Raw genomic sequence first — 216,063 nt, forward strand, 5'->3', positions numbered from 1 at the left:
CCTGAAACCCGACTGGAACGGATCTAGATAAGATGTTTCCTCCAGGAATTGCGGAAACTGTCGTGCGACCACACTCTCAACAACCTTCGCCATAAAGCGAAGGTTGGAGACAGGACGATAGTTGGCCAATATTGCCGGATCCAGGGACGGCTTCTTGAGGAGAGGCCTCACCACCGCCTCTTTCAAGGCGGTGGGGAAGTAACCCTCACTCAACGAAGCGTTGATAACACCCTGGAGCCAGCCTCGTGTAACCTCCCGGGAAGCCAGTACCAACCAGGAGGGACACGGGTCCAGTAAACATGTGGCCGCACTAAGTCTCCCCAAAATCCTGTCCACATCATCAGGAGTCACAGCATCAAACTCCTCCCAGATAACATTCTCAAGACTATTCCTCGTCACCCTGCCCTGATCTACCCAGTCAGAGTCCAAATCCCCCCGGATCTGGGCGATTTTGTCATACAGGTATTGTCCGAAATCCTCCGCCCTGCCTTCTAAGGGATCCTCCCGCACTCCTGGATGGAGCAGGGCGCGGGTCACCCTAAACAGGGCAGCCGGACGATTCCCTGATGACGCAATAGAGGCGGAAAAGTAGTTAGACTTTGCCGTCTCTATCGCCACTAGGTAGGCCTTAATATGCGACCTTACCAGTGTTCGATCAGATTCAGCGAGACTGGCCCTCCAACCGCTCTCCAGGCGTCTTTTCCGGCGCTTCATTTCCCTCAGCTCCTCAGTAAACCAAGGAGCCGCACGGGATCGGCATCGGGTCAGAGGCCGCAAAGGCACAACTCGGTCCAAGGCCCCACCAGCCGCCCGATCCCAGGCGGCTACCAGGTCCTCGGCCGAGTCATGTGCTAGATCCTCAGGAAATGGCCCAAGCTCCGTCTGGAACCTATCAGGATCCATCAGGCGCCTGGGGCGGATCCATCTAATTGGATCCACCTCCCTGCGGCGAGGGGTCGCGGTTCGAAGATCTAGGCGAAGGAGTGAGTGGTCAGACCATGACAAGGGTTCCATGTCTATATCCCCTATAACAAGACCACTCAACCACTGGCCAGAGACAAAAATCAGATCCAGAGTGTGACCTCCCCTGTGAGTAGGGCCATGAACTAACTGGGTCAGGTCCATGGCCGTCATGGAAGCCATGAACTCCCGAGCCACCTCAGACGTTTCACCGACGGATGGCAAGTTGAAATCACCCATGACTAAAAGCCTGGGTGTATCTACTGCCACCGTGGCTATCACGTCGAGTAGCTCAGGTAGGGCTGTTGCCACGCGGCAGGGAGCCAGGTACGTAAGCAACAAGCCCATCTGAACCCCACGGCCCCACCTCACAAGGAGGGACTCACATCCGGCTATCTGAGGCACAGTGGTCTCCCTCGGACCCAGATCCTCGTTAATAATAACCGCCACCCCCCCGCCCCTCCCCTGAGCCCTCGGCTGATGGAATGCTCTGAAGCCTGGTGGGCACATTTCAACCAGAGGGACGCCACCCTCCGGTCTCCTGGTTTCTAGGTCAGCTCCACTAGGCATCCATTCTGACAGTGGGCTCTGACATCGAGTTGCTTTTCCTCCTTTTAAAGCAGGTGGGTGTCTCCATACTCTGAATTCCAAATTAAAATTATTTGCTGTGCTATTTGATTTTTGATTTTTAGCCATTTAATTACCTATTCATATAAGAGCCATACTGGCGAGTGGTTAGAATGCAGTATTGCAGGCTGACTTTGCCCACTGCCAGGAGTTCAATCCTGACAGGCTCGGGGTTGACTCAGCCTTCCATCTTTCTGAGGTCAGTAAAATGAGGACCCAGATTGTTGGGGGCCAGATGCTAACAAATGTAAACCGCTCAGAGAGTGCTGTAGAGAACTATAAAGTAGTATATAAATCTAAGTGCTCTTGTTATAAGGCTCTCTTGATGCAGGATTTCTCAAGGGCTTTTAATTATCAACACAATATTATATGAATGCTTCATAAATAAATCTACAAACATACGTAGTGAGATAAGCATTTTATAAGCCATGTTCACAGGAATTATTTATTGGTTTGTTTGTTTCCTGCCTGTTTATTTTTACTCAAGGTGGCAAACATCTTCTACACACCTTCGTCCTCTTCTTTTCCCCATAACAGCCCTATGAGGTGGGTTGGGCTGAGAGAGGATGACTGGCCCAAAGGCACCCCACCAGCTCTCATGCCTAAAGCAGGACTTGAACTCATCATTCTCTTGTTATCCTTTTGGTGTTTGGTGAATTTATCCTTCGCAACACTTTCTGCCAGTCATCACTAATCAGCCGGCGTTTTCCTAATGCTGGGCCATTCTGAGAAAACCTTTTTTTCAAGCTTTCTCAAAAGAGTGAGGACAAGTTTGAAAGAAAGTTATTCAGTTCACATTGCACTTCTAAAGACACCGGACCGCGAGCCTTTCTTCAGCTTTATAGCATGTTCATTTCAACATCACTTATAAACATTGCCTCTCTTTTAGAACAAGGTCATTGAGGGTGGGAGTGAAAGAGAACAGAAGGGTCGCCCAGTAGGAGAGCTCAGGAGGGGCACAGGAGTGCCAGGCCCCTCTCTTCAGGGCGCGCTCCTCTCCCTCCTGCTGTCTTCCTCCTCCCTGCCTTGCCAGCACTCAGGCCAAGTGCCGGGGCTCAGACATGGAGTCAGAAAGGCCTGGCAGCTGCAGGGCTCTTGGCAGGCAAGGGACACCAGTCCTTTGCCCCCTTCAAGAGAGCTTCCCCTTCCACGCTGCCCATCAAGCTGGCCCCAGGACTGACCCCTGCCATCGCTTGTGCACACAATATGGAGCAGAACAGCTGGGTTCAAAACACAGGGGGGGGGTGTCTGACGCCAAAGGCAGCACATTTCAGCTTCCGATAGCAGGTGAAAGTGCCCATCGACATCTGTGCCTGGAAAATGCCCAACCTGGTTCAGCACCCTCTCTAAATGGGTGGCCTGAAAAAGGCTGCGCTCTGTACGGCTTCACTTGGGTGGGGAGGGACAGCCCTGTAAACTATACCAGCATCCAGATGATAGCCACTCTCGGCAGCTCCTGATGGAGTTCTGGCAAAAGCTTGCACTGTCTTCCTTGCCGCGATGCTACATTAGCAATTGCAGCTGTGCCCCAAAATAGCTAAAAATTGGAATAGGTAGCCAATCCCTCTTATGTCCCATTATCTGTAACTTCCAAATGCCCAACAAAAGCCTTCCTGGACTGAGCTCTGTTTGCCAAACTCCTTTTGCCATCTTGAGATTTCAAGCCCACCCAGCAGAGTTCTCTGCAAAGGGAACTTGAGACTCCAGAGAGGCGGTGGAGGGGATCTTTGCTAAAGGAAGGATCTCAGCCCTGGAGGGAGGGAGGGAGGAAATCAAACATTATCTGTAATACAAAGTTCTGCAAAAGATTGTTTCCAGAATCAGTAGGTCATTCAAAAGGCCCAGCAAAAATAAAACTGGGCTTTGTTTGCGGTGGTCAGTTTGAGAGGATTCAACATGGCTGCAATCCCCTACAATCCACAGCCTCATAGAAGATCCTTGGTTCTTCTTTCCATCCAAAATTTGCCTCAATTCATTTTGTCAAAATCTATTTTTAAAAAACTAAAAATAACCTGGGCGTTGCCGGCTGCTGTCAGCCACAACAGACTTTGTGAAAACCTAACAGTGCCAGACTCGGTTCCCAAGTTCTAGAAGGTTGCCAGTTTCTCATAAAGAGGCTCCTTTTTTTCCTTTTCAGCAAAGATGAAGGTGGTACGGTGGTGAAAGGGGTGGATTGGGCCCAAGCAGTCCTAGACCCAACCATGCAGCCCACTGACCCAGATCCTCTTTAGTCCACCTAGCGTCGTGGGGATTTTGCTGTGAAGATAGCAGGGGGAGTAGATGCTTGCAGTCTGAGTTCCCAGAGGGAAGGCAAAGAATCTAAATGTACTTCATTCTGCCTAAGAGACGCCCAGTTCAGCTCCAGTCACTTTCTGTGCTGCTCATTGAGATGGGTTGGGAGTGAGAACACAGCCTCAGGCCAAGGGAGATCTATAGAACCGTGATGGAGAACCTATGATATGCGTGCCAGAGGTGGCACACACAGCCCTCTCTCTGGACATGCGTGCCATCGCCAGCTGTTCTTCTGGTTTCCGGCATGCGCATCATGCCAGCCAGCACATCTTTGCACGTGCCGGAGCCCTGGAAACTCCAGCACAAAGACCAGCTGGCCGGCACACATGTGCGCGCCAGAAACCCAAAAACCAGGTGGCCAGCGTGGGCATGCACATGTGCACCGGCCAGCTGGTCTTTGGGTGTCTGGGTCTCTGGTGCATGCACACATGCATTCCAGTTTGGCACTCGGTGCCGAAAAGGTTTACTATCACTGCTCTAGAAGGTGCAGCCCCAACAGACCACTATTCATACCCTGCTGGTTACCTCTCAGCTTGACTACTGCAATGCACTGTACTTGGGGCTGCCCTTGAAGACTGCCCAGAAAGTGGTCCAGAATGGAGTATCACCGGCATCTTGGTAAGCTTGCTTTGCAAGCTGCACTGGTTGTCATTTTGCTTCCAGATATGATACCGATAATGATGTTGGTTGTTCCCTATAAAGCCCCACATCGCATAGGGCCTGGTTAGTTTAGGAACCACCTGTCTCCCTTAACGGCTGCAGCTGATCTGATGTGGCAGGGATGGCGTGCTGTGAGATTCTTTGGTTGAACAACATTAATGAGCCTGGAAGCAGCTGTCCCAGCACCTGCCGCCTAGAATAAGGTTGCCTCGCGGTCCAGATGACCCCCACACTGCTGGTATTTCAAAGGGACTTGGATTTGGCTTTTCGCCCAGCCTTGTCTCCCTCTGGTTGCTTATCCCTGCCATCTTTGTTCTTTTTAATTTCATGTTGTTTCCTTGTTTTAAATGCTTTTAACAATTTGTTTAAATTGGCCAGGTTAATTGGGAATGAAGGACTATACAATTTTAACATGTTTTTCTTGCTGCAGTAGAGGAAGAGGAGCCTGCATGACAACATCCAAGGACTGCAGTAGTTGCTCAGTTGATCTTCTCCCTCGCCCCCCCCACACCCATCCACCCCACCCAACTGCCCCACACACACTTGGCCTGACTTTCAAACTTTGTAATATTAACAAAGCCTCGCAAGAATAAAGGAAGTTGTGAGACCTGCTCCCACAAATAAAACAAACAACTAAAAAGTAACTTTACAAAAATAAACTAAAACCCCTGCATTGGCCTTTGATTTAACCAACGCTTCTTGCTTCTGCTCTTTGCCAGCTTCTCATAAACCTGGCAAACTCCCTCCGGGCTTCTCGCTCTGCGTTGCCTGCCCAAACCCCGGCAGGTCTGCACAGGCCAAGTGAGAAGCCAGCTTCCCCTGTCACTGCGTTATTTTATTTAGCAGCTGAGCTTCATATTTCTGGACTATCTGACTTTCCGTACCTTACCAAGAATTGTTATCAAAAGTTACTACGCATGTCTGCATTCCTTCACTTGCTTCACACACTCTTTCCTTTGTTCTCCTGCCAGAAAGGTCCGGCTGGATCGGCAGGAGAAAACCTCATTTGCAAAAATGTAACAATTACTTTTCTTAGTTAGTGAGGTGTTTTATTTTCTTTATAACAAATAAATGAGTTTTATTAGAAAATATCTTCGGGTTTTATTTTCTTTCAGAATATGCAACTTGGAGAAGCCACGACCCACACCTCTAATTAAATCAGGGTAATTGTCCCAGAGCCAAACATGGGATTAATCAATGCCCTGACATCTGATAGCACGAGGACGGTTGATTTATGGCTTTTTTCCTTGTTTGTTATTTCTGATAAGAGCGCATAGGCAATTAGTTTTTAGCTACTGAGATACGCTAAATTATCTTTGCTAAGATGCTGAAACAAAAGAAGAAAAAAGGCAAAATGAAACTAAGACCACTCTTCGTAAATGATTTGATTGATCTTTCCAACGAAGAAGTGGCAGACAGGAGATTTTCAGATTTCCAGCCACTTGCTACAGCTACGCAATTGGAACAAGAAGAAACCGTGGGAGCAGAAATGGAGGGAGATAAGACAGAAGCTGCTTTTGAAGATAATGAATTACGACTGAGGTCGGTAGCTTTTTCTTCTCAATTTGCATGCTATGAATCTATCCTCCCAGAACCTTCTGAATTTGTAACGCTCGGTGCCAGGCCAAAGCAAACTGCCGAGCAAAATTCCCCCCACGAAGAGAGAGAAGTAATTTGCTATCCTCCTCAAGGCCCTGAAATCACCCAACGTGAGATGGCCATTAAATCTTACCGTGAGCATGTAAAATATTATGAAAATGAACTGTTTCGATTTAAGAGAGATTTGTTTATGCTCGAACAAGATAAGGGAGAATCTCGTGACTTAAGATTTTCAAAAGGGGCCATCTTGTCTTCTTCCTCAGAGCCAAAGACACTCCCCTTGATGGATTTTGTGTCAGGCCAATCAGACCAGAGAGCACTGCATAGGTCACATGAAAGTCTCCCTGATCAAGTTACACATAAACCTGCCACACAGTCATTTCTTGTAACTGCAAAGCTGCCCTAAGCTAAAGGTGCAGCACCATCTGCTGGCGAAAGTAATTTACTACAGGAAGCTGAAAGAGAAAGGAGCTTAGATGAACATTTTAAATTACTACAGCAGACCCTGGCAAACCTGTCTCTAACTCACTCAGAGATTCAAGCTGAAATGCCACAAGTGTCTCCACGGGCTCAAACTCCAACACCCCCTGGTGGTGATGGTGTCTTTTTAGATGGAACACAGCCACGCTTTATGCAGCAAAGGCAAATGACTGCATCTCCAGCAGGTCATGCCAATATTGCAGCTCAAGCACACATTGCTTATTGCTTAATGCATTGTAAGCCGCCCTGAGTCTCCGGAGAAGGGCGGCATATAAATCAAATAAAAAATAAAATAAAAATGCCTGCATATATGCCCCAGCCACAAGTGCAAATAGGGCCAGCTCCTGGCCCAGCTCCAATGGCACAACCAAGACCATTTTTAGGTCCACAACAGGCACAGCAAATACCACAGGCATTTCTGCCAGCACAGCCAGCATATCAAATGCAGGCTCCTTACCAGGCATTTTCTGTCTCTCCACTAACTGGTGAGTCAAAACTAAAAATGTCAGGACACAATTACAAAGCCTGGGTCAGTGAGATTACACTATTGCTTCTTAGAGAAGGCACTCACTGCATGGTTTTTAATCCTCCTGCTCAACCTTGGATTTATGCAATAAGAGATTTAGAGATAAGGGCTCGCACAACATTATTGATGTCCATGAATACTGAACTGCAGGTCACTTTTCCACCAAACACAACAGCCCGACAAATTTGGGCTCAATTGGAAAATTGCTACAGGCCTGTCTCAATTGGATCTTCATGTTTACTCATTTCTGAACTCCACGGTTTGAGATTGAAACCTGGTGAACAAATTGGAGGGCATTTGACCAAACTGAAAGGACTAAGAACAGAATTGAGAGAAAGAGGCCATAACATTGAAGATATTCAAATGATCAGCATCATTATTAACTCTTTGAATTATGAATGGAAAGATGCTGTTACAAAAATTAACCAAGTCCCAATTGCTCAACGCACAGTGGACAATGTCTGTAGACTTTTAATTGAAGAAGAGGCATTCATGTTGGCCAAGCCACACTTGAGAGGACCACCCGCATCAAGAGCTCCAGCTAGGTGCCCCTTCCGAGGAAGGACCTACGTTCCAAGGATGCCAAGATGCAACACCTACAATCGTGTGGGACATGCCACCCGGGATTGTCCCCAACAAGTTCCAGCTCCCGTCACGTACCAGCCCAGAGAAACAGATTCCAGAGGCAGAGGCAGAGGTGGAAGACAAGGTCGTCGTGGTCCCCGGCGTGATCCACAAACTCCACTCGCCACACTGGCTTTAACCAATGATCCACAACCTCCACCAGAGTACGACAGACGACTCCTGTGGACTTTGGACAGTGGTGCAGCATTGCATGTTACCTACAGAAAGGAACTTTTCACAGAAATGCACCAGCCTGAACCTGGACTACGTGAACTTTATTCTTTTTCAAATCATCCTTGTCAGGTCAAAGGAAAAGGAACTGTTTATGTTGAAGAGCTCGATGCATTCATTCCTGATGTTTATTACATACCAACAGCAACCAGTAATTTGCTTAGTCAGAGTCACTTGTCTAGAGCATTAAAATTCCAGGTTCACCACCTTGAAAATGCAAGTTACATAGTTAAAGATGGAGATATTGTTGCTGGAACCATATTAATTGGTGGTGTTTATTACTTAAAGCCAAAGCCTAAACCACAAACACAGGCAAGTATGCGAACTCCAAAAAGGGAGAGCACAGGCCCAGAGAGAGATGCTCCAGAGAGAGATCCTGTTGCTACCCCTAAGGCTCCTAGAGCCAACAAAAAGAGAATTGGTAAACAGGTTGCTCAGAACAAGCCTGAGGTTCCGCATAAAAATGTTAATGTTGAGAATTCACTAACAGGTAAACCTTTGCATTCCAGGTGTATCCACAAATGGCATAGAAGATTGGGGCATGCCAGTTTCCGTGTTCTTAGAAAGATGCCGGAGTTCGCAAAAGGTTTGGATCTAAAGGGGTGTAAGGTGTTTTTGGATTGTGCTGTATGCAAGAAGGCCAAATCCAAAGCAGCAGCCATTCCCAAACACGCTACATGCCTGTCAACACGCATTTTTGATTTGGTTCACATTGACATAGTTGGTCCTTTCCCACCATCATTTGGTGGTAGAAAATATTTTCTAACAATTGTTGATAATTATTCTAGATATGGATATGTATATCCTATGAAAGAAAAATCAGAGCCTTTTCAGATCTTTAAAGACTTTGCAGCCCTTGTTTCTACCCAACACCAAGTTCGCATCACCAGAATCCAGAGTGATCATGGTGCTGAATTCATGTCTCAGCGTTTCCAGGACTGGATGCATAAGAATGAAATTCTTCATCAGACTTCGCCCCCTGACACACCGGCTCACAACGGAGAGGTACTGCAAACCATGATGCGTTGTCTCCTAGAAGACGCCAACCTTGATATGATATACTGGGGTGAAGCTATAAAATATGCAAATTACATTGTCAACCGTACTTGGAGCAGTGTAACAAATCAGACTCCTTTCTTCGTGTTGTATGGCTACAAGCCCGATCTTAAAAACATCCATATTTTTGGTTCATATGCTATGGTGAACATTCCCTTAGCTCAAAGAAGAAAAGGAAGTCCAGCAGCAAAAAGACTGAGATTTATGGGTATTGATGATAATTCAAAATGGAGCAAATTTATTGACTCTAAACATGCAATTGTGATTTCCCAACCTGCTAATTTTGAGGAAGATATTGACTGGTCCAGGATTCATTCCAATGATCCTGGAGTTTATTTTCCTAGAGATGATACTGCTGATCCTACGCAGATTGATGATCAAGATTCCACTGATTCTTCTCAACCTGATGTTCCGTCTTCGCAAGCCGCGGATGCTGACGCTAGCGATGAAAGTGAGAACGAGGACGAAGTAGAAGAAGACTGGACAGTTGTCCCGAGACGTTCCAAGAGGGCCACAAAAGGAATCCCTCCACAACGATATTCTTAGCAACTGACAAAAGCACCCTTGCCTTTGATTTGCAATGTTACACTTCCACCTGATAATTTCACGCAAATCAAGCAGCTCCCTGATTCAGAGCAAGACAAATGGTATGAAGCAATGCAGGTTGAAATGGACAGTCTAAAGAAACTCAAAGTGTTTACACCTGCAAAACCTCCAGCAAACAAAAAGGTCATTGGCACTCGATGGGTCTACAGAATCAAAAAGAAGCCAAATGGTGAGTCATTGTACAAAGCCAGACTTGTAGCTCAGGGTTTCGCTCAATGTTATCCTGAGGACTACATAAATACTTACTCACCGACAGTCAGAACTGAGAGTGTAAAAATTGCTTTAGCAACTGCAACTATCCTTGGTTTAGAAGTTTTCCAGTTTGATGTTGACACGGCTTATCTACATGCAGACCTAGACGAAGAGATCTACGTGAAAAGTCCTCCAGGATTCCGACAGCAAGAAGGGGATACCTGGTTCCTAAACAAAAGTCTTTATGGTCTGAAACAATCTGGTTTAATGTGGTATTTATGTCTTACTGACAAACTAAATTCAATGGGCTTTATTAAGTCCGAAACTGATGAGTGCGTGTTCACAAAAAGATCTAACAATGCATATGAGATAGTTCTTGTTTATGTTGATGATATTGTTTATATTGGTCCAAATAAGCAAATGAGTGAAATTTTTGCCAAAGCTTTGCAGAGATACATTGAAATCATTGGGGCACATTAGCACTTATTTAGGTGTTCAGATTGAAAAAACACAGAAGGGGTTTAGTCTTTCACAAGAAGATAAAATTGAACAAGTTTCGCATCATTGCAACATGAAAGATGCTAACGCAACAAAGACACCCATGCAAACAGATTTTCATAACTTGACACAAGAAGCAAGTCCTGAGTTCAAGGATCAAACACTTTATCGTTCAGTCATTGGGTCACTGTTATACATTAGTAGTTGGACCAGACCTGACATTGCACTTAGTGTTAATCTCCTATCTCGACACGTAGGTAAGGCAAAACAGTTTCATTGGACATGCATTAAGAAATTATTGAGATACCTAAAATACACTAAACACATGAAGTTATTGTTAGAACCAACACATACTGATTATGCAGAATTATGTTGTTATGCAGATTCTGATTGGGCAAGTGATAAGAAATCACGTAAAAGTACTTCAGGTTATATGATGTTCTTGAATGGATGTCCTGTTTATTGGCAAGTGCGTAAACAGAATTTTGTTTCTTGTTCATCTACTGAAGCTGAATATGCTTGTGTTTCAGATGCATGTAATTCTCTAACTTGGTTTGATGCTTTAGTCACAGATATCTGGACACACCCGATCCAACCAATCACCGTGATGGAAGACAATGAATCGGTGGTTTATATTTCTGAATCTCAATTTACAGGTTCTAGGTCCAGACACATTGACATCCGTTATCAAAACATAAAGCATTTAGTGAAAAAAGGTTTTGTTAAAATGCAATATGTATCTACACATGATCAAATTGCTGATATGCTCAACAAACCACTTCCAGCAGCTCAACATGAGTATCTGCGTAAGAAGATGTGCCTTATTTGATGATGTACTGATATTCGCTCAACTGGCAAAGAAGGGGAATGTCACTGCGTTATTTTATTTACCAGCTGAGCTTCATATTTCTGGACTATCTGACTTTCCGTACCTTGCCAAGAATTGTTATCAAAAGTTACTACGCATGTCTGCATTCCTTCACTTGCTTCACACACTCTTTCCTTTGTTCTCCTGCCAGAAAGGTCCGGCTGGATCGGCAGGAGAAAACCTCATTTGCAAAAATGTAACAATTACTTTTCTTAGTTAGTGAGGTGTTTTATTTTCTTTATAACAAATAAATGAGTTTTATTAGAAAATATCTTCGGGTTTTATTTTCTTTCAGAATATGCAACTTGGAGAAGCCACGACCCACACCTCTAATTAAATCAGGGTAATTGTCCCAGAGCCAAACATGGGATTAATCAATGCCCTGACATCCCCCACTCCTCTCCTCCTCCTCCTCTGCCTGCCTGAGCTTTAAGGAGCCCTATGAGTCTCTCAGCTTGTGCCTTGCTGGAGCCCAACCCGCAGCTGAGCAGCCTTCTCAGGTCACGGTGGGAAGAAGCGGCTGCGGTTGGAGGGAGAGCAGGAAAACCTTTGACTGAACCAAAGGGAGAAAAGAAACGGAACCCCAGAATCAGAACCCTTACCACGGTCCTCTCTTTAGCATCTTGGGGCGGATCATTTTCCTGCCATCGTTGGGGGGGGTGGGAGTTTGCAGAAACAAGCCACCTGATGGTGATTAATCTGCATTTTTCCATGCTGTCGCATCAAGAAGAGGAAGCTGCTCTTCCTATTTGCTCTTGTGAGATAACCAAGGTTTTGTTCTAACCTCAGTCAGATAGTTATTCCCCTCTTTGGTTGCCCAGGAGACAAGCAACCCTCATTACTATCTAGCCTTTCTTGCTGATGCCAGAACTGAGCAGGTTTGTGGGTGGAGGGGGAAGAGAGATGGAAGGGCTCTAAAACTTGCCCAACAAACCAACCCCTTTGTGAGTCAAATCCTGGAGACCGTCATTGCCACTTGGGCTCACCTGGCAGATTGAGAGCAGAGCCCTGGAGTATATTTGGGGAGAGCTTTTCTAATAAAGCTTCTACCAGGCCCATTATTGTCCTGGCGTCTCCCTTAGTGTTCTCATTCTTTGGTATTCATCCTGGCATGGATACACAGATTAGTGGCAGCACCATTCATGCAAATGACTGGAGGAGAGAGCCCCCCCCCAAGGTAGTACTCCTGCAACTTTCATTCAGAAAATGTCTCCGTGAGGATCTCAGAGCAGGCTCAGATTCTGATCCGCATCTTGGTTTTGATCTTAGGAACCCATTGTGTTTTTCAGTACTTACTGGAATTTTTTCCTTTTCTGGACTGCATTTTATTGTGACAATGATGTCATATTTTTAAAATGCCAGAGAGGATCCAGGATCTGCTGGCTCGGGTGTCTGAGAGGTGATTCTTCTGGGAGAGAAGCAGGAGATCAAAATGACCTCGATGGGATGCATGATGGAGCTACATGAAATTGGATTAGTTTCATTATTGGTTGACGAGGGAGAGAAGATGGTGCTGAAGCTGATAGCAAATCATGTGAACAGGAAGCTGTTGAGATAAAACGGAGTTGCTGCTACTAAAAAGACAACGGAAATGAAGTTCCTGGGTGGAAGGACTCCCCCCCCCGACTTCTGATCCATCACCCTGCAAATGACAAAATCTCAAAATGTTTCCTTGGCAAGGTGTCTACCGGGCGCTTGCCTGCCAGCTCTCCTCCCACCCTGTTTTGAATGACTGAAGGGGCAGATGAAATCGACTGTGATCTGCAGCTGCTGAGGGCAAAGTGGAAGAAAAGCTGCTGGGCCAGAGATCCCCTGGCTGGGCCACTTGACCCGAAGCTGAAGGCCAGTCGGGAGGAGTCCCGGCCCCGCTCTGCTTGGCTTGGTGGTACTGTCTGGCTGCCATGGAATGAAGGATGCAGACCGACTGAGATGTTGGAGACCCATGTGGGCTGAAGGCAGGAGCTCACATGGTGTGGGGAAAAGAAGTCCAGACGTGGTCCTGCCAGTGGGGTCACTGGCTTTTGTGCCAGTTGCATGAAGATGTTGGTTGTAGGACATCCTGTGGACAGCCCCGCTGGAAATCAAGTCCCCTGAGCAGGGTTTTAAGTGGGCACAGGAACAAGGGATAACACATATTGTTCAAGAATAGGCCTCCTCCGGAAATTTCAAGGCACCTGAGATGATCTCACCCCAGTCCCACCAGGAGCTTTTAGATGGTTAGCTTCCTTAGACATCAAATTATAACATCTATCTATCCTGTTGCAGTTCTATGGCTCCATACTATGGAGATTTTATTATGGTTTTTATCTTAATTTAATATATTATCTCCATTATTGTGTTGTCTTCATATTTTATGCAAGTTGTATATGTTTTTATGCTGATGCTTTATTTAAGGGATGCCTGCAGAGGGAGCCAAGGTGCCAGGTGTGACCACTGCTAGAAAGCCTATCTCTTTGCCAGGTGCATATGATGGGGACTCCAGAACCATCCCACCCCCTTGGCTCAGCAGGTGCACTGCCATTCTAAGCCCTCCCCCTCCTGGTCACATGACCCAAGGTGAGGCTGAGTGGATTGGAGAGAGCTTTAGAAGTGTTCCTCTCCAGGTTCTCTCCAACTGTCTACTAGCTCCGACCTCATGACAAATAATCTAAGTTTGGGCAAGTCCTGGAAGAGTCAAAAAAGTCAAGATGATGGCCCTGGTTAAAAGCCCATGGTTGTGGCTGCCCTCTTGCCTCCCTCCGACCCTGTGAACACACCTGAAGACCCCCTGCTAAACACTGGGCTGCTTGGCCAGACAGCCCTGGCTTCCCTAGAGGAGACAACTCCTGCAGAATGGCAATCTGGAGAATTGACTTTAGTCACACTCCTTTGGCCACAGTGATCACAACATCTCCTCCTTGCAGAGGCAGGTCAGCTTAAGGTTAGGTGTCCGTCTGTGTGTGCTTTTCGGTTTTTCCTTTTTATTCTTATTTGGCTGTGGTTACAGTGGATCAACAGAGCGGAGGGAGCCCATTAGCCTTTGTTTGTTGACTCTCCTTAGTTCCAGCACTGTATTTATTTGCTCCAGATTAGACCACGGTCAGTAGCAAAGGGCCATTCTCTGACTTGCAGTAGATAAAAACCAAACAAAGCACCCAGGTGTTTGCCAGGCCTCTGGAGAGGGATTTTAATCCAGTGGCTACCACTAGCAAATATTGGGATTTGAGATTTGATTACTCCAGCCGGAAACTGTGTTAGAAGATGTGCCTCTGAGCACAGGCAGAGTGCTGAGAGAATGCTGGATAATAATTAAGTTGCAGAAGAACCCATGGAATGAAGGGGAAATGCTGACAAGAGCGCCTTGAATACAGACGGTCAGCTCAGCCTGGGATCAGTGAATGCTGCCGACATTCATAGCAGCTGACAGGAAAGGCAGATTGCTTAAGAGCTACAGGAAGGCACAACCCCCCCCTCCTTTTTTCAGCTTCCTTTCCCCTTAAATATGGGGAGTCACAGGCCCAGCGGTTTATTCCCTGAAACCTCCCAAGTCTCTCTCTGCAAAGGTGACCCTTTTGGACAAGGAAGGCGTATCAGTGATGAGTAAGTGCAAAGATCTTCAGTCCTCGGCCATTGGCCCAGTTATGATAGCACTGAACATCTGACTAGTCCTCAAAGCTCTGGCCATCACAGCATTCCAACGGTCACATGATCACCGTTTGCACCCTGATACATCTATAAAAGAGTTGGACAAACGCCATCTTGGCTTGTTCCACTCCCCCTGCGATTGGCCCTGGCGGCAATGGTGCAACGACGACACTGGCCACACACAAGAATGCTCCTCATGGACGCTAAACATGCCCAAATCTTTTCCCTTTCTTTTAGTTTTAAAATGTATCATCCTTGAATATTCAGTCTGAACTGCAAGTATGATACAAATTAAGTTTTTTCCTCATTTATTTTAACATGTATACATCGTACTATAACTCTTTCCATTTATTGTTGCTTTAAAATTGATTGCAAGCCCTTTGGGGATATTTTATGAGAAATAGCATATAAATGTTTTAGTAAGTCCAGAAACAAGGCTGATACTTGTGCATCTGCTAACATTGTAGCAGATAGTTGTATAGTTGTATTCTTTTTTGTAGGATTTGAGGGGCCAAAACAGGCATAAATTTCCCCATGAAAGCTACCAATAAAAATGACCACAAGGATATGCCTTAAAGCAGTTGGCAGTAAAACTAACCAGTCAACCACTGATGGGCTCAAGGTGTCAACCTGAGCACCTCTCTTTCGATCTATTCCTCCAATAAATGAGCAGGAAGATGGGGCTTATCGAGAGTGGAGCAGCCTATGTGTGTGCTTGAATAGGAGGCCACCTTTGCACTGTGGCCTGGAAAGCAGCAGGATGTGACCATATAGTCACCAAGACTTGATGCAAGAAATACTTTAGCCGCATGGCAGGTGCAGCATCAGGCCAACCTGGGCTGTCCAAGAAGCTGAGGAGTCAACCTTCTTAGTATCACCAAGGGATCCCAAGGCAGTGGGCTGGAGTACAATGTCACAAACTTACACACACAAACACCCCTCCCCCCAAAAGCCACACGCTGACAAACAAATAAAAAACAACCCATTTCCAAATTCTTGCCAAGAAAACACATTTCCTGAATCCAGAAGCCGAGCAGACCTGGAGAGTCTTTAATTTTTATCTTCTGCCAACTAGCAAGTGAGGCAATAACTTGTTTCTGCATCCCGTGTTACGATTTCCACCTTGCAACTGGAAAACTTCCTATGTATTGAACCCTCTTTCCTAATTGGGGGCAAGAACCTGGAAAGAAGCAGGAACCTTGGAAAGAAGAAGCTGTCCAGGGCAGGAAATCAGAAGCCAGAGCAGTTCAAATGAATACAGTCTGTTGCATGCTAACAGCTCTCCGAGAATCTGAACTACTGACCGTCAAAGCAAATTGACAGTGGATAAGGGCCAGCAGACTCCAGAGGGCTGGATTTAGATCTTTTGTGGGTGTGAAGGGACTCAAAACTGATGATTCGCTTGACCCCTCCCTCAGGCTCAGCCTGGTCACCTCCTAGACAAGCACATCTTTCCCCACCTGCTAAGAAGGAAAATGTTTTTTTACAGACATGCATTCAGTTGTCTGTCTGCAATGGGGAGGCCCTGAGAAGAGCAACTCATTGGCAATTGAAAAGGCTGCAGCTATGCAACACAGGAGACGAACCCTAAGTTTAGAGGTTCTTGCTGCAAACCATAATTCTGCTCTCAACACATTTCCCCTCTTCCCTCCTCTCCCTTGCCCACCCCCTGCCTCAAGCTGTGCTTTCAGCAAGAGAAAACAAGGGGGGGTCTACTTGGCAGGCTTTTGTGCAGGTAGCAGGGTCTGTATTTTTCAAGGGTTTGGGACAGTTAAAGCAACATTGCAAAAGCATGTTATTGAGCAAAGTGGCATTGAGCATGGAAGTAAAGGTTGAGCCATGGTTGTGGAATAAAAGCTGCACTTGGGTGGGTGTGTTAATCTCTGCTGGGGAAGCCTACTCTGCCATTTTTGTTCCCCTTTCCTAGCCCTATGTGCACATCTTCCCCATGGAGAGGGAGGGAGGGAGGGAGGGAGAGAGAGGGAGAGGGAGAGAGAGATTGATTTCCTGCAGAAAGAATTGCCTTGAGAAGCCAATGGATCTGCTGGAACAAGGGGCAGCAGCAGAACCCCAGTCCATTCCTTTGTGAACCCTTCTTTCCCCTGGCAGTCCTTTATCCTCCATAGACTCCTAGCTACCCAGCTCTTGCTTGAGCCCTGCCAAGGAAGAGAGCAAACACACACACACACCACCGGTGGCTCCTCCACTGCAGAGTTGCTTTTCCTCTTTGGGGTCTTCCAATCAGACTCTGTCTTCCTAGAACATGAGACATTTCCCACTCTGGGGTGATGGAGCAGATCTTGGCCTTCTTCCGTGTGGCAGCCTTTCAGTTTCTTCAGCAACTGCTTTCACCTGCTCCCATCTTTGCGCAAGGCTCCTCCCACCCTCTCCTTGATACGATTCTGTACCTGCTCCCGATTACCCTCCCTGCCCCTTTTAGGACCACCTCCAGTCTCTCTGAATAGCAAGACGTCCTACACAGCACTCAAGGGAGGGCCCAACCCAATCGCTTTGGGGTAGAATTAGTACTCCCTGGGATGGGGAAATGGCTCTTCTGTTGAGGCACCAGCTGCTTCAGTCCACGTTGTTGTACTGGTTCGTCTTCAACTTGCAATCCATTCCTATTCCAAGATGTTTTCCACCAAGCTGGGTATTCCTCTCTTCCGCATCTGTGCAGGTTTCTTTGGTTCCTTTATCTCTTTATTAATTTTCATTTTGTTATTTTCAGACTGCTTCTCTAACTTAAAGGTTCATTTCTTCTTGGGTGTTAGCTGTCCCAGATGAATATTATAATCTGAATCATTGATTAAACTCTTGAAGGGTGCAGGAGGGTGCAACTCAGGACCTCCGTCCACTCAGGACCTCCGTCCACTCTGGCAGGGAGCCCTTGATCAGCCCCTCTTTGAACTAGGCCCACCTTAGCTCTCAGCTCACTTTCCACCAAAGCCTCCGGCATGACACAAGATGCTCTGTCAGATGTTTGTTGCGGAAACACATTCACGGGGGGCCTCTCTGAAACAGACACACAAGCCTAAAAAATTAGGGATCTCCGACAATGGTTGTATGATGCCTCTTTATGCAGTGGCTCTTGAGTTGGTCTTGGTCTGTTTTTGCCTTTATTGGCTGAGTATAAAAAACAAAGACAAAGAAAAATAAACAATAACCAAAATTAAAGGAAATCTTTTGGGGTTAATTATAGAACTGACTTCCACTCTTATTTACAGCAGTTGCAAACACATTCATAACAGCAATCTAATTCAATTTTTTCAATTATCCATTCCAGAAATCACCATCTCAGTTTTGTTCCCATTTTCAGCAAAAAGTCCATAAAAAGGTTACCACTCTTTTGTAAAAGTACTTGTTGACTTATCCCTGACCAAACAGGTCAGTTCTGCCATATTTGCTCATTCTTTACAGTTCATTCCTCCATTGTGGGTGTTTGATGGATATTTCTCCATCTTTATGCATACTTTGTCTTACTGGAGTATCTTATATAAAAGCAATCTTCCGTAAGTTTTTTTCCCCCCTAATGGACTATCCATAAATCCTAATAAAAAGCTCTGGTTTCATCTCAATATTAGTCTTCAAAATTCTTTGTACTACCATATGTATTTGTTTCCTTTCCTTTTTTTCCTTTTCAATTTTTAAAATATTTTCACAAGTCCCGTTCCCCCCACCCACCCACCCCCAGCATGGTAAAATGTCCATTCATGTTTTTCTCATTTCTCACATTAGCCTGGAAATACCTTTATTCATCTTAGATAATTTATCTACCGTAATATACAAACAGTACTTTGTTTTATAAAAATTATCTTTTAAATTAGCACAATGTGAATTTCAGTCCTTTTATCCACATTCTCTTCCATTGATCTAACTGTAAATTCTACCCAAAGTCCTTAGCTCATTTTATTATGCAGTTGTTAACCATCCTTCATCTGTTTCAAATCTTAAAAAAAAAAGGTTTATACATTATTGCAATCATATGTACATATTTTGTACATAATTAACTTTAAAATTCAACTTTTATGATATTCAATTCCCATTATCTACTTATCTATATTAAATATTTCTTCGCATTATGCACATGCGAACCATTGAAAACAAAATTGCCCTCTTTGACTAAGTGATTAAATGAGTGGATCAGGAAAATATTGTACACACTGTGACTTCAATAAGGTATTTGACAAAGTAGAGCACAAACTATTTCTTGATAAGCTAGAAAAATGTGGGATAGACATCACCACCAGATGGATTCGTAACTGGCTGACCAGCCACTCTCAACATGACATAGGCCTTAATGGAATTACATCTACATGGAGGGAAATAAGCAGTGGGGAAGCCCAAGTCTTTGTATTAGGCACAGTATTCTTTAACATCTTCATAAAGGATCTAAATGAGGGGATATTTGCAGATGACACCAAGCTGGTGGGAATAGCTAATACTTTGGAATACAGATTGCAGATTCAGAAGGATCTTGACAGACTAGAACGCTGGGCTCTATGCAGTGGTGGGACTCAAATTTTTCTACTACCGGTTCTGTGGGTGTGGCTTGGTGGGACGGCACCTTGCTGTGAAGGACATCAAGTTGGCCATGCCCACTCAATCACATGACACCCTCCCCACCAAGCCACGCCCACAGAACTGGCAGAAAGTCAGAGACAAGACCAAGAGCACCACGAGAGCCACCCAGCCCAGTCCTGGGACCTCCGAGACGGAAGCACCGCCCACCTGCAGCTCAGCCGGCCTTGACCAGATGGCCCGCGGGGTGGCCAGAGGAGCATTTGGGCCACTGATCTGAGCAGTGACATTCTGCCCTGGCTGGACAAAAAGTGGGCTGTTCACCAGCTGCTTTTGTGAAAGATCTCCACAAAGTTTGCCAAGCACATCAGAAGGTCTGAGACTTCATGGTCACTTGAGAGGATCATTTCAACTGTGCTAAAACATCTTCCTCAACCGTCGTCATTGCTTCTGTTAAGGTGCATTATTGTATGTGGGGTATTTAGTTACTTAGTTATCTCACCGAGTGCAAAAGGACAGGCTAAATAAGTTTTGATGTTGGTCCTGAACTGCTCCTGTCTGGGGCCCAGGAGGAAGAATGGAAGAGGGTCTTTATAGAGCTCCACCCTCCAGGGCAAGATCTGAAAAGCAGCTCACAAGTTGTTCTGCAGAGGTGGAGGAAACTTTCTTGTCACAGCTCCAGTCTGAGTTGGGCCTCTGGGAAAGAGCTTCTCCATCCGTCCAAAGGTCTGAATGCCAGGATCCAGGTAGGGTCAAGGTCAGTTCCAAGCCCCAGGCCTTTGGCCCTGCAATGCACAGTGGAGGAAGCTTGTGGGCTGGCGTTGCCCTTCCCTTTGGCCTTCACGTGGCTTATTCCTCAATTCTGGACTCCCCCACTGTGCAGGGGAGGGGGGGCTCCTGCAAGGACACAGGCAGAGAGAACTGCTTAGCACACGGACACAGGAGCCGCTCTGTCAAAGGAGCTGGAAGCAAAGAAGAGGCCCTTAAGAAGGGATTGTTTCATAGTCAACAATAAAGCAGAATAATCGGAATAATGTGAGGCTTGTCCTGCTTTTCCCATCTGGGACTTTCAGAGTTCAAGTTTGATGATTTCATGGAAACACAGCAGAAGTGCTGGCTGCCTGTCCAATTTCCCAGTGCTGGGTGCAGCATGGAGATGGGGGGGGGGGCAGTTTCCCCCTTACTTAGCTTCCCAGGTGTTAAAGCCAAACTTTCCTGCCTGTTTTTCAGAATGTCCAAGTCCCATTCTGGGCTCACTTGGTTTTTAAATTAACGGTGCAGATCAAAGCATTTAAAAACAAGGGCCTAAGCAGCACTTGAGCGTTGGATTCCGCGCCTTTCCTTTTCCCCGCCGGGCCCAGCGCCAGAGGCGGCTTTGTTTCAAAGCGAGAAGAAAGCAGCGGCAGGTTTTAATAGCCGAACCAAGGAGTCTGAAGGGAAGCCCCGGGGAGACGCTGCGACCGGCCTCGGGGGGCTGTCCGGCCATCGCAGCCGCAGAGCACCGGCTTCTCCGCCAGAGGTCCGGCTTTTGGCGCTGCTTCTCCGCTCGCTTCTAGGTTGCGGGCTTCCCCTTCCTCGAGCCTCGGCGCCTTTCTTTCCACCTGCCTTCTCCGGCTCTGGAGCTCCCGCAGCCCTCCCGCGGCTCCCTCTTCCCCGCCCCCCTTGGCGGGAGGGCCTCCCCTGAGCAGGCGGGGCTGCTCCTCCCCCCCAGCCGCTGCCAGAATTGGAGGGCGGGGTCAGGAGCCCCTTCCCCAAAGGCCAGCCGCCTCCTGCCCGCCCCAGCGGCCTCTGGCGACCGACTTTCTTCCGAGGCTGAAGCGAGGCTTGGCCCCGAGGAGGGACCTTGGAGGTCTTCCAGTCCGGCCCCTTTGCTCAAGCAGGAGACCCTCGCCCACTTCAGACCAATGGCTGGCCGGGCTCGTCTTGAAACCCTCCAGGGACGGAGCCCCGGCCGCTTGTCCACAGTAGAGGGGGGGGGTTCCTACCATTTTCTTACTCATTTTGACTTGCTTTCCTAATCTGCGTTTGACAGTATTTTTTTTATAGATTGGACTGTTTTTCCCTTTTGTGTAAAGATGAATTAAGCTGTTCTGCTGTCTCTCTGCTGCTTATCCCCTTCCTGCCTTTTCCTCCCGTTAATGGACCGGTTGCCCGTTTACATATTGAAAGAAGCTTTTGTTGTTATTTTTGACTTCATCTTTGCAGGTTTGGGCTATTTGCTGATATTCTGCCTTAGGTTATGTACCACTCTTTCCATTATTATAATTGTCCTTTTTGTTTTTCAGTTTGTGCAGCCATGCTGTTTTCTTTTGAGATCTCTTATTTGTCTTCTTCATTGGAATTCTGCTAGACTGGACAGTTTTATAATTTCACTTTTCAAAGTTTCCCAAGCTTCTTAAGGATTCTCATCCATGGAATCCTTCTCAATCTCTAAATTGATTGAAATCGGCTTCCTTAAAATCCAAGACTCTAGTTTCACTTTGTTCTATCGCTTGTGCTTGCATAATTTGGAATTCCAATATTGCATGGTCACCCCCCCCAACGCCTTCTGTCATTTCATCTCTGTTAATGAGAATTAAGTCTAGTATGGTTGACCCTCTAGTTCCCTTCTGTACCTTTTGGGAGACAAAGCTGTCTGCTAAATTTGTCAGGAATCTGATTTTCCACTAGATGCAGTTTGTCTCCTGTTGATGTCAGGGTACCAAGTCCCCCATTGCTATTGTGATGTGCTTCCTACATAACTCAGTTAAGTGACTAGCAAAAAGTTCCTCTATTTCCAAACACCTCTGGCAACGTCATTCTTTTTCCCTTTTATATTCACCTAAATGCAATCAAAACACAGGTTTTATCATTCTTCTGTTGTATTTCTGTACAGATGTAGTTATTTCTTAACTATAATTGCAAGTCCAAATCCTCTCTGGGTAGAACTGTTTCTTTTAAACAATTTAAATAGCCCTGGCTGTATATTCCATTCATGTCATCTCAAGTTTCCTTAATGACAACAATATCAAATCTGTCCTCGTGTACTTGGATTTCTAGTTGCCCTTGTTTACTCAGATTAACAAACGCAGATGGTATGGATGAAGCCTGAGTCCTCTTGAACTCACGGTGAGCTGCTCCTCCAAGCAACCTCCGGTGCTATGCAAATGTATGCAAATGCAACCAGTGACTCCAAATGGCTGCCTTGCTCCATTGGACCAAACCCTGATTGTTACTGAGATGGGAGACCACCAGGAGATCACAGAACTACAGGGCGAAGAAAGCAAACAAGCCCCCTGACATTGTGGCGTGGCAGCCACGGAAACCATGTTGTCTGGTCAATGGGGCCACTATTTGTATCAAAGATCTGACTTCCTTCGTGAGTCTCATTAGAACCCAGGTGTCAAACTTGCGGCGTCACATGACATTTTGCGCCGTGTTCCCCATTTGCGGAACTGGGGTGGGCCATGGTCTGCGCCTGACCCATCCGGCTGGGGGCCACCAGTTTGTCAGCCCTGCATTCAAAGAATGTTGTGGGTCTGATTTTCTGAGCCGGCTCTCAACCAGGCCCAGCCGGGCGGCGGCTGCCAGAGGCTTTTCCCTTCAGAAGCCATTGAATTTGAAGCCACTGAGTGGCCTTTCTTCTTCTTCTTTCATTCGGTGAGGCTGGTCCCTGGCCGCCGCCTCCCTCCCTCTCTCCCTCACCTTCAGCTGGAGCTCCTCCAGCCCAGCCTCCCACTGCAACCCAGCCTGCAGCGGGGATGCCCAGGAAGCCCTCCCCCCATCTGGCCCTCCCGGGGCTCTGAGGGGGCCTCGCAAGCCTCCGGGTCCCGGTTGTCCCAAAGGGGCTTTTTCGCGGAGGAGAAGCCCCTTTGGCGCCGGGGGAGGGGGGGAAATTCCCCTGGTTCCCCTCCCCCCCTTCCGGCGGTGCCGAGGCGGAGCGCTGGGCCTGGGGGGGGGGGGGCGGCTTGGTCAGCCTGTCCGGGCAAACACGCCAGGATTTCCTGCTATTGTAGCCCAAAATGCGCGGTGACATCATGGCCGTCGCGGGGGCTCCTCCTCCTCGAGGGGCCGATTGCCAGCCTTATACGGCCAGGAGCGAAGGCAGGGGAAGCGGGGGGATCGGCGGCCGCCCTCGGCTGAGGGTCGAGCGGGAGGCGGCCTTCGAGTCCCCCCACTTGGGAAGGGGAGCGGCTCCTCTTCGGGATCGGCTCCGGAGCGCTTCCTCCGCTGGCACGAAGCTCGCCTGGAGCCCCCAGCAGCCCCTGTCGCCTGCGCGGGGGGAGCCCTTCGTGCCTCTTCTGCGTGGCTGCCTTATCCACCCATCTCACCAAGGGGCCCTGGGAAGCGCGCGGCCTAAAACAGGGAACGAATTTGAAAAGGACCGCGGTTAGGAATGGCATGGGGAAGATGGCTTCCATGCACAGCAACAGTGCAGCCGCTTCAGCAACGCCAAGAAGATTCCACACCCATTGGCACTTGAGTCAGGTCATCCTTGAGGGCACAGATAAATGCCCAAGTGGCCTCAATGAGAGTGCCAACAACCATCAGATGGCTGTAAAGAAACAGTCCTTCCATTTCCCCTACCCCATCCATCCTGCCAGTACCTATCCTTCCATCGCACCCACCATCAGAACTGATGAAGCTTCTTGGATGAAAAGCAAAACAACTTCCTCAAGGGGGAAACCCCACCCCCCAGTCCAGTTGCCTTTTTGAAAAAGAACCTTTGAGGTTCCCCCAATGGTTGCAGGCAGGAATAACGGAGGAGGCAGACTGTAGAATGCATGGTGCGGATGCTGGCCTAAGAGGAGAGAGACCCAAGGGTGACCTCAGGCCCAGTTATCTGTCAGGCTCTGTAAGAACCCCACCCCCACCCCCCCTGCATCGATAGCTTTCTTTGGTGAACTGAGCAAGGAGATCCAAACATAAGGGACCTGCGACCACGAGGGGCAAAGGCTAAGACATCCCCTCCCCCATCCACAGGAATAAGGAAGGGTCCACCTGCCCATCCTGGTAGAGCTGGAGAGCTGTTGCTGTGCATGGAACCATCTTCCCCATGCCATTCCTAAGGCTGCATCCCAACAACCACAGTCCTCCAAATATTCAGCTGCCCTACAAGCTTACTGTGGAGGAAGAGGAAGAGCTGCACATGGTGGATCGCCCACCCAGGAAGGACAAATAGCCCAGTCATTCTCCCTCATCTGGAGGGCCTGGGACAGTCTGAGATGGATGCAACTGTGGCAGAGGGCTGGAATGGCAGTTGAGCTTCAGGGGATACAGAAGAGCCCTGGGCATCACCTCCAGCTCCAACTCCTTAAGGCAGGGATGGAGGGAGGCTGCCAGTAGGGTACTGCATGAATGTCCCCAACAAAACTGACCAGCCAGTCAGCTAGGGCTTCTTCCTTCCACATGCCAGCCAATCCAGAAGCAGCCAACAGAAGGCCCAACTCCACACTGGACAACCCCACTAAACAGAGCGCAGGCCTTGCTTTGGCAGAAAATACAGGCATGATTTTTACCCCAGAGCAGAAAATGGCAGCTAGGCAGCTCTGCTCCTCTGAAGAACGTCGGTGGAAACAGGTAGTAATAGCCAGTAAAAACCAGGTTTGGCAGTCTTCAAGCTGCAAGAAAACAAAGCTCAAAGACCATCCAAGGGTCCAACCTGGAGCTACAGATAGTCTTATTAGTTTTTAGTTACTGTAGGGCCACTACGCAGTGATTGGAATTACCAACACCCTTTGTAAATGTACAATTCATGTATTGAGCAAAGAAAATGGAGCTAACAACATTCTAATATCATTATACCCCAGAAGGAAAAATGGGGCTCTGATCAAGACCTCCTTTTTCTTGTGGCCTCATGATACTCGGCTAATCCTTGAGATATATTCTGCACCCCCAGCTGCACCTTTAACAGAATAACTGAGTCGGAAGGGACCTAACCAATCTAACCCCCTGCTTAAGCAGAAGACTCTACGTCATTCCAGAGAAATGGCTGTCTAATCTCTTCTTAAAGGCCTCCAGTGACGGAGCACCCACAACTTCTGGAGTCAAGCTGTTCCACTGATTGTTCTCACTGTAAGGAAATGTCTCCTTAGGTCTAGGTTGCTTCTCTCCTTAGTTAGCTTCCATCCTTTGCTTCTTGTTCTGCCTTCTAGTGCTTTGGAGAATGGGTCGGTCCTTTCTTCTTTGTGGCAGCCCCTCAAATATTGGAAGACTGCTATCATGTCATTCTGCTCCTCCTTTTCACTAGACTAGACATACCCAATTCCTGCAACCCATCATCATGCTTTAGCCTCCAGCCCCCTAATCATCTCTAAAGTGATTAGTTAAATCTTGGACCACCTTTAGGTAGTCCAAGAACTCCCTCTGCTGGGAAGAAGTGGTGGTTTCTAAAATGCAAGCAAAGAGAGGAGGAAACTTATAAATGGGTGAGTGCCAGTTTCTCATATTTGTGGTTTTCAATTATCATGGCTCCTCAGATTTTTTTAATTCCTAAATTCTGTTATTGCCATTCCTTTACTAGTTTGAGATTTTAAAACAAAAACATGTTACTCAGTTTACTATATTTTATTTTTTAATTAAATTTATATGAAATTTGTATTTTATGTAACAATCAGATACTTTAATTAAAAAAAATAGCTAAAATTGAGCTGTTTAAAAGTTAGCATCATAGATGTATAATGCAAAAGCATTATTTAAAGGAAGCTGAATTTCAGTATTTCTAAAACTTCTGAATCAGAATTTTAGGAAATGTTTTACAACAAATATTGTCATATAGTTAAAGTGCTGAAATATTTTCATTGATGCATAAATTTGCTACTATCTTCAAAAGAATAATTGGAAAAATGGGGCTGACTAAAACATTAAAATTAGTGAAGTTTTACAAAGTTACATAGCTTAAATTTTCAGCCAAAAAAAAAAAAATTGGAAGCTGCTGGGGAAAAATTCCACAGGACAGTAAATGGTTGACATTTCCCCATCAAATACAAGTAAATAGCGCAAGCTAAATAAAAGCAGAGCAGGAAAAACAAAGAGCAGTCATGTTCACAGAATTATCCTTCAGATTGATGTGACGAAGAAAGCAGGTACTACTTACTTAGTCTTAGACCTGAGAGACACCCAGAGCATCTTCTCTGGAGCCCTAAAATGGCACTTCTGGGATCCCAGCAGGCTGAGCTTTGTATGGACACAACCGACTTACAAGTATGAAACCCTGCTGAAGCCCTGCTGCAGGTGGTGGCCTGAAGTTGCTGAGGAGTTCAAGAAGGTCACAGAAGTTTACAAATCTCCATGTGATTAAAAATCTCCATTTCGAGATGCCACAAACTTCTCTTGGGCTCTCATTTACTTCCTGCTGCCTATTCCAAGCATAGCACAGCTACTTGGGGCAGGCACAATATTTTTACACACTGTGTGAAGTCAGGCTGGTTAAAATATAGGAGTGTCTGCACAGCCCTCTAAGCTTTGGTTGGCCTTAGTTTGGGTGCCTGTGCAGATTAGCCTCGCCAGTGGGGGGGAGGGTGGGGGGTGGTGGCCTGTGAATACAGTGCAGGACCACTAGGGAGCCCGTCAGGTGTCAAGACTGCAAATGGCCTCACAAAGGCCTGTTTGAGGTTCCTGCAGGATGACTTTTATGGACCACGCTTTACATGAACTTGAAGAAAAGCATCTTAGTTGGAAGAAAAAACCTGCTTTTCTACACCCCAACACTAACACCACTGCTCTCCTCTCCTCCACCCACAAAGAAGCTATTTCAAGGCAAGGAAATAAACTTTTGAAACCAACCTCCCTTTTATTGCTTGAGATTACGGTCATTTGAAGGCCATGCAGTTAGGATGGGTTGGGGGGTGGGGAGGAGAAAATAAGCAGGAAGGGGGATGAGAGGAAAGGCGAGAGCTAGAACTGCTTCAGTGGCCGAGGGTGAAACAAGATTCTTGCACCGAAGGGCCAGCTGGCATGTCTGGTGCCAAGGCGGCTTGGCACGAGCCCTCTGGCTGCCCTAGGCAGAGAAAGGCAGCCTCCCTGGGGCTGGGGAAGCTGTCCCATGGACAGAAAGCCTTGGCCAGCTAGGCAAAATTCTGGAGGGCCAGCACCTTCATAGCCTGACCCAGAGGAGCCCTTTCATTCTCCCCACGCACCTCTTTCAGGAGGACCAAGGGAGGGAGCAGGCGTGTCCTTGAGCCGGGAGCGGAACATAAATTTTGGGCAGCCCAAAGAGTTGCATTACTACTAGTTGCGTAATTCATTGGGCCTGCCTTGCCAGGAATGGGCAGGGGAGCTTCGGAGTGTCCTGACTCTCGCACGGGGGTGGTAGAGAGGTGGTTTTTTCGGTTCTCTGGAACAGTGGAGCAGCCCAGCCCTTGCCTAGGCTCCAAGGTGTCCGAGGGGACGTCTGGCACTGCAAAATGGCACAAGGGCATCAAGACGACCGGAAGGAAACTCAGACTGGGAGACAGTAAAGGGTTTGCCAGGGATCAGGGTGGATAAATATCAATGATTTTTTTAAAAAAAATCAAAAAGATCAGATTTTTTTGATTTAAATCAGATTTTTTTGATTTTTATTGAATTTATTTTAATAAAAAACTTTTGGGGTAAAAATCTATCGTAAGATAGTTTTCTATTTAAGATACATAAATAATTTAGTTTATTCAGCATGAAATGGAGCTGAGTTATGTAGCACGAGGCTGTATATTCTGCAACACTGGGACTATCGGTGAGTCAACAGTGGGTCAAAGGAGTAGCAAAGATGACAGTTGCTCTTTAAAAATTATGATTTAAATCGAGTTGATTTAAATCAAGCCTTTTTACTAGTGATTTAAATCATGATTTAAATCAACTCGATTTAAATCAAATCCACCCTGCCAGGGATTCATCGGAATGGAAGTGGAAACCATAAGAAACCTGATTTGTGAGGTTGCTGCAGGGGTCGTTTACAGGCTGCTTTCTGGAATGCCTCTCCGAAGGACGAAGAGCTGCCGTTGCAACGTGGCAGAGCCCGATACACTCATCTCAAAGGCAAAACAGGCCAGAGCAGCAGGGGGACCCGGCAGGGACGAAGGTCAGCAAGAGAAGCAGCGTGGGACCATCCCACTGAATTGGGCTGGACGTTCTGCAGGGCGGTGTGGAAGGGAAAGGGCTTTCCTCCCCAAAATAAAAGCCTCCGTCACTGCATTAGACTTCTGAGGATGTCATAGTTGGCGTTGCCTTCTCTTCTCTCCTCCTCTTCTCCTTAATTACAGCGGAAGTATAAGAATGCTTGAATTTTATGAAAAAGATGGGAATGGGGATGATGATGGTTAGCAGGCCACAAAGCCCCGCAAAGGCCGCAACCATTTTGCCAGCTGTCTGGATGGGATATATATCGCCGTAGCCGATGGTGGTCAAGGTGATCACAGCCCACCAGAAGGACAAGAAGATGTCATCAAACGGTCTATTCGGGTGCTCCTTGATCAAGCTGGCAAACAATATGAGGGTGCCAAAGAAAAGGATTTCGAAAAGGAAAACCCACATCAGGATGGCAATCTCCTTCAAGACGGACTTGAACATGTAGGGGAAGACCCTCAGCATCAGCGGGGTCTCCAGCAGCTTGAAGACCTTCAAGAGTTTGATGATATAGACCACACGGGACAAGTTCAGCCAACACGGCAGAGCTCCAGGCTGGTGTCCACGTCGACTGAAAAAGAGGTCCAGGCAAACTGGGAAAAGCGCCAAGAAATCGACCACATTCAGGGGCTTTCGAAAGAATTTCTTTCTGTCTGGGCAGGAAACGAGCCGGATGACAAATTCACACATGAAGCAGAGAATGAAGAAGAGCTCCAGATGGAGGAGAGAAGGTATTTGTGGACACAACAACTCCATTGAGGGGTGGTGGATGTGGGTGAAGTTGTGGTGTTCAAAGAAGTCTTCACGTTGGCCTCCTTTGGCACAAAGGATGATGATGAGGGCAACGTTGACCAGCAGGGACATGACTGCAAAGCCCTACAAGGAAGGAGAGGGAGACCCCATGTCAGTTGCCAGGAACATCACCTCCCCAACTCGACGGTAAACCACCCAGAGGAGTTACAGAGCCATAACCGCCAGCCAAGGGCCACCACTTCACCTTAAACTTACATACAACTGTACATTCAGTTCCCCTGTAGGTGCGATTTCTCCCTTCTATTATTTTGTGATTGAGTTCTTCCTGATTACTTTCCCCCTCCCATCAAATAGTGGTAGGAATAAGTGGAGGATGTCTATAGGAGGCTAACTGCTTCCATTTCCAGCTTTAAATTCTGAAACCAAACCACCATCATTTAACCATTCTGTCCTTGGACTTTGGTGGCGTGGTTTGGGCCATCTGAAGACTTTCCACTCCTATTTTCCTCCTTGAAAAGTCTACAAAAGGAAGACAAAAACCAAAACACACATCTCTGGGTCATCAGAAGCTGTTCTGCAGCCCTAGTTGAAGGAATTAGGACTCCGGAGTTTAAATGGCTGGGCTAGAAAACATTGAAAATGAAACGTGTCCTTTTCCAAGATCGATAACTCATCACTTAAAGAATATTCATGACTAGATCACAGCGATAGACCTCTATGGTGTCAAACAGTTTTTTCTAGGGAGACCCTGAAAACAGATCCCAGCAAGCGGCTCCAGGCCAAGTTCGAACTTCTTGCTTCTATGAGGTTTCTAAATTAGCTTGCCCATCTGCCCTCCAATCCTCAGAAGAGCCTTCTTAGAGATTAGAGAATCTCTATTTAGAGATATGGTGAAACAAGGAGCAGAAAAGGAAAAGGATGGCTTTGATCGGAGGGACAAAATCCAAGGGGGATGAAATGGGCAGGAGCGGGAACAGCAGTAGAGGAGAAAAGCACCCGGTGGGCAGAAGCACCACATGAGGCAAGAGTCTGATGCAGGTACAAGACAAGGAGTCGGTTGAGGCCACATCCACAGGAGGAGAAGCTCAGGATCACGCCTGCTCCCTGCTCCTTTCTTTATTTTGACCCAGAACATTGCACCATGCACGGCATTTTAGGAGAGAGCATGTTCCAGGAATGGTCAGAGGCATTAAGGATTGGTCAGCCTGGAGAAAGGGACACCACCAGGAAATCCCAAAGATAAAAAACAGCCACAACCCCCTCAGTCTTGAGAGGCCCTCTGCCCACGGAGTTTCAGCTACACGGGGCACGGCCGAGAATCTCGGGCTTCCACCCAGTCTTGGACCTCGCTGCCTTTGGGGGGAGGGCAGCCATTCCCCCGGGGAAACTTTTGGGTTGAGGGCCCTTCTCGTTCCTGCCTGGGCTGAGGCTGGGCTTCCTGGCGCTCCCCTTCTCCCCCCATTAAGCCCCTCGCCTGCCATACCCAGAGGGAGCCCCCGCCCCCGCTTCCTTGGCTCAGCCCCGCCTGCTCCCTCCGCGCTTTGTCCCCGGGAGGAAGGAGCCCCGCGCCGGCTCACCGTGGCCCAGGCCGACGAGCGCGGCTCCTCCAGGAGAGCCCAGGCCCACGGCGCCCACCGGCCGGCCGGCCCGCGCGGACCCCGCTCCAGCAGGCCGCGCCGGTCCTCTCCGCCGCCCTCCTCCTCGGGCTCCTGGTCGGGGTCGTCGGGGCAGAGCTTCCTCCAGCAGCAGGCGGGCAGCCGCGCCTCCGCCAGCCCCCAGAAGGCCAGCTCGGCCCGCAGCGCGGCGCGGCAGGCGGCGGGGCCGTGCAGGTGGCCGCTGCGGCACAGGTGCAGCACCTGCTCAAAGAGGCGGCCGCTGCGGTCGAAGAAGAACTCGCCGGCGCGGGCGTCGTAGGCGAAGCGGGCCGCCGCCCCGGGCTCCACCAGCCCGCCCAGCTTGGTGCCCGGGAAGGCGGCCAGGGTGGCGCGGCTGGGGCGGTAACGGAGCCCGCCCACGTTCAGGGTGACTCGGCCCGGAGGCTCCTCCATGCCCGGCGCGGGGCTCCGTAGAGGCAAAGCGGCGCCGCTCTCCCCGGCCCTCGCAGCCGTCGGGCTGGGCTCTGCTCGCCTTCCTCTCGCTGCCCTCGGACGGCCCACCTGGCTACCTGGCCAGGCGCTCGGCGGGCTTCTGTTCTGCCCCGCCGCTGCCCGCGCTCCGGGCCGCCCCCGCCCCTCACCCGCCCGCCCGCCGGCCGCAGCCCGAGTGGCGAGGGCGAGAGCCGCGGCGGAGGAGGCTCGGGCGGCTGAGCGAGGCGGCCAATCCGGAGAGGCTGCGCTCCGCCCCCCGCCCAGCTCGAAGCGAACCTGCCGCCCGAGGCTCAAGGAGGGAAGAGCCGCCCCGCCCCCCGTCCTGGCCCGGAGCCCCCGCCCAAGGGGGCTTTTCCTGGGAGACACGGGGGGGGAATGAAGACCCCCGTCTCTCTCACGGGGGGGCCATGAGCTGCCTTGACAAGGGGAGCCGCCCCTTCAATGTCGAGTTGCGAGCTCCTTTGTCCCTTCCCTTCAGGAAAAGCCTGAGAGAAATAACTGGCAGAAATTAATCAAGAACAAACTCAGCAGTTGCTTCTGGGGGGGGGGGCAAAGAGGGCCAGAGGCCGCCTTTTCAAAGGGCACCCCCATCTCTGGGATTCCTGCGCCAAGCGGGGTGGTGGCGGCAGACCAGATGGCCTCGGGGGGGGGGGCTGGCCCTTTAGGACCTGGCTGAGCCCCTTCTTCTCCCCAGGTCCCTTACCCACCTAAAACAAATGGCCGAAATGCATTTGATCAGCCTCCCCGTTAGTTTCTCTGCTATCCAAACCTGGAAGCGATGGGGGCTGCCTCTGTCTTGGGCAGGATGGGTGGATTCTGTGCTGGTCCTTTAGCCAGGATGCCAAACTGGCCGGCTGGAGCTGCTTTTGGGGGAACCAAACACAAAGGGCATCCAAAGAGAGGCCTTGAATTAGAGACCGTGGGGAGAAATGGACGATGGCACACGTGGGCCTTTGCTCCCCCATCTCTCTGGCCAGAGAAATTGGGTCCAGGGGGCAACAGAAACGTGGGGTCCCATCGGAGACTTCATATTCTCCGTTCTTTGTCAGCTTGACAAAGTTGGCCTGAAAGTTCAGTCGTCTGTCCTTCTAGGCCACTGACAAAGAGCTGGTTACGATCATTAGAATCGCGGCTGATGAGTTTCACATTGTCATTGTCTAAAGATGCTTATAATTATGGTCAAGTTATATTATGATTTGACTACATTTGCTTTGGAAAGAAAATTGCTCAATTTCTGAAATAAAATACAGCTGGTTCTTCGTGTGTGTGTTTTAAAAAATTAAAACTTTAAAAAAAATCAAACACAGAAGAACATCACTGCTATTGCCAAAGCAAGGGGAAGGGACAGAGCATGCTGTTCAGGAAAAGATCTTATGCAATCTATCCCCCCCCCTTCCCCCCCCCATCCCTCTGGTGGCTCTGTTTATAGCCTGGATTTGTTTTTTGGCCTCTGTGAGGTGGACTTGAGCCAGAGCACAGCCTGTTTTTCTCTCCTCTTCTTCTTCCTTTTGCAGGCTACGTTTTCCAAGCACTCTGCAAAACTGCTCTACAAGATTAAAGGTAAAAATATAAAACCTAACCAGATGGTTGGTGGAGCCTTAGCAGAGCTGGGGAAGGAACCAGGAGTTGAAAAGTGGCATTCGTTGATGTTGGGGAGGAGTGAGCTAAAACCGATTCCAGGGACTCAACCGCCTTTGTCCAAGAAGGACCCAGATCTGGTTCTTTCATTTGGGTGGGATTGTAAGAGACTTGAGTTGTTACTACTGCTTCTGTTCGGGCACAAACTGGTTGAATATGTTTAACATTTAATTGCAACCAGAACTTTTTACTCTCAGATTATGGGATTTGTGAGCTTCAGAACTGAATTGTAGTTCTTATTTTTCTCATGGTCATATATTTATTTTTATAATTTTTATAATTTTCAATAAATCATTTAGCTAGCTATGGAAATAATTGCTCAAAATTTCAGGAAATGTTATGCATTTGGTTAATTTTTTTAAAAAAAAATCCTCATTTTTCAAATCATTCACGTTCCCTAGGCAGACAATTAAAGAGGCAACCGAGTTTCCTGTTCAGCCTGGATCTTTCTGAGGAAATTGGCGTGTTAATTACTTTGGGCTCCATAGCTGGAAAGAGCCATCCAAACGATGGTCAGGTATTTGAAAGAAGCAGATGAGTTAACGTTTTTTTCATCTTAGGTGCTAAAATGAATGAGTTAAATTTAATACTTCTTTTGATATTTTATTACGTACTTCTGGGCCACTGATTTTAGTGGTCAAGAAACAACCGGAAAGAATTACACTGATGTAGGATGAAGTGGAAAGATAGTATCTGAGGGCTGTCTCTGGTGGACAACCTTTTTCTTCTAAATGTTTGGAGACACAGTGTGATTGTGATCTGCAGAAGTCTGTCCTTAACTAGGAAATGTTGGGAGGAAGTAATTTGCTGTAATATGCTAAACAATAACTCTAAGCCATAAAGCACACCGCAGCTTCAGCAATTGCCTGTTGCATTAACCCAGTTGCTAGATTTGTGAAGTTGAGACCTTCTTCCACGTTCTTTGGATTGATCTCCATCAGAAAAGAGACAGAGCAGTGGGGAGGAAGGGGCTGCAAGAGCAGCCCCACCAACTCCCTTTCCCCTTTCTGCCCTCTCTTCTCATCCTAGGGGAAAGGGAGGCGATCCAAGAGCCTGAGAGTTCAGCCTATTTAGAAGTCTCCCATCACTTTTCTTCTGAAACGTTATTAAAAGGGCTGGACTCTTAATAATAGTAAGAATAATGCTAATAATACCTCCATGATTCCTAGTTAGAACCAAATCACTGGATAACAAAGCCTCTGCTATCTCCTGGATGAATATTGTAGATGATGACAATGATGACAGACTTTTTCCTGTCCTTGGCAGCCAGTCGCAAGAGATGAAACCACTGGAGGAAAAGATCTCCTTGAACATTGGGGGTCTCCGGTATGAGACCTATGTCAGCACCCTCCAGGCTTTCCCTGGCACCAAGCTATGCCACCTGACAGAGCCCCAGGCAGCCGCCACCTTCGACTACGATCCGGACACCAAGGAGTTCTTCTTTGACAGAAGTTCCTGCCTCTTTGAGGAGGTGCTCAACTACTACAGAACCAAACAGCTCCATTGCCCTGACCTGACCTGCAAGTCAGCCCTGGACGAGGAGCTGGCCTTCTGGGGGCTCAGCAACGCACCCCTGGCACCCTGCTGCTGGCAGAAATTGGCCATCGCTGAGGGGCAAAAGGAAGAGTACGGCATCTGGGAGGAAGACCAAGCAGTCGCTGGGCTCCTGGACCAACCGGGAAGGAACCAGAGCACCTGGAGGGGCCGATGCCGGACCAGAATCTGGGCCATGTTTGAGAAGCCCTTCTCCAGTTTAAGCGCAAAGGTCAGCTAGGGTTTTGGGGGGCAGCCTGTGCTCTTTGCAGTATTGCTCAGTGGTTTTCTCGGCCTCTTCAGGGGCCATGGCCCGAGGCCGAGCCAAAGGCACTCGCCCGTTTTGTTAGCGTAAAGCGGCTGGTCACTCTTTCAGAACTGCGCTGAGCCCTTGGTCCCCCTGCAGGGAGAGTCCTAGGGCAGCTGGAGGGCAGCCATTTGGTGTAGTTCAGGGCCAGCTGAAGGGCAATTTATTCATTTTGACGCCCATTTCTCTCAGGCGTTAAAAGAAAATACCTTCAGGATTGAAGAGCATGGCACATCAAGTATAAATCTTGCTGCTCGTTATAATAGTAGTAAAAGTAAGAATGGGGATTTGATTAGCTCCCCGTGGGGTGAAAATCAACCTATGCAACATTGAAACAGCCTTCCTCCAGCCTCTTCCAGCTCCTCCTCTATTTCAGACAAAGCTGGCCAGAGATGGGATATTTTTTTCCAATTCTTCCCCAAGTTCATGAGCAGAGAAATTGGGCAGACATCTTTTCCCCTGAATTTTTCTAGGGGAAGGAGAAATTCTCCAGGGAGTGCCTGGGAGGAGGCTCTTCCTGAGATTATGAATGGAAATGGAGAGAAGGGGGGGGGAGGGGAGAAGAACCAGATGTTAGGGGATTGTCCTCTGAAGGACCGGCTATTCAGATCCACCTTTCGCCAGCCAGTCTTAGGTATGTAAGGGAGCCCCACTGGTCAACCTGGGGGATTTTTCTGAAATCCTCTTCTCTTTGCAAGGACATCTTCTCAAGCCGACTGAGGTTGAATAAGAATGAATTTTAAGAAAATGAGGGGCAGGGTTAAATCCATTTTTTTTTTACTATCGGTTCTGTGGGCGTGGCTTGGGCGTGGTATGTCTTGATAGGGGTGGCTTGGAGGCGTGGCAGGGAAGGATATTGCAAAATCTCCATTCCCACCCACTCTGGGGCCAGCCAGAGGTGGTATTTGCTGGTTCTCTGAACTGCTCAAAATTTCTGCTACTGGTTCTCCAGGACCTGTCACAACCTGCTGGATTTCACCCCTGATGAGGGGTCATCATTTCCCCTGAGGTTTTAGTTTCAGACAGTTCACTCCTATGCCCTGGATAGGAGAGGTGATCCGTGTGCTAAAAGCTGAGCATCTGTAACTTTTTTTTTTCTTAAATTTGATTTATATGCCGCCCTTCTCCGGAGACTCAGGGCGGCTTACAATGCGCTAAGCAATAGCCTTCATACTTTTGTATATTTATACAAAGTCAGCTTATTGCCTCCCACAAACTGGGTCCTCAATTTACCCACCTTAGAAAGGATGGAAGGCTGAGTCGACCTTGAGCCTGGTAAGAATTGAACTCGCAGTAATTGCAGGCAGCTGGATGTTAAATGCTGCCTTAGGAGGCATTAGCCTCCTACGCCACTCAGGCTCCTTAACTCACTTGCACAGCTGGCATTTTGCCCAGCCATCATGATATTCAGGAATGATCAGGGTCAGGCTCACCTCGAACCGTGAGATGAGTGGCGTATACATGTGATCGATAAAGCAATCCATCCATCCTTCTGACCTCCTCTCTTTTCCCCCAACAGGGCTTGGCTACTGTGTGTCTGCTCTTCAATATAGGGATATGCTGTCTTTTTATTGCCAAAGCTTTTGAAGACACCAATTTTTTTCCTATTTACATTCTGGAAAACCAGATCACTTCCGTCCTTCACACTGAAGCTGACAATCCCTTTTATGCAAAGCCGCATTACCTCCTTCACTCGGAACTTTTCTGCGTCCTCTGGTTCATGCTTGAATTTTTTTTGCGACTCCTTTCCTGCCCAAATAAGAAGGAATTTCTCCAAAGTCCACTGAATGTAGCTGACTTTCTCTCCCTCTTCCCCGTTTACATTGAGCTTTCCTTGCTTGGGCATCCCACAAGCCATTCAAATTTTGTATTCTGGCTGGACTTCTTGCGTGCCTTGTACTTCTTCAAACTCTTGAAGGTCCTCAAGCTGGTGGAGACTCCTTTGATGCTAAGAGTGCTCTCTTATACCTCCAGGGCCCTCATCAAAGAGGTCTTCCTCCTCCTGCTGGTTCTACTCTTCGAAATCCTTTTCTTTGGTTCTCTCTGTTATTTTGTAGACATAATTGAAGATAACACAGATACACATTTTCTTGACATAGGCTCAGCTTTCTGGTGGGCGGTAGTCACCTTGACTACAGTAGGTTATGGAGACATTGTACCCACCTCTCTAGTTAGTAAACTGATTGGAGCCTGCACAGCACTATGTGGTGTCCTGACCATTATCATCCCAATCCCCTTCTTCTGTATCAAATTCCAAGGCTATTACGATGCGGTCATGATCGAAGAGAAGAGAAAGAGACAAATGATCACCTTGCCGTCATGATGGGTGGGTGGGATGCTGCCAGCGTTTCATCAGGAAAAGACGTCTACTTCCAAACTGCTTCTGCTCGTTCAGCCCGCCACATGTGTCTTCCCGTATGAAAGGTTAATGCTTTCATAAAGCCACTCTCGGTCTACTCCTGGAACTTCTCCGCAATGGACATGATCATCCCCACAAAAGTCTTATTTTCAAAAGGTTTCAGAATAATTTTGTAAAAGTTCTTGCTTCCAACTTAGCTGGCAAATAGCAGCCTTTTTCCTACTATGGACACAAGCTTATTAATTTGGAGTCTATCAGAAATTTTGATCATGGCGCCTTCCTTTCCAGCAAGCATCCTTACTGGCTGAGGATAAAAGGAAGGTGAGGTCATATGGCAGACACCGGTAGGGAAGGCTGGCCTGAGTTTGATCACAACTTTTAGAGGAATATAGCAATAGCAATAGCATTTAGACTTATATACCGCTTCATAGCACTTCACACTCCTCTCTAAGCGGTATACAGAGTCAGCATTTCTGGACTTCCAGTAGGCCTGTTTTTCGCCCTCTGGAGGCTCCAGAGGTTTTCCAGTAGGCCCCAGGAGGGTGAAAATAGCCCATTTCTGGACTTCCTGTAGGCCCGTTTTTTGCTCTCCGAGAGCCTCTACACAAGCCCTGTACTTACCTGGCATCCAAAATGGGCCGTGTGGAGACTCCTGGGAGGGGAGGGGTGGCTTGGGCATGCACGCACATCTCCGCATGCGCCGGAGAGACCCGAAAATCAGCTGGCCAGCGGGAGGCATGCTTGCATGCATGGTGGAGCTGATATAGGGCGATGGTTTGCATGCCCACAGAAATGGCGCCATGTGTCATCTCTGGCACGTGTGCCATAGGTTCGCCATCACGACAGTAGGGCATATATTGTATGTCTGTGAGTTTTAAATATTTCATTATTGGCTATTTTGGATTCCTCCTCATGCATTGGTATATTTACCAGGCTCTTCATACACCTGTCATACAACTTGATTTTTCTTTGCCTGTTTTTTTGCAAATTAGAAGCCCATCAATAAACTTTCTCCTGCCCATCTAGTAGTTCAAAAGCATGCAAATGCGATTAGCACTTTGATGGGAAGGTAACATCATTCCATGTGCCTCGGCCTACAATCATGCTGACCACATGACCACAGAGGTGCCTTCAGACAACACTGGCTCCCTCAGCTAAGAAATGGAGACAAACAGCACCCACTAAAGTCAGACAACTGGACAGGGAAATCCTTGACCTTTTTTTTTACACTAACCTTTGAAGCAGTTGTATCTTCTTTCAAGAAAACCTTATCCCTTATACTAATAACGTTTTTGAAAATGTTTTCAAAACTCTGGAAATCTCTGTGAATCTCTTTGGAAGACATTTTTGCAGAGAATTTCATCAGGACACCAAGAACTGTCCCTGCAGTGGTAGTGGACAGTACATCAGGGTGTCCGCAGGAAGGCAAAAAAAGTCAAGATATTGTCCACAATCTGGAGATCATGATGAGACATAAAAAGGACGGGGCTTTAATGACGTGCTTCTAGCTGCTATCTTGACTTTTTTACATCCCACAAATGCGGACAAACATGCAGTATATTATAATACAAATTATAATATAATAGAATTATAATAGAATTATACTTTAACAATGGAAACATTGCAAACTCTGTAGAACGTATCACTGACAATGTCCAATTAAATAGTCTTTTAAGAATATTTGTATGAAGGAATTGGAATAATTGTTCTGCAACCTTGGCTAGTCTACTGACCATTTACTGACTTAAGGTGTATTCAAAAATATATTAATCAATTCTTATAGTTTCATTCCACATTTTCTATGTAATCAATTTTAGTTTTTAGATTTTGTAATGTATCTCTCTAATTAAAAAAAGATGCAAGCAGAAACCTATCGTATTTTACTGATATATCTCAACCCCTGCCTCACAGCCATCGCCCTGACCCAATTTCTCTGCCCAGAGAGATGGGAGACTCCCCACTTCCCCAAGGCCCACATATGTGGTCCATTTCTCCCCACCGTCTCTAATTCAAAGCATGGCCTGACTGCATCTCTTTGGGTGCCAATTGTGTTTGCCTCCCTCAAACTCTTGGCTAATCAATTAACAAATGTATGCAGGAAACATACCACAGTAGTACTGGGAGACGTTAACTACCCTGATATCAACTGGGAGACAAACTCTGCAGCAAGTGGGAGATCGAACAGATTTCTAACCAACTTAGCTGACAACTTTGTCATCCAAAACGTAGAGGAGGGAATTAGCTATATAGGCTGGACCTAATTCTTGCTAATAGAGAAGAAGTGATAGAGTCCCTTCCAGGCCTATTCCTATTCCTATTCCTATTCCTATTCCTATTCCTATTCCTATTCCTATTCCTATTCCTATTCCTATTCCTATTCCTATTCCTATTCCTATTCCTATTCCTATTCCTATTCCTATTCCACTCCACTCCACTCCACTCCATTCTATTCTATTCTATTCTACAAAAAAAAAAGATGAAGTCAGGAAAGCAAAGGCTCAGAATGAACAAAGACTTGCAATAAAAGTCAAATATAATAATAATAAAGTTTCTTTCAACATATAAATAACAAGAAAAAAGTCAAGTGAACAGTCGGTCCACTAAAGAGAGAAGATGGCAAGGAAGTAACAGGCAGTAGAGAGAAAGCAGAGCTGCTTAATTCATTCTTTGCATCAGCATCACGCAAAAGGAAACTATAGCCCAATCTACAAAAAAACATATTTGTAAAAAACAGACTAGAAATAAAAATTAAAATAAGCAAGAGAATGGTAAGAAAATACCTGTTTGATCTTGACAAATATAAATAATCAGGACTTGATTGATTACATCCCAGAGTTGTGAAGCAGCTGGCAGATGTCATTTCAGAACCATTGTACCACATCTTTAAAAAATCCTGGAGCACAAGGGAACTACTTGAGGATTGGAAAAGAGCTGATGTGGTTCCCATCTTCAAAAAAAAAAAAAAAAAAAAAGGAGGGGGAGCCAGACCCAGGGAACTACAGACACTCAGCCTAACATCAATACCTGGGGAGATACTGCAAGAGATAATAAAAAACAGATCAGTGAACATCTAGCAACAAATAAAGTTATAACTATTAGCCAGCATGGTTAATGGGTTTGTTAAAAACACATCATACCAAACCAATCTTATTTCATTCTTTGACAAAATGACTAAATTAGTAGACCAGCGAAATGCTGTGGACATAATATACTTAGACTTCAGCAAGGCATTTGACAAAAGTAGACCACAATCTACTTTTGATAAACTAGAAAAATTGACAAAACCATGCTCAACGAGTACTCCTTAATGGGACTACATCTACATGGAAGGAGGGAAGCAGAGGGGTAATACAGGGTTCTGTCTTAGGCCCAGTACTCTTCGATATCTTCATAAATGACTTAGATGAGGGAATAGAAGGGGAACTCACCAAATTTGCAGATGACACCAAGCTGGCAGGAATAGCCAACACCCCACAAGACAAGCTCAGGATCAAAAAAGATCTTCACAGACTTGAACAATGGCCCTATCCAACAACATGAAATTTAATATGGAGAAAAGCAAGGTTTTACACCTAGGCAGGAAAAACCAAATGTACAAGTACAGATTAGGCGAAACCTGCCTCAAAATCAGTAACTCTGAGAGGGATAGGTCAGAGTCCTAATGGACAATCAGTTAAACATGAGCCAGCAGTGTGTGGCAGCAGCCAAAAAAGTTAATACAATCCTTGGTTGTATAAACAGAGGAATAGAATCAAAATCATGTGAAGTATTAGTACCGCTTTATAAAGTCTTAGTAAGGCCACACCTGCAATACTGCATCCATCTTTGGTCACCAAAAGATGTTGAGACTTTGGAAAAAGTTCAAAGAAGAGCAGCTAGGATGATTAAAGGCGTGGAGACAAAAACATGAAGGAATTGGGTTGGCTAGTCTACAGAAAAGAAGGGCTAGAGGTGACATGATAGCAGTATTCAAGTATTTTGAGGGACCGCCACAAAGAAGAGGGGGTCATCTTATTTTCCAAAGCACCAGAAGGCAAGACAAGAAACAATGGATGGAAACTAATCAAGGAGAAAAGCAACCTGGAATTAAGGAGAAATTTCCTAACAGTGAGGACAATCAGCCGGTGGGGTACAACTTGCCTCCAGAAGTTGTGGGTGCTCCATCACTGGAGATTTTAAAGAAAAGACTGGATAGTCCCGTGTCTAAACTTGGTATAGGGTCTCCTGCTTGAGCAGGGGCTTGGACTAGAAGACCTTCAAGGTCCCTTCCAGCTCTATTCTAACTGAAAAGCGGCCACTTTGGTGTGGGGGCTCAAGGACCAGGCTAGAGACCGAGAGGCTGTGGGCTTTGCTCCAGTTTAAGGCATGAAGCTGGCATGGGGGATGGGTGGGTGGGGGGTTGGGGCCACTCTTCCCCTGTGAACCTCTGCAGAGGAAGGCAAGGGCAATCACTTGCAAAACTCTTGCCAGGAAAGCAGCTCTTCCTTTTTACAATGTCCCCACAAATGGCTTTTCTGATCTTGTTGTTTGCGGGATGGCTTTTGAAAGACACCACATAAAAAATAGACACTGACTTTTTGCCGCATAAGAAGAAACTGTTGGGAGTTAATACTGGATGACCTCTGGTGGCTATCAGTCTACCCCAGGCCTCCCGTATTCTGCTGGTTGTCTCTGTAGCCACACCCCACTTTTCTCCTGGGTAAAAAGAATTTGGGGAGGAGCCATATCTGTGCTTTCTGCCAGAAATGGCAGCAAGAACGAGGCGAGGGCGGGGACCAGACAAATAGGAGGAGAGGAAGCACAAGAAGATGCAATCATGTGAGATCCCTCATGCACAGAAGAACAGCTCTAAACAGGACATCTAAAGGGTTCAAATGAAGGTCATATGTTAGAGAAGTGAGCTAAAAAACAGCCAAAGTGACAAATGCAAAGGGAAATACTGAGAGAAGAAAAAAAATGGATTTTGAAGCATTGACTAGCATTTATGAAGATCTTGGAATCTCTGGGGCAGGACAGGAAGTCATGGCCTCTGTGGCAACAACAGAGATCTGTTCCAGGTCATTGAGGACCACACATTAGATCTGATTTCTCTCTTGAGACAGTTGAGATGTGATCCGGCAGTGGAGGACATCAACATCACTCTGTTGGCGTGGACAGATCAGGCTCCCTGAGGTCACCCCTCCCTGCAAGCAGGCAGGGCCCTCTCGATCTGCCTGACCAGGTGACTGATGGGCCCCGTGGGTTCCAGGGACAGCTTGGAGTTTCCCCGAGGATCTGGAGGAGGCCCTGGTCGCTGCCTGGAACAGGCTGGGGCTTTGGATGTTATCACTCCCGTGCAGCATCTCCCTCTACCCTGGTCCTGTGGTGCCCATCGGTTTACTAAGCATCTCTGGGAGATGAAGCACCAGAAAAGATGCCTTGAGCAACGTTGGCGGAAGACTCAAAGAGCCCATATCCCATTGTGACAATAAGGCAGTGAAACATCCATACTTCTCTGCCTCCTTATGTTCAGAGGCTCTGTTTAGGTTAACCCAGGCCCCATTGGGTAGGGAGCCCCTCCACCTCACTCAACTGTGGTGAGGATTTTTCAGGTTGTCTGAAGGATAAAGTCACTCAGATGTTCAAACTTGCACGTACAGCCTTGGGCACTGAGGTGCGAGGGGCACAACCTGAGGGTGTGGTCCTTGAGCAGACACGGCTTTCTGTGCTGTCAGCTCAGCCACCTGTTTACTGGATCTGGGGTCATGAAAACAGCCAGGAAGGTGAGCCAAGGGGCTGTCACTGATCCAGTGGTGGGATGCCCCAATTTGCACCGGTTCTATAGAACCAGTAGTAAAACTGGCGGGATGCTCCACCCACTGACCCTAACGTCATGAAAATGCTTCTGTGCATACGCAAAAGAGCGCGTGCGCAGCCCCGTTACAAACCGGTAGTAAAGATAAGTAGAACCCACCCCTGCACTGATCAGTCTCCAACCTCACTTTCTGAGGAAGGTGGCTGGTCTGGAGAGGATGAGAATCCAGAGGTAATGGATCATTTAGACTTGAAAGCCAGTCAGGTTCCAGGCCGGGGTGAGACAGTCTCAGTCGTGCTTGTTGGATCACCAAAGTCACGATGGGGGATGGTGGCTGATCCACCCTTTTTGCTCCTTGCTATCTTAGCAGATTTCAATAATGTCAATCACATTATTTTCTTCTGAACCAGCTCCATTTTATGTTATTTCCCTTTGTTTCTCCAGGGCCAGTTCCAGAGGTTGAAGGGGAGAGTTCTCCTGGCCCCTCCTTTGTGGGATGCTGCTAGGTTCTGCTTTCTCTCTCCGCCTTTTCCATAACTCCACGAAACCCCTGAGTGAGGTCACCTGCTGTTTTGGAGCTCAGTATCATCACTACCCAATTATATCTTTCGATTCCAAGTGGCCAGTGAGGCTGCTGGGGGGAGGAACCATTTTTACTCAGTCCTATCAAGACGGAGTGGCCGTGGGTGCTTGCTTCACCAGATCTGGGGATGTGATCTTGAATGAAGTTCCAGTTCCCCATTCAAGGGTGTGTGCACAATTTGCGGGTCTTCCTGGACTCACAGCAGTGCACCAGCTGCAGCCGTTCCTCAGTCAGGGCCTCTTCAGGCAGCCACTCATGTGCTGCCCATCTATCTAATGGTTTGACTGCTGCAATGCACTGTGACTGTGATTCTTTTTTTTTTTTGTAATGAGTTTTTATTTTATTTTATAGTATATAAAAATTCCAACTTCAATTGAACAGTGTGTTGACTGGGTACAAATCATTTTAAGAAGTAATATTCAAAATGTTTACAACAATATTCATCACATTTATATCAATATATATTAATACCGATAATAGTCATACTATTTGTTTAACCAATTTTAACACATCTTCCTTGTATCACTGATCCTTTCATATATTTTCCTGTTTCTAGCTCCTGTTTTTGTCAGCTAGCCATTGATAAAATAAGTCCCAAGTCAAAAAATATTCCGTTTCTTTCTTTTCCTTAATTGTAAGTGTTAGCTTCTCCATTCCTCCATATTCTAATATTTTTCTAATTACGTCTTCATCTGTTGGGATCTCTTCACTTTCCACTGTTGTGCAAATACCATTTCCCCCAAATAAGACATCCTCTGATAATAAGCCCAATTGGGCTTTTGAGCGCATGGCAATAAGACCAAGCACTTATATCAGGGTTCAAAAAAATATAAGACAAGGTCTTATTTTCGGGGAAACATGGTACTGTTCTCGCTGCCGTTAATATATGTAAAATCAGATATATTCCCTTTATTATACTTATCTGGTAAAATGCCCAACAAAAATGTCTCTGGTTTCAAGTCTAAATGTTGTTTTATCATTTTTTCCAACCGTTTATTTATTTTTATCCAACATTTTTTCGCTTTTTGACATGTCCACCACATGTGATAGTATGAACCAGGTGTCTGGTGACATTTTCAACATTTTGCAGATTTATTCTTAAACATCTTTGCTAATCTTGAGGGTGGGAAATGCCATCTATAAAACATTTTATAAAGATTTTCTTTGTATGCAGTAGACATTGTTAATTTATAATTTCTATCCCATAATTTCTGCCATTGGTCTAACTTAATTGAGTAGCCAAAATTTGTAGCCCATACTACCATTGTCTCTTTTATTTGTTCATCTTCCATCTGAATAGTTAACAAATAGCTATATATTTTCTTTATTAATTTTTCATCTGTCGCTGTTAATATCTGATCTAATTCTGTTAATTCTTTATTTAAACCATACATTTTAACATCCTTCTCATATCTAGATTGTATCTACACATATGACCATCATGTTATCTCAATCCCTTGATCACTCAATTTCTGTTTCCCCTTTTTCATTTAAAATATCTTTATATCTAGTAACATTCTCTATAGCAATAACATTTGGATAAATCAATGCCTCCATTGTTGAAAGCCAGACCGGTATTTTCAAATAATGTTGTTCTTTATTTTTCTCCCAAACTAATAGTAGTGCATTCCTAACATAGTGTCTTTGGAAATAGCTATGTATTTTGTTTTTTCCATACCATAAAAAGGCATGCCAACCTATTTCAATATCATGTCCCTCCAATGTCAGTAGTCTTTTATTCCTCAAACCTATTCATTCTTTCACCCAAGTAAGTATTGAAATCAGGTAATACAATTCCCAATCTGGTAGCCCAAAATCACCCCTACTTTTAGAATCTTGCAACATTTTCAAACTTATCCTTGCTTTTTTTCCTTGTCAGATATATTTTAATATTTTATTAAATTCTTCAAAATATTTTTCCAGCTTTATTGGTATTGTTTGAAATAAATACAATAATCTTGGCAAAATATTCATTTTTATAGTCCCTACTCTTCCCATCAATGATAGCTGTAAATGTTTCCACTTCTCTAAATCTGTTTTAATTTGTTGCGCCAATTTATAATACTGGCAGTTATCTTCTTTAATCATTACACACTTAATTGAATTCCTAAGTATTTAACTTTCTTGACTATCTGTATACCTATTTTCCTCATTAATTCTTTTTACTGTGTGTGTGACCTTTTTTACTATTATTTTAGTTTTAACTTTACTTATTTTCAGTCCTGCTACTTCACCATATTCTTTTATTTTCCTAATTAGTTTAAGTCCATTTTCTTGTGGGTCTTCCAGGATAAAAACCAAGTCATCAACAAATGCCTGTAATTTATATTGTTCCTTTTTTATGTCCATACCTTTAATTTCTTTATCTTGTCTAATGTTTCTATTTAACATTTCCAATGTCAATATAAATAGTAAAGGAGATAATGGACATCCTTGTTTTGTGCCTTTTTTAATATTACACTTCTCTGTCGTATCTCCATTTACCATCACCTTTGCCATTTGTTTATGGTATATTGCCTTTATCATATTAATAAATCTCTCACCAAAGGCCATATATTTTAGTTGTAACAACATTAATTGCCAATTCACGTTATCAAATGCTTTCTGTGCATTTAAGAAGATCAATGCCATTTGTTTTCCAGGATGTGCTTTATAATATTCCAATGCATTTAAAATCATTCTCATATTGTTTTTAATGTGCCTCTTATGTAAGAAGCCATTTTAGTCTGAATATATAAATTCATTTAGAAACCTTTTTAGTCTCTCTGCCATTACTGAAGTGTATATTTTATAGTCAGCATTCAGTAAAGATATTGGCCTGAAGTTTTTTATCTGTATTAAATCTAAGTCTTCTTTCGGAATCAAAGTAATATTTCGGAATCCACGAATATTTGCTTGTCTCCATGAATTTGGTACCTTTGCATCAATCAGTACTTCATTATAGACTTCCAACATTGATGGGCCTGGAGTATCTTGTAAATGTTTGTAAAATTCTGCCGGCAGCCCATCTGGCCCTGGTGTTTTATTGCTCTTTTGTCTCTTAATCGCTTCTGATAATTCCATCATTGATATTTGTTCATTTAACATGACTTTCACTGTTTCTGGTACTTTAGGTAGCCTTGCTTTTTCCAAATATTGTTTAATATTTAATTTATTAATTAAATGATTTAATTTAATATTTAATTTCGTTCTGTTGAATGTTTTCTCTGTAAGCCGCCCTGAGTCCTTTGGGAGAAGGACGGCATATAAATTACATAAATAAATAAATAAATAAATAAATAAATAAATAAATAATTTTCTCTTCTGAAACTTTCTCTTGCTCATACAACTTTTCATAATAGTCTTGAATTATTATTTTTTTAACCTCATTTTGGTAGTATAAAATTCCTTTCTCATCTACCAGTCTATGTATCAATTTCTTCTTTTTTTCTGTTTTCAATTTATATGCCAACCATCTTCCTGGCTTATTTGCGTTTTCAGAAAAGTTCTGTTTAGCTTTTTGATTATTATTATTATTATTATTTTGCCAATTCTTCTTTATCTAGTAAGTTTATTTTATGTTTTATTAGTTCCATTTGATTTTTTAAGATCTTTTTCTAATTCTTTCTGTAATTCTAATTCCAGTCTCTTATGTTCTTCTGCTAATATCTTTTGATGTTGTTTCTTTTTCTTGTTTTTTCCCCCTGTATATGTTATATTTAGTCTCCTAATGTATGCCTTAGCAGTATCCCATACATTTTGTAATGAAGTTTCTTCTTTTCTGTTCTCTTTGAAAGAAAAGTCCATTTCTTTTTCCATGCTTTTATAAATTCCTTGTCTTTTAGTATTGATTGATTCAATGTCTATCTCCATTTTTTCGTTTGTCCTTTCCACTTAACTCCAATTGGATTGTGATCTGCCCAAGTGCTTGCTTCTATTTCTATTTCTTTCACACTTGACTTTAACTCCGGTGACATCCATATCATATCTATTCTTGACCAGGACATATGTCTAGTTGAATAAAATGAGTATCGATTTCTTTTAGGATTTATTTCTCTCCATACATCTTGGATTCCTATCCCTTCTGCCATTAAAAAAAAACATTTTTGGAAGTGTTTTTCTAGCTTTTTTACTTACTTTACTACTTTTATAATCCAATTCTGCATCTACAATCCTAATCTCATTACACAAATGCTGCAAAATATGCCATGTGCGTTATTTTGTTGTTTGCATCACAATATCCTTCCATCTGTTGTGTCAATTGGTGCAACTTGCATGATTTGCACCAAGTTAATGCAATGACATTTAGCAGACATTTATGAATAATGGACAGCCCCTCCCTCCAACTGGTCTGTTAAACAAAGTGCGGGGGAGGGGGGCGTCTACACTTTAAGGGAACATTCCAGAGGAGGAGAGGCCCATTTACAGGACAAACCCCTGGAAGAGGCTCAGGGTTGGGAAAAAGCTTCCTTTGTTCATCTGACAGCAGAGGAGGGAAAAAATCAGACCGGGAGCCTGAAGTTTGGCCAGACACCATTTCTTTTTCTCTCTTGGACTGTGGGGTCCTTTTTTTGCATAAGTGTGTGTGGGTGTCTTTGTTGCATAAAAACCCTATTGAACTGAGCCAACAACTCAACAGCTAACCTACAAAAGTAGGATCCAGAGGGATCCTCCCTTGATCTCATCCCTCCCTGATTTGTCCCACCCAAACCATGGGTACAGCAGTGTGTGTGTGCGAGTGAGAGAGAGAGATTGCATAACATCTTCTGAACAGCATATTCTGTCCCTTCTTTTTGTCTTGGGAGTCAGCAGGATTCCTGTTCCTGGAAGAAGTGATCCTTAAATGTTGTACAAGAAAGAAACGGAAACAAAACAAATGAAAAGGCCGACCTTCTTCCCAGGGTTTCTTCTTTCTACCCAAATTGAAGCAGCTAAAACAACACTCTGACTTCCCAGCAGTGGCCACACAGCTTCCAGAGCTCCTCCTTGTCATTCCATTCAAAGAGGGTTGGGGGGTGGGCACATAAGCACAGTGCTTGCATGTGTGTTTCCTTGTGGTGGGATCCAGCCTTGCATGTCTCTGCTGTAAGAGTCCTTGCAGGCCACTCCTGGGTGGGATGCCCGCCCCGCCTCATCCCTCCCTGCAGGGGTTGGAAATCTCTTTTCTGCAGCTCCAAAGCCCCACAGATTGCGTCACTGAAATTCTTCAGGAAATCAGTGTCTTAAATAGTGACCAATTCTTTTAATTTGTGGTTGTTCTCACCACAGCTATTTTATTAATGAAACCAAGAAGACCAAAGAATCTGTTCCCTCCCTCAATTGCGACTTCACTCCTAGGAATGAGGTACACTTTGAGAAAGGAACCCCGGAGTCACTCCAGGAGGGAGGGACTGATCTGGCTAAGGTCCTGGAGCCCAATGAGAAGCTATATGATGGAGGGCAGTGCCCTCTGCAGCCTTGCCCCCAGCATCTTCAAGCTAGAAATCATACAGTGGGCCTGTTTTCTCCACAGTTCTTCTCATTTCATGGAGGAGAATTTGCTTTAGAAGTGACCCCCTCCCAAGATCTGGGTTTCAGTGTAATTCTGATTGAGGAGGTACACTCATTGAGGGGGTACACCAATTGTTATATTGGTAAAGTGGGTGAGAATTTCAGCCACAGCCACCTCCCTTTCTGGAAAAAGTGGGACAAAAACTAGTGTAGAAAGTTAGCACCCACCCTTCTCCTAGAAGAATGAAATATTTTAGGAAATACATTGTACCTCCCTGGATGAGAAAAGGAGATACATGCTCTTGGAAAGCAGCCACCACTTTTGTTAATAGCCACAGAAAGACTGGACCATCCTATCTACAAGACAAAAGGCTGGGCCAGCTTATCTACAACACAAAAGACCTTCACCCTCAGGACATAATAGGATTAGCCCTCTACCTATCTCATTACATGGAACCTGGGAAGATTCAACCAAGCCTGGGACTCAAGTCAACACACAAAGTTACCCCTGCATGACCCCATGGAAGTCATAATCAATTAGAATACATTTCTTACACAGGAACAGGACGCTCCAAGGTGGGGCCCAAGAGAGGGTATAAATCTCTCTCTCTCCCCCCTCCCCCTCCCTACCCCCCTCTCTCTCCTATGTGCTCAAACCATGTGGTCCTGTTCACCATTAAACCATCTTTCCAAATAGCCTCCATGTTTCCAGTGTCTTTCTCCCCACTTGGAACTGAACCCAGATGGACATTTCTTCTAACACTAGTATAACAGAATAACAGAGTTGGAAGGGACCTGGGAGGTCTTCTAGTCCAATTCCCTGTTCAGGCAGGAAACCCTATCCCATTTCAGACTAATGGTTGTACAATGTCTTCTTAAAAACTTCCAGTATTGGAGCACCCATAACTTCTAGAGGCAAGCTGTTCCACTGATTTTAGTTTCTAATTTATTCTAGTATGTTATAAACTATCATTATAATATATATTAGATATTAAATGATGTAAGTTTTTAGTTTAGCTGAGTAATCAGTAATTCAGTCTTTGAGGAATCCTTGGTGCTTTCTGAGTTTTTTTGCTTTCTTGCAGGCATTAAATTACCCAAATTAGATAACATCATCAGTGGGAATTGGACCTGCCCTCTAATTTTCTGCTACAAACACCCATCCACCCTGCACAGAATTCCCCTCCCAATACCTCCACTGTGTCAAGGTCTTTTTGGCAGAAAAATTAACAGTGAGGCTGCATTTCAGGCATTTGTCTCAGGTGGGGTAAAGGAACCGCAGCCTTTGAAAAGAGAAGCCAGTTTCCTAAAGGTTAGGAATGGGAAGGGGTCCTCGAGGCCATCTAGCTCTAGCAAGCCCCAGAAAGCTTTGAAGTTGCTTACATGTTCGTGGGGGCTGCCAATCTAGCATGTCCCTCACCTTTGCTGTGCCCATTTCGATCCCTTGATTAGACACCTGGTAGCCCAGGTGGTCCAAAGAATTCCTTGTGGAATTCCAATTTCTATAGCTTCGCATAAAGCTTGGCTGCTAAGAGTTTTTTCAGCACTTGTCTGGCTAGTTTGACATGCTCTTCCATATTTTAGCGGACTATAAGGATGTCATTCAGGTAAACTAGGACCCCCGTATACAGGTGTTCATGTAGCACCTCATTGATCAGTTGCATGAATACTGTGGGGGCCCCCTGAAGCCCAAAAGGCATGACCCGGGATTGGAAACTGCCCAGTGGGCAGTTAAAAGCTGTTTCCCATTCGTCTCCCTCCTTTATGTGAACTCGGTAATAGGCCTCTTTTAGATCTAGCTTGGTGAAGACCTTGGCTCTTGACAAGTGGTTCAACAAGTCTTTCATTAGGGGCAGGGGGTAGGTGTTTTGTATGCAAATGGCGTTCACACCCCTAAAGTCAATGCATAATCTGAGCCCCCCATCTTTCTTCTCTTTAAATAATATGGGGGCTGCCACTCTAGATTTTGCAGTCTCGGTGAAGCCTCTGGCTAAATTGCATCTATGTACTTCCTCAACTCAGTCATTTCTGCAGGCATCATGGAGTACATTCTCGGTTTTAGCAACTTGGCCCCAGGTTCTAATTTGATGGCACAATCAGTGGCTCGATGAGGGGGGAGGATGTTACACCCCTCCTCGCTAAATGCCTCAGCTAGGCCTCTATACTCCTTAGGAATCTGGGGTTTGCCTGGAGGTAAGTCTGAAATGGCTGCCGCTTCTGGTGGTGGGTCCCTATAGTTTGGCAGTCTCTTAGGAGGAGGGACGGTGGGTAATGGGCCAACACCAATTATGATCTTCCAGTTTCCTCTTCCCACTTAATGTTGGGCCCCATTTGTCAAGCCACGCAAGGCCTAATATGATGGATTTGGACATCTTTGGTACCACTATAAATCGTATAAGTTCGCGATGCGTCCCCATTTCTAACTTTACCAGTTCGGTTATTTGGGTGGCCGGAACCCCTCCAATTAATGTTCCATCCATCTGTTTGAAAATTGGGCTTTTCAGGGCTCTTGTTTTTATCCCTAATTGTTCAATGATTGGACGCCCAATTAAGCATCTGGTACAGCCTGTATCTATTACTGCTGAGAGTTTTCCTTACTCCCATGTCTCAAGCACCACCAAATTGACTTTAACTGAAAAGGGGGGGGGATGGCTGCACTCACCATTGGGTCACCTTCATCGGTAGCCTCGCTGGGAGAAGCTCCTTTGGCCGAAGGTTCCTCGCTCTCTTTGGTGGGGAGGGGAACCTCTACAGCTTGTTGGGTGAAGCTGCTGGTATCTGGGGACTTTATTGGCGCCCTTCTGCCTCTGGTAGCCATGGGAGGACGTGGTTGTGGAACTGGCACAGGGGCCAGACACTCAGAAGCCCAATGACATTATTCAAAAATTCCAGTCTGGTCATCTCCTATTGAAGCATTCTCATATTCAATAACATTTAAAAGGAACAAATGGTTAGATATAGTGAATTATTGAATGAAAAGGGTGAACTTAAATCAAAGCAAGAATTAAAAGAACAAGAGATAAAAATGGATTGGTTTTCATATATGCAAATACAGTCTAGCTATGATAAAGATTTTAAGAATGAGGGTTTTTACAGTAATTTGATGAACTTAGATAAAATTCTAACAGGTTCTGATGACTATGTAATTAAAAAACTGTATGGTTATTTATTAGAAGTAAATTTGGAAGAAGAACAAGTTAAAGAAACAATGATTACATGGGGGAAAAATTTTGGCCATGGGATTAATTTAGAGAAATGGCAAAAATTGTGGTCACATAATTATAAAATGACAATGTCAACAGCATATAAGGAGAACTTGTGTAAGATGTTTTACAGGTGGCATTTACCCCCGACGAGGATAGCCAGAATGTTCAAGAACAAATCAGAGAAATGTTGGAAATGTCATCAGACTCTGGGTTCATATTACCATATGTGATGGACATGTGCAGAAGCTAAAATATATTGGATTAAAATCCACACATGGTTGGAAAAAATGACAAAGAAACATATTGACTTTAAACCAGAGATATTTTTATTAGGGATTTTACCAGAAACATACAATAGAGAGCTGAGATATTTAATTGTGAATGTTTTAACAGCGGCTAGAATTATATTTGCCAAAAACTGAAAAAAGGAGAAAATACCTACGGAAGATGAAGTTATCAAGAAAGTTATGGAATGTGCTGAAATGAGTAAATTGACATTTGAAATTAGAGATTAGGAAGACAAACAATTTTATATGATATGGGATTTATTTTATCAATGGCTAGATAATAAAGCATGGAAATAAAATATGAAATATGAAATAAATGTACTAATAAAATAAATGCAGCGGTTTTTTACGGGAACTAAGCCATTGTTAAATAATTGTTAAATGAGAATAATAATATAAAGGGATATAATAAATTGTCAAATAAGAGAAATTAAATAACCTGTAAATTTTGGATATGGGATTAAGCACAAAAGAATTGTAACCGATCGATACACTTTCTGTAATTGTAATGGATGATGGTTGTTTTATTTAAAAATAAATAAATGGTTGTTTTGTTTAAAAAAAAAAAAGAAGCCCAATGACCCATTTGTCCACAAGGGTAGCACTTAACAGCCCCTGTAGGTTGAGAAGGAGAGGTCTCAGCAGATTTTGAAAGAGGATGTCTAGGCAAAAGTCCTCCGGGGCGGCTTCTCCATTAAGGGTTTGTGGTGTGGGTAAATTTCTCTGTCCAGAGCTATGGACATAGTATACCAGTCCCGCAGTCACTCTGGCACCCCTCAAACACCACACACTTTTCTGACTTCTTGATCAATGGCTTCTTTAAAGTAGTACAAGAGGATGCGGTCTGGCCAATGGGCCAGGTTCCCTGCGACCTGCCTAAAGTCCCACGCAAAGTCTTTTATGGGTCGGCTACCTTGTTTCATCACTTTTATTTTGGCTTCATTCTCATTGATGCTGTCAGGGTCTTCGAATCTGGCCCGGAGTAGCACAACAAAAACCTTCGGCATTCTTTAGTTCAGCCACTCCCTCATTGTGTAGCTGGGCTATCCAATCCAAAGCATCCCCCTCATTCATGCCATCGGAAATCACTGATACTAAGGTCATGATCGATTTTGTATTGTTCTCCATACTGATCTAAATGGGCCCAGATTCGGCCGAGGAAATAACCCAATTTGGTAGGCTTGCCGTCAAAAGTGGCTCTAAACCAGGGTGGCAGTGGCCTGGCTGGTGGAACGGCTGCAGCGATGGGTGGCAGGGCAGGTGGTGGAGTGTGCACCAGCGGCTGAGCTGGAACTGGTGGCGGCACTGCCACCACCAGTGCGGGATTGCAGCTAGCTGCTGCACTGGTTGTTGAGTTGCAGGAGGGGGCAGAGCCCCAGACAGCTGCTGGATCAGACCCCACTGCTGCACTGGGATCATTGGGGCATATTGGGCCCATGGAAATCCTGAAAAATTTGAGCAGATGGTGCTAATGCCCACTGGCACTGGACCTACCCCTGACCAGGATAGAATCCCCAGCCTGGGGGGATATATTCCACAGGGGGTAGCATGAAGGCCGGTTGGTGAGGGAGGGAAGTGGTTGGTGTAGTGGTCCCCATGCCAGCAGTATCTGCTGTCTTCTCCTCGCTGCTTGAGGCGGTTGCCCCAGTCTGATCCCTTTGTTGTCCCCAGTGGCGTGGAAAGTTGCCTGTGGAATCCTAGTTCCACTGCCAGGTCCTGGGTCAGGAAAAGTGAACATGGATTGTGTTAAACTCAATCTCACTTGAGGGGGTTGAGATCGCAGAGCATAACTGCCCACTTCCAGCTGCTCAAAACGCTCTGGTCAATGATTGGCTTTGAGATGGAGGCAACAGGTTCCAGTCTTAGGAGTTTCCGGACCCCAAAGCTGGCACATCCCTCCATTCTGGCTCATGGGGTGACTTCAGTGGGCTGGAAGTAGTACGATATTCAGGTGGTCTTTATTCTGCTCCCATTTCTTGAGTTGAATCAGACTGGCAACTCTCCCAGGAATCCAACTAGTTGGGCTGCGTGCTAGCCTTCATGTGGTCTCTGCAGCTTCAAGGGCTTGCACCACTTCCTCAGAAGGAGAATACCAGGTCTCGATGAGTCCTTTGGTATTGATCCCCATGGCTCTCTCAACGATCTCTTCTCTCTCTTCCATCTTCACTGAGTCTTCACTGAGTCCAAGGTTTAGGCTGGTGCTGGGGATCAGCACCCCGGACAGCCCCCTGCAAACTGACAGGTTCAGAATTCATGTCAACAAGTTTTCAACAATGGTTGGGACAGTTAAGAATAAAACACAGACACACAAATCTGTACACAGCAGCTGAGAATGGTGTTGTTCAGAGGCGGAATGAAGTCTTACAAACCATGAAGGACTCACTGCTGGAGGATTCTGGGCTGAGCAGGTCATATTGGGGTGAAGCCATGTTGACTGCTAACTATTTAATTAATAGGCTGTGGAGTTCATCAATTAATAAACCAAAAGCACACTTTTAAACTGGGGGAAACCAGGCTTAATAGCAGTGACTGTGAGAGGGATCTTGGAGACTTAGTAAACAACCAGCTAAATATGAGCCAGCAGTGTGCAGTGGTAGCTAAAAAAACCAATGCAATCCTAAATTGCATTAACAGAGGGATACAATCAAGGTCAAGTGAGGTACTAATACTACTTTATAAAGCCCTAGTAAGACCACACCTAAAATACTGCATCCAGTTTTGGTCACCACACTACAAAAAAGATGTTGAGACTCTAGAAAGAGTGCAGCGGAGAGAAACCAGGATGATGAGGAGCCTGGAGGCTAAAACATATGAAGAACGGTTGCAGGAACTGGGCCTGGCTAGTCTAGGGAAGAAAAGGATCAGGGGAGACATGATAGCAGTCTTCCAATATTTGAGGGGCTGCCACACAGAAGAGTTGGGGGTCAAGCTGTTTTCCAAAGCACCTGAAGGCCAGACAAGGAATAATAGATGGAAACTGATCAAGGAGAGATTCAACCTGGAAATGAGGAGGAACTTTCTGACAGTGAGAACAATCAACCCATGGAACAGAAGCTGCCTTTGGAAGTTGTGGAAGCTTCATCCCTGGAGGCTTTCAAGAAAAGATTGGACTGCCGTTTGTCAGAAATGGTGTAGGGTCTCCTGCTTGAGCGGGGGGTTGGACTAGATGACCGATAAGGCCCCTTCCAACTCTGTTAATCTGTTAATGATGCTCCATGTGCAGTGCTATAGGGAGGAAGCCATCTCTGGCACATTGAAGAGTTTTTGGAAGTAATGCGTGGGTGCCTATTCCACAGGCAATTAGGAGAAAGGGGCAACCAAAGGCTAGAAAGCTCAGGTTAATGGGCGATGAGCCTGGCTCAAAGAGCTATCGCTTTAGTAATGGGAGCAAAAGAATAGTGATTTCCAGGTCTGCTAGCTTTGCAGAGCAAAATTGGAACAGAATTGATGCAAAGTTTTGGAATGATTCACTTAGTGATGGCAACTCACTTAGTGATGGTGTCAGCGTTCAGGGAGGAGAAACTGAAGAAGCTGGAAAAGCTATGAAGCAAGAGAGGGTTGAAACACAGGAGCAGTCAATGCCACGCAGGTCAGAGCAATGGAACAAGGGGATTCCAACTGGCAGGTATTCTGCTAGTAAAGTTAAAGTCTGTCATGTGTGGTTTGAGCCAAGGAACTATAAGGAAGTATTGGCATTACCAAAAATTGAACAAGTAAAGTGGAAAGAAGCCATGGACAAGGAAAGGAAATCCATGGATGAACATAAAGTGTTCACATCTATGACTTTGCCACAGGGTAGCAAAGGTGTAGGATGCAGGTGGGTATACAAGAAGAAAGTACTGCCCAATAATGAGGTACAGTAAAAAGCAAGGTTAGTGGCACACGGTTTTTCCCAGATGAAAAATGTGCACTATGATGAGGTATTTGCACTAAATTTTTTTACTACTGGTTCTGTGGGCGTGGCTTATTTTGTGGGCCTGGCTTGATGGTCATGTGACAATTATTTAGGATTTAGCAGAGGTACTGGTCTACCAGGCTTTTAACTGCTTGCAGAGCTGTACCGGTCTACCCATTTATTTTTGCAGGCACCGGTCTACTCATGTATTTTTGCAGGCACCAGTCTACTCATTTGTTTTCTTTGATCAGCTGTAGGGCGGCCCTTTGAAGCCCCACGGCAAGAGTTTGAACAGTTTTTTTCCCTCTAGCCATCAGCTGGGACTCAGGAGGCAGCAATAGATTGGGGGTGGAGCCAAATAAAAGGTAAGAATAACGCGGGGGATGGAGGGTGGGGCGGGGGGGGACAGAACTGGTTCAGTGACATCATATCGTCACCGCTACCGGCTCAGCAGAACTGGGCTGAACCAGGGGGAACCCACCACTGATTCACACCTACAGTAAAGAGCGAAAGCATAAGGCTGGCACTAGTGTTGGCAGCGGCAGATGGCCATAAAATTTGGTATTTTGATATCACCACTGCATTCCTCAATGCAGAGTTAGAGGAAGAAATTTACATAGTTCAAGCCCCAGGGTATGAAAGTAAAAAGCCTAACACGGTGTACAAATTGAACAAGGCATTTATGGGCTGAAGCAGTCAGCCAGGAATTGGAATATCTGTATAGATACTGCATTGAAGGATCTTGGCTTCAAGAGTTGCAAGGCTGATGGTTGCATATACACTGGAAAGTTACAAGGTGGGGATTGTCAACTATTAGCATTTGTGGATGCTCTTTGTTTCATTGCAAAGGATGTATCACAGTAAAAGGGTTCTCAGGTATTTGAAGGGAGCTATGAATGTGGGTCTTCAAATGCAGATATCTGAAGAATATTAAAATAATTGAATTTATATCTCTTCCAGTCATGAAGGGAGGAGTGTCAGATTATTCATGAACTGGCAGAAACTTGGTAACAAGGTTAGCCAATGAATAGGCATAGCAACTAAATCAACCAATTGGGAACTGAGACAGACTGGAGCCAGGGCGTGTCTTAGTCTGCAGCTTCTGAGTCTGTGCAGGGAATTGAAACGGAAACCAGTGTTTGTGTGCTTGTCCATTCTGCTGAAATGAAACTAACTGTTCTCTCCTGCCTTGTGCCTTATTTGTAACTGCTACCACGTTGAAGAAGAATCTATATTGGTATTGTACATTTATCTTTATCTTTATATCAGTGGTGAAATGTAAAATTTGTTACTACCTGTTCTGTGGGCATGGCTTGGTGGTGGGGGTAATGTGATAGGGTGGGCATGGCCAACTTTTTTTTTAACTTTTAAAAGCATTTTTTCTACAACCTTAAGAGGTTGCAAAAAAAAAAAATGCTTTTAGAAGCCTCTGACAATCGGGCAACTCAGCTGGGATTGCCAGAGGCTTTTAAAGGCATTTTTTTTCCTACAACCTCTTCGGCCAAAGAGGTTGCAGAAAAAAAAATGCTTTTAAAAGCCTCTGACGATCCCAGCTGAGCCCCCGATCATCAGAGGCTTTTTTTTTTACTTTTAAAAGCATTTTTTCGGCAGAAGATGTTGTAGAAAAAATGCTTTTAAAATAAAAAAAAAAGCCTCTGATGATTGCGCAGCTTAGCTGGGCATGGGGGTGGGGGGTCTACTGGTAGATCATCTGGTCTAGGGGTTTTATTGTTTTTTGTTTTTTGATTGTGTTCATTAACTGCCATTGTTATTCTTTCCTCCAGCCTATTCTTAAGCGTTTCTGAAATTTTATGCAAATTGGCTTTCTCCAGATATTGTATTAGTCTCTCCTCTTCTATTTTATCAGCTTCGTATCATTTCTCATAAAAATAATGAACTATATCTCTTTTCTTTTCAGGTTGGCTATGTAATATGCCTTCCTCGTCCTGTAGTTTTATTATCCAATTCTTCTTTTTTTCTATCTTCAATCTATAAGCTAACCACCTTCCCGGTTTATTGGCATTTTCAAAGAAATTTTGTTTTGTTTTTTTTATTTGTTGTGCCAGTTTCTCCTTTCCTATAAGATTTAATTTGTGTTTATTCAGTTTCATTCTATTTCTTAAATCTATTCTTTATGGCTCTTTTTGTGATTTTAATTCAAGTTCTTTATATTCTTCAAAAGGGTCTTTTGATTTTGTTTCTTTTTCTTATTTTTCTGTGCCATATAGTTAATAGCTAATCCTCTTATAACTGCTTTGGCAGTATCCCACACATTCTGTAATGTAGTCTCTTCCTTTCTGTTTTCTTTGAAAACAGAATTTTCCATTCTTTGAATGAATTCCTTCTCTTTTATTATCGATTGATTTAAAGTCCACCTTGTTCTCTTCCTTTGAGCCTTCCAACTAATTTTTATTGGGTTATGGTCTGCCCATAAATTTGGTTCAATTTCAATCTCTTGTACATTTCCACATAATTCCGAATTCATCCAAATCATATCTATTCTGGACCATGATTTATGCATATTGGAATAGAATGTATATTGGTTTTTTCCCCAGATTCATTTCTCTCCATGTGTCTAGAATAGATAATTCTTCTATCATTTTAATCAACGTTTCTGATAAAGTCCTTCTATTTTTTTTATTAATTTTACTACTTCTGTAGTCCATTTCATTATTAACAATTATGTTGAAATCTCCCACGATACAAATATTTTCATATTTTATTTCTAGAATCTTTTTATGAAGTTGCTTATAAAACTTCTCTTGTCCAGTATTTGGTGCATAAATAACAACTATACAGAGTCACCTCCAACATCAAAATTCTCCCTTCTTCATCATTAAAAATTTGTTTAGCATTTATTGTTTCTTTCATACAAAGCACCACCCCTCTTTTTTTTTTTTGCTGTGGTAATGAAGAGAATAAGTTTCCCAATTTAGAATATTCCAATAATTTATATTGTTGTCTCTTAATGTGCACTTCTTGAAGTGCTATTATATCTAACTTTAGTTTCACTAATTTAGAGAATGTCTTCTTCCTTTTTATTGGTGAATTCAGCCCATTAATATTGACTGATAACACCTTTATTTCTTCTTGCATTCAATTATTTATATCTAGGCTTTATAGTCCAAGTGCTCTTACTTCTCTAGGTTCTTTTGCTATTGCTCCTTCTCATTCTAAACGTTCTTTTTTCTCCTTTTCATCCTGTATTTGTTTTGGGTATCTTCCTCCTGTTATTAGTACTTCTTGGCTTTTATATACTCGCTCTCTTGTTTCTTGTTCCTCATCTACAGCTAAGTAATTCTCATAAAAATCCATTGCCTTATCCAGTGAGGCCAATCGGTACCCTTTTTCTTGCCAGAAATCCCTTGATCAAAATCCCTTTGGGAATCAGCCACCTGAAGTTTACATTGTGTCTAATCAATACTGAAGTGAGGAAGTGATGCTGTTTTCTTAGATCCCTAACCCTAACCCTAACCCTATTTATTTATTTGTTCAACTTGTATGCCGCCTTTCTCCGAAGACTCAAGGCAACTATACGAGTAGAAGACTCAATGCTTCTACTCTGTTGCAATATTTTCAGGATCAGACTCAATAAGATTAGTAAAAGTTAAAAGTTTAAATATATTTCCTTTTATTTACAATAGGCATTCTATATTCACTGAATATTCACAGATAGAAGCAAGGAAAAGGGTGCATGTAGCTCCTTATATATACAATGGGTGGAGCTATATGTGGGAGTGGTGAATTATGAATACATTAACAAGTGAAGAATAAGTTAACCCCTGATACCCCGTTCATATACTATTTACACATTAGAGAATAAGGCATTTACATCTGACAAATCCCCCTCTAAATGCCGATTCGTTATGCAACACCAATTACATTCAGATTCAGGACAATACAAAACATACAACTTAGAAGTTAAATATTTATGTTGCTTAGAAGGTAAAGGCTTTGTCAATATGTCAGCTAATTGTTCTGAAGTATCACAATGCACTGCTTTGATAAATCCATCCTGAGATAGTTGTCTCACATGTTTAAATTTTATATCTATGTGTCTGGACCTTTGTCCAATAGCATCAGATCTAGATATTTCAATGGCTGCTTTATTGTCTTCATGCATAACAAAAGGCAAAGCAGGTTTTTTCCAAACATCTGAAATTAAATCATTAAACCATACAAGGTTATTTGCAGCTTTGGATAAACAAACATATTCCGCTTCTGTCGTTGAAGTGGCCACTAGTTCCTGTTTACCAGTGTACCAGTAAACTGGACAGTCATTTAATAGGAATATATAACCAGATGTACTTTTTCTACATGAGGTGTCTCCAGCCCAGTCCGCATCTGCGTAACATGTAAGCTTTGGTTCTTTATTGTCATTAGGTTCTAACATTAAACAAAAGTCTAGTGTACTTTTCAGATATCTTAGAATTCTTTTAACAGCTTCCCAGTGATACATTGTTGGTTTGCTGACATGTCTGGATAATAAATTGAGTGGTAAGGCGATATCTGGTCTTGTCCAATTAGATATATAAAGAAGTGAACCAATGATTGATCTATAAAATGTGTTATCCTTGAATTCGGGGGAAGATTCATCAGTATTTCTTAGAAAATCAGTTTGCATAGGAGTATCACAAGGTTTGGCATTGTTTAAATTGCATTTATTTAAAAGTTCTATGATCTTATCTCTCTGAGTAAGTTTGAATCCCCTTCTAGTCTTATTAATTTGAACACCAAGATATTTGTTTACTTTGCCTAGGGATTTTAACGAGAAATGTTCATTTAGTTTAGTTACAAAAGTTTCTCTTCTCTCTTTATGTTTTCCTATGTATAAAATGTCATCCACATAAATCAATACAAATTCAATGTAATCATCACCCTTTTTGACAAAGAAACAGTTATCAGCAGTGGTAGCGTTGAAGTCCATGGTTTTAAGTACTTTTACTAAACAATCATACCATCGTTTACCAGATTGTTTTAACCCGTATAAACTCTTGTTTAACAACCAAATCTCATTTTTGTTTGTGTATTGACTGTGAGGTGCTCTTACGTATATTTCCTTATCTAGTTTTGCGTGTAGATACGCAGTCTGTATGTCATATTGAAATACATCAAGATTGAGTGCTGATGCTACCACTAGAGCTGTTTTGACACTTTCTGTTCTTACAGTGGGGGAATACGTGTCAGTATAGTCCTCCGGATATTTCTGTGCATAACCTTGTGCAACTAGTCTAGCTTTGTATAGAGTATTGCCTCCCTCTAAGTTCTTAATTTTATATATCCACCTGGTACCAATAATTGTTTTATCTTTAGGTGCAATTGCAGGTGTAAATACATTTAATCCTTGTAAACTTTCCATCTCCTTTTTCATCGCTAATTCCCATTTTTCTTTTTCTTCACGAGGGAGTTTTAACACTTCCTCATATGTATTAGGTGTTGTTGGCTCACCATCCATGTGCATTATATAATCCTTGTATTTATTTGGCATTTGATTTCTGGTGTTTCTAATAGTTTTTTCAGGTTTACTATCGTTATCATGCAAATATCTTGCTTCCTTTTTTGTTAGTGTGTCTGTCTTTATTTTGTGTTGGCTATTTGTCCAAGTTTTGGTTTTGTTTTTATATTTGTTGATATTTTGCTTTTCTATGGTCCCTTTCTCATGGGATTTTGTATCTTTGTATTTATTTGGAAATATTTCATTAAGATGTAATTTAGACCAGTTGGCCTGTTCATGGAACACAGCTGTTCTGGAGACTATAAATTTGTTATTATTATCAATGAATCTGTACCCTTTAGTGCCAGTCTCATATCCCATAAATCTGAGCCTTCTGGATACGTTTTCTCCCTTTCTTCTTAATTGCTTAGGTATGTGTACGTCTGCAGTGACTCCGAATATGTGCATGTGTGCTAATTTTGGTTTCCTATTATACATCACTTCATATGGTGTCTTATTTACAATGCTGGACCAGGTTCTATTTTGTGTGTAATTTGAATAATGTAAGGCTTCTGACCAGAATTGTTTGCTTAAGCCAGCATCTTCCAATGTGCATCTAATCATGGTTTGTAATGTTGAATTCTTCCTCTCTGCAATCCCGTTCTGGAACGCAGAAAATGGACTAGATGTGTAATGTAACATTCCTTTGTCTTTTAACCATTGGGAGAATTCTTTAGACATGAATTCACATCCCCTATCTGTCATGATTTGTTTTATTTTGATATTGTGTTGTGTTTCTATGCGTTTGTAAAATTCTTTAAATTTTTGAAAGGTTTCATCTTTGTGTTTTAATGTATAAACAAATCCATAGCGGCTATAATCGTCTACTATTGTCAAGAAGTAACGTTTTCTATAAGTGATTGATGGAGTTAATGGACCAACTAAGTCCATGTGTACTAAATCAAAAATTTTGTTAGTTGATCTAGTAGATTTTCTTGGCCTGGGACTAGTTTTTAGTTTTGTAGATTTACATACTGAGCATTCCAAATAGTTTTCACAATTTTTTATTTTAACACCTTCTGCGTGTTCAGTCATTTTTTGTACTACAGGAAAACTGGCATGTCCTAACTTCCTATGTAAGATGTGAGCACACTCATCATGAATTGGCTTACCTATTTTTGGTTTTTTTTCATTGTGTGCATCTATGTGATCATGAGATATTTTACATTCATCATTATCACTGTTGCTAATATTTTCATCATCTACTTCAATACAATCTCCCATATTTGAATCAATGTTATGCAGCCATTTTTCCTTTGTTATCAGATAAGGTAGGCCTCCTTTAATCATCACAGTGCCTATATTTATTTTATTCTTCTCTAAAGTCGCTTTTCCTTTTGAAAAAACAATGTTAATGTCAGAATCTCTACTTAGTTTTATGGCACTTAGTATGTTATGAGGTATTTCAGGTATTAGCAATACCCCCTCTATTTTTCCTAGACCAGGCAGGGTTACATTCCCTCTACCTAATACTTGAACCTTTTCTTGGTTAGCTACCTTTATTACAAATTTATCTTCTGTAAATGAAGACAATATATTTTTGTTATTAGTGGTGTGATTGGTTGCTCCAGAATCAATAAGCCAATTATTGTTCTCATTTTGCTGTATGTTAGTGTTGTCTTGTTTATTTAACCCATTCAGTGAACCAGGTTTTCTATCCTTTGAATTATCTCTGCCCCCTCTATTCTCTTTGTAATTTGGTGGGCTTCTATATCTATGTCTATCTATGGAAGACTGTCTATAATTGTATTTGTCTCTATATTCTGACCTATGTCTTTCCTTTGAAATTTTGGGGCAATCTCTTCTATTGTGTTCCCTGGATCCACAATTGTGACATTTAAATGTTTCATTATATTTTTCTTGGAAAGCTACTTTCCTATATGGTTTGTGTTCTGTGTGATTGTTAGAACGATTTCTCCTTGAATTGTCTTCTGCTATCAATTTATTGGATAGACTTTCTATGGATAAGTATCCTAGATTGATTGTGTCTAAATGTGACATAAAATTGTCCCATGATGGATCAAGTGAGTTGATAATAACACTTTTCATTGTTTGGTCTGAAATCACTTCCCCCCTCAAATGCAGCTCAGTTCTTATTTTGTTTAAAGATATTAAATGCTCACTTATGGAAACCCCTGGTTTTATCCTAGATGAAAAGAAATCTTTAGACATCCTTGTGGTGGTAGCTACACTATCACTGTGAAACAAATTAAACATGCATTGAATAATTTCTGAAACAGTCAGATTTGGCTTAATGCTGTGATACATTGCAGGAGACACACTAGATATTATTAAGAAAAATGCTCTATGGTGTAAACAATCTATTTTTATAGTCCAAGGTCTTTTTGGGGGACTAGTGATAAAAAATAGTAAGCTTTCCTTCATAAAGACAACCTGGAGCTGTTGATACCATTCTTGCAAGTTAATGCCATCAACCCTTAGCTTCGGGAAGTTACTGGGTAAATTTCCGACATTATTGGGTCCATTACTTACAACCTGAGGTAGTCCGTGGTCTCGTAAATGCAGAAAATTGCAAAACGGCGTGGGGATGCTCGCAACGAGTCTGCGCGGTCTTCTCGTCAGTTCATGTCTTCCCGGGCTGTCTGCGTAGTCTTGCGCATGCGCGTTGTCCATTTCTTCTTTGGAGTCGTCGTGGAAGGTTCTCCCCATTGCGGCTCGCTTGTTCTGCTCCTCCTCGGACGAATCGGTCTCTGGTTCGATTTTGGGAGTCCTGACGACGGCGGCTGTTCTTCCTCTTCTTTTGAGGGCGTTGGTGCTTGCTTCGGTCTGTGGCGTAGGGCGGTATCGGCAGGGCTCTCTGGGTTCGGGCGTCAGCGCTCTCGTAGTCAGGATGGGAGCGGGCAGGTCTTGAGGCATTGGCTTGCTCGCTCGCTTCTTCGTTAGCTTTTTAGTAATTTTTAGTTTTGGCCCAAATGCGGCAAAAAGCGTTTTCATTGCTGATTTTATTTGGTAGTTTGTTGAATCACCTTCACTTTCTGATTCTGATTCTTCTGAGGTGTTTGAATCTTCTTTTTCATTTTCGTTGTCTGGTAATGTTTTTCGCGCCAGAAATTTTGAATTGAGCTTTTTGATTGGCTCTGCTTCGCTCATCTTGGAGGCCTGTTGAAACCAAGATGGCTGCCATTCAAAATTTCGCGCGGGATCACCGTTTTTCTTCTTCGCAATGATTTTCTCTGCAGTCATATCACTCACTATTTTTGGGTCTTTAGACTTTTCATTAGTGATGTTTTTCTCTCTTGCTGCTCCGCTGTTCTTCAGCATATCTTGGAGGTTCGCGATGAGGCTTTCATCATTCTTCTGGCTCTTTAATAATTTTAATATCTCTGACCTGAGTTCGTTATTCTCTATCTCGATTTCCTCCTGGTCATCATTTTCATCTATTATTTCTTCGTCTTCGGTGGTGTATTCTTCGGATTCTCTCGAAATTGCGTTTGTGGATTCGTTGATTATTTCTTGTTCTGTTTCCATTTCTTTGCTGTAGGCCCTGGTGTTGGGCCTATCTTTCTTAGACATTTTTAAGTTTTTATTGAGTCAATTAACCATCCTCTGCTACCAGCTTGTTGCAATATTTTCAGGATCAGACTCAATAAGATTAGTAAAAGTTAAAGGTTTAAATATATTTCCTTTTATTTACAATAGGCATTCTATATTCACTGAATATTCACAGATAGAAGCAAGGAAAAGGGTGCATGTAGCTCCTTATATATACAATGGGTGGAGCTATATGTGGGAGTGGTGAATTATGAATACATTAACAAGTGAAGAATAAGTTAACCCCTGATACCCCGTTCATATACTATTTACACATTAGAGAATAAGGCATTTACATCTGACATACTCGTATAGCTTAACGCACTGTAAGCCACCCTGAGTCTCCGGAGAAGGGCGGCATATATATCAAATTAAAAAAAAACAACAAAAAAAACCCCTATACGAGTATAGGGAAGACTAGGGAAGGTGATAATAATTACTGGTTAAAAAAATTAATTGCCAAAATGTCGACTTTAAATATAACAAAAATAGGTAAAAAGGCATCATCGACACCGGCCTCAATATCTTCTAGCCCTTCTAATCAGAGGTAGGTTGAAAGCACCTTACAGCCTGAGAAAGCTGACTCATCACAAAAGGAGGTATTAATATTATTACAGGCATTACAAGAATCTGTGACCCGAAGCCCTAGCATAATTTTTACCATGCACCTAATGGTAAGCCCTACCCCAAAAATAAGCCCCAGTTAAGAGTCTGTCCACTCCGTTTTTGTTTGTCTGCAACCATGGCCGCGATGGGGCAGGCAGGCCGGATCGCATGCCTCCCCCCTGTGCCTCTGCCTGTGCCTGCTGTTTTTTTTTTTTTAATTGCAAAAGTTTTACAATTACATTTTCACCCCTTTTCTCCCCCACCCCCCCAAATTTCCCAACCTCCCTAACCCTCCCTAACCCTCCCCTCCCCCCAGACTTCCCTATAATATACTCATACTCATAAAGAACCCTAATATAACACTTATATATAAACTTGAACCCCTCCCTCCCCTGTATAATTTTTCTCTTTACCTCATTACAGTAAAAAATTTCCAATACATTATTTTCAAATAAAAGCTATTTGATACTTTCTAGTTTGATATTTGTTCTGAACATATTCTATCCACTTTTTCCATTCCCATTCATAAGTCTCTTGTGAACAATCTTTTAGATATGCTGAAATCTTCGCCATCTCTGCAAAACTGGCCATCTTCAAAGTCCATTCCTCGATAGTGGGCAAAGCTTCATTCTTCCAGTATTTACCTATCAACAATCTTGCTGCTGTTATCATATACAATATCAATTTTGTTTCACCCAATGTAAAACCCTTAACTATACCCAATAAAAACAGTTGTGGAGAAAATTGAATTTTTTTCTTCAAAACATTCTGCATGACCTACCAAATTTTTATCCAAAAAGCCTTAACTTTCCTACAGGTCCACCAAACATGATAATACGTAGCATCCAAACATTCACATCTCCAACATTTTGGCTGAACATTAGGGTACATACATGACAACTTTTTGGGATCTAAATGCCATCTATAAAACATTTTGTAAAAATTTTCCCTCAGATTCTGCGACTGTGTAAATTTAACATTCTGAACCCAAATTTTTTCCCCATGTTTCCAGCATCACTGGTTCTTCAAAATTCTGTGCCCACTTAATCATACAGTCTTTAACTAATTCGGTTTCTGAATCTCTTTCTAGCAAAACATTATAAAGCCTTTTGATATGCATTGGACCTTTCTCTCTTATATGTCTAACCAATTCTTCCTCATGCAACATAATACCAGTTTTTTGGTCCTCTTTCCATCTCAATTGTAATTGATTATATTGTAGCCAAGTTAAATTAATCCCTTCGTACAACAGTGTCTGCAATGTCTTCAGCTGCCATCTGCCCGCATCTGTAAAAAGAACCTCATTATATAAAACCCCCCCGAATGACATTATATTTGTATTCCACAAAGTATGACCAAGATCCAACCATAGCGGTATTTTATAATCCCATTTGAGTCGGTGCTTCTTCCAAACTCTCATCAAAGAATCTCTAAGTATATGACTTTTAAATACTTTATCTACTTTGTCGTCGTAAAATAAGTAAGCATGCCATCCAAATTCAAGATCAAAACTTTCTGCATTCAATATTCCAGTCTTTTTCCTTCCAAACCAATCACTTGTTAAAGTTAAAGCTGCTGCATCATAATATAGCTGTAGGTTTGGAAGTTTAAGACCTCCTCTTTCTGGAACATCTTGCATAATTTTCAATTTCACTCTCGGCTTCTTCTCGTTCCAAACAAACTTATTCACTCCAGATTGCCAAACTTTCAATTGTTTATCACTTTTAAGCACCGGAATCATTTGAAACAAAAAAAGAAATCTTGGCAAAATGTTCATCTTAACTGCTGCTATTCTTCCAAGTAGAGACAGCTGCAGTTTTTTCCAAGTCTCCATATCTTTCTGCACCTCTCGCCACAACACCTCATAGTTATTTTGAAACAATTTCATATTTGATTCTGCAACCTGAACTCCTAGATATTTTACCTTAGGTACAGTCTCAAAACCTGCCCTCCTTTCAAGCTCATGTTTACGATCTTGTGTCATGTTTTTAGCTATCATTTTAGTCTTTTTTGGATTCAATCTAAAACCTGAAACTTTACCATAGTCTTGTATAATGTCCTTCATCAAGATTATTGATTCCATTGGTTGTGATAGGGTAACAACCAGATCATCTGCAAATGCCTTTATTCTGTAATCCTCTTGCCTAATCTTTATACCTCTCAAGATATTAGAGTCCCGTATTGTATTTAGCAAGACTTCTAGTGTTAAAATAAATAAAAGTGGGGACAGCGGACATCCCTGTCTTGTTCCTTTTTCAATTTTAAACTCTGTTGTCAGACTTCCATTAATAATGATCTGTGCCTTTTGCTCTTGATAAATTGCCGAAATCGCCTGTATAAATTGATCCCCAAAGTCCATCTTTTTCAAAGTCTTTAATAGAAAATTCCAATCCACTCTGTCAAAGGCCTTCTCTGCATCCAAGAAGACCAGCACTGCAGGGATCTGTTTATTCTTCTCAAGATATTCCAATAAATCTATTACTTGCCTTACATTGTCCTTCATATATCTGCCCTCGATAAATCCCGCTTGATCATCATGAATCACCTTCTGAATTACTGGCATCAACCTGTTGGCTAGTACTTTCGCAAAAATTTTATAATCTGTATTCAAAAGAGATATTGGTCTATAGTTCTCTGGTTTTTTAGGACCGATTTGTTCTTTTGGTATCAAAGATATGTAAGCTGTTGTCCATGATGGGGGTATTTTACCCCCTTGCTGAATATTGCAAAATAAATCTCTAAGTTGTTCCACCATTTCAGCTTGCAAAGTTTTATAATACACTGCAGTCAAGCCATCCGTGCCAGGAGCTTTGGCTGTTTTTAACTGTTTAATTGCTACTATTATCTCCTCCTCTGTTATAGGATAATTCATTCTTTCCTTTTGTTGATCAGTAATTTTTGTAACTCTTTTATCGTTTAAATATTTTTCTATAAGTCCATTCTGCACCTCCTCTTTAGCATATAATTTAGTATAATAGTCCACAAAAGCTTCTTTAATTAATTTTTGTTGAAAGATTTCTTTCCCTCCAATATCAATACTATCAATAGTCCGTATACTTTGTTTTTTCCTCAATGTGTAAGCCAGCCATCTGCCCGGTTTATTAGCGTTACAAAATGTGTTATGCTTCGCATATTGTAAATTTGTTGCAACTTGTTCCGCCATAAGCATTTGAAATTGGTCTTTCAAAAGTTTTATAGCACTACATATTCTTTCATCTGTTGGATCTTTAATAAGTAACTGTTCTTTATTCTTTATTTCTATTTCCAGTTCAGATCTTTTCTTTTGTCGGAACAGTCTATGTTTAGAGTTCATGTAGATAAGTACCCCTCTCATATAAGCTTTACTTGCATCCCACACAATTTCAATTGGGGTACCTTTATTCAAATTTATTTCAAAAAATTCTTTCAAATGCTTTTTAAGTTCTGTTATATTTTTTTCATATCCAAACAAATTCTCATTTAATCTCCAAGAACGTCTCTCAACCTTGTCCATCTCAATTTCTATCCATACTGGGCTATGGTCAGTCAAAGTTCTTGGAAAAATCTTTGTTCTTTTTGTCTTAACAAGTAAATCATCTGTCAACAAAATAAAGTCAATCCTAGAGAAGGATCTGTGTCTGTCAGAAAAAAAAGTATAGTCCAATTCTTTTGGGTTATGTATTCTCCAAACATCTTTTAGTTCCATATCTTCTTTCATGTCAAAAAAGGTCTGTGGTAATCTGATTCTAGACTTTGCCAAACTCTTTTTATCTAATTTAGAATCAATTACTCCATTCCAGTCTCCCATAATTAAAATAGATCTGTAATCCCATTGCAATATTTTAGTATGTAACATCTTATAGAAATAGTCCTGTTGTTGATTGGGAGCATAAATCCCCATCAGAAGAATTTGGCCATTTGCGGTAGACAATTCAATTGCTACAAACCTACCATCTTCATCTGTTTCTATAACTTTAACTGTTAACTTTTTATTTACATAAATTACCACACCATTCTTTTTTTGCGAAGTTGAAGATATAAAATGTGTTCCTAGTTTGGAGTTTATCAAATATTTTTGATCTTGCGTTGTGATATGCGTTTCTTGTAAACAAATTATATCATTATTAAATTGTTTCAAATATGTAAATAATTTCTTCCTTTTCTGTGCTGAATTCAACCCATTAACATTCCAGGATAAACACTTAAGCATCATCAGCCTCTTTCTGGAGCAAAGAGCAAAATAATTGAAGATCATCCGAAAGCTTCGATCTCGCTCCTCCCATAGCTCCAATCTCTTGTGCAGTACTCTTATCTGCCTCCTTGTCTTGTCTTTCCTGTTGTTGTTGTTGCTTTTGTTTAAGTAACTTAGCTTGAGCTCGAGTTATACGTTGATCCTTAACTTCAATCATCCGAGCCGGGTCCAAGATTGGAGAAGATTCCAGCAAGGGCTCATCCAGAAAACCTCCTTCTGCACCTTGCACTTCTTCTAATTCCTGCTTAGACTGTTCTTGCAGTTCTCGTTGAGGTTGCTTCTCTTCACTCTCTTTAATCTCCAAAACTGTAGATGTACGTGGGGATGGTGTTCTTTCCTTGAGAATAGTAGTGTAGAAGTGCTGTGCCTTCTCCACGGTATTCAAACGGTATCTTTGTCCCTTGTATCTGAAAATTATGCCAACTGGTGCGTCCCACCGGAAAGGTATCTGTAAATTTTGCAATTCCTTAACAAGAAAACCAAATTCTTTTCTAGCTTTCAGCATTTTAGGAGGCAATTCTTTATAAATTCCAATTCGTGAGCCCCCCACTTGTACGGAAGTGTAAAAGGATTTTTGCAGGATATCATTTCTTATTTCTCTATCTGTAAAATATATGACTACATCTCTAGGTAATTGTCTTTGTCTGGCCACCCAAGAGTTCACTCTGTAAATTTTGTCTATTTTGTGAAAAACCACATCTGGATTAACTTGTAAAATCTTAGCCAGGGCCTCAGAACAGACTTGTCTCAAATCCTGTCTTTCCTCCTCTCGAATTCCTCGAAGCCGTATAGCAAACTCCATTGCCCTGAATTGTATCATGACAATCTCGTCTTCAACTCTCTGCATTTTATTGTCAACATCAGCAATTTTATAATCATTGTCTTTCATCTTAACATTAACTTCTGATTTAAATTCTTCAACTTTAAAATCAACTTTCCCAATAAATTCTGCCAGGCCAGATGCCACTTCTGATATTTTTTTGGTCACCTTGTTTTGATTCTGTTTCACCATATCTTTAACTTCATTAATTTCCTGCATAAATTCCTGGTGTGATTTTTGAAGTTTGTCATCTATCCCCTGATGTGATTTTTGAAGTTTATCATCTATCTCCTGTTGAGATTTTTGAAATTTATCATCCAAAGTTTTAGAAATAAATTCTTTTAAATCTCCCACATCAAATTCTTTTTTCTGGGTCTGTAACTGCTGAGCAGGGGGAAGTTGCGTTTCATGTTTATGTGTGGGGGATCCCCCCCCTGTTGCCTTCCCTTCCTGCTTCTTTGAAGCCATCCTGCCACGTGATCTAGTTTTTCTAAAGAGGGAAGTTCCTTTTCCTTTCCCTCCTGCACAAAGACTTCTAAAAAAGTCCCCCAGATTTGATCAAATAAAGGTTGAAGTAAAGCAAAGTCAAATTTTGAAAGGGAGAAATTTTCCAATTGTTTCTCTTATAACAAGCAAAGCAACTTTGTAGCAACTTGGAAACTTTGTAACAAAGCAAAATAACTTCACCAATCCACACTCGCTGGCTCGTTAACTCTGAGGCTAAACGCCATGTTTTTTCTAAGCACTTTCACTCATTCGCGTTTTCTCAGGTTGAAAAGTCAACAAAGCGCTGATACTTGCGTTTCCAAAATTCAGGATTCAGATAGTTTCACTGTTGATTAAAGCTGGTTCTTTCGCTTTAAGTTTCCTGCAGCCGGCTTGTTCTGCAAAGGCAGAATCGTCCCACGTCGCCCGGAGTTTCAGCAGGTTGGGAGGGAGCCACGCCTGTTCTCTCCCCAGAAGCTTCCCTGGGGGGTTACAGGGGCTCGACCTGTGCCCTGCGATCTCTCCTTCTTCAATCCTACGGATTTAGAAGTTTTCGAGCCGCTTCCTCGTCTCGGAGCGGCTCTACGGGCGGCGGGGCTGGCGGAGCTTCAAAGGGCGCCGCCGTCGCCGAAGACAGGGAAACCGGAAGTCCCCTGTGCCTGCTGTTGATGCCGCCACTGTGAGGTAGCCTGAATGCCAAGAGAGCTGGGGCAGAGGCAAGCAGAGGCTGCCTATTTTCTATCCCTGCCCTCAATCAGGGAATCCGGCAGGTGGGTGGGCAGGTGGGCAGGGATAGGAGCTGGCCAGAGCCTCAACGATCAGTTAAAACTGCCTTTTCATTCACATTCACCATCAATATTGTAATACATCCCTTTATTTTTCAAAAATGTGTACTTGTATTGACCATGATTAGCCTCCTTGAACACCAATAGGAAGGTGCAGTATTCTGTGCATGAGCCATAGAACTGTAGACACTTGCACCCTCAAAGCTCATAGTGCTTCCTCACTTGGGGCACACCACTGCTACATTCAACTTCGCAGCTCAGCTAAACTCTTCAGCTGTGGCGGCTGCAGTTCCCATCACCTTTGGAAAACCTGGGCGATGGAAATCTTAGGCCAGGCTCCTCACAGCTGAAGCAATCCGACTCGCCCAGGGTCAGGTTGGCCATCACGGGAGGCTTATTCCTCATGTGTGGCAGAGCTGAAGGATGAGGGTAGATGGGGGTGGTGCCTTGCCGCAGCTCCTGTCACTCGGCCCCCACTTCCTGTGACAACTAACCTGATCCTGGGCAAGCTGGATAGCTTCACCTTTAGAAGGGGAAAGCTGGCATAGCCATGGCTGGAGAATTGGGACGAGGTGCAGGCGGCAAGGTGGGAGTGAGGCAGGGGCCAGGGGTCAACACTCCACCAGGCTGCAGCAGGAGGTAGAGGGAGGCATGTGCCCAAAGGGCATTGGCCTGCGTGCCTTGGATCAGCTGCAGCATGCCGTGGAGAGTATGGCTGACATGGGGCGAACAGGTGGCAGATGCGTACATGACTGCACTGTGGTGGCAGTGGCAGTGCTTCAGTGCCTGGCCAACTGGGATGAACCCACTTTTGACTCGACCTCTTTCCCTCTTTCTTCTCCCGCTCCTCCTTTGCTGCCTCTGTCTCCCCCTCCTCTTGTTCCACTTCCTGTCCACTTTGACAGTGGTGGGATTGACATGTGTCTACAACACTAGCCTGCCTCATTGTAGATGAGGTCATTAAGTACCATAAAATGAAAGATGAGATCTGCACTGGGGCATGAAAGGAAGATGCCACAGTTGCCTTGGACGCAGAGATAAAAAACAAACAAACCCAAGAAATCTCTGGTTCAAAAAAGGAGAGTTTGTGGGCAGATTCACTGCTCATTGAGTTGTGTTTGCAATGAGAGTGTTGAGCCCACTGCTCGTCCTCCATATTTTAAGAAGCACTGGGCTTCCGGTTTGGTTTCTGTCGCCGCCAGACGGTCTTTCGGGACCGCCAGCCTCGTCGCCCGTAAAGAGCCGTCTCTACAGCTGAGAGATGGCTCGAAAAACTCCATCTCCTGGAGGAGACGTGAGATAGAGGTGGCGAGGACAGGTAGAGCTCTCTGCGAACTCCCCAGAGGTTTTTTTTTTACTCTTGGGGAGGAAGCAGAATGTGGCTCCCTATTCAGCTCGCTGCTGCTCCGGGCGTCGGAGGAACTCTGCTTTTTGCAGAGCCAGGCGATGGGACCAATCCAATTAACGAAATCTAACAGATTGTCTGAAAACAGGATGAAATCTGGATTTGGGACCCTAAATCGCAAGTATTTCTAACAATCCTATGAGTGATTTTAAAAGTGAAGAAAGAAAGTTTTAAAATGGCGACTGGCTGAGGCTTGAGAAGAAGAAAGCTGAAAGCGAAAGTCCTTCCATTTGAATAGCTTAATATGTTACAAAGTATCTGAAACAATGGCGCTGGCTAGAATTGAAGAGAAAAATTTCTATTTCATGTTTCTTCCTTCTTAGAGACTTGATATTGATATCGTTTGGAGAAAAGTCTTTTTTTTAAAAAAAGAGTTTGTTTGTGTGGCAGGATGGCGTTAAAACTGACAAAGCCAGACAACCAAGCTGTGGGGGGGGGGTTCCCCCATTTACAAATCATATGAGCAAGTTTTGAGCTTGCAGATTCAGAAGAATGGCTCTAAAGACCTAAAGGAATTTGTTTTGGAGGAGATGGCAAGACATGATGAGATTGTGAACCAGAATCTTGAAAAATTCAGGCAGGAAATTAAAGAGTTGGTACAACAAAAGTATGATAATCTGAAACAACAGATTGTAACAGCTTTGAAAAGCTTTTCAGAAATAGTTATAAAGATGGATAAAGATACCAACTTAGAATTAGAGTCTAAAATGAAGGAAGCTGATTATAAGATTTATAATCTGGATAATAAAATACAAAGAATGGAAAATGATTTGATAAATATTCAAGAAAATAACTCAGAAGTAAAGCCTAAAATAAAGAAAGCTGACCACAAGACTTACAATGCAGATAATATAAAACAAAGGATTGAAAGAGAAGTCACAATGATGCAATATAGGTCCATGGAATTTGCGGTCAGAATGAGGGGAATACAGGAAAATAACAGAGAGGACTTGAGAAAGATGTCTGCTGAAGTTCTGGCTGTGATTTTAAAGGTTAGTCCTGAAGAGGTATCCTGTAAGATTGATAAGGCCTACAGAGTAAATTCTTGGGTTGCAAAGCAAAGGCAGTTGCCTAGAGATGTGGTGATTTACTTTACTGATAAAGGAATAAGAAATGATATTGTGCAAAAGTCTTTTAACTCCACTCTAGAAATGAATGGAAGGAAGATTTGGATATATAAAGAGCTGCCGTCCAAAATGTTAAAAGATAGAAAGGAATTTGGATTTTTGGTGACTGAGCTAAAGAAACAAAACATCCCATTTAGGTGGAATGCTCCAGTTGGTATAATATTGAGATACCAAGGAGAAAGATATCAACTAAATACTGTTGAAAAAGTGGAAGAATTTTACTACAAGGTTTCTAAAATGGATCCAACATCTCCACGTATGCCATCAGTGTCAGGAACACAGGAGGGGAATAAAGAAAAGCAAAATGAACAAGAGATTGTAACTCAGGCTAAGCAGATGGAGATGGAGGTAATGGAAAAACAACAAGTTACAGAGGCCCTTTTGGATGAGCCGCTTTTGGATTCTCCTTCAGAGGTTATAGCTGAATTACCTATAAATATAAGAGAGGCGGCTTTGGATTTTAATGAGATGTCTTATCAAGTTACAGACCAGCATGGAACTCAATCAGCTGATATACAAGTCCTAGAAAGGCAACTAGGATGGAGATCTAAACCACAAAAAGTTAAGAAAAGAAGAAGCAGGTTCTACAAAACAAAAATTTTTTAAACCAAACAACAGTCTAATGCCAGTTACTTAAGAGACGATTAAATATAATAAGCGGGATTTATAGATGGCTGATACATGAAAATATAATTGAGGCAAATTATTGATTTATACTATTTTGAGAAGAATAACAGATCTCTGCAGTGCTGGTGCTTTTGGGATGTGGAAGATGGCCTCTGATTGAGTGGATTGGAACTTTCTATTTTGGACTCTTTGAAAAAATGGATTACGTATATGCTGAGTTATAAGGCAAGAGAACTATGGGATTGGGGCATGCAGAAGATTTGGTTGTTACCCCAATGTGGTGGTTGGAATTAATAATCTAGATAAAAGACACTACAGAAGATACTATATGGAATATAAATATAAAGTCACTCGGGTGGTTTTTTATATACGAAAATACTTATTATTGATGGGGGCAGATGGTAATGGAAGATACTGAATATACTGTTGGAAGCTGAACCTGATGTTACCCTAACATGGGCGATGGAATTAATAATCTAGTTGAAAGACATTACAGAAGATACTATATGGATTACAAATTTAAAGTCATTTGAGGATTTTATTTATATATGGAAATATTTTTTAGTTGTGTGGTGTGGGCAGAAGAACAAAGATATTAAAAATATTATGTATGGTAGACCTGTAGGAAAATGGGTGGAGATGGGTTAGGTTACTGATTGTTTAGTTTAGGAAAAGGGATGTTATGTTTAGATATAAATATACGTAAAAGATTTGAATTAAGAAATATATGTATGGGGGTGGAGGAAATGGGTAGATTATGAGTTGAATAAATGTCAAATTAGGATTTATCATATAGTTTTATAGCTGAAGGTTGCTTTGAAATGTATAGTATAGGGGGGATATAATAACAATGTTAGAAAGAAATGGGTAGCATGTGGGGGGTGGTGTAAAAGGATGGTAAAGTATTATATAATTTGATATCAATTTGGATTTTATTTTTGGAGAAGCCATGGGGGGTGGGGAGGGTGAGGGGGGGTTAGGGAGGAGGAGGGGAAAAAAGGGGGAAAAATCTGTATTTGAAAAACTTTTTCAATAAAAAAAAAAAGAAGCACTGTTCTGAGGGGGCACCAATTGGGAGCATTCTTTTGATCCCAAAATATGATATGATAACACGCACACCCATTTTTTGTCCCTGATAAAGACCTGGTGATGTGAGACTGATGTGAGAGAGGTCTAGGAGTTTTAGTGGATCATCATTTAAATATGAACCATATGTGTGTTGCAGCCATAATCCTAGGCTGCATTAATGGAGATAGAATCAAGACCATGTGAATACCACTTTATAATGGCTTGGTAAAATCACGCTTGGAACATTGCATTCAGTTTTGGTCACCATAATATTAAAAAGATGTTGAGACTCTAGAAAGAGTACAGAGAAGAACAGCAAAGATGATTAGGAGATTGAAGGCTAAAACATATAAAGAACAGTGGCAGGAATTGAGTACGTCTATGGTAGTCTAATGAAAAGGAGGGCTGAGGGGACATGGTAATAGTGTTCCAGTATTTGAAGGGCTGCCACAAAGAAGAGGGAGTCAACTTATTTTCCAAAGCACCAGAAGGCAAGACAAGAAGCAAACTATGGAAACTAACTAAGAAGAGAAGCAATCTAGAACTTTCCTCACAGTGAGAACAATTAATCAGTGGAAGGGCTTCCCTTCAGAAGTTGAGTGCTCCATCACTGGAAGTTTTCAAAAAAAAAAGACTGGACAGCTATTTGTCTGGGATTGTACAAGATCTCCAGCCATGGGATAGGGGGTTGCACTAGAAGATCTCCAAGGTCCCTTCCAGCCTCATTATTATTCTATTCTATTCTATTCTATTCTATTCTATTCTATTCTATTCTATTCTATTCTATTCTATTCTATTCTATTCTATTCCTCTACTCTACTCTACTCTACTCTACTCTACTCTACTCTACTCTACTCTACTCTACTCTACTCTACAAGATGGAAAGCATAGCTAATATACACTGTGAGGTGGGTTTATTTATTTATTTATTTATTATTTAAATTTCTATACCGCCCTTCTCCAGAATAGGACTCAGGGCGGTGAACAGCCAGAATAAAAAACAATACATACAAAATTTAAAAACAATTTAAAATAATTAAATATTATTGGCCGTAAATTAAAATAACCCAATTTAAAATCAATTTAAAATTAACTCAAGCCAGCCCCGCTAGTTGAAATAAATGGGTTTTCAGGGCCCGACGAAAAATCCGGAGGTCTGTTATTGTACGTATCTCTGGGGGGAGGTTGTTCCAGAGGGCGGGCGCCGCCACAGAGAAGGCTCTCCCCCCTGGGGGTCGTCAGCCGACATTGTCTGGCGGACGGCACCCTGAGGAGGCCCACTCTGTGCGAGCGTACTGGCCGGTGGGAGGCTATTGGTGGCAGAAGGCGGTCTTGTAAGTACCCCGGCCCTAAGCCATGGAGCGCTTTAAAGGTGGTCACCAACACCTTGAAGCGCACCCGGAAGACCACCAGGAGCCAGTGCAGCTCGCGCAGGAGAGGTGTTACATGGGAGCGCCTCGTCGCCCCCATAATCCCCTGTGCGGCCGCGTTCTGGACCAGCTGGAGCCTCCGGGTGCACCCCAGGGGGAGCCCCATGTAGAGAGCGTTGCAGTAGTCCAGGCAGGAAGTGACGAGTGCCTGAGTGACTGTGCGTAGGGAGTCCCGATCTAGAAAGGGGCGCAACTGGCGTATCAGGCGGACCTGATAAAAAGCTCCCCTGGCCAGGGCCGTCAAATGATCTTCTAACGACAGCCGTGCATCCAGGAGGACGCCCAAGTTACGAGCCCTCTCCGTGGGGGCGAGTGATTCGCCCCCAATAGCCAGCGATGGCGTCAGCTGGCTATATCGGGACGCTGGAAGCCACAGCCACTCGGTCTTGGAGGGGTTGAGTCGGAGCCTGTTTCTCCCCATCCAGGCCCGCACGGCCTCCAGGCACTGGGACATCACTTCAAGGGCATCGTTGGGGTTGGGCTGAGAGTGAGTGACTGACCCATTGGCCCCCCAAATAGTTTTCATAACCAAGGGAGGCCGAGAAAGAGACCTTCTCCTGCTCTCTACTCAGCACCTGAACCTCCACAGCAAACTGGTTCTGTTCACATCTCCTGCTGTAATAGGTGGCATGTTGTTTTCATGTGATATGTAAAGGCTAAGATAGATGAAGAGATGAAACTGAGAATGAGATGTTAGATTGCACCCTACCCTACAGCTCCTCCCAAAGCTGAAGTTGCCTGGCATTTGAGGACATACTTGTTTGGACTTGGCTTTTCTTTGCCTCCAACTGTTGCCCAAACTGGCTATTTTGCCAGGTCAATGGTTCCCTCTGCCCAGCAGGGGGCACACTAAGATTACTGATCATCTCAATGGCAAGTTGGAAGCCCTCCCAGTCACATCTGGCAATGGGCAGCCTGGAAAGATTTGTGAGGAAAGGCAATGTGGAAATGAAGGTGTTACCCAAAAAGAAGTAGTTGGAACATTGCAATACTTGGTTGAGTGCTCAGGAAAAAGCAGAACTCTGGGTTTCTGAGAGCTTTTTAATGTGCACCCTAAATGGCTGCTACGTAGAAAGGCCTCTTTGCAAAAGTGTACTTGCGGCAGCTATTGGGAATTGCAAAATTTCATTTTTCAAAAAAACAACCCGAAGAGGCCCCTCCTGATCGCTCAGAAGTTCCTTTAACTCCAGTGGATTGCTACATTCCCCAATTCACTTTGAGCACCCACAGAATTATTCCTGCCTTTGCTTTCTTATCATCCCCGCAATGCAGGAGAGAGAAGTCTGAGAAAGCCTGAAAGGGGAGCTCTCCACACCTTCCCTCTGCAGCCATGGAAGGCGATCGGCCTGAGAAATGGCCTGGGCAGGGTCCCTGTGCAAAATGCTCCAGCTGCCAGGAGCAGACCCCTCTTATCCTTCCCATCTCCTTGTGAGCTGGATTAGTGGGCTGGTCCCGAGGGCAACCGAGCAAGTTCTGGGAGTTACTCAGGGTCAGGACTTCTGTGACTCAGCACTGCTTTCGTGTGTGTTGGAAGGATCGTCCAACTCACCCTCTTGGGCTAGGTCCACCCTCTCTGAGGGTTTTTGAAGGAAGTTCTCTAACAACTCATTGATTCCTTTTTCCATGTTGCAAACAGAAATGTTCTCTGGCATATGAACCAAAGTCTCCATTTGAAGTTCTAAGGATTCAAAGATGCTAATTTTGCAGGGAAAAGGAATCAACAACCATTCAATATAGGAACTTTGTTAAAGAAACTTGCAAACACTATTGGTTTTTCTAGAACAAAAATACCAACACAGCTAGAGGCCCCACATCTTTATTTCCAAAGAAACCTTGTATTAATGAGAACAATTCAAAAGATTTTAGGAGAAGCTTTATACTAGCAGCAAGATATTTGCCTACTGCGGTTGAATCCTTGTAAGAATTTTGGAGCCTTGTACATGAACTTTCTGACACACTGACTGTGTTGCAAGCCAGTGCAGCAGGGACACACCTAGCCCCCACCCCCAACCCCATGACGTGTGGTCTTAATATCCCTGAGAACGAACCTGGTATGCCTTGTATATCACATTATATGGCTTAGCAAGTTATGGAAACCCAGGCAATTGTGTCAATAAACCATGGTTATACAAATTACTGACAATAGCCACTCTGTGAACTGGGACCTTGGTATCTAACCCCAATCCTTCCCATGAGTAATTTGGTCTGGGCAAATAATGCCACCTAGATCATAATGTCATGGGGTAAACATACGAACTATGTCATTTGCATCAGTCACCTAATGTGTGTGATATCTACAGGACATACATGAGGTTGCCGGGACTTCTCCTGGATGCTCATATCCCTGCCTCCTTCACATCTCCCAAACTAGTCTGGAGCTTCATATTTAGAAGACTAAGCTTTTCATCTTATATGCCAAGGAATAAAGTTTACTGAAGTTAAAAAGACTAAGCAGATCAATGAAAGCTTAAGATGGAGTGGTTAATAAGCATACAGGCATAGCTTGTAATAGGTAGGCCTGTAGGCACAACTGGGTCACACGAAGTTGACCAGAGATGGAGTCACCGAGAGCATCTGCATAATCCTCCCAGAGGATTTCTGGGAGAGCAAAAAGGAGCGAGCTGAGAGCTGCAAAGAACTAGGACTTTGTACAGCAGATAAAGGTAGCAGCCTCGGGATTTAGTCCCTGAGAGCATCTGTATAACACCAGAAGATTCTTACAACTAAAAATCCAAAGCAGAAAGTCTACAAGATTTGTATCTGCACAAATCCTAAAGAGTAAGATGCAAGGTGCATGCTATGCTTGTCCTCCTGCCCGTGGAAGACTCAAATTATACCTGCATCGAGCGCAAACTAATCAGATTGTGAGAGGAGAGAGCAGAAACTTCAGAACTCATCTAGAGTGGACAGGTATTCTTTTACCATTCTCCTGCCTTTTTAAATTTGAATTTCTAGTCTGTCTTTTGTGGTTCTGTTTTTGGTAGATGGGTTACTTTTTCTTTTTGTATGAAGACAGATGCAAAGAAAGAATTAAGCAGCTTTGCTTTCTCCCCGTGCTCACCACTTTCTTGCCCACTTCTCCCATTAATGGACTGATTGTTTCCTTGACTTTTTTCTTGCTTTCTATGTGTTGAAAGAAACTTTTATTATTATTTTTATTTTATTCCTACAGGAATGGCTTCTGGCATGGGGACAATGTGTTTGGAAAACAGCTGGTTCCCCTCATCCGTAGGTCTATAAACTAAAGCTAGAAGGGGAAGGAGACCAATTTTGGGACCAAACCCGAAGCATGAAGTCCAAGACAATAAATCAGACAATGAGGAAGGAGGTAGTGAGAAGGAAGGGGCATTGAGGCCAGGGATGAAATGCTCCCAGTTCGGATCGGATCGCTCGATCCGGTAGCGATGGCAGCGGGTGGTTCACAGAACCGGTAGCAAAAATCCCTGCGCGCACCCCCCCCATGCCCAGCTGAGCCACATGATCATCAGACTCAGAAACAGAGCTAGTTAAGGACTGTATGATAAAATGGGCACAAAATATTGAAGAACCAATAATGATGGAAACGTGGGAAAAAATATGGGTTAGAAATGTAAAGTTTACGCAAGCCCAAAACTTAAGAGAGAATTTTTATAAAATGTTTTATAGATGGCATTTAGATCCTAAAAAGCTAGCCTGTATGTATCCAAGTTTGTGACCTAAGTGTTGGAGATGCGAATGTGATGATGCCACGTATTATCATATATGGTGGACATGTAAAAAAATTAAGGCATTTTGGATAAAAATATGGTGGATTATCCAAAACAATCTCAAGAAGAAGATAAAATTTACTCCACAGTTCTTTCTGTTGCGTATAATTACAGATTGTACGGTCATAGAGACTAAACTGATTCTAAATTTAATAACAGCAGCCAGACTTCTGGTGGTGCAGTACTGGAAGAAGGAAGACCTACCTACTATTGACGAATGGACATTAAAAGTAGTGAATTTAGCAGAGAGGGCAAAAATTTCAGCGTATCTGAAGGACCATTCAAATGAAAGATATATATCAGAATGGAGTAGATGGATTGACTATATTCAAAACAAATATCGGACTAAAAACTTTCAAATAGCCTATGAATGAAACAAAAATTTTCTTTTTGAATTATGTTTTGTTAGTTGAAAGGGGAGTTAAAGAGCAAGAGGGAGTTGGGTGGAGGAGGGATGGGGGGGAGGAGGGTTGGAGGGGAGGAGGGACGGGAAAAAATGTAATACTTGAAAAAACTTTTTAATAAAAAATAATAAAAAAAAGCCTCTGATGATCGCGCAGCTCAGCTGGGATCATCAGAGGCTTTTAAAAGCATTTTTTCTACAACATGTTCACCCGAAAAAATGCTTTTAAAAGTAAAAAAAAAGCCTCTGATGATCGCGCAGCTCAGCTGGGATTGTCAGAGGCTTTTAAAAGCATTTTTTCTACTACCTCTTAAGGTTGTAGAAAAAATACTTTTAAAAGTAAAAAAAAAAAGTTGGCCACGCCCACCCAGTCACATTAACCCCCCCCCCACAAGCCACGCCCACAGAACCGGTAGTAACAAATTTTACATTTCACCACTGATTGAGGCATGTCAGAGGAGCTTCAGGAAGGAAAGGCAGGGTCAGCCATAAAGGGTTCAGATGCCTGTATACTAATACTCAATACAAATTGAATAAGAAAAAAAGAATACTCAAAGTATGGGGAACAAACAGGGAGAATCTATGGTCCTAGGACATGAGCGCAATGTGATATTGTAGCTAATATTGAAACTTGATGGGATGAAACCCACAAATGGTACATACCCCTCGGGGTGTTCTGACTCAGCCTTAGCAGGACCAGGAAACAGACTCCTTGTCCCGAAAACCCTCTCTTTATTTAACTACTGTGAATTCATGGCATTCCCACACAGAAAAGTCCAGGCAATAATCCTTCCAAGGCTTAATTGCAATAACAGACCTTATCAGTCCTTGGATAATTGCCAGCTTCCAGCCACAAAGCTGTAAATTAATTCCCAGCAAGAAGTCTCTGAGGAACCAACCACGATAAGCAAATCTTCCGAAAGAAAGACGAACGGTTGTCTCCTGCAACCACCACTCCCCGTTTGCTTCTATCTATTCCCCAGCCAGGGAGGGGCCATTCGGCATCCACGTGTGCCTTTCTTCCCGAGTCGGCCCCTGTTCCTCGGTTGTTCTCCTCTCCTGACAGCTCTGCACATACGTGCATCTGGAACAGGCCCCAGCTGTTCTTCTTCCCCACTTATCTCTGACTCCGAAGGCAGTTGGGAACTATCAGGCAGCCCTGGCTCTATCTCTGCTTCCGACGCAGAGCATCCATCAGAAACTTCTCCAGACTCCAGGACTGGCCCAAGTTCCTCCCCAACCTCCTCATCCTCGGAGTTTGCCACCAGTTCCACTGGCAGGTGGCAAGCCACAACAAGGGCATATAAATTGTTAAAGGAAACAGACCCAACAAAAGTGGGGAGGAGTTGCAATGTATGCAAAGAACTACTGTATCTCTACAGGAATACACAATATCAAGGATGAAAGCTATCATGTGTTTAAAGTATTTGGGTGAATATTAGGGGGGGAAAAATATCATTACTATAGATGTAAACTATAGTCCACCCAAACTGAGAACTTTATCTCCCAAAAGATGGGAGAGGAAACTAGAAGGTCAGCTATACCGGACTTACCATGTTTTCCTGAAAATACAACATGTCCTGAAAATAAGGCCAAGCTTGATTTTTGGGGTGGGTGTAAATATACGCCGTCACCCCAAAATAAGCCCTAGTGAAGAGGTGGGCATGGCCAGCACAGGAAGCAGCCTTTCCCTTCCCTGGTCAGCTAATGGCAGCTGAGCCCCTTGATCGCAACCCACGGATCAGCTGAGCTGATTGGGAGCTGCTTCTCTGTTCTATCTCTCCCCAGTGTTCTTGGCGCTTGCCCTGCAGCCGGCTGGGGACTCGGCGATACAACCACTGCCTTGGAGACGGATGAATGGTTCCAGAGACATAAAGATGACCTGTTGATGGAGGGCTTGGTGTGGAAAGGGATATCGACTGCTGCTGGGGCTGTGGGTGCTGGTGCCTAACCCCCCCCATGGGGCGGCAGCAGGGACAGGAGCCGCTGTCCTTTGGTAGGGCGCTCCTGCCGTCCCGGGTGGTGTTGGAACCATTGGCTGCAGGAGGGGAGGAGACAGAGTAGGCAATGGTTTCATGGCCTCCATCCCATGATTGCTGCCCTTGGTTGAGCTGGCTCCCCAGACCTCCAGCCTGCCAAACTTCTCTCTCAGCTGCTCCATAGACGGACTGCGAGGTACAGCTGGGAACTTACAATCGGTTCGGTAATCCCATTTGGCTGCTCACCTAGCTTTCCACTTGCTCCCTAGGGTCACCGTGACTCCAGGGGGATCAGTTGATCCTCTGGTTCCACCGACTTTCCCGCCCATTGGTTCTTGGTGCCCAAATAGGGTTCTTCTGTCATGCTCTCCCCCTTGAGCATAGGCTATTGCTCCAGCTTCTCAACCCATTGTTTGGGGTTTGTGCCGGCCACTTGCATCCTGGCTTCAGCTTGGGCCACCGCTGGGGTCTCTCAAAAGGAGGCTTCCCCTGGCTTTGCCCCCCTTTCCACTCCTTTGTCAGTTGCCGACATCTCGAAACTGCCAACCTCCTGGTGGGGTCCAGGTAGGCTGCTACTTAGAGAGCTGGTTTAATGTCAACTGTCCAGTTGGCGAATCCAGAAAAAGAAACTCCTGGATGTTATTTTATCAAGAGCATAAACTTTCCTAAATAAATCCATATTGGACAGAAGACGCGAAACTAGCTCTGGGCTTCCCACTCAAAAACATGCATAATTCATCCCCCCTTTTTCCACAGACCATTATGTCCACCAATTAGTTCTGCTCATTTTGTTATCCCAGCCACACTGGGACCTCCGCTTGGTGGAAGCCAGGGGTGCTATTCAGCAGGTTCTGGAGAAGTGGTAGCGGAAATTTTGAGTAGTTTAGAGAACTGGCAAATACCACCTCTAGCTGGCCCCAGAGTGGGGTGGGAATGGAGATTTTTGCAATATCCTTCCCCCAGAAGTGGGGAGGGAATGGGGATTTTGCAGTATCCTTCCCCTGGAGTGGGGTGGGAATGGAGATTTTGCAGTATCCTTCCCCTCCCAGGCCCACCAAGCCCCGTCCACAGAACCGGTAGTAAAAAAATTTGAATTCCACCACTAGTGGAAACAATGTCTCACGAGAACCGACGGATGCTTGGATGCCATTCTGCCCACCCTTGCCCATTCCATTGCCTCCCTTTCATCGTCAAGCTGTGAGCGAAGCAGAATGTAGGTGAAAGTGCGAGTCAGTCTTGACACCCCCTCCCCAAACAGCTTTGGGGCAAGCGAGAACCCAGATTTCGTTGCCCCACCCGGGTCTGTCTTCAGGATGTTATTGCAAGGTAACTGGCAGAAGAAGAGAGTTCAAGGCACTAGGACAATCAGGAATCACACAATCCTTGCTCACTTCTCCAAGCCAGTTGGACGCTGAGCCATTTCTCTTAGGAGAAGTTTGGGTGGAGTGGGAAAAACAGACGCTGGCTTGCCCTGGCCAGAATAACATTCTCCTGACAAGACATTTCCCCAGAGAGATGAGATGAAATGCATGGAGAAGGGAACGGCCTTGGCCTTTTTATGATTTCCTTGTTTTTGTTTCGACATTCAGTGCTGGCTCAGACACCGATTTTCCATTTCAAAAATCTGCCGCTTGCTGGAGAGAAGCACTTTTGCACTGCTCAGAAGCCCTTTGCTCCTCCTATCTTGTAAATGTCATATCACAAAGTTTTTCTGCACACAGAGGCACCAATTTCCAGAGCATCATGGAAAACAAAACCAGCTTTTTGTTGCTTGTTACCGTGTTTCCCTGAAAATAAGACCCTGTCTTATATTTTTCGGAAACCTGAAATAAGCGCTTGGCCTTATTGCCATGCGCTCAAAAGCCCGATTGGGCTTATTATCAGGGGATCTCTTATTTTGGGGGAAACAGGGTAAAGGCCCTGTGACTTGTTTCCTGGTTGCCTCAAATTGCTGTTGTATGGGGGACTGTAGACCTTGGAGGATGTCATGTGTTGGACACAAAACACATAATTTATGGCATTTGTGCAACAATTTCACATTCCATGATGACATTTGCACTCGTATCTGTGTTATGTGTAAGCTGTCCATGTGCTTGCTACAGATTGTACTAACCATTGTTAATTTTGTGATCTGAGAAGCAAACCATAGTTGCCAAGTTCATACAAACCACAAAACATCCTACAGCGAAATCAGTCAATCCAATCTGTCTTTAAAATGATGAACTACTCTCATTTGATGAAATGATAGTTGAATCCTATTCAAGAAGCCTCGTAACTCCTCCTAGTCCAGATAATGGTTGATAAAGCCTCAGATGAGGTGATTATTTACAGCAGCATTTCTTAATCTCAGCAAGTCCATGTTTCGAAGTTGCTTTACTTCAGATACATTGATTTAGAGTACAGAGACGCTACAGAGTCTTCTCTTTAAGAGCTGTCTTTTGAAGAAAGATAGTTCAAACATATGCTAGTTGCAAAGCACGGAGAGATAGTCAGAGAGAAGGAGTTAACAAGGGCCGGGATTTTCTGTTGCTCTGCCAAGCCTTGCGGTCACATCTTCTAATGGAGGTTTCCCTCAATGGTTGGTGCCTGCAGGGAATTATGGGACCTCCAGGATCAGGCTGTGTCTTCAAAACTGAGTGGCCTTAATTGGGGCGAGGCAGGGAAGTGGTATCTCTCCTGCCTCAGGGCTGCCAAGGTAAGAAGAACCAGGCTTCCCTCTTCTTGTCCAGCAGGCAAGGAGAATATGGGTTGAACTTAGAATCATAAGGCTGGAAGGGATCTTGGAGGTTTTCTAATACAACCCTCTGCCCAAGGCAGGATGCCTAATTCCATCCTGGACAAATGGTTGCCCAATTTTTGTTTGAAAGCCTCCAGTGATGGAGCACCCATAACTCTTGAGAGGCAAGCTGTTCCATTGATCGTTCTTGTTGTTGAGAAGTTTCTCCTTAGTTCAAGGTTGGATCTCTCTTTAATGAGCTTCCACCCATTGCCTGTTGTCTTACCCTCAGGTTCTTTGGAGAATAAGGTGACCTCTTCTCTATGACAGCCCCTCAAGCACTGGAAGAGAGTTACCGTGTCCCCCCCGCCTTCCTTCTCTCCAATAGGCTACATGTGCCTAGCTCCCTCAACCATTGTTCATCCCTTAACCTTTAGCCTCCAGATCCTTTAACGTCTTTGTTGCTCTTCTCTGCACACTTTCCAGGGCCTCAGCATCTTTTTTGTATCACGGTGACCAGAAGTGGACTCAGTAGGCCATTGGTCTGGCCCAGGGGTGGGCTCTAAATTTTTTTACTACCCGTTCTGTGGGTGTGGCTTGTTTTGTGGGTGTGGCTTGGTGGTGGTGGTAATGTGACTGGGTGGGCGTGGCCAACTTTTTTTTTTTTACTTTTAAAAGCATTTTTTCTACAACCTTAAGAGGTTGCAGAAAAAAAATGCTTTTAGAAGCCTCTGACAATCAGGCAACTCAGCTGGGTTTTAAACTCAGAGGCTTTTAAAGGCATTTTTTGTCCTACAACCTCTTTGGCTGAAAAGGTTGTAGAAAAAATGCTTTTAAAAGGCTCTGATGATCCCAGCTGAGCTGCATGATCATCAGAGGCTTTTTTTGTGTATACTTTTAAAAGCATTTTTTTCAGCCGAAGAGGTTGTAGAAAAAATGCTTTTAAAAGTATACACAAAAAAAAGCCTCTGATAAGATGGGTGGGGTAAGCGAGCGGGGACCGGTTTGGGGGCATGGCCAGCCAATATTATTACTTGTTCTCCGAACTACTACAAATTTTTACTACTGGTTCTTGCAAACCAGGAGCAACCCACCACCGAGTCCGGCTGCCTCCACCCCCAATAGGTGGCTCTCCCTGTGTCCCGTAACTCCTGCTGAGTGGGCCAGGATTTGTACGTAGCATAAAAAAGAGCCTGTTCTTCCAAAGTGACTGTGCTTGCATGAGAGGCTTACCCTCGGCAGCGTGGATTCCTACCATTTGCTAGTCTAAAGTGGTATTAATTTGTGGCTCTGTTGCCTAGCAACTTGGTTGCCTAGGAACAGCAGCATCCACTGTCTGAAGGCTGCTGTGCCTGTGACTGGGTGCAATATGCCCTTGGTAGGGAGGCCAGCCTCCCGGGGCCAAATCCGGACTGGGGCTCTTCTATTCCATGCTAAGTTGAGGCTCAACGGGAAGGAAGACCTCCCACCGGGGGAATCCTTAGCAGCACAGGATTCATCCTTAAGTCAAGCCCCCCCCCGCCCGCCCCCCCAAAATGGCCTGGCTTTCATCCCAGCCCAGAGTGGGGCTTTCCCAGCTCTTCCCTTCCCCCTCATCAGGCCATTTTGGCCCATTTCATTCATAAGGTGGTTGCTCTTCCGCTCCCCTCCCGTCCCCTCGGCCGGGCCGCACCAAAGGCCGGCGCCTGCTTCCCAGAGAGGCCAGCCGAGGGCCGGGCGGCTCTCCCGGGGCTCCCGCCGCAACTCTGACAGTCGAATGAGGCGGCTTCCGTTGCAAAAGGAGCCGGGCCAAGTTTTTTAGACGACGTTGGGCAGCATTTTGCCCTCGTGCTAGGCCCGAGCTCTGGGGAGGGGGCTCGGCAAGGGCTCGGCGCTCCGTCCGCTCCACTCCTTCCGTCCCTTTGGGCGCCCCGCTTTGCCCCGCCGTGCCAGGCTGCCCCTCCGCCTGTCCCCCGGAGCCAAAGGCCGTCTGGGGCCCTCGGGTCGGAAGGCGCCCGGGCAGACGGCGCGGCTGCACTCCCAGACGGAGCGCCCGGCCTCCCGGCTGGCAACCTGCCCGGCGACCCCGCCCGTCCAAGGGGCGGCAAGCGCAGGTGGAGGAGGGCGGCCGGGGGCCGCGGAGAGCCCGAGCCCGTCGCCTCCCAGGCCTCCATCGGCGGAGAGGACGGGGCCCCCTCGGAGGAGGCTCCCTGAGCGAGGCAGCCGAGGGGCGCCCGGAGCCAGCTGGGAGCCGCGGAAGGGCCCCCGAGGGGCGGCTCCCGCTCTTGGCTGGCGGGCGTGGCCTGAGCGGTCCGGCCCTCGCCTCCTCCCGGCCACGCGGAGGGCCCGGCGGCGCCGCCTGCGACTTTAAGGGGAGCGGCCGCGAGGGAGGCGCCAGCCGCCGCCGCAGCACTCCGGGCGAACAAAGGGCGGCCCGCCGGGGGAGGGACCGGAGCCCGCGCCCGCTCGCTTCATTCGGAGCCGGCCCGGCCGATGCGGAGCCTCCGAAGCGCCGCCCGCCCTGCCAGGAGGCCGCGCCGCCCGCCGCCTCGGCCCCTCCGCCGCGGGATGCGAGCGCGCCGCCAGGGCTGAGGCTGCGGCCGCGGGTGGAGCGGAGGGGCCGGGGGGGGGGCGGGGCGGCCATGGGGCTGCCGGCGCTGGAGTTCAGCGACTGCTACCTGGACAGCCCGGCCTTCCGCGAGCGGCTCCGGTGCTCCGAGCAGGAGCTGGAGCGCACCAACAAGTTCCTGAAGGACGTGGTCAAGGACGGCAACGCGCTCATCGGGGCCATCAAGAGTAAGCGGCGGCGGCGGCGCCGGGGGTGGGGAGGCCGGGCGGGTGGGGACCCCGACGGGGCTTCGCGGGATGCCGCCTCCCCTTGGAAGAGGGCGAGGGAGCGGCGCTGGCTCCGCCGGCGGTCGCCGCAGTTCCGCCTGGCGGGCTCCGTCCCGGTGGCGCTGGGATGGGAGGCCACGAGGAAATGCCGGACTGCAGCCGCCGCCCCCCCCCCCGGCAGCCCTCGGAGGGGCTTCCCCGTCACTGGCGCGGAAGGGCGAGGGGCCTGCGGGAGACCTCGGAGGGGCTGCGCTGGGCGTCCCCGGCTGCTTCTTCGCCCCGCTCGCCGGCGGCTCCTGCCGTGGCTAAATGCCGGTTTAGCGCTTTGGGTCGAGCGTTGCAACTCCTGCCAGTTCTGCAACCCGCCGTGAAGGCGGCGAGCGGCGCAAGTGCTGGGACGGCCGTGGCTGGAGGACGCCCGCGGGGGCAGCCGCGGCTCTGGGGGCAAGGGAGGCCGCGGGCCTTGGCGGGCCTTGGCTGGAATCCGTTGATTTGGGCGGCGGCTCCGGGGGCAGAGCAGGGCCAGGCTTTCGGAGAGCGAGGGAAGGTGTCCGGGAGGGTTGTTGCGCGGGGTGTCCGCGGGTTCCCTCTGGGGCTCGTTGGGCTGCTTTGGCTTGTCTTCCACTGGGATGGGCTGGAGGCAGAAGCCCCAGGAGCTTCTCCAAGGGCCCCCCTCCCCTTTCCTCAGGGGGCAGACCCAGAGGGAGGTGCCCAAGGCCTGGGCTGCAGAGAGGCATCCTGCGTCGGTGGAGCCACCCTTAAGGCTCCCAGGACTCCTGCTTGAAATCTTCTGGGCGCTGTTGGGGGAACAGAGGCAGACATTCTTGCCTGCATTGAATTCCAGGACAGGCCATTTTTCTGGAAGACCTATGATTCTCTGAGCTCTGTGGCTTTACCTTTTCCTCTGAGAGAGTGAAGAACTTCAGAGTAAAATGCAATTTATATACATAACATAAAACAGGCAGGGTGTTTTATTCAAACGTTTGTGCGAGAACCAGATTGTGTGGCATGTTTCTTGTTCCTGAATAACAAAAACTTCTGAAAAAAGACATTTCTAGGCAGGATGAGCCCTTCCTGGGAAGCAGCACCAGGAGGTGCCCCGCAGAAGGGCTAAGAAGTCTGTCGGGAGTGAATCCTTTCAGCTACGTTTCTGCGTTGAGGGTGATGGGACTCCTCTCCAGGGAAGCAGGGATGTCTGCTTACCTTACACTCATTCAGAATGAGCTGCCTGCAGATTTCAGGGGCGGGGGGGGAGGGGGGAGAGTAGCCTTGTTGGGATGCCAAGGACATTCTTAACCTGCTTCCCTTTACCCAGATGCAGGTGAAAGAGGAACGCTGGTCTTGCGGAGGCAACCCTCAGGCATGGGTTCAGGTCTAATCTGGATCACTTGCTTATGGCTGGAAGTGTCCTATGGTCCCAGCACCACAATCTGTAAAACACAGTTTATGATTTAACACAAAGTATAGACCCAGTCATTTGTAGCTTATTCAGTAAACCATGGCTAGATAAATCAGGGTTCATTTATGCAAAGCCAACCCTACAGTAGGTGGGTCGATTGGAAGGCGGCTTGCTTCCCATCCTCCCCTTCCACTCTCAAGGTTTCTCTTTCTCCCTCTCAGCTGTTCTGTGTGGCCAGTCCAGGGAGGTGGAAGTGACTCAGAGCCGCTCAGGTCTGCCCTTGGGTGGTCTTGGAGAAGAAGTCACCCATCCTGGGGGTGCCTTGGCTGCTTTGCTTTGGGAGAGATACAGGAGGTTGAAAATTCCCTTTCAACCCTGGCGTGAGATCTCAGCTGACTTGGCCTTGCTGCCTGAGCAGCTCTGGCTCCCAACTCCCACAGATGTGGGGCTGGCAGTGTTATGGGCAAACATAACCTTTTTCCTTACGGGCTGAGCAGGTGGTAGTTCCTTTTTGAGATGTGGCAGCTTCTGGGTGGAAGATGTGTCTTAGAGTCAGGGCTTCATGGCCAGTCCTGCCATCTCCAGGAAAGAGCCGTGTGAGAGATTTGAGCCAATAAATCTAAAGAAAATGTGTGAGGAAAGGTGTTTAGATTTGCTGGCATTTTTTTTTTTTTTAATTTGATTTATATGCCGCCCTTCTCCGGAGACTCGGGGCGGCTTACAATGCGTTAAGCAATAGCCTTCATACTTTTGTATATTTTATACAAAGTCAGCTTATTGCCCCCACAAACTGGGTCCTCATTTCACCTACCTTAGAAAGGATGGAAGGCTGAGTCAACCTTGAGCCTTGGAGAGATTCGAACCAGCAGAAATTGCAGGCAGCTGTGTTAATGACAGGGTGCACTAAACCACTGTACTATCAAGGCTCTTATTTTGTATGTTGCCAGCCAGTTTGCTCTCCAAGATGGTTGTGAAATTTGGCTGCTATCGCTGCAGAGGCTCTTGGAAACGCAGCTTTCTGGAAGGCAGTGAGCACATCGTGTCATGTGCTGTGCTGGCTGAGGCATTCTGGGAGTTGAAGTCCATTCACCTGGAGGATGCCAAAGCTGGGAAGGCAGCGAGGGAGGAATGGAACCTTGGCGAGAGCCATGTCATCTCTTGACAGCCGTGATCTCACGGCGTCTTTGAAAGGGAGCCATGCTCCATCTGTTCAGCCATCTGGAGACGAGATGAAGCGTGCAGATCCCGGGAGGAGGAACCTTGTCATTCACGGCTGAGCTAACATGCAGTGGCCTTGCTGGGTGATGTGCTCCACCGAGAGCAGGTTGTACAACAGCAAATGTCTTCTTTGATTACAACTGTTGACCTCTCGGTGACCTAACGTAGCTGGAGATGGCGGGCTAGATGGGACGTTAGGAAGTTGAGAAGCCTGGATTCTGAGCACTGTAGTATTAAAAGAGATATTAAATCAGCTCAGTCAACCCACTTTCCTGCAAGAGAAATTAGACTTTCAGAGATGAAATTTCATTTCTCAGGAACATCCCCACAGAATTCCTGGGTTGAAAAAGGCTGGAGTTATACAGTACTTTATCTAGGAGATACATTTCTGTTTGCTGAAATATTTAAAAACAGTGATGGATTTTGGAATACTCCAGGTGCAATGAAACAGCACTGTGTCGTTTAAATTGCATCAGCTGTAAGCATTGCGCTACTAATTAATAGGCAGAAGAGTGCAAAGATGCTACAAGAAGAAAAGGCTTAAGCCCCCACATCCCCCCCAAGTTCATAAATACCTGCCTTTGATTTCAGCCTCCCAAGAACTGTTGTCCATTCCAACAAGAGTCTCGGAAGATGGATGGGGTGGTAGAAATACTCACCCAGAAATTATTTTATGCAGTATTGTGTCTTTGATGTGTGTCTTTTGAAAGATGCATATGCATAGCCTGAAAGAATCTATAATCATAACATATCTGTGAGAAATAACAAGTGGGATGTGCAATTACTTATATCTTTATTATAGAGGGCAAAAGATACGTTGCAGGATAAGTTAGAGCTGGATGCCAAAGAGCTCTGTAACTTCTCCCGGCACGGCCTATAATTGAGGCACAAAGGCTGAACTCTCATTTTCCTTCATTTCAGAGGAGTGTAGATTCCAGATACGTGGGTGTTTTATTCTGGTAGGTTAAACTGTCATTAATAGAAGAAAATGCCTCCTTAGAGCTGATCTGCTGCCAGGACAGTCTGTGGAATAACCGGAAATAATAATGGCCTAAGTTCCCAACAAATGCAAAAATGACACATTTCTGAACCCCTCAAAAGCAGCACGTTCCTATGAAGCCTGTCCCCAGAATAATGAGGTAACAGGTAGCTCTTTACCTGATAGAAAAAACTGAGAGCGACCTTTTCCTAAAAAGTGCCATACAGTGTCGGTTTTCACTGGGCAGTTGGACAAGGTAGCTCAGTGCCAGTTGGCAGCAGGTGGTGAAGCCTGGCAGTTTTGGAAATGAAAATTGGGCTGTTTCAGTTTTGATGAAAACCAAAATAATTCAATGAATGTCTCCTCTCATTTCACCTTGAACTGCCCTGAACTTGGGTTCAGCTATCACACGGGTGTCAAACTCGATTGCGTCACGTGAAGTCATGTGACATATCACGATGTTTTTGCCTGTAGAGCCAGGGTGGGCGTGGCCTTGTGTGTGACATGCATCCAGCCCTGTGGGCCGCCAGTTTGACACCCCTGAGCGGCTATCATGTAAAGCAACAGCCTTTTAACTAGAGTTGCACAGTCAGCTACCGCACGGCAAATGGTAGGAAGCATGGGGGGGGGGGAGGTGAGGGGGTCTCAGAGTTGTAGTTGTCTCCTCCCCCACCTTGAAATGATGCTTCTTCAAATGATGGAAGAAAAATGTGAAACGTGGGGCAAAGCAAATTAACTATTTTGAATTAACTCTACTACAGTTTAAAATAAATTTAACTGTTATTACAGTAGTACATTTACATATTTGTTAGTTTTTAAAATGTGGCTGAAGGATCTTAGGTCCAAAAAGATTTCTTGCCCCTCTGACGTTGTGAATTATGGTTTGCAAGCAACAAGCAGAGTGTGAATCTGATTTAACTGTGTGCATAGAACAGATTTGCAAATCTTGGAGCTGCTGGGATTTCCCACTGCAGCTCTTTATTGAATACACTCCAGTCCATGAAAAGCATCAGGTTTGAAAGGGGAGAAAATGCAGAAATGTTAGGTGGAACTGTAGGGCAGATGTGGGGTCCATTCAACTGCTCCTCGAAAATCCTGCTGGAAATTTTCTTTGGTAGAAGTTCCATACATTGAAGCTAAACTACGTATCTTTTTACAATGTGCATACTTCACTTCAGGGTAAATATGCAAACACTCTTGAGGGAATTTTTTTTTGCAACTTTAGAAGTATATACGTAGGTGTGTGTGTGGACACACACTTCTAAAGTCCTTGATTGGGGTTGCAAAAACGTTAAATATAATAACAACCTTACATGGGGCTCCCAATGGCCAAAATGTTGTGGAGAGAAGCCCCTACGTTGCCTGTACCCCCCACCCCCATCCTGTGTTGTGGCCCATCAGCGGCCTGTGCGGATTGTAGCTGATTCTGACAATGAGGCTGGTGTGGTGCTGCGAGTCAGACAATGAGGCTGGAGAAGATGTGGTGCCAGAGGCGGAGATTCAGCCAGGGCCTTCAGAACCTCCAGAACCTCCTTTAAGTGAAGAGGACGAAGGGGAGGAGCCTCTTCTCGATGCATGGGTGCGCAGAGCTGCCAAAAGGCAGGAGTGGCTCCTCAGGAGGAGGTCTCCTCGAGAGTAAGGCTTGGGGCTAATTGGCCACTCCCTTAGCCTATTTAAGGAGGAACGCCGACTGAAGCAAGTTGTAGGGAACAACTTTAGTTCACTCTCCTTCGCGTCTGGATTCTCTGCAAATTGGTTCTGGGCTTTCTGCCAACCATAGTAAAATTGTGATTACTTTATCTTTGGTTTCTTGTAGGCTGTTAAGGAAGTTTATTAACAGCTTTGTTTGGAAAAGACTGAGTTATTTTAGTAAATTTAAGTTTGGTACAGACTTTGTGTGCGCTGTGTTCTTTGGGGTCCATAGCTGGGGCAGAACACCCCGAGGAGTTTCCTTCCCTGTGCAGAGACCTTCAGCTGGCTCCTGCTGGGCTTCAGCCTCTGCTTGTTTTGTCTGGAAATGTGGCCATCGGAAGGGCAGGTAGAACACAAGGTTCGCAGGTGTCTCCCTTGGCCGTCATAGCCACCGCTGTGTGAATTCCCAAAGACGGGCACCATCCACAAAACTCTCTTCTAGGCAGCACGAGATTTCCACGGGAGGAAGAGGCGGCATGCAATTCTTAGGGCCGCACCTGAGTTCAGATTTGATCCCAAAGGGTATTGGAGCAGGCAGGTACAAACCTAACGCCTGTCTGCAACTTTTAACAGCGGCTGCCTGGACAATGAACGGCTAAGGAAACGAGGTATGTTCAGCCTAGCAAAGAGAAGGCTCGGGGCTGACATGATAGCTTCTTCCAGGGCAGGGAGTCCTCGATTTACAACACACAATTGAGCCCAGCGTTTCTGTTGTTAAGTGAAACATTTGTTAAGTGAGTTTTGCCCTGTTTTAGGATTTTTTTTGCCAGAGTTAAGTGAATCATTGAAATTGTGAACTTAGTAAGATGGCTATTAAGTAAATCTGGCTTCCCCATTAACTTTGCTTGTCTGTAGGTCACAAAAGGAAATCACGTAACAATAAGATAACAATAAGCTGATTGCATTTACCTGGGATAAGCATTTGCAATCAGTCAGTTGGATGAAAGCGGTTTTTACAAAATGGGAAGAGGGGGGCTAAATGCTTGGGCTGGGCTGGGCTGGGCTGGGCTGGGTTGTGGTGTTCCAAAGCATAAGGGCTATATTTTCAATTTCTTCTCTTCTTTGGCTAATTAAGGAGCCTTGGTGGAGCAGCGGACTAAAGCGCTGTTAATATAGCATTTAGCTGCCAGCTCCCTGCAATTACTGCAAGTTCAAATCTCACCAGGCTCAAAGTTGACTCAGCCTTCCATCCATCCGAGGTTCTCTCTCTCTCTCTTTCCTCCCTCCCTCCCTCCCTCCGGAAATGACAATCATGGCAGCAGTGAAGCAGTCACAATTTTGGCCAGATTTCAATCCCGCAGGAGTCCTGGGCCCCAGAGTTTGGCTGCATTCTTTAAGTTAACCCACTTAAGGGCTGTTGATTAAAATAACCCTGCTCTAGGACACATGATTTCACCCAATTGAAGGCTAGAGAGACAGTTTCAGCAGTACATAGATTGCCACAGTGTGTGTGTGCGTGCATGCGTGGGGGGAATTGCCATTGGAAAAGCTCCTGGCCCAAAATGTGGCTCCTGGTCAGTTCAGATTAGAAGTGGTCTTTGAGGAAGGAAGTGCGGCACCCCAGATAGGAAAGCACAAACAGGATCCCCGGAGAGGATTTGCAGGCATGCGGCCAGCAGGAGATAAGAGAACTGCAAGCAGCAAGGACGTTTTCCTTGTAAATAGTTTTTATCAAAAGCGTTTAAGTATAAACAGTAATAAGAAATATATTCAGAAAGAAAACTATAGTCAAGTAAATATGAAAAAGAAAAAAAAAAGATAGAAAAAAAAGGAGATATAAAAAAGAAAATAAAAGAACAAAGTGTGTGTATAAAGAAGTGGCTTCCAATCTTTTATAATCCAACCTAAGATTTTGTCATATTTTTCTTATTTCCATAACTTGCTAATCATCAATCATAAAATCAGTTTTGTGCACAAAAAATCCACAAGGTATTTCTAGTCACTAATGAATGCTAATAATGGCCTTTTTTCAATCAATCAGTTTATCCATCTCAGCAAGTTCGTTTAATTTCACCAATTATTCCTTCATAGTAGCTAATGCCAAATCTTCCACCTTTTGCATTTAATAATCTTAACCACAGTATTATATTGAAAAAAAAAATTTAAAAAGCAAAAAGCAAAAATAAGCTTCCGTGAGTTTTTTTCTGTTTACCCATCAGTCTTAAAAGGAAAAGTTCTGGCTTCAATTGAACATTAATCTTTAAAATCCTCTGTATCAACATATACATTTGAATCCATGTTTAAAGTTTTTTTTACACTTCCACCAAGCATGGTGAAATGTCTCTTCCTGTTGTTCCCATTTCCAGCCTGCCTGAGTTGGCGCTGGAGGCATTGGTGGCCCTCTCTGGCCTCTTGCACTGCAGCAGGTGCTTCTCTTCCCTCTCCCCCCCCCCCCCACGCCAGCCCTGCCTGTTGTTTCGGTTTGTGCTTTGGCCTCCACGTGGGATTATCGGTTGGTGTCACACTCTGGAGGGAGAGTTGTTTCCTATGATGTGACTGCATAGGCACAGCTGGTGTATCCCTGGCTTGGATCACCAGACACACTAAATCCTAGTGAGGTCGAGGGTTACTTGTTGGTTGGGGTTTGTAAACTGTCAAGTTTAGCAAGATGTGTGAACCCAGCCCATAGCTTGTTCAGCGTCACATGCTTGAATCGGCATCTCAGATGGAGTTTATGCAGCAGCATCTGCTGTTAAGATGGGAGTTAAGAAGGGCTGTTAGGTTTGCTGCCCTTCTCTCCCAGTAAAACTCCAGCACCAGGAAGGCTTCATAATATGAAGTTGCCCTTCGTGTGTGGACCATCAATGCCTTCCTCGTCTCTTTGCTCTGAATCATCTCCTCGGTCGCTGTTTCTGTGACCAGGAGGCCGATGCTCCTCCGCAGACACGAGTTCAGTTTCTTCTGCCTGCGATGCTGGAAACGGGAGAGTCTCCTCCAAGCTTGTATTGCTGAGTAAGGAAGAGGAGGCTGAAAAGCTGCTTATCGGTGGCTTGGAGCAGAAGGAAGCCGCTAAAGGATGCTGAGGCTCGGCAAAGGACCTTCGGGGCACCAAGGTCAGCATCCTCTGCCTACTGGGAGATGGGCGTTTTTTCCAAGAGGGCAGCTTCCCCAGGGGATTTGTCGGGGGTGGGTGTGGGTGGGGTCTTCTCTGCTTTCTCTGCATCCTGCAAGCACAGTCGATTTCCAGTGAAGGCTGATGACCGACTGGGATGGTTTTCTCCTTGGGCTAAGAAGAAGAAGAAGAAGAAGAAGGATATTTTACTTTTCTTTGCAAACATCCATTTCTCTCCCAGAGGTAAATAAAAAGCAAGGAAAATGAGGAGACTGCTTTTAATTACCCAAAGAAGAGATGTATTCCTTGATTGTCCTCCATAGCACCTAAAGGAAAACTTGGCTGAAAGCTCCCTTTGCTTTGGGCTTCTTACGTGAGTGAGTGTTTTCCCATGACCGCAGTCCTTGGGCTATTGGCTTTGCCTTGCTGCAGCGAGCTCAAGGCGGGGGTGGAAGGAAGCAGCTCCTCTCCTGATGCATCCGGACTGAGGAGCTTCTCTTTATAAAGAAGGAACGGAGACCCTGGCAGAAGCTTGGGCCTCATTTGCGAGAGTGCTTGGCTTCCCTGCTCTCTGAGCTGAGAGGGTCTCAAGGACAGGTGCTTGAGCTGCAGCTGTTGGCACAGCTTCTCTGACATGACTCTCAGAACATCTGTCAGGTGTGGGAGGGGTGCATTTCAAGAACATCTCCTGACCATTTGAAAAGCTGGCAAAGACTAACCAATGCAAGGCTGTGTGCTAGGGTTTTGCATAGAAGGTCATTGATTGGCCTCAAAAAAAAAAAAGGGGGTGGGGGTGTCACTTGTTGCACATATTCTATAAGCTGTGATTTCTTGAACAATGGTTGTTTGAGCCACTCCATGTGCTGATCCAGGATTAACATCCTGCCAAGGTGCTTCCGGTGACATCCTCAGACGGTTCTTCTGCATTGAACTTCTGGCTCTGCTGGGGATAGGATAGTTTGCAGAGCTCACCCCAGACCCTTATTCTGCCTCCGGGCTTTCCCATGGCTGGTAAAGGGTGCCTTCCTTGCCACCTTCTATCTCACGGCCCTTTTAGATTGCGCAAAGGTGGCTTTAGTAGAAATAAAGCAGAAGACACGAATATCATTTGGTTTGTCTCTCTTCAGTCCCTGAGTAAGATACAATTAAGCAGGTTTGGGTGGGTGAAAATGTTCTAAACCACACTTGACTGGGTTTGCATGACATTTATGCCTTAAACCATGGTTTAGGACATAGAATCATAGGGCTGGAAGGTACCTTGGAGGTCTTCCAGTCTAACCCCCTGCTCAAGGCAGGAGACCTTATACCAGCCGGTCAAATAGTTGTCCAGTCTATTTTTGAAGACCTCCAGGGATGGGAGGCAAAGCTGTTCCCTTGGTGGTTCTCGCTGTCAGAGAGCAATGAGTCTCCGTCCTTCTAGGTTAGTCCTCTCTTTAACAAGCTTTCACCTATTACTTCTTGTCCTGCCTAGTTTAAAGCTTACAAAGTTGGATTCACACAATGTGCTAAACTGAAATCAAATCATAAGATTTTTTTTTTGGTATTTCTCTGGGCTCGCACAGCGTTGTGATCAGACTGAAACAGAACAAAATGGGAATTGTCAAATGAGCGTTTTTTGTCTGCCTACTTTTCGCTTGCATTTGTGCTCAGCTGGTGCTCTTGAGAGGGTGATGGGGCAGGTGGAGACATTCCAGCAAAATTAATCCCTAAAGTTTTGCAGCAACATCCGTCTAACAGCTGCCTGAAATTCAGCAGATCTGGCCAAAGTAGCTTTCGTAAGGGCAGAAAGGGCTTTTATGCTCAATTGCAGGGGTGAAATCCAGCAGGTTCTGACAGATTCTGGAGAACCGGTAGCGGAAATTTTGAGTAGTTCAGAGAATTGGCAAATACCACCTCTGTCTGGCCCCAGAGTGGGGTGGTAATGGAGATTTTGCAATATCCTTCCCCCAGGAATGGGGATTTTGCAGTATCTTTCCCTGGAGTGGGGAAGAAATGGAGATTTTGCAGTATCCTTCCCCTGCGACACCCACCAAGTCACGCCCACCAAGCCACGCTTCACAGTAGTAAAAAAATTTGGATTTCACCACTGCTCAATTGTAATGGAGTTTGATTGGAACTGGATTAGCAAGTTGCAGCAACAAATCGCACTTCCTGCTTTAATTATTGTGTAAATCCATCCAATTCAGCAAACCAAGTATGAATAATGCATCTTTTCGTGCACTCCCTGTTTCATGTACTGCACGGATTAAAGTAAGATAGGTTGACAGTTTGTGTGTAGTGGAAGTTCAGCCTTTGTCCCGGTGTGGAATGTGAAGAGATTTAGAGCACTGAACTTCCATAGGATTTATTTGTTGGGGCAGAACAAAAGAACAGAGTTTGTGGATTTTGTCCATTTGGGTCTAGCGTACCGCGGAAGAGCACGCGAGGGCTTGGATGCTGCTTGAAGGGCTTCAGACGGAAATGAGCTCTGAGCGTGGGTAGGAGATCAGCGGATTGTGTAGCTGAGCTTTGCATGAGAATTCCGCCTCTTTTAGGGCATCCCTCTGCCAGAAATAATTAACTTGGAGATAACACAAGAATGGAACTGCCTTTGTTTTTTAATTATTAAAAGAATTTCCATGGCTGTCGAACCCAACCACTTAGAAAAAACAACCACCTTTTCTGTGACTGAAAGGTGAATTGCTCTCAGAGGCTGACGTAATCTTGGAAGTCGTGCTTGACAATAGCACATTTTTCTTTCCAGTAAATACCTGAAGTCTAAAATAAAGGTGGTGGTATAGTTTGCCGAGTGTATTTTGCTCCAAGCATGCCTCCTGCTCTTTAGGTCTTGTGTCCAGGGATGTTTCTGAAGCTGCTCTGGACTTTGGGGACTCTTCTGTCCCAGCTACAGACCCCAAAGAACACAGCACACACAGTTTGTACAAAACTTACATTTACTAAAATAACTCGGTCTTTTCCAAACAAAGACTGTTAATAAACTTCCTTAACAGCCTACAAGAAAACAAAGATAAAGTAATCACAATCTTACTAAGGTTGGCAGAAAGCCCAGAACCAATTCACAGAGATCCAGACACGAAGGAGAATGAACTTAAATTGTTCCCTACAACTTGCTTCAGTCGGCGTTCCTCCTTAAATAGGCTAAGGAAATGGCCAATTAGCTCCCAAGACTTACTCTCGAGGAGACCTCCTCCTGAGGAGCCATTCCTGCCTTTTGGCAGCTCTGCGCGCCTGTGCTTCGAGAAGAGGCTCCTCTTCTTCTTCCTCTTCACTTATGGGAGCTTCTGGAGGTTCTGAAGGCCCTGGCTGAATCCCCGCCTCTGGCACCACATCTTCTCCAGCCTCCTCATTGTCTGATTTGGGTGCCAGCTGCACAGGCTGCTGGCGCAACACCACACCAGCCTCCTCGCTGTCGGAATCAACTACAATCCACACAGGCCGCTGACGGGCCACAACAGGGACGCTGGGGAAGACCACTTGGGTGGGAGGACCATGTGTGGGAGTAGGGACCCTGCCTTTCTTAGGGTCTTTCTAGCACCGAGGAGGGTTTTTTTTAGAGATGTTTGCATGGAGATGGTGGCCTGAAAAGTGGTGTGTGTGTGTGTGCGCGCATGTGTGGGTCCTTAGTACTCCTGAGCTTGGGTGGTTTTCTTGAGAGATTTCATTATCCAAACTAGGTAACCGTTTCAGAGCCCACCCTGACTTCAGCGGCTTCTAGCCAAGAAATCAAAGATCTCATTGACAAGGAATTTTTAGCAATATTTTCAGACACTATAGAGTTGTTTTAGGGAAGATCCCCAGTGGCAAAAGGGGTTGGAATCGCAATTTATTTATTTATTTATTTATTATTTATTTATTTTTTGGTTTGATTTATATGCCGCCCTTCTCCGGAGACTCAGGGCGGCTTACAATGCGTTAAGCAATAGCCTTCATCCTTTTGTATATACCTGCTTAGTAGGGCTTTCGGCCCCCCCTAAGCTGTGTTCTTTTTTTTTTTTATACAAAGTCAGCTTATTGCCCCCACCATCCGGGTCCTCATTTTACCTAGTTCAGAAGGATGGAAGGCTGAGTCAACCTTGTCAACAATGAAGACTTCTTAAAGATTTGAGGCGTTCCTTAAGGGTACCTGCACATTTTTTTGTGTTGGGGATCTCCAGACTACAAATCCCAATATCCCCTGTGAGCTAAGGTTAATGGGAGTTGTTGCCCAGCCCAGGTGGTTGGGAAAGGCAGCATTGGACTAAACCTTCTTCTCACCTGAGTAAATGGCGCCAGTCTCGCCTGTTTGCCAAGTTCGTTCCTCCCAGCCATTCTTGTGCAGAGCCCACTGGAAGAAGACCCCATCCCCCCCGTCCTCGCTGCCCCCTCAGCAGTTGGGCTTGGGAGGTAAGTTTGGTTTAGAAAGCCATTGGGCACCCTCTTCTTTAAGGCTGTTGTGTTGTGCTTTCCCCCCAAAAAGCTACCTCCTAGGTTGTTGCAAATTGAAAACAGATGTTTTGATCTAAGCAACAGCAGGGAGATTTCTCATCTCGAAAGGAATATTGCAACAGCTCTAATATTTTGTGCGCCCTTCAGTTGGACATTTATCCTGTAATGCCTTCAGAGTCTCCTCCTTATCTGTATTGGTGGGAGGAGGCCATCAGTCAGATGGTCCTTCACAATGACACACATGGTAACTTCCAGCTGAATGTGGCAGCAGTCTACGACCATTGGGGTTGAATCATTTTTTGGTTACCAGTCTGCAAGTAGTTGCTATTTCTAACTCCACAAGAGAAGGAGATGCTTTATGGATCTTACTGGATTCCATCAAGTGCTGGGGAGGTTCCAGTGAATGAGTGGGCAGTTCTGCTACCAATCCATGGAACAGGAGGGTGACGAGTGGTGATTGTGTTGCTGTCACGTGAGGACTGCTGCTGCAAATCCCAGGGTACCCCATCATGGTTGAATGAGGAGGTGCAGAAGATAACAAAAGCTAGAACAGTGGTAGAGGAGAAAGACATGGAATAAGTCTAATCAAGCTTATGTGGTGGTGACAAGGCAAAACAAATAAAAAAGGCAGAATTTCTCCAACCGTCAAACTATCGGGATGCTGTCCAGGCAGCACTACTCCCTTTGGGGAAAGGAGTGAGCAGGAGAACTCTTGCTCCTCTTCACTGTGGCCTGGGCTCCACAGCAGCAGGATCTTACAGGGCAGCAAGGCCAAGGCTTGTGAGGTCATCAACGTTGGTGGACCCAGAGGAAGTGACTGGCAGGGCCAGATTTTCCTATAGGCTAAGTAGGCTTCAGCCTAGGGCCTCAAGATCAAGAGGGGCCTACATTCAAATTGTTAGCAAAATTAAAATTACACTTTCACTATAGGTGAAAGGGCCTCATAAGTGGAATAGCCTAGGGCCTCTTTTCATCTAAATCCGGCCCTGGTGACTGGGATTCTCTGCAAGGAGAGGCCTTTGCCCCAACATTGGTGCTAGAGGCAAGAGTCGCTTTAGCAGCTGGACAGCTGCCCTCTGGGCCCTGCCTTGGGGAAAAGGAAGGGTCTGAGCCTAATTCCAGGTGTTGCTGATGACCTATAGGACTTTGATCCTCTTAGGAGATGCTTTCAAACAGAATCTCCTTGTTTTGTTACAGCATCCTGGGAACAAACAATGTCGGCTGACGACCCCCAGGGGGAGGGCGTTCTCTGTGGGAGCCCCGACCCTCTGGAATGGATTGCCCACTGAGCTCAGGACAGCCCCCGACCTTCTTTCCTTCCGTCGCGAGCTGAAGACGTGGCTCTTCCGCCAATTAAACTGATCCGTTTGGGGGTACACTGGTATAATTTTAAATTGTCTTTTAATTGGGTTACTGATTTTAATTTTGTATTGTATTGTGATTTGTATTGAAGTTGTCATTTTGTAAGCCGGCTTGAGTCCCTAGGGAGAAAGGCGGCATATAAATCGCAATAGATAAAATAAATAAATAAATAAAAATAAACTTTTGAAAAATGTTTACAAGTCTCATCTGGTCAGAATGCTACTCCAAATAATGAGTCCTTGCCCTTGACTTCTAGCCTGTTTGGAGGCCCAGTTCCAAGCCCTGCGTGGCTTAAAAGCAGGTGAGCATCTCCTTTGCCCTTGGCAGGTCCCTCTGCCAGTGAAAGCGCCTTGGCCAGGGATGTCGGCCAGGGCTGTTTGACTGCTGCCATCTGTGGAACTAGCTGCAAAGGGAAGTTCAGCCGGGTCCTTATCATCCAAAGAAGTTTTTATTCAGAAAGAGACCTTTGATGAACAAGCTGGTTGGGTAGCTGGGTTTCTTCTTAGGTGCTGTCTATTAGCATATTTTTAATTTTGATTGAAAATGGTTTTTTTAATCATTTCATTTTATTACTCTTCGCTGTCTGTAGCATCCTTGGTTAATAGACTGGCTGGCCATACACTAAATTGTTGCAGATGAGTGTCCCAATGACTTGGGCATTTTAAATACACGGGTATCTAATGAGTTTCATACTTATGGGCACTATTTAATGCATTGAAATGCTTGGCGCAGTTAGCACATAGTGCTTGAGTGCTGCCCTATGAATAGACTTCAGATGGAGGTGATAGAAAGACCATATTGAAACTGCCTTGGAACTGCCGGCAAATGAAAAAGATTAAATCTGATTCTACATCAATAGAAGAGAACATCCGTAGGTCAGATATTTGAACTGTGGGACCCTTGGTGCTCTCAGTTTGGTTGCAGGCATTTCATTACCCAAGTGGGTAACCTCATCAGGATGAATGAGTGTGGGGTTTGCTCAGTATTGATGAAATCCCCATCCCCAGTGTGGGCGGGGTGGGGTGGGGGGTTTCCTTGGCATTTCTTTGATTAGAAGAAGCAGAATTTTCTGCAGCAGATATTTGCCCTAATCAAGGAACCTCCAAGGAGAAGCCCCACCCGAAACACTGGCAGAGCAAGCGAGCTCACAGGGCACCAAGGACTCCACAGATGGCACATCTTCTTTGGGAAGGTTGCCGGATGTCTCTGTCTACTCACACGCTGGGATTTCCTCTCTAGGCATTAAGGAGCGCAGATACAACTGGCCAGGTGCTGCCACCTGCTGCAGTGGGCAGTGCCCGAGGGCTTTGGAAGGCAGGGCATCCTTTCCAGTCTTCTGCTGTTCTCCTGCTGGAAGAGAGGCGTTTGGGTCCCGGTGAATATGAAGACCCCCGCCCCTTCTGACTGCATGAGATCCCGAAAACTGGAGGGCTCAGGTACACGGCAGTGGAGCTCCATGGAGAGAAGGCCTGGAGACAGGCAAGGGGCTGGAAGGCCTTCCGCTTTCCAACTGAGCACAGCCTGATCCTGAAAAAGGCTTCACCCACCTCCTTGTGGCTCTTTTTTTCTGAAGAGAACCGGGGGAGCTTCGGCACAAACATTCTTCTGCCATACATGCCATCGAACGTTTTGTGTGCGTACATGCATGTACATTTAATGTTAAGGGTTTTTTTAACCAAACATTGCCTGCATTGGGGAGGTGTATTTATATTTATTAATTTATTTGCCGCCCATTTCATATCCAGTGACTCTGGGCTTATGTGTTGCTGACCCCCCCCTTTGAAATAAGTGATATCTGTGGGGAGAGACTTCCGAGGGTCTCAGTGTGAGGTTTTGGCTGGCTGTGGGAGATCTAATGAGGCTTTAAGGCCCCTGCAGTCTTGGCCTCCTAGAGGTGACCTTCGGGGTCTATAGTGGGATGAATGCCAACTCTTCCTGGCTTGGGGCACCCCGTGAATGGTGGCCTTGCGGGCTGAGCTGGATGATCTTTCAGGAAAAGGGAGAGCCCCTTGTTTCCCCTCCCTTCCAGCTGTGGGTGCCTTTCCAAGAAGGTAACAAGCTGCAATTATGCACTCAAGTCAGCCAGTGTGGCTCATGCTCAGAGGACTTCTCCCTCTCACCCCCCACCCCACCCCCCACCGCTCCCTTGGATGGCTCATAGATCACGAGGGAGGTTTTGTGAGTCCTTTGGCTTCCTGCCAAGGTTGGAAATGCTGAAATCAGCCGCTCTACGCAATCTGACCAGGAAGTGGGCATTTTATTTGCTTGTAAAGCTTACATTCTGCCACAGTCTATGGACTCTTAGAAGTAAAGGACGATGGTCCCGTCATCTCTTTTCAATCTTTTCCGTTGATCTTCATTTTTAGGGCCAGGAATATATTTTGGACAATTTGTTTGAGAGGTGATAATGCCTTCTTCAGACTGATGTCTTCCGGATGTGTTGGCCTATAAGTCCACCCTTCCTATGCCTTATTAGTGGGCTCTGCCCTTCCTGTAGTCTTCTAAAAGAGTTTGTAAGGAGGCAGGAGCCCCCTCCCCATCTCTTCAGCATAGGAGACCCCCAATCAAAAGATACATTTTGTGCGGTTGCTATTGGGAATTGCACCAGGTTCTAAATCACGGCCCACAGGGCTGGATATATTAGCCATGCATTTTCTTGATTTTGCTTTTTGTCTAGCTGCTGTGGGTGTTAGTTTGATTTATCTTGTTCATCAAATGTTTTCAATGCTGTTAAGAATTATCCCAGATAAACCGCTGGCCTCTTTTCTCCCTGTAAACAAGCAGGGAGGCTGCATCGCTTGTCTGAATGGTCAGTGGACATACATCGGAAGGCCGATCTGGTAGAGAGCTTGGTGGACCAGGCAAATTCTGGAGGTGAACAGAATCTGCCTACTAAGAAACTTCCTCTTCTTGATGATGATGGGTGGGATCATCAAACTCTCATTTTCAGCCATGACAACAGAGAGATGCAGGTTGAATTCACACAAATTCAACAAAAAATGCTGTCCAGACCCAAAAGAGATGGAATGGCTTGTAGAGCAACGCATTGCGGGGATCTGGGGATGGTTTTCACTTGTGGTGGGAATCAGGCCATCACATCACACCATTATGGGACATTGCAAACCTTTTTATGGGACTCCAGATGTATTGTAGGAGCAGGAGAGCCGTTGCTGCTGAACCTTTGCAAAGGGAGCACTTTGAGAGGGTGCAGCTGCTCCGGTGGTGCAACAACCAGCTCCTGGCCGCTACGTTTCCATCAACCTGGAGGTGAAGATGCAGGAGCTTAGCTTTTTTGGTCTGTGCACAAGCAGGAAGGAGGAGAGCTCTCTCGGCACATGGCTCCCACACGCCTCCCTCCTGGCTAGGTGGCCTTTCCTGGCATCCCTCGCTGGGCCTCAGCAGCCCCCCACAGCCCCTGCCTGTCCTTTCCTGAAGGAAGCAGAGCAAGCGAAGACCCCTGGCAGCAGTTGGTTCTGTAGACAAAAGGAGACAGATTTGCTGGTTTCTTTGAGAAAGCTTCTCCCTCTCTCTTCTCTCCCCCCCAGGTGGCAAGCCTGCCGTGAACAGATTTTTGAAAGCAGAAAAGTCAGAGTTAGCCTTCCTTTGCATAAGGCCACCGGTGAGGAATCACCAGGCATCTTAGTTGTAGAACATGTTCTGAGCTTCTTTTCCTTGTCTTTTGAAATTCTGTCCGATGAATTTAAATACTTAGGGGTGACCAGAAAGCACCAACAGGCTTTGTAGGCCTCCTCTGAGCCCTTGGATTGTGCCTGGACTTCTAAAAGGTTGTTGAGTCTTCCCATTCTCTTTCCCTCTGCATTTCTAGAACAGCTTCTGAGACATTCAGGTGGTCCTGTATTTTAGCACCGGCATTTTATTTTTCCTGTCAAATCAAATACTTCTTAGAGAAGCTTCTGCTTCCCTCTCATAAGTGGCAAGTAACTGATGAACAGGGTGATCCAGTGTGACCGTTCCTCTCCCTTACGATCAGGCAAAGCTTGCCTTACCCTGGGGCCTTCTTAGGTTTGAGAATAATAATGCACAGCTGTGGAAGGCCGGGAATGCCCTTTGGGCACTGAGGGGTTGTGTCCCAAGGAAGCCTTGGGGAAGGGAAGTATTTGCTTAATGCTTCTTGTGACGTGGTTGGTTTTCATCAGTTGCCTTGAGATGCCTTTTTCTTCTGGCTTTGCTTGACAGGCAGCGTTTTATGAAATGCCTGAAGATCACTCGGGAGGAACAGAATGGTGAAGGCGCTGAGACCAGGGCACGTGAATTGAGCATGGTCCTCTGAGAGAAATAAGGGGGCAAAGATGGAGTATCTGCCACTTTCAGGAAAGCCTGTCTTAAATTTTCCAGTGGGCATCTCCAAAAGCTTCAGAGTCCTTGGAGGCCTGCATCAAAGATGTTGACCTAAATTGTCAAAAGGCTGAAGGCTAACTCTAGGTCACAGTAAATTAAGGCTTTTCTTTTTTAGAATAATTCTTGATGTGAAATGCTAAGATCTTTGTGTAGAGAAAACTCTTCCCACCCTCTCTCTCCTCAATAGTTGCTATTTAAATTAAAAAGTCAACTTTATCATCTTCTATTTTAGCCCTGAGTGTACCTGGAAAAGGTGAAGCTATTGAAGTATATGCCCTCCTCTTAGCTACTCTGTGTGTGTGTCTCAGTGCATTTCCTTCACACTGGGGTTCCCTGCTCTTCTAGTTTTGAAAATAGTTATTCTTTTTTATGCCTTCGATCAGTTTTTGATAACTGCCTGGACGGGCCCCTGCAGTTTTCTTAGCAAAGGTTCTTGGAAGTGGTTAGCCAGGGCCTCCTTACTAGGGCTGGGAGAGAGTGCCTGGGCCTGCCGTCTTAACCACAGTTCCCAATGGCCTTAGTTACATCTAGTTTTTATTCTGCTTTCCAAAGGATAATGTATACGTTTAGATGAGATATTTTCTTCTTCTTCTTGGTAGCCTACGCCTTTAAACTGCCTGACTTTTTGTCTGGCCTTTTGGCTGGGTTGGCACAAGGAATAATTTGATGGCTCTTCAGAGTTGCTCTCTGCCCCATTCAGGGGCCTTCAGAGGAACAACTCCTGCAGGTTGCAGAGAAAGCCTTCTGTCTGTGGTGGTCTCTCTTTCCAAAGTCTGAAGTGCTGGAGGGACCTGAAGATGAATGCTGAGCCTTTCCAAGAATATCCTTTCTTCATGCTTTCCTCCGTGGGGAGTGGGGAGTGCTGAAAGAGCTTGCTGTCATTTCCTCCAGGCTTCAGTGCAGGCGGGCAGAGGAGCAGGTCCATGGGTCCAGACTGGCGGCTGGCAGTCTGAGCTCTAAAAGCAGTGCCTGTAAGACGAGGGTCTCGCTCTCTACAAGGGTCCCCATTTCTCATTGCTGCCCGTAATTCGGACAGGGCACACTTCTGCCCATGGCCACAGTTTCTTTCCACAGGAGCCTTGAAGAGGAGCAGAATGGGGCTTTTGTTGGTTGGCCACAAAAGAAGCTTCTCCATGAATGAGGTTGCTGTCTGTGGGTGACTCTCCTACTTTCCCAATCCTGTTGGCTTCCAGGTGGAAGGGGTGCATCTGTCTGTTGTGCGGGTGCCGATGCTTGTTTTGCCACCGACCCTGCCTGGCAAAGTGCCCGCAGTGTGGCATTATTGTAACCGTCAGGGGCACTTCAGGGCCCTTGTTTAAGAAGTGGGAGAGCTGTCCCCACAGTTGGAAGGTTATCTCTCAGAAATAGAATGGCCTACAGCACATATATCAGAATAAAGTGTTAATAAACAGGTTAATGAAAAGGCTATAAAATTGGAAAGCATCTACGCTTCAGCCTCCTGTCACAGTACAGGCAGCCTTCACTTAATGAGTGATCATTCAGTGATCATTTGAATTTATCATGGGGTTCATATTTTAGACTCTCGGAAGAAAAACATGCATTTTTAAAGCTATTAGACATGAAACAGGAAGATGGATTTTTTAGAAGAGTAAAGCTATCATCCTGAAGTTAACTTTAAGTTCTTCCGGTGTTAACCTCTCGGGTGTTAGGTCACAGGTGCTTCTATGATTTCCGTAGTGTTATCCTTCAAAGGCAGCTCCACTCCCTCTTCTCGGTGTCATTTTCAAGAAATTCCCCCACATGGTTCTTGGCACTTCTGATTTCTAGACACTGATGTCTCACGGCCCGTCAGACTGGACAATCACATACTCTCTCTTAAAAAATCACTCATTACGCTTGATTCCTTCACTACCTCTTATGGCCAGAGCTCCCCTCCCTGGACTGGCATAGATTGTACTGACTGAAAAAGGAAGCCTGATCCCCATAGCTGCATGTGTGTGTGTATGTGTGTGTGTAAGTTTCACCTTTCCTTATTCATATATATATATGTGTGTGTGTGTGTGTATGTATGTATGTATGTATTTTTCCAACTCGCACAGGTAAACCACACAGCCAGCGTGACGCCATGTTGACTTGTATTATGACACTGTAAATATGTTAGAAATAATAATAATAATTATTATTATTACATGTATTTATATGCCGCCATTCTCCCGAAGGACTCAGGGCGGCAAACACAAGTTAAGAAACAAGTACAATAAAATCATAATTTAATCCAAATAATTAATTAGTAGTAAATAATAAAGCCCGGAATCAGTCTCAGCCTATTTGTTTGAAAAGCCAAGTCTTCAGGTCCCGACGGAAGGAGCAGAGATCAGGAGCCGTCCGGAGCTCAGTAGGTAATTCATTCCAGAGGGTGGGAGCACCCACAGAGAACGCCCTACCCCTGGGCACAGCAAGGCGACATTGGCTCGCCGTCGGAACCCTGAGGAGAGCGGCCCTATGTGAGCGAACAGGACGGTGAGAGGCAGGCAGGAGAAGGTCATGCAAATATCCCGGACCTAAGTCATGAAGGGCCTTATAGGTGAGGACTAGCACCTTGAAGCAGACCCGGAGAACCACTGGTAACCAGTGCAGCTCACGCAGGAGGGGTGTTATATGGGAGTAACGAGGGGCTCCTCGTTAATAATGAGCCAAGGTGGCGCAATGGTTAGAGTGCAGTACTGCAGCCACTTCAGCAGATCAGGGGATCAGATCTCACCAGCTCAAGGTTGACTGAGCCTTCCATCCTTCCGAGGTGGGTAAAATGAGGACCCAGATTGTTGGGGGCAATATGCTATTTAGTATACTGTCTTTGGTGTAAGCCGCCCAGAGTCCTCGGAGAGTGGGCAGCATAGAAATATGACTAATAAATAATAAAAATAATAAAATAAATAAGTTACTGTGCTAGCCTCTTCTGCCCTCAGTGATGCTTCTTGGGGTCTGTTAGGTTGTTTTTTATGGAAGTAGAGCTACTCCTGTGGTTATGTTTGCATCTCAGAAAGCTTTATGCAAGAGAGAAGCTCTTTCTGCAGGCAGGCTGGGTGGGTGGGTGGGTGGGTGGAGAGTTGGTGTCAGTGGCAGGGCTGCAATTCCCAGCTGGGGGCTGGGTGGGGCTCGGAAAGGGAGGGGAGCTCAGGCGTTTGTGCAGATGTTGCTCTGGTCTTGCCTTTTGGCTGCCTTGAGGAGAAAGAGCGAGCTCTTTCTCCTCAAGGCAGCCAAAAGGCAAGACCAGAGCAACATCTGCACAAACATTTAAAAGAGCAGATAAAAGAGCATTATTTTTTTAAAAAGTATTTATTTATATACTGCCTTTATTATTTTTACAATTACTCAAGGCAGCAAACATAACCCGCACGTGTTTACAGACATTCCAAAGGCTGTGGATATATTGCATACCACCAGAAGACACAATTCAGTGCCAAACTGGGACATCTTGACAGATGGCGAGACCCCCGGATTTGCCCCTCTCAAAACTCACTCTGGACACTCTGCCCCCCCCCCCCCCGGCGAAGCCAAAGTCATCCTGACATCATCCCCACAAACGGCCTGCCCCAAGCCTCATCTGCTTTCAAGCCAATGCTGGGACTCCCTTCTGAGAGGCTCACCCTCTCCCCAAGAGCTCCTCACACCCTCCAGTTGGAGAACCTCTGGGCTCAGAAGAGTGCCAACCCAACCCCAACCCAGCTGCAGTTTTGTTACTGAAGGTGGCGGCAGCTGCTGCTAATTTTGTATCCCAAAATGAGTGTGTCTGTTCTGGATTAGGGAGTGCCTAATCCAGAACTGCTGCACTTGGCAGGGTGAATTTCAGAAAAATAGTTTGTCTACCTGCCGCTTTTCCCAAGATTTCATTGGCATGCCACAGTTGGTCTCCTCTAGTTGCAGGACCAGTTTAACAGGCCTTTGTAATCCACAGTGTTATTGCTCTCGGCGCGTGTCCTCAGAAGCTGCAGGAAGACGAAGGCTCCTCTGTCCACCTGTCTTCATTCCAGTCAAAGCACAGGCAGCTTCAACTTGGGCACGTTGAGCTGAGGTTGAAGAAGGGCATTGGAGCTCCACCTTCTAGGGCAGCCCCTCTTTCTGGAGTCTCCCTGTCTCTTCTGCAGCTCACTCAGCTCTTCTTTCCACTCCGCTTAAGGGCCTTTGCGCAGGAGGCACACTTTATCTCCCCCCCCCCCTCTCTCTCACACACACACACACAGCCTTTGGGTGTAGCCTTTTTGAAAATGGTGCTAGAGTTGTAATCGGTAATGCAATAGAAGGGAGAAATCATTAAAATATTTCAAGAATCGTAATCTGCATTTAAATGTAAACTAAATTCTGGCTTTGTCTTGGTTCTGCCTCCTTCTTTCCCCTGGTGACATCCCCTTTGGGGGCTACACAGTCCACCATGCCAGTCAAAGGCGTGGGCAATGCTCCTGCCGCAAAGAGATGGGCACACCTTCCAGGTCCCTTCAGGGTTTCAGTGGAGCTCCTAAAACTGCCCAGGATTGTGCCATTTCTTCTCCATTTCCATAGCATGATTCTTCATGGTAGGTTTCTAGAGGGAACAGTGCTTGATGTCTCACATGCCATGACATCATTATGCAAATGAAGCAAACATTGGAGTGATGACATGATACCCAGGACACCTTTATGGGTACCAGTGGCTTTTTTAGCCAAGTGGACAGAGAGAAAGAGTTTGGTGCCAATGGTATGGACACCGTAGCTGCCACCATGGCTTGGCTCCTTATAAAGCACCAGGAGACCGACCAGTGAGGTTGCTTCGTGACATCTTGGCTCACCTTTGTCTCTTTTCTGGGTAGATGGACTCGCTTTCTGACTTGACCAGAAATATTTCTGAAAATAATGACACTGACGGAGACTTTAAAATAATATAGAAACACAGAATCCTAGAAATCTGACAGCAGAAAAAGACCTAAGTGACCGAAGCACTGTCCACAAGGAGATGGTAGTTATAAATTGGAGGAAAGATTGTAAAAGTTTTATAATTATCAGGTACTGCAGTTGGTGTAAGAAACTGGTGGGAAACGCATAGCAGAAGAAGACAAGAACAAGGATTGATAGAAACATCTTTCACATTGCAGGCTTGGAGTGGGCACCGCCCTGAGTCCTTCGGGAGTAGGGTGGTATAGAAATCTAATAAAATGAAATAAAATGAAATCTAAGAAAGATCCTGTGGTACAGGAGAATTTCTTGAAGCATAGAGAAACGGCTGTAGGTATCATCATGACTGAGTAATTTCTCTCCTTCCTTTTAGTGAAAGGAAACGGGCACAAAATACCTGTTTTATGCAGGAGTCTTGTTTAGATTCTAGATTTTGCCTGATCCCCAAATTTAAAACTGATGAAGTTATAATTTGTGATGGTTTGTAAAGGGCCCACAGTATAAATCATAGATCTGTCCCTGCTAGGCAATGTCAGGTGTGGATTGAAGGGATGGCAAAAAGGAAGGGGACCGATGCTCATGAATTCTCAAGAGAATTTACATGGGATGCCCACAAAATAAGCATCAAAAGTCCTAGAATGCAATGATGGAACACCGAAGCGACCCGTTTACCTGGGTGGCCTAAAGAGAGATTGTAGCAAGAAGAAAACCTTTATCATCAAGATTCATTGCTGAGATCCATAATTTTATTCTGCTGTTGATCTGTAAGCACTCGATCCCTGTTTTCAAGCTTGAATCCATTACATCTGTTGTATTTTGGTATGGTAATGGTTGAATGGCTAAATCTAAGACACCCCCTCCCCCATAAATAATTCCTTGGAAGACAACTTCACTGCAAAGTATTTGTATTTTAAACATCAAAAAGAGCCTTGGTAGTACAGTGGTCTAAGGCACCCTGTTATTAAGCTGGTTATTAAGACCAGATGCCTGCAATTACTGCAGGTTCGAATCTCGCCAAGGCTCAAGGTTGACTCAGCCTTCCATCCTTTCTAAGGTAGGTAAATTGAGGACCCAGTTGTGGGGGCAATAAGCTGACTTTGTATAAATATACAAAAGAATGAAGGCTATTACTTAGCGCATTGTAAGCTGCCCTGAGTCTTCGGAGAAGGGCGGCATATAAATCAAATTAAAAAAAAAAATAACCAATTTTTTCCAAAACTGAAGACGCTGAAAGGTAGGCGCAGTTGCGCAAGACCCAGGTGGGCTCTTTAGGAGCTGTTTTGAACCAGCTGCTGCTCCCATTTGAGGAGGGCCCAAACCCTGCAAGCCAAAGGCCGGATATTGGCCTTCTCCTCCCCACAAGTCAAAGACTTGTGCTCTGCTGCCCCACACGCCCGTCTCCCTGGATGGTCATTCTCTTTCCATTCCTTACACAGCGTTTCTCAACCTTGGCCATTTTAAGATGGGTGGGCTCTACTTCCCAGAATTCCCCAGCCAGAGTTGGAGGCCTCCCCTCTGAAAGCTGCCAAGGTTGAGAGACGTTGCCATACAGGGCAGAAATTCATATTTGTAGCAGCTCAGATCCAATTTTTAATAGAGGGTTTAGGAAGTTGTATTTTGGGCCCATTTTCTTTGGCAAGCATGTAAACTGTCTTGCTATCCTTATAAGAGCAATCCTTGTGTTTGTGGTTTCTTGCTCTTATTTTGTGACAGGCTAGTAAAACTGTTGGCTTTGGCTCCTGCTCTCTCGGAGCAGAATTGTCCTGCTGGTTTGTTATACAAATAGACACTTGGGGTTCACCATCAGTCTGAAGCGGGGGCAGCTTTCCTCCTTGAGCAGGAGCCATTTGCAACAGGAAAGAGGGCACTGGAGGAGCTTTCATGGGAGGCTCAGCATTGGCTCCACCTCAGATCTGCTTTTCGTCCACCCTTTCCTCTCCGTGGCAGTGACTGGGAGAAAGTGAGCTGCTGGACGTCACAGCGGGTCCAAATTAGGGGTTGTGTAGTCGACCAATAAAGTGATGCGTCTCTGCTTCCTTGATGTCGGTGGACTTTGCGGGCTCTGTGAGTGAGGGTCTTTCTCAGGCATTTGGGCTTTTGCATGCCCACATCTACAACCCAGCTCCATTGGGCTTCTCTTCCTGCTGGGACAAACACAGCCTCTTACATCCTGCATCAGGCAAGACACAATCACACCACTCTTTCCAGGAGAAAAAATTGGCAACCATTTTGATTGTCTGTATTTCTGTCCTGGCTTGTTTCAAGAACATTACACCTCCCCTGCAGCTTGCTTTAAGGCTGTTTGAGCCCTGAAAATTAAAATTTTGTGTAAAAGGTAGGAGTAAATAATATGGAATAAGGAAAATGGAAAGTAATAATTAGGAATATGTTTATATGTATTGAAACGTATGATACTCAAACGTTGCGCCATTCACACAATATGTATAATTTTTAAAAAAATAATAAAAACTTGATTAAAAAAAAGTTTCTTTGAGCCCCTGTTATATTTTCTGAGTTTTTTTCAAATGGAAATAGGCTGCTGCTATTGCTCTCCATGCCTTTTCATGTTTCCTGTTTTGTTTCCTGGTCATTGTGTTTATTTAATTTTATAATGTTATGTCTGTTTATCAAGACTCATAAAGGTAATCTTTAATAAAGGCCTACTCTCGCCTGTTCAGTACCTGTGTATGGTGAGTAAGTAAACTCTAATCTTTGTTGATGAAGAAGAAAAAATTACATTTTGATCAGTGGCTTAATCTCAGGACCTGCTACCCTGTTTTCCCCAAAATAAGACCTCCCCTGATAATAAGCCCAATCGGGGTTTTGAGCACACGGCAATAAGGCCAAGCACTTATTTCAGGCTTCGAAAAAAATATAAGACAGGGTCTTATTTTTGGGAAAACACGGCAGTTGCACCCCAAGCTGAACCGGCAGCTGAAAGAAAAATCAGTTTGGACTTAGGCTGCGACTGCTTGTAAGACATAAAAAATATTGCTTAACCAAGTGAGGAGAAGTTAGTCGGTTGCTGCCTCTGTAGCTGTCAGTATTTATTTCAAATTAAATAAAAAGCCTGTTAATGCAGTGGTTAAAGCCCCAGATTAGAAAATGGGAGGCTATGAGCCCCACCTGAAGTACAAAGCAGTCTGGGAACCTTGGCTAGTCAGTTTCTCTTCGTCCCAGGAAGGAGGCAACGCAAACCACTTCTGAAAAACCCCGCCAAGAAACCGGCCGTCTCTGAGAACCGGACACTATTGAATGGAACCAAAAAGATACCATGGAGTCTCTTCTTGACCTCTTGCTAGTCCTAATTTGTGTCTTGATTTTCAGGCCTGTGAAAAGGCCAGTTGTGGACCAGTCCGGATCTGGGCTTTAGATATATATATGAATGAACAGGGGCATCGGCGTATTCGGCCCTATTCAGACAGAGCTGCTGGACACCTCTTGTTGGGAGGGGACAGAAATCTGAAGGACTGAAGTATTTCAACAATGTGCACTAACACAATTTTTTTAACACAGCCTTAAAAGTGTGTGGGGATCTACCAAGCACAGTTGGGTGGCAATACGTATGTTCCCTTTGGTACAGGAAAACATTTGGGCAAGTTGGCAGCAGGCGTGCTTGTATGTGAAGTGCACGTAGGATTGTATGCTTCTGTATATTTAATTAGGAATTAGTCCTGCTGAGCAGATTATGCCACAGGCTTTATTTAATCTCTGTACTTGTTTGATAAACTTTTCCTCCTATCCTGCTTTTGGATTCCTAAGCCGATTACTTACACTGACTGTGGGAAACTGAAAGAAAATGAGGAGCAGCAGCTCTGAGACACTCAAACTGAAGTTTGCTTTTGTTCCGATGTTGTCTGGTTTTTCCACTGGTGTTGCGTGCTGGTGTTGTTGCTGATCGGTTGGCCTGCTCTGCGACCGTACGGTGTTCAGTGGTTCAAGCCAGTGGTGGGATTCAAGTAATTTAACAACCGGTTCTCTGCCCTAATGATTTCTCCCAACAACCAGTGTGCCAAACTGCTCAGAAAGTTAACAGCCGGTTCTCCCAAAGTGGTGCGAACTGGCTGAATCCCACCACTGGTTCAAGCCCAGTCATTTTCGGCAAGGGAAAGACAGACTCTGGCAAAATGGAGCAAGACCAAGCAAGAGACTCGCCTGTCTCCCGATGGGAAATGGGTTCAAGTAGGATGGGAGTTAAAGTGCAGGCAGCAGGACATGTTTTCAAATTGGTGCTGTTTGGGTATAGCAGAAAGGCAGAATTCAGACGCCTCCCTCTTATTACGATAAGCTGTGAGTCTCTGAAATCTGGCTCTGCTCTTCACAAACAGAGAAGTCAATTACTTACCTCCGTCCCCTCCCCGTTTTAACTTTAATTCACGCTGTGCATTTCTTTTTCCCTATTATTCTGAAGTACAAAGCTGCAGTTCCTTCCTGTTAAATCAAGTGCCCGGAGTTGGGGTGGGGGGTTACCAGCTTGAACAATTTCCATGGTCCCTTTTTCTATTTTGGCATATTTGATTGGTTTGAAAAGTGACCTAAACCAAGTCCTGCTTTGCCTCCTGAATATTGTAGTGCAATCTCATTTGCTCAGCCTTGAATCTGTTTTCCATTAAATAAATTCTGGCTTCAAGAGGCATTGCAAGAATCTGAATCGCCGCCCCCATTCCACTGCTTGGATGAATTTCTCCACTCGCCGCCGTTTCCCCCCAAGTAACAGACAACCCCTTGTCTTGGACATGCCTCATGGTGGGGCTTTACTAAGTTCCTTGATCCATGAAAACATTTAGCACAGGACAAAGTGGCAATGGGAGAGGACACCGTTTATGCTGGATTGAAGTTTTGTTTGCTTTGTGGTAATTGGAGTTGTGCACCATTGCTCTCCAATCTGGTTTTCTCTCTTTCTGTATAGGTCAAAAAAACACAGTGCATTTATTATTACTTATTATTATGAGTTATGTCCAACACTGTTGCCTTCTCCAGAGTGATACAATAAGGAGTAATTGCTTTTCCGTCCCAATCTTTAGAATGAAGGGCAGGGAGCCAGTGGGAGACCTTTTGGCTTTTCACAGACTGGGTGAGGCATGATTAACTCAGAATTGATTTGCTAGGTTGCATACAGGGCACCTTCTGTCCCGCCTTCCTGCCCTTCCACAACAGAGTTTCACAATAGGATGGATTGAGTGGCTGAGATTGGCCCAAGGTCACTCCGAGAGCTTCCATACCTGTGCATGGACCAGAACTCGGCTTTCCTTCATCCTAGTTCAGCACCTTAACGGCAACATCCCAGTTCTGCTCATTTCTGCTTCATGCAAGTTGCACTAGACTGGTAAGATTGAAGTTAATTACATTGTCTTGCCACAATTCCTGTCTGATTTTGTCCCCCCATCTGCCTCCTTTCCCATTTGCTTGTCTTTTGCAAGGGTGAGAGTGATTTTTTTCACCTGGCCTCTTGTAGTTGGAACTCTGGTGGTTTGGTGGGGGCAGATTGGAGAGAGACTGGTAATCTTCCTCTTTCCTCCATTGGCCTCTTGCTGCAGGGAATTTATGAGGAGGAAATAAAGAAGGCGGTTGCAAATCTGCTGCCTAGGAACAGTCCTGATATCTTGATAATTTGGATCTCTTGAATTTAATTTTTATCTCTTTAAGTACTCGGATCTTCCTGATTTTGTTGGATGGTGATTTCTTAAGTCACCTTAGAAGAGTGGTCAGTCTGGGTGGCCAGAAGCTTTTGATGGAGAATTGGGCCCCCGCCTGGTTCTCCTCCTGAGAGGTTGCCTACCGCAAAAGGCACCTGGCAGAGTCATCTGCTGAGCTTGTGGCACGACGGTGATTCGGTCCGAGGACGAGTTGTCCAGCTCTCCGGTTTGAGCTTCGCGACCGAGGGCTTCAAGATTAAACCCCAGAGGACAAATATCGGGGAGGTAGAGGCGCACCCCAGAAGGAAGGATCCCGGCAGAGCTGCCTGTTGGGTTTTGCTGCCATCGGTGGGGAAGCATGTTGTGATCTGAGAGAGAATCTGGGATCTCTCAGGGGTCTCCCTCCTTGGGGCTTTCCCAGCCCCAGCATTGCATTCTTTGGGCCTTCAGGAGAGCTGTTTCCCTTTCTTTCCGAGGCTTTTCAGCGTCTTGAAGTTTTAATTTCTCAATCATGCATTTCACTGGAAGTTCTGGCGAAGGGCAGAAAGCTCCGTCCAGCCGGTGAGTCTTCCCTGTATGGCTGCACTTCTGAGGAATGGCCACAAAAGAGCCAGAGAGGCTCAGGCTTTGCACAAAATGGAGGAGGTAATTCTGAGTTTCTTTGAATGGCTCTCAAGAGGCTGGTAGCAGCTGAGCGCTTCCTCCTGTCAGAGTTGGAAAACAGATCTCTGTGGGCAGAAAATGCTGAAAGAGGCTTTTTTGCAGAGAGGAAGGGTAGAAATAGGTACGGGGCTTCTCTCATTCACAGGGCTCAGCTCAAGCTCTCTTCCTTCCCTATTTTGTGCCGGGAAGAGGGGGAGGAGGAAGAATGCCGTTTTAAAAATCTCCATCTCCATTATGCCCCACTTCAGCATTGGGTTTGCCTGCAGGCCAGGCCTGCGCAGGGAGTGTTCGACTCACTCTTCTCCAGCAGGAAAAGAATTCGGCACAAGGAGAGATCCACCTGATCTCTCTCCCTCCCTCCCTCTCTCTCTCTCTCTCTCTCACACACACACATGTCCGATTGTCAGCAGCAGGTCTTTGAGGGAGGGGCATTTGTTCTTCTTTGCATCCCTTTTTATACTGTTTTAGAAGAAGGATTATTTTCTAGAGCATTTTATTCCGAACTTTTCAAAACTACTATTAGTTAATTTGTGTCAGCCCTGCCATCTTGAGCTTCTTCGCTTCGCTGGCATTCTGCCATGAAACACAAGGGGGGTGGGAGAAAGAATTTGGGTAAATAAAGTTTGGGCATGGGAAGACAAACGGGGTCGGGAGACAAGTTGAAAGAACCAGAGGTGTCAAACCGAATAAGCCACTGCCAAGGACACCTGGCCTGGGAACAGAATGCGAAAGCCAAACTTCAAATCAGTTCCCAAAACATCAAAAAGGAATTCTATTGGACACGGATGAACTGGTCAAAGGGGGAGGGCCAGGGAAAGGGGGGAAAGTGTAGCCCTTGTGCGTGAATACTCAGATCTAGATTTGCTTTCCCTGCAACCACTTAACTTTAGTAAAAGAACCTAACACTTCAAACAAATGGAGGGTTTTTCTTTCGTAATTCTCTAAGCCAGAGCTGGTCTGACAATTTGTCCCCACAAGGACAGATTGGGGGAAAGCTGGGCATTTGATCCAAGCATATAAAGGCCATGCCATCTAAGTAGGGGATTTTGTAATATTCACACTGATGAAGGTTTAGATTTGGCTGTCACACTCATTCACAAGCACATGTAATGGTGAGTTAGTGGGTTTATTAACAATTCCCTTCCCTAAAGATCCAGAGCTGTCCCAATTAAATCCAGCCAAATGCAGGCCAATACCAGTCCACAGAGCAATGGCCAGTGAGCCCACAAGGCCCTTGAAAGTTTCCCAAACAGGATAAACCCATTAGGCAAAATTAAAACCACAATACAAGAGGTTATGAAAAGTCCAGAATTCAGAAGGTACGATCCAAAGTCAAGGCAAGGCTGGAATCACAACAACATACATCTAGGAAATGTACACGTTCCGAGCATTGTCTCCATCTGTCTGCTGTGCTAAATAGCCAGTTTCTGGTGGCGTCCATCAAGAGGGACGAGGCTGCCTCCCCACGAGTAATCAGCCTGACTTTTGCTGCTCCTGCCTTTTCTCTGTCCGGCATGTTCTCAGATCAGGTGCAGAAGGTAGTTCCTCCTCATCTTCACTAATCAGCTGCACCTGTGTGCTTTTTTTCCCCACCTGAAGCCTCAGGGCTGCCCTGTTGCAGCTGTGCTTCAGCCAAATCCCTCTCAGGCAGCTGCTCGGAGCCATTGACCAACTGCCCTCCCGACGTGCCTGCGACTGGTCCATCCTCTGAACTGGCATCTGGAGAGGCATCTGGGGAAGCGTCTGGAGGAGTCAGTATCATATCTTTAGTTATCATATGGCACATTCACATCACATTTTTATAAAAACAAAAGATAAAAATATGAAATAAAAAATTAAATTATTATAAACTTGTCTAAATTACTGATATAACTTTTTGCTTCATTTGTCACAGCCAGGAAATCAACAAAGTCTCCATTATAGCTTCTGTTTTGGCACTCATGTATCTATAGATTTTTTAATATTCCATTTCATATCAAATGTTCTCCATATCCAACTGATTTGGATTCAGTTCTGGCACCAGTTCAGCCTGGTGTTTTTTGGTTTTTTTAAAAAAATAAAAACCCCAATTTCAATAACCTTAAAGTCCCATATATCACTGTGGTCCAACTTCTAAGGAAACATAACCTTAGCTTAACCCCCCCCCCCCCATGAACTGTATTTGTGCCCTTTTATCTCCTTCTGCAGAGCAGGCCAACCATCTTTTCCCCTCTGCAAGGACTGAATGAATTTCAGCTGCGGGATCTTTTTTCAGCACTGAGTTGCACAATAGGAACAGGAAGGAGGACCATGTTGAGTGCTTCTCTCCTTCAGGAGGTTGAGGCCCTTCTGTGATGCGGCAGAGAGTTGCAGGGTGACCATCTCTTAAGGCCAAAAGGGTTGGGGTCAGAATTAGCCCTTTATAAAACCACAGGGTGCAGTAGAGATTTGCCTCCCAGCATCTGGAGAGAACCGGCCGGGGCAAAAAGTGTGGGGTAATGGTTACAGCATCACGGAGGGTGAAACAGGTTCATTCCTGTGGGGGATTCTGGGCCAGTCATTCCCTCAGCCCAGATAGAAGCAGAGTCCTGCATCACATTACCTCTCTTCGTGCCATGGTCAAATGTAATAAACCTGAGGAACGGCCCAGTCATCTCCTGACCCTTGGAGAAACCATTGGCTGTCTGAAGGTTCAGAAAATAAGACGAAACCCACCCCCCCACCTTCTAGCTGGGCTTTCTGGAGAGCCCTTCTCTTTTGTGCCTAGCAGAGCAAGTGAAAGGAGAAGGCAGAAGCTTGTTGGGGACAGTCTGAGGATGAGTTGAGTGGCTGTTGGCTTCAGCATGTCGTCTCTCTGGCCCGGCTGACCTTTTTGTTGTTGTTCCTCCTCTTCAGTGCAGCCCATCTGGGGCTCTGCAGCTCTTCCTGGACACACCCATGTCCAGTTCCTAGATGCTTTCTGCCGAAGACACTGCAAATTTGATTCTACTCAAGCTCAGCCAAGCAATCTTTTTACGCTTGAGAATGTGGCAGTTGGCCATGGGAAGAGACTTGGTGTGGTGAAAGAACTGACAGGAAGCTAGGACAGGGTCGGGGTGGAGATGAAGGGACATCCAGATCTTCAGTCCTTGTTTTCTTGTAAATCTGTAGAGGCCTTTTTGTTGCCAGTCCCTGAATCACAGCTCCGCCTACCTCAAAATGTGGATGTATGGTTAAAATAAGGAAGGGGTGGGGAGGGTGTAAGGATTCACGCTGCCCTCTAATTCCTTTCATGTTCTTGGTCCATTGCCCTTAATGCTGAGGGCTGGCTATGCAGGATCTTGCTCAAGGTCCTTCTGTTTCTCCTTTCCCGTGGATCCTTCACTCATCTGTCCCCAAATAGTCAGAGGTTTTATTGGCCAGGAGGTATCGAACTCCTCACTGGTTCCATGGCATTGTAGGGGCTGGTTTATCTGTAGCTCAGCCACCTGGCCCTCTGCTTCTTTGTGGCTTGTTGGCCTTCAAACGAGGCTGAAGAGTGTAAAGGGCTCTTCTTTGGATTCTGCTCCATGAGCCCAGCATGGCAATCAGAGGTTTTTCCCTGAGAGTTTTGCTGCCTGCCCTTCCAATTAATTCATGTGCCACCAAGCAACTCTGTTGAATGCTGATTTCATATGCAATTCTGTGGCGCTGGTCAAAACAGTTATCTTCTCTTGGTGTTTAAGACCGAGTTGCTTTTGGTTATGCAAGCATTTTCTCAACTTCCAAATTCCAGAATGCATAGAAAAAGAGAGCAGATGAGCTTTTAAGGCATTTTAGAGACTGTGACTCAAAAGTAAATTAATTCATATATGCTGCCTGCAGATTCAGTTGCACTGAGAGGGAAGAGTAACAGGAAGAGGAAGCATCAAAATCACAATCAATCATGCAGGAAGGGACAGTATCAAGATCACAAGCCATTTAGTCGGATGACGGTTCTGCAGAAGAACCAAATCCAGAGCAGCCCTGCCAATGTTTTCCTTCCTTCCTTGACAGACCTATGTTGACCCCAACATGGAAATTATTTTTCATGCACACAAAGTCCCTCTTCTGTTTATTTTAAAACTGGTGAAGGCGGTTTAATAGCCATGGAGAGCAGCGTGTTGGTAAACATTTACTCTGCTGCCTCTCTCTGATTCCTGATTCCATTACAGATTGTTTTCATTAAAAAAATATTGAGAAGCTGCCATGCTATAAAATAGGGTGCCAGCCTTCAACACAAGATTTATTTCCAAGAATATCTGTTTGCCCCAAAGGCCTTTTTGGCAGGCAGAAGTCAGGAGCTGCATCCAGGGCGTTCTGTGGAAGCTGCAGAGGCCAGCTGGGGCCGTGGGCGGGGCCGGGAGTGAAGGGGGAGGAGCCAGGATGAGGCAGGCAAGCCAGCTGTGTGGGGGCAGTTGCCTCTTTGTAAGCAGGTGATGCTTGGGGGAGCCCGGCTTTCATTCAGAAGTCCCCGGGGGCCAAAGTTCAAAATCAGTCCTCTGCTTCAGTTATGAGGTTTCTGCAAATTGAGTTGCTCTCCTTGTATATTCACTCAAGTGTGAAACTCTCCTGTTTAAACTTTCCCAGACTATTCCTTGGCTGTCCAGAAATTCTCCTTGACACTCCAGTCCTTCCAGTTTGACTTCATTGGGGACACTCTGACAGATGATGAAATCAACATTGGTAAGTGCTTTTTTGGCCAGCTGCCTCTTTTGCCTTGTCAGGGCTAGGCGCTAGAAGTCCATTTAATGTCCTGCTTGAGTAATAAAATTCTTGTTGCGATTCAGTTTAGAATATCATGCATCAAAGCTATCCGACATACTTAACGGCCTCTCCATAGCTGCCATGTTAGCCTCTTGTGATGGGCAGATCAGTACTTAGAACAGCTCAGATCCAGAGCAGCAGCCACGTATTAGGTCAGCTGAAGTTGCACTGAAAAGTGCAAGTCGTTAAAGTTTAAAAATTCAAATTATATCTGGCCTTGTTGATACGTCTAGTAGATTTATGTCTTGTTTACCCCTGGCCAAGGGTTCCATGTAGCAGCCTGGGGAACCCAGCAACAGCTGGAATGTGTGTTTCCAAGAATGGGACCTTCCCGCGTTTGGCTTCCTCCCTCCCCTTCCCAGCACGACTTGGGAGGCCCTTAACACAATGCAACTTCCTTCCCTTGAACAAAGTGTGTTCATGCTAGAGTTGTGTGATCGTCTGTCCTGATCAGAAGGTGGGCTTCCACATATTTCCATGGGAAGAAAATAATCTGCAGGGCCCCTTTTGAGAATGCTTTTCTAAAGAGTGTATTTACTATTCACATTTCTTAGCTGATAAACAATCCAGTTGTATCAGTGATTACTTTGCCTATTACTATTTGAGATGCATGGATTGATAGATGCAAATGTCAGATCAGTTTTTTTATTGCAGTATATAGTAAATGTTTTATAAAGTCATGCAGAATTTACATTTGGGGGAAGAATAAGTAGAAAAAGTGAAGGTGTGAAGAGTCAGGGCAGCTGCCACGTGATGAAAAAAGACAAGTGTCAGAAAGCAGAAGGCCTGGGTCTGGTGAGCGTTGGGGAACCCTGAGGATAAGACAGGAAAACCGAAGGAGGGGAAAAGTTTGATGAATTGCAGAACAGATTTGGCACAGCGTAAATATCCAATAGATGATTCCATATTGTCCTATGAGGAAAGGGAAGAATTCGTGAGAATTATGCTGGGGCAGGAGAGATCCATCTTCTGGTGCACTTTTGAATTAAAGCAAAAAGCCAAGGCAAGACGGCGGGCTCTGGGTCAGAAGCCGTATGTGGTTTGACCCAGATTTGAGGCAGTAATAAAATGATCATGTGGAAATGGGTTCCAGTGGGCGGTTGTTTTGGACGTGGGAGCCTTGGGACACCCCTCTTGTTTGCTCAGAAGATTTCTCGCTGGTCACAGCTGAATAATCTCTCCTGACACATTGATATGATAACTGGCCAAGAAGCCTACGCATTCAGGGTATTAATCCACTATGAGGATGCTAAAGGGGCTACAGATGGGGGAAATAGGAAGTACTGAATATTCCCATCTCTTAGAGTCAGTCTTTGTTTGTATCCCGCCTTTATTAGTTTTACAAATAACTCAAGGCAAGAAACAGATCCCATAACCTCCCCCCCCCTCTTCCTATTTTTCCCACCACCCTGTGAGGTGGGTTGGACCGGGAGAGAGTGACTGGCCCAAAGGCACCCAGCTGGCTTTCATAACTAAGGCGTGTCTCCTGCACAGTCTCCTGCTTTCTAGTCTGGGGCCTTAACCATTACACCAAATTGGCTTCTGTTAATTTCTCAATTATTTAATCTCTCAATTAATGTTTTCTCATTACAGTATTTTCTCTCCTTTTCAGCTGAATCCTTTAAGGAATTTGCTGAGCTGCTCCAAGAGGTGGAACTTGAGAGGTCCATGATGGTAAGGACATTTCTCCTTCCTCCTTAGTCAGAAGTGGGTGGAGGATTCAGTAAATGGGACTCAGCTCCATCATTGCATGACCGAAAGCATGTTTGGCTTGGGCCCAGCATGTTGTGTCAGTGTTGAACCTTGGGAACTGTAAATCTTGACTTAGGGTATAATCTCTGCAGTGGTGGTTTATTTGACCAGCTAAAACCATAACTTAATAGGTTGCACGATCTATGTTTGATGTCTAAACCCTGCCAAAATAAGATCAGTAATAGCTACAGTAATACAACTTCTAACATAGCGCCCTTGCAGAATTCCCTGCCGGAAAGGAGTCAGTATGGATCTATCCCATTTTAACAAGTTACTTTCTTTCCGGGGGGTTTCTGTGCATTTCACTCCTAATTATTAGATTATTTAATTAAAACATCTTAATTACCGTGGATATTTCTTGTGAGGGTTTTAAATCAAGCAGCTGCATTTCTGGTGCACGCTAAATATGCCCATTTCTCTTGCAAAGCTGTCTGTCCTTTCTTTCAGGTTTTTCCACTCTTCTTTCGCTTCAATTCAGTTCCGGGCACAAAACATCTTAAAAACTCCCTTCCAGAAAACACTGATCAGTCCAAGATCTTGGAGGTTCTAAGAAATGCTTGATATGTTATAGAGCTCTTGGCAACTGAGGTTTTTTGAGGTCTCCAAATTGTTGGAACAGGGAGGTTTCCTGAAAACACATCACATTACACAAACCCTATTGCATCATATCATGATTTCCGTTACTCCTTTCCACGATTAGCTTTTAATTATGGTTTCTTGAAAAGACCAAAGTGGCTGGTCTCACATAACACACTAATCCAGAAGAAGACTTAGTTTGAGGTGAGAACCTGGCCAAACTTTGCGCCTGTGAACTCTCATGTCACATGAGTTCTTCCTTAGTTCTGCAGAGTTTCAAATGAGTTACTTTAAACTTAGTTCTGGAGCACAGTGGAAAACCAAATATAGATTTAAAAGGTTCAGTGTTGTTGCCTATTTATTTGGCTACATTTTTCCTTACAGGTGCAAAATGCCAGTAATTTGTTGATCAAACCTCTTGAAAAATTCCGTAAGGAGCAAATTGGATTCACCAAAGTAAGTTCTCCGTCTAACTCCATTTTATTTGTAACGTAACTGTATTAAGAGGAGATGTCATTCTTTTTGTGTGATTCTCAATGCTCATTCAAAGTATCTCTAGCCAGTTCCTAAAAAGAAATAAATTGCAGAATAGTGTCTCAGATGGCTACATTTATTAGTAGTTATTTTTTTTTAAATACTTTTTTAAAAATTAGGATGTTCTGACTTTGCTCTTTCCATATTGTCCGCTACGCGATAGTCTCCTGTGCAGACTATTAATATTGTAAAACAGCTGAAGAAATACAAACATCTTTGAATTGGCCTTCTGGAAAGTCACAAAACTAACCTTCACATTTGATTATTTGTTAAGTGCCACTTTTTACTCAGTCGAGAGGGAGTCTCTCCTTTCAAGGAGCTCCTTGGAGGTGAGGGACTTTTCCCAGCCTTTCTGTTTGGGCCAGCTGGACCCAGGGACACTTGCAGAAGGGGGTCCCAGTCCTAGAGTCTAGACCAGCAGCTCATCCTTGCTGGATTTCAGGGTGAGGAAAAAAGTTCAAAGGCCTCCTTCTCTCTCGTGGGGTACCGTATTGTTTATTCCTTTTTAATTTGGGGGCACAACATGGCTCCTGCAGTGTCTAGAAAAATGGGAGTGATGGCAGGGGTGGGTTCTACTTACCTTTACTACCAGTTTGCAATGGGAGCACGCATGCACACTCATTTCTGCGGATGCGCAGATTGTACTTATGACGTACGGGCGGGTGGGTGGAGCCTCCTGCCGCTTTTACTACCGGTTCTCAAGAACCGGATAGAACCGAGAGCAACCCACCACTGGGTGATGGTGATGGAAAGGGGTGGTGGTGACAGCAGTCTGTAAATAGGCGGACGGGGGAGATGACTGGAAAGGGGGAAATGAAGCAAGAATCTAGTCCCAAGAATTTAAGCAAGACAGTTCAGAAGATTCCTCCCCCCACCCCACCCCCGGCCATAAATAAGATCTTGTGAACATTTTACAAATGACATTTTAAAAATTATTGATAGTTACATTCTTGGCAGAGCAAAATACTTTTCAAACCCCCATAATAATTAATTGACCAGGGTTATTCTTTGTTCTTCTGTGATTTTTGGCATTCCTGATTTCCCTATGTACTGTTTTATCTTGTCTTCCTCTATTTTCCCCTGGTTATATAGATTCGTATAAAATTTCTTAATAATTTCTTTTTTGGCCTCTTTACTATGTTGAATTTCTCCTTTATCGTCTTTCAATTTGTATATCATTCTTTTTTTCTGTTCTTTTTTCAGTTTATAGGCTAGCCATCTGCCCATTTTATTTGCGTGTTCGAAATAATTTTGTTTCGCCATTTTTATTTTTTGGGCTAGTTCTATTTGGTTTATCAAATTCAATTTATGCTTAATCATTTCCCATTCTTCTCTTATTGTTTTGTTCTGGGGCTTTTCCTGGAGTTTTTGTTCTATTTGTTTTAGGTCTTTCTCTAAATTATCTAATTGTTTTTTCTTCAAAGTTATTCTTCAAAGAATAACTCTCAATAGGCCAATAACCAAATTAGAATTAGATGAAGTACTGAAAAAGCAAAAAAACAATAAAACACCGGGACCCGATGGGCTACCGGTAGAAATATACAAAACAATGCAAGAAGTATTGGGAGAGAATATGTTGCGATTATATAATGAAGCTATGGAGAAAGCCAAAATACCAAATTCATGGACAGAAGCCATAATAACAATCATTCCAAAAGAAGATACAGATCTCCAGTTAATACAAAACTATAGACCTATTTCATTATTGAATGCCGATTACAAAATATTTGCAGCAATCTTGGCCGAAAGGATCAAATCAGTATTAAATACATATATACACCCAGACCAAAATGGATTTCTGCCGGGACGCCAAATAAAGAACAACATGAGAATAGTACTTAATGCTCTAGAATATTATGAATCACACCCGGAGAAGCAGGCAGTGTTGGTTTTTCTTGACGCCCAAAAGGCCTTCGATAATCAAAATTGGAAATTTATGATTGAACAACTACAAAATATGCAAATTGGGGAAAAATTTGGGAAAATTATAGCAGAAATCTATACCAAGCAATCAGCAAGGATAATTATGAATGATGACATAACAGAAAAATTTAATATAACAAAAGGAGTCAGACAAGGCTGTCCACTTTCCCCCTTACTATATATTCTATCATTGGAAATCCTGTTGAAAAAAATTAGAGAAGACCAAGGAATTGAAGGTTTAAGGATCAATAGAGAAGAATACAAAGCTCAGGCCTTTGCTGATGACCTAGTGTTTTTGACAGAAAATCCTATGGAATCTATACCTAATTTGTTCCAAAAAAATAGAAGAATTTGGAGAAGTGGCCGGACTAAAAATTAATAAAAGTAAATCGAAGCTAATTGTAAAAAACCTTACGGAAATCCAAACAAAAGAATTGACAGATAATATACAAATCCAAACAACAAAAAAAATAAAATATCTAGGAATCTGGTTATCTACAAGAACATCAGCAATTAAAGAAAACAATTATGATAAATTACTAGAACAAAGAAAGAAAGACTTAGAAAAATGGGAAAATTTACACATTTCATTCCTAGGAAGAATTTCGGCCATCAAAATGTCTATATTACCTAAATTTTTATATTTGTTTCAGGTCACCCCAATTAAAATAGATAAACCGTTTTTTGAAAAGCTGAATAAAATAACATCTAAATTTATATGGCAAGGGAAAAGGCCACGAATAAAATTTAAGCTGCTTCAGGATACAAAAGATAGAGGAGGAGCTGCACTCCCTGACTGGGAGGTATATTACCAAGCAGCAGTACTATCGTGGGTCAAATATTGGATAGAATTAAAGGACTCTAGAATTTTAACAATTGAGGGACACGAACTCCAAACTGGCTGGCACTCCTTTATGTGGGATGAGAAATACAAAACACATTCATATTTTAAAAAACACACAATAAGAAACTCATTATTACAAATTTGGCTTAAAATTAAAAAACAACATTATATGAAGATACCAAATTGGCTAGCACCAGCAGAATCAATTAGGCACCCGAATTTAACAGATAAGACAAAAATAATTAGATATAAAGATATAATTGACTATCAAGGCAAATTAAAGACAAAACAACAATTGGAGACAGATTTACACAGAAAAATAGACTGGTGGACTTATACTCAAATATAATCCAAATACAGAGAACATATAAAAACATATGAAATTTATAATCAAAAACAAGAAATAGATAAAATTATATTAGATTCAGAAAATAAATTAATTAGTAGAATTTATAAATTTCTTCTACGCTATAAATTGGAAGAAGAGACAGTCAAAGAAACGATGATTAAGTGGGCTCAAAACATCAAGCACACAATACCTTTGGAAAAATGGGAAAAGTTCTGGCAGGTAAACCTAAATTTAACGAAAGCAATGGCGTACAAGGAAAACCAACTGAAAATGTTTTATTGGTGGCATATGTCTCCAACCAGATTGGCAAAAATACAACCTAAAAATAGCCCGATTTGTTGAAGTGCAAAAAGGCACAAGGGACTTTCTATCATTTATGGTGGACGTGCCCGGCAGCAAAGAAATTTTGGTCTAACATCAAAAAAATGGTTGGAACAAATAACAAAAACACAGATTGAAAAAGAACCAGAAACATTTCTATTAGGAATCTTTAACAAATCATATCCTAAGGATATCAAATATCTCACAATTCACATATTAACTGCTGCAAGAATAACCTATGCAAAAAACTGGAAGCAAGAAAAAATACCAAGTGAAACAGAAGTAATAGGGAAAATTTTAGAATGCGCTGAAATGGATAGGTTAACCAAAGAATTACAAGAAAGAGAAGAATCAGACTATTATAAAATATGGAATAATTGGTATAATTGGTTAAAAATCAGAAATATACAAAAAATATAGGGGAAATATTACCGATATATATATATATATATATATATATATATATATATATATATATATATATATATATATATATATGTTTTCTCAGGTTTTCGCGGGTGTTTGTATGTAGGTCTTTGGTTATTCGGGTCTTCTCCCACGTAAAATTGGAAGTGTCTTGGCGACGTTTCGACGAAGTCTCATTCGTCATCTTCAGGCTGGTGTTCTCGGCTTCGTGCTTCCATGAGCAATGTGAGATCGCAGCTGTCTCTTCCTTTTAACTGCTAGTGGGGGTGTGAGCTGATTGGGTGGGAACTTGGCTGTGTTCTGATTGGGTGGAGGTGTGTTCTGATTGGTTAGGGGCTTGGCTGTGCTCTGATTGGATGGGGGGGGGGTTGGTTGTGCTCTGATTGGATGGGGGTGTGTTCTGTTTGGGTGGGGGCTTGGTTGTGCTCAGCTTGCCCTGCAACTCAGACTAAGCTGAGCACAACCAAGCCCCCACCCAAACAGAACACACCCCCAGCCAATCAGAGCACAACCAACCCCCCCATCCAATCAGAACACAGACAAGCCCCTAACCAATCAGAACACACCTCCACCCAATCAGAACACAGCCAAGTTCCCACCCAATCAGCTCAAACCCCCACTAGCAGTTAAAAGGAAGAGACAGCTGCGATCTCACATTGCTCCTGGAAGCACGAAGCCGAGAACACCAGCCTGAAGATGACGAATGAGACTTCGTCGAAACGTCGCCAAGACACTTCCAATTTTACGTGGGAGAAGACCCGAATAACCAAAGACCTATATATATATATATATATAAAAATATGTTATTAGATTAAGGAGAGGTGAAGGAATATATCATAAGTAGAATTGTAGAACGTCACTCTGAAAAAATGCTTAAGAAGAAATTACACTCTTTTTGTGTATATGTTGTATAAATGGTTGTTGTGTATATGTTACGTATGTCTTTTTTAATATTTATATTCAATAAAAACTACTTTTACAAATAATTAATTGACCAGGACATGGTAGAGCTCCCAGTGGTTTCTCAAAGTTTCTGCCTCCTTCATTGCTACTCAGATCACTGCTCCATTTTGGAAGAAAATAAATGTGGGAACAGTCTGGCTGAGTATGACTTTAAATTGGGTGTATCTATGCATTTTTACTTGATGGAATCCATGTCAGAATTAAAACATGTAATATAGTTTTATCAAAAGCTCAAAAATACTTTTAAAGTGGACATTTCTGGAATATTTCAAGCATAGGCTAAGAAATAGTATTCCCAAAAGTCCTGTAGTGGATTTATGACCTTAAAAATGATAAAATGTTGTCCACAGATCTAAGATTCAGGTTGATTTATCAAAAAATTGTATTTAGGGTAGATTGGAGTCCATGAAGAACATATTTGAAAGGATGAACATCAGATTTTCTACCCTGGAAATATTGAAATATTAAAAAAAATTGCAGGTTCCTTGACTCACATGATACAGTTGTGTGATCAGTTAGCGCCTTTTTGGGATAGCATATTCATGTATAGAAGCAGATTTGTGGGAAAATATTTATCAAAGCAGACACAAATTATTACTAAAATCTGATAAAAACAATTTAAAATGGAATTGGATAAAATACAATTTAAAATGAAATTGGAATAGAAGACGATTTAAAATGAAATTGGAATAAAATACAGTTTAAAATGATAGCTTTGATTAGCCTGTAGGCCATATCAAAGCACAAGGTGCAAACACATATCGTCAATAAAATCTTATACAAATAATTTAAAATAAGAGTAGGGTAAAATACAATAGTTATAGGATAAGATACAATATAATTTAATACATAAATATATATAATAGAATAAAATGACATAAAATTATATTTCAGTATCACTCTTACAATCTACCCCAATCAGTCCCACGTATGGAGATCTCGACCGAACCGTTTTGTTTGAGTACTGTGCTGTGTTAAATGTTATTTTCAGGTTCTGGCTGCACATAAAGTAAGTTGTTATGATACGGGGATCCCAATGGGTCATTTGTTTGGTATATGGACCAAGGTACCTGTCTCTCACCCTCTTATACAAGCAACGGTCAAATAGGATGTGAGCCAGGACTTCTACCTCTGCCTCGCAAATACAGAGACACTCATTGTAAGGTATAGAATGGAATCTCCCATATGTCTCCCGGCGAGATATGTCAGGGCAGTGGTGGCCAGCCGCTCGACTGGCGTGAAGAACAGGGAGGGGAGGGCACGTCCTCCCCTTCCTCCCCCTCCAGCCTTGCCTCCTCACCTTGTGTTGTTTGCACGGCAAGCAATCCAGTGGTGGGTTTCAAAAATTTTTACTACCGGTTCTGTGGGTGTGGCTTGGTGGGCGTGGCAGGGGAAAGATACTGTAAAATCTCCATTCCTTCCCCACTTCAGGGGAAGGTTACTGCAAAATCCCCATTTCCTCCCGATCATCTGGGACTTGGGAGGCAGAGAATAGATGGGGGCGGGGCCAGTAAGAATTTTTACTACTGGTTCTCCGAACTACTCAAAATTTCTGCTACCGGTTCTCCAGAACTGGTCAGAACCTGCTGAAACCCAGCTCTGAAGCAACCAGAGGAAATGGCGGGACTGGCTGCACATGCGTGTAAGTAGTTGGTAGGGGGCTTATTTTTGGGGGTGGCTTATTTTAATACAAGCGCTGAAAAGCCCGATTGGGCTTATTATCCGGAGAGGTCTTAGTTTTGAGGAAACACGGTAATATTTGTTACTATGGCAGAGATTTTATGATTTCATAGAATAATATTTTGTTCTGTTCATTTAGAGTAATGAATTCTTTAGTAAATGTTGTTACTAATCTCCTGGTTCCTAGGCCAGTACTTTTAACCTCTACACCAAACTGGGTCTCATATCATAGTCTGTAATGTCTATGAACTATACTTTTAATATTAATAGAAAATACAATTCATATACAGTAGTAAAGTCTAAGGGTTTAAGAGTTCATTTGTGGTTAACAATCTGCATAATTTTGTTATTAATCTGTTTTTCTATTACTTTAATTATTCCTGGACTCAGTGCAATTTAACATTTTACACAGCGTCTGTGTTAGAAATAAACTGATTTTCTCCACAGCAGAATAAAGGTGAGATACAGAAGATGGGCATTCCGTTCAGATTTGCTCATGCACATTTTGGGCAAATCATAGGAAAAAGTAATCTGAGAATCCTCCATTTACAGGGCTCATTGGCTAAGTTCAAACATAGTTGTTTGTGTGTGTGTGTGTGTGTGTGTGTGTGTGTGTGTGTGTGTGTACCAAAACACTTACATTTAGGGCTTGAGGAGGCATTGCCCAGCCAGAAATTGGGATTATATGAAAATAATATTAGCAAAGATTTTGAGCATAATCAGAATAATTTTCCTTCCTCTCCAAACATCCAAGTTTTAACATTTTGAGTGAATTCTGATTTTGGCTCTTCCATTTGTGCTCAGTGGATCCTGATAGAAGCTTGTGAAAATTCTCTTTCCATAGGAAAGGAAGAAAAAGTTTGAGAAGGATGGGGAGAAGTTTTACTCCATGCTGGACCGCCACCTGCATTTATCTTCCAAGAAAAAGGAGTCTCAACTTCAAGAGGTAAAGGAGAGGCTGACGGTTGGGTGGTGGTCAGAGAATTTTGTTTGCCAGAAAGGTCAATGCGGCTGTCTGTTGTTTATTTATATCCGGCCATTTCTTCAGGATATCAAGGCACAGCTGTTGCTCTGCATTTCCCCCCTGCTTCTTCTTCCTTTTCTGCCTGCCAGGAAGTTTTGTCCCACCAGTGGATCAAGCCCACTGACCCCCCACCCCACCCCACTCCAGCAAACAGATTGGCACTAAGGCTATCAATCAATGGTTGAACTGATAGAACAGGCCACAATCATACAGCTGTTGCATTCATTACATCTGCTTATTTTGGCACTCCTCTGGCAAGCCAAAGCATTCTGGGCTTTTCATTTTATCCTCAGTGGCCGGCCAAGAGGGAACAAGAGCCACCTCTGCAACAACTTTGTCCGTTAGGTTGGTCTGAGAAAGCTGCCCTTGGGCCTAGGTCAGCTACTCAATTCTGCTGGTTAAGAGGGGGCCAATCCTGGATTTTGCTAGTCTGGGCCCCCCACCTCGCCTGGCTTCCGCATCCGTGAGCAGGGCCTAGAGCTGGACCCAAGCTGTCAGTGAGTCTCTTCATGCAGACGGTTTGGAGAGCCAGTTTGGTCTGGTGGTTAAGGCTCCAGGCTTGGAAAGCAGGAGGCGGTGAGTTCAAGTCCCGCCTTAGCCATGGAAGCTAGCTGGATGACCTTTGGCCTGTCACGCTCTCAGCCCAACCCACCTCATAGGGTTGTGGTGGGGAAAATAGGAGGAGGAGGAAGAGGTGTTGGATATGTTCGCTGCCTTGAGTTATTTGTAAATGTAATAAAGGTGGAATATAAATAAAAATTCACCAACTGGCAAAATTGTGCGTTAAGTAATAGAGGGAATTAGTTGAACTTTTTTATTTATTTTCCTCCTATTTGTTATGTAAAGTATTGTTGATTTGCCCACTTTAATGGGCTCTTTGAAATGAATGCAAGTCTCAAATAGGAATTCTGGCTAGTATAACTAATACAGTTTGTTCTTGGGAAACAATTCAAAACACACGGTGTTTTCTGTTCTGGGGTATTTTCCTCCCCTCCCTCTCTTTCTACTTTTAGAAATAGTCTTCAGCTGCTCATAGATTTACAGCTTCCTTAATTGCAGCAGAAAGAAGATCATGTAGTATTTCCTTTCTTTCTTTTTTTCTGCTCAGGCTGATTTGCTGGTTGATAAAGAGCGACACGTTTTTTTTGAATCTTCTCTGGAATATGTTTATCAAATCCAAGAAGTGCAGGAGAGCAAGAAATTCAGTATTGTGGAGCCTGTAAGTCTGATGCCTCCCCCCGCTCCCCCCCCCTTGCCTAGACTGACCGACTAGATTTTACAACCTTTTTAAAGTTGTATTGGAACTTCAGAACTGGGTAGTAAGTACCTTTTGGGCGGTCTGTCATAATTTTGAACAGTCACTAAGTGGCTGATCATACGTAGAAGACTACCTATGTACTCTTTAGTGTAAGCCTTTATAATTGTTTGTTTCAGAAATGCTTTTATTCTTTTTTTTTTTTTTTTTTGATTTATATGCCGCCCTTCTCCGGAGACTCAGGGCGGCTTACAATGTGCTCAGCAATAGCCTTCATCCTTTTGTATATTTATACAAAGTCAGCTTATTGCCCCCACAAACTGGGTCCTCAATTTACCTACCTTAGAAAGGATGGAAGGCTGAGTCAACCTTGAGCCTTGGCAAGATTCGAACCTGCAGTAATTGCAGGCAGCTGGTCTTAATAACCAGTTTAATAACAGGGTGCTTTTATGCTTTTATTCTTAAAGAGAAAAGAAAGAAAATGTGAAAGAAAAGTAAATAAAAATTTTCATGAAGGTGAAATTGGTCTTCAATAGTCTTTTGCATTTCCTTTTGTTTTTATTTCATTTTGCTATAAGTAGAAATTGAGGGTTTCTCTTGGTTGTAAAGTGACCAAAAGCAGGAAAGTGAAATGTGCAGAGTTTCACACAGAAATAAATAGTTCCATTCCATTTAGAAGTGGTAGAAAATTGGTTCTGTATTCTCTATAAACTATATAGACTTAAGTCTGCATAAGAAATGATTTACCTGTACCAGCTAACCCTCAAAGTTGCAAAAGAGGGCTTAAACGTTGTTGGGCCATTCCTACCACTTCTATTATATTCAAACATTGTTGTCCTTGATTTAGAGAAAATATATAATAAATTATTATATAATTAATAAATTAGAATTAGAATTAAAGGGAAAAAACTATTCCGCACAATCAATTGAGGCCTCAGTGAGGAAGAGCCGGTGTCCATTAGTTGCTTATGTTTCCTCTCTGGGTGTGAACCTAGTCCGAATCTTTTAACTTGTCAGGCGCCTGGGATGGCCATCAGTCCTGCTTGGCCAGTGGTGAAACCAGTTCTAATTGGTTGCAAAGTCATTTGGCAGCACGTTCCCCCTGCAGAGGCCCAGTTCCATTTTTGGCATGGTCTGTGGCTTTGGCCTGTACAATTTTTAGAATATTATCATTCTTCCCTGCACAGGTGTTGGCTTTTCTTCATAGCCTCTTCACTTACAACAACCTGACTGTGGAGCTCACACAAGATTTCCTTCCATACAAGCAACAGCTTCAGCTCAGTTTGCAAAATGTAAGTGAATTTCCAATATTCCCAGTTTCTTCCCACCTCTTCTTTTTAAGTGGAGAAGCAGCAATTCTTAGTGACAACTCATTCTCACCACTGATTTTTAGGCTTAGGCATGCACATTTTAACTCACTTTTTTTTTAAAAAAATACAAGGAATTGGTTATGTTTAGAGAGCCCTTGGTTCTATTTTCAACCTTTTTTTAACCCGAGACAGGGACATCCGAGAAACCCCAACCTGTGGCCTAGATTGATCCATGGGACCTGATGAATTTGTCTGCTGAAACTGCCCTGGGGGCCCCCTCAGTTATTCTGGGCCTTCCCCAAAGGCTGTGGGGGCAGCCCAGGAGTGTCTCAGGCAGTTTCTTGGTTAGCCAAGGACACCAGGCCTACACTGGAAGGGATCCCAGCTGCCACACTTACTTTCCCTGGAAGAGGGAAAGGTGGATCAGAGGGCCCCTCCAGGTGCTGAGCTGGACATGCTCCTCCACTTCCCTTGTTCAGAGAAGAAATCTGGCCGTGTTGGTTCTATGCCTCCTCCTTCCTAGGAAACTGGTGGGTGTCCAGACATGGGACCTCTGGAGAAAGGGAGACTTGCCGTCCCTCAAACTCCTGCCGAGCTCAGTGGGAGAGAGCTGGTTTTAGAACAGCTTTGAACCCCAGTATCCAGGCTCTGGCCTCTTTCCCCAGGCTCCAGGGAAGAGCAAACCGTGTGTCGTGAATCAAATACGTTGAGCCTCTTTGGATAAATATTCTTCCCAAATGCGCAAAAGTTTTGTTTTGTACTTTGGGGAAAAAACCACCTTCCCTAAGCACCATGAAGGCAGGATGCAAAAGTATGCTTGATTGTTTAAAATATTTAAAAATTATCCCTTTGGCTAAACTTTTGGTAAGAGCCATTGTGATTACCATCCATTTATATTAAAGCTCCAGGATGGAAAATCGACTCTTCCACTGTTCTCTGTGGAGGCCCATTCTCAAAACAGCCCCACTGATCTTAGAATGTTTTACACACCTCTACTTCCTGCATATCTTTGCAAAGTCCCCAGGGTCACCTGGCCAGCCTCTGCTTGAAATGATTGCTAGACTGGTCCACCAAGATTAGCCTTCTTCTCTGGCTCTTTCATAGAAGACCATGGAAGTGTCCCATTGGCCGTCTGAACATAAGGATTTTGCCTCCCAAATACGAATTGAGTCTTTTCTCCCGTTGCTCAATAGACAAGGAATCATTTCAGCAGTACGCGTGAAGAGCTGGAAGACCTCAAGAAAAGAATGAAAGAAGCCCCACTGACCTGCAAGCTACCTGGCAAACCAGCCATTGAGGGATACCTCTATTCACAAGAAAAATGTAAGAGGCAGACTTGCTTTCTTAAACAAGGTTGTACAGAGCGGAATCCTGAAAGAGAAGAGTCACTCCTTGTGGCTATGGCTAAAACATGCCTTTGATTGAAGATCTTGGAAATAAGTGACCTCTGCTCTTCAGCTTGCCTCCTTGTAGACAGCCGAAGGTCCCTGTGCCCACTGATCTCATCAGAATTCACCTTTTGATCAAGCCTTGGCCTAAAACTAATTGAAATGATGATGAAAGTTTGGAGGGGGGGGGAGGGCAAAACAATTCAAAAATTAATCTGGGAGGTTGGTGCCTTAACTTGCCCAATTCAAACCTTCAAGCCATGATGATGATGATGATGATGATGATGATGATGATGATGATGATATTGATATCCATTCCGTTGTGTCCAACTCTCCACATCTTCCGTTCTCACACTGCTTCCAGCCCTGCTCCCAAGCATCCCTGTTCTTCTTCCTTGAGGCTTCTGTCCCAATAAAGGGAGATCCCTTCAACCGTTTATGGGGCTTTAGCTGGAATCCTCACTATTCCTTTAAAAAAAATTACCAAGGATACAGGAAAATGAGGAACAATTAAAACGGAATCATTTCCTGCTTCCCCATGTTATGGATAGTCCTCAATTAGGATCAGAGTTTTTGTTGCAAAGCGATTTGGCCATTAGGTGTGACCAGGCCTCATTTTATGGCCTTTCCCCCATTTCCCTCCACTGGTTTTGCTCTTTGGGAGGGAAGATGGCAAATGGCAATCATGTGGCCCCAGGAAGGTGCACACTGTCATAAATATATGCAGTCACTAAATGAATAATCGTAATGGTAAATTGTAAATAATTGTAAGTTGAGGACTACTTGTACTTCCCCAGGCTGAACTCCCTCTGCTTGGGATCTAGCATGGCTGCAAATTGAATGGAGCTTATTCAGAGGGGCCCAAGCCAACCCTTCTCCCTTGAAGCGGGGGGGAGGGGGCATCCGATCCTCCAGAAGGGTTGGCCCCCGTGCTTCACAAGTTTTCCCGGGAAGTCTGCACACGAGTGCAGGTCCATCCCTGGGACAGTGGCCAAAGGAAGGGGCTGTGGAAGGCCTACATGGAGAAGTAGCACCTTGAAGAAGAGGTGCCTCACTCTTGCCAAAGCTTTTGGGTGAACGTTCCTGGGAATGTTCCATTTAGCTCCGAACGGGTTGTCCATCCTAAATTCTCCAGGGTTTCTCACAATATTCCTTCTGCACAATATCTCTTGCTGGCATAACTTGGCTAGAATCTCACTGATTTGTGTTCTGCTGATGGCCAAAGTTCTTAGATGTTCCAGCAGTTCCTCTCATCTTCTGAATTCTTCTTTTTCTTCTTGTTGTTATTATCAGATTTTTATCCCACCTGTATTTGTGTGTGTGTGTGTGTGTGTGTGTGTGTGTGTGTGTGTGTGTAAAATGTCAACTCAAGATGACAAACCTACCTAATACTCCTGCCACGTATTCCACCACCACAATAACCTTGTGAGGTGGGTTGGGCTGAGAGAGAATGATTGGCCCAGTTACACAACCAGCTTTCTTGCCATCTCTACTATACAGAATTTCATTATAGTATATTGAAATGGACAGTTACTGTCTGTCTTTTGAGATCCTTCAGCATATCCGTTCAAGCTTGGAGATCTTCTGGAAGGCTTTCTTGTTTCTCCATGTCAATCATCATGTCAATCATCCATCTCTGTATAGAGGTGGTTGAAATACTGCTTTGTGTCCCTGAATTTTTTTCTTCGGTACCTACCTGGGAGCATCTTTCTTGACTTTGGCTTCTCTTTTTGTAATTCCCATGGTTTGTTCCCAAGTAGGATGAATAAGGCATTAGTAAATTAAGTAAAGGTTCCTCTGTATATGCTACCTGTATAATAATAACAACGGAATGCACTTCAGTTTTTCTGGAGAATCAGAATCAAGGGCAGAGTATTCAATTCTAGATTAGCTCTCTTGAGCTCTGTGAAGGCCAAAGGGGGACTGAGAAGCTGTAGTGTCTTACATCTGAGTCTAGACCTTCTTTCAGGGAGAAATAGTTACTACCGAAGAGAATTAAGGGATCCTGCCTTAAAGACCAGTTTTAACCGGTACTTGAGGTGTCCCAGTCTCATGCTAGTCCCTACAGAAATAACTGGGGTTGTGGAAAAGAACATTTGCACACCTGAAGGCACATAGAACATCCCTCTCAAATCAATCTTGACCTTGGGGACTGACATCAAATGGCGTCTTGCAGGAATGTGAGGTAAATAATTGCAACACAGAGTTTGAGCTATTCTTGGGTCTCTTAAGCCAAGCTGATCACCATGGAATCCCCATCATTTTTTTAAAATCATTTTTATTAATATATTCCATGCACCAATACACAAATGAAATATACAATCCTGCAACCATGGTGTAATGTGAGTACATTGTCCATAAATATAAAGTCATTCCTTAATACATACATACATACTTGCCATCATATATATTCATCTTCATATATCTATTCTATCCCACCTTTTCTGGACCCAATCGTACCATAATTTCCAACTGTTATAACATTCTGAATCTTTCTTACCATTGATCAATCTAGTTAATCTATCTGATTCCGCACACTCATTAATTTTATATATTATTTTCAAATCCATTGGTAAGTATTGATTTTTCCACTCCTGCGCATACGCTAATCTTGCTGCAGTAATAATGTGAATCAACAAGAACCATATACCTGATTTAACATTCAAAGGTTTTGCCCCCAACAGGAAAATCTCGGGCCTTAATTCCAAATTGATCTGTGTAATTTCCAAAATCCATTGCCGTATTTTTTCCAATATTTAACCGCCTGCGGGCAGGTCCACCATTGGTGAAAATAAGTTCCATTACTGTAACCGCATTTCCAACAGCAGGAAGATGTCCCGGGAAACATTTTAGCTAGTCTCGCCGGGGGGGAGATGCCACCGGTAGACCATTTTATATATGTTTTCTTTGTATGAAGAAGCCATGGTTAATTTCATATTTTTCAACCAAATCTGTTCCCATTGCTGGAAGTCAAGGGGATATCCAAAATTTCGCCCCCATGCTATCATACAATCCTTCACTACATCCTGTCCTATCTGCAGAGACAATAAATATGCATAACATTTAGATAGTACCCCTTTCCCTCCTTCTAATAAGATCTTATCCAATTCTTGTCTTTTACAGTAAATTCCTTCTTTATATAAATCTTTTTTATACCTGGAGTGCACTTGAGAATAAGACCACCAGTCTATTTTATATCCTTGAAGAGTTAATAATTCTCGTGACTTCGGATTACCCTGAACATCCAAAAAGACTTCATACGTCAAAGTTTTCCTCCCTTTATACAATGTCGGGTAGATCTGAGCTTCCTGCGCCGAAATCCAACATGGAACTTTTGAATATACTCTTCTTCTAATCTTTTCCCAAGTGTACCCAAGAGTCCTATGTAAATAGTGATCATCAAAGTGTCTGGGACGGCCGGACGCTCCTGGCCATAGAAAATAGTGCCAGCCATGTTGAAGACCGGCTCCCTCAAATGTAAAAAGTCGTCTCTTTTGTAGGATCATTCATTCTTTCACCCAAATCAAGTTCGCTGCTTGGTGATAGAGCTCCCAATTTGGGAGGTCCAAGTCCTCTTCTGTTTTTGGGTTCTTGTAACATCTTAAGTCTAATCCGCAGTTTCTTCCCCTGCCAGATAAACTTGGATATACTCCTATCCAAATTTGTAAAAAACTCTTTATTCAACCTTACCGGGCTGTTTGGAATAGAAATAGCCATTTGGGTAACACGCACATCTTAATGGTTGCCACCCTTCCCAAAATTGATAGCTGGAAATTTTTCCATCTTTCTACATCTCTGAGCATCTGGTTGTAAAGAGGAAGATAGTTATCCTCCTTTATGGAGGAGCATCTGGCAGTCAACCATATATCCAGATACTTAATTTTATTTGTCATTCTTAAACCCATTAACTGCTCCAGCTGTTGCCTTTGCATCTGAGTGCGGCCACACTCGTATTCATAGGAAGTCTCTATTTATTTGAAAAACTCAAGAAACTAGAAATGCTTATCTGTGAGCTGTATATGACGGCAGTCATCCTTGCAAAAAGAGTTCCCAGGTTCCCTTTTTCAAGAAATACACAATTCCTGTATTTACTTTTCTCCCTTTTTCTCCCCCCTCCTCCCGATAGTTTCCTATAGAACCACATAACTGGAAAGTGCCTCATCTGACCCACCCTTATTTGGTGCATTCAGCTTCATTTCAGAATCCTCCAGTAACGGGGGATGTACAAGGTAGATCCTGTCCTACAGTTTGACAGCTCTCATTTTCAGGAAGCTCTTCCTAATTTCTTACCTGGATCTATTTCCTTACGTTTCAACTTCTGGTCTTGCCCTCTGGGGCAACAGAAAACAAATGTCCTTCCTCCCTACAGCTTTAGATTTCTACCGGCTGCTATTAACTAGTGGAACAGCTTGCCACCAGAAGCTGTGGGTGCTCCATCACTGGAGGTTTTTAAGAAGAGACTGGACAGTCACTTGTCTGAAATGGTAGAGGGTGTCCTGCTTGAGCAGGGGGCTGGACTAGAAAATCTCCAAGGTCCCTTCCAGCTCTATTCTGATAGATTGGTTTTTTTCTCCTCTCGATCACCTCTTTCGTAAGCTGAACATACCCGCTTCCATTAAATTTCCTCACTGGACAATTTCCGTTCGTAGGTCATTTAGTCCTCTTCTGAGATAGTTCAATTTGTCTTTTCTTCTTCTTCTTCCAGATTGTGATGTTTGGAATAGGGTGCCCTCCTCTATGTGGGCCACGGCCAAGGCAGAATAGAGAGTGAAAACCATTTCCCACAATCTGGACTCTACCGTCTTGTTCATTTAAAGTAGTATTTACTGCTTAGCAGCTTCACCACTGTGGTGTCCTGGAATACCTGGATCCTTTGCGGGTGCATCATTGTCCAGCCAGGACTCCCCCATTCTACACCTGTGTCTTATCCCTTTTTTTTCTCCTAAGATGCAGGACTTTGTCATTGTCCATGTTACACATCAACTCCCATCCTGGTCATTAATAAAATGATTTATTAGTAAATCATTAGTAAACCATTAGTAAAGGTGTGGTCCTTTCTTCCCAGCTGAATGGAGCCATTAACAAGAACTCTTTAGGCATTGTAGTCATCCTACTATGGGGTTGTCTGATAGTGGCATCATCTAAACCAGATTTCCCCATTCTGCTAATGAGAATATTGTGGGTTTTAATGAAAGCAGAGGCCATGCAATTAGTTAAATTCAACCTTGTAACCAGAACTGAAGTCAAGGAATTGAGTCAAGTTCTCACATACATTGAATCGAGAAGAGTCGGCAAGGGCCAGGATGTGATAGGTAGCCTGTGGCAGCCATTTTTTATCTACAAGCTGGAGAAGTGAGAGAGGTCTGCCTGCCCTTTGTCTTTTTTTTTCTTTTTAGTGCTGGAGACCCAGGCAGTGCTTGAGATGGTTGTATTAGATACTGCATGTCTCTGAACGTGGAGAATTGGGGTGGGGTGGGGGTCTCAGGTATTAATTCATCTCTTGATTTGATGTAGGGGCACTGGGAATCTCCTGGGTCAAATACTACTGCCAGTATGAGAAGGAAACAAAGATGTTAAGAATGACACCCATGGAGCAGAAACCAGGAGCAAAACAAGTGAGTAGCTTCTTGCATCAACGGTGGGAAACCAGGCAGAACCTCTGCACCCTTTTGGTAGCCCTTAACGAATGCAGCAACTTGTGGCTTCTCCCCTCTTCTCTAACTTTCTGGTCTCCAGTTGAGACGTACTTGGCTTTGTTCATTTGTTTGTAATCTTCACCAACTAATTTTAGAGTGTTTAGAGGCAAAACCGTGCAGGCTGGCGATTGTAAGAGCTACGAGACATTAGTTTGGGGAAACCTCCTTTTAACAAAATGTCAGATTTGCATTGTGTCATTTGTCAAAAGAATCACAAACAGGACAACCGATCTTCTAATAACCTGCAGGATCAGGATCAGCTGTCTGGGCAAGAGAAAATCTTCAGCATTTCCCCAAGACTTCTATCCAGAATTCTCAAGCTGAGGACGCTGTCTTGGATCATACCAAAATCTTTTATCTCACTAACCTTTATTGTTCCTCCAAAATGCCCTTTTATCAAGCAAAAAGTAGTTCATTGTAGACTTTTTCTCAGTGTAGCCTCTCTTAAAGGAGCAGCATTTCTGTTAATACAGGCAAAATTTTGCATGTCTAAACCAAGACCTCTCTTTACTTGCAATTCCCTATTTGCATCTTTATCAATTGGAAAAATCTTTCTACTGAAACAGCAGGAAGCTTCGTTTCACCTGCTTACATTGCCAGCAAGGGAAGGAATATAAAGTTCCTGAAAATGTTCTTCTCCTGCCAAAAAGACTTTTTGATATTCTTCTTCTTCCTGGGGAAGTTTGAGCATTTCCTTTGGATTTCTCTGTGATGCCTGTCCCAACTGATCTTGCTTGGGGTGGGTGGAGGCAGGGCGGCTGCTGATTGTCTCTCCAGTGTGCTGGACCCCCTTGGCTGCCCCTGCTTCCCTGTCTGAAGGGGTCCCATGCAGGAAGTTCCCTTCTGATCTTTCTAAATGGGAAGAGTGGCAGACCAGGAGCGCTACAGACCGGGACATACGTTGCCACAACAGAAAGTAGGGTGTTGGCTAACTAAAGAATGTGGTAGTGCCTTGGTCAACTTTTTCTTCTCTTTTGGAAGAAATCTCATCAAATGGAATGAGACCTACTGGAAAGAAATGCAAAAGAAGGAGTATTTTTGCATGGGAAGCAAATGTTTAATTCTCGCCACACTGCAAACAAACTGCACCCCAGGTAGCGGCTAAGTTTTTATTCCCTTTCATTTATATAGCTGCCCATCTTGCAAATGCAGCTGTGGAGGGTGCAGATAGTATTAAAAATCCAAAAGCAACAAACGTAAAAACAAATAACAATAACACAATAGTGACATCACGATGCCTGAAGACATTCTAAGCCGATTCAGAATAAGGAAGATCCCATCAGCAGGATCAGCCGCCTTCCAGCCCCACGTCTTCTGACCAGGGGTGAAATCCAGCAGGTTCTGACAGGTTCTGGAGAACCGGTAGTGGAAATTTTTCGGAGAACCGGCAAATACCACCTCTGGCTGGCCCCAGAGTGGGGTGGGAATGGAGATTTTGCAGTATCCTTCCCCTGCCGCGCCGATCAAGCCACACCACGCCCACAGAACCGGTAGTAAAAAAAAACTGGATTTCACCACTGCTTCTGACCCCCTGGTGGCTCCATAGAATGGATGTGTTGGGTGAGAGTTCCCCGTGGTGAGTAAAACGGATGAGCTCCTCCCAGTTGGAGTGAGTGTGCCGGCCGCCCGTTGAGGATCCGCTGGGCTCCCTTCCATATGCTTTGTGACCAGGCAAAACTTGGTCTTGCTGGCTCACCCAGGCAGAGCAGGACCGAGTTCCTGGCAGCCGTGTGGCTGCCTCCTCAGAGGGCTTTTGCCTGGGTATGCGACTCCCGGCTCCAGACCTCCAGTGAGGACAGATGGTGGTCTGCCCAGTTGGCAGCTGTGAATGAGCCCGTGGGTTGGCCAGAAGAAGCTGTAGGCCTCCTGGTTCAAGCCACAGTCCTCCCGGAAGAGAGAAGGCAAAGCCTGCAAAGCACCTCCCTCTCCTGTCACTTTCTATCTCGGTGCCTCTTGCCCACATTGGGATCTTGGTGCATTTTACCTCCTCAATTTCTGCTACTAGGATTTGGGCTTTTGGAAGGAGAGTGGCCAGCTGGTGTCAGGAGGCCCATCACCATCATTGCCAGAGCCCAGGGCCACCCAGACATCCTCCGCCCACTTGGTGCCATCCAGGTCTTCCTTTCCCCCCTTACGTACAGTTTTGCAGATCCACTTGATTATTACTCTTGCCTAAAAAAGAAACGAAGACGCTCACGGTAATTGCAGAGTGACCCTCCTGGCCCAGGAGGCTGGCTGCTGCCCCGAACTTCCTCCTCCGTTCCCCTTCTGTCAGGTGCCCCCCTTCCCCAAGTGCCACTGCACTGCGTCCCCCTTCGCATCCCGCTCCCTGCCGTTGGGCCTGGATGGGGTGCTTTCTCAGAGTCTGCCGAGCTTCCCAGGAGCCTCGAAGTGCTCCGAAGTGCAAGCAGAAGTGAGGCTGCTCCTTCAAGCCAGTGGCAGGATCAAGGCTTGCACAAGATCCCGCAGGGCCAGTTGGGGGCTCCTGGCAGAAGAATGAAGCCTGGCCAGGAGTCCAGCTGAAAAGGGCACATCTGCCAGGCTCCCCCTGCTTCGGCCCTCAGTCCGGCAAGCTTTCCTGTAATGAGAAAACGTTGGTTCCTGGTCGTGTGCTTTGTTTGGCTGAGATCAGATTGAGATTAAGATTAAGCTTTCAACTTGCATTGATTGGAGGGTTGGGTATTACTCTTGACGCCTGCTTCTTAAGGCGCCACCTTCCCTGCCGTTGGTGTTTCTTTTAAATGTAATGTCCTGTTTTTCTCAGGGCACCACTGTACATTTGATTCTGAAATCCTGTGTGCGAAGGAAGACGGACTCCATAGACAAAAGGTTTTGTTTTGACATTGAGACCGTTGAAAGGTGAGCTAAACCGTTGGCAGCTTCGGTCCCAGTGAAATATTGGGCCGCTCCTCTTTAAAGATTGTGCAGATAAAAATAAACAATAATGAAGGTTATGAAAGCTTTTCCTCACTCAGGTGAGTGGGAATGTTATTCTATTTGAGAGTTGAAGGGGTTGTAGGGATCCCACCCCCCAGTGGATAAATGGAGATTAAAGCTTTCTTGACCAATCTCTCTCCTTTCTCTCTTTCAACACGTCAGGTGAATGCTGCCATTTCTCTGGGTCTGCTCTTATTTTTTGGAAGGGTTTCCTAAAATCATTCACATGGGAGTTTTGGTGCTTTCTGCCTGCAGTGATGGAGAATTTCAAGAGGAAGCAACTCTGCTCAGATATAATATTAGTGGGGATTTCTGTTCCCTTTGAGCTGTTGTTGGCATCTAGATTGGATGTTGGTTAAAAATCCAGAGCTGCTTGATGAAGTCATGGCAGTGTTGATGATGAGACGCTTGACTTAATAAAATATATGCTGAAAGAAAAAGGGGAGATTGATGGAAAAATGGATTAAATACAGAGAGAAAAATGTAGAAATGATTTGATAAATTTGGTATAGTCTTTGAATAAAATAAATTTAATACGCATTTGTTTTCAGTTTCGGATTGAGCTAAAATAGGAGTCTGGCCCTTAGTCCAAGACTTAAGTCCTCTTGATCAAACCAGTGACGGGTCTGTTTCCTCTGGTTTTACTTGCAGCTAAGCAGCTTCCAGATCTGTGGATTTCAGCTCCCAAAGTTCCCCAGCCACCATGGCCATTGCTGAAATTTTGAGAGATAAAATCCACATATTGAGAAGTTGCTCAACTGGAGAAGCACTGATCTACTGTAAGAGGAGAAAAATCATCCCTCAGAATGAACAAATACTTCCCTCCAATTGCTAAACTTTGAAGCATTAATATACCAAAGAGTCCTTCCTGAAAGAAGCTTTCCTCCTTTTCTCACTGCGAGCCCTTCCTTCAGCCTCCCTCATATTTTTCAGTTTTATTTTGGGAGTTGTAAGAAAAAATAAAAGCTACATTTGAGTTGGCTGTTAATTTTTCTTTCTTGTTGTCCCCCCCCCACTCCCCCGCTGAATTTTATGCAGGCCTGGTGCCATCACCTTACAAGCCCCCTCGGAAGCCAACCGACGGCTCTGGATGGAGGCCATGGATGGGAAGGAGCCGGTAGGTATGGAGGGCTGCTCCTGGCTGAAGCCAGAGCATCGGCTGGTCATTTTCCTCCTCTGAGAATGGGACTTTCAAGGAGCGGTTTTGGATTGGCAAACTCTCCACAAAAAGGGTTTTAGCTGTTTTTTTTTAAGGATAAAAAAATATGCCTTGGCATAGTTAAAAGGGTGCCTTGGGATTAATTTTCAGTCTGGACGTCCACTCAGAAGTAAAGTCCCCCTGAATGAAGCTGGACATCATTAAAGGTTGGTGTGCTCAACAGAGCACCTGGCTCCTTAAGACCGCCCGCCAGATGGCATTCACGGATCTCCCCCCCCCCCCCATATATATATATATATCAAGAAATAATTGAGTTGTTGAGCTCTTTTAAGAAATTAATGTCCTGGCAATTTTTCACATTTTATTTTTTTAGTCTTTGTATTATGGTATTATATTAAATTCCTGGCAACGCTTCAGGCCCCTCGGGGGTGGAAAAGGGTAGCGTGACTTCCAGCTGAGCCTGTTGGGAGAGTCAGAAAAAGAAACCGAGTCCCGTTTCTCTTCCCTGTCGCTTCTCAGGCTCTGCTATTCACTCTGCCGCATCTGAGCTCCCTTCGAATGTCCACCATCACAGCTTAGCGCCAGGCCTGCCCCTCGTCTCCTGCCCCTCCCCAGATAGCCGTGGTTCCCCATCCCTCTTTACCTGGCCTGCCTGGCCATGAGCACTCTGACCGGAGGTGCAGAGGAAAGAAACCAAAGGAACCTCAGCCAGAACACGAATCCCCGATCCTTTCCTGGGATGGGCTGCCAGCAGGAAGCACCCGAGAATGGAAAGCAGTTGTTAAAAATCCCACCATTCAAAATGATGCTACCTGAAGCATTTCAGTTCCAATGTTGGGCAGGACCCGTGGAGCCGCTGAAGGTTTCTGCCAAAGGCCAAATTAAACTTAACAGGATAATAAGAATTGTTTGGAGTTTCAGCCGCCACCGAAAGGGACAGAGCAGGTTTGCCCCCTAAGTGGCCCCTATTTACCTCAAGAAGCCCCTCAAGGTCCATTGCAGCAAAGGCTGTTGGCACTTTAAGGGGGTCTACATCACCTTAAGGAGCCTCCCGTGACCGGGTTTGCTGAGAAATTCACTCTCCTGGTTGTGTTCGGTGACTTTAGACATTCGGTTTTATTATATTGCTTTGTTTTGGACCCTTGATGGAAAGTGGGCTAAAATTCATAATTAATACATAAATCTTCATTTTTGTTCATTATATCGATCATCTGCATAATAAACAGAGTTCTGAATTAATAGTCTTAGATTACACTAAATTGCAACATTTATTATTGGCACATTAAAGCCAATAATTTTAAAAATCCGTTGTGGCTTCTGAAAAAAATACCCTGCAAATTTCTTCTGAACAGAGTTTGCTAGAGTTACTTTCCCAAAATAGGATGCTTTTCCTATGGTTTTTCAGATAGATTTTCTTGAATCTCTGCAAAAATTATTTCTGGTTTTGCTTAGATTCTTTGCAGCAACTGAGTAAATCATCAGAGAAACCTTCTAAACCTTGAATCCTGCACATGAAGCTTGCCTGATATTGGAGATGAAAATCCAGGCTCACAGCAGGATTTCTCGGTTGTGAAGAAAAAAGGTTGTCCAAACACCAGGTCTGACCTGGTAGGAAAAGTGGGGGGGGGGGAATCCTATGTCAGCAGCCAACTGGATACTCTTCCCGCCCCCCCCCCCCTTTAAGAGGAGATCCTGGCTGGTTTGCAGTCTCTTCTCGGGTGTGGAGAATTCCAGATATGGCAGCTGCAGCAGAGCATTCTGGGAAACGAGAGGGACCGTCTCCTCCTCCGGTCAGATCTTCTGTTTCTGACACACTTGGAAAGCAGCAGGTCTGGGTGTTGGGGTGTGTGCGGGGGGGGGGGGGGCTGAATAAGTGGAAAACTGAAAGGGGGAAGAAGGAGCAGGCCCGCGATGCAACTGGGGCAATGTGTGGTGCCCCTGGAGAGCAACCTGCCCAAAGGGGCCACATGCTGACCTCTAAACTTTGCCCCCTCCCCATTGCCTACGGGAGGGACCCTGAGAGATTAGTTCTCTTTGTTGGTTGCTAGATTCTTCATGAGAGTTGCTCTAGGTGGGTTTTATTAGCAATAGGGAGCCCTGGTAGCGCAGCAGACTAAAGCACTGTTATTAACATCTGCTGCCTGCAATTACTGCAAGTTTGAATCTCACCAAGGCTCAAGGTTGACTCAGCCTTCCATCCTTTCTAAGGTAGGTGAAATGAGGACCCAGTTTGTGGGAGCAATAAACTGACTTTGTATAAATATACAAAAGTATGGAGGCTATTGCTTAACGCATTGTAAGCCGCCCTGAGTCTCCGGAGAAGGGCGGCATATAAAACAAATAATAAAAAAAATAGTAATAGCACTTATATACTGCTTCACAATGCTTTTACAGCCCTCTAAGCGGTTTACAGAGTCAGCATCTTCTTGCCCTCCAACAATTTGGGTCCTCATCTTACCCACCTCAGAAGGATGGAAGGCTGAGTCAACCTTGAGTCTGGTGAGATTTGAACTGCCAAACTGATGGCAGCCGGTGATCAGCAGAAGTAGCCTGCAGTACTGCATTCAGTTTTGGTCGCCACAATGTAAAAAAAATGTGGAGACTCTAGAAAGAGTGCAGAGAAGAGCAACAAAGATGATTAGGGGCCTGGAGGCTAAAACATGGTTGCAGGAACTGGGTATGTCTAGTTTAATGAAAAGAAGGACTAGGGGAGACATGATAGCAGTCTTCCGATATCTCAGGGGCTGCCACAAAGAAGAGGGAGTCAAGCTATTCTCCAAAGCACCTGAGGGCAGGACAAGAAGCCATGGGTGGAAACTAATCAAGGAGAGAAGCAACTTAGAAGTAAGGAGAAATTTCCTGACAGAACAATTAACTAGTGGAACTACTTGCTTCTAGAAGTTGTGAATGCTCCAACACTGGAAGTTTTTAAGATGATGTTGGATAACCATTTGTCTGAAGTGGTGTAGGGTTTCCTGCCTAAGCAGGGGGTTGGACCAGAAGACCTCCAAGGTCCCTTTCAACTCTGTTCTTCTCTTCTCTTCTCTTCTCTTCTCTTCTCTTCTCTTCTCTTCTCTTCTCTTCTCTTCTCTTCTCTTCCTGCATTCTAGCCAGTGCACGGCTCTTTAATGAGGGTTTATATCTTATTTATACCTTATTCATCATCCACCCAGCAATTACTTTTCCCTGTTGCAGTTTTGTGTCCTCCAGATGTTTTGGAGTAGGCGAAGGCCTGGGGGTGGGCCTGGGGGGGTTCCTCAGCGTATCTCATCCTGCTATGGAAGAAAAGATGATAGATGCTGCCAGGGATGGTGGGGAGCAGCAGGCCCACTTGCAGGACAGGAGAGGAAGCCTTTGCTTCTGTATGGAGCTGCCCAGCTGAGTTGCTGTTGCCAGAAGCAAGCACTGCTTTGGGGAGCGATGGCGCGTCATCTGGGGTGCCCTGTGCCTGGGCAGGGGAGGCTGGAGCAGCCGCATGGAAAGGGCTGCAGAGGGAGGAATGGAATGGAAGACATGAAATGGTGGGTGGCCCTGTCCTCAAGAGGGAGCCGTGGCATTGACGGGTAGCAGTAGGATGTCCCTCCCCACTAAGCTAGAGAGCCAAAATTTGGAAGACAAGAGCTGTGTCAATTCATATTGGGAACAGGCCCTTCCCAATGCTGTTTTTAGCAAATTAGAAAAACACACACACACACACACACACACACACACACGTCTAGGGTGCCTTTTTTTCCATCTTAAGCATTTAAAGTCTTTCACTGTAATGTGCAGCTTGGCAAAGACTGCAAAGATGAAAATTAACCCAAGTGCTTATTTTCAAATGATGTTCTCTCTCTTTCTTTGTCTCTCTCTCCCCTCCCCCCAATTCCTTTGTCCTGTCATGCTTTTAATTGACCCCCCCTCCCCTCCCCTCTGCTGTTTAGATCTACCACAGCCCCATCACCAAGCAGGAAGAAAGTGAGTATGTGACTTTTCCCAGCATTGGGGATGCCAAAGGGAGTTGCTCTGTTTCAGAGAGAGCCCCCTGCTGCCCCCTGCTGGTGGCATGTCCAGGTTTTATAATCGGGCTTTAAAATAGGAATGATCAGCAACGTTGCAGGGTCAGGAAATTTAAAAGGTTCAAGTCAATGAACCTCCTTTTTAAAAAAAAGTTTTGCATTTTGTTTTGGGAAGGATCTTCCTTTCATGTTCTTCAGTATTGCTCAGCGTCAACTTTTTGAATGGGCTTCCAGAATCTATCCAACTGCAGGCAATTCACAATCTTGGTTTTCTGAAAGGGTAGCTTGCCTTGCACCATTTCCAAGTTTTAGCTACAAATATCTTTGGGTTTTCTTCAGCAGCTTAGTAGCTTTTTATGAGAGCCGCACAGTTCCCCTGTTAGACTTGCTGTTGTTTTTGAAAACGCCGGCCATTACTTGGCTGCAGGGTAGCCTTAGAAAAGAGGAAGGGTGGCAGTTGCTCTTTTTAAAACTTGAAGTTCTCGGTCCCAGGAAGCCGAATCCCCTTTCTCCACAAATGTGACTTGGAGAAGTAAAATGCAAGGAGGTGGTAAGAGTGCAGCATAGATGTGCCCAGCTCCTTTCTTCCTGCAGGATCGGTGCCTGCATGAATTAAGCTTAAAAAATTGTTTTTAAAATAAAAACAAAAAAAATTAAGGAATTTTTTTTTAAGTTTTAAGATTTAGGGTGATTACATAATAAAATGTTAAATGATAGAATAAGATGTTAAATTGAATGACAAAAATTGGGTATAGATTTGTTTTTGTTTTGTTTTTTGTTTTTTCTCTCCCCCCCCCCCCCTTTTTTAAAGATGTTAATTGATGAAATTTGGAATTTATACTTATTTTATGCCGGATCCAAACCTTTGCTCTAAAAAGATGTTGTTTTATGTTTTATGTTTAATTTTTTTAACATAAATTTTTTTAAAAAAAATTTAAAAAAAAATTTTCAAAAAAAAAAAATTAAGGAATGTTAATTAGAAATGTTCATTACGGCCACCAAATGAGGGCTGAATAGCCAGGAGAGGGCACAAAGCCATCAGAGGTCTTTGGTGCCCTCTAGAACGTGTCCAACCCGTGATTTATATGCATTAACTCCATTATATATTTTTCAATTCCTCTTTGCTCAGTGCAGCCCAGCCAGGCCAGACAGCTGGGCCTCCTCACTGTAGAGCGTTTCAGCCCCTGTCATCCAACATCATTAATAGCCTCTTAGGGATATTTTAATTAGCATATGTATTCCTGCATGTGATACACTGAGTCCAAACTGACTTCAGTAAGGATGGGGCTTTATGGGGAAAAATAGTTTTTCTGAATTCTCATGGTCCTACCTGCCCCCTCCCTACCTGCAGTATGTGCCTCCAGTCTTCCGCCCACCTCCTCCCCAGGCCTCATAGTTAAGGACTTACAAGAATTGGAGTTCAACACCTGTGGACATGCCATAAAAGGCTGGTATAAAACAATTGTACCTTAAATCTAATCAGAGAGGTCCAAATACAGTGCAGACTTCCCTGACCGCTATACTGAATTTGGTTCATTTCTTATCCAACCACATTTGCAGAGCAGGGTTGGGTTTGAAGTTCCAAAAAGTCATTTTGTCTTGTGGGATCTGGAATCATCTGTTTTCTCCTTGCATAACCACCAGGACTTAGAGTAAGTCAGGTTCTTATCCCAACATGCTTTACGTTGCTTGCTCTGACTGGCAGCAGTTTTTTAACATCCCACAGATTTGGGCCTGGCCATACCTGGAGGAGGGCACGATTAAACCCGGGCCTCTTGCCACTTGAGCTGACCTTATTGTTCATGCCTCATCAGCTGCTCCATAGTTTCACCCTCAGTCGGAAGGAACGGGAGCCTTTCTTGCCTGCATGTGCCAGCAGATGCTGGCTGCATAAAAGCAGCATCACATCTTCAGGGGGAGCAAAAGAAACATGTTCTTACTTGCTTTTCTGGAGGTTGCCGAGGGATAATTTTTTCTGCCTTTTGTTTCGTTTTTTTGCAACAGTGGAACTGAACGAGATTGGCTTCAGATTTGTCCGGAAATGCATCAATGCAGTAGAGACAAATGGTAAGGATAGCACATGGCCCATTGGATTAAACTAGAGCAAGACACGAGTTCAGTGGTGGGGAGGCACGTCTGGCTGAGCAGTCCTTAAAGGATGGAGCATCCCCAATTTGTCTCTTGTAGTTGCATCTTTCCACAGGGGAAGCAAAAGAGAAATTCCTGTTTACCTCCTTTCTGACCGCAGCTGTGAAAGACAGTTTAGGTCATTCCCCCACTCCCACCCCAACCTTGACAGCTTTAAGATCTCTGGATTTCAACTCCCAGAATTTTTTTTTTATTTTGTTGAGTGAATATTAGAAAATATATATAAGCATAAGCATGAATTGAATACATAAAATGAATACAATTAAAGGGAACATTAGGACAGGGATAGGCAGCACACAGACCTCTAAGGAATGAGGGGAGGTTGACAGTAGACCACAGAGCCAGGTAGTGCATTCCAGGCATTAACCACCCTGTTGCTGAAGTTGTATTTTCTGCCATCGAGTTTGGAGCGGTTCACTTTAAGTTTGTATCTATTATGTGCTCGTGTATTTTTTCTTCTCCCAGAAAATATATATTTTAAATTAAAATATATATTTATATATTAAATATATTTATATTTTAAGTTTTTAAAATTCTTTATTTTTATGTTCATATTTATTTGTTTATATATTTATTTTTATAGTATTTTTAATTCTCCCAGATGTCCGCACAAAATTGTCAAAGTTGGGGAAAAAATAGTCTAAATGGCCTTTTAAAGTTGCTGGAGTTGAGAAACGCTGTTTGAGGCCAATCAACTCGCTTTTCTAAGGACAACACCCCCCCCACCCCACCCCCCCAAGAACAACCTATGGAGGACCTGGCAAAAGGCTACAAAGACGTTTGGCCTCCTTTGGAGCCCAACCTTTTCCTGTCCTGCCTTTCCTCAGGTTATTCTGATGGAGGCTTTTGGTGGGCAGGATACATTTTCAGAAAGGGCAGTGAGGGAGCCTGGAGGGAGGTAGAGGTCTGAAGTGATAATTTTATGCTCCCAAAGACAATTTCTCTAATTTGAGTGGGTGGGATCTGAGGAATTCTTTGGTTCTAGGACAGTATTGCGGAGTTTGCAAGTTACACCCTAAAGTAGTCTTAACTTTATTCTTAAATCACTAACTTAAGCCAACATGTTAAAAGCAAGATGCAATTAGTGGAGACGCACATTTTTGTTACCCCTTGTAAATAGCAGTTGAAAAGATGACATGCAATTTTAGAAGCATTAAAATAAAGTAAATATTTGACACCTGCTATAAATAAGAGTGGAAAACTGCTGTAAGGATGACATTTTATACAATTTCAAAAGAACTGGGAAGGGAATTAAATATACTTCTGAATTGCTCAGAGGAAAATTCAGGATAGCTAATATTCCAGAATGAAACAATAAAAAAGAGCAGAAGGAATGGGCGAGTCTCCTGTTTCTGGCTTTGAGAAGCCGTGTCATAAAAGTGCCACAGAAATAAATGGGTTCTGCTCAGCTCCATTCTTCAGACAACACTCAAAATCCCAGACAGTGGAGTGTTTCTGGCAGAACACTTAAACAAGTGGCCAGCAATGGAACAAAATGAAGGCAAGAACTTCAGCAGTATCAGTTTGCTTTAGATGTCCTTGTTTTCTTTGAGGATCCTTGTAAATTATTTGGCTGGAATATTCTGGGGACATTCAGTTAGAAGGCAGCATAGATTGTGTTTGGTGCCGCCATGCACATCCCATGGCAGCCTGCATGCGTGCCAAGACCCCCCATGTGGATGAGGGTCGTCAGCCACGAAGGACGGACTTTCCTGCCCCAAAAGAGTCCTATGAAGTATTCTGGAAGGGTTTGTGGCTCTTAAATTTTGGGGCTATGGCTAAATACTTCAGATAGTAATTGTCCGCAAGGGAGGAGAGGCTGCAGGCTGCTTTGGAAGTGCTGGGAGCCATTTTCCCTCGGATGTGCAACTGCCTGGAGTGGGAGAATCCCCACTGTGACTTCTCCACATGGCTGCCCTACCTGCCTGAGCTCGCACGGCACATCTGCAGGCAATTTACCCCCAAGCCTTTTTTGAGAATTACTGGGTTCTAATAAATCATTTGAAAGAGGACTGCGGTCTCTGGATTCTTTTCCATTTTAAATTATTGTACCAGAGTTTGTTACAAAACACCTTTGAAAAATGATTTCCCCCCCTTAATGATGGCATAAGGTGGCACTAGTGAGCTTCCTCAAATCCTAATAAAGATCTTTGTTTTGCTAGGATGAATTATTTGAGTGGCTTCTTGTTTTTTCTTCCCGTTCAGGAATCGCCACGGAAGGGATCTATCGCACCGTTGGGAGCAACATCCAAGTCCAGAAGCTCTTGAATGCCTTCTTTGGTAAGACCTTTGGCAGGTCTCGGTCGGAAGGAATTGCCCGAGAGGAAAGGAACCGAGGACACCCAACCACCACCGTTCATTCTGAAATCTGCCTCAGCATTTCACTGCTTCCTCTTTTTTCATTTGCTGAATAATCTGTGATCATCTTTTTCATGGGAATTAAATTAACATAATAGTTATGGTAGAATGGCTTTTATTAGCACACTGTTTTCCACATCATAGAAAACTAGACACGGGGGGCGGGGGGGAAGCAGGGAGAGAGGACAGACCTGGTGGAGTTTTACTGCAAATAGGTGCTCCTTGACTTACAACCATTTATTTAGTGACCATTTGAAGTTACAGTGGAAGGAAGTGACTCATGACTGGTCCTCACACATGTGACCGTTGCAGCAGCCTCAAAATCTAGGCGCTTGGCAATTGGTCTGGGTGCTTATGAGGGGGGGCAATGTCCCGGGTTCGCCATTGGCCACCTTCCCAGCCGACTTGCAATCAGCACAATCAATGGGAAAAGCCAGATTCACTTAATGACTGCACGGTTCATAGCAATTTGCTTAGCAACCAGTCATAAAATTGGGCACGACTCACTTAACCATATCCTCGCTTACTAATGAAAGTTCTGTTCCCAGTTGTGGCTACCCGCGTGCCACTGGGGGCCATCCGAGCTGAGGCGCTCCGGAAGTTTGGTCCACGTCATCCAGCAACATCCGGGAGGGTTTTTGAGGCACTGACAGGATTGGGCCCTTCAAGAGCTTCCTTTCCACCACAGATCGATGGCGGACATTACTGGAAAGGGGTGCAGTCCAATGCGGCGGTGTTTGCAGTTGGATATAACATCTGCAGGACACATTTTGCCCCCTTGAACAGGCTCACAAACTTGTGGACAGAAACCAGTTTCAAGAGGAGAGAATAGGCAGAGCTCAGGGTTGAACTGCGGGAGCCCTTCGTTGCTTCCTGTAGATTAGGGGTCTCCAACCTTGGCAACTTTAAGCCAATTCTGGGAGTTGAAGTCCGCCAGGCTTAAAGTTGCCAAGGTTGGAGACCCCTGCTGTAGATGTTTCATTACCCGACTAACATCACAATTTAACTTGCAGAGAAAGGGAGGGAGGGAGAGCACGGATAGATCTGCTACTCTGCCATCCCGCATCCCTGCCAATGTCGAACCTCTCAGTGCTTGTCCTGGAGAATTACGCTCTGCATAAAAGAGTGAAGATTTGCATTTCTAAAAATATATTGATTAGCTTTGAATTTTGCAGAAGCTGATGGAAAATTTGAGATATGTAAATCCAAACCTTCCAACTTTCCACTCAATTTGGTGATTCAGCTGCAATTGTGAACTATCACTGTTACTTGCTAGTACAACCAGAACAATTTGCAACTTAAAATAAATCCTCAGGACTTGTGTTTTTTTAGACTTAATATGGAGATTTACAATCTGGGGCAGGAGAAGTAGAAATACAAGCACAGAGAGGGAATGAAAACAGTTTTGGAGAGGAGAGTTTGGTAAAGATTAAATAGCTGGAAAACTGATGGTTGATTTGACAAGTATATAAATGTGAAAAATTGCAGCTAGCAATCACAGCTGCTCAGGCTTGGAGAAGGGCCGGAGTTAGATTTCTGGGACCGAGGGGAAAGCCAGTAAAAATGATGAAAGGCTGTAGACAGTTGGGCAGGCAACAAAAGCAGAAATATTGCCAGAGGAGTAAAAAAGAAAAAAGATAGATTTCCTCCCTGGTTAAAAAGGAAGGGATGAGGAAGGGATAAAGGAGAGAGTGGGAAGGTCAGGGCCAAGTCTCTGCTCTGGGGGGTGGGGAGTTTAGCAGTCATTAAAGTCATGAGTAAATTATAGGTCCTTCATAAAGAAAAACGAATAACTTGAAGGCAGGTTCAGTCGTAACAATACCAAGAGGGGATATGGAGACCCGGTGTGTGTTCCAGGAAGGGCTTCAGAGACATTGGAAGTTCAGTAAACGAAAGGGTCACAACCGGTAAAGTTAAACATTTTAAGTGCCATTTGAATGTCTCCTTCCCCTCAGGAAAGATAGAGATCTATTGGAAGGAGCCAGTATCCAGCGGGGACGTGTTTGGTTTCAAGTTCAGCTCTCTTCTGCAGAAGAGGTCCCTGCATGGCCAGGATAGAAAGCGGGCCGACCTTCTTCTGCTCCGGCCTCCCTGAGAGAGGCTTGCAGCGGCTTCCATCCCTTTGGGTCATTGGGGGGACAGGCTGGAGCAAGGGAGCACCAGCGAGAGGCCGGCTGGCCAACTGGATTTTGGCTCGTGGTTCTTCCAGTCTCTCTTGGGACTCCATAAGACGGAGACCACATTTTTAATCCTCTGCTTGCCTCATGGCATGCTCAGTTTCATTCATTCCTTTTTTCCTAGAACTTATTTTATTTTACTTCAAATTTATATACCGCCCTTCTCCCTAGGGACTCAGGGCGGTGTACAGCCAAATAAAAACACATAATAAATACATTAAGAACAGATTAAAAGGAAATATCTCAATTTGGCCCAAAATTTAAAAAGACAAAACAAATTTAAAATCATTTAAAAAATTTGTTAGGCCAGCCCGGCTTGTTGGAAAAGGTAAGTTTTAAGGGCGCGGCGGAAGGCAACTTATCAATGTCATGTTGGATTTTATTTTAGTCATCTAAGGCAGATAAAACATCTCGATCTCAGGACTCTTTTACATTTTTAAAAGTGGCTGAGGACCCTAATGAGCTCTAGTTTATGTGGGTTATATCTGTATTAGAAAATAAAACAGAGAAGTTTTAAAATATGCATTTATTTGGTTTCATGGGCACCCTTTGAGAACTGCTGGTCTAGGGGGCTACCTTTCTACCCAGTTGTGTATCATTCAGTAAGGATTGAAAAGGGCAAATCTGATAAAACGTCCCTTCAGTTTCATCCACCTGATCAATCGAAACGTCTAAGCCTATGGAACCAACGCTTGAACTTTGTGGCCTTCATCCATGACTGCATCTCACATTGATGAAAAAGCATCGATGAGCAGTAACTGAATATCTATTTTCATAATCTACATATCCCCTTAATTATCAGGCTTAAATGATTTGCTAAAATCAGAAATAGGGTATTTTATTAGATGTTTCTCTGAATCAAAATGCACCTGTAGCAGAGGTGTCAAACTCTATTTCATTGAGGGCTGCATCAGGGTTGTGTTTGATGGGGGAGTGGCAGCTTGACGTCACTCATGTCGGGGGCACTTGTGGTGGCCCAAGTGCTCTGCCAGGGAAAATGGGCTCCCGATCTCCGTTTTTGGCTGCGATGGCCTCCTGCAACCCCCTGCCAGCAAAAATGGAGCTCGGGAGGGTCATATGCAGCCCTCCCAAGCTCCGTTTTCATTGGCAGGGGCACCGTGGGCCTGTCCTTTGCTGTTTCCAGGGCAACCCCGTGGGCCAGATCTAAGACCCACGGGCCTTGAATTTGACACCTGTGATCTATAGCATCCTTGGCAATTTTTGAGAAATAAAGCAACGGGAAGAAGATGGGATGAGAATAGTTTCAGATAAATCCATAGTGGCTTCTGGAAAGCATTGTTTATAGTCATTGTTTAGTCTGCTCTAGACTCCATCCTAGTCTTGATTCTAGGCTGACAGGTGGCCTTTAAGACAGGTTGCTTAGCAACTGCCATCCCTGGGGTACTGAGGGCCTGGATCTGAGCTTCCGGGAGCCCTCCAGCATTTAGCATTTACAGCCATCGGCTGCGTCCTGCAGTCACCTGACCCCATTTTGCAGCAGCTTTGCCAAGCACCTCAATTGTGTGTGTGTGGGGGGGTCACGTGATCTCAGGGTGGGGACTATTGTCAGAGCTTCAAACAGGGCGTAAGTACCCTTCAGGTGGGAACTTCCCAGCAGGTTGTGGACTGCCTCGATAATGCTTTGGGATTTGCCTTTTGTCTTGTTGATTTTACAAAAACATTTGTCTATTTCCCTACGGCTAAATGTTAAGTATACATGCATGCATAATTAATCTGACTTACCTTTTTCCACTTCCCCCTCCTTCTCAAGATCCTAAGTGCCCCGGGGATGTGGATTTCCAGAGCAATGACTGGGACATCAAGACTATTACTAGCTCCTTGAAGTTCTACCTGAGGTAGTGTCCAAACTTGTTTGCGTCTACCAAATAACTGTCCGTGTTCCGGATCCTAGATGGATCTCATGGCCCAGGTGGATGATGCTTTCCTGGTATGCCTAGTTAGCCAGTGACATCTGGATCCACTGCTTTGCGCCAGAGTTGCCTAAAACCAGCAAATGGTGGCCTTCCATTCACAGTGCTGGTTATCCAGACTCCTTCCTGTAAGGAAAGGCGCTGTTGAGTGCCAGCAGCACAAGAGGAGAATAGAGTTGCAACTGCCGTTGGACAATTGTCCTTGGTAGAGGATGGGGAAATAGCAATAGCATTTAGACTTACGTACCATCCATAGGGCTTTACAGCCCTCTCTGAGCAATTTACAGAGTCCGCCTATTGCCACAATAACCTGGGTCCTCGTTTTACTGACCTCAGAGGGATGGGAGACTGAGTCAGGATTACACTCCTGGCAGTGGGCAGATTTAACCTGGAAGCTTTGTTTTCTGCCTCACTTCCTTTTTTCTTTAACAGTGGAGCAAAATAAAATAAAATTTTAATCATCTGCAGTGGTGTGGTTGGGACTGTGCCTTCACAGAGTTTCCAGGATGTATGGGGTCTTAGCTCTGCCCCTCTATGGTCATTTTCCACTGTTCATCCCAGGAGGCCATCGAAGGGTGGGGTGAAAACTAAAAGCCATAGAAACAAAACTCTCCCGTTGGTCTCACATAGGCGAGAGGTAGTTAAACCCACCAGCCTCACCACTGCTAAGGACATCAGGGGACAGCAGAGGAACCCCTGCCTCAGCTCTTGGCCAGGCCAGAGGCTGCTGTCAGAGGCAGTGATCAGCAAAGAGCAACTGGCATGCTTTGGGCGTGTGATGGGAGCAGAATAGTGGAGTAGTGAAAACTTTGGCAAAATTGAAGGCATACAGGAAGTGCCGTGCTGTTAATAGCTTGGGTATGAGGCTGCATAAATTGGTACAAGATGGGCGAATTCTCTCTCCTGTCGTTTATCAAGCCAGTTTGATGCTTCTATCAACTATTTAAAGAGGATGCTGCTTTTAAAAAAATATATGTAAGGCATCATTTCCTAGGCATCCCAGGGAATGAGAGCATAAAGGCTACCAGATGAGCAATCTCGGTGCAACAAATTGAAATATAAAACACCCCTTCCCCCTCCCCAGAATTATTCCCACTGTGGAGTGGCCCTTGGTTGTTGGTGACTTTGGCACTGTTGCTTCTTCTCTTTTCAGGAACCTCTCAGAACCTGTCATGACATACAAGCTTCACAAAGAATTGGTCTTGGCTGCCAGTAAGTCTCCAAGAGGGGGGCAGAGGAGGCTGTTCCGGAGGGTTTCCTGATTTTGTTGTTTGTTTTCCTGATGGTGTGAAAAATACATTTCTGGAATGTGAGATCTTTGTCAGATGCTGTGAACAAATGCCAGACTGCTCCTCTCCTCAATAACACCGGGAGACTTTGGCTCACAAAAAGCAGGAACAGCCTCTCCTGTTAATGGCTCCGCTTGTACCAAATGCCAAACCAGGATTTTCAAGCCACGCTCCATTAAAAAAGCTAGAAGGTTGCAAGTGGGTGCAAAGCTAAGTCACAATGGTTGGCTTTATGCATCACGTGGACCAAAGTAAACATCTACTTGATGGCTTAATGTGATGCCTAAACTTTCTAGTTGCTTTTTTCTGCTGTAAGCACAAGTAGAATCTTTCCGATAAACAACAATTAGCGGAGTCCTTTCGTTTTCTGCATGGAGCACGTATGGCCCACCCCAATGTTGCTATGGAGTTTGGTTGCCATTGATGCTACATCACGGTTAAGTGTAAGTCGTGATTTCAAGTGAGTTTCTATAAGGGAACAACGGATTTGGTTTGAACTATAAGTAAACTAAGTGCTTAGCCACAATTCACCATTAACATAAATTGGTTTTCCTTGGCCTTTCACTCTTTCTTTGTGCCTTGTGTCGGGGCTTGCCTCGCTTCAAAATGGTGCTCAAGGCAGTGACAAAAATGAAATGGAAACATATGTAATAAAACCTTAAAATGCCAACATAAAATAGTAGCCTAGGTTAATTAGGAGCCTTGGTAGTACAGTGGTTTAATGCACCCTGTTATTAACACAGCTGCCTGCAATTTCTGCAGGTTCAATTCTCACCAGGCTCAAGGTTGACTCAGCCTTCCATCCTTTCTAAGGTAGGTGAAATGAGGACCCAGTTTGTGGGGGCAACAAGCTGACTTTGTACAAATATACAAAAGGATGAAGGCTATTGCTTAACGCATTGTAAGCCGCCCTGAGTCTCCGGAGAAGGGCGGCATATAAATCAAATTAAAATAAAAATAAAAAAATAAAAATAGTTAGTGGTGAAATCAGTAAAAGCGGCAGGCAGTGGTTCGTTTCAGAATATTGATGAGGGAAGTAACTGGCCAAAATTGGAAAGTCTCCAGAGGGTGGGGGGAACTTGCAGAGCCAGGCAGCTGTGCTTTGGCTGTGTTGTCCTCTCCTCATTGAAGTCACAGGCAGATTTTTTTTGGGGTGGGGGACAACGGGGAGGAGGGGGTGTTTCTGAACTGTAAATATTATTTCCCATGGTGGGCATGGACTTCAGGAAGGTTCCTTAAAGGTCAGTGTTAAGAGATAAATATAAGACTCTTGGAAATTGCAGATGGTCTTTTTAACCCTCATTTGTTAATCAGTTAATTAAAGTGGAGACTCTTGAATTGTTTCTTCCCCGGGTTTCTTGCATCCTGGACTTAGTCCCCATGTGTGAGATTATTTTACCTTGCCTTCCCATTACTCTCCTGTCCTTCTTGCGATCTCTGCTTTAACCATGCAGCGGGGGGAATCTAAGATGGAGAAATTGCGGTCCTGGGCATTTTGACTTTTAGTTTTAAAAATGGAGGCCTTTTCTAGAATGAATGTGCTGACGCTTGGAGACTGACTGAGTTATTTTCCAAATTGATAAATGGATTGTACTGTGCCTTGTTAGAGCAGCTCAGATAATGCACCATGAAATCTCCCAGCCGCTTTGACCAACCTCATTTGCATTGAATTACCAGGCTGTAATCGAATACGTGGAGTCCGGTAATCTCTAATCATGCTGTCTTGCTTGGCTTGAGCTTCAGCGTTAATGAGCTCCCCAAGGCTTCCCGCCTCGGAGTTGCTCTTTTATGGGGTTTTATTTCCCAGTTTTCCTCTGATACTTTGGCTGTGGAGGATCTTTCTCCACAGCTGGGAAGTTTGATGCCCTGTGCTCCTTGAAAAGAGAGGGGCCCGTTTACACTTATATTCGTATGCCACTGAGAGTTGTTTCCAACTGCAGCAGCATATGAATATGTTTAATAAATAAAATAAAAATAATGCAGCGAATGTTGGGGTGACGGATAGGAAGCAGCCATTACTCCAAACCCTTCAGAATAAGGGCCCTTCTCTCCCCCCCCCCCTGTCATCGGAGCTCTTTTGGTCAGCTATCAGATGCTGCTCCTGTCCCCAAGCAAGGGAGAAAGGCTCTTGCTCTGCTGCCTGTTGTTCCAAAAACCCCTTGAGAAAGCTGGAGGCAGTGAAAACATTGCTGGGCCATCTAGAGTTTCTTTTAAAACTCACCTGGCAACCATCTCCAGCCATTCAAGTGGGTGCAAGCAGCAATCAAGTCTTCACTGCAGGGGGGGAAGGGATGCTGTTGCCGGCCTCTCGCAATGCCCCCTCCCTCCCTCCCTCAAGAAACCATCGCTGGATCTCAGTTTCGTCCAGTTTCCCGTCTGAGGGGAGGTGGTAGAAAAGCTGCTTGCCTGGCAGTTTCAGTGGGTCCTGGATGAAGCATCTGGACCCCTTTCAGTCGGGACTCAGGGCAAGTGATGGGGCAGAAACAGCATTGGTTGCTCTTGTTGGTGATCTCTGGCGAGAGGGGGATGGGGTGGTGCAACCACCTTCGTTCTCTTGATCTCTGAGTGGCCTTCGGTACCATCAGCCATGCTTCCCTTTTGGGCCAGCTGCAGGGTTTGGGGCTGGGTGACACACTTTTGTGTTGGTTTGACTCCTTTCCTCGAGGGGGACCCGGTCGGTGTTGATAGGGAGTAAGAGGGCTTTCCTACGGCCGCCACAGGGCTTGGTGCTCTCTTCACTCCTTCTTAACATCTGCATGAAGCTGCTGGTGAGACTCTTCACCCCCAGCGGTTGAGCTATCCGCACTTTGCTGAAGATTCTCAACTTTCTATCTCCACCCTGGTGGTCCAAGTGATCCTGTTGCCGGCCTCTCGTGGTGCCTGGAGCTGGATGGGGGCCAACAGGCTGAACCCTGGCGAGGCCAATGGCTTTGGGCGCATGGAGCTTCAAGACCTGGGACTTCTAACATCCTTAGTTCTGGATGGGGTGGCCCTGCCCTGGATGGCTCCAGTCTGGAACTTGGAGCTTCTCCTGGACTCACATATCCTGTCCAAAAGCAGGGGGTAACTGTGGCTAGGAGAGCCTCTGCACAACTTTCTCTCAGTCACCAGTTTGGCCCTTCCTGGATCAGGAGTCCCAAGCCCTGCTCATTTCACATTTGGACTACAGCAGTGTGCTCTACATGGGGCTTCCCTTGAAGAGCATTCAGAAGCTGCAGCTGGCGCAGAATGTGTGGCTGGACAGTTCTTTGGGCCCCTAAAGTGGCCCATGCTGCCAGGGTCCAATTCCAGGTGTTGGTTATTACCTTTAAAGCCCTGCACGGCATAGGTCCAAGTCCCCGATAGGACTGTCCCAGCCAACCCATGCTGGCAGAAGGGGCGTAGTGCGGATCCCGTCAGCCAAAGAAGTTCAGCTGGCCTGCTCCAGGAGAAGAGCCTTCTCCACCATGGTTCCTGCCCTTTGAAAGATCTCATCCCCCGAGGGGAGATGGACTCCCACCTCCTGACCTTCCGTAGGAGGCTGAAGGCCTGGTTCGGCCCCACGGCCCAATGGGGGTTAATGCTTTTTATGTCGTAAACCACCCAGAGTTGCTTTGAAACGAGATGGGCAGCAAATAAATTTAATTTTAAAAGATTCAAATCCAGTTTGCTTCCGGGTCCAATTCAAGGTGCTGATTATCACCCTTAAAGCCCTTCACGACATGGGGCCAGGTTATCTATTCACTGCCTCACCCCACTTGTGGGGCTGTGGTGGCTCACGTGGTAAGAGGCTGAGCCTGCACTCCGCTCAGGTCGGCAGCTCGATTCCCGCGAGCGAATTAACCACGTAGGGACAGGAAAGGAGCCTCCCCAGATTGCCTACTGGCATTCAGGCGTCCCGCGGGTAAACTGACACAACCCGAAAAAGTTCCTTTCACAGAGGCAGCCAGCCACTCCGGTGATCCCCGGCTAGCACGTGCCATACGCTTAAAAAAAAAAACACCCCACTTGCACCGGCAAAAGGAGTCTTCTTGGGATCCCTCAGCCCTGGAATTTCAGCTGGGGGAGTCAAGAAGAAGCACCTTCTCTGCCGTGGCCCCCACCCTCTGCAACATCCGACTGCCAGAGGTGGGATCTGCTTCCACCTTTGGTTTTAACTTGTTATTTAATGGTTGCTAATCTTAATTGTAGTATTTTTATTCCTATATTTTTACTGTATTATAAGCCACCCAGAATTACTTGCTACAGCGAGATGAGTGGCGTATAGATTTATGAAAGAAACAATGAATTCCAGGCTTTTAACTCATTTAGGCTATATAGCTCCAGGGCATATAGTCTTACTATATGTACTTACTATAGGAGGAACAGGCTCAGACTCAACCCGTCCAAGACCGAGTGGCTGTGGCTCCCGGCGTCCCGATATAGTCAGCAGGTGCCATCGCTGACTATTGGGGGTGAATCTTTGCCCCCCACAGAGAGGGCTCGCAATCTGGGTGTCCTCCTGGACGCACGGCTGTCTTTAGAAGAACATATGACAGCCATGGCCAGGGGGGCCTTTTATCAGGTCCGCCTGATTCGCCAGTTGCAGCCCTTTCTGGATCGGGAAGCCCTGCGCACGGTCACTCATGCCCTTGTTACCTCCCGGTTGGACTACTGTAATGCTCTCTACATGGGGCTCCCCTTGAAGAGCACTCGGAGGCTCCAACTGGTCCAGAATGCGGCGGCGTGGGTGGTTATGGGTGCAACCCGTTGCGCCCACGTGACACCCCTCCTGCGTGAGCTGCACTGGCTCCCAGTGGTCTTCCGGATGCGATTCAAGATGTTGGTTACCACCTTTAAAGCGCTCCATGGCATAGGACCCGGGTACCTTCGAGAGCGTATTCTGCCACCAATAGCCTCCCACCGACCAGTCCGCTCCCACAGAGAGGGTCTCCTCAGGGTGCCATCGGCCAAGTCATGTCGGCTGGCGACACCCAGGGGGAGGGCCTTCTCTGTGGGAGCCCCAGCCCTGTGGAATGAACTGCCCCCGGAAATACGTAAGATCTCCGACCTCCGGGTGTTTCGCTGCGCTCTGAAGACCCTGTTGTTCCGCCAGGCTGGGTTAGCAATATAATTTTAAATTGGATGTTTTAAATTTTTGGGGTTTTAAATTAAGCCAAATTTATTTAATATTTTTAAATTATTTTAAATTGATGTTTATTCTGTTTTTAATTAGGCTGTACACCGCCCTGAGTCCTTCGGGAGAAGGGCGGTATAGAAATAAAATTATTATTATTATTATTACTGGACCCCCCCCAAACACACACACATTCCCCCGTTTCCTCCGGCACCCCTCCCTTTCAAGACACAGGGCCTCACCCCAGTTACGTAATTTCCCAGATTTTATAGAAAGAGAGGCGATACCAAGTTAGGAAGGAGTCTAAGCTGAGCCTGATAAAATTGCCCTCCATGCAAGGAAAGAAGCCCCCGTGGACCTGATGATGATGATGAATTTTTTCTTTTTCACCCGCAGAGTCTGAGAACCTGGATTACAGGCTGGGAGCCATTCATGCCCTGGTTTATAAACTTCCTGACAAGAACCGAGAGATGTCCGAGCTGCTCATCAGGCACCTGGTCCAGTAAGTGGGGGCTGAGCTGAGACCTGAGCAAAGGTTCCTCTGGAGCTTTGGCCTCATTTGCTTGTGGGGGGGGGTCGCTGGGGGGCGGGGGGGGGAGGTGGAGTAGGAGCCGATGGTGGCCAAGCAGCTTGAGTAGTGAGTGTACTTAGTAGCTGTTCCAGAAACGAGCAGGCGGCTTTGTTTTCCAGAGGAGAAAGATAAAGCATGCTGGAATTGGGGATGAAGAAAGCACATTTCCATTTGGGGGACTAGTCATATTTGTAGAGTTTGTTGTTGTTGTTCAGTTGCTAAGTCGTGTCTGGCCCTTTGCGACCCTCATGGGCCCCGTCCTCCCCTCTCTCCTGGAATCCCTTGTAGAGGACCCCTCCCCTTTTGTGGGGTTGTGCTTTATACACTGAGAGGGGCCCCTTTTTGGCCTGCGCTCTCCTTCCTGGCTCACTTTCTTTCCTCCGTGAGTCATTCCAGCCAGCCTGGTCATCCCCGGGTGCAGGCAGTTCTTCTTGGGCCACGTGGCTCTTCATGCACTGCTGAGCTCCGACCCCTCTGGGCTGGGGATGCCAACGCAGCCTACGATTCCGCACTGCAGGCCAGGTTAGGTTGTAGAGCGATGTGTCTCGTTCCAAGAAGAGCATCAAACGGGCAAACCTTTTAAGTCCATCCGAAGTACAATTACAGAAACATGCAAAGAAGTTTTATACCAAAGACAGCAGGGCACTATGGGTTATTAGGAGAAACAGCTGTAGTTGCTCTATATGTGCGTATATTCATCTTTTTCCTATTTAAAACAGCTAATATTAAGTTGTCAACGCTGAGGTTCCAGCCATCTCCAAGCAGCTAGAAGCCCTTCTTACATGTAGTCCTCGACTTACAACCACAATTCAACTTTAACCCCAACTGAGTCATTGAGCGAAGCAGTTAAGTGAGACATCCCATGGCAGCCCAGACCGTGCAGTCCTCAGCTACTGCAATCCTGGCACTCCCAGCTGTGGTCGTTAAGCAGACAGAACCCCAGATAAGGAGCATGGGGGGTTGATGGAGACCCTGAGAGTCTTTACTCAGGAACTGAAAATCGCCCCTGTTGAAATCCAAGCAGGATTTTCAGCCCCTGAGCAATAAAGATGCCTGGCCTGTGCCAGGCCTTCCAGGGCCTCCCCCTGAGGCACCCACCCGCTTCCCCTTATTGCACCGCCTCTCTGCCCTGCTGGGATTTCAGCTCCGGCTCTCTGCCCTGTGGAATGAACTGCCCCGGAAATGCGTAAGATCTCCGACCTCCGCGTATTTCGCTGTGCCCTCAAGACCCTGCTGTTCCGCCAGGCCGGGCTATCAATGTAATGATTTTAAATTAGGTCTTTTAAATTTTTGGGGTTTTAAATCTGAGCCAAAATTATTTAATAATTTTAATTATTTTTAAATTGATGTCTGTCTTTGTGCTTTTAATAGGCTGTACACCGCCCTGAGTCCATCGGGAGAAGGGCGGTATAGAAATAAATTATTATTATTATTATTATTATGATTATTATTATTATTATCATCATCATCATCATCATCATCATCATCATCATCATCATCTCTGGGCTGCCTGAAAGAGCTGCCTGCCAAAGGATGTCAGCTCCCCTCTCTGCGGGGGAGGAGTGCTTTCAGCAGGGTCCAGAAACGGTGCTCAAATTGTCAGGATCTCAGCTTCAGTTTTTGCATCCCACTGAAGTTCAGCTGGCAGCTCTTCCAGCCGGTCCCCAGAGATGAGAGGGAGTCCTCTGGGCAGGCAGCAGCAGCCATCCCTGCCGGCTTCCTCGTTGATTGCCTGGGAAGCCGACAGAGGAGATTGCAAATGGTGATCCTGGGGAGCTTGGCAACCGGTTGTAAGTGCAGACACGGTTCAAGCACCTGTACTGCAAACATGTAACTACAGAGGGGGAGGGGCAGCAGCGTGACATTTTACAGGGGCAGGAAGTACTTCATTGGTTGTAAAGTACCTTTTTCAAGGCCGTTTGAATGTTTTATTTTGTTGGTTTATTAGGTTTATTTTTTACAAATAACTCAAGGAGGGTTAACATGCATATGTCTTCCTTTTCCTAAAGGTGCTTTTTCAAGAGGCAGTTGGACTTTCTTGTTTTTTCTTTTGAAGACATTTCGCTTCTCATCAAGAAGCTTCTTGACAGGATAATGGGGAATGGAAGGATTTATACTCCTTGCAGACAGTTGTACTCATTTGCATCCTTTTAGAGGGTCATTGAAGCACTTGGAGATTTATCTGTGTCCTCAGGGTCACCTGAGTGGTGCAAATGATTCCTGTAATCTGCCATTTTCCCCCCTCTGGAAATCCATTCCTACTCCCACACCATTCCAAGGCTGTGCATCCCAAACTGTATAGCTAAAAGTCTGTAGAGATTCTCAGTCATCCAGGCCATGGTTGTCCCAAAAGTGCTTAAAAAGAAGTCCAGTTGCCTCCTGAAAAAGCACCTCCCAGTTTCTAGGCCAGCTCCTTAACCACTACACTAAACTGGCTGATTTCTACATTACAGTATCCCATGCCTGTTTATTTAAAGAAATAAGTACTTATCTGGCACTGGAAAAGAAAAAGTCCCAAACCAAGAAGGTTGGTTGCATATGCCTGGTTCTCATTTTCCTTACACAGCACCCACAGACTTCTAAACAGCTGCTGTACACCAGCAAGATGCTGACCAGATACAGACCTGAATCACCCTCTTCAGGCCATGGCTCAGCCGAAGTTAATCTGCATCCTTAATTGGCCCTGGCCATTGATTTCTCCCTAAATCTTGCCTAAGGAAGATCTCTCTTTGACATGGCTTGGCAAAGATCAGTCCAAAAATGTACCCCTCTCTCTCTCTCTCTCTCTCTCTCTCTCTCTCTCTCTCTCTCTCTCTCTCTCTCTCTCTCTCTCTCTCTCTCTCTCTCTCTCTCTCTCTCTCTCTCTCTCTCTCTCTCTCTCTCTCTCTCTCTCTCTCTCTCTCTCTCTCTCTCTCTCTCTCTCTCTCTCTGCTGTCTATCCCACATTTTTATAACTTACTAGGAAGTAGGTTGGGATCGACTTTGTCAAATACCTTACTGAAATCCACAGCATTTCGCTGCTCCACTAATTTAGAAATTTTGTAAAAGAATGAAGTAAGATTTATTTGGCATGATCTGTTGTTGACAAACCCATGTTGGCTTCTGGTTATATTTTTGCTTGCTTCTAGAAGTGCATAGATCTATTGTTTGATGATCTGTTCCAGGCTCTTCCCACGTATTGATGTCAGGCTGATGGGTCAGTAATTTCCTGCATTTGTTTTCCCCCTCTGCTTTTTGAAGATGGGAACCAATCTTTTGAAGGAGGATTCCTTCCTTTGAAGGAATCACAATTGGCTCGGTTCTCTCATAACATTAAGCAGTAAATCATGGTCAAGATCTTCATGGTCTGACTCCCTGCAGAGTCAGACTCCTCCAAAACCAAGCAAATTACATGCAATCCTAGCTATTTTCCAACTGCCCACAGGACAGCTTTACAACACGTTTTCTGGAAAACTACATTGCCAATCTGTTTAGCCAAGGTTTCTTTTCCGACCTATTTTCCTTTGGCTCTGCCTGTCCGTGTCTCTTCTGCTAGAATGGGAGGGAAGTCCGGCCCTCGTCTCTCACCCTCCGGGGTTCTGTGATTGCTCAGCAATTAGCGGCTCTGATTTCTTTGGTGCAAGCTAGTTTTGGAGCCTGTGCAGGATTTCCATTGGGCACTCCTTCCCAATGCCTTGTGTTGCTCTTCTCTTGGGAAATGGTACCAATTTTCAGTTGTACCGAGTGGCTGGGCTTTGCGTCACGTGGCTTTCTTGCTTTCATCAAGGTGGGGAGTAAGGGTGAGACTGAAGGCTCCTGTGGGCAGAAGGAATTACTCAGAGAGCTTTACGCTGTGCCCGATCCCAGCCCATCTGTGATAAACATCTGCAACCGATGAGGTTGTTGTAATTCTAGCAAGCCCTGGAGAAGGCGCAGGAGCCTCTCTTTAGAAAAGTTAGTTTTAGAAAAACATTTTCTGTTCAAATAAAGTGCAAAGCTGACTTTGCAGGTTGGACTTTCATCTTGCTCTCCAGTTCCATCGATCTCTGGAGGGATCCTTTCACGCTTGGTCTCCTTGTTCCAAAACTGTTTGGCCTGTCCCGCTCTGAGCTGTTGGGCCCGGAGACTCTCCTGGCAATTGAGCCCCTGAGTCCATTGAGAAGCCAAGCTGGGGCATCCTGGAGAGTGGACGTCTCCTTTGTCCCCCAGCTGAACTCAAACCAGTTCTTCACTTTATTCTGGGATGTTCCTTTTCCCCCTCTCTCTTCTGTCGTGTGCCTAATCCCAGGGAAAGTAACGCATAACCAAAAAGCCCCTGAAAAGGGTAACTGAACAGCTGAAGGCCAGCGTAGAAAGAGAAGACTTCATCACTATGCAGATGCATTGACAGCTTCTCCCCTCCCTAACAATCTTCCAGGATGCCCGGATGGGAATGATGTGTGGGCCGTGTCAGTCACACCCAAGAAAATGCCACAGCCATGTCACCTACCACAAAAGCCTGTAAAGTTTCCCAACCCCCAAATGTCACATGCATAGGAAAGGAGCCCCTCCTGCTGATTCTCCAGTTCTTTGCCAACAACACCATAAACGTCTCTCTTCCCCTGCTGGATCCAACTAAACGGCTAAGCAGAAATAGAACTGGCTAATGCTTGGGTGGGAGACCACCAGGAAACCTTACCTCTGTGAGCTGGAAGGGAAACCAGCAGAAGCATTCCAGAAGAAGCGCTGGCAAAACACTTCCATATTCTTGCTATGGGAATTGATTCGTGGTCCGATTTGTAGTCGGAGGGGATCCTAGAAGCAGCCCACTCCAGCCCCCCCCCAAGAGGGACTGCTGCCTGAGCAGGCAAAGAAGGGAGGGCAAAACGGTAAACGGCAACATGACAACGGCTGTCACTCTCTGAAGATGAGGGATGGGAGCACCACCCTCTCCCTGGGCCAGGAGAGCAGAGCCGAGGTGCTCTGGGAGGCTGCTGGCACGGAAGGACTCTCACACCACTAAATGAACTACCCTGGGGCTGGAGCAGCTGGCACCCACTCTGTGTTGGCAATGGTAGCTCGCTAACCCCCACTCCGTGTGCCTTGACTTCTGCACTTCGCAACTCCGACTTTGAACCTGGACTGGCTGGCGAATCTGCTACAAGCCTCAGCCCTCAGATTCCACCTGGCTTCTCACCTGCATGTGTCAGACCGGCCCCAGTCTGATCCCTTGGTAGAACTCATTTGATTGACGTGAAAAGACCCTTTTACTAAGAGATGCTGATTGCAATAAAGTCAAGGGGAAATCCCGTGCGCCCATAGAGGACTAAACCCCTGGTTTCCCCTAGCCCTCCCGTGTGGTCCGTCTGTGTGTAGCCAATCCAGCACTGCTGAGTTATTATGGGAAACTCCGAGGTGTTTGGGCTGGTGAATTTCCACACTCAGGGCAAGCGACCTTGAAGGTGCCAGTGCACCAGGACGAACCTGGTTCCAGACAGCTCTGTTCTTCCTCAACCGTCAGTTCCCCCCTCCCAATATCCTGCCATAAAGGTATGCAGCAAATTGCCCATTTGTCCCCTCCCCCACCCCCACCTTCCCCGATTAATGACAGAATGGCGGCGAGGCGCCAAGGCAAAGCTGGGGGATCTGACAGCATGTTGCTTTGGTTGGAAATTCTTGTAAGCCAAACTTGCTGAACTTTGCGGGGGGGGGGGAACGTGTATGTAGAGTCCAAGTGTGCATGCCTGCAAGCCTCGTTTACTAACGAGAAGAAAACCAGCCCTTTGTGTGTTCGTAAGTGCTTGGCTTGGCACGGGACAGAGATGGCCCAGAGGGGGCTTTGTAGCCAGCCCGGATCTGTCACAAGAGAGAGGGTGAACTTCCTAAAATAGGCTCTGCTTCTCAAATTCAGGAGAACCTCATTTTTAGCTTGATGTAATGTTGTCCCCCAGCTGTCCTGGAAGGGAAATATAGAAAAACCCCACATGAAACCCAATGCTGCCCCTGTGATATGGGTGCCATAGAAACCACAGCGCATGTTCTTTTATGCAGTCAGTACTACGGGGGCATTTTCCACCAGTTGATTACCTCTCTTTTATTTAAATTTCCAGGGCATTCTGATAATTTTTATTTGCACTATCTGTTTACAATCAAGAAAAAAACTATTTCTGTAAAAGCAGCAAAAGTTTGCTACATTAGAACGCCTCCAGTAAAGGAAAATAATTATTTAAAATTATTGCAACAAATTCAAAAAGACTTAAAGAGTTGGTCGAAATTACAAATATCATTGATTGGAAGAATTGCAACTATAAAGATGAACATCCTACCAAAAATCCTATATTTATTTCAAACGGTACCCATAAAATTAGGGAAAACTTTTTTTGGAAAACTGAACAAAATAATTCTTAAATTTATATGGTTGGGAAAAAAGCCCAGAATTAAACTAAAACTTCTACAAGATTCTAGAATTAAAGGTGGCTTTGGCCTCCCGGATTGGGAACTCTACTATCAGGCGGCAGTAATATCATGTCTCAAAGAGTGGATAAATTTAAAAAATGGAAGAATACTAACAATTGAGAGACATGATTTGCAGAAAGGTTGGCACGCCTTTATCTGGGAGGGAAAGAACAAAGCCCACAAGTACTTCCAGAGACATCAGGTGAGAGAAGCCATGTTAGAAATTTGGTTGAAGATTAAAAGAAATTTTTATACAAAAGTTCCCAGATGGGTATCAACGATTTTAAAATTTTAATTGGGTGAATTTTATGGGTAAGGGGTTTTAAATTGGAGAAGCCAAAGATAATTTAATTTTGTTTTAATTGTATTTTAATATTTGTATTGTGTGTTTTAATTTTGGTTGTTCACCGCCCCGAGTCCTTCGGGAGAGGGAGCGGTATAAAAATTTAATAAATAAATAAATAAAACGATGGAAGCCTTGGTTTTCCCCAATTTAATTGACTTAAACAAAATAGTAACCTATAAAGAATTGTTGGGCGGGCAAGGGAATTTGAAATCTAAACAAAAATTATTAGAACAAGGAATTAAAATAGATTGGTGGCCTTATCCACAGATCCAAACAAGATACAAAAAAATTTTAGAACTATATGGATTCCAAAATGAACCACAAGAAATGGATAAAATATTAACAGGGACTGATGAGAAAATAATTACGAAAATGTATAATTGTCTTCTCAAATTTAAAATGGAGGAGGAAATGGTGAAAGAAACAGTGATAATTTGGACGAAAATTTTTGGATATAATATAGAATTAGAGCATTGGGAAAAAGTATGGGGAACAAATTATAAAATGACATTGTTGGCCGCCTATAAAGAGAATATCTATAAAATGTTTTATAGGTAGCATTTACCCCCGGCGAGATTGGCTAAGATGTTTCCAAATAACCCACCACACTGTTGGAAATGTAACCATCAACAAGGGACATACTACCACATGTGGTGGACATGTCCCAAAGCCGGAAATTACTGGTTAAAAATTAAAAAGTGGTTGGAGGAAATGACTGAGCAAAAAATTGATATGAAACCAGAACTATTTCTTTTGGGGATTATACAAGAAAAAATGGGGAAAAGATATTCAATACCTCATGCTCCACATAATCACTGCTGCCAGAATTTCATTTGCCCAAAATTGGAAACAACAATATGCTCCATCAAACACGATGATCATAAAAAAGGTGCTAGAGTGTGCAGAATCAGATAAGTTAACGATGGAACTCAAAGACAGAGAGGAAACGATTTATTACGAAACATGGAACAGATGGTATAATTGGCTAGAAAAGAAATCTAAAATCAATGTATAGTGACTGTTAAGAGAAGAAATTAGAGCGAAAATGCATTATTCAGTGTGTAGTAGGTATGTATATAATGTTGTGATTATATGAATTATATGAATAAGTATGTAACAAACAAAATGCATATGTATATAATTGGCCGAAGGATAAAATGGCTATTACCAAAGATGCCGGTATTGGAAAGCTGTAAAAGTGTAACTAAGATTTTAAAGATGTAAATGTCGAATAAAAATAAACTTTTAAAAAAAAGTTTGCTACATTATGTGTAAGCTTTGCCCATAAATGGTTGTCAGTAGTTCTTGTTGCTCAGGGATAGTTTTGTGTTGTTCATTATATTGATCGTATTTTTATTGATCAATGACTGAAATAAAATTCTTTGTCTGCTCTGATTCTCTTTCTAGCTTTATTTGCAAAGCGTTTTGTGAATAGTCTTCTTTCGGAAAGAAGTCATGCTTCGAATTACAGGGGACCAGAAAGGCCACAAAAGGGAAAACGATGGTGCTCCCCTCTCTCTGTCCTCTCGACACTCAATTTGCTCATAACTGCCGTTTTGCTTCCTTTTTTTGCACACACATATGCACACATGGAGATGTGGCTACTTACAATTTCTCAAATAAGAGGGAACATTTTCTGTCCCAGATGAGTGGAGCTTTAATGACATAGATCATTTCAAATTCCTTGTGTGTTTTTACGTGAGCAGACGGTGAAAGAGTGAGTTGGGGCCCTCAGGGGTCAGGTATCAGGGCTGTTGCGGTGCTGCCTCCCGGGACACGGCAAGAGAGCCTTTGTGCCGAGTAGATATTTGTGCTTCCCGTTGGCTTCAGCTGCAGTGGAAAATATTTCCTGCTTGCATATATTTGTATGGAAGACATTGAAATGGCTGAATTCATTTCCCCTGGACAATATCGAGTGCTGCTCTAAGATCCAGCCAAGCCATGCTGATTCGGGAGGTGTTTGTTCTCTCCTGGGCCCTCCTGGTCAGCTGGGCCGGAGAAGAACCTCCATCCTCTGCCAACTGGCCAGGGCAGCTGGGAGACCAGGCATCTGGCACTTCCCTGGTCCTGACTTTACATCTTCTTCTGCTTCTAGGGGGCAGTTCCAGGTCCTCCTTCAAGGAGCTCTCCCTCTGCCTTCTCTCTGTCTCTTGTGCCCTTCCCTTTGCTAAACCCCTCTCTGTTTTCTCTCCTTCTCTTGACAGTGTCTGTGAACACAGCAGGGAGAATCTCATGTCCCCCTCCAACATGGGGGTGATCTTTGGCCCCACCCTCATGCGTGCACAAGAGGACACGGTTGCGGCAATGATGAATATTAAGTTCCAGAACATCGTGGTGGAGATTCTCATCGAGCACTTTAACAAGGTACAGGGGCGCCTGGCTGGCTTTTCCCAGACAGCTTCTCAGGGATGCTTGCAGGCCCCCCCCGGCACATAAACAGAATTAAGAAACGGCAAACAAACCCTGGGAAACATGGCTGAGCTAGCAGAGATGGTTCCAGAGCCAGAGGGGAGCCAGCTGCCTTTGGGGAAGGAAGAGGTGGCCAGCAGACGCAACTGGAAAGGAACTTGGGTGACGTCATTGGCTCAAAACAAAGCGGCTGGAAGCAGGGCTTGGTTTGTGGAGAAACTGGGCCACTCCTTTTGGGCAAGCAGGGTCAGCAGGACTGCCCCCATGATGCATCTAGATGCTGTCTGAAAATAATCCCCTTTCCTCAGCATATGTTTTTTTCAGAAGGAAAGACACGGGTGACTTTGGCCTTTCTTTTATTTCTACGTTATGCAACAGTGAGTTGCGCGTTGCCTTGCCAGACGTTCCCAGGCTGAATGCAGCGGCCAGGAGGAGTGCTGGGAATCCTGTCCCTGCATCAGGCCTTTGCTCTGACCCACTTGGGGACCCCTCTGCGAGTGGTGATTGGGGAAGGGGGGAAGGAATTTTCAAAATGGCATTCAAAGGTGACCATACCTGTCTCTGCAGTGTTTTCAACCCACCAATTTTAATCAATTTCCTTCTGAAAATTGCTGGAATACACTTGTGTTTTTTTTAGCACCTCAACAGGGTGCTTTCAAGAGACCTTCAGGGGGTGGGCAGCCAGGGGCCCCCAGGAACCTCCACCCTGTTTGGAGGCCTCGGGCGTGGACCAGGGAGCAGAAGCCTTGGGCTTTTCTTGCCCGTAACTTCTCTTGGTGCTTCCTTGCAATGCCTCTGGCTTTCCATTCCTCATCCTGTGTTTGATGAGGGTCCAGTTTTTAAAATTAAGACCATGGAATGATACTCTTCTATCCAGAACCAGACTGGCTTACAATCTGATGAAGCCTTTATTTTGTCTTCATTAAATTGTGTAGTTTTAGATGATATTTTATTGTACTAGAAAGCATAATATGCAGGGGTGAAATCTAAAATTTTTTGCTACCGGTTCTGTGGGCGTGGCTTAATTAGTGGGCGAGGCTTGGTGGTAAGGTGACTGGGAGGGAGTGGCTTGTTGGTCAGGTGGGCTTGGCCAAGTCAATGTCACTTCTTTGCCCTTTTTTAACCTACAAAACACAACACAACACAACTGGCTCACCCACAATATAAAAGCAGCTGTGCTAGACCCAAAATGGCCCCTGCAACAAGCAGGAAACTCACACAGCCACAAAAAGCCCAAAAAACCAACTTTCACACTTTACACACACAAAATTCCACATACAGCTTTGTGAGATTTTGTGTGTTTGTGTAGTTAGAGTGAAACACTACAGAAACACACTAAATCTCAGAAAGCTGCACAAATATTATTTTATTTTTATTTATTTTTATTTTTATATAAAAGCAGCTAAATTTAAAACTTCCTAAACTTTAAATGGCTAGGTCTAAAAAAAGAACAACTAAAAAAAACCCCAATTAACTATTTTTTTAAACCTCCCAAAGGGGAAAAAAACTTACCCAATAGAACTGGGGTCTCCAACCTTGGCAACTTTAAGACTTGTAGACTTCAGCTCCCAGAATTCCTCAGCCAGCTTTGCTTTGCTGGCTGAGGAATTCTGGGAGTTGAAGTCCACAACTCCCTGCTTGCTTGATTGCAGGCAGGGAGATTCAGTTGCTTGCTGATGCAATGGATTGCAGGGATTACAGCAAGATATTGTGACCAGCAGCTAAGGTAAGAAGCTGAGGGGGGGAGGGGGAGGGATTTTTGCTACTGATTAGCTGGCAACTCAGCTGGGATCGTCAGAGCTTGGATCGTCAGAGCCATTTAAAAGAAAAAAAAGACTCTGATGATCGCACGGCTCAGTTGGGGGGCAGGGATTTTTGCTCTTCTTATGGGTACTTTCAACAATATGTCCAGCGATTTAAGATACTGTATTTTTCAGACTATAAGACGCACCGGAGCATAAGACACACCTTAGTTTTTGGGGAGGAAAATAAGAAAAAAGCTGATTGGTGGATGGATCAACCTCCCGGAATACCCCAATCAGCTGTTCCCAGAGGTGAATTTTAGCAACAGGTTGTTGGTTGTGAGTTCTGTGCCATGTTTTTTTTTCTGCCTCTGAATCTGAGGTTTCAGAGGCTTTTTTTCTGAAGCTTCGTTTTAGAGGCTTTTTTCAGCCACTGAAACCTCAGTTTCAGAGGCTGGGCCAGGCTACATTCAGAGTATAAGACGCACCCAGATTTTTATCCTCTTTTTTGGGGGGGGAAAGGTGCGTCTTATACTCCGAAAAATATGGTAGTTATCCAGTTTTATTCCCTTTTGGTTGGCTCTAACAAAGGACCTCCCCAAGCCTATGGGTATTTTCTTACAGATCAGCACATTTATTCTACTTCGCTTCTGGCTCTTCATTTAAAAGCATCTGTTGCTATCAAAAAGAGGAAAACTGATTTGGATTATTTCTAATTCAGAACTAGACTTCTGAGAACATGGAACAAGTAGGAGACCCAACAGCCGGTCTGCTGAGGCTGCCAGCTGCACTCTTGGTTTTATAGAGGGAGGCTGGAGTTAAGCTATAACTGGAAGTCGTTGATGGGATGCAAGGACCATAAATGGCATTCAAGGCCAAGCAGGGTGGGTGACACAATTTCCCACTGAATTAAAGTAACTCCAAAACAGCTACAGCAGCAAAGTGCTTTGTTTCCAGATAAGAGGCTCAAGCTTTGCTTCAGGAAGGTTTTCCACGATTTCTCTTGTTTCACAGGAGATTCTAGCCAGCAGAGGGAGAAGAAAACCATGTGCCTGATCCCCAGAGTGAAGTCTTTTAATTAAAAAAGAGACTGTTTCTTCTTGGCCTTCAATTTCTGCTCTGATAAGGTTAAGCTAGTAACATTTTATTAGGCTGGGTGATTGTTAAATGTAGTTCTGAAGTTGATGCTTCAGCCTGCACATAAGCAAACATTCCAAATGAATTTTTAAGCAGGGATGGTATATAATTTGTATGCGAATTATGAAGACTCAAAGGACGGAGGAAAATGTTCCCTGGTATGGATAATTATTGCTTTGGCAGCTTTAAACATGTACACTAAAATTAAAATTTAAAAGGTAATCCCACAGGAAACACTATGTGGTGATACGCAGACCTTGCCCTAGAAAGTGGAGATTAGATCAATATCACCCCTCTTATGAATCAAATAAATATAACTTTTAATTCAAAGTGTCGGGGGTGGGGGTGGGGGCGTGTCACGTGAATGGCTGCCCCTAGTCAGTCTGGATTTCAAGCTGGAAAAGTCTTCGTGATCTTGGTCATTAGGATTCTCGTTAGTATCCAGGGAAGCACATTCTTTGTAGAACTCTGTCGATGGGTTGTATGAATTTTGTTCCAAGAAACAGGAATATTTTGCTTCGATAAATGGCACTATTTTTTGCATGTCCTGCTGATCTCCATAATACCATATTTTTGGAGCCCAATTACTATGAAACCCATCCATGCACACATTTAGAGACAGTTACATTTATTACCAGATTTGCAATATTTAAATATTTGGGCTGAAGGGGATCTGAAATCACAGTAACAGAAATATGCGGCAATGTTTCAAATGTTGGTTCAGTGGCTGTGTAAGTCCAAAAGGTGTTAGGATTCAGTCATTTAAATCACAGCTACCTATTATCTCTGAATCAGAGGACTGTGATAAAATGTTATTGGTTTACTAAACTAGAAATGGTTAACAACTCACAGTGTCCATCTGACACCTTTGATTTGCAAGCTGCGCTGGTTGCCAGTTTCTTTCCTGAGGTGAGTCAAGCAAGGTGCTAATTACTACCCAAAGCCCTGCGTGGTTTCTGATGGGCTAGAACCAGGCCTGGCTCCCTTCCATTAAGGCCTGTCCTCTACTGGGACCCAGGAAGTGCCCCTTCTGCCCTCTGGAATGAGGTCCCCCCGGAAGCCCAGCTGGTTCTTGCCCTGAGGGCGTTCCAAGGGCCCTAGAGGCCCCTCTGTCCTGCCAGGCCTTGGGCCAGACTGGGTGGGGCTTGCTCCACGGAAGGTGAAAGCTTGGTAGGAAGCTTTGAGGCATTTAATAAGTTCTCAGTGTTGGTCTTCCTTCTTCTTTTTCTTCTTCTCTTCTAGTTTGGTTTTGTTGGTTGCTGTATTATGCTTATATAGTATTGAGAGGTTCTCCGGGTTGTTTGGAATCAAGTGGCATCGAATAGAATGGAATAAATATATGATGAATAAGTTGTAGTATTCCTATTGTGGGTGCTATATAAAGAGAAAGGAGATAGGAAGTAAATCAAATAAAGGAGGGACTTTCTTCAGCCATCCAATCGTTCAATTGCAATAGACGGTTTTCTTCTTTTTGCGAGTCAAAACCCTTGTGGCTTCTGGGTGGGGAAGGTGCCCAGCTTCTTCTGAGTCCCAGCCTTGGAAAACAGTATCGCTTCTTTGTCCCAAATGCGGCACTCCTGGTGTCAGGACCCATTAGAGATTTAGCAGCTGCTTTACTATATTCGGATTTGGTGGTCAGAAATTCTGAGCAAATGAAATTTGGGCAGTATTATTAAAATGCTCTGGCTGCCCAGTAATTCTGAAAGCAAACTTTGTGTTGTTGCCAGACACGGAAAGTATTTAATTTTGGCTGGAGAAATGGGAGGAACAGCCGACCCCAAGATCTCTGTTGACAGCTTGTACGTATCCATTGCAGTCTTGGACACCAAAGTGGCAGTAAAAAGAGGGCAGGATGGATACAGTGAGCATTTGCTTCATAGATGGCATGAGGGCCCCCGTGTCTTTATGGCCCAGATGTCTCATCCTTAAAATGACCCTCAAAAGTGAGAACGTATTTGCCATCTGTCATCACTTCTGGCTATCCTGGCAGGCCATCATGATCCATGGAAAACATGGATCGCATTAGTTTGGTCTGCCTGGTTCCGTGGACTGTCCCTTGGTGATCTCTTTTTTAAAAAAAATGGAGGATGAACGAATTGATTCTCTGTTAGAAGTTGCTTGATTTGATATGCTTCAAGCCTCTTTGAAGAGGAGCAGGTGATCCTTCTCATTACCCGAAGAAAAGTCCTTGTCAGCTGCCTCTTGGGGGCATGTCTGCTTCTACTTGGCGAGGCAACCTGGCTGTAAAAGTTGGAGAAAGAACCCTCACCCCATCCAGCCAGGTCGTTTCAGAAAAGCTACCTGTCAATATGCCTTTGCCACTAAAGGGAGCTGAATGAAGCAACTGTCCAGAAGCAACCAGCAGCACGGGACATTTTTCTGTTACTAGAGACGGCTCTTCTTTGTGTCCAAGAGCTTCCTGGAGATCCACATGAGCAGCCAAGGGCATTTTCACATGTGAGGAAAAGGAAGGTATGAAAGATGCAGGAAATCCTCTACAGAATGCCACATGTAGAAGATCCATTCCTCTGGGAGGAAAGGGCACCTGGGTTTATTGTTTCCATTGGGGATACAAACGTAATGGAGTCCTAGGCCTGGAAAGGACCAGCCCCCTGCCCATGACAGGAAACCTTATACATGCTCGACAAATCATTGTCCAGTCTTTTCTTGGAACCCACCAGTGATAGAGCACCTAGGACTCCAGGAGGCAAAAGGTTCCATTGGTTAATTGTTCTCGCTATTAGAATACCAAAGGTGGAGGGGACCTTGGAGGTCTTGCAAGCTCATGTTCATGTCAGGAAGCTTCTCCTTAGTTCCAGGGTGAGTTTTCCTCTGAGAGCTTCCACACACTGCTGCTTGTCCTACCCTCGGGTGCTTTGGAGAATGAGTCAGCCACCATTTCTTTGTGGCAACCCTTCATGTACTGGAGGACAGCTATCATGTCATCCCCTTAGTCTTCTTTTTGTTAGGCTAGACATAACTAAATCCCCTTAAATTTCCCTTAGCGCTTAAGGTTAAGTGCTAAGGAAGGTCTGCAACCTTAAACACTCAGAGAGCCATTTGGACCCATTTCACACAGAAAAGAAAATACCGGGAGCCACAAAACCCTTCCCGTGCCTGACGATTTCTTGAGCAGCCACAAAACTGGCATATGTAGGTTGTTTTTTTTTAAAAAAAAATTTGATTTATATGCCGCCCTTCTCCGGAGACTCAGGGTGGCTTACAATGTGCTAAGCAATAGCCTTCATCCTTTTGTATATTTATACAAAGTCATCTTATTGCCCCCATAATCTGGGTCCTCAATTTATCTACCTTAGAAAGGATGGAAGGCTGAGTCAACCTTGAGCCTTGGCGAGATTCGAACCTGCAGTAATTGCAGGCAGCTGGTCTTAATAACCAGCTTAATATCAGGGTGCCTTAGACCACTGTACTACCAATGCTCTTTTTGAATTAGTTGAATTATATGTTCTGTTTTCTTCTGAAACTTTTATTTTCTTGGATTTATCCACGGTTGGCTTAACGGGGGTTGAAAAACTCAATAAATCGTGGGCGGGCGGGTGTTGCACATTGGCGGTTGTGACACATATTTTGAGTGTCAGGGAGCCGCAGCAGAGGGGTGAAAGAGCCACATGCTGCTTCAGAGCCGCAGGTTGCTGACCCCTGCCTTAGCGTATTTATTTGTATTGTGGTGACCAGAATGAGACGCAGTATTCCAAGTGTGGCCTCACTAGTGCAGCATAGAGTGGTAGTTTCACTTATCTTGATGCTATCCGTGTAGTGATGCAGCTGAGGACGGCATTGAAAGAGGCGGTGGTGAGGCCTCTCCTCAAGAAGCTGTCCCTGGATCCGGCAATATTGGCCAACTACCGTCCTGTCTCCAACCTTCGCTTTATGGCGAAGGTTGTTGAGAGTGTGGTCGCGTGACAGTTTCCGCAATTCCTAGAGGAAATGTCCTATCTAGACCCATTCCAGTCGGGTTTCAGGTCTGGGCACAGCACGGAAACGGCATTGGTCGCATTGGTTGATGATCTCTGGAGGGCTCCGGACAGGGGTTGCTCCTCTGTTCTGGTCCTGTTAGACCTCTCAGCGGCTTTTGATACCATCGACCATGGTATCATGCTGCATCGGCTGGAAGAGTTGGGGGTGGGAGGCACCGTGTTACGGTGGTTCTCCTCCTTTCTCTCCGACCAGTCGCAGTTTGTGTTGGCAGGGGGGCAGAGGTCGACCTCGAGGCCTCTCATTTGTGGAGTGCCGCAGGGATCGGTCCTCTTGCCCCTTCTGTTCAACATTTATGTGAAGCCGCTGGGTGAGATCATCCGTGGCTTTGGGGTGAGATACCACCAGTACGCTGATGACACCCAGCTGTACATCTCCACCCCAGGCCACCCCAACGATGCCCTTGAAGTGATGTCCCAGTGCCTGGAGGCTCTGCAGATCTGGATGGGGAGAAACAGGCTCAAGCTCAACCCTTCCAAGACTGAGTGGCTGTGGCTCCCGGCATCCCGATATAGTCAGTTGACTCCATCACTGACTATTGGGGGCGAGTCGTTGGCCCCCACAGAGAGGGCTCGCAATCTGGGAGTCCTCCTGGATATGCAGCTGTCTTTGGAGGAACATCTGACAGCTGTAACCAAGAGGACCTTTTGCCAGGTTCGCCTGATTCGCCAGTTGCGCCCCTTTCTTGATCGGGATTCCCTGTGTACAGTCACTCACGTCCTCGTCACCTCTCGCCTTGACTACTGCAACGCTCTCTACATGGGGCTCCCCTTGAGGAGCACCCGGAGGCTCCAGCTGGTCCAGAACGCAGCAGCGCGGGTAGTGACGGGAGCAGCATGGCGCTCCCATGTAACACCGCTCTTGCGCGAGCTGCACTGGCTCCTGGTGATCTTCCGGGTGCGCTTCAAGGTGTTGGTTATCACCTTTAAAGCGCTCCATGGCATAGGGCCTAGCTATCTTTGAGACCGCCTGCTGCTACCGACGACCTCCCAGCGACCCTTGCGCTCCCACAGAGAGGGCCTCCTCAGGGTGCCATCAGCCAAACAATGTAGGCTGGTGACCCCCAGGGGGAGGGCCTTCTCTGTGGGGGCTCCCACCCTCTGGAATCAGTTGCCCCCAGAGATAAGGAGAATCCAAGACCTTAGTGCCTTCCGTCGTGCCCTTAAAACCCATTTTTTTCAAGCAAGCCGGGCTGGCTTAAGAAGAAATTTTCAAATGTTTTAAATGTTTTAATTGGTAGTGAGTTTTAATTGGGCCAAATTTATATATCTTTTAATTGTTTTTTAATATTTGTACTGCATGTTTTTTTAATTCTGGCTGTACACCGCCCTGAGTCCTCAGGGAGAAGGGCGGTATAGAAATTCAATAATAAATAGATACAGTCAGGTCCAGAAATATTGGGACATCGACACAATTCTAACATCTTTGGCTCTATACACCACCACAATGGAGTTGGAATGAAACAAACACAATGTGCGTTAACTGCAGACTGTCAACTTTAATTTGAGGATATGTACATCCAACTCAGGTGAACGGTGTAGGACTTACAGCAGTTTGCATATGTGCCTCCCACTTGTTAAGGGACCAAAAGTAATGGGACAATTGGCTTCTCAGCTATTCCATGGCCAGGTGTGTGATATTCCCTTATTACCCCAATTACAATGTGCAGATAAAAGGCCCAGAGTTCATTTCAAGTGTGCTATTTGCCTTTGGAATCTGTTGCTGTCAACTCTCAAGATGAGATCCAAAGAGCTGTCACTATCAGTGAAGCAAGCCATCATTAGGCTGAAGAAACAAAACAAGCCCATCAGAGAGATAGCAAGAACATTAGGCATGGCCAAAACAACTATTTGAAACATTCTCAAAAAGAAGGAATGCACCGGTGAGCTCAGCAACATCAAAAGACCTGGGAGACCATGGAAAACAAGTGTGGTGGATGACCGAAGAATTCTTTCCCTGGTGAAGAAAACACACTTCACAACAGTTGGCCAGATCAAGAACACTCTCCAGGAGGTAGGTGTATGTGTGTCAAAGTCAACAATCAAGAGAAGACTTCACCAGAGTGAATACAGAGGGTTCACCACAAGATGTAAACCATTGGTGAGCCTCAAAAACAGGAAGGCCAGATTAGAGTTTGCCAAACAACATCTAAAAAAGCCTTCACAGTTCTGGAACAAGATCCTATGGACAGATGAGACCAAGATCAACTTGTACCAGAGTGATGGGAAGAGAAGAGTATGGAGAAGGAAAGGAATTGCTCATGATCCTAAGCATACCACCTCATCAGTGAAACGTGGTGGTAGTGTCATGGCGTGGGCATGTATGGCTGCCAATGGAACTGGTTCTCTTGTATTTATTGATGATGTGACTTCTGACAAAAGCAGCAGGATGAATTCTGAAGTGTTTCGGGCAATATTATCTGCTCACATTCAGCCAAATGCTGCAGAACTCATTGGACGGCGCTTCATAGTGCAGATGGACAGTGACCCAAAGCATACTGCAAAAGCAACCAAAGAGTTTTTGAAGGGACAGAAGTGGAATGTTATGCAATGGCCAAGTCAATCACCTGACCTGAATCCCATTGAGCATGCATTTCACTTGCTGAAGACAAAACTGAAGGGAAAATGCCCCAAGAACAAGCAGGAACTGAAGACAATTGCAGTAGAGGCCTGGCAGAGCATCACCAGGGATGAAACCAAGCGTCTGGTGATGTCTATGCGTTCCAGACTTCAGGCTGTGATTGACTGCAAAGGATTTGCAACCAAGTATTAAGAAGGGAAAGTTTGATTTATGATTATTATTCTGTCCCATTACTTTTGGTCCCTTAACAAGTGGGAGGCACATATGCAAACTGCTGTAAGTCCTACACCGTTCACCTGAGTTGGATGTACATACCCTCAAATTAAAGCTGACAATCTACAGTTAATGCACATTGTGTTTGTTTCATTCCAACTCCATTGTGGTGATGTATAGAGCCAAAGATGTTAGAATTGTGTCGATGTCCCAATATTTCTGGACCTGACTGTAGATAGATAGATAGATAGATAGATAGATAGATAGATAGATAGATAGATAGATAGATAGATAGATAGGCTTTTTTGGCAGCTGCCGAAACCTGCTGGTTCATACTTAAGTGGTTGTCCACTAGGACTCCAAGATCCCTCTCACAGTTAATACTGTTGAGCCAGGGGACGCCTGTTCTGTACCTGTGAGTTTGGCGTTTCTTGCCTAAGTTTATAACTTTACTTTTCTCATTACTGAACTGCTGGATAGAGTCTAATACTCAAGTCTGTCAAGATCCTTCTGGATCTTGACCTTATCTTCTAAATCTTAGCTATTTCTCCCAGCTTGATGTCACCTGCAAATTTGATGAGTTCCCCTTCTATCCTCTCCTCTAAGTCATTTATGAAGTTGTTGTGGAGTATTGGGCCTAGGACAGAACCCTGGGGTACCCAACTGCATGCTTCCCTACACGTAGATGTTGTTCTGTTGAGGAGCACACCCTGGGTATGGCTGGTCAGCCAGTTATGAATCCATCTGATGGTGATGCCGTCTAACCCACATTGCTATTGTATAGAATAAATGTTTTGTACCAATCAGAAGCAACTCTATTGAAAGTCACAAGCATATGTACTTAATTAATGTGGCTGGACCACAAACTCTTGAAAATTGTTTTGGAAACAGTCTTAGTTTGGAGAAATTAAAGCAGAAGATGCCATATTTCTTTCCATGAGAGAAGATTTTAAAAATCATCACATCACGTTTACACAATTTATTTTTCCCTTCTCCAGTTTAAATTAGAGCAGAATGTGGTGGAAGTTTTGTCTCTTTCTTTTACTGAAAGGTCAGACATCCAAATTGGAAAAAAAATAAGTTCCTGGGTACCATTTTATTTGTTTTAAGATAAATTGAAAGTTGGCCGACAAAACTAGGTAATCTGGTATTGCAAAAGTCTTTCTCACTAACCTGGAACAAAACTTTAATGTCATTTTAATGCATTTTCCAGACTATGGCTATTTTTAAATATATCAACAAGCCATCCAACAATACTTTTCTACCCTAATTTGTGAGGTCACATTTTGAGGGAAAGGGCAAACCACAGATTGCCACATCCCAGAACTCTCCTCCTCTTCTGCAGCACCAAAAGGATGCATGGAGACCAACCGAAACGTTTAATGCCTACAATGCCAAATTAAGGGAGCCATTGGAATGGCCAAAGCATCAGAAACCAGGAGACTGTGAGCTCTAATCCTGCCTTAGGCACAAAGCCAGCTGGGAGACCTTGGGCCAGCCCTCTCTCTCAGCCCTAGGAAGGAGAAAGCAATGGCAAACCACTTCTGGAACCTTGCCAAACTTCAAGGAACAAAATAAAAATAAAAATGCCAAACTAGAGAATCCCCTCAGCATTGGGATTAAAGACCCCGGGTTAGAAACCAGGAGACCATGTAGTCAAGTCTTGCTTAAGCACAAAGCCTAATGGATGACTTTGGGCCAATCCTCCTTTTCTCTCAGCCCTTTCAGTCACCCTCGGGGGTGGGGGGTGGGGGCAGGCCTCTACCAAAAGAAAATGTGCTGAGAAAATTGGATGGACTTGTCCAGGCAGTTGTCAGAAATCAAGACTGACTCAGAAGCAGAAGATTGAGGAAAGGAAGGAAGGAAGGAAAAGAGGGAAGGAAGGAAGGAAGGAAGGGGACAAACTGAGATTTGAGAAAAAAGTAAACAAAAATACACCAATTCCAAATGCTGCTTTCTGCAAATAAAAGTGTTTCTCAAGTGTTTTTTAACTGTTCATCATAACTTCATCAGACTTGATAGATCTGCAGAATGCCACTAATGTATAATTAAAAGATTTTGTTGACAGTCATTTTAGCTTGGATGCCACCTCAAAAATAATAAATGTACTTTTTTGCGTAATTTAGCAACAGTTACTTTTTTTGGTATCGTCTGCCTGCATAACTCATTCACCTGCAGTCTTTTTTGTTATTATAAAGGGTGTGTTTTCAAGATGTTTGAGAGAGGCCAGCTGACAAAGATGAAACACCTTTCCTAAAAAGAGGAATAAAAGGGAGTTTGGCTCTTCCTGGCTTTGAGTTCTAAAGAGTTTCCTTTTGCTGGCTGTGTCTTGGGCAGCAACTGGCAACTCTTTTTCCCGACTGGGTTGCAGTCCCACAGCTGTGTGTCACGTGGCAGAAGTTCAGCAGGTGAAGTTGTTCTCATCCTGAGATTGCAGCTCTTGCAGCAGTTTGCTCTCCCTTCTGGCTGCTGGGGACAGAGGGAGGCACACTGGATTGCAACAGGATCCCTGCCTTTTGTTCCTGCAACCACAGAACCGTATCTCACAATGGTAGAGTTGCAAGGATCCTCTAATCCAATCTTCTGCAATCCGCAGGAAACTCAATTCAGGGAGAGAGCTCTCCAATCTTGCGCCTTCCAAATGTGTTGGAACTCGAGCTCCATAATCCTCAGCTATTTTGTTAATTATGATGCGTGGAGAGCACAGGAGCTGCAGTCAAAGGGGAAAATTTTTTGCCACCCTGTGTCCCTTCCAAAGAGGCCATTCAGAAGGTTTTTTTTATTATTATTTGTTTTCTCTTTACATACCAAATGTGCTTAATGAACAGCGCACTGTCTGGGTCAATTCGATTACATAGTAATACTTATTAAGTTCCTAATTTCTACCTCTTTTATCCAGCCATTGATAAAACAAGTCCCAAGTTTGAAAATATTCTGTGTCTTTTTCTTTTATCTTCAGTGTTAATCTGTCCATTTCTGCACAGTCCAATATTTTTTTAATTATATCTTCTTCCGTGAGTGTTTCCTCCCTTTTCCAATGTTATGCAAATGCAATTCTTGCTGCTGTTAAAACATGCAATATCAAATATACATTTTCTTTATCATATATTTCTGGTATTATGCCTAACAAAAATAATTCTGGTTTACAATCTATATGCTGTTTTAACATTTTTTCTAACCAAGTATGCACTTTCGTCCAACATTTTTTTGCTTTTGGGCACGTCCAGCATAGGTGATAACATGTGCCCGGGTTTTTATTACATTTCCAACATTTGGTAGACATATTTTTAAACATTTTTGCTAGCCTCGCCGTGGGAGGTGCCAGGTAGTTCAGAAGGTGTGAGACAGCTTCCCAGATTGCTAACTCTCAGTTCTGAATTCAGTTCTTCTGTAGTTGGAGTTGTAATATACCTTATGTATGGTCTTGATTCCCAAACTTATAGTGGGTTGTGAAACTCATCCCAAGAATCAAAAGAGTATTTCTGTGCAAAGTCATTTGCCCAACAGAAACTGGTATGATCTGAATTTGTGGCTTCCAGTCGGAAGGTGTTGGCAAAGACTCTGGTGGAGTTTGCCACTGCAAAGTAGGAAATTGAACAGTAACGTGACTGTGGATATTGATGAAATCAAGCCCCAGGTGGGGAAAGTGATAGAAGTTTCATGCCTTGTGTGATACTAGGACTCCGTATTCCTTCTCACAATACCAAAATTAAAGAATTCCAATTGCAAGAAGTGCTGCTGATTAAGATGGCTTTAAAGTGGGGTTGAGAGCATCTGTGAGGGTAGTTGCTGGGATCGACAATGGGCTGCAGCTCTATTTCCTTGTTAGTGGCCTTCTTGGGAGTTGGGAGGAGCCCAAGCTGAATGAACCTTCTTTCTGATCCATCAGACACTTTCAGAAAACTTTGTATTGCTTCTAAGCATATTCTCCCATCAAGATCATCCCGTTCAGTCAATGAAACATTAATCACATCATTGGTGTGTGTGTCTCTCTCTCTTTCATTGTCTCTCTCTCTTTTTCTCTCTCTCTCTCTCTCACACACACACCTGTATTTATTCGCTTGGAATCTCTCTGCTGCACAAGAGAGCAGGAAAAAAGTTAAAGCCATCTACTTCTTTTTCCCTTTTAGATCTATTCTGGGCCGCCTGAAGACAATGCTGCACCCCCTATTCCACCTCCTCGGGTAGCTACTCGAAGGCATAAGCCCATCACCATTTCCAAGCGCCCCCTGAGAGAGAGACCCCTCTTCTTTGGAGGTTCTGTGGAAGAAACCGAAGGTGGGTTCTTTTGTTCCCAGTGTCCTCATAGCACAAATCCTTCCATCAGTAGAGGTTGGGGCTTCATTAGGATCATGGTCTAATGGTGTTGGGTCAAGGGGTGAATGCCATTATATCTCCTGATGTAATAGAAGAGAAATTAATCCTGGTGTTAACTTGGCAACAGTTTTTGAAAGGGAAATTGTCATCCCAGTCTACCTGACAAAATATTTTTGGAACTTTGAAGCATATGAACTCTGGTTTCTCACGCAACAGGTCCAAAATGTTGCTGCCATAATTTCACCATAAGGCCAGAGGACGTTGGTCTTGCTGGCTAGCCTAGACTTTGGGTTTGTGGCAATGATGAGATGGGAAACTGAATGTCTGGACTCCTGTGTTGTTTTGGTTTGCACTTGGAGCAAAGAGATCCTGGCATCTGGGCTCCAAGATTCAACGCATTGTTAATTTCCAGCACTTGGTGTGAGGATTGTTCTGTTCCTTTGGGATTCTCTAGCACGAAGGTACAGCAGCAGCCGGTGACCACTTGAATTGTCACTTTGTAAAGGGAACTGGAGATTTCCAATCTGAGCCTCTTTTCCTGACCAAACCCGTACTCATTGTTCTTCAACACTCAAGTATTTCAAAGGCTCATTAGCTCCTTCAGAAGTTTGAAGTTGTAGGAGAACATTGTCCTCAGGGTGATTGGGGAGGCGCTTGGAATAGGCATGCTGACAGTCAGCACTGGGGTTTGAGGGAAGAGAGCCAGAATATGCAAGCATCTTAAACATCACATGTGCAAGAGTTGGGCATTGCAATACCTGCACTCTGGGGGGTTGGCTCCAAGGGTAATTGAAGCCAATGATCCTGCTGGCTGGGGGCAAGCTGACCTAGAACAACCGAGGGTTGAGGTGATGCAGCCTTTCGGAAGCGTGACGGCTCTCCCTTCAGCCTACTGATTTGGGCAAAAATGAATTTGAACTTACTCATACCTTCTTCCTTCCTGGCAGCAGGTTCTGAAAACCATCTCCTCCAATCTTACTAACGGTGCAGAGGGCGTATTGCCATCACCCGAGAGCTAAATGAAAGCACGCCCTGAAGACCCCCCCAAGCCCTATAAATATATTTCCTATTTATTACAGTCATTCTTGCTGTTCCTTATACTAATACTAATTATGAGATTTATATATTTGGAGAAAATATTTAAGAAGTCCTTTTTGACACTAACAGGGAAATCTTATTTCCATGGCAATATTGATGTAGAAATTTTTGGGGTGGATTAATTTTAGGGGATTGAAAGGCGGAAATTCTTTCCGCCCCCCCCCCCAAAAATCTTCATTGTCCTTGCTGACTTGGCCATCTCCTCCTGGAAATGGACTGTTTATGTATGACCTGTAGGCTCAGAAGAGGTTCCTGGTGGCCAGAATTCTTTGAGTTGGGTTTTCCCTTTCAGATTGCCAGACGAATAGCTAAGAGTCACTGTCCAGGTTCAGTAGAAATATCACATGCAATCAGGACAGATGGGCAGATTAATAAAATACAGTTGCAGAGACATCAAATGAAAAATCAAGAAATTTGCTATCGGCTGGATTTCATATCGTCAGTGGGAGCGTACGGCTTCCATTGTTGTCTTTGCAGAGGCTTCCCTCCATTTCTGACTTGCCTGGATGCCCTAAGAACTGACCATCTGTTGTTTTTGCTCTAGAAGAGGAGAGCTGTGACCTGACCCCAAATGGCGTAATTGCTGTCATCAGCCCTGATGTCCCGAAGCCACTCCAGCGTAGCCGACTGCAGAGGCCGGGAGAACTTGATCCGGGAAGGCCCAGCCCAGAGAACCGGGGAGCCGGGGAACCCTGTGCAGAGGTGGATGTTGGAAAGCTGGTGTCCAGGCTCCAAGAAGGAGGAACAAAACTCTCCAGTAAATCTGCCAACAGCATCGGGCCAACTCCCAGTTCCCTGAGGGCCTCCAGCCTACAGCCCAAGAAGCCTGCTCCAAGGCCTGGGGCTGGCTGCAAAGAAGGTGAGCCTCCTGGGTTGGTTCTTTTCCAAGACACGCTGCATCCTGGCCCACAGCCCTTCAAAGACCCCAGGGCTCTTTGCTTTGCAATACAGTTCAAGCTAAATTTGGGGTGAACCGTGTGCCCAGTGGGTCTTTCATCCTTTGAATTAGAATCACAGCTGGGAGATGAACTAATTATTTATTCGTTCACTTTTTCAGTCGTTTTAATTCTAGCATGTAGTTACTTTTAAGAGAGTTGGGAAATCACATTGTGGTATGACAGTTTTATTTAAGGCAGGGCTATAGGCAGTATGATGGGATATGTAAAACCACAATATAATTCCTCATTTCAAGTCTGAAACACCCCAAAATAAGCATTGTAGCTCTATGTGTCCTTACTCAAAAAAAGAGAACCCCTTATTTGTAGGGCTGAGCAGTCCGAGGGCAGTTGGAATAGATGGAGCCATAAGAAGACCATGAAATCAAAGGGGGCCACCATCTTTATCAACGGAAAGAAGGACTGGGGTGTGTGGCAGAATAGCCGTCTTCCAGTATTTGAGGGGCTGCCACTAAGAAGAGGGAGTCAAATTATTCTCCAAAGCCCCTGAAGGCAGGGCAAGAAGCAATGGCTGGAAACTCATCAGGGAGAGGAGCAACCTGGAATTAAGGAGGAATTTCCTGACAGTGAGGACAATTAACCCGGGGAACAGCTTGCCACCAGAAGTTTACAGGTAGTCTTCGATTTACTGTTTAGTGACTGTTCAGTTACAATGGCACTGAAAAAGTGACTTATGACCGTTTTTCACAGTTACGACCTTTGCAGCATCCCCATGATCAAAATTCAAATGCTTGGCAACTGACTCATACTTATGACCGTTGCTGTGTCCCAAGGTCACCTGATCCCCTTTTGCCACCTTCTGACAAGCAAAGTCAATGAGGAAACCAGATTCACTCAACAGCTAGGTTACTAACTTATCAGTGGCGGTGATTCACTTAACAACTGAGGCAAGAAAGGTTGTAAAATGGGACAAAACTCACTTAACAAATGTCTTGCTTAGCAACAGAAATTTTGGTCGTAAGTCGAGGACTACCTGTACTCCAACACTGAGGTCTTAAAGAAGAGACCAGACGGCCACTTGTCTGAAATGGCAGAGGGTTTCCTGTTTGACCAGGGGGTGGGACTAGAAGACCTCCAAGGTCCCTTCCGACTCTCTTATTCGGTTATTTAATTTGTACCACACCTTTCTACTTAGGTGAGCACTCAAGAAAACTAGGGTAATAAAATTTAAACATTAAAAAAATCTAAAATAAAACAAAACATTGCAAACATATACCAAAATTAATAAGATAAGCTCTGAATCATCTTACTTAAACAACTGGGTTTTTGCGGAGGGAATGGGGCCCCGTTGCTGTTTTCAGGAGCACGTGATCTGCATCCTTGGTGCAACGTGGGAAATGGTCTGTTCCTGCGTGCCGGAAGGACAGCGAGGACTTTTTCAAGAGAGCTTTCTCTGCAGATGTTAACAGCTGGACGGGTTCCTTCTGGGAGAAGCAGTCCGTTGGCGTTTAGGACACTCAAGATAAATACAGATGTAAAACAATGCTTAATAAGCATTTGGAACTGGCATAAGTATTTCACAACAGGCTTCACGTAATCTCTGTATTTTGCACCAGTTAACAATTTAGCAACTGCATTTTGTATGAATTATAATTTCCGGATCTCCTTCCAGTCATCAAGACAAGATATGAACTGCTGTAAATGTCACCAGTCCCAGCTGGTTGAGGAAGGTCCATGAATGGCGCAGCAGCCTGCCTGGGGCAACCCTGGGCAAACGCCGGGGATGAAGATCCAAGGCCCCCCCCCAGCTGAGCCTTATTTTCCAGATGCCTTTCCTATTTAACTTGGGATAAACATTTAACTTGGCAACATTCAAGGGCACGGAGAGTTTCCTTGGAGTTGGAGAGGGACTGTTCGTAACCTGCAAGATGGCAACACACACACACACACACACACACACACACCCCTACACCTGAAGTGTGCCCTGCTGCAAGCCTCCAGGTGCCTCCTTTTCACGTTCATGCAGATTTTGAGGACAATATTGACTCTCAAACTGTCATCATGGAATTGGTGCATGTTGGTCACCCCACAACCCCTTGCAGATTCCTTTCATTTTTTTCACATGGGGAGCAGCTTTGCCAAGCCTTGCCCTTTCCTACTTTATTATTTATTCAAATTGTTTGCCACTCATCTCACCCCAAGGTGACGCTTACAATGTTAAAAATAATAAAATTATACAAGAACATTCATTGGCAACCTTCGGTCTCAAGAGACGATGGTATCGTGCTCTGGAAAGAGGTCCTAAAACAGCATCTGGTTTGACTAAAAAGGCCAATTCGAGAGTGGCCATAAATCCCTTCCACACTGAGGGCAGATACATTCTGTCCCCTGCCCAGCCCCCAGATTTCGCTGGTTCCGGGACTCCCTCTTTGCCTCAGCCTGCCGAACAAGTGTCTCTTCGAATTGGAGAAGGCCGTGCTGCGCCTTTAGCCTCCAAGCTGAACGATCGGAGGTCAAGGTTTCCCAGTTGTTAATGTCCATTCCCAGGGCCTTTAGGTCCCTCTTGCAAATATTCTTATATCGCAGCTGTGGTCTCCCTCTGAGGTGCTTTCCCTGCACTAATTCTCCATACAGGAGATCTTTCGGAATCCGACCATTAGCCATTCTCACGACATGCCCCAGCCAGCGTAGACGTCGCTGTTTCAATAGTGTACACATGCTAAAAATTCCAGCACGTTCCAAGACTGCACTATTTGGAACTTTGTCCTGCCAGGTGATGCCAAGGATACGTCGGAGACAGCACGTATGAAAGGTGTTCAACTTTCTCTCCTGCTGTGTGTAAAGGGTCCAAGACTCACTGCAGTACAAGAGTGTGCTCAGGATGCAGGCTCTATAGACCTGGATCTTTGTAAATTCCATCAGCTTCTTACATACTCCCTTTGTAAGTCTGGAGACTTGCAGTCAAGAACATGTACGCTATGTAATAAGAATAAAACACTATACAAGTACAAATTGTCAGCTTTAAGTAAAAGATGGGGAGGTGCGATCTGTAGTTAATCTATCAACCACCTCCAGCATGATGCTCACCTGCTGAAGGCCCGGCCAAGTGGCAGAGCCGGACTTCAGGCCCTTGCAGAAGGTCAGGAGATTGGGCGCTGGCCTCATCCTGGGGGGCAGGATGTTCCAAAGGGCAGGAGTGGCGGCAGAGAAGGCCCTTCTGGAGCCCACCAGCTGGAATTCCCCGTCTGACGGGGCCCAGGGCACGTCTCCTCTGCTGGCATGGGTGGGGTGGACCACTCCCAGTTGAATGAGATGGTTCCTGAAGTCACCTGGACTCTTGCCATGAAGAGCTTTAAAGGTGATAACCGACACCTTGTATTATTTAACAGGTGCTCTTCATTCCTTGAGGTGTCCAGTTGTAGTTTTCCAGTCAATCTGCCCACCTGTCATGTTGCATCACAATGTGCACAGAAAACAGAGAGAGAACTATAAGGTTCCTTGTTATGTGTCTTTCACATAATTCTAAGCCTTCTAAGATCAACAAATGCTGTAAATGGCTTGGCAACCCCGCCAGTTGACCAGATCAGGAAATCAACTCCAGAGGAAGGCTAAAACTACTTTTATTGAAACGGATCTGGCAACGGAATCTTGCGGGTCTGGTTGTGCTGTGCCTCTTCCCCATATGAATTATGAATTGCATCCCCCCAATGAATTAGTGGGGTGTCTGGCTAAGCACTTCCAAAGGATGCCTGTCTCTTGTGGACTTAAGGCATGTTTTTCTCCTCATCACTTTGGTAAACCACTTGATCTGCCTCTGTCAAGGTCATCTTCCTTACCCTTTGCACCACATCTGCAAAAATTCCAGCCACATTAATTAAAAAAAAAAACATATTTGAGATGGCATAAATTTTACAAGTTTATGAATCCCACAAATAATTTGGTCGCATTTGTACTTGTGTGTTACTGACATTCAGGATCTCAATAAAATGATGGCTGGTCTGTGCTGTAGGGATGAATGTGCTCCTGGTATCCGCTTAGCTTTCCTAAAGCCCAGGACGGGGCGTTAGGACGGAGGGACCAGGCAGCTGCAAGGCCCCTCAGGGTTCCTCTCAACCTGCCCACCATTTCTCACAACCTCACTGGAACTACTAGTCACATCACACACTCAGACTGTAACTAGATCCCATTTTTTCATTGTCCACGAGGGGTTTTTTTTTGAGTCACTTCTTTTTTATTTTCATTATTTCTTTAAAATATTCTGTGCAAACTGCCATTGAGGGTAAAACAAGAAAACTTCCATTGTACAAACACAAAATCATTATTGCATAATAAAAGGACAAAATCACCGCAAACTATAAAAAACACTGTAAAAATATCATAGAAACAGCAGGAGCAGTGAAGAAGAACAGAGTAGGAACTATTAAACAGCATCCAACTTGGTGTGACACCATTAAGACAGATTGCAGAACTAAGTTAAGCAGAACATGGCTTATCTCAGACAAACTCTGATGGAGCCACACACATTCATCAGGTGATGTAAAACTACATGATTTGTATCATGGGTCTTGATGTTTCATCACAGCCACCCACAGCCATGGTCATCATGCATCAATTTAAGATAAATTGTCAAGAAAAGCTATAGAGAGCATCTTTGTGGCCCTCTCAACTTCATTAGAATAGAATTTCTACCACAGTTAAAAATCTTCTGGTGTACAATTGTTCAAATATTCTGAAATGCTGAGCACTAAAAAAATTCAGATAATCTATTTTCAACTGTTAGTCAATTGCAAATTGTTCATAGTTTGGATTGAGAATATAATGTAGCTCCAATGTTGGCATTTCTGTGTTTTGAATTTTTGTAGCTCTGCCACAGAAAAGGATTTATTTCACACCTGGTAGCATTCCCAACCTTTCTGTTGTCGGCCACTGTACAATCGTTATTAGAGCTCGTTCTGCTTTCTGATGGCAAGAAATTCAGGCAGCTGCAATGATACACCATTTCAGTCAGTTGGCACATTTCAAATAATATTTAAAGGGTTCTTTTCAAAACAGAATTTTTGATCAGCTGCTCCTTGGTCACAAGTAGGATTGGGGAATGGCTCTCAGCCCCTGTGCCGATGCTTTTCCCATTAGAATCAGACTAGAATTGGAAGGGACCTTGGAAGTCTTCGAGTCCAACCCGCTGCTCAAGCAGGAGACCTCTACCAATTCAGACAAGTGATTGTCCAATCTTTCCTTAAAAACCTCCAGTGACCCACAACCTCTGAAGGCAACTTCTATTCCTCTGGTTAATTGTCCTCACTATTAGGAAGTTTCTCCTTAATTCCAGGTTGCTCTTCTCCTTGATTAGTTTCTATCCATTGCTTCTTGTCTTGCCTTCTGGTGCTTTGGAAAATAAGATGACCCCCCTCCTCTTTGTGGCAGACCCTCAAAGACTAGAATATTGCTATTGTGTCACCCCTAGTTCTTCTTTTCTCTAGACTAGCCAAACCCAATTCCTGCAACTGTTCTTCATATGTGTTTGTCTCCAGGCCTTTAATTGTCTTAATTGCTCTTTGCACTTTTTCCAAATGGATGCAGTATTCCAGGTGTGGTTTTACTACAGATTTATAAAGCGGTACTAATACTTCATGCGTATTTTGAGTCTATGCCTCTGTTTATGCAACCAAGGATTGTATTCGTTTTTTGGGCTGCTGCTGCACATGGCTGGCTCCTGTTTAAATGATCATCCACTAGGACTCCAAGGTCCCTCTCACGGTCACTGTTCTTGAGCCAGATTTCACCTAATATGCACATGTACCTTTGGTTTTTCCTGCCTAGCTGTAAAACCTTGTTTTTCTTCACTTTACATTCCATGTTATTGGATAGGGCCCATTGTTCAAGCCTATTTGGATCCTGTACTTGTCTTCTGGGGTGTTGGCTATTCCTGCCAGTTTGGTGACATCTGCAAATTTGATGAGTTATATTTATGGATTTATATTCCTTGCAGATGGTGGGGAATAGAAGGATTTTATGGGTGTGGAACCTTCTTGGAACTGCTGAAAGGACTGTGTGGTGTGCTTTTTGCAGGATGTTTTCTGCCCTTGCATCTCCACACCCATTTGCACCACTCAGGTGACCCTGAGGACACAGGCAAACAAACCTCCAAGCAGCCTCAATGACTCTCGAAAAGGATGCAAAGGACCAGCTGTCCGCAATGAATATAAATCCTTCCATTCCACACCAGCCAATCAGAGCTGCAGAAGCTTCTTGGATGAGAAGTGAAACGTCTTTAAAGAAAAACCAGAAGTCCAGTTGCCTCTTGAAAAAGCACTTTTGGGACAACCAGGACCTGGATGACTAAGAATCTCCATAGACATCTTTGGTTTTATGAATTTCTGTAGAGATGTAGTGATCTTTTATATATAACAGATCGGTGGAGGCACAGTAGTTAGAGTGCAGTACTGCAGACTACTTATGCTGACTGCTGGCTGCCTGCAATTTGGCAGTTTGAATCTCACCAGGCTCAAGGTTGACTCAGCTTTCCATCCTTCCGAGGTCGGTAATATGAGGACTGATTGTTGTGGGCAAGAGGCTGACTCTGTAAACCGCTTAAGAGAGGGCTAGAAAGCACTGTGAAGCGGTATAGCAACCTAAGTGCTATTGCTATTGCTATAATGCAATTCCACCTTCTCTTTTGTCTGTTTTTTTTAAATACTTTGTATCCTTCCATCAGTACATTCCACTCCTGACTTTCATCCCACCAAGTTTCAATAGTGGCAACTATGTGCTGCCTGCCTTCATATACTAATATTTCATCTTTACCCTGTTTGTTCCCTAAGCTTTGAGCGTTTGTGTAGAGGCATTTGAGTCCTTTAGGGGTCTTGGGTGTGTTTCTTTTATCTCCTAGTTTGTAACTGGGATTTCCATTGTTTCCCATCCCTCTCTGCTTCACGGTGTTTTTCTTTCTTTCTTTCTTCTCTGTATTCCTTACCTCCTTATGTGATTGGTCAGCTACTGGTTTTTGCTTGGAATTAGGTTCTAAAGGTTGTGAAGATTGGCCCCCTCCCCCCTCAATTTTAGTTGAAAGCCCTTTTGACAAGATGAGCCATTCCAGTTCTGGTGAGGTTCACTCCATCCCTTGCCAGTAGCCCTTCAGGTAGGGAATGCGTGGTCTAGGAAGCTGAAGTTCTCTTACCGCAGCTGTTTTTAAGCCAGCGGTTCATTCCTAAAATCCTTTGCTCCCTCATTGGAAGTTGGCCTTTTGTTGGAAGTGTAGCTGAAAACACCACTGGAGTTCCTAACTCTTTAACTTTCTTCCCTAGCTGTTTGTAACCTCTTGTTATTGTTTGTGTCATTGGTCCCCACGTGTAGGAGAAGAAAGGGGTAGTAATCCTTTAGTAAGGTTATCAGTTACATCTTTGATTTTTGCTCCAGGGAGACAATATATCTCCCAAGACGGACTGTTCAGCCTGCAGACTATAGTTTCTGATCCCCTAAGAATTGAATCTCCTATCACCTATATTTTTCCTAGGGAAGTCTGGGATACTATCCTTCCTGTCAAAAGAACGCTGGGCTGTATCTCCTTTTTAGAAACTATTGATGAATGCTCTTTTGTGGGTGTCTGCACATTTTCTTCCATTTCATTCCTACATTTCAGTTAATATTTTTTCACCCCAGGCGAATATGAGAGCTTCACTAAAGCACGGCTTCCTGGCGAGAAACCAGTCATCACGCGACCTCCAATGCGACCCCCAGATCCTCCCTGCAAGGCTCCTGTGCCACAGAAGGTGGAGGCCAAGGCAGACCTGGTGGTGGGAACAGCAGCAGAAGCCCCCTCCTCAGTGTGAGTAGTGGCAGCAGGTCCAGCCCTCCAGCTGGGTTGGGTGGCAACTCTCCTGGTCCCCCTCCCCAACGACTGCCATTTGGCTGGGGAATTTGGAGAGCCTCAGTGCTCCCCATCTGGAGGACACCCAGTCAAGCAGAAAGTGCATTTTAAGGAAGAATATTTGCTTCCCATGCCAGAAGCGCTCGAACTGAAGAGTGGGGTTCTCTGCTGACAAAGACACCACCGAAGCCAAATGCTTCTGGAGCCCCTGTTTAGCCCTCCTAAGGGGTGGGTGGGTGGGTGGCAGGCTTGTGTTGCACATCCTCCACTGTTCTCCCACAAGTTCCTCTGTTTGCACCCAGAAAACAGCATTTGTGAACTATGAGCTTTCTCCTGAGCTCTGGGGAAGTCTCCCACCACATGGCTGACAGCTGCAGGCCTTCTGGGTAGGTCCTTCAGGCAAGAACTAGTGGCCACGCCACTGAAGGCAGGTGGAAGCTCCAGGAGAGCTGGGCACACCCTTCTGACCTGTCAAGTGTACATCACCTTATAGATGTGTGTACACACACACACACACACACACACACACACGCACAGTCTTTGAACCTTAGCAGGTTCTGTACCAAGGAGAGTGGATTTTTTTACCAGTTAAATCAGCAGTGAGCCCCTTGGCCTGTCTGCTGCTTCCTCTCTTTCCTCTCCTGCCTGAGGAGGTGGCGGGGGGACGACTCCAGGAGTTCAAGGTACTTGCAGGGAAGCCTTAATTTTATCCGTACAAAAACAAGGTCACCAACGGGGTTTCTATGACTGAGGACAGAATGGTTCTCTCCAGTTCTCATACTTCTCTCAGCTGAACTGCAACAGTTCTGCTATCATAGTGGAGACTTACACAGGGGTGAAATCCAGCAGGTTCTGACAGTTGTGGAAATTTTGAGCAGTTTGGCAAATACCACCACTGGCTGGCTCCAGAGTAGGGTGGGAATGGAGATTTTGCAGTATCCTTCCCCTGCCACCCCCACCAAACCACACCACGCCCACCAAGCCACGGCCACAGAACCAGTAGTAAAAAAAAATTGGATTTCACCACTGGACTTGAGTTTTGTATATCTTTATGCCTGATTATATATAATAGCTTCTGAGAACTTCTCAAACACTGCCCTTTCTCCTTTCAAACAGAATTTGGCAGTCATAAGGACTAGAAACCTGGTCCACACGTGTGTTCTCTCTTATCTATCTATCCAGCCTCAGTTAATGGAAATTTGCTTCCTTGATCTTGGGCTCTTTTTGACCGAACGGCTGAGTTGCTACCACCAAGCAAAGAGGCTGTTTGTGCTGTTTGTTTTTTCAGGGTGGCATCCAGGGCAAAGTTCTTCGAGACGGCTTCCTTCAGGAGAGGAAGGTAAGAGCAGGAAAGGTTGGCCTTTAGACATACGGTGGGCATTCTGAAAAGCTGGTGAATCATGCAGCCTTCTGATTTTGCCCATGGACGTTTGGGACATTTATCCCAAATACATCCCCACTGCATAGAGATGCCTGAGAGTGGAAACGAGAGGCAGATTCTTGGTGAGATTTCTGGGGAAGTGAACTGAAGATGGCTCAGCTGAGAGTGGTATGAAGAGCCGGCGCGTAGACTGGCTCTTCATACTTCCTCTCTGGACAAGGAGAGGACTTGAGATTGCCCACAACTGCTCCAGACAGTTGCTCCTAGCAAGGAGACTGCAAGACGGGGGTCTCCGGTGGGTTTACAGCTCTGGGTGATGAGGGAACCTTGTTCAAATCACAGTTGGCACTTCACATACTTCCTTTCCTAATCATTGCTTGTTAATTGCTCTTCAGCTATTAAGTACCTTGGGATAAAATGACTATTACCAAAAAAAAAAAAAAAAAGACCTGCCAAATTCTGCCCCATAAAATGTCCCACTGGCCCCTGAGGGCCTCGTGGGTTGCCTGGCTGGCAGTAGCAGAGCTTTTCAGGGCTCTTTTTGTCTTGCTGGCTGGCGGAGATGACCAGGCTGAGCCCGAGGGAGGGGTCAAGGGCTTCACCAGTCTCGAGTCCCTCTGTGCCCAGAAAAGATGGAAGTCCAGCCCATCTTGAATTCCGTTGACCCTTATCCCTTCGCCACTTTGCTTTGATCGTTAGATTCTTGTAGAGCCTGTCAGCATGCAACAAAACTGAGTCCATTTGAACTGCTCTGGCTTCTGATTTCCTGCGCTGGACAGCTGACCTGTTGAGGGGCCATCACCCCCGTTCCCTGTCACCCCAATCCTTCACCTCCTATGCACGGAGAGTCATTTTCAACTGACGTTGGCATTGCAGGCTCAGGATCAGCAGTATTTTTATCATGAGTTATAAAATAATTCTTCTGTTTGATAGTCAATTGGGATTGCTGGATCCTGCAGGCTTGTAGCTTCCAGTCTCTCGCAGCGTTCTGGCCTCTGCAAAGATCCTGAAATTTCAGGCATGTTTTTTCAGTATTGAATATATTAGGGTGCTGTATTGCCAGTCCGTGCAGTGGGCTGAGCTGACAGAGATGGGATCTCCGTGACTGAGGGGGGAATGAGAACTGGGCCTCCCCACTCCTAGTCTAGCACTTCAGCCACTGCCCCCCCCCCCCCGGTCCTCTAGTTAGTTCCAGTTCAGCCTGGCTGATAGTAGAGATAGAGCTGCAGTCCTGCTTTCTCCCTTGTCCTTTTCCTGACTGCTTCACTTCTTTTGCAGTTCTTCCTGTCCCCAGGGCAGATCCCCAAACGAGGAAGGATGAAAGGCCCCAGGTAATCCTGCTGTTTATTTTCTGATTCCTTAAGAACCCGAATGCTGGAGGTGTTCTGGGTGGGCTGCAGAAACCTCCTGGGGGGAGAGGATTTCCCTCTTGGCTGCAGCCCCAACAAGCCACCTGGTGTGTTGTGCTTCGACATCCTCCACTTTGTTTTATTCCCTGTCTTCCTTTTCTTCCCAGACTCCTGCATGGCTGAGCCTGGATCACGGATTTGCAACACCTGGTGTGTGCTCTGTAAATCAGCTATTTCCAACCCCGTCTTTGAGCTTGCCGTTGTGAACATCTTGCCTTGTTATAACAGAAGCAGAGACATTCTTGGGAGGGACAAAAGTTCCACCTGCTACTGTAAGTGTTCAAAAAGACAGAGCAACAATCAGGCCCTTTGCTCCTTCTCCTCTCTCACTCCAAGCTCCTCCTCCTCATCTCCAGAAAGCGCTGCCTCCCCCTGTTTGGTAGCAGCTGACCTGGAGCAGCCAAAGAGGGGCCCATCGGGAGGTGAGGCCCACCCACCACCTCTGGCCTCTTATGGGGTCCTGCTTGAAGAGCTGCTTCCTGGATCTAGGAACTGGGCTGCAAGCAGCTTCTCTGCCTCAGAAGGTTTCACATTGAGTTATTTTTTTCTTTTCTTTTAAGACTGAGGTTTTGTGTCAGTGCCGTGTGGAGGGCAGGAGTGGGGTTAACTGTTAACTCATAAGAGGCTGAAAACATTCCCAGTAAGGCCTCCATACCTCTTACTGGTTGTGCTTGCACAACCAGCAGATGTTCCAGAGAGTGAATGGCAGGAGGAAGATTTTTGAAGCCAGAGGCTCCACTGCAAAAGGACTGGTGCTGAAATTGGAGCAGAAACCCGCGGCGCCCCTCTGTGAGGCGAGTTTCCCTAAAGTCCAAAGCAGCTTCAAGACATTCCAGGTAGCTTTGTCTTTCGTTAGACCACATTCCGCTCTTCCGCCTTGATTTATTTTCTCCCCAAAGGGCCCTTCCTGCTTGCGGTAGAGTGAGCCGAGAGCCTGCATTTAGATCTGCTTTTATTCGACCTGCAGCCAAAGGAAGAAAGAGGTGCTGTGGTTGTAGTTGTGTGCCTGCCTGCGCTTGCGTGCATGTCTCTCTGCCTCAGGCGCCTGACAGCTTCTGGCATCTCAGCTGGGATGCTCTTTCGCCAAGCTCCACTTTGGATCCCTGCAGAGTCTCTGGACGGCCCCCTCCCCAGGATTCCCCATTCCACAGACCGGAGGTTGGTTCTTTCCTAGGAACTTGGATAAAGCACTTTTGCACCAGAGATTTCAGTTTGCCTTGTAAGTGTCTCCGAGGACCAAGGTAGAAAGCATCCAGCTAGCACATTTTAGCCATGCTTTGCAGATACAAGAAATAAATGAACTTTTGGGAGTGGCTCTGGATTGCCAGATTTTGGGCCTGTTCGTTCCTCTTTAGAAATAAGGTTGATACTTGTACCACCACCACTGTACCACCAGACAAATAATTATTTCCACAGAAGTCGTCAGGAAATGCCATATTGATATTTAACATGCCTTGAGGGGTGAAGAAAGTGATGTATATGCTTTATTCCTATGTTTTTGTTACCAGTGCCATCCAATATTCACTTGAACTCCCCAAAGTTACTGATCAAATAGAGAAGATTGTTCATCCTGTGAAGTTTGAGTTCTTAACCACCAGTATAAATTGGACAGAATAACTGAAGATTGATTAAGGGATACGAAAACGCCTACATCTCCCTGGCAGCCTTGTCAGTCCAATGCTGGAGCCACAGATCTTTGCTCATTGAGTAGTGTGAGGTTGCAGTGACCTCCAGAAAGTCCAGGCCTTGGGCTAACGTCAAATCTGTATCGATCTGTGTTTCCCAGGAATCCATTAATGGATTATGCCAACACCATTGATTTCTACTGTGGGAAATGACGGGGGGGGGGGGCTTCAAGATGTGATCGATTTCAGAGAGTAGAAGCTGAGACAGATAAGGAAGTTCTGAAAGCGAAGATTTGCCATTTCTCTCTGCAGGAAGGGTGGGGTACTCAGCTCCCAAACGATTGTGTGGTGATCGCATCCAAAATGGGTACATCTCTCCTCAAACCTGCTTTTGTGATAAGCTAAAGATGTCCAGCAATTCAGCTCGCTCTGTTTTGTGAATTTAAAGGCACTTAAAGTAATTTCCACCTGGTGTACTTGTCTGGTAAAAGAAGTAGATTAGTTGTAATAATGTTTATAAAGTTTCCATGGATTAAAAAAATCTACCTGATTACTCTTGACTGCTGTTTTTGAACTTGTGTAAACTTTATTTATAGAATAGTAAAGTCACCTTGCAAAATATAACATGACTGATCGCATCCAACATTAGACAGAGGAGCGAGACCTCGTTGCAAGAGTTGGGGTTAGGGTCACACGCACACGAGTTACAAAAGATTGCAGTGCACTTACTTTGGAGTTCCCTTAGAGGAGCTGGCCTGTATGCCTTTCCTCTTTGGAGTTAATATCGACATATCACTATGTTGGAACGCGTGAAAAGCCAACCGATTTGCAGAAGGCCATGTTGGAAAGTTCTGTTGACGACATCAGCCAGTGGTTTGTTTCTAAAATCCTTTGCTCCCTCGTTGGATGTTGGCCTTTTGGTGGAAGTATAGATGAAAACACAACTTGTGTTCCTAATTCTTTAGCTTTCTTCCCTCACTGTTCATAACCTCTTGTTATTGTTTTCAGATTCATTGTTGTGTGGTTGTTGGCTTTCGATACCATCAACCGTGGTATCTTTTTGGGCCAACTTATGGAGTTGGAGGGAGGTGGCACATTCACCTTCCTCCTCTGAAGCCGGTCCCAAATGGTGGTAATAGGGGGCGAGGTTGTTTCTTTGTGGGGCACCACAGGGCTCTTTACTCTCTCCAGTCCCTTTTAACATCTACATGAACCTGCATGAGGCAAGGGATCACCAGTAATCTGATGATACCCAGCCACGTACCTCCATCCCAGGTGAAGGGAAAGATGCAGTGGACACCTTTCATGGTGCCTGAAGGCGGGGAGAGTCTGGCTGGAGAACAGCCCTCTTCAACCGAGCCTGGTAAGGTGGAGTGGCCGTGGGTGGGCCCCTCTGGGTCCAGGAGTTTATTGTCTTTGCTCCTGGATGGGGTTCCACTTCCTCAGACTGACTTGGCGCATAACTTGGGGGACCTCTTGGACTAAGGGCTCCTGCTGAAAACGCAGATGGCAGCTGTGGCCAGGAGGGCCTTTGACCAACTTCACATTGTATGCCAATTATGCCCCTCCCTGGACAGGGAGGCCCTCTACTCGGTCACTTGTGCCCTGATCATCGCCTGATTGGACTCCTGCAATGCGCTCTACATGGGGCTACCCTTGAAATGGATCCAGAAGCTTCAACCTCTGCAGAACGCAGCTGCGCCAGCTAGACTGGGTGCCCAAAGAAAGGCACATATAGCACCTCTGCTCCGTGAACTGCACTGGGTGCCAGTTTGGTTCCGGGTCTAATTCAAGGTGTTGGTTATTACCTATAGGATCAGGCTACCTATGGAACCCGTTTTGCCCCATCACATCCCCACTTCCCACTTGATCAGGAAGGGGAGGCTGCAGAGCCTGTCAGCCAAGGAATTTCGACCGGTGGGGTCTAGGAAGAGGGCCTTTTCTGCCCCTGCACTGAGGTACATTCTGCCCACAGAGGTGAGGCAAGCCCCCAGTCACTTGGCCTTCCACAAGGGGGACAAAACTGGGTGTGGCACAGATGGTCTCACACAGCCATGGGGCTGGTTGGCTCCGTGAGACCCCATGCCTATATCAACAACTCCTAACCTCCCCATCTTGGAACTCTCCATCTTTTGAAATTTTATAATGTTGTTCTATAATTTCTTTTTAAAAAAATCTTACATTGTTCTGTTTTTAATGCGTAATTTTATTGATTAAATTATACACTGCCCAAAGCCCTTCTCTGAGGGAAACAGGTGGTTAAGAAGCAGGAAAGTATGAAATATAAGTAAAATAAATTCATGAAAGTATGAAATATAAGTAAATTAAATAAATAAATGAGTAAACCAGGTCAAAAGTGAGAAGGGGCTGGGCAGCCATTGCAAAACGGATCCTTCCTACCCCGACCAGCCCTTGGTCAGCCATCTTGCGAAAGGCCTGGCTTCTCCAGGGAAAGTTGGGAAAGATGCCTTCCTGGGTCCAAAGGGCAGGCCGCAGGCTGCCGGCCTCCAGCTGTTGAACTCCACTGCTCACCAGCATTAGCCAAGGGTGGGGGAGGATGGGAGCTGAAGTCCAGCAAGTGTCTCTCCAGCAACGCAGGACCGAGCTGAGAGAGATGGGCCAGCGCCTGGATTCTCCAAAGGCATCTTTGCTCTCCTTAAAGGCTGGATGCATTTGCTCTCCATTGCAGCCCTCAGGAGATGCCATTTTCCTGGCCTTTTGGATCTGTGTGACTGCAAGTCGCTTGCTGTCTCGGCTTCTGATAGGGACTCTAAAGACGGCCGTCACTTTCTTCCACAGGTTGCCATGGTGACCAAGGGAGCCCTATGGAAAGTCTGCTCTGACCCTTCGATGCTCATCCAGCCGCCACAATGGAAGCGCCAATAGCAACTTGCCAAGCCCCCCCCCCCCATGCACATATTCCAGCAGCGTTGTGATTTGAAAAAAACCTTTGTCATGGAGCAGTCACTGAGGAAAAACCATTCTGGACAATGTAATGCATGCACACATGCACACAGGTTGTTTCATGGCTTGATACACACACAGCATGAGGTACCCCGCTTTGCAGATGGAACAGAAGTTTAAATGGCAAACACCATTTTTCATCTTATGGCAGACAAAACGTCTCCTCTTTGCGATTTTTGTTTACTGAAAGCAAAGGAAAGCATGCCTGGTTTTAAGGAAATCTTGATGTATTTTTACTTTAAAAAGGAACAAAAACCAGCAATGGCATGGCAGCTTTTCCCCTTACTAATCTTTCCGTTCTCAGTGCTTTCAGTTTTCACCAAGAGCCCTCCAGCATTGGCAGCGCACCAGCGGAGCTTGGACCGAGTCAAACTGAGGCAACCAGAGCCTATCTGAGGGCAGGAAGTGCTGGCGGGCAGCACAAACAACATGGGCCCACCTGGAGGGGGGGAAGGGGGGAAGGGGGAGCTCTGTTGCCTCTCTTTAAGTCCTTGAGGAAAGAAAATCATTCCCGTAAAACAGATCTGTAGCTTCTGTGCCTCACTTAGCACATCATCCTTCCACACTGCCTGGAAACAGCAACTGGTGTCAAACGAGTGCAAGGAAGTGCATCCATTTGTTGTTCCTGAGCTACCTTCCTTGGGGTGGTTTGGCTTCCTCGCACAATCCCAGGTGCTGCTGCCAAGACTCACCTAATGGCTAAAGACTCACCTAATGGCTAAAGACTCGCCTAATGGCTGATGAACTGTCCAAGCATGAAGACCTGCATGGAATGGGACAACACACCACAGCCAACTTGCTGCCAAACAACTCGCCATGGCCAACTCACCATGGGACAACTCGCTCGAGTGGCTGGAAGGAGAGTGTAGGGCCATGAGGAGGGTCCAGGCATGGAGATTAGGAAGGATTCCAAACGTGGGGAGAGAAGGTGGAGGGGGGAGAAAGAGAGAGAGAGAGAGAGACCGAGAGGGAGATTAGGAAGGATTCCAAACATAGAGGGAGGGAGGGAGAGAGAAAGAGATTGAGATTAGGAAGGATTCCAAATGTGGCGAGAGAGGAGGAGAATGAGAGCGAGAGAGAGATTAGGAAGGATTCCAAACATAGAGAGAGGAAAGGAGAAAGACAGAGAGGGAGATTAGGAAGGATTCCAAACATAGAGGAAAGGAGAAAGAGGGAGATTAGGAAGGATGCCTAACATAGAGGGGGGAGGGAGAGAAAGATTGAGATTAGGAAGGATTCCAAATGTGGAGAGAGGGGGGAGGGAGATGAAAGAAGATTAGGAAGGATTCCAAGCAGAGAGGGAGGGAGAGAGACAGAGGGAGATTAGGAAGTGTAGGAAGTTAGCACCCACCCCTTTCCTAGAAGAATGAAATATTTTAGGAAATATTAAAAAGGCAGAATATTATGTTTCCCTGGTTGAGAAGTGGAGAAACATGTTTTAAAGACAAAGCAACTCCCACCTTCCTGCCTCCCCCCCCCCCCTTTGTTAACGGGCCAGAGGCAGAAACTCAATCTTTGACAGTAGGACCCATCTGCAACACAATAGCAACAGAAACTCACCACTTGACACCTGGGAAGATTACATCAGCCAGCAAGGCTAGCTAAGACCCCCCACCCCCTGGGAGTCTGACAACCAATCAGGATACTCTTTCTGGGCCCCAGGAAGTTCAAAGCCAGAGAAAGCATAAAGCCCGGGCACTTGCTGTATCTCAGCCCTTTTCTGTTCAGGAACTCAAGCCATGTGATCTTGTCCACCATTAAACCATCTTTCCAAGTAGTCTCCATGTTTCCAGTGTCTTTTTCCCCACTTGGAGCTGAACCCAGAAGGATATTTCTTTCAACAGAAGGATTCCAAACATAGAAGGGGGAGGGGGGAGGGGGAGTGAGAGATCAGGAAGGATTCCAATGTGGAGAGAGAGGGGGGAGGGGGGGAGAGATGAGAGAGAAATTAGGAAGGATTCCAAACATAGAGAAGGGAGGGGGAGAGAGGGAGATGAGGGGGAGGGAGAGAGGGAGATGAGGGGGAGGAAGATTAGGAAGCATGATTTACCAAAAGGTCTCTGCCAAATTGAGGGACAAAAAAAGTCAAATATGAAAAAATGGGAAGGACACATAGCTAAAACAAAATATCAACAAGGAGGAAATCAGAAATGCCAAGCCTCAGAATGAACTAACACTCTCAATCAATGGCAATAATAATAGTAAAAGTGTCTTTCAATATGAAAAGAACAAGAAGAAAGTCAAGGAAACGGTAGGCCCACTGTTGGGCGAAGATGGCAAGGAGGCAGAAAGCAGAAACTCCTTCTTCATCTATTTTTAGGCAAAAGGCAAAAACAGTCCAACCTATCAAAAGTGGCAGTGAGAGAGATAGAGCAAGTATACAAGACCACATAGGCAAGGAATTATTAAGCAAATACCTATCTTCCCTGGATGAATACAAATCACCCGAGCCAGATGTTTTACATCCTAGGGTTATGAAGGAGCTGGCAGATCTTCTCTCAGAGACACTGAATGTCAGCTTTCAAGGCTCTTGGAGCATAGGGGAACCACCGGAGGAATGGAAAAGAACTCACATGGTTCCAATATACTAAAAGGGGGAAAATGGATCCAGAATATTATAGGCCTATCAGGTTGACATCAATACCTGGGAAAAGAAAAGAAAAGAAAAGAAAAACAAGTGGAGGATTGGTGAAAACAAGGTGATAACTAGAAGCCAGCATAGGGTTGTTAAAAACCTACCATGCCAGACAAATCTTATTGACTTGTTTGAGAAAGTAATTAAATTAGTGGATCAGTGATGTGCTGTAGATATAGTATACTTAAGACTTCATTAAGGCATCTGACAAAGCAGACCACAACATACTTCTTGGTAAAACAGTAAAATGTGGCACAGACATTACCACTACCAGATAGATTTGCAATTGGCTAACCAACCACACACAGCAGCCAGTCCTCAATGGAAATATAACTACATGGAAGGAAACATGCAGTGAGGTTCTGTATCAGGCCCAGTTCTCTTCAACATCTTCATAAATGATCTAGAAGAGGGTTAGAAGGGGAATTCATCAAATTTGCAGACGACACAAGCTTGGGGGAATTGTTAACACTTTTCAAGACAGACGTAAGATTCAGAAGGATCTTGACAGACTTGAACATTGGATCCTATCCAACAAGATGAAGTTCAGAAAAGTCAGGAAAAACCTTAGGTAGGAGAAACCAAATGCATAGGTAAAGAGTAGGTAGTACCTGACTCCACAGTAGTAACTGTGAGAGGAATCCATGTGTCCTAGTGGACAATCCCTTACATATGAGCCAACAGTGTGCTACAGCTGCCAAAAAATACCCCAGCACAGTCCTAGGCTGGGTCAACAGAGGGATAGCGTAAATGAGCAGTGATAGAACTGCTTTATACCATGCTGGTGAGGCCACACTTGGAATGTGGTATGCAGTTCTGATCACCACAATACAAAAAAAGGGACCCAGGAAAGTGTGCAGAGAAGAACACAGATGATAAAGGGTATGGTGGATAAATTGTATGACAAACAGTTGAGAGAGCTGCGTATCTCTAGCTTATCAAAGAAAAGGATCTGGGGGACATGATGACTATCTTCCAGTACTTGAGAGGCTATCACAAAGAAGACGAAATTGACTTCTTCTCTAGGACACCTGAGGGCAGGACAAGAAGTCATGCGTGGAAACAAGTTAAAACGCTTGGAATCTTGCATCCAGTTTTTGTTGCCACAATATAAGAAAGATGTTGAGACTCTAGAAAGTGCAGAGAAGAGCAACAAAAATGATTAGGGTGGAGGCTAAAACATATGAAGAATGGTTGCAGGAATTGGGTATGTCTAGTCTAGTGAAACGAAGGACTAAGGGTGACATGATAGCAGTCCTCCAATATTGGAGGGACTGCCACAAAGATGAGAGGTCAACCTATTTCCCCAAAACACTAGAAAGCAAGATAAGAAGCAATGGATGGAAACTAACTAACGAGAGAAGCAACCTAGAACTAAGGATAAATTTCCTGACAGTGAAAACAATTGGAACAGCTTTTTGGATTCTAAAATAGTAGCACTTTAGCTTCTTCATTTTCTAATACTTTATTTTCTGGTCCCACCAGTTCTTGCAAATGATATTTCTTGAAGATCTTCCAATGAACCATTGTTGCTAATTTGCTATGCTGTGGTTTGTATTCAGTCTGTGCGATCTTCTTGCTGCAACTAACTTGGTGGGCCACTGTTTCTTCAGCTTCTTTGCAGAAGCAGCATTTTTATTTCAAGTTCTTGAGTGGAATCACAGCCAAGCAGCAGCAGCAAGCAAAGCAGACAAAGACTGGACAAGTTGGGTTCACATCAACTTAAAATGGACAATGTGCCCTTCTCTGCTCTTATCCACTGTTGGTCACCTAGATTTTCACCCAGGTAAAGGAAGGGGAAAAAATGTTACACCTTTGCAACTGATGTCATTGATGCTACTGGTGTCATGGAGGCAGCCTTCCTTCAACCCCTTTCACTTGAGGATGACTTAAGACTATTTCACTCCTGGGGACAAGAGGAAGGCAGCATCCAGGAGGACATGACAAAAAAGATGCTCCCAGGGTATTTTGTGGCCTGGTTAGAAAATCCTTAAGGTAATGTCAAGGCTATACAATGCTTCAGAAAGGGGCATTGGTTTGATAAAACTTTCACTGAATTGCTCCGTCCAAAGAACTCCATGAATCAAAACTGGGGCTGCTTCAAAGGAACAAATTCAATCACGCAGCTGCAAGGGCCTATTCCTGCTTGTTCCAGCTATCCAGCATTTCAGGTGGAAATAAGCAAAGGACATCCTTCCCCTCCCCCAGTCTGCAGCAACTACAGCTCTTACATCCCACTTTCTCTTTCCAGGAGGGAGGGCAGCTGGCTCCTGTGCTGGGCCTTTTGCCTTGCAGGTTAATGCATCTGCTCTGGTTGGCTGAGGTGAGCTGTGATAGGACCTCCTCACCCTCACCTGCCGCTCAATTGGTGCCCTCTGCCCCAGTTTCCCTTGCTCTGCGTAGCAAAATGGCCCATTCAGAAGGAACTTCTCAGACTTAATTCACTGAGTCATTAACATCCCCAAGCAGAGAGCTCAACTGACCTGATTGCGTGTGGCAGGAATGCAGTCCTTATTCATGCTGGTGGTTATGCATTGTCAAAATAAATCTTTACTTCTGTTAGTTCATTTTTGTTACTTATATACTTAAAAAAAAAAAACAAAGGCATCGGAATGCCCTCATGGAATCATGTTTTAAAATAAAGGTTTCTACTCTCTGCTGCAGCTATTATTATAGAATCATAGAATTGTAGCCCAGGGAGGGAAGTCCAACCTCAAGCAGGAGACCAAATCTTTTCTTGAAAACCTCCATCGATGGAGCCCCCACAACTTCTGAAGGCAACTTCTGTTCCACTGGTTAATTGTTCTCACTGTCAGGAAATTTCTCCTTAGTTCTAAGTTGGCTCTCTCCTTGATTGGCTTCCACCCATTGTTTCCTGTCTTCCCTTCTCTCTGATAGTCTCTCACATATTGTAAGACTGCTATAATGTTACTCCTAGTCCTTCTTTTATCAGACTAGACTTTCCTAGCTTCCTCAACTGTTCATAATATTTATTTATTTATTTATTTATTTATTTATTTATTTATTTATTTATTTATTTATTTATTATATTTCTATACCGCCTTTCTCCCGTAGGACTCAAGGCGGTGTACAGTCAAGAAAAACATAGACACACAAACACCACAAAATTGCTAATTAAAATTGCCACTTAGTTTGGTCAATTAAATAAAACCCAGAATTAGATAACATTTAAAAAATCATTCACATGTTTGTATGTTTAGCCCTGCCTGTTGGAACATCAGGGTCTTGAGGGCACGGCGGAAAGCACGGAGATCAGGGATATTCTGTATCTCCGGGGACAGTTCATTCCAAAGGGCTGGAGCCCCCACAGAGAAGGCCCTCCCCCTGGGAGTCGCCAGTCAGCATTATTTGACTGACGGTACCCTGAGTAGTCCCTCCCTGTGAGACGAACTGGTCGGTGGGAGGCTATTGGTGGCAAAAGACGGTCTCGTAGGTACCCAGGTCCTAAGCCATGGAGCGCTTTAAAGGTGATAACTAACACCTTGAATCGCACCCGGAAGACCACCGGGAGCCAGTGCAGCTCGCGTAGGAGAGGTGTTACATGGGCGTAACGAGCTGCGCCCATAATCACCCGCGCGGCTACGTTCTGGACCAGTTGGAGCCTCCGGGTGCTTTTCAAGGGGAGCCCCATGTAGAGAGCATTACAGTAGTCCATACGGGAGGTAACTAGGGCATGAGTGACCATGTGCAAGGCGTCCCAATCCAGAAAGGGACGCAACTGGCGGATCAGGCGAACCTGATAAAAGGCACCCCTGGCCAAGGCCGTCAAATGATCTTCTAAAGATAACCGTGAATCCAGGAGGACACCCAAGTTGCGGGCCCTCTCTGTGGGGAGCAAGATCTCATCCCCTATTGTCAGTGATGGTACCAGCTGACTATACCGGGACGCCGGAAGCCACAGCCACTCGGTCTTGGAGGGGTTGAGTCTGAGCTTTTTTCTCCCCATCCAGAGCCGCACGGCCTCCAGGCAACGGGACATCACAGCAAGGGCATCATTGGGGTGGTCTGGGGTGGAGATGTATAATATGATTTAATCCCTTACCATCTTTGCTGTTCTTCTCTGCATACTTATCAGGGCCCCTATTTTATATGACGAGAACTGGATGCTGCATTTCAAGCATGGTCTCATTAGTGTGGTGTAAAGTGGAACTATCAAGTGATTTCAATGCTATCCCTCTGTTGATGCAGCCTAGGACAATGCTGGCTTTTTTGGCAACTGCAACATCCTGCTGGCTCACACTTCAGTGCTGGTCCACAAGACATCAAGACCACTCCCTCAGTTACTATTGTGAAGCTAGGTACTGCCTGTGTCATACATGTGCATTTGATTTTTCTTGCCTAGGTGTAAAACCTGATTTTTCTTACTACTGAATTGTATTTGTTGAATAGGGCCCAGTGTTCAACTCTGTCAAGATCCTTCTGGCTCTTGAGCCTTTCTTCTAAAGTTTGGCATTGTCTGCAAATTTAATGAGTTCCCTTTCTATCTAATTAATTATCGTCTACCTAATTAAGTAGTTCTGCCTTCTCCCTGCTGCCTATCACTTTCTTGTTATCTGCTTCCATTAATATTCTTAATTTCATTTTCTTCTTCTTTATGTATTGAAAGAATATTTTTGGATTTTTTTGGGGGGGGGGGATTAGCTCATTCTGGGCCTTAGTTTTCCTCCCTGCCTCCTTGCAGATTGGGTTATTTGTTGATATTCAGTTTTAGTTATGTGCCCTTCTTTCCATTTTTTTCTATTTGACCTTTTTTGTCCCTTAATTTATTGGAGAGCTTCTTGTGCAGCCATGCTTGTCTTGTCTGTTCTTCCTCTGCAGCCTTGATTTCGGTCGGGGCTTCATTATCTAATTTTTCAGGGTTTCCCAAGAATCTTGAAATGTTTTTCCTTTTAGGACATCCATCCATTGAATCCAACCTAGTCTTTCTCTTAGCTTGTTGAAGTCAGCTATCTTAGAGTCTAAAACACTAGTCTGACATGTTACGGGTAGTTAGCTATGGTTGCATTATGGTGAATTCAAGTGTGTCATGGCTGCTTGTTTCCCAAAGATTTTCTAACTTCTACTCCCTCAACTATTTTGTCTCTATCGGTATCAGTTAAGTTCAGTATGGCTGTCCCTCTGGATCTTCTACCTTTTCAGAGGTGGTATTCAGCCAGTTCTGACCAGTTCTGGAGAACCGGTAGGGGAAATTTTGAGTAGTTTGGAGAACCGGCAAATACCGCCTTTGACTGCCCCCCCCCATCTATTCGCTG

The 216,063-nt window shown here is 44.9% G+C and overlaps 3 protein-coding genes and 1 long non-coding RNA gene across 13 annotated transcripts; 2 read left to right on the forward strand and 2 right to left on the reverse strand.

Moving 5' to 3' along the window:
* Positions 1–15,869: 15,869 nt before the first annotated feature.
* Positions 15,870–21,009, reverse strand: LOC148112190 (uncharacterized). Its single transcript, XR_015729661.1, has 2 exons — positions 19,864–21,009; positions 15,870–17,966 (listed from the first exon to the last, which is right to left on the reverse strand). It is a non-coding gene; the product is annotated as an uncharacterized LOC148112190 (long non-coding RNA).
* A 3,658-nt stretch (positions 21,010–24,667) lies between these two features.
* LOC117676033 (voltage-gated potassium channel KCNC1-like) lies at positions 24,668–38,988 on the forward strand. 7 transcript variants are annotated; one of them, XM_034435166.3, is made up of 5 exons: positions 30,922–31,042; positions 32,797–32,842; positions 33,322–33,437; positions 34,187–34,685; positions 36,280–38,988. In XM_034435166.3, the coding sequence occupies exons 3-5, from the start codon at positions 33,430–33,432 to the stop codon at positions 37,081–37,083; spliced, it is 1,311 nt and encodes a 436-aa protein (XP_034291057.2). In that variant the 5' UTR covers positions 30,922–31,042; positions 32,797–32,842; positions 33,322–33,429; the 3' UTR covers positions 37,084–38,988. The 7 variants fall into 7 exon arrangements, with proteins under 7 accessions (XP_087733630.1, XP_087733631.1, XP_034291057.2 ...); XM_087877505.1 differs by lacking the exons at positions 30,922–31,042; positions 32,797–32,842 and adding an exon at positions 24,670–25,768; XM_087877503.1 differs by having other exon boundaries at positions 33,322–34,685.
* On the reverse strand, positions 25,892–31,401 carry LOC117676035 (voltage-gated potassium channel KCNC1-like). The gene is made up of 2 exons (XM_034435168.3): positions 30,773–31,401; positions 25,892–29,318 (listed from the first exon to the last, which is right to left on the reverse strand). Exons 1-2 carry the CDS (start codon positions 31,241–31,243, stop codon positions 28,512–28,514), a joined length of 1,278 nt encoding a protein of 425 aa, XP_034291059.1. The 5' UTR covers positions 31,244–31,401; the 3' UTR covers positions 25,892–28,511.
* A 50,203-nt stretch (positions 38,989–89,191) lies between the features above and the next one.
* On the forward strand, positions 89,192–205,741 carry OPHN1 (oligophrenin 1). Of its 4 annotated transcripts, none has more exons than XM_034435160.3 (24): positions 89,201–89,603; positions 123,881–123,976; positions 125,670–125,731; positions 126,770–126,841; positions 134,270–134,371; positions 135,558–135,668; positions 136,892–136,996; positions 138,208–138,337; positions 143,917–144,017; positions 146,863–146,957; positions 148,074–148,152; positions 152,118–152,151; positions 154,197–154,259; positions 156,546–156,620; positions 160,647–160,731; positions 161,960–162,018; positions 167,587–167,692; positions 176,726–176,885; positions 190,729–190,876; positions 192,561–192,872; positions 200,569–200,734; positions 202,065–202,115; positions 203,436–203,488; positions 203,674–205,741. In XM_034435160.3, the coding sequence occupies exons 1-23, from the start codon at positions 89,450–89,452 to the stop codon at positions 203,476–203,478; spliced, it is 2,409 nt and encodes an 802-aa protein (XP_034291051.1). In that variant the 5' UTR covers positions 89,201–89,449; the 3' UTR covers positions 203,479–203,488; positions 203,674–205,741. The 4 variants fall into 4 exon arrangements, with proteins under 4 accessions (XP_060548006.1, XP_034291051.1, XP_034291050.1 ...); XM_034435159.3 differs by having other exon boundaries at positions 89,202–89,603; positions 192,558–192,872; XM_087877517.1 differs by lacking the exon at positions 89,201–89,603 and adding an exon at positions 95,918–98,225 and having other exon boundaries at positions 192,558–192,872.
* The last annotated feature ends 10,322 nt before the right edge of the window (positions 205,742–216,063 follow it).

Source organism: Pantherophis guttatus, chromosome 12 (assembly GCF_059756535.1).
Source record: "Pantherophis guttatus breed Tessera chromosome 12, ASM5975653v1, whole genome shotgun sequence".
In the NCBI taxonomy this organism is placed as follows: domain Eukaryota; kingdom Metazoa; phylum Chordata; class Lepidosauria; order Squamata; family Colubridae; genus Pantherophis; species Pantherophis guttatus.

Excerpts from the sequence above, each read along its gene's own strand:
- LOC117676035 (XM_034435168.3), bottom strand. The coding sequence starts at position 31,243 with ATGGAGGAGCCTCCGGGCCGAGTCACCCTGAACGTGGGCGGGCTCCGT. Across the intron at positions 29,319-30,772 it reads GCTCGTCGGCCTGGGCCACG|GGCTTTGCAGTCATGTCCCT; the intron begins GTGAGCCGGCGC and ends CCTTCCTTGTAG.
- OPHN1 (XM_087877517.1), top strand. The coding sequence starts at position 98,009 with ATGGGCGTTTTTTCCAAGAGGGCAGCTTCCCCAGGGGATTTGTCGGGG. Across the intron at positions 125,732-126,769 it reads AACTTGAGAGGTCCATGATG|GTGCAAAATGCCAGTAATTT; the intron begins GTAAGGACATTT and ends TTTTCCTTACAG. Across the intron at positions 202,116-203,435 it reads GCTTCCTTCAGGAGAGGAAG|TTCTTCCTGTCCCCAGGGCA; the intron begins GTAAGAGCAGGA and ends CTTCTTTTGCAG.
- LOC117676033 (XM_087877504.1), top strand. The coding sequence starts at position 34,134 with ATGAATATTGTAGATGATGACAATGATGACAGACTTTTTCCTGTCCTT. Across the intron at positions 34,686-36,279 it reads TCTCCAGTTTAAGCGCAAAG|GGCTTGGCTACTGTGTGTCT; the intron begins GTCAGCTAGGGT and ends TTCCCCCAACAG.